General features: G+C 37.1%; 11 protein-coding genes across 16 annotated transcripts; 5 read left to right on the top strand and 6 right to left on the bottom strand.

Moving 5' to 3' along the window:
* Window positions 1-7,831: 7,831 nt before the first annotated feature.
* Window positions 7,832-24,708, bottom strand: LOC139151175 (dexamethasone-induced Ras-related protein 1-like). Its single transcript, XM_070723769.1, has 2 exons — window positions 24,008-24,708; window positions 7,832-10,994 (listed from the first exon to the last, which is right to left on the bottom strand). Exons 1-2 carry the CDS (start codon window positions 24,288-24,290, stop codon window positions 10,465-10,467), a joined length of 813 nt encoding a protein of 270 aa, XP_070579870.1. The 5' UTR covers window positions 24,291-24,708; the 3' UTR covers window positions 7,832-10,464.
* A 45,858-nt stretch (window positions 24,709-70,566) lies between these two features.
* LOC139151174 (dexamethasone-induced Ras-related protein 1-like) lies at window positions 70,567-91,055 on the bottom strand. The gene is made up of 2 exons (XM_070723768.1): window positions 90,355-91,055; window positions 70,567-72,881 (listed from the first exon to the last, which is right to left on the bottom strand). The coding sequence occupies exons 1-2, from the start codon at window positions 90,635-90,637 to the stop codon at window positions 72,352-72,354; spliced, it is 813 nt and encodes a 270-aa protein (XP_070579869.1). The 5' UTR covers window positions 90,638-91,055; the 3' UTR covers window positions 70,567-72,351.
* Window positions 91,056-105,260: 14,205 nt separating this feature from the next.
* On the bottom strand, window positions 105,261-182,201 carry LOC139151177 (uncharacterized). Its single transcript, XM_070723771.1, has 16 exons — window positions 182,067-182,201; window positions 174,359-174,466; window positions 172,972-173,053; window positions 170,727-170,778; window positions 166,401-166,508; window positions 164,974-165,022; window positions 159,319-159,377; window positions 156,135-156,284; window positions 147,141-147,212; window positions 137,724-137,780; window positions 126,801-126,979; window positions 125,831-125,876; window positions 122,363-122,431; window positions 115,979-116,121; window positions 108,127-108,193; window positions 105,261-106,826 (listed from the first exon to the last, which is right to left on the bottom strand). The coding sequence occupies exons 1-16, from the start codon at window positions 182,101-182,103 to the stop codon at window positions 106,767-106,769; spliced, it is 1,338 nt and encodes a 445-aa protein (XP_070579872.1). The 5' UTR covers window positions 182,104-182,201; the 3' UTR covers window positions 105,261-106,766.
* A 185-nt stretch (window positions 182,202-182,386) lies between these two features.
* On the top strand, window positions 182,387-191,334 carry LOC139151180 (galactokinase-like). The gene is made up of 9 exons (XM_070723774.1): window positions 182,387-182,596; window positions 183,660-183,849; window positions 184,007-184,259; window positions 184,841-185,022; window positions 185,546-185,696; window positions 186,624-186,736; window positions 187,769-187,818; window positions 188,308-188,509; window positions 189,309-191,334. The coding sequence occupies exons 1-8, from the start codon at window positions 182,417-182,419 to the stop codon at window positions 188,377-188,379; spliced, it is 1,191 nt and encodes a 396-aa protein (XP_070579875.1). The 5' UTR covers window positions 182,387-182,416; the 3' UTR covers window positions 188,380-188,509; window positions 189,309-191,334.
* Window positions 191,335-191,480: 146 nt separating this feature from the next.
* Window positions 191,481-201,103, bottom strand: LOC139151183 (uncharacterized). 2 transcript variants are annotated; one of them, XR_011556361.1, is made up of 5 exons: window positions 200,836-201,103; window positions 197,834-197,895; window positions 196,165-196,264; window positions 192,559-193,576; window positions 191,481-192,409 (listed from the first exon to the last, which is right to left on the bottom strand). XR_011556361.1 is itself a non-coding variant. In XM_070723780.1 (4 exons), exons 1-4 carry the CDS (start codon window positions 200,973-200,975, stop codon window positions 193,522-193,524), a joined length of 357 nt encoding a protein of 118 aa, XP_070579881.1. In that variant the 5' UTR covers window positions 200,976-201,092; the 3' UTR covers window positions 191,481-193,521. The 2 variants fall into 2 exon arrangements, 1 of the variants encoding a protein (XP_070579881.1); XM_070723780.1 differs by having other exon boundaries at window positions 191,481-193,576; window positions 200,836-201,092.
* On the top strand, window positions 201,059-213,839 carry LOC139151182 (charged multivesicular body protein 6-A-like). 3 transcript variants are annotated; one of them, XM_070723779.1, is made up of 7 exons: window positions 201,059-201,181; window positions 207,464-207,573; window positions 208,956-209,065; window positions 209,683-209,857; window positions 210,335-210,400; window positions 210,791-210,935; window positions 211,687-213,839. In XM_070723779.1, the coding sequence occupies exons 2-7, from the start codon at window positions 207,508-207,510 to the stop codon at window positions 211,737-211,739; spliced, it is 615 nt and encodes a 204-aa protein (XP_070579880.1). In that variant the 5' UTR covers window positions 201,059-201,181; window positions 207,464-207,507; the 3' UTR covers window positions 211,740-213,839. The 3 variants fall into 3 exon arrangements, with proteins under 3 accessions (XP_070579880.1, XP_070579878.1, XP_070579879.1); XM_070723777.1 differs by having other exon boundaries at window positions 211,684-213,839; XM_070723778.1 differs by lacking the exon at window positions 201,059-201,181 and having other exon boundaries at window positions 207,352-207,573; window positions 211,684-213,839.
* Window positions 213,840-215,170: 1,331 nt separating this feature from the next.
* On the bottom strand, window positions 215,171-221,049 carry LOC139151181 (endonuclease III-like protein 1). The gene is made up of 5 exons (XM_070723776.1): window positions 220,884-221,049; window positions 219,883-220,343; window positions 218,747-218,917; window positions 218,105-218,370; window positions 215,171-217,269 (listed from the first exon to the last, which is right to left on the bottom strand). Exons 2-5 carry the CDS (start codon window positions 220,333-220,335, stop codon window positions 217,098-217,100), a joined length of 1,062 nt encoding a protein of 353 aa, XP_070579877.1. The 5' UTR covers window positions 220,336-220,343; window positions 220,884-221,049; the 3' UTR covers window positions 215,171-217,097.
* LOC139151179 (phosphoribosyl pyrophosphate synthase-associated protein 2-like) lies at window positions 221,018-237,211 on the top strand. Of its 2 annotated transcripts, XM_070723772.1 has the most exons (10): window positions 221,018-221,547; window positions 224,633-224,685; window positions 225,228-225,294; window positions 231,161-231,333; window positions 231,497-231,612; window positions 231,953-232,160; window positions 233,409-233,479; window positions 235,388-235,534; window positions 236,058-236,126; window positions 236,332-237,211. In XM_070723772.1, exons 1-10 carry the CDS (start codon window positions 221,417-221,419, stop codon window positions 236,488-236,490), a joined length of 1,194 nt encoding a protein of 397 aa, XP_070579873.1. In that variant the 5' UTR covers window positions 221,018-221,416; the 3' UTR covers window positions 236,491-237,211. The 2 variants fall into 2 exon arrangements, with proteins under 2 accessions (XP_070579873.1, XP_070579874.1); XM_070723773.1 differs by lacking the exon at window positions 236,058-236,126.
* Window positions 237,212-241,422: 4,211 nt separating this feature from the next.
* On the bottom strand, window positions 241,423-245,438 carry LOC139151173 (aminoacyl tRNA synthase complex-interacting multifunctional protein 2-like). Its single transcript, XM_070723767.1, has 4 exons — window positions 245,255-245,438; window positions 244,150-244,299; window positions 243,267-243,492; window positions 241,423-242,224 (listed from the first exon to the last, which is right to left on the bottom strand). Exons 1-4 carry the CDS (start codon window positions 245,402-245,404, stop codon window positions 241,830-241,832), a joined length of 921 nt encoding a protein of 306 aa, XP_070579868.1. The 5' UTR covers window positions 245,405-245,438; the 3' UTR covers window positions 241,423-241,829.
* A 146-nt stretch (window positions 245,439-245,584) lies between these two features.
* On the top strand, window positions 245,585-267,883 carry LOC139151172 (nucleosome-remodeling factor subunit BPTF-like). Of its 2 annotated transcripts, none has more exons than XM_070723766.1 (16): window positions 245,585-247,361; window positions 249,722-249,927; window positions 250,941-252,460; window positions 253,394-253,553; window positions 253,696-255,966; window positions 256,577-256,727; window positions 256,847-256,970; window positions 257,453-257,765; window positions 258,841-259,362; window positions 259,877-260,249; window positions 261,168-261,381; window positions 262,036-262,247; window positions 262,680-262,853; window positions 264,364-264,556; window positions 264,845-264,929; window positions 266,883-267,883. In XM_070723766.1, exons 1-16 carry the CDS (start codon window positions 246,136-246,138, stop codon window positions 267,077-267,079), a joined length of 7,941 nt encoding a protein of 2,646 aa, XP_070579867.1. In that variant the 5' UTR covers window positions 245,585-246,135; the 3' UTR covers window positions 267,080-267,883. The 2 variants fall into 2 exon arrangements, with proteins under 2 accessions (XP_070579867.1, XP_070579866.1); XM_070723765.1 differs by having other exon boundaries at window positions 261,168-261,393.
* A 2,406-nt stretch (window positions 267,884-270,289) lies between these two features.
* LOC139151171 (phosphatidylinositol-glycan biosynthesis class X protein-like) lies at window positions 270,290-275,756 on the top strand. The gene is made up of 6 exons (XM_070723764.1): window positions 270,290-270,498; window positions 270,992-271,091; window positions 271,928-272,069; window positions 273,294-273,510; window positions 274,438-274,556; window positions 275,223-275,756. Exons 1-6 carry the CDS (start codon window positions 270,354-270,356, stop codon window positions 275,379-275,381), a joined length of 882 nt encoding a protein of 293 aa, XP_070579865.1. The 5' UTR covers window positions 270,290-270,353; the 3' UTR covers window positions 275,382-275,756.
* The last annotated feature ends 12,602 nt before the right edge of the window (window positions 275,757-288,358 follow it).

The raw sequence follows: 288,358 nt of genomic DNA, 5'->3' as shown, positions 1-288,358 counted from the left end.
TTTGTGATGATAATATCTGTAATGAGGGTAATACCAATAGCGGTTACCATGGTAACTGAACTGACAAAATACCCAACAAGTTCATCTTCATCACAACTATTTATTGACAAATCGCAGAGTACAATTCTTTCTTGGGGACTAATGCCAATTTTGCCTTATAAAATTATGATTGTTGACATATGGCAGAAAAGGAATGACGTTTTAGGAATTTTTGAAATTAAAAATATGGGCTTCTTCACATAGTGCTTGAACAACTGAGATACGCACAGTTTAAGCACTGATTATTCTGCTGACGAATCTGATTCCGGCCTGTACACTCACTAAAGATAAGCTGAAGTTGTCTCTGATAGTTAAAATGGTCAGTGGCAGTCATATTAGCCCATCTGTTAGTAAAATGCATACGGAAAGCTTAAACAGTACAAATATTGTGATGTTTTTCAAGCCCGCTATTTTGACCTTGAAAGGTCCAAGGTCGCATACAGCTAACTTACGCTTCCAAATGTTTTCTGTGTGATTATATCTGAACGGAAACGAGATTTAGGCCTAAGGTCGGTTGGAGCTACATTGGAACAACTCTAGCCTAGTCCCTCGACGAAGTTTTTTTGCTTTCGGAGATTTCCCCTTTCAGAGTTGGGGCAAAGGCAAAAACGATTCGTCGAGGCACTTGGCTAGAGCAATGCGGCCAAGGCCAAATTTTCCTGTGTGAATGAGGTAGAAAATGTTTTTTACACAGTTGCAGCAAATTTTGCACACAATTGACTCAAATTTTACACACAGAAGGAATACATTTTTGAATAAAATTGACTGAAATTATACGCAACATTGAAATACATTTTGCATACAAACTTACTCAAATTATTTATATGTAGGGAGTACATTTTACGTTAGATTGGCTGGACTTTTACACACTCAGCGAGTACGTTTTGACAAATATTTTACACACAATTAAGTGCATTTTGCATATATACAATTAGCTCAAATGTGTGCATTCTTCAAAAGTATTCATTACAGAATGACAATAGCGAGTATATTTTCTTTTCCTGGGATGATAATTAAAGCATACAATAACAAAGTTGTCAGAATTTGTCCAACATAAACTCTCAAATCTGATCATTGTTTTTACTCATCATGAAAATTATATTACTAAGTTATGATACATGTGCACGAATAACTTACCAGTATGAGTAATATTTAAGCAATAAACGCTGGGTGTGATTTATTGTTTTTATATCATAAAGTATATTGAAATTTTAGCATGGAACGTCCAAAACGGATTTTTACTCAAGCTGAGAGCTCGCGCGTGTGTCAGCCCTGGTATATCGCCAATATACCACGAATCTTTTAGCGTCTCGACCAATCAGGTCGCTGTATTTGCGCCATCAATATACTGCTATGATATTATATATAATATTTCACTTACCAGCATGAGTATTATTAAATCATATTACCATATCAAAAGGACGATATTACCCACAAAGCCTTGACTGGTCATTATCACAATTATGTGTACATAATAAATAGGTAATTGTCATCAATACACACACAAAGTGCATAACCAAATGCAATTTAATACATATATTCATCAAAACTGAGATATTACTGTTCAAACAGAGTACAACCTGCTTCTAACAGCAGGGCTGCCATGGAGCAGCGTGAAAATTTGTAACCTTCTATTTTTAACTCGGATTACAAATACTGCACTTAAATCTTCATCGGCTACACTTCCTGGTTTGACGTCCGCGACCATAACACTGCCTTTCACATGTCGCATGATGACGCCTAGGTCTTTATACGGAAACAATTCGTAGTGTTTGTACACAGGGATCTGCCATCTCTCGTACAGGAAAGTAGCATTCTGGAATCGAAAATTATGGAATTCCTTATATTTTCTCAAACTATAAAATGATATTTTATATTTCTGTTTGATCAACTGGGTCAATCAATTAAGGAGCTATTTGCAAACTAGGAATTTATGTAACCTGTTGGTTTCTATACTTTAACATGAACGAATATCTTGGATGAATATGAAAGCAAACATAATATTTGCATGGCTATGTCAACTTATAATTGATTGCCCGTGATTTTTTATAGACTTGGAATAAATCGTGGGATGAAATATTTAATGCATGAAAATCATATGATGCTTCTAGGAATTTTTCAAGCAAACGTACCTGTTTACTTTCTGTTTAATATTTCATTTCCTTGTAGTCTCTTTTTGAGCAAATTTGTCATCTCTGCAGGGTAGACGTAAAAACAAACACTCGATCTCAGCAGACATATTTCCGAAATGGCATTAAGGAGCAAAAGTAGCAACTGAGTAGACTAATGGGTTGACGGAGGTACTTCAGAAAAGAGAGGTTCCTTCTAGCAACATTTAGCTAAATCTGTGGTTGAGGAGGCAACGATTAATTCCACACTAATCATTTAGTATTCATGAAGGAGTCCCTGCCTTGTCAGACGGCAAGATTAGAACGAACACACTGAGCAAAACTGAATATGGGGAAGTTGCTAATGAAAGGGAGAAGCCTTGACAACAGAGGTCAACAGAGTTTAGATGAATCTACTAAAATGTGACATTGTCGTGACTAACTTTTAACTTTCTCACCGATTTAAGGGCCAGTGTACATACAGTATATATGTATCTTTTGAGGATATTTTCATGTTTTCTGTTTTTAATGTCAGCTATTCTTTTCTGCTGCCAAAAACATGTTGAAACACCCGTACCTTGTTGACACAGTGTTATATGTGTAAAATGCTATTATTGTTTATATTTGCATCCTTGTCTTGAGCAGAATTCACTGGTCAACAATAACAACGCAGAATGCATGTACAAGGGGTGGGTTGACAAGCTGAATACTGAGTATCACAACATGCTTTGGGAAGTAGGACAAGACATAAAAGACCGAAACGATGAAAACAATTTTCAAACGTTACTGCTTCAGGCCCTTTAAGCATGACATTTTTCTGTTCCAATATCCAGAGCTTACGTATGATGGTCAGTCAATCAACGGAAAAATCCTTCGAACAGATCGACAATGAAATCAAATTAAAATTTTGTAATCAAATTAAGTAATAAGACCGTGCAAATAAAATGAATGGAAACACAGAAGGATATTTTACAGAACACTGCAGGTAGTCTTGGAAACACAGGTGGAATATATTTGTGAACTGTTACAACCATTCGAGCAGACCGTCCTGTAGTACATTGCAAGAAACTATAAAGTTGACGGTTTTTTGAAAAAATTTATTCAAAATGTCGGACTTGTACGTAGACCGGTTATATGAAGGGTACTGAATTTTTTTTATTTCCTTGTCAAAGCTGGAAAATAGAATTTTTTGAATCATGATTGAGAAGCTGAGGGTGACAGACAATTTTGACAAAAGCTGTTTTCATCTAATAAGGGAATGAGAGAAAGTCACCTTCAAATTAAGTTCCAAATTAATATTTGTTATGAAGAACAGCATTGACATAAGGGATTCTATGAAAAAATTAAAAACAGAAATGTAGCTTTGGTGATGGTAAAAATGCTGTCTATTGATTTCTTGAAGCTGCAAAGAACATGTTTCTTCAGGAGTGGATTGATTTTGATAGAATCTATAATTTCTGAAATGTTGAAAATGTCCGAGTTACAAGTCAAGGATAGCTTCATTATTTTGAACTTCAGGATACACCCGGAACTAAACAAGAAATAACAGCTGTTCACTCTCATTCATTATTTCTCTTATGATGTGGTCAATAAAACTACAGTTGAACTCCTCTGGGATCCACACACAATTACCCTTTGTCACATTTTATTCCTTAATTTATTAGATATGAGAAAGTTTTACAATAAAAGTGAAAAGAAGGCCATGTTCATAAGCGTGTCTGCAGTTCAATGGGATTGGTTTACACGAGTATCGTTATGAATTTTGCGCTACATATGCCTCTACGGCCTGATCAGTATTTTATCAAATGCAAACAGCCAAATGAATCATCCTCCTAGATTTCTATCACGTTTGGCTGATCGTATCTACAAATTACACTAGCAATGATGTTTTCCTTTTATCTCATCTTTCTTACCACCGTAGGTAACTGTGGAATTATGGTCAAACTCATACTTTGCTCTAGAAAAGTCTGCCCATTTCTCATGTGTCAATTAATGCGTTCAAAACATCTCGGATAAATCATGAATATGATCGAATTACGGGACCAACTTTTTGTCAGGAGGGATGCCAGGCTGGATGTTAAATTTATATGCTTTGATAAAGTACTTAGTCTAAATGTATCATGTAAAACCATGCTACCGAATAAAGAGTTTATTAGGGTGAATATCATCAAGCAAACTAGGAATAATTTATCATATTTAATATGTAGGCAGGGGTACTCTCTTTCTACAAGTACCGATAATTGCAATGCAATTATCTGTAAAACATAATCTTAGCTTTCCTTTTTTGTAAACACAAATTGTCTTTCTTTTATATATTTATCAGGACCATATTTCCTTCTCTTACAGGTATTAAATATTGATTTGTCTTTAGAATGAGACCTCTTTTTATTTGGCATTTTTTACAATTATTCATGACTGATGGCATAGGATGTGCTCACTCCTTTCAGAACACCTGACATCATATTTTCCTAGTTTTATGACAACACTCTATTTATATTTTCTATCATCCGTTTGCATGTCAGTTCATTGCAGTTAACGACTTTATTTATCAATTCTGGCTACTTTTTACTACAGTTTAACATCAACTTTGCTGTAAAAACATACCCTGTCCTTTATTGGCAATGTCTTTTGTATAGATATAGGATAGCAGCATTCCCATATATTGTGGCAATGTTTATTTTTCATGGGAAAGCAAGTCGGAATAGAAGAAGTTCGTTTTGTGTAGAGGTCACAAACAAAATCATTTGTTTAGGGGTATGTCTGTCTTTTCTGCAGTTATTTATCATCATAATATTACACAGAGATTTTACGCAAGTTTTCCAAGTATTCTTGATATCACAAAAAGGTCAAAAAGAGCGACTTTGTCCCTTTAATGCTATTAGTATTATTGGCTCTGCTTCTTTCATAATTTTTACTGTAGAGCAATACTCTGTTACTCACATCATATGACTGTTCATGCAAAGAAGAAGAAAGTCGTATCGCATTAAATAATGTATTTCCTTACGTCATTACAGTCACAACAGCTGATCAGCTTGCAAGCTGTTCTAAATCGCAGATTGAACAGTGGGCAAATTGCAGCTAATTCTGCTTATCTTTGCATCTTACTCATCATTAATGCATGTCTACTATTTTTTTTTTCAAACACAGCCAAAGAGCATTTGTGAAGAGAGCTCTAAATCTTCTCCCATACCATGGAATAATACCCTGGCTGATGATTCATGCTTAAAAATTTAACAAGAGTGGAGATTAGTGGAAACAGACAGCATTTCGCATTTATCAACAGTTAGCTAGGGAGTAATTTGATTAGGGTTAGGAATAGAGTACATAAGGAAAGAACCATTTGAATTCCGGGGTGAGGTGGGGTTGGAGAACTCTAGGTGGGTGAAGGAGTGAAGGAGAAAAACATTGATTTGATTCTGTAATGGCTTAGAACAAAAAGAAAATTGTTCAAGCAGATTGATTTGCACTGCTTCAGCATACGATGACAGAAAAAACAAATTGCTGCCATACCCATTTTCTCCACCCTATCCGCCAAAATCAAATGCGTTTCCCTCAATAAAGACAAACTCTTTCAGTCAGTATCGAAAGGTTTAATATCCACCATTAATTTCACTCCTGCCTACGAATTTGAAAAATATTTGGTGAAGACAGAATTAGGTCTTTGAAAATAGGACTGTTCTCTAGAAATTTGCAGTTGAAAATCCTCTTCTATGTAAAGAAGGAAAAAGTCAAGGTTTTTCTCATTGATACAGAAGTGTAATGGAACGCCATAGATTTGCTATTGATTTTCATTTAGGGTAGTTATCTTCATTGTGGCTCCCTATAGGACAGAATAATGCAGTGGCTCGATAAAGCGCTCAGTTCCTCTTTGAGATTACTGAATTCTGAATCCAAAACGGCAGGTAATATTGATTGCAGGGCAGAAAAATGAGATGGAAAAATGCCTGTAGATTTAGTTTCCCGTTTTCATTAAGAATACAATAACAGCTTGCCCAACAAATATTATTACTTACACTGTTATGATAACATTTTGTGAGAGTATTTGTTGGTCAACATTAAACTATCTGCCAAGGTATTTCAGTGAAGTTTCCATGTTTTATTTAAAGCAATGAAAGCAACACTCCATTCCATAATACAAGGATAGCCAATTAGCTGGTAAATGAAAAGCAATTTTTTCCTTTTAGGCATAAACGTACTCTTTTCCAAATCCAAATTTAATTTATTCTGTACATACTGGTACATGTAAATGCGTTTATTAGTTGCATTAATTATTTAATCAATCTCACTTGTCTCACCACATTTGTATTAATTTATCCATTCACAAATAAACGAACGAATGAATCAATAAATGAACAGATTAATTATAAAACTGAAGACAAAAGAAGTGTATCTTTCAAATTTGGTTGCATATCGGTTTTGTTATCATTAGCTGTAATCTGTTCTGCTCTCCCTATCACATAAATTACTGACCTAATTCCATTATCTAAACATTGAAACTTGTGATCAATGTTTACACCGTTTCAATCGATACGTGAAGTGCAATGTGAATGCTGTATAGGACAGTGATATTGCTACTGTTAAAACATAACTATGCAAGGTTATTTGACATGTTTTTATAAGTTATTTGGCGCAAACCTTTGATCACAGGATATTGGCTAAGGTTCTCTACTGACCAGGTAAAACAAATATTGTAAAATATTTTTTGTTTGATAGTATCCATTCGAAATACCAGGTTTTGATTAAATCAAAGTGAGTGATGGTATCAATGTGCCAGCAGTAGTGATGTCGTCTAGAGGCGTCATGACATTGGCTGCTAGCATAAAGGGTGGTTTAGGTAGAATTCGCCTGGGGGACACATATTCGGACTCTCAAACATTTACAATATTCTTTTGGCCTACCGCTTGTTGGGACTCATTTTGAGGCTTATAGAGTAAAAAAAGTTTCCATCGGCTTAGCTTTGTGAAACTTAAACAATTTTAATTCATCTCATAGAAATAACAAAGGAATGGTAACCATTTTGATTTTAAGTACTCGTTTCAGTAAATATCAGGTAATTTGTTTCTCTAGTGCCAAAAATTATACTGCTACCCCTGCTTTTTATTTGTCATTTTGAAAGAGAATGGTTGAATGATTGCTTGAGAAAACTTTGGGCAGAAGTTTAAGTCTTTCATTTTCAAGGCGCGAACTACCTTAAAAAGATATTTGTTATGAGGTTTAGCTCGGGAAATATTCAGTGTGGTTGACCATGGTAATACAGCCAAGTAAGTACATTTAAAGAGAGCAGGTAGTCAGTCTTTTCCAAATTTTGTAATCGCGAAAATAGTACAAATTCACCTGGCTGCATGCCAGACTAATGGAAGCTCGACCCGAAAGTGCAACTTAAGAAGGTAGTTGACAGACTAATACCAATTGAGTATATTATAGCAGTTAACAAGCCAGAGTAATTGATGGCGTTGTTGTGGAATGCTACATGTTCTTACCTCGGTAAGTTTTGGATTTTTCAATAGCTGTTCTATAGGTACACTAACTATTTTTTAACCAACGCGATTCTTAAGAAACATCTTCATCTGCCCTGATGAGTTTTTTGCTGTAAAAAAGAAGAAAAGACTCGCTATATAGTATATAAAACCCTTAATATAAAGGATATAATGCGCATAAACTTTATTAAAAGAAAACTCCAGTTACGGTACAACTGGTGTAAAATATATTACATAACTATAAATGTCTAAATCAAATCTTTAAAGAAGTCTGTTTTTATTGTTCAGGATTTCATGACACATTTTGATATAACGCTGATCTGCTTTTTCATAGCTCTTTGTGAATATCCTTTGAACGCTTGGAATCGTGCCTGTGGTTAACCTTAGAAAAAGCCATAAACATAAAGGCACACAAGGCTCTCATTTGAAATTATTTAGTGTTACTATCGAGTAAGTGTGTGGGCGTGCTCAGTCGGACTGACGACAAAAACTCGTCTCTGATCCAAATCATGAAAGGTTGAAATTTTGAGTTCGAAAACCTTTGAAAACTTTAAGAAAGTCACACTGTTCCCCAGGTCTGAGATATTACATTTTTGAATTCCTTCTGGCCTTACCTTTATTCTCTTATTTTGCTTCATAAGTGAGAAGCGTTCACATGCAAAAGATTGATAAAGTGTAGCTTTCAATATTCCAGAGGTTTAATTCATTCATTTACTTCTGAAAGTAACGAGCGTACTGATCGAAAACCACAGTGTTGATAATTGTAGATTTCACGCATGGAAGAAAGAAACGCACGATAGGTAGCAGATAAACGATGGTGACCTTTCCGAAGTAATATAGCCCGGTACGTGTAATGCACTTTTCGTGACTATACATTTCGCTAACGCGTAGTTCCCTGGCTCGAAAGAAACCCCAATAAAAAAATGCACGAGAGTCAATGCAAGCTGGTAGGAGATTGAAATGTAAGATCGTTTTATTAACCTTTTTGGATTTTAGACATATTACAAAGTTGTGCGAATATTTCAGACCAAATAACATTTCAAGTAGATATACCAATAATGATAATAGAAAATTAATCACAGCTTTGTACCTGGAAGACGCCGGTATGATGACAAAATATTTATACAAAAGGGGAATCATATTAATTTTATCTCAGGTGCATTATTTGTAGCTTTTGCTCATCAAGTGTTATTTTGACGAATATTTTTGCTGAGATAATGCGTTGCCCATACTAGCTTTGTTCATTTGAATAAGGTACACCACCATCAGCACCACCACCATGAAGTTGCTGAATAAAGAGGTGACTTGCAGGGCCTAAAAAGGAAAGGCTTTTGTTTCCCACCCTCGCACGCATAGATCATGACTAGCCGCGGCAGCTTGCTTTTCTACGTTCCCTTTACAACTGGCCATAAAATTCTATAGTGCTCTACGGATGTTACAAAATGTCTGTCTGATCATGTGTACTCACTGTATGGTTCTGAAAAGTGAACTCAAATTCGTCATCTTGTTGCATGCCACTTTTGCCTGTACATGGTCATGTTTAGTTGTTGTTACGTCGACAGTTAGAGGTTGCCAGCTTATCGAAATAAAACACAACAACAACAACAAAAACAACAACAATAAAGAACAAACGAACGAAATAAATAAACTAGCTGTGTCTCCGCATCATTTTTGCGAGAAGAGGATGAGACAAAAAACTTTTTTATTTCTTTTAAGGCTACCACTGAGTAATGATTGGAAATAGTTTTCTTATGAATGCAGTCGTGTTAATAGAAAAAGAGATAAAATTTGTCTTTGAAGATGTTTTGTAAGTCTGACTAGAAAAACATTAGAAAAATGAATGCAAAATTGGCAACAGGACAAGGAATGGTAACATCCGATACCAGTATATTGCGTACCCTGTATTCTTCCGAGCGAAATCCATTGCCTGACTGAAAGATTTCTTGTTATCAAAGCCACCAGAGAGGGTGTCCACTAAATTGTGTCAGCAGAGACGTATTCTGCAAACATGACTACACTTGTTAACATGTCTATATGTAGCACGTTCCAATCAACGATATTAAAATTTGCCATCATAAAAGAGAAATTTTACCATCTATAAAATGAATAAGAAGAAGTTGATTAATATTACAGAAGAGGGAGATCAATCCATACCATCGACCTTTTTCCCCTTGTGATTACTTCTTGACAGGAAAATACAAATATTTTGCCCGAAAAAAGGCGCGGTACAATAAATTGGACAAAATACACAATGGTGTGATGTAAAATCTTATCACCAATCACGTCCAATGACTTGACGCGGAAACAGCTGAAAAATTCACAGTCCTAGCATTTTTTATCATTACATACACTTAGTTCTCACCGATGATCACCATTGAAAGTTCGCTTTTTGACACAAATGTATAGTTGATGTCACGGTACATAACATTTTCAGACGAACTGAAAAACCAACGCATTGCTTGTTGTAAATAGGGCTCGTTATTCATCGACGTTGAAAACGGTAGCCGACTGGTTTTGCGTGAGGCCTAGCAGCTAGGCGATGTTGCTGTGAAGTGTGTGGGGGTTCGAATCCCGTTTGGGTTATAGTAAAAAAATTATTTCTATAGTCCGCGAGACGCGCATCATGAAGTTTGGAATGATTTATTTTCTTTATCTTGAGGATATTTGTTGATGACTCAGGTATTGCAAATGCCTTCTGATTGAAGGTCTCATTGCACATGGTTGGTTCAAACCTGTGCACCATTGAGTATATCGTCTTTTTCGACTTTCGAATGCGTAATCTTACGTATGGTTTGAAAAAAAGCATCCGATACATGGATGGATGTTGAATTATTACATATTCACTGCAAGTTGCATTTGTCTCTCTTTCCATCCTCATCGTCTTGTTCCATGTCCCGACTTCGCCGCAGTTTGGCGTTGACCGCCATCAGATCGCTGCGAAGACTGGGCCGACGCACATGGGGAGCCAGCACGCCGTACGCGTCGGTGATGCGCTTCCTTAGGGAGACGCCTCGGCTGTTGATCGATGGGTTGGGACTCGTGGAAGCGCTGATTTTACGGTGCAAAGCAGGGCTCATTTCATTGGGCATGTTGGCGTTTTCAAACAACGCTTGGAACAGCAGATCGATATTGACGTTCTTCTTGGCCGACGTTTCGTAAAAGCTACACTTTTTAGCACTTCCTAATGTCCTTTTCACGTCTTCTGCTCTTACCTCCCTCCTGGCTTCCCTGTCACACTTATTGCCCGCTATGACCATCGGAATCGAACTCTTCTTACTTCCCTTTGTCAGGAGAATTTGATCCCGCAATCTCATCGCCTCTTCGTACGAAGCCTTATTGTCTATACTGAATACCAACACAAACACGTCGCCTATGTACAAACAAGGAAAAAAACAAGTTGGAGGTTACAAAATATCTTGATTGTTTATTCATTGAACAGTATTTCGTGATCATCTTCCGGATGTGAGTCCCCTAGTATAGTCGATGATTATTACCAATGTAAATACATCGCCTAAGAGAGAACCTAATTGGCGAATTGAATATTATTAAGGTAGCACACGCCTCGACATCGAAACACTTAAACTTTTTCTCAAACTTTCATAAATGAAACTTTTAGCCATTCTCTTACCAAACAAAGAATAAAAATCAGGATTACCGTGCAGATTTTGTACTGGAGAAACAAATTACCAAATACTTACCGATATCCTTATACAATGGTCGCTATCCCTCTATTTTATTTTGCTAACTCTATGGGGAATAATAAAAATTTCGATTTTCGAAAAACTAAGACTGTGAAAAATTTTCTTACCCTGAAAGCTTTAAAAAGAACCCCCACAAATGGTAGATTAGTAAAGAACTGAAAAGTTTTGAGAATCCAAATTTTTGTTCCTGAGGCGCATTCTACCTTAAAGGTATACATTCGCCTGTAATCTAAATATGCCCATATATGGTCAAAAGGGGTGATCCTTGGTATTTAAAATGCCCATGTGAGGGCGCTGTTTTTAAAGAGCGGCCACCCGCTTAAAGTCTGTGATTGGTTAGATTTTCTCTTTCCTTGGTAACTGTGGCAAAATTGGAACAGGTGACAGTATACCATTAAGAGAGGTTAAATATTGGTTAATCTGAGAATATGGGTCTGTTCATCTTCTGGATGCGCGCCATATCTGTAAGTACATCTGGGCATCATCGTTGGTATGATCAATATTGAATGTCAGGAGTAACACCCTGCCAAATGTGTCATTGATGGCGCCATCCAGACGGCCATCTTGTCTGAACCCGCAATTGTGATATTTTATGTAACCACCCTGTGTAGAATTTTGAGCAACATAACTATTTTCTGGATTAACAAATGTAAAGTAGAAGTGAGAGTGCAGCAGAAACTATTAACTACTTGTTTTGATGAACATGATACGATTCTACGGACGGAATACCAAGAGCAAGGCTTTTATTCCACACACGTGCAGCAGATTTCCTAATTTTACACAAGATACAGACAATTCTTCAGATGAAACCCCGAGAGCCAAGATACTCGGAATTCTGTTTATCACCCACGGGATGTACAGCGCCTAGCTCATCAACTTAAATTCAAACACGGTTTGAACTTATTTGGGATAATTGGATGGTGAAGTCATGACAAATTTTAAAAATACGAAGATCCAATCCCAAATTAGTTCAATCGTTTTTCAGCAAATTTCAGGTAGCTGTGGTAATTGTCAACAACGAGATATTTTTGTGTGACACAACTGTGAAATCGACATGCATGATCAAGTTCGATGAATATGGAAACCCCTGCATAATTAACCGAAATATATCGATACAATTGACAACTTTACAAAGACATTGCTTATTGTCCAATTGAAATTGTGAAAACTTTCTAATCAGCAAAAAAAACAACAAAAACCCCAAAAACAAAACCAGCGGCAACAAGACAAAGCACACAAAAACAATAAAAGACCAATAAACCAATCTTTTCTTCGAAGTGTGGTTATATATTATAGAAATGTTTACATTTTGTAAACAAATAACTCAACTTCACAAGCCTTAAACATGAAGTATTCAGAACCACTCCGTTGTATGAGTCATTTCTGTGAAGTGATTGCCAAACCATGTATGCGATGTATGCAAATTACAACTTTTAAAGTCATATCTACGAGTTTTTTTTATCTTGGATCGTCCTTGGATAATCATTAATGCAAATTGTCTCAATTTATTTTAGATGCGGCTAAGGAAGGTCATCGGCTCCACAACTTAATCATGTAAGTTTCCTTACCAGAATGTACCGTTTGGTCAGTGTTGTTATGATACATGACCCGATTGCAAAAATATTAGGGGTTATTACACAGAGTCTTATCGATACAGGGTCACATTCGAGCGATGTGTCCGTATTTTGACGGATTGGAAAGGAACTTCTTGTCATAATCTCTTTATCATACATGCATACTTCGGTTATGACTGTTTCCTCAGGAACGTTCAGAAATTAGCGACGAAATCGACTGAAATAGACCTTGCTTGCTCCTGGCTGTACACATAGAAAATTGGTTGCTAAGTTCGCTGATCACTGCGTGTCAGATACAGGCAGATACAGGCAAACCGCCATTATGAAATTTGCTAGTTTTTGGTCTCCCGGAAGTTGTTAATTGCGCATGTCCACACATAGTGCATCATTTTTTCTCGCGTGCTTATAAGTCTACTCTGGTAGCTGCCAATATTTCAAAACTTGTAAGAACGGTTATTAAATCCTTGGTTAAATTCTAGCCACGTTCGCATCATGAAACTGTGATAATTTTGGCTTTACTTCCAAGTAAACTTGAACAGCCGATGACAGCACCCCACGGTTCAACCACTCAGATTTCGTAATTCGATATATGGCGGTGTCCCATTACCTGCCTCTTTGTGCTTGTCACTGGGGCGGGGACCATCCAAGTTGCTAAGGAGTCAACCGTTTCACTTCTTGATATTATTCCACTATTGGGCCATTCCACTTCAAGGGGGGTTGTGGTACATTTGTAGAGCGAACAATTTAAATATTAAGATGTCGACACAGGTTTTCACAATTTGAAGTAGTTTATGTTTGAGTTACTATTGCGGCAGAAGTAGAATATAGGATTAAGTGTGTAAAATGAGTGTTATTCGCACTTTGAAGAGTGACGTCATCCCTTCGCGAAGGTTATGAGGCTCGCCAAAAATTGGGTCAACATACTGGCGCGCGCGCCAGCTTCTGATTTCAAGCTCGATTGAGTGCACAGCATACGTATACAGCAAGCAGCTCTACGATAAAGTCGTTTATTGTTCGCACCCAGGAATATTTTATGAATGTTGTAGTCAATGCAGCGACCAGGGTACATTCGTGGCACATCATCGAAATACGATGTTTGAAACCAAAGTACGTCATTGGGCCCATTTAACTCTATCAGTCTGCCACAGAACCCCTGATTTCAGGTACCATTGTATCATGGGTAATTTGGGCCAAAATGATGTTCTCTGCGAGACTCGCTGATCAGTGGAAAACAACTCATTCAACTTGGCATTTCAACACCAATTCGCGATGCTATGTGTTTAGTTTTATTCCGAAGTTGTGGCCCAAGTTCGAAAGAATACCATCAAAGCCATGTGCCACAAAACTACCCAGTTTTATTGCCATGATCATTTTTTAAAAATCCAGTGGCTAAAAATAGCTTATTTTGCAATAAACAACTTCAAAAACGTGTACTTTTGTGTCCAAAGAACGATATGCGAAGACACGTGTACGATTACGATTAATACCTTTCTGACTAATGATGAATGGGTCAGCTCGGTGATCGAATGCGTCATTGTCTCGTAAAACCGCCAGAAACCACAGGTGGCAAATTGGTCAAAATCGTTGACTTTACGGATTTTCAGAGGTCGTACAGATCACAGCTTTTATTTAGTTTTGAACCAGAAAGTAGAATCATGTACAGTAACATGCCGCCATCGGAAGGAACCTGTTGGTGGCCATGCTTGCATAGTTTTACTGGCGTGTCAATAGTAGATTCTAACATGCACTATTTTCGGGGGTTTGAGCAGTACATTTTCGCGAGCGTGTACTTTTGTGTCCAAAAATGAAATACGCACAATATTGTCATAAGCGTGTAATACCGTTGACATTAAAAACCTACGTTGTAAAATTGGGTGGAATTCTGACGCGACGACTGGTTTGAAGACACTCGAATTTCGAGTACGTAAAATTCTGTACAGTTTCAACCACTTCAACACACCACTGAAATACGAAAACACACACAGCGATGCCGTTGAATTTCCAGTGGGTTAGTCCGGACAACATGCTCTTTCAAGCTGCCCATCAATATCTAGGCTGTACCCTAGTCAAACTTTAGAACGTCATCGGATCGTGATGACAGGCATAAAATTGTAAAGTGACGCGTGTCGAATTCCTCACATTGTATTGGCTAGTTTTTATTATTTCAGCTGAAGAAAGCGAACTGCATGCGTACACTGTAAATTCAGATTTTTTTTACCGATAGGTATGTTATACACAAATGTTTTCCCGATGGTGGTGAAGAACAAAATCGATCCCGCTTGCAAAATGACATTCACAGGCAACTGGACAGTTTCCGGTTAGCAAGGCGACTTCTCCGTCGTCTAGAATGGTTTTCGCACCACAAAGGTGTCGCTAAACCCTTTGGAATTCACTGTTGTTTAGCTTCAGTCGTGAAAAGTCGTTTAAAATTTAGGAAAGTTAACAGTCACTCAGTTGATAGCGTCTATGCAAATGAGGGTTTGGCTGTCTGACTGTTAAGGTTCGCTGACTTGGGATAAAAAATGCCGCAAATTTTTGCTTATGATCCCACGGTAAAGAAAATTTACAAGTCTTCGTTTTTGTCAGAATTCGCCAGTCATAGAGAAATACGATTGCTGAATTCTCAACTTTGGTCCTTAAAATGGTTTTTTTTTTCGTTTCACGTGTAGGCCTAGGGTTATTATGATTCGATTCGGCTCATATTCCCTGAAGCACTCACTGTACGTTGTTCAGAAGTGTAGGGCGCAAAGGGTCATATGCAAATACACAATTTATGCAAATTTACATATCAACAACCCACAGACTAGCCGTTTACTGTAAATGAACATATGCAGCTTATATAAGCTTGGAATTAAAATTGGACGACTTTAACGTTGAAAAATGTATTGGCTAGTTTTTATTATTTCAGCTGAAGAAAGCGAACTGCACGCTTACACTGTAAATTCAGGGGTTTTTTTACCGATAGGTATGTTATATACACAAATGTTTTCCCGATGGTGGTGAAGAACAAAATCGATCCCGCTTGCAAAATTACATTCACAGGCAACTGGACAGTTTCCGGTTAGCAAGGCGACTTGTCCGCCGTCTAGAATGGTTTTCGCACCACAAAGGTGTCGCTAAACCCTTTGGAATTCATTGTTGTTTAGCTTCAGTCGTGAATCTTCAGCAAAAGACAAATGATGGTTGACCTATATCGACATTTGGAACTAGAAGCTAATTTCTATGAGTAAGCGGACGGTAGTTATTCGCTATGTAACTGTGTAATGTTTGCACGATCAGATGCGAGTAAAGGACAGTTTTGCGATGGAGTGAGAAATTAAAAAATAGTCGTCAATAAAAAATTATAGAACAAAAACAAGGTGGAACGTTTAGGACATTTTTATCGGAATGAGGGAAAGAGACAAATACGTTTTATGGAGAAGTTATTTTTTTATCACGGTCCAGGGTGGAGGGACCGTGCTTTTATATATCGCAATTGTAATTTACCTCCAAGTCAAAATGTAAACACTACATAACACACGAGCGACGATCTTACTTCAACGAATGCATAACCATTTCTGATTGGCTTCATATATCCGCCGAACTGAAATGTATTTCTTGGAAAAGTAACCATTACAGCCTTAGAGAGGCCCTACGACAATGTCATAAAATCTGTGTGCAAAAGTCAAGTATTCAAAATTATTCACTTCAAGAACAAGGTTTAATCAAAGGTCTCAATGTCAGAAGAGATCGGTTATGTTAGACATCGTGAGTGAAACATCACGACCCAAGGATTACGCGTGATTGGATATGCCTAACGTAATTTTACATACCGTTCATCGAGAACCGCAGGGATTATCGCGCGATATCTCGCCCTCGCACGACATTATCGGCGTTGCTTTATTTCTAACTCCAGTTATGGCGCCATACCGAAATCGAAAAACTGAAATTTACCTGTTTCGGATCCAGCGCGTAAGATCGGAGGTTCTTGCACGTCATACTATGATATGTTTCTTGACGCGTGTTGCCTGAAATATTAATATCATTTGTATTTCAAGCTTCTAAACGAAAACAAATCAAGAAGCAAAAACAGAGAGTAAATATTTAGATTCTTAACACGAGCTGCAACTGTTATTTGTGATGCATCACCCTTCAGAATAACGATTCAGTTCTCTCACGAGTTCTTCCGAGGTTTACCGTCATTTCTACAATTTAAAACAGTCACTTCGGTGGCAGTGTCCAACGTCAGTGCAAGTACAACAACTGTACGTACTGACAGCAAAACAAAGTAGCCTGGATGAGTTTAAGGCCACTGACATCACAAACTTGCATAACAAGTGTAAGTTTTATCATTTAGAAATTTCATCTTTTGATCCGAACTGATTGGGTAAAATCAGGTTGAACAAACAATCGGCCTCGATGTTCAGGTCATGATGCATATAGTACGCTTGCGCAACCTTGGATCGTTTTCACATGCACGATTTGGAATTGGTTTAGATTTGTATTTTGCCGTTAAATTTTACGATGTCGTGCAGCGGTTTCAGCTCATTTAGATTTCATTTATCTAAACGGCCTGAAGAATTCGGTCAGTAATTATGCAAAGACGATCGATCAAAACCTTGTTGTAGTCGTCTTCAATCAGAATTGTCGGTCGGCGGTCGTGGGAATTTTTTGCGCATCCAACGTATTCTCTGTTACAGTATTATAAAGCCTTCATTACAGCACGCCTTTCTTCGAATTAGATGGACATAGGACGCCTATTTTTTGCAATGATCACATATTTGGAGGGCTGGCAAAACGAGTTTTAGCTCCCAAACGCTGTCGGGGATGATTTCTGCCTTGCAAACACCCTCAGTAATCTTTCAGATGTGTTGCTTGATGCGAACGATATGCTCATTCGGCGAATGCATTTAAAATCCATTATTTGGTGACCCAGAGCGCCAGTTTATTTTTGGTGGCGCTTCGGATCAGCCACTCGACCGCTTCTTGGTAATCAAGAGGCGCACTCAGGTTAATGAGATAAAAGAAACATCCCCTTCCCTTTGGAATTGTTTAAACAAGGAAATAGGAAAATCGATGGACAGCGGTGCAAGTACTCGGGACAAGCCACATCTTTATTACTCGCCTGCGACTTGGGAAATGCAACTAGCGTGTCTAGTCATCACTTCAACATCGCAAACTTGTCTACAATGTCCATTTCACTAACTGAACTCATAAAGAAAAGCCCGCGCGCATATACGACGCTCCCCTGTACAGATCAATGGAAACCAAAACAAACTGTAGCCTTGAGATGTATCGGCTTTCGGTGTGTATCGCATCTGATATAAAGAATCGATTACCTCTAAAGATGAAATCTGGGGAGAGGTTATGCTATTGGAGTTAAATACCATTATTAAATAGGGGAGATCTAATGCTCCATGCGCATGAGCAGGCATTTGAATCGGCCTATTTTAAAACACGGTATATTGCTCAACATATTTGTTTTTTGAAAAGATTCGGAAGTTTCAGTTGAACAGAAAGAGACTCCTGTTGACCGAATTATAATCTCTTTCAGAATGATCAAATTTAATGCATAACGATGGTTCAATTGTGCATAGTTCGACGACCTTCCTCTGGCATCGTGCCAAGACGATATTACGTGACTTTCATTGCATAATTCGCCTCAGGAGATCGGAGAAATTGCTCACGGTTTCGAAATTTCCATGTAAATGATCCTGAATGGTGAGTAACGACACAAACTTCACGGCACGGGAGCTGTGTTGTGAAGGTACACGCAAAACACTCGACTCACAACGCCTCACACCACCTCTTATGATGGAGCCGTCGCGTTGGCTACCACAGTCGTTTTTTTTTCAAATTATTTCCATTAGTTTTGTTTCAGGTTAAGTTGTTCTGTAACTGAAACATGTTGAATTATCAATAATTAAAGTACACATCAGGGACACACATAACATGTACATAAAAAGTTACATAATGGTTATTATATAATTTCTGGTACATACCATAAAGTATACCATCGAAGCCTTTAGTGTTCTATCGACAAGCAGCGAGGGAATAGGGATGAGACAACTGGCAGTTTAGTACGTTTCAGTATAAATTGGAACATCATGAATTTAAAATAACCGAAATAATTTGAAACGATGACGACTGTGTCCCTTTTTAGCTATTGCTTGCTACATGGCTACCACAAATGATCATATAGCCCTCGCCGTAATGTTCAATGCCTGGCTATCTTGATTTCGAAACCTTTATGTAATGCACATTATATCATAGGAATAGAAGCAAGCACATTGGAAATATTATTAAAGTGTAGAAATATTGTAAATTTCGCCTTTTGAACAATATCTCTCCTGTAATATCCCCCTAAGCGAGCTGCAACTGTTTCCAAAAGCGGCCAGACAAGAAGTTTTGAGTTACACATAAGCAAATATATAACAAAATGCAAATAATGTTCAAAATGATCGATTTTCGTTTATACTGTGCTCGTTGAATATGACATCGTTCACGTCAGCAGTCTGATTGTAATCTGTTAGAATTTAATAGTACACTAGCGCTTATCCAACGGCTATTATATTTTTCCATATTACAGGTACAAAGGAAATAACACGCCACGGTTAGGTCTTCTTTTACTGGTCACGTTCAACACCAAGTGATATTGTGTAATTTGTGTCGTGTATCGCACGCAATTTTTCCTGGCTATCTGGCCTGTCCAGGGAGTTTGGGTACGGAACGTTAAACCTTCAGATAGTGTGATCAGAAAAACGATAAGTACATTTTCATTTTGAGTTCGAACCGTACTTTTTCTAAATTCCAGTCATGCGAGTATTTTTTGTGCAAAATCAGCAATGTTTGAACTTTTTTAAAATCAAATTCACATTCGATGCCCTACAAAATTTGACGTCCCTTACTAGAAATCATAACCCTAACTAGAAATCATAACCCCGAATTTTCGATGATTTTTCATTTGACTGTGTTACTGTCGTGGGCGAACTGAAATTTCTCATAACGGGACATTCCGGTCCTAATGTACTGAATTGTGACAAAACAAGACAAACACGCAAAAAAGGCAACCTAACAGCTAAGAAACGTCGAAACTACATCTTGTCGAACTACTAAAATCTTTTTAGCTGGATAAGATATGCGTACGAAAAAGAAGATAGATGCTGCAGAATACAATAATGCGCAGACTACATGGCATGGAGATGCAGGTTGACACCGAGAATAAAAATATCGAATTCCGCAAAGATTGGAAAGTTAGGATTCCAATCTTGCAAAATGACGGTCTTTCGTCGTTCTGTCGCCTGTCTGCCATGAGCGGCGTCTTCAATGCTGAGAATTGGTACTTTGGGAATGGGCGTACTTGTCTTTCCCCGGTGTGCCTCCGTGAAATGGACAAAGAATACGACGCGGGGGGATTGCACATGCTGTGTGTAGAATATTAAGCATTTAGAAGCATTATGCGGTGTTGATTCGGACATATCGCTGAACGCCGATAGTCATAGCATACAGGACGACAGCGTTGGCATATTTCATTAGATTAAGGTAGAATGCACCTTTGGGACAGATATTTAACATTTTACAATACTTCTTTCATAACCACTTGTGGCAGTACACTTTGAAACTCGTGGAGTAAGGAAAATGTTCACCGTCTTATTTGTTTTGAAAATCAAAAGTTTAATTTTTTTCGCACAGAGTTAACATGGGGATGGCGGCCATTTTTATCGGTAACTTTCAGTTAAATTGTTTCTACAGTACCAAAGTTTGCTCAGTGACCCCTGATTTTTATTCTTGATTTCCCGAGGGAATGGTTTCAAGTTTCCTTGAGGAAAGTTTGAGCACAAGTTTTATCCAATCAATTTACGTGTCGCGTGCTATCTTAAAGTGTACGCTTCGACACGGACTGTGCTTGAAGTAAGGTGATAACGACACTGTGCGTGCATTGTGAACAATGTGTAAATCTGAAGGGAGTTCAGTGGAAATCGAAAAGTGTTGAATTTGCAGTCCATTCTAGATCCGGGTATTTGATACAATCGATTTGATGTTGGTTCACGCAAGCGAAGCAAACATGTAGAACCCGACCTTCTTTTAGCGTGGTTTATAAGAACTACTTTGCACTGATCTGTGTGCGACAGTTCTAAAACGTTGATACATACATACATACATACATACATACATACATACATACATACATACATACATACATACATACATACACAAGACAGACAGACAGACAGACAGACGGGAACACGCACGGCGAGACGAACACACAGAAAGATACCCACACAGACATATCAGAGGGTGTTGACACATCAGAGAATACTGATCCCGTTATGTCAGTCTTTGAACCAAGTCCAATTATATTTGCAGATTAGATTTCTTAACTAGATGACGCTTTCCATCTTCTAGAAAAGCGTATACGCATGCTCAGCACGCTTCGTAGCAATGTTCTGTATCTGACGCGATGCTGAGCCCTTTTTGAATCATGTAGCTGAATAGCGATCGGAGACTGGAATGTGTGAAAAAATCTTGATATGCTATTTTCAAAGCAGGCAATAAGCCATGAGATCGATAATTAATTGATAATGATTTGATTTCAACTTCGTATTGGCTTCCTCTTTCATTAAATCAAAACCATCGGCGTAAGAACAGTTCTTTGTCGTTAATTATCACCATTTTCGCGCCCCAATGACTTCTTCAACGTGTGCGGACATACATGTCGGACGTGTGTTGATGTTTTGTATACCGAGGAACAGGGAAGGGAATTCCAGTTTTACATCTCTCTCTCTCTCTCTCTCTCTCTCTCTCTCTCTCTCTCTCTCTCTCTCTCTCTGATCTAATAGTCTTAAAAACGGCTATCTGGGAATATTGTTTAAAAATAGACCTATTTTAAAACATCTTACACTAGCCTTGCGTGCGTCATTGAATGTGAAAATTGTTATTAAACTCAAAAGTGCTTTGCATCTGTCATATGCAATTTCCAAATTGTTCACTATGAATGGGAGGGATTGCAAGAAGAGGGCCACTCAGTGCAGTTTGCGTAAGGGAAGAAATGTCTGCAATGATGTTTGCTATGATAGAAGTGCAATGCTCTGGGTTCGTATTCTATCACAGAGGACAAGCTTACACCTACCCAACGTCATGAAATTTCGGGGAAATACGAAAAATCATTAAGCAGGTATTGTAAACTACATCACAGCCCCGAGGGTGGCAGCCCTTTCTTGTTGGCAATTCCTGACTTCGTAAATCACTTCCTCTCTCGTCGTTCTGGTTTCTAAGAAGTGAGCGGCTTTGAATTACTTAGCCATTGTTTTCAGACCTACTCCGGTGAATGTTTTAGAGCTGGTTATGATGAATTTTTAGACCTATTTTTGGTTCAATATCAGAGTCTTCTGGGTCCGTTGTTGCGTGTGCAAATGAATATACCTATGCTAATCATACCTTGTGAAGTCTAGGCAGGTTTTCTCGACCTTCCGTTTTATGGCAGTGTCAACATAGCTATGCTTGTGGCGGCAAATCTCATGAATAATTATGATAGCTTACGGCATATATAGCCCCAAAGTCACCAAACCCATTCAAATCTACACATTTGTGATTCGAAGCTAATGACTTATATGCCCATTTTATCATTGCGTGATTTATCACAAGGGCTGTTGCATATATAGCAACTACCGATTAATTATTTCAGTCAGGCAGTTATAGACAAGCTGTTCACCACCTGCCCGGTTCTCTATCACTCTGAATTTCAAACACACAGGTGCAGCCAAAGGAGCTATTCATCGAAAAAGCTATTCCAGGAGCAATTTTTGAGGGCAGGGGAAATTTTAATTTTGCTCGGGCAGGGGACATGTTTTATAGTGGCAGGGGAGCAAATTTTAGATTTTTTGTAGGGCAGGGCAGATATCGGTTGATTGTCCTGGGGACAGGGCTTGGCGAAAAACGAGGAGAGGGGAAGCTACTTTTAAAACGGGGACAAGGGAAGTTGAGCCATGGTGTTTCCGGGCCGGGATGGGGACACAGGGCAAGTACTTATAACTTTTCATGTCTGCAGGGGAAATGGAATGACAAAATTTTTAGGGGAATTTTTTCCAGGGCAGGGAAAATCGGCAAGTTTTTTCGCCACAGGGCAGGGGAGCTTCAAAAATTGACAGTGGGGAGGGGAAACAGGCAAAAATAAGTGGGGAGTGGGTAAAAATGAAGTTTGAGTGCGGGAGGGTAAGTCGAAAAATTTTCAGTTGGAGGGCAAATTATGAACAGCTAATTAATTACCCTCTTGACTTAAAATTAGTCAGTTCACATTACTTGTCATGCACAATATATCTTATCATAGTAAGGACCCCTTTAAAAGTGCATTGTTCGTTGGCTGCACCTGAACACAGAGCTCCAACGTCCATTAAACAAACAACAAAGCCATCTATCCCGAGGTTTGGGATGAATTCGACTCTTAAAGTGTGTTTAATGGAAGTCTAACATTGAAAACGATGTATCACTGCATTCATATAGACCACAAAGAACCTTTACCTAGATATTGCCATGGAAACCATGAAGCCAGGCTCCATTGATTTGACAGCTTTTCTGTATGATCAGCATCGACAGTCGAGTAATCGATGTTGTGAAAATTGAAACATACTTCGAGTTCTGATAATTTCCCTGCGTTGTTCTAGAGTACGTTTGTTTGTATGTTGTCCTGACGCCCACCATAAACAGGTAATGTTATGTGGAAGCAACGTACAGCGGCGGATATCATACCCAACGGGGGGCGCACGGGGCTGCAGCAAGGTCAAGACGCCCCACCCTCTTCAAGAAAAAAATTAGTCTTACTTCATTTAGAATTAATACTCTTCCACAGTTACAATGCTGGGAAAAAATTTCATCAATAAATGGCAGCTGAATGGATACTAAATTTTTGTTCTTTGGTTATGGACTGTTCCACCCGGGGCACGGTGAAAATCTCGCAGTCGACGACTTCATTTTTTCAAATACCAACATTTCAAAAGATGTATCAGGCTGAACATTTGGTGAAGAATTTACATCGTTTTTTGGTGCCAAAACCATAGTTCAATATGAAAAGTTGATAACAATGACTTAAATTCGATCGAGTTTCGAAAAGGACTAATCTACGCTTACCTTACCTGTAAGTAAAGATAATCTCTCCATTGCAGGAAAGGGATTATTTCCAGACGTATCTAAAATATCCAAACGATAAACCTCTCCTTTTATTCTGTAAATCTTCCTGTGGAAATCTTCAATCGTTGGTGTGTAGCTCTCGTCAAATTTTCCATTCAGAAAACGATTTACAATGGCTGTTTTTCCGACTTTTGCCGACCCCAGTATCACTAAGCGAAAGCAATTCTTCGGCGGAGCGTTCATTTCGGAGTCCACTATCGCGGTACTGACGCTGGTACTCATCGCCATGTTCAGATCCGTTTTTACCCAGTGCACTTTTCACCATTCAAAAATACGTCCGAAGCAGTCACCGAGTATCGAAGAGACAAAGAGGAGCGGATGACAACAAGCACTCTCTCAGTGTTCCGTCTGCCACCGCGTGGAGTTGTGACTGTACATGCTGTAGATAGGTCAGGTCATTGCGATAAGTCTCACGTTTCTCGTATACTGTCACGTTCTGTGCATTACGGCAGGAGCGGTCTATGTGTACAATGCCATCTCGATTTAGACTCACATACGGAATTCAACTGACTGCGCTGAATAGAGTACGCATATTCTCAGCCGGTCGTTATCGATAGAACCTTCACGGTGGGGAGGCGGAGGAAGCGAGAAAATCCGGGAGAAGTAAGTCTGCCGCTGTTGTCTTCAGCAAGCCCGTGATGTGACTAAATGCAAGCTGACTGGATCCGCCCAGTCGTACGTATGGCCACACGGTTAATCGCCCCTTTATTGTGTCATTTTCCCCGTTCATTCCTTTACATAAGTTTAGCATATAATTATGTCACCTTGCTATAAAGTAAGATTAAATTGTATACCGAGTAGATTGAGACTCCTGGCGTGTCTTGCGAGTAATTTCATGATATTTTTGTGCAACTCAGTATCCGAAGCCCTGCCCACATGTCGCAGGTCATACATTTAATAAATAAGCCGGACGGTGGAGCATTCTCCGCCCCTGCTGTATGACTCTGTAGTTTCCATCAATCAGTCATTTTAATACTACACCGCCACTTATACTCGCCTTGAACACATGATGTCAACGCCACAGAAAGCTCACCCTGAGAAAAAATGCTAGGTAACCGTGAAAGGAGAGAGGAAGACGTGGGCTGCCTCATCACGTCCAATTTGTACTTAATTACGTCTTCAACCTGAGGCACATTTATGTGCAGCAACTTCATTCGTACTCCATCGCACACAATTCGCCGGGATCATAATACAATATAACGATTCGCACACGGTTTCAGTAAGGCTATATGGCGACCGTTGATTTGGTAGTTAGGTTGACTGACTTTCTGAGTGTTGCCTGGCATTGCCCCCCCCCCCCCGGCGAATTGTCGAATATCTCGAGAGACAGTATACATGTTATGGATCGACTTGGCGATAAGCCCCTGTAATATTGCTTTTTACTAAAGTCCCCGTCTTACTTTTAGTTTGCCTTCGTCGGCTTCCACTTCCAGGCACCCGACGGTTGGGCATCTGCGTACAAGAAGGACGCATGCGGACTTCTACATTCTGCGAGCGCAGTCAAATAATCGCCCATATGCCATCCTCAGCATATTACCTCTTTAACGACTGTATTATCGTTCTCCAATTTATGAAAAATGACTCCGTTACGTTTCAATCTGAGTTCACGTACCGACGTCACAGAATCAAAATTGATTCTCAGATGGTGATAAGAGTGCTGTTTGTACGCCCGTTTCCTCTCCTCACGTGGGCTGGGCAGGATATCATTTAAAAGGGCAGTGCATTTCAAACTGTGACATCCGCCCTACGCTTCATAAGTGAAAACAAACCGGTAAAGTGTTGACTTTTGATAAGTATTGTTCCTTCTCAAAGAAGTAGTCTGGTGTGATAAAACCTTCTTCTTTGACTAATTAAATGTTCAAACAAGCAAAGGGAAATCTTAAAAGTAAAAATTTCCTCTTCTCCAAAGAAAGTTTTACGGCTTTCATTTATGACTACAAAGCGATGGTAATGTGCAAAATGTTGGAAAACACAGTATCAGTATTTTTGCTCATTTTCAGTTTCTATGTAAATTGTTTGTTTGTTTTTGAGCTGAATTCTTGTTTATCAAAGAGTATTATAATTAACATGTATGTAGATGGTAAACATATAATCATATTGTAATTATCATTAGCGTTCTAGTCATCTTTTACCGATAAAATACAATAAAAACTTTATTTACTTACTTACTTACTTACTTACTTACTTACTTACTTACTTACTTACTTATTTGCTTATCTATTTATGTACTTATGTACATTTTATGTCTGAAGTGAAGTTAAAATGGTATCGAATGGGTGGTTGCTCTAACATTTTTTAAAGTATTCACCTCGGGGCAGAAAGCTTTTAAACTTTTGTTTAAATTGACCTTTATAAATTTTTAAACCGTATTCTTTAACAATCAATGATGAAAATTAGGGCAAAGTGCAAATCTTTGGATTAGAGAAAAATTACCTTAAATTACCTGTATTTGAAAGGTCAACATAGCCGCTTTATTCCATGTTATATCCATTAAAAAACTTTATTTAATATGCAAATGAGCTGTTTATTAACTTGACACTGTTCAATGCTTCATGGGACAATTAGATATCTATGAGATCAACATCTGTAGCATGTTTCATTCAATTTAATTGTGTAATTTTAGAGAAATATCGCTAATTACAAATTTCATTAAATATGCAAATGAATCCTTTATTAACCTGACACTGTTAATTGTTTAAAAGCACAATCATATATTTATCAGATCAATATCTTTAGCAGGTTTCACCAAATTTGGTGCCGTAATTTTAGAGTTATATACCTAATTATAAAGTTTATTGAATATGTCAAAGAACCCTTAATTAACTTGACACCGCCAAATGTTTACTAGCATAATTAGATATTTATAAGATAAATATCTTTAGGGTGTTCCATCAAATTTGGTGCCGTATTTTCAGAGTTATATGCCTAATTATGACTAACAAAACTTAATAAAATATGCAAATGAGCTATTTATTAACTTGACACTGCTCAATGCTTCTCAGTACAATTAGATATCTATCAGATCAACATCTGTAGCAACTTTTTTATCAAATTTAATGCTGTAATCTTGCAGTGATATCACTAATCACAAAGTTCATTAAATATGTAAATGAACCCTTAATGTACTTCACACTTCTAAATGCTTTACAGCACAGTCAGATATCTGTCGGATCAGTATCTGCAGCAGATTTCTTAAAATTTGGTGTAGTTAATTCGGAGCTATATGACTAATTACACAAACTTCATGAAATATGCAAATGGGCTATTTATTAATTTGACACTGCCTAATGCTTGTCAGTACAATTAGATATTCATCAGATCAACATCTGGTTTCACCAAATTGGGTGCCTTAATTTCAGTGTTATACACCTAATTACAAAGTTCATTAAATATACAAATGAACCCTTAATAACTACTCAATGCTTTACACCACAGTTAGATATCTGTCGGATCAGTATCTGCAGCAGATTTCATCAAATTTTGTTCGGAGTTATGTGACTAATTACAAAACTTCATAAAATATGCAAATGAGATATTTATTAACTTGGCACTGCCTAATGCTTCTCAGTACAGTACAATTAGATATATATCAGATCAATATTTGTTGCATGTATCATCAAATTTGGCGCAGGAATTTCAGAGTTATGTCATTAATTACAAAAGTTCTTTAAATATGCAAATGAGCGGATAATTCACATAAAACTCACAGTATCGTCATAATATTCTGAAATTGTCATCTGTGAAAGGTTTCATGAAATTTTGCGCAGTATTTCTTGATATATATATCGACACTGTCATTACTGTCTCCATAGGGAAACCATGATATGAAAACAAAACGATATTGTATAACTTCATTAATATGTTAGCCACACTCACCAATATCTAATCACTTCTTACAATTAGCATATGGTACTTTTCTACTAAATTTAACCTGAATCTGTTCAGGCATTTTTGAGTTATCGTGTAAACAGACAGACAGACAGACAGACAGACAGACACACGGGACAGACAGACATCGCTATGACATCGACTCACGTGTGTGAACACATGAGCTAGCAAGGGGTTACCATGTAAAGTTTGCTACTAGAGAAACAAATAACCTAACATTTATGGTTTTTGATATTTAAAATGGCCGCCACCCCTGTGTTAACTATGAGGGGGGGGGGGGATGCAATTTTTTGATTTTCGTAAAAGACGGTAAAATGTTTCTTACTCTAAGAGCTTTAAACTGACCTCCAACAAATGGTAGATCAGAAAGAATTGTACAAATTTGAGAGTCCGAATTCTACCGTACAGGGACAAAGTCGCCTTTCTTGACCTTTTTTCATAAATTTTGTTTGATATGAAAAGTGTTTGTGTCGTTTGACTTGTGGAACCATGCTGAAATACTGGTCAACTGTGTAGCCAAACAAGATTTAAAATTCAGTAAAACATTTTACGGTCTCTACCACAAAATTAACATCGCAAATTTAAGTGTACAACTCACAAACAAAATTACAAACAAACTCGTTTGCATTCAGCAAATTGGTAATTTTTGACACTTTTTGAGTTATGTACCGTCGTCATTTTGTGCTCTGAGTGACTTTATGCAACTATTCCACGTCATCCTGACATCACTGAAGGTCAAAAAAGAGCGGCGTTGTTCCTTAAACAGAGTGTTTTGTAAATCATGCAAATGTGAGTTTCCATGCACTTCACTTCAGGTGGAGATGCCAGCTGATGAAGAGAAAATCCAGACCATCCAAACAAGAAACGACCTATAAACAAATAAATTTAATCGGTTCAGAGTTTCATTAAAATTTCAACGACTACCTGAAAAGCGCGCAGTCTACAGTTGAAGGTGACGGCCGTGTTCCATGAAGTGAACACAAAATAATTGGTAAATTAAGTTTTTATGTGAGGGAATCTCCCTGGGCAAATACACATCGACCAATTCGTTTCTTTAATGTAATGTATGAGGTAACAAATGACTAGTAATCCTGCTCTGTTCGAATTTCAAGCCGGTATGACCCTGCATATAAATAAAATTATCATGCAGAACACTGCTATTGACTAAACGTCATTTGCATATATGCACATATATATGCAAATATGTATTTATTTGCATAATTCGATTTTCGCAGCTGGCCTATATCATCCTGAATATTTCAAATGCCTTTTAGGACAATTCAACATTCCTCGCATTTAAATCTGTATGACCTCTCTTTGTAAAGATCCGGGTAAACTTAAACCAGCATCAGAAGTAGAAAAGTACTCCCGATTTATGGAAAACAGAATTCTATCTCGTCATATCCTGTCAGTCCTCGATACAATTTCTTATTGCAAAGGTACAAAATGGAATAGCACAACATAAATAGCACAATACTATCGATTTAAATCGGAACAGAAAACTTCGAAAACATCTTTTTCCCATAGGCATTTTTGTAAACTTCCGCGAGTTATACTTACTGCCGGTCAAGCCTGATGTCGTTGAACCATGCATGTAAAGATGTCAACGTGTTCGACAATTTACGATTATGACTCGGAAATCCGGACATGAACCACAATAACATGGAATGAACATACGTTATGATATGACAAAAATAAAACATATAGATTCTAGGGATTGAGGAACGAAATACCGATACTCGAAAAATAACAGAGATAATAACAATTCCTTGTTGTATTTTGCTAGTTAAAATATTCAAGTGAGTACGAAAATACTGATTATCATGTAGTGTCTTTTGTTTTCAACAAGCGTATTGCGAATCCTTGAGGATCATCGGACATCTACTTGACCTATTCCCAAATAAAATAAGCAAGATTATGAATTTATGGTCATATTTTCCTTGCTTTGGTATAGTTTGAATCGATGTCACCATGGGGTAAATTGAAGGAAAAGGACAAGGTAGTTTATATTGCTCTGTAACGAAAAGCACTTGACTCGTTCTTGGAACAGTGAACGAGTGTTGAAAATGTTGTACAATGTTGCAATGATGTTTAAACACATCAAACAATTGTAAAACAACTAATCAATCTCATGGAAGAAAGACGTAATCTTGGTGGGTGGGCGGGCAGGGGGGACAGTTAAGTTAACATCCATATCTACAGCACAGATATAGAGAAGTGACAAAATCACTTAAAAGGATAAATTGAAAATGTTCTTAATCGTCTAAATTGGATGTGGTGGTGTATGTTTCAAGCTTGCGTACCGGAGTACGAATAAAACTGGTGACGTAATTCCTTTTATGGGAAGAATTGGGGCTAGACATCGACATCTAATGCTAGATTTCCTTCATGTATTCATTAATGTTTATGATTGTGTTCACTTTATTCCATGTTTTATTTAATTCTATGAAAAGGTATATTTTGACCATATTGCGACTTTGCAAAATTGGCGTAAGTGAGTAAAACAGGGGAATTACAATGGTAATAAATAAATATTCCATTAGTTACACATTTGAATCAGTTATAATAAATGTACGGGCTATCGGAATTACTGAATGCTTTCAGTACCTGCCATTGCAAATGGGCAGAAAATTCAATTTCAGCGACAGCACAAATTGCACAGTCAAGAAGGTTATGCAACGCATGTTTTTTAATTGAGAAGGCTGAAGATTTTCTAAGCCAGTCAAAAATGTTCGGGAACGAAAGCGTCATAGAAAATATACTTACTTTACATCTTGCACTGTATTATGGTAGCAGGGGCGTGATCGAAGGAAAACAATCATGAGTTGGAAAATAACTGCAAGAAGCAACCATTTGATTAGTATTAAATCCCCTGTCTGAGAAACGCGCAGGGTATTGTTCATGACACATCTCACCATATACTCTCAGTATGATCCATTGCCCTCAAGGAGATGAGTACCGATAATTTTCGAGGATCTTTCTAAAACTGTTTTTATATCAAATGCAATAAGTGTTTGAAATTCAGATCGATTGCATTTTTAAGGGATCAGATTGCCTTGTAACATTTTATAGTTCTTGTGTTTTGTTGTGGCCATTGATTGTGGATTGTGTTCTAATTTTTGGTGGTACGTAAGACAATTTTTCATAAACTGACAATGAACTTATTCTACTATCATTTTATTTTTATTGTCACTATTATTGTTATTATTATATTGTACTTAAAAGGACCCAAAAAGCCAGCAATGTACATTACATAGGAAAAGGAAGTTCTATGACTCAAAAGAACGCTTTATGAACTTTCGTCATGAATAGTGGTGGCAAGCACGAGTTGGTCCCACTTTGGTAGTCCTGTCACATCTGAATTGTGGTTTGCAATATGGAGAAACTTTCTTAGAAACGGTCAGCTGGAAGAAGTACTGGACTGTGGACAAAACAATGAGATGTTCATGTGTTAACCAAAGAGAGCGAATCCATGTCATCAAACTGACTCAGGATAGACACAATCGCAGATGAACAAAACGAAATATATGGATTGTGTATCTCGTAAACATCACCTGTAAGTCAGACAGAGTAAGTTTATTAAATTAACTGCTAAATGTAATTCCCGATAGAAACCGTGATTACTCGAACATAACTCTTTTTATTTATGAAACCTCAGCCGAAAATTAAGTTTATAGATATGTTTGTGTAGGCAGAATAACTCGCAACTGGAAATAGAGGTTTATTTTAAGTAATCTTGTTTACTGTTTTCCCTTTGATCAGAATCAGCTCTGTGATGAAGATGATAGCAGCTGTCCACGCAAGCAAATATGACTTCATTACCTTATTGAAGATAACCCTAACAAGATAAGTATAAACCCTCCTTGCTTCACAGTTCAAATGAATGAGATCCCTGGCATTTCATCAGATATCAAAGATGATGATGGATTGAGTTGGGAACCCTGCAAATCTGATAACAAGAACTCCATTTAACATTTGCTGATTGTTGTGACGTAACAAAGTCAAGTAGCATACAGGGGGGACAAGCATGACCATTTAGTGAGTTAATTTAAGAAACTGATTACGCTGATAAGAAATGAACGCAATCAGAATTTTTGAGATCATACACGTGGCAAACTAATTTAATCCATCAGGAGTCATCTGACATTGAAATAGGTGAATCTAATTTTCTTATTCATTAAGTTCAGGCCACCCGTAAACGTCAGTTTTTCTAGTTGGGGCACTGATTCTGGATCTCAAGATGCTTTGAAAATAATAAAAAAATAGCAAGCCTGTAAAACTAATGACTGTTTAAGTCAATATGTAGGTGTTATGATCATTGCTGGATTTGCCTGGCATAAAATTTTAAATGTAGTCGGTTTTTTACATTGTGTGAAACTATTATAAATGACGTTGATCAATGACATGAAAAAGGTAAAAGTAAATCTTTTGTTCTTGATAGGATGTCGAACATTGTCACATCTAGTTTGTTTCAAAGCACTTCACCGCAGAACAAAATGTTCCCTGGGTGACCTTTCATGTGCAGCATGGTAATGATCCAGGCTTCCCAATGAATTTTAAGAGATGGTGCATATATCATGTTATAAACTCCAATCACATATGCCTCAATCCTGGATAATCACAGCTTGAAACCAGTACCTTACATCTGTCAGTCCATTAAAAATATGAAGCAAAAACTATTGAAATATGGTAAAGTGTTTGAATTCTAATAAATGCAATATTTAGGTCAATATGACTCTGAAATCATGCAGTACCGATAAGCTGCTAATGACACATAGCTCTACCTCTGTGAGGCGTGTCTTGAGATAATTCCATTTTCCTATCCGGGTCTTTCACATGGATTCTCGCTTTTCTCAAAACAGAATGTTGGAATATAGAGTATTCACCTGGTTTACAGAAGACTAGGTGAACGAAAGAAAGATTCACTCTTTCATTTTGGCTTCCAATCATAGACTTATTTCATGTCATCAAAATTACCTGCTATGCAAAAACATTTTTGGCAATCAGGGATCTGATGCCTATATGTGCATTAAATGTGTTAAACATCTGTAAACAAACCACATCGCATAATTATATACAATGCATGTCTGTCTGAACTAAATGTAGGTTCTTTAATGCCTCTGTCACTTTTTAATCTAATTTAGATTACGCTAGGGTCATTAAAATCAGATACAACTAATTTAATAGTATCGGTATAACTTGTATAAACCATGAGAAAAATTGGTGGTATCCGTGGATGATTGACTTAAATTAAAATGGCAAGTGAGTTTGCTTAGAATAATTGTTTTACAGAACGATTTTTAATCACACCCCGTCATAAATATTAAAGACATCATAAAAAACAAAATGCAAAGTGGTAACTTTCATCGATGCTTTCGACCTTTCATTGCTGTACAATTATTCAAATATAGCTCTAATCGTGTTCATGATTTGTGCACTCCATCAGCAGTCATTTAATTAATTGAAATTTTAATTTAGCCGAACAGGATACTGCTAATTCAGACTGCCTTGCTGTATGTAAGCACATACAAGTTGCAAGGTTCATTAAGTCTTCTTTTGGAAATGAACAGAATCAGTTCTGGAAGACAGCAGGTGGCTGGCATACATGTGTTTGATTATAAGTCTTCAAATGTACGTATTCTCGAAACAATTCGATGTCAAATTGTTGATCACTGGAATGACGGTACAACCATGTAGAAAACACCATGCAGGCGAACACGGTCTCTTGTAAATGCTATTAGCACAACACCGCCTGTATTGTTGTCATTACTCAGATGTCAGGTACATTTTCCATTACAGACACAGTTCTTCGTGAATGTCAATGGTGTCATTGATATAATAGGATATACTTGAAAAGACCGGGAGTGGATGCATTGCTTCAGTAACCTCAAGCTAACAGGTGTAATCTTCGTTACCCAGACTGAGTGGAAGCTTGGCCTCTGCTTAATCTCTGGTACTAAACTTTGGGTTTGTGAAAAAGAAAATTATATCTGTCATCTTGGATACCAAGCTCTAATTGTGCGATGACAATATTCGGGTAAGGTACAAAAATTAACCAGACTTGTATTTGTTAATAAATGATACAAAAAGTATGCATAGTGTAAAGCACTAAATTTGACGTAAAATTTCTAAATAGCTTGGCACTATTTCATCTTTGGAACATCTTGATGTCGTTAACCTAGACTCATTTTGGGTTTTACAATTCTATCCTTTTATCTGAGACAATATAATAGTTACATTTATATATTGATGGTTTCTTTTATTGATAATGTTTATAACATAACGAGCTTCGAAATATGTAATCTGTATTTACGCTACCGTTTCCAAACTGTTCCAGGGTAATAGCTGGGTTGGCAAAGATCAGTCGTTATTTATTTAATCGTTTTAAATTATATGTACTATACTTTACTTGGTTACTCAACATCAAGATATGTAAAGTCGAGAATGACACTAGAGAACAAAATCTTCTCATTAGAGATAGAATTTCTAGCTTTGCTACCCTGGTGCAACACTGAGTGAAATTTTCAGCTGGGTTTGCATGTGTCACATCTGTGAGAAATAATTGACACTTAACAGTCAAATTGCATGTAAATTAGCGATTTCGCTGATAAGACTGCAAGTGGTGAATGGCCTGAGGCGTAAACCCTAGACACTGATTTGATTGACAGGTTTCATCTGATAAGACTCAGAACACTCTCTAGCTCATTTTATCCTTGGATACACATCTCAGGTTAAGGTGAAACTAAAAATTTATTGATACGTGCGACACGGAAAACATAGTTTACCTTACCTGTTCTGTTGAATGCTTAAAGGAAATCTTTCTGCTTCTGATATTTGTGACAAAGACATCTGTTTCTCCCATTTCAAAATAAATGTCCGGAAATCCTGGAAAAAATAAGAGAAAAAGAAAAATATGAGAAAAGTCTCAAATATATCAATTAATTTATGATAATTGTAAAATATTTATTGCTATTGTACTATCTAGGGAGTGTATGTTAATTTTTTGTTTAATACACTATTATTGTTATTAATGTCGACTACGGTTTCATGTTCTACTCTCCAAAACATACTGAGATACACAGTGTTCAGCCTCTCACCTCAGCCTGCACACGTGCAGACAGCACTCTCATTGATGACAAGTGAATTCTGGTCCGACTTAGATTTCAAACGTAAAAAAATAAATGCACATTTTACATGTAAAGACAACCTGAATAGTGGGTGTGCTAACACACACATGCTTGGCGATCAGAACAAGAAACTGCCGTTGACATACCAAACAAAAATATAGTGAGAGATTTTCAACTAATGCTCCTTTATATCAGACTCAATTTATCTCTGTTTTTGCTCTTTATAAAATGTGACCGTACATTGACAGAATTGTTTCTCATACTGTATTTGTACAGAATGCTGTTTTTTGTGTAGTTCACACAAAATTACTTTCCCCCTTAAAAATAATTAAAATACCTGTGTATGTCACTAGCAAGAATGTCACATTAAAAAATCTCTTGAAATACGTCAAGCAGTGGATAAAGATTGTTAAAATTATCCATAGGATTTTGATCAATTGTACCACTCATTGAACAGCAAGCTAATCACGAGTACAAGCGAAAAATCATTGGAGGCCGAAATTTGTTTTCTCAGAGGGGACAGCTTATCTTCTCAGCATTCTGAGAAGCCCTTTTGGAGACAGTTATTCTATGATATAGAAAGATGAATTGCACCTCATGAAGGTGTAGTTAATGCATAAAAATGCATTTAGACAATACATCTTGATAAAGTCTTCTAAACTGTAGCAGTAAAGACAATTAGAAAATATACTACATAGTTCTTCAATTGGTGAAGTTTACTTTTTTGACAAATACATCTGAGCGGAATCTTGACATTCTGTCTGCACTTGAAACTAAGTTTTTCCACAAACTCATTGCGAGGAATTTCACTTGCTGAAATCAAAGTATTTTTACTATGTAATCTGCTGCCTGATGTTAAGCATAAGAAACATCCTGGCATGAAGTGGGAGATATTCCATCTTCTGGAAAGCCGTAGAGCTCAACAGAGTTTGACATGTCAGGTTTTTGCACTGATTGCGGATTACTGATATGCTGTAAGACGTCACACTGAATTTCAGTAAACTGAACATGAAAACTTTAAGCCACAATTACAATATCAGACAGGCCATTACCAAGGTCAAAATACACTTTTGCATTATAAAAGCACACCGGCAAAGTAAACTCATTGCGTTCTCAATCATTCATAGTAGCAATTTACACAAATGAAATGAAAAAAGTTGCAAATACATATATGCTACTTTCCGGTTTGAATACTCTTTCCCTTAAAACACAAAACAATGTGACTGATTTAATGTGCGCATAAATTTTGAAAGAACAGCGCTTTTATGATTTTTAGTGTGTGTTTCAAATGGAGAAGAAAGAGGGAAATTCTTTCGGAGCAGAAACTAATTAATTATTTCATAAGCATTTTCTTTGAAGCCTTTGAAAATGCAATTATGACGGTGAAGGAAATTATAACATAATGGAATTTTATGGAAGTGGTTGAGAAAGGCACCATTTAGAGCAGGTTTGAGTAAAAGTATTAGAAGAGAGGTTATGAACCCAAGTAATATATATGCAACACAGGGACGTCAAAGGCCACTCACCTCATATTCCTTTTTACAGAGTAAAAGTCCATAAGAAGTGAATGCCGGAGAAATAGAAACGCTAAAATAGTAAGTGAAATAAAGACAAGTATGACAGAGAGAAAATAGCAGATGGGTATTTTCCGAAAGCTCTAACAGAAATTGTCGGAAACATTTATAATTGAGTTTTTTCTTGATTGAGAAAATCAAACATTTTATTGACTAAAATTGGACCTGATGTGACTGAGAAGGCTGACATTGTTTCCCTGGACCTAATTCTGTCAGATATTTCTTTGAGTCAGAAACTGACTACTCAAAAACAGTTCTGTCCATACGAGAATTCACATCGTTTTTAAAAATTTTATTCTTTGTATATATGGACATATTGCTTCGTGATAAGAATGGTGCATTCTGTATTTATATATTTAGAATATTAGTACATATTAAATCAACTCTTCAAAGAGAAGCAAACTGGCAGTTGTTTGAGCAACAGCCATGCAACGGTTTTTAGTGTAGCAGGTAGCTTATTTGAAACTACCGAAAAAAGTATATCTGTAACATTCTAATATTTAAATCATTTAATTAAACTGTGAATGGAACAAAATATGTTAACACTCAAGATAGAAGAGGACTGTACACAATCAATGTGCAACTGATACCCTCATTAAAACTCTGAGAGATCGTTGCATATTGAAGGAATTAAGTCGTTAAGGGTTTATTTAATAAAGCAGAACGGTCTTACTAGACCATGTGGATGAACAAATCTACGAATTAACCTCCTTTCATATCTATAACAGCAAAATAGCATTTCTCTCTGTAAATGCCGATGATAAAAAAGGTCCTGAACAAACCACCCGCTCAGGCTTTTGTTCCAGATTTCCACAATTCTTTATTTCATTCAAATGGTTCATGACTTCAAATATAAGCCAAAATTAGGAGAGTGGCATCAGACGTTACTGTGTTGAACTTTCAATTCGCTTTTACTAGTATCCGTTGATCAGACTGGTCAAGCGGTGCATCAGACGCTATGCCCGAGAAAAGAATTGGCATGGCGTCCCTCTGGCTTGCACAGATTAAACGAATAAACACTGGCAAAGTAGAGAGTAATGAGAAACACTTTAACAATTTGATGACGAGATTTTACCTGTGGATTTTTATCATGTATTTTGATTACGGACATTATAGCACCTTCGATTTGGTTGGCTCCGCCGTCCTGAAATTGTATTTCTTATCAAATATTAGCATGCACAGTGGAATTAATCTGTTGAAAAACCTTTTCTTGTGATGATTATCTGAACAATTGCGGACTCTGAGCTATCTGTCAGTCTATACAAACGTAAGCAGCTAGAAAGAATTTTTATACGATCAAGAAAGTATTGTATATTGATTGTTGCAAAGTAACACATGGTATAAATGTAAAACGTGCCGTATATTTTGATTGATGAAGCTAATCTTGATGATCATGGACAAGAGGCCTGAAAATGGATGTGATAAAGCATATCAATAAAGGAAAATTAATTGATGCTAAAAGCATTATCAATTATCGTGGTCTATGATGACAGGTAATAATAAAAGTAAATGAATCCGTTCATATTTTTAAGAATCAAGACAGAAAAGCAAATTAATAGTGGTTGTTGAGTACGTATCGCAAACAAACATGAGTTTTTGTGTTAAATATTTTGTTTGTATACAAAGAGGCTTCAAACTGAGTATGTTTTGTCAACTTTCAAAAATTAAACTGACAGAACGACTAAAGCATTCATTAGACATTTTAGATAGATACGTGCTGGATCAAGACAAATACAGTCACTGTTAAGGAACAATTGCCGACCGTGTCAGCCGATATAAAAAATCACTGAACAATAATGCATTCTATTTATGTTGAGTTTAACGTTAACAAGCAGAAGATTGGAGTAATAAAACTACAGTAAAGTGAACACCTGGCAGCCATTTTTGATTGTGGCACATAATGAAGTGACTAATTCTCATAGGAGCCATATTGGATCATGTTGTAAGGCAAAATAGGAAGAATGTTATGTGCAGCAGTACGATCATTCTGACAGAGTCAGTCAACAATTTTTCATTTGAATTTTGATTAGGTATTTTGGGAGGAGGCTGGCGTACATGGTTCACAGCTATGTGTTGTATGATGAAGCAATGTGATATAATGTGATATCCTTCTTGCAAATTTGAAATAAATTAATACAGGACATATAGAATATATCACAATGTGGCATTGGCAGAAAAAATGGATTGAATCACAACGGTGTTAGAAAATTGACGCGAAGATCTGTGAATGAAATCAGAAATTTCTGGTGTAAAAGATAATGTACACTCCCTCCGCCTGTTCTCGGCCAGCACCTATTCTCGGCCAGGGCATGAAAAAGAGTTCCGTAATTCGTTGTTATGATATTTTTTCGTGAGTTCCGTGGTCCTATGGATTATAGATGTAATCAACAATCTCGGCACCAAATTTTAGGATTCCATTACGAATCAGCAAGTCGATATCGGGTATAAAAAGAAGAGATGCTCATGAGGATTCTCACTGTTACTGCGCATTTTATGGTCGCTACGATTTTGACCAGTTTTTCTCACTACATTTTTGGAAGTCGAAAAAATATTTTTAACCACCAAATACTCATAAATGTTCTCTGGTAGTATGTCTATGTTACGATGTGTGTTATTTGTCTATCATTGACGAATTTTGTGCCGGTTTACATGGTTGAAAAAAAATTGTAATTTCCCTGAAATCGGCCATACTTCACGCTGACGGGTTCACTCACATTTTGGTATCGGTCTGCCTGATGCTTTGCATTGAATTGTTCCTGTGTACATATGAATATATTCTTGTATTCAATAAAGGGAAAGCAACTCATGGCAACACATCGTTCATATCTTAGTTCATATTTACATTTGTATGTATACGATCAAGTAGTTTTATATAACCTTGTGGATTTGCCTCCCGGGATTTGCCTTGACGTCTACATGTACACGGTTATATTGTTGGCGATATCCAGTCACTGCGTAGTTTATGTTTTGCGGTCTTTTTTATGTATCACTTCATATTTATTTATTTAGTCAATATATATTAACATTTGATATAAATCTGGGCAGATATTAATATTATAATAAATGCCATGGGAAATCAGACAAATAATGGTTGATTTGAACGCGAACTCCTGTATCCCACTGTTGTTACAATACACAGCACCAGCATGAACTATCAACCACAGCGCAGACCCAGGACGAAGCTACCTCTGTAAACCGTTATTTTTATGGGATTTAAGTGCGGTTTCATTGTTTCTGTGATCAGTTCAACCCTTAAACATTTTAAGATAACAAATCTTCAAAAGCATGAGTGAAATCGCTCTATATTTGGCCACGGTCACGCTACAAACACCAGGTCAACACTGTGGATGGAAATGGGGCGAAGTGGCCGATAACGGGAAGAGCGACAGAGCGCACATTTGTTGTTGTTGCTCTTTAACCTTTTGTCCTTTGACCTATGTTTCTGATTGGTTGTGAAGGCATAACTCTTGCCTACATTCAAAGCACGTTAGACTGGCAACTGCCGCTTGCGGCCGATCGTGAATATCGGTTTTCATTCAAGAGCCGAGAACTGGCAGAGGGAGTGTATGCCAAATTAGACGCCACTTTGCAAACTCAGAAGAATGCATATAAAGGGTAAAGTGACTCTTCCTAAGGCAAAAATTCACTCAAAACTAGACAAGGTTCTTATCTACGACAACTATTACCATCAACAAGGGCACCAATGTATATACATGAACATTCACGTTGCAGAGAGGCATACAGTTGGAAGAACATTATTAGCCTGGTCTGAAAAACGCCCAATTTTATATGGTCTTTCATTAATAGATTAAGAAAACTTATTTACAGCAATAGGGTGCATTTTGTCATTTTAGCTCACGTGTTTACCGAGAGCATACATTGCACAGACCCTGTGAATCCTTATGCAGTATCTAATGATGGTAAGGACACGGAAGTTAAAAATCATCATCGTCATGTGAGTTTATGCAGATCTTTTATCTAAACACTCTTCATTCAAAACATTTGAAAACATCTAAATGTGGATTGATACATCACGGCAAATGGTGCAAGCGATTGGAATTTTCTGAGCAAACATTGCAGAGACTACCTCGTGGTCTTGCACAACGAAACTTGAATGTGTCAAACATTGTAGAAATCATTGGTGTATGGTACATTTTTCTATTAAGTTCTTCATGCTTTAAGGCTAACAGCAGGATATTATACTTTTCTCACAGATGATACCTAGCAAGGAAAATTTATAAGTGATTTGGAAAATAATTACCTTACTCAATTTCTTTAATTTCATGGCATGATTCATGGGTATTAGTTTATCACGCTGACATATTCCTTCCTACTATTGTTTAAATGCAGTTTTTAGAAACCGAGTCTGTGTTTCCGCTTTGTGACTATAATGACATTTGTGAGATGATGTCGATTTTTTACATTTGAGCCACTCTTGGCTCATTCTGCGATTAACACCGTATCCAGGGAAACTGTTTGGTTTCATAGCTACGGGACAGAGACCGTACCTCATTATATATTCATCTATCATAGCGGGGGTCTCTTTTTTAAGTTGCAGGGCTGCACTGTACTGGTTGGGGCAAGCTTAATGTTCTTCTTTGAAGAACAACCTGAATTAATCAGCGGCTGGTTATTCATTTAGCTTGCTGATAAGTTGACCCATGACAATAGTGGAGTTTGCGGCATGAATAATTGGTCTATCAATTTGAGACATTTGTTTAATATACATATCAAGTAATTGCTGGACTGACTTCAGTTGGAACTTAGCTTATCTTTTGAAACGTAAAATTTTATGAGCAGATGCGCTTTACTTCTCCCGAGAAAATATTGATAAGCCAACACGAAACAGGGATAAATTTTTGATAAGTCCTGTGGAAATTGGTGCAGAAATCAATATCCGTCCCTTTGCTAGTCGTGTTTAAAATTTCATCATTTTGAAAAAATGTGCTATGTTGAAATCAGATAATGATTTTTTTATTGTTGACTTTCTGTCTGGCAGTTCCAATATTTAAAGAGGAACTACTAATGAAATGCCGTTGCTGAACATTTTCAGCAGAAAGACTGTTGTGCATTTAGATCTATTGAAAATAATATTGAACAGAAATACGGAATAAAGTTTAAAATGTTCACAAGTTGGCAAATGATGTTTGTTGGACCCTTCTGTGTTTTGATGGTATAAAGCTAAGCCTCTCCTTTACAGATTTGAATGGCGAGTTCAAAATGATACAACAACTGTCTCTGAGCGTGATGATATACTTTAAAGTTGTGTACAATATTCTGGGAACCTGTTTTTTTTAAAGAACCTGAAGCATTCAGAAATCAAAGCAATCATACAACCCTCTTCACAGAAACAACAGATAATAAAATTGATTGCCCAATATGCAGATCCAATACGCAAATGAGATAACGATAGCCCTGATAACAACAAAACTCAGGCACATAGCTTGATATGGTTTCATTCTACACCGATAAAAATTGAGACTGTGTTGAATTTTTAGGATTTCCAACAATATCTAGCATATTTCGGCAATGTCAAATACTTCATGGACTACCTTCGTCAAACTGTGCCACACTAAAGCTATTTCTAGCCATGGGAAAATTCCTTTCACAAGAAATTGATTTTAAAATACTGATGACAACATGTTTTCACTTTTCTCATTACAAATGTCAAGATTTTGATGTGCAATTTAGAATGGAAACTATTACATCAACAAGGGATCGACCAATAATGCACTGGGCAATCTTTGTCAGAGTATGCTGCTCATCCCTCCATTCTGTATAAGGCAGCACACATGCCACGGAATCTTAAATACAGATAACGGATTACTTCTGTTCCCAGTATTCATTTGATAAAATCACTCATCAAAGTAAAGTAATCCGGTGAAAATGGAAAAAAAAAAGTGTTTCAGTTTTTACATCGTACGCACCGTGAGCAGAGGAAGCAAAGACCCTGTACCCAATTTCAAATTCATCACACCACAGCATCAGTTACAATTTTATAATGTGGAAATTGCAGAAATTAAGTCAAGTGAATTTTTAGCATGGGACAAAGTGGCCAAAAAATATAACATGTATTTTCAAAGATGCCTTTAATGATGGCATTAAAGTCAATGTGACATATATTGATTCGTATTCAGATGTATTTTTGGACCGCCTTGACTGTATGTCAGCCAATATTTATAATATCCGCTGTACGTAGATGAACTACATTAAAGACACAAAAGCTATGTAATAAAAATTACTCTGAAATGTTTCAGAGTTGATATATGCCAGAATTATATGGGGGAAAAGTACATCTCAACCAGATCGTGGATGCACGCGAGGATAGCAGTGCCGAATTCAGATATGTGTCAAGACTCAATAACGCAAAATACACATGAGCAGACACGAGTTTAGCATGAAGTTACTAAGTCTCATTTGACTAATGGTCAGCTTCCTGATTAAAAAGGCGACAACCCCACGGCGGCATGAAATGTATAACTTTTACCGCAAATTGGATCGACAGGTCAAGTGACACGCGCGGACTGGAGCGGCGAAGCTATGTCAAGTGGATTACCCATTAGCGTTACTGTTCAGTTGTAAACGTCACTAAAGTGCCGGACAAATGTGTTAACCTGAATATTTTTCCATCAAACATAAATTTAACCATCAAGTCGGCGTAGGCTTGACAAGAAGACAATTTGTCACAAATAAAACTCTCCTTGGCATGCCGACCCTTGTCTCTTGCCGGATTTAAAAATAAGATATTTTCATTACCAGGCTATTATACGTATGTGATGGAGTGGGGTATCGACAGAGTGCGTGGAAGAAAAGATAGTTTCTTTCGGGAGAAGTTTAAACTGAAACTATAGACCCTCGTTTTTCTCGAGGGTCTATGCTGAAACTAGTTTGTCGACATTTCCTCTCAATGTGCCTTTTTATTCTGCTGTTTACTCAACTTGAGAACAAAATGAAAACAAAAATAAATGATCGATAATTTCTTTATTTATTTCCAAAGGTATACAGACAATCTGATCTTCTGTGAATGTGATATATATATATATATATATATATATATATATATATATATATATATATATATATATATATATATATATATATATATATATATTAAAGCAAAGAATGATGATCTTCATAAATCCTTGAAATTGGGATTTAGTCTTGAATAAGGCACAACCTGAATAATACACGCGTTACAAGCACAGTGTGCTGTATTTGCTTGTTTCATTTCACATTCCTTAATGTCTGTCAAAGTAGTTACTTTTTAAATTGGTTGCTTGAAGAATGTCTGGAGCTGGAATATTGCATGATTTCTTAAGATTGCCAGAAAAGAATAAAAGAGTACCGCTGAAAAAAAGCGTCTTACATCAACTTCAAGTGCTTGAGCAGAAAAAGAAATCTGACTCGCATCTGGTACACACATGACCTGCGTGCCCGAGTGCATGAATTTTCCTGATACAATCAGGAGAACAAGTCACTTTCATGCTATTGCAGTTTTGATGATAGATGTGGGTGTCACAACCCCACGTGTGTACCATTTCTCATATATTAATCAGATTCAACCCTTCGTACTTCCAATCCCCAGAGGCCGACAATGTATCTTCACAGTGTCAGCCTAATATAGTCAGTGGTGAATCTTGTGAAAATGTGTTAGTCGGTTTTCCCAGTCGTGAAAACCTGGTGCAACAAATTGGGAACAATAAAGTGTAAGTTGGATGGAAAAGAAGGTTCGAGCATATCTCTTGTTTATGGACGGGTGTCGAATTCAGCAAAACGATCCATTCATCCATCACATTAACTTATTTACTGATATCTCTGTTTCCGTAACTCTCATATGGCACAACCCTATGGACAATTTATCATATTTTAATCGGTTCAACCTTTCGTACTCAGAATCTGATAGTGCTTCATCACTGTCAGCCTATACAGTCAGCTGTGAATCTTTGGAAAAGTGTAAAAACACCATACAAATTGGTTAAAACACTGAAAACATAGCGTTCAACCACAGTGACATTCATTCTGTGTATCTAAGAAGCACTTTTGACAAAGATTCTGTTTCCCCTTCATCTGAGCTTCAAGATCCCATCCAAGACACCTCTCCATCTGGCTTAGTTTCTCATTCAAAGAAAGGATTTGTACATGTACGCTTTGTACGACGTCAGGGATCTATTGCACTTCAAGGATGCCTCGGATATCTCACTGGATGTCCTTGAGATCACAGCAAAGCAACAACTATTAAATAACTCTCTCGTAGTCTGTTTTCCTGAAATCTAACTTCTTAACCCAAGAATTCACATTGCGTCAGCCTTTTTACAGCAGAAGGAAAGGCATTATTTCCTAGCCACAGGAATCATGGGTAATGAAGTTACAATACATCCACAACATTTCTGACTGAGACAAGATATAACGTAGAAGCAAATCGATATCAATAATTGTCAATTACATAAAGGCACAGACTAATAAAATTCGCTATTATCAAATATAAACTCGGATTGGTTGAATCACTGAAGCAAAATAGATCTGATCAAAGCCTTCATCGTCGTGTGTTTTATGCAAGATAAAGACACACGTGTGGCCAATATATTTCTGTAATGAATTTCTCTGGCGAGAAACGGGCTACGCCAGATGTATTCTCCTGATTATACCTATTGACAGATCTAGTAAGTAAACGGTTCTGACCAAATGTACTTAGCTTATCAATCTTTCATCTTTTTGTGGCGCATGAAATTGTTGTGTGTTATGGACAACAGCTGAAAAGTTTGATCACATTATTCACTGGAAATACTTGTTTAACGCAAACCAAAAAACATAAAAACAATCCCAAGAACTGAATTTATCTGCCATATTACAATATGTCATATCAAAGAAGAAAAAAGTACCTTTCAAATGATACCCCAATAGCCAAGTTATGTTAAAAAATAAGCTCAGCAGATGACTTACAATAAGACAGGTTTAACAAAAACGTATGCGAGTTGGCAATACCGTGATTTTGTGGTACCCTTCAAAATATTACTGTTACAGCTACAGCATCACAATATTTTTTCTGTTAAAAGTTCGTTTCAAGTTTCTAACATGAACCTGTAGCAAATATACTAAATTTAATACAAATCATTGCCCTTTGTATTATGTCCCGGTAAATAGTTGGCAGAATTTGAGATTAGTTTTGACTGTAATTTAGAACATAAAACTTTGGGGTATGGGGTAAGTTGTGTCCTATTTCATGAAAACTATAAAAGATATTGCACATTGCAATATAATATTTTATAGAAGAGTAAATTAACTTTCTAATGATGCCCAACCTGCCATGTTAAAAAAAGTAAGCTCAGTAGGCGACTTACAAGAAGACAGGTTTAACGAATATGTATGAGAGTTGGCAATACTGAGATTTTGCTGTACCATTCAAAATATGACTTTTACAGCTACAGCATCCGGATATTTTTGTGTATAAAATTTATTTCAAGTTTCTAATATGTACCTGTATCAAAGAAAAAAGTGATACAAAGCATTGCCTTTTGTATAATGTCTAGGTAAATAATTGGTAGAATTTAAGATTAGTTTTGACAGTAATTTACGACATAAAACTTTGGGGTATGGGGTAAGGTTTTGTCCTATTTCATGAAAAGTGTAGAAAATATTGTATATTACAATAAGTCATTTTAAGCCAAATAAATTGTCTTTCTAATGGCAGCCCCTAAGCTAGGCTATGTAAAAATTAAGCTCAGCAGATGACTTACAAGACGACACATTTAACAAAAACATATGCGCGTCGGTAATACTCTGACTTCACGGTACCCTTAAAACATGCAAGTAACAGTCATTCAATCCCAATATTTGTCTGTTAAAAGTCTAGCTCATATTTTGACATGTCCCTGTACCAAATAAACTATATTTTATACAAAGCATTGCCTTTTTTAAAGTGTCTAGGAAAATAATTGGTAGAATTTGACATTAGTTTTGACTGTAACTTGCGACATAAAACGTTGGGGTATGGGGTAAGTTTTGGTCTCATTTCATGAAACTATAAAAGATATTGCATATTGCAATATATCATTTTAAAGTAAAGTAAATTAACTTTTAAATGATACCGCATATACCTCTTTTTGTTGAAATAAGCTCAGCAGAAGACTTACAAGAAGACAGGTTTAACAAAAACGAATGTGATTCAGTAATACTTTGATTTTGCGGGACCCTTCAAAATATGACTGTTACAGCTACAGGATCCCAATATTTTTTCTGTAAAAAGTTTATTTTTAGGTTTCTAACATGTACCTGTAGCAAATAACACAAAGTTAATACACAGCATTGCCCTTTGTATTATGTCTGGGTAAATAATTGGTAGAATTTAGATTAGTTTTGACAGTAATTTGCGACATAAACTTTGGGGTATGGGGTAAATTATGGCCCTATTTCATGAAAAATATAGAAGATATTGCATATTGCTATATACCATTTTCAAGAAGAATAAATTACCATTCTAATGATACCCCATAAGCCAGGTCATGTTAAACAGTAAGCTCAGCAGATGACGTACATGAAGACAGGTTTGACAAAAATCCATGTAGGTCACAAAATCGTGATTTTGCGGTACCCTTCAAAACATGACCGTAACAGCTATTGAGTCCGTATATTTTGTCTGTTAAACTCCTATTTCTTATTCTAGGGATCCCAAGGCTTCTGAAAAATACAGGTTTGTTATCCTGTGCGGGTGGGGGGGGGGAGGTGCACGTAGACGCCCCCTCTAGCCCACGGCCTAATAGATTGTTAGTAATGCTTGCTGTATAAGTAAGACAAGGAAGCATAGACAATTTTCCAAATACGTCTTATCAAAATCATTTTATAAAAAAATATTTAAAAAGTAAATTATAAAAATAGACAGTCATCAACAATCTATTTACTTTAAGGAGAAAATGGCAATATGACTATGTGTGTGCGTTTTAAAGTCTTCTTTTTAAGGTTTTGCATTAGTTCATTACTTAACAATAAAATGCCATTCACGATATACCAATGTAGCAAAACTTGCAATTTTAGTGAGTAGAGACAATAATGCATACCCAAATTTGACATTATTTTCTTCTTCAGCACATTGCAATTAGTAAATAACATCCATAAATCTGTTCGATTTGCTTCATTGGGAGGAAACAATAGTTATCGTATTTTCTTCCGGTTAAAAATGCTGAATTACCAGAAAAAATCGATTTAAAGTTATCCAATTCTATGACGTCATATTTTTTTACTAAAACCTTATGCATTTTAGAAAGACCAGTATCTAAGCTTTTTAAAACTATAAGGTATATGGCATTTCAAGCCAGTTTACTTCATCAAGGAAAGAATGTTGTACCCCTACCCCAGCTTTTGTACACCCCATACAGATACACGCAATTCAAAATTGACTCTGGAGAAGTAGTGTTAAGTTAATATCTGATGTTAACACTTTTTTTCTTGTTTAATATGTTGGAATTAATAATTTAAACACAACAAGTTGTGAAAATTTTGCTTAATAAAAGTAAATCACAATTGTTACATGGTATTCTGGGTAAAAAATTTCAAAATTGTCAAAAAATTCATTTAAAGCCGTCCTATTCTGTGTACACAAATTAATATTGCTAAAGTTGGTGTTCCTCAGAAAGAGCAGTATCTGAGCTTTCCAAAAATGTAAGGTTTGTGCTATTTCATGCTAGTTTACTCAATTTAGGGGAGGATATAGTACCCCCTACCCCTACCCATTTTTCGCCATTTTTTGCGGTACATACAAATCAAAAACCAGTGCAGACAGGTAGTGCATCCCAAAATATACAATGTTAACATCTTTTTTCTAGTTCAGCAGATCCCAAAGAACAAAAAAAATACCCATGTAGTAGGTTTATGGGGGGTGCACGGTGGGCCCCTCAAGCCCACGGACTACTACTTAAGAGCACTGATCACGATAATTATACATGACATTGTAGGTTTGTTACTGAATATCGTAAGAACATTGGCTGTTACCATCAGAAATTCAGATAAATTTGATCCTGACACATATGTCGCCATTACTACAGCTTGTGGTCAGATATTTTGATGTGTGATTTTATTTCAATGTCAATCAAAACATACTGTATCTGGTATAAAAGTACTAATTTCATCATTCCATTTCACCATGGATATGTAACTGATGAAAGTATCGTCAAAATTTTCACACAAGTGGTGACACTCTTAATCAGCCCTATTCTCTGTTGCTGTCGAAATGAATTCACAGAGGCGTCATGTCAAGAAAACCCAGAACGATTTTTGAGAGCGTTTTCTTGAAAACTTGACCTTGAGCAGTCATTCCGCACAAAGGACAAATAACAAGGTTAGGCGATGCGAATAATTGATTTTGGGTGAAATTTGTTTCGTCTGCCGTTTCTTTTAATTGGAGGGTTTTATCATCCTGTTTTTAGAGTACATCGGATGGGCAGTGCAAGTACATGAAAAGTTCCCTAGATTTTCCAGAGATACAAGGCAAACCCTAAGGGAAGTAAAAGTACTCAGTAAGCAAGGCACATGCCCTACAGTACAATTGTACAGAATTTGCTATTTTACTAATGTACATTAACCAGAACACCGGACATCTCACAGGACGACAAAAGATAACAGAAGTAGCAATAAAAACCAATCTACTGGCGATCTTGTGAGTCATTCTCATTAAGGTGTCAAGATAACCACTCTGATCATATTTTAACTGAGGGGTATCCATGGAGACAGTTACAGGCTGAAGAGAATGCAAGGCGGACACTACTTCCTGTGACATAAATCAAACCGACAATGTCAAAATCAGATTGCTTAATATTACCTTAGAGTTGTTCACAGAAGATAGGCAGCCATATGGATTAAATTTTCACACGTATTACACCGGATGAATAGCGAGCGTGCATGGGTCCAACAACATGTAAAATACACAGCTTCCATCTAACAAGACTGAAGAAGGCCGGGTTTTTCTGTGTAATTTTACAAATACACATACTCCTAGGAGGTCTTACTGCTACACGAAGCAATAGAAGGGCCCCCCGTTCGAAAACCTGATTAAGATATTGGGTCAGACGTTCTTTAGGTGTATGTCATGAATCATGTCAATGGCCAAATTTAGCATATATCAATATCGTTGTTCCACAGGCGTGCTGAGAGCTGGGTAGTTTTCTTAGTGCAGAGTTTATGCTGTGAGTTTTTGCTACGTTCCAACGTTTTCATATATACGTAGACTATACACGTCGGAACATAGCATAAACTCACAGCATAACCATAAAAACTACCAAGCTCACAGCACGCCTTTGCGTTGTACAACTCGATCGCAAACACATGTACAGATAGTCAATGTGAACTTGGTTGTATCATAACATTGAAGTAATTTGCTCACCAAGGCACGCAAATTAGACATAGTACAAAAACACATAGACATTGAAGCCTATTCCATATTCAAATGTATTTAAACACTTTAATTTTGAAATGTGCCTCTTTCAACGATCGAAACCTCATGATCACATACTTGTGTGGAGGCAATTTTGTGTCTTCAAAATTTACAGTCCCATTATTTCTATCTTTTGTCCTTTTTTGAGTGGCAACTCAACTGTGGCTGCTGCGGGAATTATACATGTAAGTGAATTAAATCTACTAAGGCCATCACAAAGGATTGAAATAATGAGATTTTCAAAGACAATATGGCTGAATAACAGGAATCCAAAACAATTCAATAGATTTGATGATGCATTTTTGGAAAGTAAAATGCAAAGCGATACAGCTCATATGGCTTTAACGATGTTGTGAACTTGTCTAAGAGTGTGTATATAAAGAATGTGGAGAGATGCTTGCCCCAGTACATGTCAAGTAATTGAACCATGCGGTGAAAGAAATTCTGTCATTTCCTGTTGTAAAACAAATCAAGTTGCTAAACATTGCAGCGTAATACACACCACTAGATAATGATATCACTGAAAGTGTCAATTTGTTGTCACTGTCGAATGCAAATGGTTGGCAAGTCCCAAGGGTATGGGAACTCCATGACACATCACGAAAATCCTAGGCCTTGGAGAGATCCGTGCCCGCAGGCTAACTAGTGCCAACAGTTTCAACAGAGTTCAAAAAGGTGACCTGGTCTGTGTGAATTGATATTATGTTCGGTAAAATGTTGTACTTCATCAAATCGGTTATTCTCAGAATCATACGGCATCTACAATCACATGACCGCGAAATTGAATTTTCGGAACAAGTACTTGACATTTACAAACAAATCATTGAAGGGTTTTCAGTATCTAGTCCCACATGACTGGGACCTAGTCATATTTGATGACTTGTTCTTAAATTGACAGACTCTGACTTGCCCCTGCTTCATGTTTGATGTTCCTGGGATGCGATATGAGAATTACATTTACATGTACGTACTTTTCTTCATCTTTGTCAGATGTGTTGATATGCCAAGGGGGGAGGGGTGAGGGAGAGGGGTTTTACTTCATTACGATCATCGTACGCATACAAACACATGAACATACAAGATGAGCATCCACATGAATTTATAACTTCCACTGTACATTACACCCTTTGAATTTAAATTAAGATGGCGCATATGTTTTTCTTTCCAGTTATGAGAGTCTTAGAATATTGATAGAGACAGATTTGTCACTTTGACACTCTTGTCAGGCATTTTAAGTGCCAATATGAAGATATGATTAAAATGTTCATTAACAAGTTTCTCAAATGTTACAGAATGATATAACAAAAAAATGATGGAACATATCTTTATATTCTCATATCTCACAAAATGTGAATTGTTGTCCAGCATGTCTTGAACGAAGATGTAACATGTTTAATTTGGTGGCATGATCCATCAATTTGATAGATTATGCAACCCAATTAAACACCGCTGTCATATCGGCTGGATCGCTTTAGTTACAGAAATTTTGTGGAAAAATTGCACAGCTCTGATCATAGTAATTTCGTGACCCTAACGTCGGCTTGCCTAGTGATAAGAGGGAAAAACACTTAGACTGATGTCAAGTCCGTGGAAGTTTAGTTTTTCACTTACCTTGATGGCTGACACGTAAATTGGCCATCCTTCGTGTTGATAGAGTAATTACGAAATCTGAAAAGTAATCGCAACAAAATCGTAATTAAAACTTGTCGCAAATTGTAATGCTGCTCTTAATCTGAGAAAGTCATGCAGTGAATACAACTCACTGATAATAGACAGGTTTAGCTATACGTTTTACTTGAACGTGAATGCTTAACGTCACGGATTTCTGCGATGGCGTCATCGACTTCGTATGTACGTTCTCGACTTAAGCGGAGCCGGCGTCGCGTATTTACATGGAAACAGCTGATTTAAACATGTAAATTTATTTACATCTTTAGGCAGCAAAATCTGATATAGACGGTGAATTATGCATGCTGTTATTAGTTGGATATGTGATAGTTTCATACTCAAAGATATTTATGTATTTTATTGTTATTTTTCTGTGAAATTTCTTCGTCGATTCGCATAGTCGTCCTGATGCGACGTTGTACCGGGTGCCATTGAGTTATTCCTGTGATGCGGAAACAAACTACGGCGAACCCAAGCCGAATCAATTATTATATCAATTTTTGGCAGTATTGTGCTGCATTTGTGCTCGTTATACTACTACAGTACTACAAATGATAATCTGAAAATCTGTAATGAAAAATATAGAATATTTTTAATTTGGTTGCATTTTATAGACCGCTGAGACACTGTCGACTGTGGTACAGGTAGACGGTAGCATTATACCGATTGCGCGTGCCACACGAACCGGTGACGTAATGCCACAATCCCTTCACACACCGGTGGAGGGACTGTCGTAATGCGTAGCCAAATGGACTTCTGCACGTGAACGTGTGCGCCAACGACAATATATAGAATCTGCACGTTCACGTGCAGCCAAATCTGTCTATTAAATCTCTCGCCCTTGTTCCACGGACTTGGTTACAGCCATAACCCAGAGGACATACATATCACTTGCCACCTCTCACAAGATGACAACCGTAATGTAACATAATAGTTAAGTTTATTCCTTGACTGATAACATCACCATCTATTTCCTGATCGTTGGAATGATTAATTTCGCGTCTTGACTTCAACTTTCCGTTGCCGTGATTGGGTCGAGTGTGTCTGCGCTACAGTGAACATCAAAGGATTACGACTGAAATTAAATATGTCATGTGAACACATTTCATCTCAGTCTTCTAATGGAACGAGCACAATTAACGGGGGGAGGGGGGGGGCTGGAAGAGAAAATATGTGGTGCATATATTTTTTACAGGCCCCCTAACCAGCAAAAATTTTAGTGGCCCCCCTCCCCATCACCGGCAACAACATTTTTGTGGCCCGCCTCCCCAAAAAAGAAAGATTACATAGGTACAAAGTTGTACACATATATAATCCTTATAACTTTTAATATATGCTTTAGTGTAAACAACATTCTTGCATTCTTGAAATAAATAATAAACAAATAAATATATAAATAATAAACAAACAAAATAACATATGTTCAAGCTTTACTACTTGTAACACTTACAGCTACTTTTCAGTATTGTGTTGTGCTATTTTAATCTCAAAGAATGATGAAATTACCAAATACCTTATAAACAATGTACAAGTTCATTCATTTTGGTGGCCCACCCCTTACCTTCCCTGGAATGTTCATGGCCCACCCCAAGAACACTCTTTTTTTTCGTGCCCCCCCCCCATTTTCTCTTCCGGCCCCCTGCCGTCAATTGTGCTCGGTCCCTAAGAGAATATGTGCGGATGACACGTAACGTACAAAATTATAGTATCAGTGAAAATGTATGCAAAAAAAGACATTCGATGTATACATGCACATGTACATTTTGCATTGAAGGAGAATGCAAACAGACTGTTGTGCATTTGAAATATATTTGTGATGACAGGAGACAGGCTTTTTTTGTTGCATGTACTTCTGATGAAGAATGAGACAAAAGTTCGCCTCACGCTTCGAGTCTGTCATAGTCACTGTGTAGTGTTTGTCCGTTGCGCTGTCAGGTGTCTCTGAGAGATACAGACAAAAAGGCACTTCTGTAGAGTGCTGTAATTTCATTACTGGGACATCAGGGCTCAGCTAGATGAGAAACGTTTCTGACACGAAAGGAAAGACACAATCAAGTGATGCGGCAGGGTTTGGACTGATTAGTAATCCAGTCACATGCCTTGCTGACTGAACTCTGTCAGGCAGCCAAAGTAGCGGGCCAATACAAACTTAGAGATTATACACCCGAAATGGAACAATAAAGACTCTGTCTCCATGCGAATCAATTAAACTATTGAGCTGTTCATTTCAGCATCATCACTGAGGAAGACTAATTACTCGCGATTAATATATGAAGGCAAGATATTGGAACATAAAATTTGCTATTCGGCGAGATCAGCCTAGCTGTCATTCCATGTGCAACATCAGTCTTTTCCATTCATTCATACTGTTCAGGATCTCCCTACACGTAACTCATTCCAACTGAGCAATTTTCTGCCAAGCAGTGTACAAGGCCGACTTCCCTTGAAAGTAAATTGTGTTGTCTTTACGCAACCCTTCCATGGCCATTTATTTATTGGCATTCTACGGCTCTTATAACATCTATAAAACTGTTTTCCCCCGGAAACTTACTTCTGAAACAACATTTCTCTTAAAAGTGATTAGCAAACCTGTAAAGATTTGCGATATTTACATGTATAAAACCTAAGCACCATTTCCAGTATATAGCATGGATTTTCTCAGCGTTAATTTAATTTCCTTTCAGTGGCATCACTCATAGTTTAGCAGAGACACCAGCGTAATGTGAATGAAACGCCGTTTGCCTCCCATCTTCTATTTTAATCCTGAAACCCATTATAAAAATCTGTAGAACTGACAGGGTTTATTTCATTTGATCGGAGTCTTGATGCCGATATGACTGCCAAGGGATGCAGATCAATTTTTACAGCGGAAACTTTTCATGAAATTAAGACGTTCCACAAAAATTGCACTGAGTTATTGCACATGGTGGTCAAGTCAACTGCCGATAAGCAATTGAGTTCACAAGAAATCTTTGACCCATTCATCGTCTTGGTTTTGCCTAATCCTGTAGTCTTCTATGGGAAAGTTGGACATCTACACAGGGAAACAGGCCCTAAAACGAAGGCAAACTGTGTCCGATATAGTGCTTTGTCCATAAAAACACGCTACATCTGTAGCTTTACAAATGTTTGATAATTCATGTAAATATACTTTGCTTGAAGTGGCAGGTGAAAGTGCATGTGTGTACAAAGAACTTAATTTTTAGATTCATCGATAACGTTGTTTCACTATATATGGTAGTCTTTGAGAGGACTATGAACATTGTTTTCAAAAATAAAACTAGCAATATCTTTGTATTTATAGATTTTTGATAATTGATATACATTTACTTGATTAGCATAGGTTAGTTACAAGTGCATATGTGTACAAGAAATTTGGTTTTGGAATTTCACCGAGCATGTGTATTTGCATAATTTAATTTCAAGGCTGTTAAGTAAGAATGGACTGCCAAGACGATGCTGTCTGAGAAAGCTCTGAAATTGCAATTGCATCTTGGGAATAAGCACTTGCTAGAGTGTATGATGGGAAATTTGAACAGTGTAGCTTGGGAGCATTAAAAGACAGCAAGATCTAGAATCTTGGGAATATCGTTTCCATTACTCCAATTACAAGATTTTATCCCCGCAAACTGACTGCAGAGTTCAGAATAGATGTGTTTGCGGTATGAAAAAAGACATTTTCAACAGTTTGACATGCTGGCCACAGTGTTAGGTCGGAAATTGAAGTGTAAAGTACAAAGCCGAAAGACTTTGCTGGAAAGGAATAAAGTACCGTGTGATAAAACCAGATTTCATCAATTCAGCCCTGCGGCTAATACCTTTAAGGGATAATACTCTAGAGACGGAAGAATTAGATGCGTAGAAAAACAAACATTAAAGAATTTATTAATTCAGTGTGTTCATTTCGAGTGGGACACTGGCTGAGGTGGCTGTGGCTATTCAATTATTGAATGTAAAATGTACAGTATGTAAATGTACAGCATGTTCTCTTTATGTATATTAAATTCCTCATCTAGCTGTACATATATGGTCAGTCGTTATTGACATAAGCTACTAAAACCTGCTCCTGCTTCCTCTTAAAACTAAAGGAAGATATAGCACACAAATGAAAAGTTGTGACCACTAGAGATTCAGTATTTGGCACTGATTTGTGAATCTTAATAGTTATTGAGCTATTGTGCAAGTCAAAAGATAAAATATATTGTCAACTGTTCGTTAAGATTAAGTGATGGTAAGTGTGCAGTAGTGTGAAATTTGGTATCTTCAATTTAGCTAATATATAAGCATATCTCCTTACCGAATGCATCATTTTAGTGGCATATGTTGTAATTTGACAACAGACCAACAGAAACACAATGACTTTGAATTCCCACTATGTCACAACCACTAAATAACAATCTCCAACAAATTTTGAAAATATTTGAAGGCCTCCACGTTTACTGCGTTATCAAACTGACTTTGAATTAACCATGTCAGCTTAAACACTAACAATGACGTATTAAATGACTTAGTATGCTCTGCATCTGAAAGGGACATTATGCTTGCTTAGGCTCTTCTGACAGAAACCCTTCTGAGAGTGTTAACATATTTTCGTACAAGCTGAGATCGGAATCAAAGTCGGTGGAGAAAGATGAAATTTGAAAGCTTCAGGACTGGCAATATCTGGCTTTGCAAGGTTTCTTAGAACTGTGTACTTCTATGTGAATATTTAACTTAAAAAAGTCACTTTTTTCATATGTCATATTTGACCCGGTTGGCATCTAGTAATATAGCACACACGAATAGCAGATCAATTATGATTTGTAAAAATGTGTTTTTATACTGAAAAAATAAAAAATGATTAATTATTTTTGAATATTTACATATTTAAAAAATATAATTATATTATCATTATCGGTGTATCGAGTATGCCAATGTGTTGTTTTCATGGAAAGCACGTGCCAGCTGTTGAAAAAGTATCACCTCAGTGCTAGAACGGACCCCGGAACTAGCACAATAGGATTGATGCTGAGACAATTGAGCCTTTAGAAAGGAAAAAGTGGTGTTCGGACTAATTCAATGCTTAAATATATTTTTTCTGCTTTCTCCTTTTCAGGAGCTAAAACTATGGAAAAAAACACCATTCAGACACGAGAAACTAATATGTTGATATAATACAATAGCAATACCACCCTCCATTGGTGGATGGCTATACACTTCAATGTGAGTAAAAAGCCCTCGCCTGGAAGTCCATGCTTATGTCACCCATACCCAAATCTCAAGCATATATATAATGCATTGTTTCCTATTCAGCCTTACATTCATTTGTCAACAATAACAATGCGGTCTTCATTTGTACAGGCTGAGTTGACAAGCTGACAATAATGTGTACCTCAACATGCTTTGGGGAGTAGAACAATAAACTGCAGTACTGTTGACATTTAGACAAAAATAGGCAAAAATAATCAAAGTCAAAGATACAGTTTCTTAAATGGTGCCCATTAGACTAAGTATGTCTTTCTGTATCACGTAATTTGCATCATCAAAGACAATTGACGCAAGAATATCTCTGTCTGGAGGATTTATGGTGTAACGTTACAGAACTGCAATGCCATCATCATACTTCTTTGCGACTTATCAGCTCAAATGCTATCGTTCATTTTTATTATCTCTATATTACATTTCTCCTGTAAGGTTTACACAGTTTCAAATAACATTTTTACAAGCGGGATTTATCTTTAATGTTTTAAATGTATTTTCTGACAATGCGTAGGCATTTTCCTGTGCCATTTTTACTGACGAAATGTCATCTGAAATGTCCTTTTACTTAATACCTTTTCCTTTCATACTGTACATTTTATACTGTCATCTATTATTTGAAGACTCAAAGGTTTGGAAATGCAAGGTTATTGCGAACATGTAGCAAAGTATGCACAAGGACGTTTGCAAAGCGTATCATCCGACACAAAGCAGGGGTCATGCGTGGCGCTTAATATGTACCCGTGCATATTTTGCGATATTTTGTCATACATACTGCATGACTTGGGCGTCAATAGGTACGGAGTATTGACCATTTTTCATGCGATATACATATATATATATATATATATATATATATATATATATATATATATATATATATTATATATATATACATACATACATACATACATACATACATACATACATACATACATACATACATACATACATACATACATACAATAATTCTTCTGATTTCAAAGTTGCCAGTGAAAGCACTATTTAGGACATGCTTCTGACGGCCTGTACAACTAGATGTATAGAGCACAAGGCAGATCCTGACAATCATTCAATGATTTCTTGAAACCATCCAAAAGTTAATTTAAAGAGGCATGCTCAAAAGGTTTTAAGCTTCAGATGCCTGGAAATGGTCAACTAGAATCTGTAGGCTTTTCCAGCAAAGCAAACCTCTTTTGATCTTAAGGGCAGATTTAATTATTATGTACAGTAAACTGTTACAGCAGTATAGTGTCTTCCATGGTAAGGTAGTCTGTCTGTGAGTTTCACCCCTCTAACTTTATTCAAAGGTCTGTGAAAATTTTGTGATTGACATATAACATGAAAGCGGCATTATTAAGTTGGGAACTTTTTGTAATACACCTCGGCAACAAATGTTCGGACGCTCAAACTTTTACAATCCTTTTTTAGGGTCTTTTACTTGTGAGGGCTCCTTTTGAAGTTCATGGATACATTTTCACCTTCTTATTTTCGTGAAAATCAAAAGTGTCATTCCCCCAACCCCTCAACATGTAGTTAACACAGAAATGGCAGCCATTTTGAATTTTAAATGCTGATAAATATTTGATACGTGTTTCTTATTCACAAAATCGAAAGAGAATGGTTTTAGGTTTTCTCTAATAGTGTCCTAAATAACATAACTGTGCTTCTGACATCATCCTATTTCAGACTTAATAAAAACAGCATCAATAACCTTTCCATCGCCTTTTCCCTTTATACAGATCCACATTCATAATTTAAAACAATGTGGTTGGGACAAACCATGATTGTTAACGGGTGAAAGATTTCTGAAGTCTGCGAAAATTCTGAAAAAAAATCAAGGTTCAATTTGCACTTTTTGACGATACTTTATCGATTTCACATGCATGGCTTTACGTGAGTGAAAAGCGTTATTTTTTGCATTATTTGCGTTATTTTTTGCAATTTTGCTTTCCTTTTGACATGAGTCCAAAGCCAAAAGGAGCTCAAGGATCAAGCTGAGTTGCAAAGCAGTTTGTGCCTCACGTTAGTTCATTTGGAAAGCCACGTGTATAGCTGCATATGTAACGACACTTGACTTGATGAGTCCCGCAAGTGGTTGCTGTTCTACTCAAGTTGTAACGCATGAAAATACACACCCACACCCACCGATGTCGATATGAACAGATTAGCAGAAACATATTTCAGGGCAGGATCCAGCAGCACAGTGTGTTTTGTCTGACTTTAAGCCCTATTAGCGTTATTTTTTGCAATTTTGCTTTCCAAAAATACCATCCTATCTTCAGAGGGATATTTTTATTCCCATTGTAAGCCACATTGCCTTTGAAAATGTAACGTTTTCAATCCTTGGCGTTGGATCAATTTGATTGTCGACAGTATTTGTGCACTCGCTCGCAGCGCCCATTTGTGACTTTCAAGTCAAACATTATTTAGTTGTTAAAGTATAAGCGGTGCTTTCATTGCCAATGTTTGGAAAACATTCTGTGGTCACACTTCAGCAAGCATTTTTACAGAACTTGTTTTGATTTCAAACCACCCTACTAAAAACACAAAAAGATACAGCTAATGGAGGCTTTAATTACTCAATTTACAGTATGCAAGTACCAGTGTATGGACTGAGAAATCAATCATTGAACAGAGCTAAGTATTGGGCAAAAATACAAACACCTGGAACAATGCATGTCTCTTTCACATCCAGTTGACAAAGGTGATGTGTCCTCGTATATGTTATGGGTCAACAGCTTTAAAATCCGCACCCTGTAACTTTACAATACCATTCATCAATTCACTTTCCTATTGTTTTGGTACTAAGTGATTCAAACATTTTTGCGCCAAACCTTTTAGTTTTCTTCCGTAGAAATCAGATTCAATTGATGTTAACTGGAACAATCAGTAGCGTTGATCACAATTGTACCGAGTAGGTGTTTCACTAAATACAGTAACATGCACATGTCATTTGTTGCTGTTGATAGATATTAAGACAAAGTCTGTTCTCGAACCTGTATCTTTACTATCGCAGCTTGTGGTGGTATCCATAAACATATAACTTTCATAGATTCATTCAGAACATTGGTGGTATCAAAGTATCGTCTTCACAATTCCTATATTTCTATTATAAAGACCCTGGTTTTGGATAAATATCTATTTTTGCATATGAATGATGGAACTGACGCCTTCAGGAATCAGCCCTGTACACATTTAGAGAAACATACATGTAGGTGGACGATAAGGGAATTCAGTGCAAGAGCTGTGTTTCCATATTGCTACAACGGGCAACCAGCAGCTAAAGGCTATATAATAGTCAACGAGAGAAAATAATTTGGTATAGGTGATTCCTCAATGATCAGGGCTGGAAGTTGTTAAGAGAAAAAAAATTAAACATGCAATTTCTTTTTGTGACAAGGTGTGACATTTAACGATGGGTATTCAACAGTCAAAAGATCCCTTATCAAGAAGAGGGAAGGAACTTGCATTTTAGATGATAAAATTTGTTAAAGGGGCAGGATAGCTGTCCCTTTAACTAAAGGTTTTGAAGCTGTAGGTTTTAGCTGTAGGTTTAAACTCTAGCTGTAGGTTTTGAAGATTTTGCCTTAAGTTTAAAGGTATACAGTCACCTGTTACAATTTTGCCACAGTTACCATGAAAGAGAAAATCTAACCAATCACAGATTTTAAGCGGGTGGCCACTTTTTAAAACAGTGCCCTCAAATGGGCATTTTGAATACCAAGGAACGCCCCTTGACCATATATGGGCATATTTAGAATACAGGTGACTGTATACCTTTAATGTTAGCTACATTTGTCATTCTACTCCAAGAGGCAAGTTCAGATACACAGTATCGAGGTTCTCGACTAAGCCTGTACGTGTGTAAACAACCTGGATTGTTATTGTTGACAAGTGAATTTTAGTCGGAATAATATTCAGATTAAAAAAATTAAATTGTACTTTACCTGTTTACCCCATGTGTTGGCAAGCTAATTGCGGGTGTTTCAACATGCTATGGGGAGTAGAACAAGAACTTGAAGTTAAAATCTATAAAAATACTGATAGAGAAAAAAAATCAAAAGTTACTGCTACTGTCCCTTTAATCAATAAACTCAATCAATAACAATGATATCTATTCAGTTACTAAATTACCTATAGCATTATTTATAGTCCATTTGTGCAAAACAATTCGATACAATTTCATATTTTGCGATACAGAGAAGACTTGAAGGATGCTCGTTTTCCAAATTGATATATCAAACAGAGCTTTGTGTGTTGATGTAATCCGGCAAAAATGGACAATACCCTGCATAAAAATATATATCTTTTTGAATATTATTGATAGTTGTCATGGAAGCAAGCACAGAAAAAAATCCATTTTTTCTTATGCAGGTCACATGTGGAGCACACTTAATTTGTGATATAAATGCACGCAGACTACAGGTAATTTGCCCGATGGAAAATTACGCCAATGTAAAACAGAAAAGTCAAGCAATTATTTGTAAACGACAGATTCAAATAAACAGTCTTGATGAGATTAATTGTCTCTCAAAGGGCAAACCTTGGATTCATAATTGTTGATTATCGTATACACGTCATAACCTACGCCATCTTTATAATTGATGTCGGTTGCCGTGACACCACCAGACAAAACGATCATTTCTCACATAAAAAAATTGATGGCAGATATACTGGTTGCGTTGCCCTATTTAATATTCCCTAGACTGGAGGGTCACTGTTTACCTTACACAGAATGGTTGCCATGACGAGATTTTTATGTGGCCTCTATAACAATGTTTATTATGACGCTTTGTGATGATTTTATCGGTCATGAGGGTAACGCATATTGATAAGGACAACAGTGGTTACCTTTGTAACTGAGCTAAAAAAGTACCAAACAAGAATAAAATTCTTTCTTGGGGAGGTATGGCAATTTTGCCTTAGTCCGATACAATTACGATCGTAGATATATGGCAGAAAAGTTATGGCTTTTGGGAGTTTTGAAGCAAAAAATGCCTAACATGAGCAAGATACTGTTACTTTTCTTTTTCTTTGGTTTATATTACGACCTGCAAATATAATGATGACAACTAGACATCCGATGATGGACACATCCATTTAAATTGCCATTTCATTTTAGCAAATTACAAAACAAAGAAGAAAATGCCCAACATGTCCTCGTAATTTTGAACAAATTACCAAAAATGAACTCAAATCACTGGCAATCACATTGAATAGCTTTCAGAGAAACAAGGAAATAAACAATAAACAAGGAAGGATTGATGTGTGTGTGTTATTGCACATTCCTCAATGAACAATTTAATGTTTTGCTATTAGGCCTAAAAGTAAAAGAGATAGAATCCCTGAAATGATCTCTGTGCAAATCTGCTTTTACGCAAAACAGAAGTAGAGAGTATGTTTAAGTGACTAAATGAAATTTTATTGTATAATCTTGTTAGTATTCACTGTAAATATGGTACACAATATCTGTGGTGGCCACGTTTTGAACAAATGATGTACATTTCACAAATTAGGCCTAAGGCTCACAAATAGAAGATGACTACCCCCTTCACACAAACAAAGTTACGCCGCCGCTACACAAATTTAACTTTTACGTCAGTGTTATAAATGCTGTCTGAATTCTCGGCATCGGCCCAGCGTGGGACATATTTTGTCCCCATCGTGATTGGGTCTAGGGACAACTTAAAATCAGAGTTGGCCCAAATTTCCATGTGTGAACGCCGTACCTTGTCTCTGATGATTGCCAAGTTTGACCATAGACCTTTCTTTGGGTCTAAGTTTATGGTTTGATTGTCAAGTTTACATTTTTTGAAAGTTTTCAATCTAGTCCTTATCATCATATGTATAGTAAGAATGAATTTCTAAACACAAATTTTAGCTCCGCAAACGCGACCATGTCTCCAGATTCACACAGTGTTAGTACAACTGAGAGACGGTCAGGTAACAACGTCTTTAAAAACGCCATGTACTGATTAATTCGCCTAAGTATCTGATTCCGCCCCGAACGCTCACTACAGATATGCTGAAGTGTTTTGTTGGTTAAAATAGCCAATTGCGGTAATTTTAGCCCTTCTCGTGTGCAAAACGCATACGAAAAGCATGAACAGCACAAATATTGTGATGTTTTCAAATCCCGCCAACTTTCAAAGATCAGAGGTCACACAGAGCCAAAGTTATACCGGCGTATTTTTTCGTTGCGATCATGTCTGAACAGAAATTGTGAGAACAAAATAGACTATGTTTTTCCATCAATTAAGGTCTCGAAATACTTTTTTCACCTGTTCACTGGATAAGTTTAAATAAAAGGTACGTGTGCCAAGTCAAAAAGTGCCTGTCAACAAAATATTGTTCCGTTTATTCTTAGAAAATGCACCAAATTCTCTGAGACAAACAGTCCAAAGAAATTAAATAAAAGTTATTTTGTATAACATCTCTTTTGATAGATTGGCAACAGTCTCAATCTCGGTGTCCTATGATATTACTGGTAAAATGTTAAGTATGCTGAGTGACACTGTTCATGTTGGTAATCAGCTTAAGTGTTAATAAGGCAAAAGCGCCTCAATAGTGTGATTTTAAATATTCATAAATATGGCTGCTTCCTACCAACACTGTCGAAGCGATCGTGGATCTTTCTTATTTTAACTCGATTGAATCTAATTTGGGGGAATTGGATTGTTATATTACATTGTTCAAATTTCTAAAAAGCGTTAGGCGCCCTTTGGCTGAATATTGCAATATTAAAAATTACTCATAAAAACAAGTGTACGCAGATTAAACCGACATTACTTCTCTATCCAATTATCACAATGTCCAGATCATGGTTTCAAAAATGTCTGAAGTTACATGGATTGAAATTTTCACATATACGGTTGTGGAAAAAGATTTTAATTCTGATTGAGGGCTGAAAATTCCAGCTCTCCACTTGAACAGGCACTCTTCAAAACTGCCTGTCAGACGTAAGTACCTGTCCGGGATAGGGCAGAGAAAGATTATTTTGAGCCAGCAATTGGAGCAAATTTGGCATAAAATTGGCTCAAATTTTACACAAAGTATGAATACATTTTGAATAAAATTGGCTCAAATTATAAAAAAATTTAGGTAGATTTTCTTTACAATTGGTTCAAATATTACACATGTGGAGAGCATAATTTGCGAATTGGCTAACATTTTACACACAATAAATCACATTTTGCATATACAATATGCCAAAACGTGTGAATTGTCACTTTGAAGAATTTTCTGAAGTATTCATTATGAAACCACTCTAAGCTAGTCTCATCTTTCTTTTCGAGGGATGATAATTAAATTACTACTATTACACGTTGTCAGAATTTGCAAAGCCCAATGCAATTATATATCTTCATCAAAATTTTGATATTATTGTTCAAACAAAGTATAGCTTGCTCCTAACAACAGGGCTATCATAGAAAAGACGCGTGAAATTATGTAACTGTGTATTTTAACTTGGATTGCAAATACTGCACTTACATCTTCACCGGCTACGCTTCCTGGTTTGACGTCCGCGACCTTAACTCTACCTTTCACATGTCGCACGATGACGGCTAGGTCTTTACATGGAACAATTCTAGTGTTTATACACAGGTATCTGCCAGCTCTCGTCCAGGAAACTAGCATTCTGGAATTGAAAATTGCGGAATTCCTTGAATTTTCTCAAACCACCGAATGGTATTTCTGTTTTGATCAGACTGGGTCAACCAAAACTGGGTCAAACTCTTTGTAAACGAGAAATTTCTGTAGCCGTTTGGTCTCTATACTTTAACATGAACGAATATCTCAGATAAATATCAAATCTAAGATGATATTTGCAGGAATAGGTTTACTCATTATTTGTTGCCTAGGATTTTTATAGACTTGTAATAAATCATGAGATGAAATATTTAAGGCACGAACATCATATGGTGCTTCTATAAATTTTTTAAGCAAATGTCTCTCTTTGCGTTTTTGTTTAATATTTCATTTCCTTCTAGTCTCTTTTTGAACAAATTTGTCATCTCTGCAGGGTAGACGTAAAAACAAATACTCGATCTCAGCAGACATGTTTCCGACATGGCATTAAGGAGCAAAAATAGTAACCGAGTGGACTAATGGGTTGATTGAGGTTCTTCAGAAAAGAGAGGTTCCTTCCAGCAACATTTAGCTAAGTCTGTGGTTGACGAGGCAACGATTAATTCCACACCAATTATTTAGTATTCATGAAGGAGTCCCTGCCTTGTCAGACGGCAAGATTAGACCGAACGTACCAAGTATACTTGAATACGGAGAAGTTCCTGATAGAAGGAAGAAGCCCTGGCGACAGAGGTCAACAGAGACCAATACAGAGGGAGATGCATCAACTAAAATGTGATGCAAAATGAGCACTGCCATGACTAACTTTTAACTTTCTCACTGGTTAAAAATCATCAAAAGTTACATCTTCACGTCCTTTAGTGATGACATTCTTTAGTTCCAAGGTGCAGACCCATAGGATGGTCAGTCAGTCAAAGGGACACATTCTTTGAACAGATCCACAACAAAATCAAATTAAGATTTTGTAATCAAATTACATAATAAGACAGTGCAAATAAAATTAATGTAAACACAGACAGGATATATTTGCAGAATATCACATATAGTCTTGGAAGCACTGGTGAAATATATATTTGTTAAATATTACAACCAGTGTTGGTCGAGTATATTCTCCTGTAGCGACAAACTATGAAATTGACGCTATTTTGAAAAATGCTACTTAAAAGGTCAGACTTGTACGCAGACTATAAGGGCACTGGAATTGTTATTTACTTGTCAAAGCTGGAGAATGGGATTGGTTAAATTATGATAAACAAAGCTAATAAAGACAGAAAATTCTGAGAAAAGCTATTTTCATCTAATAAGAGAACGAGAGCAACTTATCTTCAAATTAAGTTTAAAATTTGTATTTGTTATCAAGAACAGCATTGACATAATGAAATCTGTTAAAAAAATCTAAACAGAAATATAGATTTGAATAAAAACAGAAATGTAAAATTAGAAGCTTTTGTAAGGAGAAAAAAATGGTGTCAATTGATTTCTTCAAGCTGCAAAGAATGTCTAACTTAAAAGTTAAGGATGACTTCATTAATTTGAACTTCAGGATACACCAAAATAATAATAAAATCGCTAAATGTGAAATAATAACACCTATTCGCTCGCACACATTATTTCTCTTCTTTTTTTTGATTGGGTCAATAAAACTTTAGTTTCACTCCATTGTGATCTACACAGAATTTCCCCTTGTCTAATTTTATTTCTCATCTCATTTTATTAGACATGGGAAAGCTTTCAAATGAAAGTGAAGAAAAGGCCATGTTCACAAACGTATCTGCAGTCCAATGGGATTGGTGTACACAATGGAAGAATGGATATGAATTTTGCGCTACGCATGCCTCTACAACCTGATCAGTATTTTCTCAAATGTGGACTGTGTAATAAATCATCCTCCTTGATTTCTGTAATGTTTGGCTGATCGTATCTGCAAATTACACTAGCAATGATTTTTTTTCTTTACCTCATCTTTCTTGCCACTGCAGGTAACGGTGGAATGTTGGTTAAACTCATTCATACTTTGCTGCAGGAAATTCTGCCCAATTTCGATGTATAAGTTAATCCATTCAAGACTCTACGATAAATGGAGCCCATAATTGGATTACCGGACAAATTCTTTGTCAGAAGAGTTGCCAGTCTGGGTGATAAATATATGTACTTTAATGAAGAACTTTGTCTACATGCATCATGCCAAGCCATGCTACTGAATACAGAGTTTATGAGGGGGGATATCACCAGGCAAAGAATGAATAATTTATCATATTTGACATAAGGGCAGAGATACTCTTTACAAGTACTGATACTTGCTATGGAATTATCTGTGACGCATAATGTAACTTTTCTTCTTTTGTAAACATTAACTGTCCTTCCTTTTTATATTTATCGGTACCATATTTCCTTCTGTTAAGGTTTTAATATTATTTATCTTTACAATGAGACAACTTTGCATTTGGCCTCTTTCCACAATTATTCTTAACTGGTGGCACGGCATAGGATGTGCTCAATCCTTTCAGAACACCTGATGTCATTTTTGTCTGGTTTCATGACAGGACTCTATTTATATTTTGTTTCATCCATTCCTCGGTCAGACAGTCTTAATGCAGTTCAGGGCTTTGTTTATCAATTCTATGTTTTGATTATAGTTTAAAATCATGCTTGCTGTAAAAACATACCCTGTCCTTGATTGGCGATGCTTTTTATATAGATGTAGGATAGCAGCTTTCCCCTACATTATGGCGATGTTTATTTGTCATATTTGAAGGGGAGAAGTTCATTTTGTCTAGAGGTCACAAACAAAATCATCTGTTTGCGCTCGGCAAAGGGGTAATTCTGACTCTTTGCAGTTATTTATCATCATAATATTACATTGAGATTTTAAGTAAGTTTTTCAAGTATTCTTGATATCATAAAAAAGTAAAACAAAGCGACTTTGTCCCTTGAATGGAGCTATTAGTATTATTGGTTCTGTTTCTTTCATCAGTTTTGCTGAACAGCCATACTCTGTTAGTCACATCATATGACTCTTCTGATTCGTGCAAGGAAAAAGAAAGTTGTATTGCATTAAATAATGTATTTCCTTAAGTCATTACAGTCACAACAGCCGATAAGCTTGTAAGCTGTTCTAAATCGCAGATTGAACGATGGGCAAACTGCAGCTAATTCTGCTAATCCGTGCATCTTACTCATCATTAATGCATGTCTTCCAAATTTCCAAGCACAGCCACGAATCATTTGTGAAGGTAGCTCTACATCTTCACAATCAAACGACAAGCCTGGGTATAATATTACACTAGGAACAAGATGTAGTGATTACTTTGCATTTTAAAAACATTAACTAGACCAGCAAAATTCTATGTGCCTCGTCTCTCTTGTCTCGGCAGAATTGAATGTCATGCCCCATTTCATTTTCTGTGTGCGCTAATTGGCTCAAGAGGACGCGGAGACTTTTCCTACCTTCTAATAATTCATTGCCGATGATTGAAATCGCTGGATCATACCAATACTGCGAGACAATGGAATCGGATTAACAAGATTTATTCATAATCAAGCACAAACAATACACATTTTATGATGGCAGGCAGGCGATTAATGGCCTCAAAATGTTAGGATGTATTCACAAAAAACTTCCTGTGGACAACTCTGTCTACTCCTAAGCTTATATCCTTCGATAGTACCATTTGGGAAATTCATTGCAGGGAGGGGTTATTGTACTGAGCAGAAACGGTGGCAGCAAACAGTAAAACATCCACCGTCTTCGGTAGCACAAACCTTTTAATGAAAAGTTTCGTTTCTTGTTGCTCATGATTCTTCGACGAGAATTTAACATGCTTTTGATATCTTCACATGCTGTTGAATTGACCTCGTCAGCTAAAAGATGTAAGTATTTCTCTCAGAGGATAGTAAATCTTTTAATAAACACAATTTGCAAAATTTTTACTTACACTGAACAAATCAAACAGCAAACCCCTCTGAGAATCTTAAAATGTTTTGTTAAGTTATTCGGGACAAAATTTTGATCACAGAATATTGACTTAGGTTCTCTACTGACTGGATAAAACAAATATTGTAAAATATTTTGTGTTTAATAATACCCATTAGAAATGCCGTGTTTAGATTAAATCAAAGTGAGTGATGGTACCAATGTGGCGACAGTGGTGATGTATTAGTATTGCAGAAGTGTCATTCCATTGGCTGCTAGCATAAAGAGTGGTTAAAGGTATACAGTTACCTGTAATTTAAATATGCCCATATATGGTCAAAGGGGCGTTCCTTCGTATTCAAAATGCCCATATGAGGGCGCTGTTTTTAAAAAGCGGCCACCCGCTTAACATCTGTGATTGGTTAGATTTTCTCTTTCCATGGTAACTGTGGCAAAATTGGACAGGTGACAGTATACCTTTAAGATAGAAGGCGCCTCGGGAACAGTATTCGCACTCTCAAACTTTTGCAATATTCTTTTGGCCTACCACTAGTGGAGACTCATTTTGAAGCTTATAGAGTTAATAAGTTTCCATCGGCTTAGTTTTAAAATTTGTGAACCTTAATTATTTTAATTCCTCTTATAGAGATAACAAAGGCATGGTAACCTTTTTTATTTTAATACTCGCATCGATAAATATAAGTTAACTTGATTCTCTGTCACCAAACATTACACGGTGACCCCTAATTTTCATTCTCCATTTTGAAAGAGAATGGTTGAACGTTTACTCGAGAAAAGTTTGAGTAGAAGTTTAAATCTTTCGTTTTCAAGGCATGAACTAACTTAAAAATATGTAATGAGGTTGGATTTGGAAATTGTCAATGTGGTTGACTAGGTAATACAGCCAAGCGAGTACATTTATAGAAAGCAGGTAGTCAGTCGTCTGCAAATTTTGTATTCGCGCAGGTTGCAAATTTATTTCCCTGCATGCCAGACATATGGAAATTAAGTAGCTATAAGCTAGATCTACCTGGGATAGTTTAACTTGAGAAGGTAGTTGATGGGCTAATAGAAGTTTAGGAACTAACAAGCCAGAGTAAGCTAGTGATGGAATTATTATTGAATATGACTATTTTTTAACCAATGCGATTCTTAAGAAACATCTTCCAATAGCCTGATGAGTTTTTAGCTGTAAAAAGAAGACAAGTCAGTCAACGAAGGCATGCGCTGGATATATTTTATATACAACCCTTAGTATAAAGGATATAATGCGCAAACTTTATCAAAAGAAAACTCCAGTTTCGGTACAAGTGGTGTAAAATATATTATATAAACATAAATGTCTAAATCAAATCTTAAAGAAGTCTTTTTTATTGTTAAGAGGATCTGCTGGTTTCACAAGGATGACACATTTTTGAATTTTGATATAACGCTAATCGGCTTATGCATATCTCTTTGTAAATATCCTTTGAACTCTTTGTAATATTTGTGTCGGAAAACTAAACCGTAGAAATGTGAATTCGTAAACATAAAGGCACACAGGATTTTCGTTTGAAATCATTTTGTGTTCCTATCAAGTAAGCGTGTGGGCGTCCTCAGTCGGACGACCAAGGCAAATACTCGTCTCTGATCCATAAGCATGAAAAGTTGAAATTTTGAGTTCGTTTATCTTTGAAAAGAAAGTCACATAGAGAGTAATTAAAGTGTTGAATTCCTTCTTTACCTTTAGTCTGTTAATTTGCTTCGTAAGTGAGAAGCGTTTAAGTGCAAAAGATGGCTATCACATAGCTTTCAATGTTCCGGAGGTTGAGTTATTGCTGAAAGTAACGAACGTACTGATCGAAAACCAGTTTTGATAATACATAATTGTATGTTTCACGCATCGAAGACAGAAACACACGACAGATAGCAGATAAAACGAAGGTGACCTTTCTGGAGTAATTAGGTAATTGGTAATTGGTAATTAGGTGCATAATATACTTTTTAATGACTCATAAACATTTCGGCAACCCGTAGTAAAACAGAATAATCTATTCCCCTGACTCGAGAGAAACACCGATAAAAGTAACGACAGGCAAGCTGGTAGGAGATTGAAATGTCAAATCGTTTTATTAACCATTATTGAGCATTTTATACATGTTACAATGTTGTGCAAATATTTCAGACCAAATAAAATTTCAAGTAGATATGCCCATAATGATAATAGAAAATTAATCACAGCTTGGTACCTGGAAGACGCTGGTATGATGACAAAATATTCATACAAATGGCGAATCATATTAGTTTTTTTTTCAGGTGTATTGTGTGTAGATTTTGCTTTATCAAGTACTATTTCTATTTTGACGAATATTGTTACTGAGATAATGCGTTGATCATACTAGCTTTGTTCATTTGAATAAGGTACATCACCACCACCAGCACCACAATGGTTGCTGTAGAAAGAGGTGACTTCCCATGGTGCGTTCCACGCGTCGATCATGACCAGTCGTGCCAGGTTTTTTATACGTTCCCTTAAAAATTGACCATAAAATGTGAAAGTGCTGCTCGCATCGTAAAAAATGTCTGTCTGATCATATGTACTCATTGTACAGATCTGAACAGTGAACTTATATTTTGTCATCTTGTTGCATGCCACTTTTGTATGTACATGCTCATGTTTAGTCGTTGTTATGTCGACAGAGGTCGTCAGCTTACCGAAATAGAACAAAACAAAAAAAAATAATAAAAAAAAAACGAAATAAAACAACAAGCCGTGTCTCCGCATCACTTTTGCAAGAAAAGGATGAGACGAAGCCGGTTTTATTTCTCTTACGGCTAACACTGAGTAATAATTGGAAATTATTTTTCTTATCGGTGGAGTCGTGTTAATAATATATAAAAAGAGCTTAAAATTGTCTTTGAAGATTATTGTAAGTATGACCAGAAAAATATCAGAAAAATTGATGCATAATTGACAACAGGACAAGGAATGGTAACAATCGATACCAACATATTGTATACCCTGTATTGTTACTAGTGAAATCCATTGCCCGACTCAAAGATTTCTTGTTATCAAAGCCACCAGAGAGGGCGTCCTCTGAACCGAGTCAGCAGAGACGTATTCAGCAAACACGAACATACACGTGTTAACGTATCTGTATGTAGCGCGTTTCAATCAACAATATTAAATTTTTGCCATCATAAAAAGAAATGTTATACGAAGTTCATTAAAAATTACGTCAGAGGGAGATAATCCATACCATCTACCTATTGGTTTGGTTGTAATTACTTCTGGACAGGAGACATACAACTACGAGATGGAGAAGAATACAAATATTTTGCCCGGAAAAAAGGCGTGGTACAATAAAATGGGCACATACACTGTGGTGTGATGAAAAATCTTACCACCAATTACATCCAATGACTTCACGCGGAAACAGCTGAAAAATTCACATACCAGGCGTTTTTTATCATTACATACACTTACTTTTCCACCGATGATCACCCTGTTGGTACGTTTTTTGACACAAAATAATGTATAGTTGATATCACAGTACATAACATTTTCGGTCGAATGGTAAAACCAACAACCCAGCACATTGCTTGTCGTAAATCGGGCTAGTCTCTCACCGCAATTCCTCTAGATATTGTCTTCAAGACGCCCATGATGAATCTTGGAATGTTTACTTTCTGTATTTCAAGGATATTTGTTGATGACTCAGGTATTGCAAATGCCTTCTGATTGAAGGTCTCTTTGTACATTGTGGGTAAAACCTGTGCACCATTGAGTAAATCGTCTTTTTCGAGTTTCGAATGCACACTTTACTTATGTTTTAAAAAAGGAAAATCCGATACGAAATAAATGGATGGATGTTGAATTATTACATATTCACTGCAAATTGCATTTGTCTCTCTTTCCATCCTCATCATCTTGTTCCATGTCCCGACTTCGCCGCAGTTTTGCGTTGACCGCCATCAGATCGCTGCGAAGACTGGGCCGGCGAACGTGGGGAGCCAGTACGCCGTACGCGTCAGTGATGCGCCTCCTTAGGGTGACGCCTCGGCTGTTGATCGATGGGTTGGGACTCGTGGAAGCGCTGATTTTACGGTGCAAAGCAGGGCTCATTTCATTGGGCATCTTGGCGTTTTCAAACAACGCTTGGAACAGCAGATCGATATTGACATTCTTCTTAGCCGACGTTTCGTAAAAGCTACACTTTTTAGCACTTCCTAATGTCCTTTTCACGTCTTCTGCTCTTACCTCCCTCCTGGCCTCCCTGTCACACTTATTGCCCGCTATGACCATCGGAACCGAACTCTTCTTACTTCCTTTTGTCAGGAGAATTTGATCCCGCAATCTCATCGCCTCTTCGTACGAAGCCTTATTGTCTATGCTAAATACCAATACAAACACGTCGCCTATGGTAGAAACAAGAAAAAAACACAAATAGGGAGTTATAAAATATCATGTTTGTTCATTCATTGAAATGAATCCTGTTCAGCTTATGGATATCTGTCCATTAGGAGAATTTGATCCCGCAATCTCATCGCCTCTTCGTACGAAGCCTTATTGTCTATGCTAAATACCAATACAAACACGTCGCCTATGGTAGAAACAAGAAAAAAACACAAATAGGGAGTTATAAAATATCATGTTTGTTCATTCATTGAAATGAATCCTGTTCAGCTTATGGATATCTGTCCATTAGAATAGTCGATGACTACTACCAATATGAACACATCGTCTACGAGGGAGCCGAATCGGAAATATCATTAAGGTGGCACGTGCCGCAAAATAAAAAGACTTCGAAAAACTGTGACGATGAAATATTTTCTTACTCTAAGACCTTTAAAATGACTCCTCCCAGACAAATGGTAGATTGGTAAGGAATTGTAAAAAAATGAGATTCAAAATTTATGTCTCCGAGGCACATTGTACCTTGAAAGGATTAAAATGTTTATTAATCTGAGGATAAGGATCTGTTCATCTTCTGGATACGTACCATGGATGTAAATACATCTGAGCATCATCGTTGATCTGATCAATATCGCATGTCAAGAGTAATACCCTGCCAAGTGTACCATTGATGGCGCCATCGACGGCCATCTTGTCTGGGCTTGCAATCGTAATCGTTTGTGTAACTACCATTTGTAGAGAATGTCAACGAAGATAACCCTTTTTCTATACGCCATCCAAACAATTCATCGCCAGACGATTTATTTTCATGACAGGTAACTTCAAAACACGTGTCACACAAACAAATCCAAAGTAGAGTTGAGCATGAAGCAGCAACTCCTTAACTATTGTTTTGATGAATATAATACGATTCTATGGACGAAATACCAAGAGAAATACCTTCATTCCAAGCACATCATGTGCGGCAGAATCCCTAAGTTTTCACAAGATACTCTCAATTCTTCAAACGAAACCTCGGATTTCTTTTCCGGTAAACGAAAGCCAAAATACTTCAAATTCTGTTTATTACCCGCGGAATGTACAGCGCTGAGATCCTCACCGTTAATTCAGCAAATTTCAGGGGACTGTGGTAGGTGTGGACCGAGAGATTTGTATGTGACATTATTGTAAAGGACGATCAAGTTCGATGAATATTTAAACGCCTGCAAAATTTACCAAAGTATTTCGATACTGTTGACAATGTTATAAAGACTTAACGCTATTTACTTATTGTTCTCCTGAAATATGAAATTTTTCTAACCAGCAAAAAACGGCAACAAGACAAAAACACAAAAACAATAAAAAACAAATGAAACAAATTGAATCTTTTCTGCAACGATTGGTTATATATTATAGTAATGTTTACAGAACTTTGTAAACAAATAACTCAATTTTACTGGTCTTGATCATGAAGCATTCAGAACCATTCCCCGCCATTCCGTTGTATGAAGCAACGTCTGTCAACTGATTGCAAAACCATGTCATTTATCTTCGATGTATGCAAATTAGAGCTTTTAGAGTCACCTCTTAGATTATATCAGTTTAATGTTGTTTATCTTGAATCGCTCTTGGAAGAACAGTTATGCAAATTGCGTCCATTTATTTGAGATACGGCTAAGAAAGTGATCAAGGCTATTTTGATACCTGGCTCAATTGCGAAAATATAGTGGTTTAATGTTTGAAACAAGAACCATGGTTTAATGTTTGAAGCAAGACCCATTCTATGCATGATGTAGTCAATGCAGCGGCCAGGGTACCGGACTTATTATCGAAGCATGAATAGTTTGAGAGGGAGGTGCAATTTGTTGAGCAAAGTTCACTTTTCATGACTTCTTACCTTCCAAGTGGATGGGTACCTCATCATTGACTTATCGGATGATCAATTAAAACAACAACAACTTAGGGAGCATTCGTTATTTACGGGGAGGGGGGGGTCGGTGGAAATCAGGGGGGGGTTGACTTTTACAAAACCGCTTTTCAGGGGGGGTCAAATTTTACAATCAATGATTGAAGGGGGGGTCAAATTTACAAAGGTTTGTATTGAGTTATGGAAAACAAAATTGATTTTGGAATTTCACCGAAATGTTGCTTGTGTAACCGATGTTTCGAGATGGCAGAATAATAACCGACCGAAGCTCAGCCAAATTTATTTGCAGGGCCAACAAGTCCGAGACTGGCATTAACCTCTCTAGAGCAGCAACAGAGCATGTAGCCCTGAGTACAGGTCTGTGTGTTCTGGCGTATATGGCCTCCACCACAGCCCTGCAACGGTCTGTGGAGATAACTGGGGTCTCTGCAGCGAGATTCAAAATGGGGATCGCCATGGGTAAACAACTTGTCAAGTATGTTATGTTTCAGAAAATGAGCGGTTTTGGACGTTAGGAGAAGTCAATCGCATCTTTTCTGGGATTGGTTAGGAGGTAAAGGTAGGCAGGGAAAGGATTTTGCCCCAATAGAGCAGAATTTCGGCCAAAAAGACCTTTTAGTCTCATTGCGGTCCAGATCCAGGCCGCAGAGACCTCAAGTCTGTTCAAAGACCATTGCAGGGCTTTGGTAGAGGCCATATAATGCTGGGAACACATGTGCACACACCTGTACGCAGGGCTACACAGCATGGGGCATGAAATGAGGAACCAACACACAGTCATATAATGTAACAAACAACTTCTGTATATTACTATATTGTGTCAAATATCGGGGTCTACATATAAAATAGTAAAACCGTACCCAAAACTATAAATATTACTCCATGGTAACAGTAACCGTACTGATCGACCTCCCGACGGCAGGAGTCGAACACACTTTCAGAACAAAACTCTGTTCAAACCCTTTCTAAATGCTTAACAATTTCTATGGAAAACTTAACGGTACCGCAGAGGTACCTACCGTAAGACTTGACCACGCGGCTGGGAAACACAAATAGTTCACACGCGACTATAACTAATGTTCGATGATGAGCACAATTGTAAGTCCCGTGTAATGTCTGCACATGAAAGTCGGCGACAACACATGCAATTCACTGCTAAGCAGCGTCCAGTTCAGCTACCACGGGAGCAGCCATCTCTTTTGTTTACTTCCGGTCGGGACATGCCGAACTAATCTGAAGTCTTACTCTGCTAACTCCGCGCATCGACAAAAGTTCAGTGGAACGATCATAAATAATGTTCTCATGACAATTTCAGACATCTGACTGAACTCATAAACGGAATAAAGTTCACAGTTAACACACAATTTGCTGCAGAAAGATCAGCTTTTAACTTGTGGTGATATTATCATCTTAGCAGTGCGTATATTGCAAATATACGGCACGGCTTTCACTTGTGTGAGCAATGTTTGTTCCATCGACTAAAGTAGAGCATGGCGTAGGGTTTAAATAAACTGTCGGATCCGCACAAAATTCGATCTCTGCCACTCACCGGTTTCTTTACATATCTGCTGACTTGAGTAAGACTCAAAATAGAGAAATATCTGACTTAAAAAGCACACGCTGACACTCAAACCTTCCAGTACCAGTGCTGCATGCAACTTAAAACACTCTCTGGAAAGTTCCTGTCTTGGACTCCCTAGGTATACAGTGATAACATAAGAACCCCAGGCAAAATAGAAAATACACAGATTCTCCATACATAATCTATGAGAAGCTATGAATAATTTCTTTAAATACAAAACTAGCTAATTTAAATCAGTGTATTATAGACTCTTGATATTGATATTAATATACTTGATAAGACTAGGGTAGTTACCAGTGCATGTGTGAGCAAGAAATATGATTTTGGAATTTCACCGAATTGTTAATTCACTATCTTGTCAGAGGAAACTATGAATAATTTTTTTCCATAACAAAACTAGTTAAATCTGTGTATTTATGTACGCTTGATTATTGATATTAATTTACTTGATTAGACTAGGGTGGTAACAAGTGGATGTTTGTGCAAGAAATTTGATTTTGGAATGTCACCGAAATGTTGATTCACTATCTTGTCTATATGGAAACTATGAATAATTTTTTTCCAATATAAAACTAGGTAAATCTGTGTATTTATGTACTCTTGATTATTGATATTAGTGTACTTGATTAGACTACAGCGATTACAAGTCATGTGTGTGCAAAAATTTGATTTTGGCATTTCACCAAAAATGTTGATTCTTTAGTATGTGAGGAAACTTTTTCAGCCCAGGGCCAGAGGTGCGAAGGATTAATGAATCAAATCTGATGAAATTTTTTTCTCATGGGGGGGGGGGGTCACATTTTACAATTGATGAATTGAGGGGGGGTCAAATTTTAGAAATTTGATTTGGAGGGGGGGTCGCTTTTTACGTTTCATTTGTCGCTCAAATTCCACCGGCCCCCCCCCCCCTCCCCGTAAATAACGAATGCTACAACAACTTATTTTAGCTTCTGAGTCAGATCGCCCATATCATCTTTCAATTCCGGTTTTATTAAATGTATATCAAGGACTTTAAAAAGAACCGTCGTCTTCAGAATTACTGCCATTTTGCGAAAACACGTCGACAAATTAATCATAATCTTAGGTTCGCTGACAGAGGATAAAAAAACCCTAAATTTTATGGCCTTTGCCATAACGATATGAAACATAGGGAGACGCGTATTCTATGCATATGGACACTCTGTTTATGATCCTTCCGTAATTTTACAAGCCTTCCTGTTCGTCAGAATTTCCAAGTCATAGAGAAATACGATTGCTGAAAATTTATCTTTGGTCCTAGGGATGTCTTAGCTATTCGATATATGGCTTTTCAGTTCATATTTAGCGTTATCACGGTTCGATTCGGCTCTTGTTCCCTGGAGTACGCTGTTCAGAAATGTAGGGCGCAAAAGTCATATGCATGCAAATGTATGATTTATGCAGATTTACATATTTGGTAGCCCGCGGGTCAACAATGATCGACGACCCATAGACTAGCTGTTTTTACTGTCTGATTCAATCTGAGCAATAAAAGAAACATATGCAGCTTATCTAAGTTCGGAATTGAAAGTGGACGACTTCACCATAAAAAATGCATTGGCTGTTTTATTATTTGAGAAGTTAAGAAAGTGAACTGCACGAGTTTACAGTAATTTCAGTTTTTTACAAATAGGTATATCACACACAAACGTTTTTTTTCCGATGTTAATGAGAACAAAAGCGATCCAGCTTGTGACATTTTAATAGGAAACTAGACAGTTTCCGGTCAGCCAAGCGACTTGTCCGCCATCTTGAATGGTTTCCGCACTACAAAGGTATCGCTAAACCCCTGTGGAATTCACTCTAGTTTAGCTTCCGTCGTGAATCGTCAGCACAGGACAGATGATGGTTGACCTATATCGACATTTGGAACTAGAAGGTGATTTCTATAAGCAAGCGGGTGACAGACTGTGTAATGTTTGTACCATCAGATCCACGTAACGGAGTTCGCGATGGATTGACAAATATCCCGTCGTTGATTAAAAATAGTTGTCGATAAAACTTGTAAAACAAAAACAATTCGATATTATGATGTAGAACACCTGAGAAACTTTTGTCGGCAAGGGTGGGGAGTCAAATACGTTTGTGAGGCAAAGTTATTTTTTATATGAAGCCATTGTTAATTTACCTAGAAGTCACGCGTGCGCCAATCTTAAAGGTGAGAATCAGCAGATTAAGGTCGACCGATTTGTCAGGAGATATCCGCAATTTTATACTTCAACGAATGATTAATCATTGCTCATTGGCTTGATGCGATCATCCCCGAATTGAAACGTATTTCGGGGGAAAAGACATCACAGGCACTGAGAGGCCCTTCGTCGTCATCATAAGATCTGTGTGCCAAACTCAAGTATTGGAAATTATGCACTTCAAGAACAAGGTTTAATCAAAGGCCTCAATTTCAGAAGAGATCGGACATGTTAAAAATCGTGAGTGAAACATCACGACCCGAGGATTACGCGTGCCAGGTCATGCCTATAACATAATCTTTAAAGTTTTACAACCATTCATCGACAGCTACGGGGATTATCGCGCGGTATCTTCGCCCTCGCACGGCATTATCGCTGTTGCTTTATTTTTCACTCCAGTGAGTGAGTCTTCAGTTATTTCGGTCGGAGATGGGCCGGCAAAATCCGAGGGGGGGGGGGGGGGGGGGGCACCTTACCTTTGAAACTGCAAAGGGGATCATGTATTCAGTGGGGTCAGAAGCGGCTTCAGTGTTGAAAAAAATGTTCTGGGGAATAAAAATGATTCGCTGCATGATTTCAAGTCATTTAAGGTAATATGCACCTCGAAAGTGAAAGACTTAAACTTTTGCTCTAACTTTCCTCAGTGAAACTTTCAACCTTTCGCTTACCAAAGCAAGAATAAAAATCAGGGGTCACCGTGCAAACTTTGGTACAAGAGAGACAAATAACTTGTGATTTCTCGATATTTGAAATCCAAAATGGCCGCCATCCCTGTGTTAACTCTATGAGAAAAAATAAAATTTTTGATTTTCGAAAAACTAAGACGGTGAAAACTTTTCTTTCGCCAAGGGCTTCACAATGAGCCCAAACAAGTGGTAGGTAAGAAGAAAGGTGATAAAATTAAAAGGCCTGAATTTCTGTCCCCGAGGTGCGTTCTACCTTAACTGTAACTCTGAATAAAAGTATTACTATCTGTCACTTTAACATCTTGCCTTCGCAACTCTGAGGCTTGTCTTCTTGTGAATCGAGCTCACTGAGGGCGATGAACAATTCATATTACTTAGGCCTACATATTAGAGATATAGTAAGTTTTGTCATGGAAAATATTTAACAGTTACATGTAGACTATTATGAAAAGTGAAATAATACTTTTACGTGAAAATCATAATTGTTGTCCGCATCTGAACTTTCAAATATATTTGCATCAAGTACATTTGTATTAATTGTCAAACGTCTATAAATACACAGATTTAGCTAGATTTGTATTGGAAAAAAATTATTCAGTTTCCTCATAGACTACTACATGTATGTATAGTGAATCAACATTTCGGTGAAATTCCAAAATCAAATTTCTTGCATACATATCCACTTTTAACCACCCTAGTCTAATCAAGTACTTTAAAATAAATTGTCAAACGTCTATAGATACACAGATTTACCTTTTTTTGTATTGGAAATAAACTATTCATAGTTTCCTCATAGACTACCATGCATACTGAGTATAAATTTTGGTGAAATTCCAAAATCAAATTTTTTGCACTCTCATCCACTTGTAACCACCCTAGTCTAATCAAGTTCAATGATGTCCATTATGCAACGTCTATATATGCACAAGTATAGCAAGTGTTTCATCGGAAAAAAATTATTCACAGTTTATGTTAGACTCCCATGTATAGTGGATGAACATTTTCGATGAAATTCGAAACTCATTTTTTTTGTACACACGAGTTGTAACCATCCTATTCCAATCAAGTACCTTTATATCAATTATCAAACGTCTATAAATGCATAGATATTGCTAGTTTTGTATTTAAAAATATTATGTAGTTTTCTCATAGACTGCCATGTATAGTGAATCAACATTATCAAGTAAATCCAAATGTCACATTTTCGTCACAGTACATACACGCACTTTTTACCTGCCAATCAAGCAAAGTACATTTACATGAATCATCAAACATGAGTAAATGTACATATATAGTTTGTTTTATATGGGCAAATGTTAATACTATTATGGTTTGATATTTATGATTTGATATTTTAGAACGAAGCACTATATCAGCCACATTTTGATTTCCAATAATTGCGCCAAAAATGGCGACCCTCCCCTAAAGGCATGACATTTCATAACCAGTCAAACATGCTTGCGCAAAACATTTGCGACCCACCTGTAACTTCTGTCCAATCCCTTTGAGGGGGGAATGATAGCAAGTCAGAAGGGGAGATTTGAACGTTAACACATTGTGTAATTGTTGGGGGAAGGTCATTTGAAAAACTCTCATAAGTTTGTTGTTTTTTTTTGGGGGGGGAATTGGATTCTATCGCGCCCCTACAACGTGTTTGTGAGCAGCTTTATTTTTATCATCGTAAAAGGGGGAGGGGTCATCAATTTTTTTGGTGCAATGGGTAGAATTTAGAAAGGAAGAATTTGCCGACCCTCCTCCGGCCATAATGACTGAACGCTCCCTTATGGCATCATACCGAAATTGTAGAAATCAATTTTACCTTTTGGATCGAGCGCGTAAGATCGGAGGTTCGTAAACGTCATGCTATGACATGTTTTCTGTCGCCTGTTGCCTGAAATATAAATATTAGTTGTTTTAACCTACATACTGAGAGCAAAACAAAATGGCCTGGATGAGTTTAAGGCCACTGACATCACAAACTTATATATCAAGTGTAAGTTTTATCATATAGAAATTCCATATCTTGATCCAAACCGATTGGGTGAATTAGGTTGTACAAACAATGGACTTCGATGTTCAGGTCATGATAGTACGCTTGCGCAGCCTTGGATCGTGTTCACATGCACGATTTGGAATTGATTTAGATTTGTAATGGGAAATTTTGCTGTTAAATTTTACGATGTCGTGCAGTGGTTTCAGCTCATTTAGATTTCATTTATCTAAACGGCCTGAAGAATCCGGTCAGTAATTATGCAAAGACGATCGATCGTAACCTTGTGGAAGTAGTCGTCTGTCAGAATTGTCAGTCGGCTGTCATGTGAACCTTTTTGTGCATCCAACGTATTCTCTGTATACAGCCGAACTTGCAATTAATGGTTTCATTACAACGCCAATTAGATGGACATAGACCGCCTATTTTTGGCAATAATCACACATTTGGAGGGCGGGCAGAAAGAGTTATAGACCCAAACGATATCGGGGATGATTTCTGCCTTGCAAACACCCTCAGTAATCTTTCAGGCGTGTTGCTGGGTGCAAACGATGTGCTAATTCGGCGACTACATTGAAAGGCCATTCTATTTTGACCTAGAGCGCCAGTTTATTTTTTGCGGCGCTTCGGATCAGCCACTCGACCGCTTCTTGGTAATCAAGAGGCGCACTCAGGTTAATGAGATAAAAGAAATGTACCCTATCCTTTGAGATTGTTTAAACAAGGAAATGGGAAGATCGATGGACAGCGGTACAAGTACTCGGGACAAGCCACTTCTTTATTACTGGACCGCGACGTGGAAAATGCATCGAGCGTGTCTAGTCATCACTTAAACATCGCCAATTAGTCTTCAATGTCCATTCTACTGACTGAACTCATAAAGAAAAGCTCGCATGCAGTACATACCCTGTACAGATCAATGGAAACCAAAACAAACTGTACCCTGGAGGTGTATCAGCTTTCGGTGTGTACCGCATCTGATATGAAGAATCGATTACCCCTAGAGATGAAATCTGGGGAGAGGTTTTGCTATTGGAGTTAAATACCACTATGAAATAGGGAAGATCTAATGCTTCGTGCGCATGAACAGGCATTTGAATCGATTTTGAATTTCGATCCCACTGCCAGCGAACTTGGCCTATTTTAAAACACGGCATATTGCTCAACACTTTGTTTTTTGAAAAGATTCGGAAGTTTTCAGTTGAATGGAAAGAGACTCTTGCGGACCAAATTATAATCTCTTTTAGAATGATCAAATTTAATAAATAACGATGATTCAATGGTGCACAGTTCGACGACCTTCCCCTGGCGTCGTGCCAAGACGATATCACGTGACTTTCATTGCAGAATCCGCCTCAGTAGATCGGAGAAATTGCTCATGCTCTCGAAAGTTCCATGTACATGATACTGAACGGTAGGCGACGACATGGTGGCTGTGTTGTGAGGGTACACTCAAAATACTCTGTTCACGATCGTGACGCCTCACACCACCTCTTATGATGAAGCCGTCGCTTTGACAACCCACATAGCGGCTACCATTTCAAATTATTTTGGTTACTTTTGTTTCATGTTGTTCTGCTAACTGAAATATGTTGAATTATCAATCATCAGAGCTCTGCTCACACATCGTGTATACAACCAACATGTGAATATGCTCGCAATATTATTTGTATGCACCATAAATTATGTAACATTCGTTATTTACGGGGAGGGGGGGCCGGTGGAATTTGAGCGACAAATGAAACGTAAAAAGCGACCCCCCCTCCAAATCAAATTTCTAAAATTTGACCCCCCCCCCCTCAATTCATCAATTGTAAAATGTGACCCCCCCCCCCCATGAGAAAAAAATTTCATCAGATTTGATTCATTAATCCTTCGCACCCTGTGGCCCTGGGCTGAAAAAGTTTCCTCACATACTAAAGAATCAACATTTTTGGTGAAATGCCAAAATCAAATTTTTGCACACACACATGAACTTGTAATCGCTGTAGTCTAATCAAGTACACTAATATCAATAATCAAGAGTACATAAATACACAGATTTACCTAGTTTTATATTGGAAAAAAATTATTCATAGTTTCCATATAGACAAGATAGTGAATCAACATTTCGGTGACATTCCAAAATCAAATTTCTTGCACAAACATCCACTTGTTACCACCCTAGTCTAATCAAGTAAATTAATATCAATAATCAAGCGTACATAAATACACAGATTTAACTAGTTTTGTAATGGAAAAAAATTATTCATAGTTTCCTCTGACAAGATAGTGAATTAACAATTCGGTGAAATTCCAAAATCATATTTCTTGCTCACACATGCACTGGTAACTACCCTAGTCTTATCAAGTATATTAATATCAATAATCAAGAGTCTATAAATACACTGATTTAAATTAGCTAGTTTTGTATTTAAAAGAAATTATTCATAGCTTCTCATAGATTATGTATGGAGAATCTGTGTATTTTCTATTTTGCCTGGGAGTTCTTATGTTATCACTGTATACCTAGGGAGTCCAAGACGGGAACTTTCCAGAGAGTGTTTTAAGTTGCATGCAGCACTGGTACTGGAAGGTTTGAGTGTCAGCGTGTGCTTTTTAAGTCAGATATTTCTCTATTTTGAGTCTTACTCAAGTCAGCAGATATGTAAAGAAACCGGTGAGTGGCAGAGATCGAATTTTGTGCGGATCCGACAGTTTATTTAAACCCTACGCCATGCTCTACTTTAGTCGATGGAACAAACATTGCTCACACAAGTGAAAGCCGTGCCGTATATTTGCAATATACGCACTGCTAAGATGATAATATCACCACAAGTTAAAAGCTGATCTTTCTGCAGCAAATTGTGTGTTAACTGTGAACTTTATTCCGTTTATGAGTTCAGTCAGATGTCTGAAATTGTCATGAGAACATTATTTATGATCGTTCCACTGAACTTTTGTCGATGCGCGGAGTTAGCAGAGTAAGACTTCAGATTAGTTCGGCATGTCCCGACCGGAAGTAAACAAAAGAGATGGCTGCTCCCGTGGTAGCTGAACTGGACGCTGCTTAGCAGTGAATTGCATGTGTTGTCGCCGACTTTCATGTGCAGACATTACACGGGACTTACAATTGTGCTCATCATCGAACATTAGTTATAGTCGCGTGTGAACTATTTGTGTTTCCCAGCCGCGTGGTCAAGTCTTACGGTAGGTACCTCTGCGGTACCGTTAAGTTTTCCATAGACATTGTTAAGCATTTAGAAAGGGTTTGAACAGAGTTTTGTTCTGAAAGTGTGTTCGACTCCTGCCGTCGGGAGGTCGATCAGTATGGTTACTGTTACCATGGAGTAATATTTATAGTTTTGGGTACGGTTTTACTATTTTATATGTAGACCCCGATATTTGACACAATATAGTAATATACAGAAGTTGTTTGTTACATTATATGACTGTGTGTTGGCTCCTCATTTCATGCCCCATGCTGAGTGTAGCCCTGCGTACAGGTGTGTGCACATGTGTTCCCAGCATTATATGGCCTCTACCAAAGCCCTGCAATGGTCTTTGAACAGACTTGAGGTCTCTGCGGCCTGGATCTGGACCGCAATGAAGACTAAAGGGTCTTTTTGGCCGAAATTCTGCTCTATTGGGGCAAAATCCTTTCCCTGCCTACCTTTACCTCCTAACCAATCCCAGAAAAGATGCGATTGACTTCTCCTAACGTCCAAAACCGCTCATTTTCTGAAACATAACATACTTGACAAGTTGTTTACCCATGGCGATCCCCATTTTGAATCTCGCTGCAGAGACCCCAGTTATCTCCACAGACCGTTGCAGGGCTGTGGTGGAGGCCATATACGCCAGGAACACACAGACCTGTACTCAGGGCTACATGCTCTGTTGCTGCTCTAGAGAGGTTAATGCCAGTCTCGGACTTGTTGGCCCTGCAAATAAATTTGGCTGAGCTTCGGTCGGTTATTATTCTGCCATCTCGAAACATCGGTTACACAAGCAACATTTCGGTGAAATTCCAAAATCAATTTTGTTTTCCATAACTCAATACAAACCTTTGTAAAATTTGACCCCCCCTTCAATCATTGATTGTAAAATTTGACCCCCCCTGAAAAGCGGTTTTGTAAAAGTCACAACCCCCCCCTGATTTCCACCGACCCCCCCTCCCCGTAAATAACGAATGCTCCCTTATGTCACCGAATCGTTTATTGTTCTGTCGACAATAAAGCAGCGAGGGAGTAGATATGAGACAACTAACAGTTTAATACGTTTCAGTGTAAAGCAGAACACAATGAATAGTTGCTCACATGAAACATTTATAACAACAATAATTTGAAAAGATGACGACTGTGTCCCTTTTTAGCTATTGCTTGCTGCATTGCCACCACCAATGATGAGATAGCCGCCGCCGTAATGTCCAATCACTTGCAGTCTTGATTTCGTTTTAAACCTTTAGCCACAGTACCGCACATTATATCATGAGAATAGAAGCAAGCACATCGGAAATACTACTAAAGTGCATGAAAATTGTATATTTCGCCATTTAAAACAACATCTTTCTGGTTACATCGTCCTAAGCGAGCTTCAACCGTTTTCAAAAGCGGTCAGACAAAAAGTTTTGAGTTACACATATGCAAATATACAACAAAATGCAAATGATGTTCAATATGATCGATTTTCGTTTATACGGTCTTCGTTGAATATGGAATCGTTCATGTCAGCAGTCTGATTGTAAGCTGCTAGAATTTACTACCAGGCTAACGCTTATCGAACGGCTATTAAATTTTTCCATATATATAACTGGTACAAAGGAAATAAAATAATGCACCACGGTTAGGTCTTTTATTATTAGTCACCTTTAACACCACGTGATTGATGTGTGTAATTTATGTTATGCAACGTATGCAATTTTTGCAGGCAGTTTGGCCAGTTTTGGGACGGAACAATGCATCTTGAGATGGAGTAATCAGAAAGACGATATGCATATTCTCCTATAGCATTCGATACCTTTTAAAACTTCAGTCATGCGAGCATCATTTTTTTCAAAAACGGCAATGTTTAAACTCTTCAAAACAATATTTTAGATTCGATCTATTACAAAATTTACAAAATTTCCCGTTTCAATTTGAAGTTTTCAACTTTGAAGTAATTTCGATGTTTTTTTATTTGACGGCGACTGTTGTGGGCAAACTGAGCTTTCACAAAACAGGACAACCCGGTCCTAATTCACCGAATTGTGACCAATCAAACAAAACAAGGAACAAGCCAAAACAACACAAGGGCTATGAAGCGAATTGTAAACATCGAAACTACATCTTGTAGAACTACTAAAATCGTATTTCTGCTGGATATGGTATGTGTTCTAAAATAAGATAGATGCTGCAGAATACAATAATGCGCAGACGACATTACATGGAGAAGCAGGTTGACACCGAGAATAAAAATATCGAATTTCGCAAACAGTGTAAAGGTAGGATTCCAAGCTTGCAAAATAAGGGCCTTTCGTCGTGCTGTCGCCTGTCTGCCTTGAGCGGCGTCTTCAATTCTGAGAATTGGTACTTTGGGCATGGGTGTACTTGTCTTTCCCCAGTGCGCCTCCGTGAAAGGGACGAGAGAATTCCTCGCGGAGGGATGTTACATATGCTTTCTGTCGCTGAACGCCGATAGTTAAGTCATAGAGGACTGCAGCGTTGGCACATTTCATTAGATTAAGGTAGAATGCACCTTGGGGATAGGCCTATATACTCAACTTTTTACGATACTCTTTCCATCAACCACTTGTGGATGTTCACTTTTAATTTCGTAGAGTAAAGAAAATTTCAGCCTCTCATTTGTTTTGAAAATCGAAAATGTATTTTTTTCGCGTTTAATTAACATAGGGATGACGGCCATTTGTATCGGTAATTTTTAGGTAAATTGTTTCTGAATACCAAAGTTTGCCCAGTGACCCCGGGATTTTATTCTTGATTTTGCGAGGTAATAATTTCAAGTTTCCTTGTGGAAAGTTTAAGCCAATCAATTTACGTGGCACGTACTATCTTAAGGTGTACGCTTCGACACGAATCGCGCTTGGAATAAGGTGATAACGACACTGTGTGTGCATTGGGAACAATGTGTAAATTTGAAGGGAGTTTAGTGGACATCAAAGAGTGTTGAATCAGCAGTCTATTCTAGATCCGGGTACTTGATACAACCGCTTTTATGTTGGTTCACGCAAGAGAAAACGCAATGTAAAGAATCCGCCCTTCCTTCTGCGTGGTTTATGACAACAATTTTGCACTGATCTGTGCGAGACGGTTATAAAACGTTGATATACTAAGATTAGAAACGTCCTATACTCATATTTCATAAACAAGACCAAAACTAACTTGTTCTAAAATGAATTTTTTGTGCAATTGGTACAAACTTTGTTGCCATGCATAAGCTGACATTTCACAAACTATACATATGTAACTTTTCGCTTATATTTGGTTTCTATTTTAATGTCTGTCTGTCCGTCTGTCTTTAGAGAGCTCTCCCTAGTGTTGAGTGTACTAATATAAATGGATTACAGAATACATACATACATACATACATACATACATACATACATACATACATACATACATACACGCACGCACGCACGCACGCACGCACGCACGCACGCACACACACACACACACACACACACACATCATATACATACATACATACATACATACATACATACATACATACATACATACATACATACATACATACATACATACATACATACATACATACAGACTGGCGGACGGACGGACGGAAAGATGGGAACACATACAGAAAGACGGACACGCAGAAAAACAGACACCCACACAGACATATGAGAGGGTGTTGACACATCAGAGAATACTGATCCCGTAATCTCATTCTTTGAACCAAATCCAATTATATTTGCAGATTAGATTTCTTAACTAGATAACGTTTTCCATCTTCTAGAAAAACGTACACGCATGTTCAGCACGCTTCATAGCAATGCTCTGTATCTGACCCAATATCTTGACCTGTTTGAATCTAAAGGTGAACTGTGAGCATAAAGTGAACTGTGCGAAAAATCTTAATCTGCTATTTTAGCACGGGAAATAAGGCATGGGATCGATAATTAATTTATAATGATTTAATTGTAACTCCGTATTGCTTTCCTCTTTCATCAAATCAAATCCATCGGCGTAACAACAGTCCTTTGTCGTTAATTATCCCCATTTTCGAGCGCCCAATGACCTCTTCGTCAACGTTCAGGCACTATTATATCTCCTTCTATGTTAGGGTATGAACACGTGCGTTTCTGAAAATTGTACTTTTAACAATTGTACCCCAGACAAACATGTTGGACGTGTGTTGATATGTTATTGTATATCTGGGAACATGAAAGGGAATCACAGTTTTACATCTCTCTCTCTCTCTCTCTCTCTCTCTCTCTCTCTCGCTCTGATTTAATAGTCTTCAAACGGCTATCTGGGAACATTACTCAAAACGACCTATTGTAAAACAACTTTCACCACCCTTGCGCGCTTAATTTAATGTGAATATTGGTTTGAAACGTAAAATTCAAAAGTGCTTTGCATCCGTCATGTGCATTTTCCAAATTATTATATTACGGGCAGGAGGGATTGCAAGAACAGGTCACTCAGTGTAGTTTTCGTAAGGGAAGAAATGTTTGCAATGATGTTTGCTATGATAGAAGTGCAATGCTCTGCGTTCGTATTTCATTCATTACACAGGACAAGCCTACACCTGCCCAACGCCATCAAAATTCGAGGAGATACGAAAAAGCATTCACCAGGTATTGTAAACTGCATAACAGCCCCGAGGGTGGCAGCCCTTTCTTGTTGGAAATTCCTTACGTCGTATTTCACTTCGTCTCTCGTGGCTCCGGTTTCCAAGAAGTTAGCGGAATCAAATTACTCAGCCACTGCTTTTAGACCTATATTTGGTAAATTTGTAGACCTATTTTTGTGAATTTTTGATCATTTTTTGTTCAAAGTTGAGAGTCTTTTGAGTCCGCTGCTGTGTATGCAAAGGAGTATACTCTGCTCATACTTGTGAAGTCTAGGCAGGTTTTCTCGACCTTCCGTTTTATGGCAGTGTCAACATAGCTATGCCCGTGGCGGCAAATCTGATGAATAATTATGATAGCTTACGGCATATATGGCCCCAAAGTCACAAAACCCATTCAAATCTACACATTTGTGATTCGAAGCTAACGACTTATATCCCCATTTTATCATTGCGTGATTTATCACAAGCGCTGTTGCATATATAGCAACTAACGATCAATTATTTAAGTCAGGCAGTTATATACAAGCTGTTCACCACCTGCCCGGTTCTCTATCACTCTGAATTTCAAACATAGAGCTTCAACTTCCATTAAACAAACACCAAACTCATCTATCCCGAGGTTTGAGATGAATTCGACTGTTGTAGTGTGTTCAATGGAACTCTAACGCTAAAAACGATGTATCACTGCGTTCATATAGTCCACAAAGAGCCTTTACCTAGCTATTGCCATGGAAACCACGAAGCCAGGCTCCATTGATTTGCGAGCTTTGCTGTATGATCAGCATCGACAGTCGAGTAATCGATGTTGTAAAATTGACACATACTTCGAGTTCTGATAATTTTACTTCGTCGTTCTAGTGTTTGTTTGTTTGTATGTTGTCCTGACGCCAAACAGAAACAGGTTAATATTATGCCCAGGAAACATACAACAACGGAAATCATAGAGCACCGGGCTGTAGCAAGGTCAATACGCCGCCTCCCTATTCAAGAAAAAACACGAAAACTGCCTTCAGTTTTCCAAGAATTAATAATCTTCCACAGTTACAAGGCTGGGAAAATTACATCAACAAATGGCAGCTGAATGGATTCTAAATCGGTGCTTTGATTATTGGCTGTTCCACCCCAGGGCACGGTGAAAATTTTGCAGTCGACGACTTTATAATTGCAAATACCATTTCAAAAGCTTTATCAGGCTGAACATTTGGAAAAGAATTAAACATCGTTTTTGCCCAAATCATAGTCAAACATGGAAAGTTGATAACAATGACTTCAATGCGATCGAGTTTTGAGAAAGACTAATCTACGCTTACCTGTAAGTAAAGATAATCTCTCCATTGCAGGAAAGGGATTATTTCCAGACGTATCTAAAATATCCAAACGATAAACCTCTCCTTTTATTCTGTAAATCTTCCTGTGGAAATCTTCAATCGTTGGTGTGTAGCTCTCGTCAAATTTTCCATTCAGAAAGCGATTTACAATGGCTGTTTTCCCGACTTTTGCCGATCCCAGTATCACTAAGCGAAAGCAATTCTTTGGCGGAGCGTTCATTTCGGAGTCCACTATCGCGGTACTGACGCTGGTACTCATCGCCATGTTCAGATCAATTTTTACCCAGTGCACTTTTCACCATGCAAAGATACGTCCAAAGTAGTCACCGAGTATCGAAGAGACAAGGGGGAGCGGATGGCAACAAGCACTCAGTGTTCCGTCTGCCAACGCGTGGAGTTGTGACTGTACATGCTGTAGATAGGTCAGGTCATTGCGATAACTCTCACGTTTCTCGTATGCTGTCACGTTCTGTCCATTATGGCAGGAGCGGGCTATGTGTACAATGCAGTCTAGCTTCAGACTCAAATACGGAATTCAACTGACTGCGCTGAATAGAGTACGCATATCCTCAGCCTTTCGTTATCGATGAAACCTTTAGGAGAAGGCGGAGGAAGCGGGAAAACCGGGAGAAGTTAGCCGGCCGCTGTTGTCTTCAGCTCGTCCGCGTTGTGACTAACTGTAAGCTAACTGGATCCGCCCAGTCCCACGTATGGCCACACGCTTAATTACCTCCTTTATTGTGTCATAGCAGTCATTTTCCCCCGTTCATCCCTCTAAATAAGTTTAGCATATAATTATGTCACCCAGCCTTGAAGGAAGTTTAAATTGTACGCCGAGTAGATCGACACTCCCAACGTGTCTTGCTGGTAATTAGATAGTTGTATTTTTGTGCAACTCAGTATTATAAAACCCTGCCCACATGTCGCAGCTCATGCATTAAATAAGCCATGAAGCATTCTCCGCCCCTGCTGTATGACTGTAATTTCCATCAATCTGGCATTTTAATACTTCACTCGCCTTGAACACATGATGTCAAGTCCGCAGAAAGCTCATTTTGAGATAAAAATGCTAGGTAACCGTGAAAGGAGAGGGGAAGACGTGGGCTGCCTCATCACGTCCAATTAGTACTTAATTACGACTTCAACCTGAGGCACATTTATGTGCAGCAACTTCATTCGTACTCCATCGTATACCATACGCTTGGATCATAATAAAATATAACGCCACCCTCACGGTTTCAATAAGGCTATTTGGCGGCCGCTGATTTTGCACTACATTGTAGTTAGGCTGCATTCACAAACACCTCTAGAGGGGCCGGGAGATTTCAGAGAGGAATTGAAAAAAAAATCAAATCATACCAGGGGGTAATCTGAAAAAAAATGACATTGCAAAGGGGAACTTTAACATTGATTGATTATCAAACTCCTTTCAAAATACCTTCTGCCACTTTCATTTCCTGCCCAGTCCGTTTTCGTATCACCCTGGCCTTTGGGCGCAAGTTTTAGTGTATATTAAACAATTTATTGATGGTCTAAGCAGCCACCATGAGGCAAAAGATTGCGGTTGTCATTATTTCTGCTTACCCAACTCCTCTGTTGTGCAAAACTGTCCTTTATGGTGACTAAAAGATTCAACTTAACCTTTCAATAACAATTTGCGAGATACTTCTTTGATAACTTTCTTCAAACATTCATTTTGCCGTGGTATGTACATTTTTTTATTTCTTGAGGACTTTGACAGAATACAAACTATTTGGAATAGTGCGTCGTGTCATCAATAACAGACTAAATTTCTTGCACACACATACACTTGAAACCACCTTTGTCTAATCAAGTACATTAATATCAATTATCAGATGTCTATAAATACACGATTTAGCAAGTTTTGTATTGTAAAAAATCTATTTATAGTTTCCTCATAGACTACAATGTGTAGTAGGTCAAGATTTTCGGCGAAATTCTAAAATTAATTTTTTTGTACACAAATGCACATGAAACCACCCTCTTCTAATCAGGTACAATTATGTCATTTATTCAGGGTCCATATATACACAAATATTGCAAGTTGTATATTGAAAAAATTAATCACAGAGTTGTCATAGCCTCCGATGTATTGTTGGTCAACATTATCAAGCAGTCGTAAGTGATGTGAGAAATAAGTGCTAATTTATGCAAATGTATGCAAATCACCCTAATTCCTGGCTTCTCTCCTCTCCTAATATCAAGATTTCCAAAGAATTTAACTCCACTCTGGCTGGGTCAAAATTTCTGAAATTTTCATATTATCTTCTTTGACTGCTCTAAAAAGACGATTTTTCTTGTTTGCCAATAAAGTCCTTACATTTTGAATAAGAGGCATTTACATTTTGCCAATTATGATTTTCATCACTTTTTTGAGTGTCAGTCTTTCAACCCATGCAATTTTAGAATGAGGATAGATAATGCAAAATAAAAAAGTCGTTTTTTCTACATAATCTCTTCTTTCAAGTGAAGTATTACATTTCAGAAGATGGCGTCAAGTTATCGACTTAAATTAATCTTTATCATTGATACCAAAATTTAGGGTTTTTACCCCAAATATACACCCACTTTATCCTTCGAGTAAACTACTGCTACAATACTAAACTTTCGAGGTCTGCCTTTTGAAAATAAATAGTATGGGGGAGGGTTTCCTTGTCATCTTTGATGAGAATTATTGCTTTGAAAAAAACTGTTTTGGCAATATGCAACTCCACCTTAAATTTCTTGTACACATGTGCACTTGTCAACACCACATGCCAATCAAGTTACATTTATATCAGTTATCAAACGTCTATAAATGAACAGATGTTGCTAGTTTTATATTGGAAAATACGCGTTCATTGTTTTCTTATAGACTACCATTCATAGTGAATCATCATTATCGCTGAAATCCAAAAATCAAATTGTTTGTACACACATGCACTTTTTAACTGCCATTTTAAGCAAAATTCATTTACATGAATTATCACCGCATACACATGAAGAGATATAGCTTCTGTTTATGGGAAAAATGTTAATAGTTTGCCCTATAGACTCTCATGTATTATGATTTGATATTTTTGGCAGAAGAACTATATCAGCCACATTTTGCATTCCTTTAGGGGGACTTCAAAATTATAGCAAGTCAGAAGGGGGGACTTCAACACATAGTGTGTTTGTTAGGGGGTATTTGAAAAAATCTGAGAAATTTTTTGGAATCCTCTCCGTCCCAGGTGTTTGTGAATGCTGCGCTAGGTTGACTGACTTTCTGAGTGTCCCCTGGTGAATAGTTGAATATCTGTCAGCGACAGTATACATGTAATTGGATCGACTTTGCGATAAGCCCCGTAAACTATAGCCCTGCGTACGATGCTGTGTGTTCCCGGCGTTATGGAGGCCGTATAATGCCGGGAGCACACAGAATCGTACGCAGGGCTACTTTGACTAGTGTCCACGTCTTCCGTTCATAGTTTGCCCTCATCGGCTTTCATTTCCAGGCACCCAATGGTGGGCAACTGCGCACACGAAGGACGCACGCCATGACTTCTACATTCTGCGAGCGCAGTTCGGATAATCGCCTATATGCCATACTCAGTTTATCACCTCCCAAACGACTGCATTATCGCTCTCCAATTTATTAAAATATGACTCTGTTGTGTTTCAATTTTCGCTCACGCATCGACTTCATAGAATCAGAATTGACTCTGAGATGGTGATGAGAGTGCTGTTTGTACGCCCGTTTCCACTCCTCACGTTGGCTGGGCAGGATATCATTTGAAAGGGCAGTGCATTTCAAACTGTGACATCCGCCCTACGCTTCATAAGTGAAAAAAAACCGGTAAAGTGTTGATTTTTTGTAATTATTGTTCCCTCTCAAAGAAGTAGCCTGGGGTGATAAAAGTCCTTTCCTTAATTGTTGTCCAGACAAGTAAAGGAAAATCTTAAACTTAAATTTCCTCCTCACCAAACAAATTTAAACGTCTTTCATTTATGACTACAGATCGTTGGTAACGTGTAAAATGTTCGAATAACAAACTATCAGTATTTTTCTCCTTCTCCGTTTATATTTAAATCGTTTGTTCGTTTTTGAACGGAATCCTTATTTATCAAAGAAAATTATAACTAACATGTATTGTACATGATAATCTCATAATCATATTATAATTATTGATTTTTTAGTCTTCTTTTTATCAATTAAAATACAATAAGAACTTTATTTATAATTAACATGTATTGTACATGATAATCTCATAATCATATTATAATTATTGATTTTTTAGTCTTCGTTTTATCAATTAAAATACAATAACAACTTTATTTATTTATTTATTTATTTATTTATTAATTATTTATATACTTACTTATTTATGTACTTTTGTACATTTTATGTCTGAAGTGACATGCATGTATACGTGTCGGAACAGTAAGCTTTTGAACTTTTGTTTACCTTGACTTTGAGAAAACTTTAAACCGTATTCTTTAACAATCAATGATGAAAATTAGGGCAAAGTGCAAATCTTTGGATTAGAGAAAAATTACCTTAAATTACCTGTATTTGAAAGGTCAACATAGCCGCTTTATTCCATGTTATATCCATACTGAGAAAACCACATTATCTGTTAAGATATTATGCGATTTGAAAGTTAAAAACTTAAACGTTTGTCAAAACTTTCCTCAATGAAAGTTTCAACCATTGTCTTACCCAATCAAGAATAAACATTAGGGTCACCTTGCAAAGTTTATTATTAGAGAAACAAAAAAGTTAACATTTATGGATAATTAAAATTCAAATGACCGCCACCCCTGTGTTAAATAGGAAAGAAAAAAATATTAATTGTCGAAAAAGTAAGGCAGTAAAAATGTTCCTTACTCTAGGAGCTAAGAGCTACAAATTTGAGCGTCCGAATATCTGTCCCCGAGGCGCATTCTACAGTACAGGGACAAAGTCGCCTTTTTTGAACTTTTTTCATGCATCTTGTTTGATATGAAAAGTGGTTTGTGTCATTTGACTTGTCGAACCATGCTAAAATACTGCTCAACTGTGCACAACCTCTACTCCACTTGCAGCCAGACAGGATTCAACGTTAGGTAAAACATTTTACGGTCTGTTCCAAAAAATAAAGTTCACAAATTTAAGTGTACAGCTGTCACCAAGCATGGCTGTTTCATGAAGTGTGGACCCAATGCAAGCTTTTGTGATGACATCTTAGTTTGTGACGCCCTTCATATAAATAAGGATTGCAGCTTTCCCTTGTTTATAAGTCACGGGAAAGCATGTCGGGATAGGAGGAATTCATTTTGTCGAGAAGTCACGAGCAAAATCATTTGTTTGTATTATGCAAAGTGGTAATTTTACACTTTTGTAGTTATATGCCCTCGTCATGTTGTAAACTGAGTGAATTTATGCAAGCATTCCATGTTATCTTGACATAAAGAGCGCAGGAAAGAGCGGTTTTGTTCTTTGAAAAAAACGTCTTTCTGTAAATCATGCAAATGCGTGTTTCAATGCAGCTCACTTCGTGTGGAGATGCCATATGATGTAGAGAAGGTCCAGACCATCCAAACAAGAAACGGCCTTAACAAATAAATTTCTTCGGTGCAGACAGTATCATTAAAATTTCAACGACTACCTGAAAAGCGCGCAGTCTACTGAAGGCGACGGCCGTGTTCAGTGTTGTGAACACAAAATAATTGATAAATTAAGTTTTTATGTGAAAGAAATCTCCTCTGGGTAAATACACTTCGACGAATTCGTTTCTTTGATGTAATGTATGCGGTAACAAATGATTAGTAATTCTGCTCTGTTCGGAAGGGAAGCTGGTATGACCCTGCATATCAATAAAATAGTCACGCAGAGCACTGCTATTGACTAAATGTCATTTGTATATATATTTGCATATATATGCAAATACGAATCAAATTTGCATAATTCGATTTTCTCAGCTCGCCTTAATCATCCTTAATATTTCAAATGTCTTTTGTGTTCATTTAAACGGGACAATTCAACATTTCTTGCATTCGAATCTGAGTGAAATGTCTTTGTAAAGATCCGGGTCAACGTAAACTACCAGCAAAAGTTGAAGAATAAACTCAAAATTTACGGAAAAAAAAGAATTCTGTCTCGTCATTACCTGTCAGTCCTCGATACAATTTCTCTCCAAATCATTAATTATTGCTGTTATCGAAAAGTGCCACATGAAATAGCACTAAATTGTCGACTCTTCGCGGAACATCTTTGTACCCATGAGCATTTTGGTTAAATTCCACGAGTTATACTTACTGCCGGTCAAACCAGATGTCCTTTACCATGCATGTAGAGATGTAAACGTATTTGACAGTTCGATGACCCGGAAATCCGGACTTGGTTCCACGTTTAACATAATCCAGACAAGTTAGATCAATTAAAACATTTCCAGTAAATCGTCAAAGACAGAATTTGTCAGCACTGGAAATCCCGGGGTGTTTTAAGCCCCTTTCACACTAATTAAAAACTCTCGGCGTTTTTTATACTGATATGAACAGATTATCAATTTCTCTTCATGCCCATCACAAGTCTTCCTGGGTATACGCACGTTCCAGCTCATATTCTTAGAAGATGTATGAATGACATATGTCACTCATAGTTCACGTGAACCCCCGGAAAAGACGTCATTTAAATCTTACGATATCCTGTTCAATCTTGCGAGACCGATGTGAAGGAAACAATTTTGCATTGTCTTTAACATTCCACCTGCTGGATAGCTATATCGGCCAACATTTCTAAAATTCCAACAGTATCTGCAGTTTTGCCGCTTTTGAAAACATGTTATTTCTTATTTCCATATTACAGGAAGCGGCTGAAAGTTATTGTCTCTCATTGCCGTATTTGTTTGACAGGGTTTATTTTTCATTTAAAACCCCGATCATCTGCGCAAAAAAGAGGTTTTAGAAGAAAAAAAAATCCAAAAGCCCGTTGGTCAGGCATCCAGCATCTGGAAAATTCACACGGTTTATTGACTTCTGTCAGGGATCATCAAAAGTGATGTTATTACTCAGCAGTCGACGCTTACGTAGTTACATGCTCTGGTGTTGTAAGTGAGATGGTTCCAATGGACCTGTTAAAGTTATGTATATTTGCTTGCGATCATGCAGAGACAGGTCCTGCTCCAACTGCAACAGCTCATGCATTTCATGATGCGCAGCTGAGGTGCAAGTTAACGGCCTCTGTGGTTTATCGATATACCGGTATTGATGGCACAAATACTGCGATCTGATTGGTCGAGACATGGCAATAACCGTGCTATATTCGCAATATAACACGGTTGGAACAAGCACGGGCTTTCAGCTACAGAAAGTGTCCCTTTTGACATTTCACGCCAGAATTTCAATTCAGTATTCTGATATAATAGCAGTAAACCACCTCAGCAACGGGTATACCTATCGTTTTGGCCAGTTCACTCCATATGCACTCGCTCTCGCTCGTACACATGTCTGGTCAAAATCTCGTGGTATACCGTCTCTGAGTGCCGCTTGACCATGAAGTTTTTAAATTGCAATCAGTGATACCTAGGTTAAAAAAGGAATATGATAATTTGCTTCCATTATTTTCTATCTTGCTGTAATTCAGACAATGCGAATTATAAAATCACCGCACTTGTATTTTTAAGAGTCTGAAATTAAATTTCAAATCAGATGCAAATGAAATTTATGAACTGCGGTTAGCATTGTTTGGTGATTCTTATTTTAGATCTATGGTTTGAAAAATGAAGATAATTATAGTTTCATATATCAATCTTAGATGGAACAACAATCAAAGCGTGTTGGGGAAACGGGCTGTGGTCGTTATCAGGTAGCCCTGCGTACGATGCTATGTGTTCCTGGTGTTATACGGCGTTATAACGCCGGGACACACAGCGTCGTACGCAGGGCTAGTTATCGGGTAATATTCGAGTCCAACCCAAATTTTCGAATTACTCAACATAATCTGAAGTGTGCAGCTGTCAAACAAAGGAATTCTCTACCTTGATCTCTAAAGAGTTACAGTCGAGACACTCCTTCAAATCAGATTTGAAGTCATATATGTTCGCTCGATCGGTGATTTTGCTTTTTACATTTTCCCAAGTTTGTACACATGGAATGGATTAGTCCTAATAGACTATATTCGTGGTCCGCACAAAAAAAACACTTAAAGTAATGTGATGCAATCATCGTAACAATGTTTGTTCACTTATTTTTTTAAGATTTAAGGACCAGCAATTGAAAGTTTTGTTTTTCTTCTGGTGAAATAAAAAATTGATTTAATCTAAATCAACACGATCAATGACAGTGGACATTGTTTTAGATTATACCGTACCCCGTGAATTAAACGTAGGGTCGTAGGGTCTCTATCTTTGAAGAGTAGCTATAACTTTTGATGATTTTTACACCATTTTTGTTCTGTATGTCAATTGCAAGCTCTCGTTCAACTCCCAAAAGCATGTTGAAACATCAACTATTAAAATAGCTTGTCTAAACACGTCTGCACACTTGAAATGCAATATTATCGGTAAAATGTGAATTCTATTCCGGTCAAAACTTCACTGGTCAACTACAACAAGCTGTCTTTACACTTGAAATGCAATATTATCGGTAAAATGTGAATTCTATTCCGGTCAAAACTTCACTGGTCAACTACAACAAGCTGCCTACACATGTAACGCTTAGTTGTTAAGCTCAACCCGTGTAATATCTGAACAGGTTTTTGGTTACAGAACGAGAAAGTGTGGTTGACATTGAAAAAAAAAATAGCGAAAAAAACCCATCAAAACCTAAGTGCAATGCATTTTACAGTCCGGCTTATCATTCAGCTATACTTCATTGTGAGAATGAACTAATTCATTAATGAAACTATCCGTTGAAACAATAAAGTTAGAGAAAGCTGATTAGTTTTGTGATCTTTCCGGAAGCGTCACTGATATTGTGCATCAATGAGATGATTGCGAGAGTGTAGCCAGGGCATTTAAAACGTTACCTTAATTAGATTGCAAATTTTACGACCTATTCCGGTTAAAAACGAATCGGAGCAAAATAAAACAATTTACAAAAAAGGTGAAGTTGGGTAATTATCTTTTGAAACTGTGTAAAATTACACCAGGGACAACAGATACTTATTTAAGTGAAATGGCCATATGGATTTTGATTGGAAACATTGGTAACTGCCAAAATCTGTTGGCTTTAAAGGTCACCATGAAGTAATTTTTAAGCCAACGTCGCTATATCTTATGGAGTTAACTCACCCAACATCACACCAATCGCTGCTGATCTATCACATCATTAACCGATCTCGAGAGACACGCAAAACGCGCGATGACAACATTTAAAAAGTAAGACCAATTCAGTGTATCCCAGCCGCCAGGTGTGAGTAAACATTGTTTTTATGTTTTACGTACAGGTAAAAATATCAAAGCTAGAGCGGTAATTTATTGATGCGAAATTCCGACTGCTCGAGAATGAACAAGAAAGTGAGTTTAGTAGATTGATTTTAAACTTCACCTCTGCCGTCTTGTCCATCGTCTGCGCACCACTTACAGTTGAACAATGAAGAGAAATTCTGATTACAGATTTGTAAATGTCGCATTACGCAACATCATTTTAGGAGTCGTTTAATGTTTCTATCAAAACCCTCCACAACATTTATACGTCTAAGTATCAGATACGACGCTCGGTATCTTTTAAATACAACGAACCAGTCCCACGGAATGACCATACGTTATAATATGATAAAAATAAAAAATACTGACCCAGGGTTTTAGGAATGAAATACCAATATTCAAAAAACCTGGCATAATTACAATTCTCTTTTGTTGCATTTTGCTTTTTAAGGTATTCAAACGAGTACGAAAATGCTGATTATCAGCTACTGTCCTTTGTTTTGAAGAAGAGTAAACGACAAATCCATGTGAAATCAATAAGAAATTAACTTGACCTATTCCCTAATAGAATACGCAAGATTGTAAATTTCTGGTCATAATTTCCTCGCCTTGGTATGGTTAGAATAAATGTCACGATGAGGTAAGTTGAAGACAAAGACGGGGTAGTTTTCTTTGCTGTGTAACAAAAAGCACTGGACTTGTTGTGGGAACGAACTAATTCATTAATGGAACTATCTGTTGAAACAATAAAGTTAGAGAAAGCTAATTAGTTTGTGATCTTTCCTGAAGCGTCACTTATATTGTGCATCATTGAGATGATTGCGAGAGTAAAGGTAGCCAGGGCATTTAAAACGTTACCTTAATTAGATTGCAAATTTTACGACGAAACACCTATTCCGGTTAAAAACGAAGTTGGGTAATTATCTTTTGCAACTGTGTAAAATTACACCAGGGACAACAGATACTTATTTAAGTGAAATGACCATATGGATTTTGATTGGAAACATTGGTAACTGCCAAATTTTATTGGCTTTAAAGGTCACCATGAAGTAATTTTTAAGCCAACGTCGCTATATCTAATGGAGTTAACTCACCCAACATCACACCAATATTAATCGCTGCTGATCTATCACATCATTAACCGATCTCGAGAGACACGCAAAACGCGCGATGACAACATTTAAAAAGTAAGACCAATTCAGTGTATCCCTGTGGCCAGGTGTGAGTAAACATTGTTTTTATGTTGTACGTACAGGTAAAAATATCAAAGCCAGCTGTGATGGAGCGGTAATTTATTGATGCGAAATTCCGATTGCTCAAGAATGAACAAGACAGTCAGTTTAGTAGATTGATTTTAAACTTCACCTCTGCCGTCTTGTCCATCGTCGGCGCACCGCTTACAGTTGAACAATGAAGAGAAATTCTGATAAAAGATTTGTAAATGTCGCATTACGCAACATCATTTTAGGAGTCGTTTAATGTTTCTATCAAAACCCACAACAACATTTATACGTCTAAGTATCAGATAAGACCCTCGGTACTATCTTTTAAATATTAAGAACCAGTCCAATGGAATGACCATACGTTATAATATTATACAAATAAAAAATACTGACCCAGGGTTTTAGGAATGAAATACCGGGGATAATAACAATTCTGTGTTGTTGCATTTTGCTTGTTAAAGTATTCAAACTAGTACGAAAATGCTGATAATCAGCTACTGTCCTTCGGTTTGAATAAGGGTAAACGACAAATCAATAAGGAATCAATGACAATTAACTTGATCTATTCCCTAATATAATACGCAAAATTATAAATTTTTAGTCATAATTTCCTCGCCTTGGTAAGGTTAGAATAAATGTCACAATAAAGTAAGTTGAAGAAAAAGACGGGGTAGTTTTCTTTGCTGTGTAACAAAAAAGCACTTGACTTGTTCTTGGAACAGTGAAACCAGTGTTGATGATGTTGTAGAAAGTTGCAATGATGTTCAAGCACAGGGAACTCTGAATGAACAACAGTAAACAAGTAAGTAAAAAATAGAACAATAAAAACCAAGAAAAAGGGGGTAAAAAGAGAAAAATAGACAAAATAAACAAAAGTAATAAAAAAAACACAAACAAATAAACAAAATCAAACGAGCAAAGAAAGGACCATTCCACAGCAAGGTTTGTTAGCCTGTTTTTTGTTTATTTGTTTATTTAAGTTTACTTTTTATTTTTTGTCAGCTTTCTATTTTTTACCTTTTTGCCTTTTTTATTGTCTAATTTTCCATTTTGACAGTTTTTTTCTATTTTTTTTTATTATTATTTACTTGTTTACTGTTATTCAGTCAGAACTCCCCGGGTTCATTTCAAGCAAATCCAAAATTGTAAAACAAACTAATCAATCTCATGGGAAACAGACGTAATATTGCCGAGGGGAGGGGGCAGATAAGTTAATATTCATATGAATTATACTGCACAGATATAGAGGCGTGAAAAATTTTCTTAAAATAATAAATTAAAAATTTTCTAAATTGACTAAATTGGACGTGGTGGTGTCTGACTAGCTTGCGTACCGGGAGTACGAATAACACAGGTGACGTAATTCCTTTTAATGGGAAGATTTGAGGCAAGACTTAGACATCTAATACTAGATTTCCTTCATGAATTCTTTTATATTAATGAATTTATTAGTAAGTATTGAGTATGCAGATAAACTTATAATTACTCCTTATAGGCCCTATTACAAAAGATAAATATTCATAGATCGTGTGTTTTCGAGTGGCCAAACTATTAGCATGGGTACTACAGGGAAGCTCCTTGATTAATCCCTCAGTGGTGTCCGTTACGAGATCTGTTACTAGTATTTAATTAAAACCTAACCTACGGTGAGTTAATATAATTTGAAGGATAAATAATCGTTAATAGACTCTGTCAGTTAATATAAATCTTATTCAATTTCATCGTCCCATCATCAAGCACGGTGGGGACTGTGTATCACGTCAGCAGATATTGAAATCAAGAACATCCCGTGCCTGTTGAATATATTATAACACGCCACATGCTCATTCACCCTTGCGATTCGACAGAATACGTCATGTGATAAGAAAATAGATACGTCTAGTCCCAAAAAGTGACGCCAGAGGGTATTTTTGTAAGACTATTTCCCTAGCCAAATAGTTTGACCAAATTTGGAAAAGTGCCCGGTCACGTGATCGCAGTGTCGTCTGGAGCGTTCAAACAATGGCGGGTGACAAGGACGTGATGTACGCGCGGGATGAGCGACGAGCCTCTCTCTAAAACAGATAGATTTCCATTCCAACAGCGTAGGAACTTCAACAGCTCATCGACGAAAACGATTCAAGTGAAACCAAGGATGTTGCTAGGTATACTTAGATTTTTTTTGGAAGAAAGTGGTACTATCATTCTGTAACCACTGTGGATATCGCCAAGTAAACTTACGATGGATTGCTGCGGTGAAAAGTATACAATCAAAGCACATTTAAGAACTATGACATAATATAACATGAGCGTGTGGTGTGTTATAAAGCACCTATAACCTGGTCACCTATAACTCGGGCTATAGCGCCCGTCTATTACGCCCGTGGCCGTGTGTTACCAGAAACACATCGTTATACCCCTCGGGAATAACGATGTGTTTCCGGTAACCGACAACCCCTCGAATATGCTCGATTCGAGGCCCGTTTTAGTACAAGTATCGGTGCTAAAACAGTATTTTACTTAGCATTGGATGAGCTCTCGTCCAGTCAGAATGGTGCATGGTAGCATGATATAATAATATGATTTATTTAACGGGAGGACTGTGTTCAGTTTCTCACCAGTTTTTAAAATTGCTAACAGACTTAGGCTATCGCTATCAAATTGTTTAAAAATGACCCATCGACTTACTACTCATACTAGCATGTAATAACCATGAGACTCATTAAGGCACTTTAGACTGCGTATTGTGAATGACACATTAATATTAAGCTTGTCATTCACATATTTACATCTGTTTAGCAATATTATTTAAATATGGCACTGCTATACTTGCAAACTAATTAACAATATCTGTCTGTTATTTTTGCGTATTTCCCTACCTGATATGCATGTGTTGACTAGTGCTGACTGGGGAAACAAATTGACTGACTTAAAATCCACATCCCCTTCCCCTATCTCACAACAGACTAACCTGTGACCTTGCAATCCCTGGCTATGCCCCCCCCCCCCCAAGAAAAAGTCCTGCCCTGGAGTCACCGAAAGCTTTGAAAACTAATTGGCATTGGCACTTTTAGCTTCTTTGTTTACTTTTATTGAGCAGGAATATAGAACAAGATGAGAGAGAAAAAGGTCTGCCTTAATGACACCTTTGACTTTAAGTTTACAGCACCAGAGAAAAGCAGAGTTCAGCAATGTTATATCACTGGCAAGGTACCACTTGCAAACGTAAACATAACTTCAAGAGTTTTTGCAGTTTTATAATGTGGTGTGTCTGGTGCTAGTTGTCACAGCAAGCTCCAAGCTTGTCATCCATCAACTTGAGTTTTCTCAAGGTTTCTTTGACATGGGGAGATTGTCCCCTCTGCTTGAAGCTTGGGGTGGGGGTTCTGATTGAGAGAACCACAATAAATTATACAAATCTACATCAGGCAAGTTAAGGTTTCTCAAGAGATTAGCAAATGAACTTAGTGGATCAAATTAAAGACAGTTTCCAGTCTCTTGCTCTTTTCAGTGTTGTAAATGTTTAATATATTAGAAGCCTACATAAATCATTAATGTGTCATTCATATAATATCAAACACAGTTTTGTAAATGGAGGCAAACTCTATTTGATAGTCTTTCAGCTTTTGAGGCACATCTTTCTGCAGACCGAAAGCTAATTTTGTCATTTTAGTAACAAGGTCAGCTTTCAGATCAAATCAACTATGTGATGTTACATCATGGGCAGCAATCACTGGTGTGGAATGCCACTATAACTACTGTATAATATCTCAAGATCTCATTGTAGAGGAGACACATCACTGAATTGTCTTTATTTTAAGGAGGATTGTATTTAAACAGGCTAGGGTGCACACTCTGAAGAAAACACTGATGTCTCAGAGATGTTTTCAAGAAGATATAATGTCCTGCTAGGGTCAACAACAGTTACCCCCTGGTATTTACCTGCCCAGACACTTAGTGTCTGGTTGGTATCTGTGTTGGGGTTAACAATCCTGATACCCTCTGTCCAGGACTTACTCTACCATTTGCTGACTAATTACCAACTTCAAACCTTTTCACAAATCTATTTTGGCTGATGTGAGCAGGAGGCTCTTGCTTGCTGGGTGTAGTGAGCTCACCATCTCCATCTTCCACATCCAGCTCTCCATTCTTGAGACATATTGGATAATGAGCTAGATTTCTTCCCCTCCCTTTCAAAGAAAACCAAATATCCTGCCTAAATGTCTTGGCTATACTGCCATTTACACATACAGCTTGACGATATTGTAAAGACACACTTAAAGACACCGTTAACATATCAGACTCTGGTATATTTTAATAAATATCTATTGTAGTGTACAAATTATATTGCTAGTTACAGACATACAAGTCAGCCTATTTTTGATAAAATAGCTCTCTCATTTAAATGATTTATAGTTTAAAGGTACACTACACAAAAAAACATCTTTTTTTCAACTGGTTGGTAAATACAATTGAATTTAGCCATTTCTTTAACAAAAGTTCATAGCCATGTTGTGATCAACGATATTGAGACATATTATAAAATGAACATAACAAGGGTAAAGTTGACAAATACACAAAAACTTCAGGACTTCTCTCACACACCTCTGACTGCACGAGTACTGCTACAAACTCACTAGATAGCGTTATTTACATATTGACAATAACAGAGAAATCCGTAAAAAACATCCAGTACCATCATGTTTTATGAATGAAAACAGACCAACATCTACAACAATGAATCAACTACATGTACATGTGTGTATGCGTGTGTTTTAGAAGGACCTTGAGTTTGCAGAATATCAACTGCAAACTCTCACAGTAATCTAAGCTATATTAATTGAAGTAGGTATAAGAGATAACAACCTGAATGCAACATGGAGCGATGACAGCTGTGTACAATGTTGGAACGCTGCAAAGTGAAAGTGCTCACTATATATGGTTCAGTACCTGTAAAGAATAACTTACTTAATAAACGAATGAAGATTGCACCGTGCGTAGTCTGATATTAGCAAGTATGAACATTGTTTGTACATCAGTATGAAATACAGCTGTAATTTTAAATCAAGAGATCCCAAAAAAAGAGTAGCATACAATCAAATGTCAAGAAAGTATCAGAAATCCTTCTGAGAAAGTAGATTGTTCTAAAATAAATAAATATACAATTGTCAATTATGTACAAAGAGGACATTAAAGTATCCGAAAGATTGCTAAAATAGGAGGGATTCAATAATTAAAACAAGTTTGTGTTGTCATGTAAAACATCAAGTGTTCTTCTTGTTTTGCAATTTTCTCTGACTTGTTCATGTATAATGCAATGAGACTGCATACTTAAGCTGTAAAGTTGTTCACCCCAATTCCAAGGTTACACTCTGCCACTTGTTTGTGTATACTGTCTAACAAGTTCATTTTACTTGAAAGGTAACAAGATAAGTCGGCAGTAACAGGGCTACATAAAGCTATCTTTTCTAGGTGGAGATCCGACTTCTCCTACAAAGTTTGGTCTCGTCTTTGAGATTTAAACACACAGTAAATCTGGAAAAGTACAATTCATTTCAGCACATCTGTATAACATTGTCGATGGCCAGCACAGATCTTGAAGGTAATACGAACAATACATTAATTTTATATTCACAATATTTTAGCTTGGGTAATATTGACCCTTCAAGAGTTCATTGCCACAGGAACTTGAAAATCAAGGATTTCATCCTGTCCACTCGAAGACAGTACAGGGCAATTTCTCCATGATTGCTATTGTCATTTGCATTTCATAAAATTTACTTTCACATGATTATTGGTTCTCTCACACAAACCAGGTTGTTCTGCCAAAACCTTGCGCTATGCTGCATAATATTGTCTTCGACTGCAAACAAACAAACAAGACGAGTTCAATTATTGGGCAGAAGTTAAGCTCTTGGTCATAAAGCCATCAGGGTTGATTGAGGGTGCTATGTGGAACAATTTTTGTGATAACATGATAGTTATTGACATCATAGCAATCACTGAAAGCTATCCTATAACTGCCATCATTACCTGGTACAACATATTTTGTGTAATAGCTTTTACTGGAAATATCCATACAATACCAGCATCATTCTGTTCTGAGTACCCTGTGATCCCCACTTTCAATGAAAGTCTGTTACAGAAAACATTGGGATGGTATCATGACATGGTTGTGAAAAAATTAAACCCAACTTCGGAAGGACTCACTGGATATAGAGAGACAATACATGTATGGATACTGCAAGCACTTAGCACTGGTGAACTGACAAAAGTCTCATATCAAATGTAAGCAAAATGCCTTTAGGTTCATTTACTGGCAGTTCTGACTCACTGAGTGAACTGAATTTGGTTACTGAGACTGTGCACGGAAACAGGTGTATTAACTGTAGATTGTATAGCTGTTGTTCAAACTTGTGGTACACTTCGCAAATTATTGAGTATGTTTGTCATGTTAAAAGTCTTTAGTCAAATATTTCCCTTTGTGGCACAGGTTCCGTATGTATGAATAGTGTCAGAAATGTTATATTACTATTGTGTACTTATGAAATATGAATATTATTAATACAATTTGTTGGTATTTTGTCAGGATGGAACTTCTTTTTTGCTCTGCAATACTTAAAAAATCAATGGATCATACTTGTGAAAAGCAGTCTGTCAGGCTGCCAACATTACACTTAGAGAGCAATTATAGCTTCACAGGGTGACATTTAAGAACGGCAAAATAAAGGTATATTTGATTGCCATATTACCAACAATCTGTACTGCAGTGGAGATACAGTAAATTAGTTTGTGAGAGTGAGTAAAACGGAGGTTTTTCACTAATACACATTTAGGACTCGCTGAGAGAGCTATCCACCTTACCACTTTATATAAAAACAAACAACTATATTGGACATAATACAGGCTACAGTGATTTTTCAAGTATTACAAAGCAGAAAAGAAGCTCCATCCTGATGAAATTCCAAAACGACTTTATGAATAATATTCATATTTCATAATTATATTACATAATTGCATAATATTTCTGAAGACTATTCCTACTTAGTGACTAATGATCCTAAGACTATTCAACTTGTGAACTTGACCAGCAAGCTTGTGCTGTGGGGTTCATTTAGGGTTCGACAAAATTAATGAAGTATTTCAAACACTTATTTGCTTACCTCTTCTTCAGTCTTTGCTTCAAACACATAGCAGACAAATTCCTTTGATAATGTGCAAGTGGTTTCCCTGTAAGCAGAAATGGAGAAAAAATCAGAAACGTTTAATAACTCGGGACCTACATGAAAGAAGGGGCTTGTTTCTACTTCACAAATATGAACCTTTCCCCAGTACCATTTTATAAACAGTAGATCCACTGAGAAATCATTTATAGAAACATTACCCAATTTACACTACCCTTCAGTGACAAATTTACATATGTTCGGGATGTGTATTCCACTTATTTGTACTTTACTCTGGTAAGTATAATACCTCAATCTTTTCTAGATTACGATGAATTTTTGCAGCTCCATATGTTGAACAAGCTATTGTTGTTGATTGAATTCTCTTGTAAATCATTCTACCCTGTCACCCAATTCCCAATACAATGGTCAACAACAACCATTGAAAATAATGAGGCTCTGGGTCAAACCATTGATAGTGAAGGGTTGAAACTGACTTGAAGTGTCAATTCAAATGTTTCACAGTGAGAACAAATGATGAAAAAACTCTCAGAGTTATTGAAAAAACCCTGAGCAAACAAACAAGCAAACAAACAACCTACTTCCGTTACGAGTAAGCATCATACCAGGAGATAATTGTACGCATGTATATATCATGTATTACTCATGGTATAGTGTTAACGGTGAGTCTCAAATTTCAGTCAAATAGCATTCACACTTTGTGCTCACTTGATCCCATGTTTAATTTAGTCCTACGAAAGAGATTTATTTTGACCATATTGTGACCTTGCAAAATTGGCTTAAGTTAGTAAGACTGAGGAATTACAACTGGTAATAAATAGATATTTCATTAGCTACACATTTGAATCAGTTATAATGAATGTACAGGCTATCGGAATTACTGATTTACCTATTTACCTATTTGCAATGCCCAGCATTGCAAATAGGTAGACAATTGAATTTCAGTGACAGTACAAATTGCATAGTCAAGGAGGTCATGCAATGCATTTTTTTATTGAGGAGGCTGAAGGTTTTTAATGCCAGTCAAAAATGTTCGGGAACAAAAGCATCATACAAAATATTCTCACTTTACATCTTGCACTGTGTTATGGTAGCTGGAGTGTAATCAAAGGAAAAAAAATGAGTTTGAAAAATAACTGCAAAAAGCAATTAAACCATGTGATCAGTGAAATCTCCATTCCTCGGAAACGCCCAGGGTATTGTTCATGACACATCTCACCTTTTATACTCTCAGAGTGAACTGTTACCCTGATCAGGAAGATAAGACAGAATACCAATAATTTTCAGGGATCTTTCTAAAAAACTGTTTATGTCAAGTGCAATAACTATTTGAAATTCAGATGGCCTGCAATTTAAAGGGAACAAATTGTGTTCTCACATTTTATAGTTGTTGTTTTTTGTTGTGGATTTTGATTGTAGTTTGTGTTCTCAATTTTTTGTGGTATGTAAGACAATTTTTCACAAATGTACAATAAACTTATTCTAATATCATTATTATTTCTATGATCACTTTTATTGTTATTATTATAGTTATTTTTTTATGATGAATACTATGAAAAACATGCACTGGACCTTTGGTCTGCATAAATTACCAATGCAGAAATGTAAACTGCATTGGCTTGTATATCAAAACGAAACAAGCATGTGCCATGCAGCACTATTCTGTTTTGTCCTTCTACTAAGTTTGAAAAATACCCAATAGCCAGTAGGGTGCCTTACATAGGAAAAGGAAGTTCCTCGGCTGAAAGAATATCGTATGAATTTTCATCATAAATAGTGGTGACAAGCACGTGTAGGTCCCACTTTGGATGAAATTAGTCCTGTCACATCTTAGTTGTGGTTTGTAATATGGAGAAACTTTATTTAAAACGGTCAGCTGGCAGATAAGGATTGTAGACCATAACATACAGATGTTCCCGTGTGTGCAAGAGAAAGCAAACCTAAGTATCTATTCAAAATGGCTCAGGATGGACACAATCTAATATATGAATTGAGTATCGCTTGTAGGTCTGACAGAGAAAGTTTATTAAATTAACTACTAAATTTAATTCTCCGTAGAAACTATGATTACTCAAACATAACTCCTTCTATTTATGAAACTGCAGATGAAAATCAAAGTTTAGAGTTATGTTTGTGTAGGCAGAATTACTCGCAGTGGGAGTTAGAGGTTTATTTAAAGTAATCTTGTTTGATGTTTTCCCTTTGATCAGAATCAGCTCTGTGATGAAGATAATAGCAGCTGTCCACGCAAGCAAAATATGACTTCATTACCATATTGAAGATAACCCTAACAAGATAAGTATAAACCCCCCTTGCTTCACAGTTCAAATGAATGAGATCCGTGGCATTTCATCAGATATCAAAGATGATGATGGATTGAGTTGGGAACCCTGCAAATCAGATAACAAGAACTCCATTTGACATTTGCCGATTATTGTGGTGTTACGAAACAGAGTAGCATACAGGAAGGACGAGCCCAGCCATTGTGAGTTAATTTAAGAAACTGATGACGCTGATAAAAATGAAATGAACGCAATCAGAATTTTTGAGATCATACATGTGGCAAACTAATTTAATCTATCAGGAGTCATCTGACATTGAAATAGGTGAATCTAATTTTCTTACTCATTAAGTTCAGGCCACCCGTAAACGTCAGTTTTTCTAGTTGGGGCACTGATTCTGGATCTCAAGATGCTTTGAAAATAATAAAAAAATAGCAAGCCAGTAAAACTAATGACTGTTTAAGTCAATATGTAGGCATTATGACCACGTTGTTGCTATGGCCTGGCTGAAAATTTTAGAAATAGTTGGTGTTTGGCAATGTGTGTGAAAGTATTATATAAGACGTGATCCATGACATGAAAAGCACATCCTTTCTCCTTTATAGGAAGTTGAAACTCGTCACATCTAGTTGGTTTCATAGCAATTCACCGTAAACAAAATGTCCCCATTTGAAGCCTGGATGACCTCTTATGTGCAGAATGGTAATGATCCAGGCTCCACAATTAATTTTAAGAGATGTGCCCATATTATATGATAAACTTCAAATCACAATTGTGATAACCCTGGATAGTGTCTGCTTCAAACCAGTACCTTAAAGCTGGCAGTCAAGTAGAAAAAGAAGAAAAAACTAAATATGGCAAAATTTTCAAATTCTAAAAAAATGCAACATATGGGTCAATGTGACTCTCAAATCACCCTATTAAGATAAGCAGTAGTAACGGTAAGCTGTTAATGAAACATAGCTCTACCTCTGTGAGGCATTTTTTCAGATAATGTTTTTTTTCTATCTGAATCTTTCACATACCGGTAGTTATCTTGCTTTTCTCAAAACAGAATGTTGTTATACAGAGTATTTACCTTGTTTACAGAAGACTGGATGAACAAGAAAAAGATTCGCTCTTTCATTTTGGCTATCAATTATAGGCTTATTCAGTGTCATCAAAATTATCTGCTTTGCAAATACATTTGTGGCAATTAGGGATCTGATGCCCACACATCAAATATCAAACATTTGTAAACAAACCGCAATGCATAATCACATACATGTCAGGGTAAACTAATTACTTCATAAAATTAAGGGTGGCTGTTTTAATGCCTCTTTCACTTTTTAATCTAATTTAAATTAAGCTAAGGTCATTAAAATGAGGTACAACTAATTTAAAAGTATCAGTATAACTTGTATAAACCATGAGCAAAATTGGCGGTAATTTTGGATAATTGCTTGAGATTGAAAATGGCAATTGAGTTTGCTTAGAATAATTGTGTTACAGAAAGATTTGTAATTACATCTCGTCATAAATATTGAGGACATCATGAAATACAAAATGCAAAAAGGTAATTTTTTTTTTATGCTTTTGCTGTGTACAGTTTAATAACCAAATAAAGCTCCCATCGAATTCATGGTTTGTGCACTCCATCAGTGGGATCAGAACTCATCTAATTAAAAAGGTTTATTAAGTCTTCTTTGGAAATGAAGAGAATCAGTTCTAGAAGACAGCAGGTGGCTGACATACATGTATATGTTTATAAAGCCTTCATATGTATGTTTTCTCGAAACAATGTGATAGCAAATTCTTGATTACTAGAATGATGGTACATGAATGTAGAAAAAGTCATACAGGTGAAAACGGTCTCCTGTAAATGAAAACTGATCTACGAGACACTCAATCCAGTTTTAGGGATGTTTCCTATACTGTTTTCATCAGACATCACTCAGATTGGAAATATTGTCAGATAAATTTCCCATTTCCGACACGGGTCTTCCTGAATGTCAATGGTATCATTTATACAGTAGAATATACTTGAAGAGACCAGGAGTGAGTGCATTGCATCAGTAACCTCAAGCTAACAGGTGTAATCTGTTACCCAGACTGAATATAAGCTTGCAAGCTTCCAATAAAGTGGCCTCTGCTTAACCTCTGGTACCAAACTAATGGGTTTGTGAAAAGGAAATTGTCTCACCCAGGTTGTCAAACTCTAATTGTGCAATGACCATATTTGAGTAAGTTACAAGAGTTAACCAGACTTGTATTTGCCAATACATGTATACAAAAAGTATGCATAGTGTAAAACGCTGAATTTTAAAAATGCCGAAAGTTGTCATACAAATAATAAAAAGACGCACGTATGTGCAATGCATACTTGGAGTGAGTAACTCCAAGTATGCATTGCGCATACGTGCTTGGCACTATTTTATCTTGGGAAAATCTCAATGTCATTGACTTAGACCAATTTGGGTTTTATAATGCTATATGGTTACCTGAGACAGCATAATAGTTACATTACCATAGTTTCTTACAAAGATCATTTTTATAACATAAATAGCCTTACTATTTCACAATGCATACTTGAGTCACAAGATATCTAGCAATGTAAATTTCTGGATTTGAAAATTAAAAAGATAATCTTTTCATTGATGACAACTCCCACAGAAAAATTGAACACTCATCAGCATTTTATGAGCTTTGAAATTTACAATCTGCATTCATGCAAGTGTTTCTACACTTTTCCAGGGTAATAGCTGGCTTAGCAAAGATCAGTTGTTATTTATTTAATCGTTTTAAATTATATATACTATACTTTCCATGATTATTCAACTTCAAGGTATACAAAGTCGACAGAGAACTAGACTACAGAATCTACTCATTAGAGATAGAATTTCTAGCTTTGCTGCCCTAGTGCAACACTTAGTGAAATTTTCAGCCTGGCTTGCATGTGCCACGACTGTGAGAAATAATTGACATTTAACAGTGAAATTGCATGTAAATTAGCTATTTTCCTGATAAGACTTCAAGCGGTGAATGGCCTGCGGTGTAAACCCTAGACACTGATTTGATTGACAGGTTTCATCTGATAAGATTCAGAACACTCTAGCTCATTTTATCCTTGAATACGCATCTCAGGTCAAAGGTGAAACAAAAACAGTTATTGATATGTGTGACACCGAAGACAAGGATTTACCTTTCTTTCCTATTCTGTTGATTTCTCGAGTCTAACACCGTGACACTAGGGCAAAGACTTCATGCAAAGCTTGAATTTTGATACAAAGGTTGCATTTTGACATAATGGTCGAGTCGAGGAAAAACAAGACAGCATGACCAATTCACTGTGCGATAAAGTATTCAATTCTGCAAGTTTTGACTAAAGCCTCTTTCACTACCTCTGAAATATCTCATTTGTTACAATGGGTAAGTGTTATCAAATTCTATTTACAGTATTACTAATCACAATTGTCAAGAGACAAGATTATACATGTACATCCAATATAATTTTGCTTTAGGGCTTACTGTTGCATTCAGTGTCACTGTCATGTAAAAGGGACATTTAGCCACTATCTTTTCAAATTATTTCTGTTAATTTTTGTTTCACATGAGAAATTATTTTGTTTTTCAAACTGAAATATGTTGAAGTATCAGTCATCAGATCTTTTCTAGATCTATTCATACTTTGCATACACATAACATGTAAATACATGTATGCTGATGGAAAAATTTCTAGTATGTACCATAATTTATGTCATTGAAGCATTTATTGTTATATCCACAAGCATGGAGGGAGTACAGATCTGACGACTGACAATGTAGCATGCTTCAGTGAGCAGAACAACATGAACAATTACTCACATGAAACAATAATAAAAGATAGCAATTTTGTACTTTTAGGTGTATGTAAAGTTTGCAGTTCAGTGTTGAAAAGTAATCGAATAGAAACTCTATATAGTCAAGCCTACAACTTATACAGAAGCTTCCAGAATTTCAATTTGTTTCATATAGCATTCATGAAGGATGACAGGATACATCATGTATCTCGTTTTCAAGACTGCTAAGTATTCTTGACCAATAAAGTGTTTGATTACAGTTCTTCTTTAAGGTAAACTGCACCTCAGGGACAGCTAGTCCAACTCTCAAAGTTTTACAATACTTTTCTGATCTACCACTAGTTTCAATAACTCAGACTCAATGGTACAACATCAGCCACACATGCAACTCTGACCAAATTTGTCTGAATTTCTGGCAGCAGTCTCCAATGTGGCACGCATGCAGGTACATTGTATATTTAATGACAAACCTGCAACTGTGAACATCCCCACTACATAAAAACCTGAAAGACTAAACACACAGAGACACACAGACAAAACTTATAATGAGAGTAGTGTGGGACATGATAACACTTTGAAGGAAAACCTTGAATGAAGAAACTAAATTTTCATCAATGTACTTCCATTCAGGAAAACCAGCTTTATCAAAATTACGACTGTTCAAAAACCTATCACATGCATCTTATAAAAAATTCCATTCTCGCTGCATTTGAACATTTATTTTTTTATTTTCAAATTTGTCATTATTACGGAACTAATACCACGGGTTAAATAAATCTTCATTAGTAGCTGTAAGGCAACAGCAGAACTCCCCTTCTGGGAGAAAACTCTGATAATGGATGGAATCTGATTATCAAAACGGTGTCTGAAGAATAAATGGATACGTGAGACTTTACCATCAAAAGGTGTAGTCATTATTTATGGTACAGAACATGTAATTTGGCAGATGAAACTCAAGTACCCATCCAGATTCAAATTGAAATGTTTTCATTTACACACAGTGTGCTTTGTGTTTTCCAAATTCAGTTGGAGACTACTTGGAAAGCTGACAAATGAAGATGGAATAAAAATGTGAATCTTATCGCTCTTTTTATGATGATACACAAATGCAGAATGATACAGATTTACACCAGTACATTCATATGATATCAAAGAGAGATGATGTAAATGTTTCCACCCCTGTTTGCACTTTGTTTCCTCTACTTTTCTGTACCACAGCAATGAAATGGTAACTGTTGAAATGAATAAAGACGTCCCCATCCTGCAATCCTGTTGATTGCTATTGTAGGCTTTGCTGGTAAACTGTAGAAATCCTTACTAATGACTTGCCACAGCCATCAAAATTTGGACAAATTTTGTCTGTTTTGACTCTTTCTGACACCATAGATTGTCTGTATCTTCTATGGCAGTCAATAACATTTATGGTTTTCATCAAAACTAACAATGGTACTTAAAGAGGGACTGCATTCATTATCCATTATTTTGGCTTTCATTGCGATTTCAGAAAATCTAGTAAAAAATTACACACAGACATCTATTTTGGCATATTACTGGTGTAACTGCCATAAATGTCTCATTTCATATCTCAACTCAATACCGACCCGAAGGGCATATATGCTGCTACAACACAGGCCACTGACCCCTCCATAGTTTGACCCAAACCTGTCATTATCAAAGGTGGTTGTGGACCTGCTTACAGGGAATTGGTTTGAACAGTCTGAACTTACTCACCCAGCGATGTAAGCAAAGTACGTGAGTGTATCAGTCCTACGTCCACATGATGATATCTCAGTATAAGAATGCGTAAAAGCAGTCTCTCTGCTTCTGATATTTGTGACCAAGACATCCTTTTCTCCCATTTCAAAATATACATCCTAAAAAAATTGGAAAACAAGAATTGTTAGTCAACAACGGTTTTATGTTCTACTCTTCAAAATATACAGAGATATAACAGCATTATGGTTGTAACCTCAGCCTGTACATGTGTACCGTACCGTAGACTGCATTCTCATTGTTGACAAGCGAATTCTGGTCCTCCTTAGAATTCAATGTAAATTATAAATGCTCATCTAACAATTGTTACTTATTAGGGACAGTAGATGTTACTTTTGATATTTTATACTCTAATATTGTTATTAATATTCAACTACGGTTTCATATTCTACCTACCTCCAAAACATACTGAAATACACGATATTCATCTTGTCAAGTCAGCCTGTACATGTGTACGGTAGACTGCATTCTTATTGTTGACAAACCAATCCTGGCTATCAGTTCCTCTCCTTTTCTTCATGCTCTGACTGATCGTAGTAAATAAAATAAATGACTATATAGCCTAACCTAGCCTCTTGACTCTTTATTTATTTTACACCCCATTACAAGGACGTTTATCTCTCATATACACACATCTTGTAATTAATTAGTCAACATGACTAATTATGCTAATCCGTGGACTTATCAGGGATTTTATGGGTTGGTCAACATCGCGAAAGATAGGAAAGGTTACTAAAGGTGGGTTTACACGTGTATTTTTTTAAACCTGAGGGAATCTGATTAGTCGCTCTGTAAATATTCCTTATCAGCGATCTAAGCGATCTCACGTTTACACGTCATACACAAGGTAAAAATTTAGTTCGGGTCAAGCGAAAGAAATAACGCCACCAACAATACAGTAGTCTTCATAAAAACGTATAGCCCGTACATCGAAACGACAAAAATCAAGCAAGCCCTGACAGAAAACTGGAGTGAACTTGAAAAAGACGAAACACTAAAAAACTGTTCCAAAACCAACCAATAATCGCATATAGAAGGAACAGAAATATAGGCGACACACTTATAAGCGCCAGACTTCACAAAAACTACAATAGCTCAAACTCAGGTTCACACGAACCTACACAAACACAACAAGACCAAACAGTAGACATTCTAGCTTCCCTACCAAACGTAAGTGGAACAACATATTATAAAATAAAAACAATCAACCATTCAACACGTCTCACCAATCAAAAATGAATTTTAAGCGACTGATGAAGAAAACTCTGTTTTCGAAACGTAGCGCCAAAGGAACACAGTGTCAGTAGTCTCTCCGCTCCAGTGCGGATTAACACAGGACACGTAGATTACGGGACGTCTCGCCATGGCCAAGCAACATTTTACATAAAACAGTTAAACATGATATACACTTATATTATACACAATATCATACACAAAACGCAAACAACCCAAATATGAACGATGTGTGGAGTTGCTTTCCCTTTACTACCTACAACTCGTCGTAAAATGGCATCGTTTTTCTAGCTCTGCCACTACGACGGTTGTTGTCGGACACCGACTTGAACTGAGCTCGCAACCGTTTGATTTTGTTGTGGCATTGTTCCGCTGTCCTCTCGAGTCCCTTCTCCCTGGCCTTGGCAGCGACGACTTCATACACTTGCCGATCCCTCGACGTGCTGTCCATCATACGGATGACATTTTCGTCTCTCCAGATTGACATTAGTAGCCTGATCTCTTCCTGCGGCCAATTGTTGCCGCAATCGCGAGAGCTTACTTGAACACCGTCCATTGTGGTAATGACTGCAAGCCAAAAGGCAGGATATAGTTCGGCGTTTAGTTCAGTGTTCTGGTCACACGTGTAAATAGGCCATTGTTTAGTACGGAGCACCGAACCTGGACCAGCCCTCCGACACCGAATTAATTTAGTTCTTTGTTAGTTCGGTGTTGTCTGTTTCACACGTCCAACTGACACAGGTTTAAATTTATTCCGGTGTCAACTCCGGACTTAACTCACACGTGTAAACCCCCCTTAAAACGGGCTCCTTTTTCATTACATCTCTATCTTTGCAATGTTGACCAACCCTTGATAAGTCCACGGATTAGCATAATTAGTTGTGTTGACTAATTAATTACAAGATGTGTATATGAGAGATAAACGTCCTTGTAATGGGGTGTAAAATAAATAAAGAGTCAAGAGGCTATAGGTTAGGCTATATAAGGGGGGTTTACACGTGTGAGTTAAGTCCGGAGTTGACACCGGAATAAATTAAAACCTGTGTCAATTGGACGTGTGAACAGACAACACCGAACTAACAAAGAACTAAATTAATTCGGTGTCGGAGGGCTGGTCCAGGTTCGGTGCTCCGTACTAAACAATGGCCTATTTACACGTGTGACCAGAACACCGAACTAAACGCCGAACTATATCCTGCCTTTGGCTTGCGTCATTACCACAATGGACGGTGTTCAAGTAAGCTCTCGCGATCGCGGCAACAATTGGCTGCAGGAAGAGATCAGGCTACTAATGTCAATCTGGAGAGACGAAAATGTCATCCGTATGATGGACGGCACGTCGAGGGATCGGCAAGTGTATGAAGTCGTCGCTGCCAAGGACAGGCAGAAGAAGGGACTCGAGAGGACAGCGGAACAATGCCACAACAAAATCAAACGGTTGCGAGCTCAGTTCAAGTCCGTGTCCAACAACAACCGTGGTAGTGGCAGAGCTAGAAAGCGATGCCATTTTACGATGAGTTTTCGGTAGTAAAGGGAAAGCAACTGGTAGTAATGGGAAAGCAACTCCACACATCGTTCATATTTAGGTTGTTTGCGTTTTGTGTATGATATTGTGTATAATATAAGTGTACCGGTATATAACGTTTAACTGTTTTATGTAAAATGTTGCTCGGCCATGGCGAGACGTACCCGTAATCTACGTGTCCTGTGTTAATCCGCACTGGAGCGAAGAGACTACTGACACTGTGATCCTTTGGCACTACGTTTGGAAAACAGAGTTTCCTTCATCAGTCCACCGTCCCTCCACCCACGGAGGACGGTTATCAGTCGCTTAAAATTCGTTTTTGATTGGTGAGACGTGTTGAATGGTTGATTGTTTTTTTTTAATAAGTTGTTCCACTTACGTTTGGTAGGGAAGCTAGAACGTCTACTGTTTGGTCTTGTCGTGTTTGTGTAGGTTCGTGTGAACCTGAGTTTGAGCCATTGTAGTTTTTATGAAGTCTGGCGCTTAATAAGTGTGTCGCCTATACTTCTGTTCCTTCTATATGCGATTATTGGTTGGTTTTGGAACAGTTTTTTTAGTGTTTCGTCTTTTTCAAGTTCACTCCAGTTTTCTGTCAGGGCTTGCTTGATTTAGTCGTTTCGATGTACGGGCTATACGTTGTTATGAAGACTACTGTATTGTTGGTGGCGTTATTTCTTTCACTTGACCCGAACTAAATTTATACCTTGTGTATGACGTGTAAACGTGAGATCGCTGATAAGGAATATTTAGAGAGCGACTAATCAGATTCCCTCAGGTTTAAAAAAATACACATGTAAACCCACCTATAGTCATTTATTTTATTTACTACGATCAGCCAGAGCATGAAGAAAAGGAGAGGGACTGACAGTGACAGAGAAAACTGAGAAATATTCAATAATAGCTTATTAATAGTGTTTGGGCGGCCTGTGATCTAACATGTATAGACAAGCTGAATAGTGGGTGTTTCAACAATCACATGCCTAGGGAGTAGTACAAGAAACTGCCGTTTACATATAAAACAAAAAGAATGGAAGATTATCGACAAAGGGCACTTTAAATCAGATTCAATCTCTGTTTTTGCTCTTTATATTTAGTGAACATTAATTGTCAGAATTCTTTCACACACTGTTTTGTATAGATGTGTTTTGTGTAGTTCACACACAATTTCTTTTCACCCCAAATTTATACCTGAGATTGTCACAGGCAAGCATCCATATAGCTATGACTAACCATATCAGTCGGGATTAATAAAAAACTCTCTTGAAATATGTCAAGCAGTGGATATAGATTTTTAAAATTGTCCACAGGATTTTGATCAAGTGTACCACTCAATGAACAACAAGCTAATCATGAGTACAAGGGATAAATCATTGGAGATTGAGATTTGTTTTCTCAGAGGACAGCTGATCTTCTTAGCGCTTGGAGAAGTTTTGTTGAAGACAGTTACTCAATGATATATAAAGATGAATTGCCTCTCCTGAAAGCATAATAAAGGCATAAAAAATGCATGACACAATACACCTTGATTAAGTCTCCTAAACTGCAACATTAAAGACCACGAGCAAATATACTATGTAGTGCTGCGGTATACAAATACATTGGAGCACAACCTTGACATTCTGTCTGCAGTTCAAACTATGTCACTCCACAAACATGAGCGAAATTTTACTTTCTGAAATCAAAATATTTGTACTCTGTAATCGGTTGCCTGATGTTAAGCGGAAGAAACAGCCTGACATGAAATGGAAGATATTCCATCGTTGGGAAAGCCATAGTGCTCAACAGAGTTTGACATGTCAGGTTTTTTACACTGATTGCGGATTATTGATATGCTGTAAGACGTCACTCTGAATTTCAGTAAACTGAACCTGAAAACTGTAAGCCACGATTACAGTATCAGACAGGCCATTACGAAGGTCAAAATGCACTAACTCTTTTGCATTATAAAAGGACACCAGCAAAGTAAACTCATTCGTTCTCAATCATTCATTTTAGCAATTAGCATACAGCGCCAGTTTTCTCGCTGACAAGTAAATGAACAAAGTTGCAAATACGTGTATGCTTCTTTCAAGTTTGAATACTCTTTCCTTTAAAACACAAAATAAAGTGGTTGATTTTATGTGTGTGGAAATGTTCAAAGAACACGGCTTTTAACTACCTAAAACTGAAGTAAGACTCAGGTATGCCTTTTAGTGTGTTTCAAATGGAGGAGAAAAAGAGGACATTCTTTCGGAGCAGAAATTAATTAATTATTTCATTAGCATTGCCATCCTTTGAAGCCTTTAGAAATGCAATTATGATGGTGAAGGAAATGGTGACATAATGGAATTTTGTGGAAGTGGTTGAGAAAGGCACCATTTAGAGCAGTTTGAGTAAAAGTATTGAAAGAGAGGTCATGAACCCAAGTAATATATGCATGACAGGGAGGTCAAAGGTCACTCACCTCATATTCCTAATTGAGAGAAAAAGTCCATTAGAAGTGAAAGCCAGAGGAATAGAAATGGCAAGATAGTAAGTGAAATAAAGACCAGTATGACAGCATGACTGAGAGAAAATAGTAGACGGCTATTTTTGTAAAGCTCCAACAGAAATTGTCAGAAACATTTATAACTGTGATTTTTTCATGGTTAGAGAAAGCCAAATATTTTATTGAATAAAATTGGACCTGATGTGACTTAGAAGGCTAAAGTTGTTTCTCCTGGACCTAATTCTTTCAGATATTTGTTTGACTCAAACAAGAAACTAACTACTCAAAAATAGGTCTGTCCCCACAATACAAGAATTCACATTATTTTCAAAAATCTCAGTGTTAGTATAAGAACATATTGCTTCATGTTGTGAATGGTGCATTCTGTGTATATATATATTTAGAATATTAGTACAATATGAATCAGTTCTTCAAAGAGAGGCAAACTGACTGTTGTTTGATTTACAGCCATGCAATGGTTTTAACATTGCAGGTTGCTTAATTGAAACTACCTAGAAAGTCTATATTCTGTAACTTTCTAACATTTAAGTCATTTAATAAAACTGTGAATGGAACAAAAAATGTTAACACTCAAGAGAGACGATAGGTCTGGAGAGGACTGTACACAATCACTGTGTAATTGATACCCACATTAAATTCTGAGAGATATATTGAAGGAATTGAGTCGTTAAGGGTTTTGTTTAATAAAGCATAACAGTTTGACTAGATCATATGGATGAACAAATCTACGTATTACCCTACTTTCATATCTGTAGAAGCAAATGACATTTCTCTCTGTAAATGCCGATGATAAAAAAAGATCCTGAATACACCACCCACTCAGGCTTTTGTTCCACATTTTCAAAATTCTGTATTTCATTCAAATGGTTTCGCGACTTCAAAATAAAAGTCACAATTACGAGAGTGGCATCAGATATTGCTCTGTTGAACAATTCACAAGTACCAGTTGAGAAGACTGGCAAAGCAGTGCATCAGACACTATGCCAAGGAAAAGAAAAGGCATGGCGTCCAACTGGCTTGACAGATTAAAGGAATAAACACTGGCAAAGTAGAGAGTAATGAGAAACACTTAAATAATTTGATGCTGAGATTTTACCTGAGGGTTTTTCTCATGTTTCTTGATTACGGACATTATAGCACCTTCAATTTGGTTGACTCCGCCATCCTGAAATTGTAGAGAAAAAATCAAATATTAGCAGACAGAGTGGAATTAATCTGTTGAAAAACCTTTCCTTGAGAAGCTTATTTGAAAAATTGCGGAGCTCTGTGCCATCTGTCAGTCTAGACAAATGTAAGTGGCTAGAAAGATTTCTTATATGATCAAGAAAGTATTGTATATTGATTGTTGCAAAGTGACACATGATATAAATGAAAACAGTTCCATATATGTTGATTGATGAGATTAATCTTGGTGATCATTGACAAGAGGCCTGAAAATGGATGTGTAAAGAATATCACTTCTGAAAGAAAAGAAAATTAATGGATGCTAAAAGCATTATGAATTATCATAGTCTATCATGATAAGTAATAATAAAAGTAATGAATCAGAATTCATTTACATGTATATTTTGTAAGAATCAAGACAGAAGACCAAGTAAGTAGTGTTTGTTGAGTACATCTAGCAAACAGTCAGGAATTTTTTTCACCAAATCTGATCAAAATTAAAATAAGGTTATTCATTAAATATTTTATGTTCATATACAAAGAGTCTTCAAATTGAGGATGCTGTCATCAACTTCAAAAATTAAACTGAAAGAACGACAAAGGCATTCATTAGACATTTTAGATAGATATGTGCTGGAACTAGGCTTCACAAAGACAGTAACTGTTAAGGAACAATAATTACTGACCGTGTTATTCATAACCGATTGAGATATGAAGACTTGGGTTCAATGTTTGAGTAACATTAACAGGTTGGTATTCAACACAGAAGATGGTGTGTAATGACACGGTGTTCTTTTGACAAACTTGATTAAAATGCAACCAATATTAACTGAGCATTGACCACAATTACATATGAAAGAAAGAGAGTAATGCAATTCAGATGAAACTAATTGCGTCATCCTTTTAAGACTTTGAGAAAGAAATTGCATTACGCACAGTGTTATGACAAACAATGGTGAAACAAGCAAAAATAAAATGTCAGCTGATGAAAAACAAATTACTGAACAGTAATGCTTTCTATTTATGTAGAATTAAGACTTAACAAGGACAAGAAAGTGAACACCTGGCAGCCATTTTGGATTGTGTCACATAATAAAGTGACTAGTTCTCATAGGAGCCATATTGGTTCACATTTACAAAGCAAAAGAGGAAGAGTATTATGTGCGGCAGTAAAGAGTCAGTCAATAATGTTTCATTCAATTAAGTGTTTGGGGAGGAGGTACATGGTTCACAACTATAATGTGTATGATGAAGCAATGTGGAATAAGTACATTACACACAAAGAATGCATTATCCTCCGTGCAATTTTGGAATAAATTAATACAGAACATATCATAGCTTGGCATCTAGCAGAAAACGCGAATTGAGTCACAATGGTTTCAGAAAATTGATGCCTTAATAACAAGAACTTTGAATGAAATCATAAATTTCTCGCGTACATGGTGATGTTTGGGAAAACATGGCAAAATGGCCATCAGAAAGCCATATTAGACGCCACTTTGCAAACACAGAAGAATGCTTATAAAGGGTATAGTGAATCTTCCTAAGGGCACCAATACAACACATGAATATTCACATTGCAGAGACGTACAGTTTGAAAGATATTAGGAGCCTGGTCTGCAAGACACCCTAATTCATGTCTTTAATTAATAAACTAAGAAAACACAGCCAAAGGGTGCATTTTGTCATTTTTTATAACCAGATGTAAACTAAATGTGGTCCAATATTTAGGGGATACAGAGGGGCTGGTGGCTTGAATCTGTGTTCAAGGAGTATTTTGTCAACAGCCGTGTATCACTGGCAATTTAAGTTTGAAAATCGCCTGGATTTTTACACAATTAAGATTGAGATGAATTCAAGGGTCCACACAGTAACTTCAAAATTAAAGACTTTCAAGGACATTTTCAGTAATTTTCATGGACTCTCCAAGGTCAAAAATATGATTTTCCAGGTATGATTTTTTACACATCAGTTTACATAACATTTTATGACATCATGATGGACCCTTAATTGTAATTTTATAAAACTCATGGATGGCCGATCAATTTTCCAGCACTTTTCCGGGACTCAATGTCATTTTCAAGTACCTTTCAAGGACTTTCCAGGAGGCTGTAAAACTCAAGGATTTCCAAGAACTATCCCGGGAGCATACATTGCACAGACTCTGTGAATTCTTATTCAGTATCTAATGATGGTAAGGAGATGGAAGATAAACTCATCATCATTCCATTATTGTCCTGTGATAAGAAAGTCAGTTGGTGTACCTGATGATGCATTCTGTAATGATATGCATGCAATTTGAAGACCTCTATTTTAAGAGAGATTACCTTTTTTTGTTATGTGGTACACCAAAAAATGTACCATCTGTGCAAGAGGGTTGAGTCTTCAATTGTCTTTAATTGACAAACAATGTCAGTAATACCATAGAAATGAGATATGTACTATCGATAATAATTCAACAATGTTTTTCTCTTTCTTACAGAGATTTTATTGCCTTTGACATTTATTGTAATAACAAGTCATTTTATGTCATTTTCAGAAGAACAGTGATTTCAATAAAATGTCATAACAAATGCGGTAATACATACCATAGTACGTAATACATATACATGTACCATACTTCAACATCTGGAAGAATTTTTTATATTATATTTTAGCAATTCAAACGTGATGCTCATCAAAAGGTTTCAAACAATCCGTTTTGTCAAGCTCCCTCCCTGGCTAATGTGACACTTTGGAGCGAGAGGAGTAATGGCATGTTATTTGTGTAGCAATTTACAACTTCAATATCTGTCATATGCCAGGGAAAATTACGCTGAAAATGCAGCCTAATGGAGAAAAAGTAGTGTTGACTATATGCACTAGCTAAACAATAGTAACTTCACATGTAATAACAGTGCAGGATGTTGACATACCGGATACAGGGACAGTCTTTGGTGATACAAAGCCTTAAATGTTGCCATGGTTGCTATATAAATCAAACCAGTGTTGACAAAGCAGTGGGAAATCGTTACTTTCCCATGGATGTAAATTTGCTGTGTATATTTGCGGCTATTCTGGACAGTAAGGACTGGGAGTGGGAATTTAAGAAGTACAAACTATTCCAACTACTGTGGTGAATATCAAGTGGGTCAGTCCAAACACAGTCCATATGTGAAATTTGCAGCAGTTACTGTGTAGATAATGGATACATGAGGTGTGGAAAACAGTTGACAAGACCCATCTGCTACTATACAATAGCATAAACAAGAATAAACATCTATTGTATAGTAGCAGATGGGTCTTGTCAACTATTTTTCACACCTCATATTCCAACTGTTGAACTGATCAAAACTAAGATACTGGTATATCTGAACAGGTTAATTATGATAATTATATAATGATAATTATTTCTACGTACCTGGCCGACTGCTATTTTGTCAATGTACTTGACGCGGTATCCAGCACTGTTGAAGATAATCAAAATATATGTATTCTAGTTTCTTACATTTTCACAAGTTCTTATGGCTTGATAAAGGACATCAAGGATATATTAACTAACATATTGATAATCAATTATTATATTTATTTTGGACACACTACATAAATTGTCACACAAAAGCTACACAAAAGATTCCTGAAAGTTATTTCTACAAATGTTTGTTTGTTTGTGTTGTGACAAATCTCTTCTCAATGAGACTGGTACTCAAGATACAGACTTGTGATTACATTACCAACGGTATCAGACTCTGTTGCCATTGGAACAGTGGCGACTTGGTAACCCAAGGTAGCCAGAATTGTGAGTATTCTACTCCTGAGAAAGTCTCTTGTCTGAAAGGAGACTGAAAGAGGCTATTTGATATGAAAGAGGATGTTTGACAATGCAACTGGCATCTTGGATGATAAGTGACTCCTATACTCTGATAGTAACTATTGATTTTTTCATTAAGTTTACTGCAGGTAGTTGCACTGACCAAGGGCCTGAAATATAACCTTTAGTAAAGTTGTATCATTCAAAATTCTAATTGTCGTCGGCTCATCTGCACCAGCAAGCCTTCATTAAAGTAAACACTCGCAATCAGACTCCACATGTCTTAAACACAAGTGCACAAGTAATAGGAGATGATGAGCCCCGAAACAGGCATGGACTGTGAATATCACAAGGTGACAAGGTCACTTGGTTCTTTTGTCTGCCATTACAAAATGACATACACGCTCGTTACATATATCATCTGCCCTCAACTGTTAACCCTAAGCTTAATCAGTAATATGAGAAAAGATATCAGCTTCAGTTTCGGTGGAGATGAAGAGCTCATTTGTTACATCAGTGTAACAGTCACATCTCCAAACATTGCATGATACACAGATCAAGCCATGTAATTTGAACTTGCCTTCCTTCTGGGCTTGATATGGGAACCTCATCTAGTTCATCTCGCGGCAGCTGGGCATGAGGTGGGATCCTGGGCTTTGGATCTCTCTCTTGCGGCTCCTTGAAGTTTTTGAATTCTTTCCTCAGGATTCCAAGCCGGACATAAAGTGGTGAGAAAATCTTGCCGTTTTTGAGATGGCACTGTAAGATAGGGGTCAACAGAAGTGAACAGCTTGTTGTTGGAATCAAAATTTTCCTTTTTTCGTATTTAAATATAAACTTTCAGTATATTTCCAACACTACACAGAGTAAGGAAAATATTTTTTTAACACGATGTTGAAGCCCAGCGATTTTATTCACTGTTATATTGCTTCATGCTCTTTTTTGTTTTTAGAAGGACCCTTTCATTATTTTTTTAACTTTTCATTTTGCTTTTAGTAGAGTTCAATCTAATGCAAGTAATTCCTAATATTTGAAATTCAAAATTGCCACCATTCCTGTTTTAACTCAATGGGTAAAATACATTTTTGATTTTCAGAAAAATGAGTGGATGCAAACTTTATATACTCCATGAGCTTCAAAATGAGTCTTCCACACAATACAGACATAAAAACTATTGTTGAAGTTTGAGAGTCTAAATATCTGTCTCAAAGATGTATTCTACCTTTATCATAAATAAATTTGTATCATACACTCCTAAACAAAGGGACTTGCCTTTAGCAATCAATTACATTTATAATCAATTAATGCATACTCAAGCTTTGTTACATAATCGATAATGTCATATACAGGTGAAAGAGTGTTTACCGCCGGTTACATTTTCCATTGAAATGTTCTGGCGAAAAGGATATGCTCAGAGATGAGTGTAAATTGTCAAGAGTATTTCATTGTGATGTTAGCAATATTTATTGCAATGAAAGAAGGAGAATTTCTCACACTCCTAGTTTGTTTATTCTAGGCCTGTGTATCCTAATAGATAATTTTTGTGAAGTACGGTACAAATCGACTTGCTTCCTTTCTTCATAAAATGCATGGTTCTCTGATCCTTTGGAATCATTGAATAAAAATTCTTATTTGATAGTTACCTTTTTTGTAATCATATTTATACTTATACACATTTGCTGAAAAAAGTCATGAAAAACTACAGTGTATGTAGGATCTGTTAAGAATTTCAATCAAGATTTCTTAAAAAATCACAGCCATTTTTTAGTGTATGTACGTCTTTATTGTAAACACACTTCATAAAACATTTGGAAACATCTGAATGTGGATAAATATATCACCACCGCACAAAAAATAGTGGAAGCAAATGAAATTTTTAGAGCAAAAAGTGTACGGTATTTGGAAACATCTGAATGTGGATAAATATATCACCACCGCACAAAAAATAGTGGAAGCAAATGAAATTTTTAGAGCAAAAATTGTACGGTAGAAACCCCCCCCCCCCCCCCCCCCCCCCCCCCAATAAGTACATCATGCTTTGAGGCTAACAGCAGGATATTATATTTTTTTCTCAGATGATACATAGCAAGGGTAATTTATAAGTGATTTGGAAAGTAATTACCTTAATAAAATTCTTTAATTTCACGGCATGATTCATGGGTATTAGTTTACCAATCCTGACATATTCCCTCCTACGATTGCTTAAATACATTATTTAGAAACCCAGTCTGTGTTTCTGCTTTGTGGCTATCATGACATTAATGAGATCATGTCGATTTTTGCATTCTGCACTGCAAGCCACTCTGGGCTCGTTCTGCGATTATCACTGTATCCAGGGAAACTGTTTGGTTTCATAGCTACGGGACAGAGACCGTACCTCATTATGTATTCATCTATCATAGCGGGGGTCTCTTTTTTACGTTGCAGGGCTGCACTGTACTGGTCGGGGCAGAATGTTCTTTTTTGAAGATCAAACCTGAATTAAACAGCGACTTGTTATTCATTTAGCTTGCTGATAAGTTGACATATGACAACAGTGGAGTCTACGGCATGAATAATTGGGTCTATCAATTTGAGACATTTATTAAATATACATGTCAAGTACTTGCTGGGCTGACTTCAGTTGGAACTTTTATGAAATGTAAAATTTTATGAGCAGATGCGTTTACTACTCCTGATAAAATATTGATTTGATAAACCAACACGAAACACGTATAAATTCTTGATAATGTATGAGTACAAGTCCTGTGGAAATTGATGCAGAAATCAATATCCACCCCTTCACTAGATGTGTTTAAAATTTCATGATTTTGACAAAATGTGCTACATTGACATCAGATAATGATGTTTTTGTTCTTGACTTTCTGTCTGGCAGTTTCAATATTTAAATGGGAACTACTTAAAAAATGCCATTGCTGAACATTTTCAGTGAAAACACTGGTTGTGCATTTAAATCTATTTGAAAAAATATTGAACAGAAATACATAATAATATAAAGTTTAAAATGTTCAGAAGTTGGCAAATGAGGTCGTTGAAGCCTTCTGTTTTTCTATGGTAAGCCTTTAATATACAGATTTGAATGGCGAGTTAAAAATGACAGCAACTGTCTCTGGGCATGATTTTATATTTTAATGTTCTGTAAAATATTCTGGGAACCTATTATATTTTAAAGAACCTTAAAGCATTCAGAAATCAAAGCTATCATACAACCCTCTTTAAAGAAAGACCAGATGATGAAATTGATGATATAAATTTGCATATTGAATATGCATATGAGCCCTGATAACTGCAAAACCTCATGCGCATAGCTTGATGTGGTTTCATTTTCCACCAACATGAATTGAGATCACATGTTTAATTTTGAGTACGTAGTTTATCAAGTAAAGAAAAAAGGTAAAATCAATGATTGCTTAATTTTTAGGGATTTGTAACACTATCTGACCTATTTTGATATTGCCAAATCCTTCATGGACTGCTTTGGTCAACCTGTGCCACACTAAAGCTATGTACACCCATGGGAAAACCTTTGTCTGAAATTGCATACTAAATATCAATAATGATTTTAAAATACTGATGACCACATGTTTTCACTTTCCTCATTAACAGGTGTATAGTTTTTGATGTGCAATTGAGAAAGGGAAATATTGCACATCGACAACAGATCAACCCACAATGCACTGGGCAATCCTTGTAACAGCATGCTGTTCATCCCTCAATTCTGCATTTTGCAACACACATGCAACACGCGGAATCTTAAATACAGATAATGGACTTCTATTCCCAGCATTCATTTGATAAAATCACTCATTACGGTAAACTAATCCAGTGAAAATGGAAAAAAAAGAAGTCTTTCAGTTTTACATTGCACTCACTGAGATTGAAAAGAGGAAGCAAAGAACCTGTACCCTATTGCTTCAATGAACATGAGAAAATTAATTCTATCTTGGCACAGGGCAGGTTACAATTTTTATTGTGAGGAAAATGCAGGACTAATAACAATATATTTTTCAACGTAAGACAAACTGGCCAGATAAATATGAACTGATCAAAGACAAAAGGATTTAGTTTTTTTAAAAACAAACAAACAGTTTTTGTTAGATTATATTTATTTATTTATTTATTTATTTGTTGCAAGCCTTTTAAAGCAGGGGCTTACTGAAAACAACAGGAGCAGCAAATTACACTGGGCACTGTGATCCTTGACTAAATATATTAACAATTATTAGAACAATTGAAATTAATGTTCTGGAAAAGAGTCTTCTGTGAAGCATCATTGAACGCCTTTCCACTTTTTTCTCTCTGTTGATCAATATAAAATTTTCAATATGTTGATGCTAAGAGTAACATGGGTAGGGTAGTAGGTGCGCAAGTGCTATCCCTGAGTACATAACCATGAGTTGAAAGCAACCGGACATTACAAAGCAATTGTATACAGCCTTACCCAGGAGGCTGTACAATACATGTAGTGATATTTTTGCGTTGAGATGACTGCAGTATCAAAAACATCTTTAGAAATAAACGAGCAGATGTTTCACTTTCAGAAAGGAGACACAAAAGGTAACAATTAGGAAAATCAAGGGCAATTGGAAAGATATTTAAAAGTTCTCGAAATATTAAAAGTCATGGAAATGCCTTGTTTGACTGTTTTTCCTTCACATTTGTGAACACGTGCTTAGAGCACCAGCTTGTCTTCCTTTGCACCTCTAGACTGCGGTGTAGGAAATACTTTTCCATTTCATTTTCTCAGGAATGATGGATCTTTTTACAGGAAAACTCTCCCTACACCGAAAGGTGATCCTCCACACATGTATGTGCATATAGAAAGTGAATGCGTGACACCTTTGATAAGTGTGTTGTGTTATCACAATCCCACCTGACACTTGAATTTAAATGGTGTGTTGACAGAGAAACTTTGAAGTACGAGTCTACAATATCGATGAAGTTTCCTTTGTAAAAATCATGAGACACGGACATGTATTTTTTATGATGTATTAAGCTGGCATATTAATGTCTTCAATGATGGCATTAAAGTTAATGTGACAGATATTGATTTGTGTTCAAAGGTTTTGGACCTCCCTGAATATATGTCAGCCAACATTTATAATATCCGCTGTACATACTAACTGCATCAAATACACAAAAACTATATTGACGATGTTAAAAAATAAACTCTGGAATGTTTCAGAGTTTATATATGTAGAAAGTTACTTGGAAAAAACACACCGTAACCAGATCAAACATACCGGTACACGCATGGACGGTAATGCTGAAGAAAGGAATTGACATATGTGTCAAGATTCAACGAGGCAAAATCCACATGAGCAGACACGAGTTTGGCATGGAGTTACTAGGTCTTCTCGTTTGACTAATGGCAAGGTTCCTGATTAAAAGGAGAAAAAACCACAGTGGCATAAAATGTGTACCTTTTACCGCAAATGGGGTCAAAGGTCAAGTGACACGCCAGGACTGGAGCAGCGTGAGACTTTGTCAAGTGGATTACGTTCATTAGTGTTACTTTTCGTGGCTTAGCTGTAAATGTCGCTGAAGTGCCGGACAAATGTGTTAACCTGGATATTTTACCATCAAACATAAATTTAATCATCAAGTTGGCTTAGGCTTGACAAGGAGACAATTTGTCACAAATAAAACTCTCCTTGGCAGTCCAATCCTTGTCTTTTCCCGGATTTAGAAAGTAAGTAATTTTCATGACTAGGGTATGATAAGTATGATGGCATGGAGTCTTGACAAACTGCACAGAAGAAAGACTGCTTTTTTCTGGAGAAGTCTACCGTATCAGCTGAAACAAAGTTTGTCAACTATATTCCTCTTAGTTTTCTGTGTGCCATTTTTATTCTGCTGTTTACTCCACTTGAGAACAAAGAGAAGGGAAAAATAAATGATCAAAAATTTCTTTACTTATTTCCAAAGATATACAGTGAATCTGATCTTCTGTAAATGTGTCATTGATAACATACAGTACTACAAGCAATGAAATAATGATGATCATGATTACTTGAAATTTGTGAGTAAAGTCGGAATGATAATCACAACTTGAAAGAGTACACAGGTGTACAATTACTGTGTGTGCTGTATTGTTACATTTCACATTACTGCATGTCTTGTCAAAGTGTTACTTTTTAAATTGATTGCTTGAAGAATGTCTGGAGATGGAATTAAGATTGCAGCGTAGTTGGTATGCACGGTGACATCTTCATCAGGCTGGAAGCACATTTTGAAAACTGGTTTAGAAAAGAGTGTCTTACATAAACTTCAAGTGCTTGCGCAGAAAGAGCAATCTGACTCGGATCTGGTTCACACGTGACCTGGATGCCCAAGTGGATGAAATTTTCTTTTCCTGTTTCACTCAGGAGAACAAGTCACATTCATGATATTGCAGTTTTGATGATAGATGTGGGTGTCACAACCCCACGTATGTACCATTTCTCATATATTAATCAGATGCAACCCTTCGTACTTCCAATCCCCAGAGCCTGACAATGCATCATCACAGTGTCAGCCTAATATAGCCAGTGGTGAATCTTGTGAAAACTGGTTTAGTGGTTCCCTTGCCCCCATCCCACTTGTGAATATCTAATGCCAAAAAATGTTACAATGTGTGATTTGGAAAAGTGAGTTTGAGCATATCCCTTATTTATGGAAAGGTATTAATTTCAGCAAAATGATCCATTTTTCCATTGCATCATGTTTACTGATGTCTCTGTTTCAACAACTCAAATAGCAGAACCCTACATGTGGACCATTTCTAATGCTTTAATCGGATTCAACCTTTCATACTTTGAATTCCCATAGTCTGACAATGTATCATCACTGTCAGACTATATAGTCAGCGGTGAATCTTGTGAAAAGCATAAAAACAATGTAAAACTGGGTAAAACACTCTACTGTGATGAAGTGTTGTCCCTGTGTTGTCTGTTTTTATTGCTCTCATCATGTCTTTCATCCTGTTTTTATTTCAGTTTTTCAGTTTCTTTTGTGAAAATCACGTTGGCGTTTGCTTGTGAAAACTACCGGTATGTTAGTGTATTTTCCTCACTTGTGAACACCTGTACTAGTGCAGACGATATCACATGTTTTTGGACAGATATTGATTAACCCTTTGCACCCTGACCCCCTGGTACTCTATGACGTCATCGGACATTTCTGTCCGAGCCGGGTTCAAAGGGTTAAAGCCCAAACAATGCTTGTAGCATGTCGTGTGTAATACATATGTCTCAGTTTCAACCACATTTATTCTGTGTCTGAGAAGCATGAGAAAGATGCTATTTCCCCCATCCAAGAGATCCACTCCAAGACATCCCTCCATCTGGCTTAGTTTCTGTTTAAAAAGGAAGGGGCTTACAGCGCATATGATGTCAAGGATCTACCGTAGTGTACCTCACGGATGCCTCGGTTACCTCAATGGATATCCTTGAAATCACTGTAAAGCAATAACTATGACACTGAATTCCATCAGAGGAAATAACTCTCTCACAGTCTGTTTTCCTAACTGGATTTCTTTCCCTGGGAATTCACGTTGCATCAGCCTTTTTTTCACAGCAGAAGGGAGGGCATTATTTTCTAGCCACAGGAATTATGGGTAATGAAGTTACGATACATCCCCAACATTCTGACTCAGACAAGTAATTACATTGAAGCAAATCGATATTAATAATTGTCAATTACATAAAGGCACAGACTAATATAATTTGCTATTATCAGATAACTCGGCTCAGTTGAATCAGTGAAGCAAAATAGATCTGATCAAAGCCTTCATCGTCATGTGTTTTATTCAAAATAAAGACATACGACTGACCAATATATTTCTGAAATGAATTTTTCTTGTGAGAAACGGGCTATACAGATGTAATCTCCCGATAGTAACTATAATACAGGTCTACTAAGTAAACAGTTCTGACATGCTGTACTTAGCTTATCTATCTTTCATCTTTCTGTTTTCATCTTTTGTGGCGCATGAAATTGTTGAGTGTTATTGACAACAGCTGAAAGGTGTAATCACACTGTTCATTGGAAATACTGGTGCATTAACGCAAACAAAAAACATGAAAGAAACCTTCCCCACAAAACTGAATTAGGTGATGAAATGCAAGAGAAGCCGATCTGAGCATCTCTTTTTGCTGATATGTTGATTAGTTGTCGTGTGATTGCAATGGTCCAATGGCAATCAGATTCAAAGGCCTCTGTTACAATTCTCACAACATATTAACCTGACACAAGTCAGAACATTTCGAGCAATTTTTGGAGAAAAACTTCCTCAGGTTGTGCATACAAAAGATGCTGAGGAATATGTTGATATTAAAATAATACACACAATGCAAATGATAATCTCAAACTTTTTTATCATTTTCTAAGGTAGATTCAAAAAGGACACACTGTAATAACTAAATTTTCAATGACAAAACTACAGATCACCATGTAAATTTGACAACAAAGTTGTCAAAAAGTGTCCTCGACCTCTATTTGACATTAAAATAGTTGTCATCTGTGTTGATTCTCAGGGAAAAAATTAGTGTCAGGGCTTGACATAATTGTGATTCTGAAAGCCTAACCTACTTTTAAGCACTCATCATGATTACACATTTCATTGTAGGTTTGTTACTAAATATAGTTACAACATTGCCTGTTGCCATCAGAAATTCGGACAAATTTGATCCTCACACCTCTATTACTACAGGTTGTGGTCAGATCCTTTGATATATGATATTTTTTCAGTTTCAATAAAAATAGGTGGTGTAAAAGTACCAATTTCACCATATCCAGATGTGTAACTGCTGTGGTCTCATCAAAATTTTCACACAAGTGGTGACACTCTGAATCAGCCTATTCTCTATTCCCTGTCAAAATCAGTTAACAGCTATTAACAAAGACCAGAACGATTTTTGGGGGCTTTTTCTTGAAAACTTTTACCTTCAGGCAGCCATTTTGCCCAAAGTACAAACAATGAGGCGAAGCGATGTCAGAATAATTGAGTTGGGTGAAATTTGCCTTGTGTGCTGTTTCTTTTAATTGGAGGGTTATCATCCTGTTTAAGGAGAGTACGGTGGATGGGCAGTGCAAGTACATGAAAAGTTCCCAAGATTTTCCAGAGATACGAGACAAAACCTCAAAGGAAGTAGAAGTACTCAATAAACAACACACATGCCCTACAATATGATAGTACAGAATTTGCTGTTTTACTAATCTACAGCCAGAACACTGCACATCTCAGAGGACGACAACAGATAACAGAAGTAGCAATAAAAACCAATCTAGTGGCCATCTTGTGAGTCATTCTCATTAAGGTGTCAAGATAACTACTCTGATCATATTTTAACTGAGGGGTATCCATGGAGACAGTTACAGGTTGAAAAGAATGCACGACGGACACTACTTCCTGCTGAAACAAATCAAACCAACAATGTCAAAATCAGATTACTTATTATAATCTTAGAGTTATTCAAAGAAGATAGGCAGCCATATAACACAGGTTGAATTGCGTGCATGGGTCCAACAACATTGTAAAATACACATGTTGCTTCCATCTACTATCTAGCAAGACCGAAGAAGGCCGGACGCTTTCTTTGCAATTTCTTTCTGTTACAAATACACATAGTCCTAGGGGGTCTAATTGCTACACAAAGCTGTAGAAGGGCTCTTAAGAAAACCTGATTGTTTTCATATGGGAGATTGGGCCAGGTGTTCTTCAGGTGTATCCCCATATGTCAGTGGCCAAATTAACCATATATCAATGTCGTTGTACAACACGATCGCGTACACATGTACAGATAGATAGCCAGCATGAACTTGTGTGTACCGGTATGAGTCAGACCATCGAAGTTATTTGCTCGCCAAGGCATGCAAATGTGGTAATCGAGTCCAAAAAAACATAAAATTTGAAGCCTACATTCGATATCTTCACTCACAATGTGAATTTTGAGATGTGCCTCTTTCAATGATTGACTCCTCATGATCACGTACTTGTGCACATGTACAGTATGGATGAAATTTTGTGTTTGTTCCAAATTATCTTTCCGTACTTTTTTGAGTTGCAACTCAAATATGGCTGCTGTGGCAGTTTTACTTGTAAGCGCTTGAATTAACTCAACCAAATCCATCACTGAGGATTGAAATAGTGACATTTTCAAAGACAATATGGCTGAATGACAGAAATTCAAAACATCTCAAGATTTGATGATATAATTTTGGAAAGTAAAATGCAAAAAGGTACAGGTAATGTGGCAATAAACCATCTTGCGAACTTGTCTGAGTGTGTGTATATTTAAGACTGCAGACATATGTTGCTAGCCCCAGTACATGTCAAGTAATTGGAACCATGTGGTGAAACAAATTCTGCCATTTCCTGTTGTTAAACAAAGCAATTTGCCATACATTGCTGAGTAATACACACAGCAAGATAATGATATATCACTGAACCTGTCAATTTGTTGTGACTGTCGTGCGTCAAACTCAAATGATTTGCAGGGCCCAAGGGTATGGTGAACTTTATGACACATCACTAAAATCCTAAGGTTTGGAGAGATCCATGCCCACAGGCTAAGCGGTGCTCACAGATACAAAAGAGTTTAAAAAAGGTGATGTGGTCTGTGTGATTTGACATGACATTCTGTCCGGTAAAATGTTGGACTTCATCGAATCGGCCATTCTCAGAATTACATGGCACCAACAACCACATGTCTGCGAAATTGAGTTTTCGGAACAAGTATAAATGACATTTTTAAACAAAACATTGAAGGGTTTTCCGTATCTAGTTGGACATGACAGTGACCATGTTATATTTGATGACTTGCTCCCCTTGTTCATGTTTGATGTCCCCTGGATTTGGAATGACAATTACATATACCGTACAGTACTTTTATTTAATTTTAATCAGATGGTTTGATATGTCAAACGAGTGGTGAGGGAGAGGGTTTTGACCTTATAACCATCGTCATAATTAAGCACACAAACAATAGCGTTCAAGATGAGCATCCACATGAATCAATAACTTACACTGTACATGACACCCTTTGAATTTAAATTTAGATGGCTTAATTTTTTTTTCTTTCCAGGTGAGAGAGTTGTAGCAATACAGATTTGTCATTTTGACATTCACGTCAGGCATTTGAAGCACTTAAACATGAACATATGATTAAAAGAATTGTTCATTTGAATTGACAAGTTTCTCAAATATTACAGATTGATATAACAAAAATTTTCTGATGATCGCACATACCGGCTATTCTCATATCTCAGAAAACTTGAATTGCATGCTGTCTGGAATGTCTTGAATGAAGATTTAACATGTTTTAATTGGATGACCATGATTCATTAAAACTTGCTTTCGTATTGGCTGAATCACTTAATTACAGAAATTTTGATTGAAAAATTGCACAGCTCTGATCATGGTAATTTCATGACCCTAATGTCAGCTTGCTTGGTGATATTATCAGAGGCAGAAAACCCCGGAGACTGCTGTCAAGTTGTGGATGTATAATTTTTCACTTACCTTGATGACTGACACATAAATTGGCCATCCCTCGTGTTGATAGAGTAATTGCGAAATCTGAAAATTAATCGTGACAAAAATGTGATTATGAAAACTTGTCACAAATTTTAATGCTGTACTTCATCTCAGAAAGCCGTGAAGTGAATACAATATTAAAGGCTCGCCCTTGTTCCACGGACTTGGTTACAGCCATAACCCAGAGGATGTACATATCACTTGCCACCTCTCACAAGATGACAACCCTAATGTAACATAATAGTTAAGTTTATTCCCTGACTGATAAAATCACTGTATATTTCCTGATCGTTGGGGTGATTTATTTCATGTCTTGACATGAACTTTCCGTTGCCGTGATTGGGTCGAGTGTGTCTGCGCTACAGTAAACAGCAAAGGATTACGACTGAAATTAAATCTGATGTGTGAACACATTTCATATCAGTCTTCAAACAGAGTATGTGCTGGTGACACTGTACAAAATTACAGTATCTGCGAACTTGTATGCAAAAAAAAAGACATTCGATGTACACATGCACTTGTACATTTTGCATTGAAGGAGAAAGCAAACGGACTGTTGTGCATTTGAAATATATTTGTGATGACAGGAGACAGGCATTTTTTGTCGCATGTAATTCTGATGAAACTTGGAGACAAAGGTTCCCGCATGCTTTGAGCCTATCACAGTCACTATGTAGTGCTTGTCCTTTGCACTGTCAGGTGTCTTTGAGAGAGACAGACAAAAAGGGCACTTCTGCAGAGTGCTGTAATTTCATTACTGGGACATCGCGGCTCAGCTAGATGAGAAATGTTTCTGACACGAAAGGAAAGACATTATCAAGTGATGTGGCAGGGTTTGGACTGATTAGTAATCCAGTCACATGCCCTTGCTGACTGAACTCTGTCAGACAGACAAAGTAGCGGGCCAATACAAAGTTAGAGATTATACACCCGAAATGGAACAATAAAGACTCTGTCTCCATGCGAATCAATTAAGCTATTGAGCTGTTCATTTCAGCATCATCACTGAGGAAGACTAATTACTCGCGATTAATATATGCAATGAAGAATATTGGAACACAAACTTTGCTATTTGTCAAGCATAGCCTAGTTCTCCTCCCATGTGCAACATCAGTCTTTTCCATTCATTTCATACTGTGCAAAATCTCTCTGAACGTAAGGGAAATCATTCCAACTGAGTAATTTTCTGCCAAGCAGTGTACAAGGCCGACTTCCCTTGAAAGTAAATTGTGCTGTCTATACTCAAGCCTTCCATGGGCATTCATTATAGGCATTCTACGGCTCTAATAACATCTATAAAACCTTTTTTTTCCCTCAGATACCTACTTCTGAAACAGTATTTCATTTAAAACTGATTAGCAAACCTGTAAAGATTTGCGAGATTTACATGATTGTATAAAACCTCAGCACTGTTTCTTGTATATAGCATGGATCTTCTCAGCGTTAATTTAATTTCCTTTCAGTGGCATCACTCATAGTTTAGCAGAGACATCAGTGTAATGGGAATGAAACACCGTTTGCCTCTCATCTTCTATTTTTATCCTGAAAACCATTATAAAAAATCTGTAGATGTGACAGGGTTTATTTCATTTGATCAGAGTCTTGATGCTGATGTGACTGCCAAGGGATGCGGATCAGTTTTTACAACGGCAACTTTCCATGAAATTACCTTTAAGACGTTTCATAAAAATGGCACTGATTTATTCCACAGGCTATTCAGGTTTCTTTTGAAGTCAACTGCTGACAGGCAATTGAGTTTAAAATACAATTTTTGACCCTTTCATCACCTTGTTTTTGCCTAATCCTGAAGTCTTCAATGGGAAAGTTGGACATCTACTTAGGGAAACAGGGGCGAAAAAGTTTACTGCACAGACAGACGTGCTGAGCGAGGAAGACCTGAAAACGTATTGCTCTCCCATCAAGGCTGCATCCACAAACACTATGGTGGGGGAGGGGGGTTCTAAGATATTTTCAAACGCCCCCTAACAAACTCACAATGCACTGAAATCCCCGCCCTATGACTTACCATAATTTTGAAGTCCCCTGCCCACTAAACGAAGGCAAACTGTGTCCAATATAGTGCTTTGTCCAAAAATATCAATAACACGTGGGCTCAGAGTCTATTGGGCACATTGCTAACATTTTTTCCATAAAAAAATAAGCTATATCTGTAGATTAATAATGTTTGATAATTCATGTAAATGTAGTACTTTGCTTGAAGTGGCAGGTAAAAAGTGCATGTACGTTCAAAAAATATGATTTTGGATTTTATCGATAACATTGATTCACTATGCATGGTAGTCTTTGAGAAAACTATGAACAATTTTTTTTTCCAATTTAAAACTAGCAATATCTGTGTGTATGTATATGTTTGATAACTGATATACATGTACTTGTTAACATAGGGTGGATACAAGTGCATACCGGTATGTGTAGAAGAAATTTGATTTTGGAATTTTACTGAAGATGTTCATGCACTATACATGACAGCATGGTGTTTTCAATTGGATTCAAGCTCACAACACCTATGACAAAACTGACAGCAATTTTTTCCCAATTTGTGCACATATAGACATTGGATAATTGATATAAATGTACTTGATTAGAAGAGGGTGGTTACAAGTGCATATGTGTACAAGAAATTTGATTTTGGAATTTCACCAAAATGTTCATCCACTAAACATTGGAGTCAATGAGGAAACTGTCAATAATTTTTTCCAATATAAAACATGCTATACTTGTGCATATACAGATGTTGGATAATTGCAAAAGATGTAAGTCATTAGAAGAGGGTTTTATAAATTCACATGTATACAAGAAATTTGCTTTTGGAATTTCACAGAATATGTTTATCAACTATACATGGGAGTCTATGACAAAACTGAGAAAATTTTTTTCCCAATATAAAACTTATGGAACTTTATTTTGGGAGAAAAAAGACCTAAGGCATGTAAACAGACACAAGTACAGGTCAAATATAGACATGTATGGGCATTGTCAAGTGTACTATATAATAATAGTGCTATAGAAATGAAGTTACAGGAATAAGCATAGAATCATTTTACATTGTAGTGCTTTTCAACAGTCAAATACTTTGGATTTTGTCACATCCATGTACATACCAGACAGCTGTGTGGTAAACATTTTCCATGGTGTCCGTGCAAATTTTTTTAATCATCACTCCACCTTCAAAACATGTTTGGGCTATTGATTTCTATGGTTTGTAGACAATGACTATTATCAACAGATGTACAGAATAAGGAATTTCTGGCATTAAAATTCGGGGATTAAGCTCTGGATTAAGAACTTTGACTTTATTTAATATATAATCTGTAACAAATGGCTATAAAAGCTAACATTTGCAAAAGTTGTTCAGAGGCTGTCCACAGTTACATGAAGTTCACAATATTTTTCAGTGACAAACACCTCTCATTTGCTCTCAGTTGGATTTGTTGAAACGCTTATTTCCATGTTTGGATTTCAAGGCTGTTAAATAGGAATGGCCTGCTGAGGTGATACAGTCTGAAAAAACTCTGAAATTGCAATTGCATCTTGGGAATAAGAACTTGCTAGAGTGCATGATGGGAAATTTGAAGAGTGCATCTTGGGAGCATTAAAAGCAAGCAAGAATGCACCTTGGGAATGTCATTTCCATTACTCCAATTATAAGATTTTATCCCGCGCTAACTCGCTGTAAAGTTCACAATAGATGTGTTTTCGGTGTAAAACAAAGACATTTTCAACAGTCTGACATGCCGGCCACCCTATTAGGTTGGAAATTGAAGTGTAAAGTACAAAGCCAAAAGACTTTGCTGGAAAGGAATAAAGTACGGTGTGATAAAACCAGATTTCATCAATTCAGCCCAGCGGCTAATACCTTAAAGGGATAATACTCTATAGACGGAAGGATTAGTTGCGTAGAAAAAGAAACATTAAGGAATTTATTAGATTCCATGTGTTCATTTTAGCAGGACAGTTGAAAAGGCGACTGCAACTGTTCATTAATTTTGACATGCTATTTACCCCCATAAAAAAATTCTAATTTATGAATCGGAGACACAGTACCTGTGAAGTATTCGTTTGAGTTTAAGATGTCAAAGCATAGTCAATACTTAATGATATAAGTTAACTAAAACCTGCCTTGGCTCCTACTGATACGGTATACAATTGAAAAGTTGTGAACGCTAGAGATTTGGTATTTTGCACTGATTTTATCTAAATAGTTATTGTGCCAAGTCAAAATAATATCGTCAGCTGTTTGGTTAGATTAAGTGATGGTAGCTTTGCAGTCATGTGGAATTTGGTATCTCCAATTTGGCTAATAAATGAGCAGATCGCATTGCAAAATGCATTATTATAGTGGCATATTGTAATTTGACAATAGACCAACAAAACACAATCATCTGTGAATTACTACCATGTCACAATTACCTATCTTCAACCTATTAAAAAATATTTGGAGGCCTTCATATTTACTGTTACTGATAAAACTGACTGTAAATTAGCCATGTCAGCATAAACATGAATAATGACGAATTAAATGACTTTTGTATGCTTGGCATCTGAAAGGGACATTATGTATGCTTGGGCACTTCTGACGGAAACCCTTCTGACAGTAGTAACACATTTTTCTACAAGCAGAGATTGGAATCGAAGTCAGTTGAGAAATGTGAAATTCCAATGCTTCAGGACTAGCAATATATGGCTTTGAGAGGTTTCTTAGAACTAAGTGTACTTCTATTTGAGTACGTAATTTCCATCCCAATAACCTCACTAAAGTCACTTTTTATTAGATGTCAAATTTGACCTGGTTGGAATCTATCAATGTAGCACACTCGAATAGCAGCACAACTATGCTGTGTAAAATATACGGTCTTATAAATCGGGTTCGAACACACAACATATGGCACCTGGTCACCTACATTCTGGTATTGCAAAAATATTCACATAATATAATTAAATATAATTATCAGTGTAAGTATGCCAATGTGTTATTGATAGAGAGTTCATGTCAGCTGTGGTAAAAAAGTATTATTATAATATCAGAGCTAGAATGGCACAGAAGGTTAATGCTGAGACACTATTGAGCCCTTAGAAAGGAAAACTTGGTGTTAGAAATAATTCTCATGGTTAAATATATTTTTTCTCCTGCTTTCTTCTTTTTCAGGAGCTAAAACCTTAGAAAAAACACCATTTAGACACCAGAAACTCAAATGTTGATATATTACAATAGCTGTACCACTCTCCACCTGTGGATGGCTATACAATACACTCGATTTGAGTACAAATTGCTTCACAAAGCCCTCGCCTGGCAGCCTATGCTTTATGTCATGCAATGTACCAAAATCTCAAGCAAATGCCAGTAAAGTGCACTCTTATTGTTTGCATTTGAATTCCCATCTAGCTTTTCATTCACTTGTCAACAATAACAATGCAGTTACACATGTACAGGCTGAGTTCATTGGCAAGCTGAATACTGCCACCGTGTACATGCTATGGGAAGCAGAACAAGAAACTGTGGTTGAAATAGGGAAAAAACATCAAAACTTACAGATACAGTTTCTTAAAGTGTGCCCAGGAGACTCAGCATGTCTTTCTGTATCACATACTTTGCATCATCAAACTTAAAAGACAAGTGAAGCAAGAGTACATGTATCTTTGCCTGAAGAAATACTGGTGTAATGTTACAGAACTGCAAAGACTGGATTTCAAATGCACTACATCCATTAAATCCTATCTCATGAAATGATACAGGAGTAGGTGAGCTATTCTATCCCTTTTTCATTACTTCAAGAACATGACTGTTTCCAGTAATAATATTCATGCAATTGCAAACATGGTATGATATCCAGTGTCCTATTGCAAAACACTTGCATATCACTGTAAACGTAGAAAAGCAATCATTATTCTACATAGCTTCAGTTGTTTTTCACTTCTTTCTGACTGCTTTCAAACATACACATATCAAGAATATAATTAAACCAATATATTCAAGTTGTGTTTTTCCCATGGCATTTGATTAAAATCCATTTTTTTCCTGGTTGTCCATCTTACATATGAAACCATTTTATTGTTTCTGTATTCATATTTGAATGCCATTAATGCATGATACTTCTTTGTGATTTACCAGCTCAAATGCTATGATTCACTTAGAATAATATCTCAATATTGCATTTCTCCTACAAGGTTTAGTACAATTTCCAATGACAAATTTATGTGAAATCTTATTTTAAATGTTCTTTTATTTTTCTTTTCCTTTCATACTGTACATTTGATATTGCCTTCTATTATTTGAAGACTCAGAGGTTTGGGAATGTAATGTCATTGCAAAAATATAGCAGAAAATATATGGACAGAATATTTGCACAGCGTATCGCCCGACACAACGCATCTGTCGTGTGGGGCGCTTATGTACCCGTGTATATTTTGCAGTATTTTTGTAGTACATTTTGTATGACTCGGGTGTCATATGTATGGAGTAGTGACCATTTTTCATGCGATGTCACAACAATTCTTCTGATTTCCAAGTTGCTAGTGAGGAGCGCTATTTAGGACATGCTTCTGACGGCCTGTACAACTAGATGTATGGAGGCTGAGGTGGATCCTGACAAAAATCACATATGCCTGAAAAAGGTCAGCTGGCAAAGGTCAGCTAGCATCTGTATGGCTTTGCTAGCTCCTGCAAACCTATTTTGATAGATCTAGTATATATGTACAGTTAATTGTTACGGTTCTGTAGTCTGTATGCGAGTTTCATGACTCTAGCTTTATTCAAAGGTCTATGAAAATTTTGTGATTGACATAACATGAATGCGGTTACTGTATTATTAAAGGGGGGTGGTCGTCGGAACTGCGTGTGAGCGACTTGCTTGTTTATAAACAATGTATTTCATGCATGATATCTATTATGCATCACTTTAACATAGCTGCAACATATAAATTTGACAATATTCATTGTCAACAAGCATGTTTCAACTTTCATCAATCACCAACGTACCCTAGATAGTTTCCATCGGTCGTAGGGGTCCCTGGCAACCTTTGAGCAGAGTTCCGACGACCACCTCCCTTTAAGTTCGTAACTTTTCATAATGTGCCATATATTCTGACTCTCAGATTTTTACAATCCTTTCATTGTGAGAGCTCATTTTGAAGTTCATGGAGTCGTTTTCACCTGCTTATTTTTGTGAAAATCAAAAATGTCATTTTCCTCCAATGTACCAGTAGGTGACATTGGGATGGCGGCCATTTATTAACGATTCTGAAAGGGAATGGTTTTAGGTTTTCTCATGAAAAATTTGCGCAAAAGTTTAAGACTTTCCAATTTGCAGGAGTGTGCTTCCTTAATGGTATCCAACAAACGTGGATGAAATATTGGAAAAGATGTCCTTGTCTTCTGAACAAAGTTTTGAAAAATCCGTCACATCATTAATCCATCACAGTCACTTCTATTTCATGATGGTTACAGAGCAAGATCCCATAAATGCCTTGAGCCTGGTTGTAAAACATTCAACAGCTCACTCAGCAGTCGTTTCGCAGGCTTAGCGGGGCTATTCACAAATTCCCCGGTCTTCATGTTCTTTTTTTAATGCCGACCTACTGATATGTCTATAAAACTCAAGGTAGATTGCCTTTAACATCCTCAGCGTGACACAGGAATATTGTCAGAGAGTCTCAAAAATGTTAACCAGGTACCATTGCTGGGCAACGTGCAGGTGAACGCCAAGTCTAACTCAGCAGCTGCCGGTTTTTTAACCGACCGCGACTTTTTGACGACGGCGAGAATACGTGGTAAATTACAAAACCATTTATTAGATTTGACTATGAATAGAATAATGGCTTGGGCACATAGCTGGACGACATTATTTAAAGTGCAAATAACATCTGTCCACAGCTAAGAACTTTAGCAAATGACATGGTGACTGGTTATTGATTCAAATAAGATCCTGCAGACTGTTTATGGCTCCGTTCATTCTGTGCATGTCAGTCATCAGGCTGTGTAAATCCCATGGTTTCTGTTCCACAATTTTGCATCATGACCTGTACACTTTTTTATTGCTTTTTCTGAATCCCAATTGAGTCAGGGAAACTACTTTCACTCGACACTGTGAGAACAATAAATGTGGGGTAATGGGCAGGAGAGGTCATGAGGGCAGGCTTTAAAACTGCCCTGACATCGCAGTGCCTGCAATGTGTCCTAGGTCTCCGCAATTCACCCTGATATCACAGTCTCGCAGTGCACCCTGGCACATAACAGATTTCTACTGCAGAAGCAGCGTTCCCACTCATATCTGTTACTGTCACAACTAGCTGTAAATACCTAAAACAGTATGATATATTGCCAAATTATATGAATTTCCGATACAGAGAATTACACCACAAGATGAGATAAATCACATTCAACTCGACCATCAATATATCTCAATCCCGTCACCTCTTAGTAAAAACCCATTTGCAGGAATCATTTATCTGATAGGCATGAACATTTGCACCATTAAAAGAATATTCCATTCCAATTTATATATCATAGGCATAAGCATACATACCGGTATATTCCTACATTGAAAACTCATGGAGATCTATGCACTTATACTTTGAAGCCAGGTAGACATGTAACGTTTGGAACTTTGCTCCCTTTTAGGAAAATTTTGAGAACTAGGCAGGTAATTCACCTTGCTTACCCCCTTTTAAAAAAAATGCTGAACAAGGAAAACACAGAAAAGTAAATTTCTGAATTCAAGTCAAATCAATCGTGTGTTATTATTGGAACAGACAGCCATGCATGACTCAAATCTTGAAACAGATCTTGGACAGTAATCCTAGATTGCACAGATGCCTAACAGAAAATATCTTCTGATACAGTTTTGAGTTATGCACAATACTAGGATTGCATGATATATATCTGTCCCAAGGGAAAACATTCGGTTGTCTTTTTTTTATAAAGCTTCAAGCTTTCAGTTGACGGTGATGAGACATAGTGAAAATTACAACAAAATGAAACATAGTCACTCATTTATGTTTGAAATTAGAAAAAAATTCAATAAATCTTTACACAAAGAACGAACCAACATAGGAAATGTAAAACTCCTTACTAACAGTACTTCAAAGTAATATATACTGAGTCAGCTCAGAGAAACAGTTTGCATTAAGAAGAATGATAGAGTGAAATGAAATATTTAGTCTGCGCTCGTTTAGACCCTTCTTGTTGAAGTTAATGAAATTTTATTTTCAATTTAAAAGTGGCTAGAGAGAGAGACAAGGGTGCTGCATTAGAAAACATAAAATGCGACGCAGTCAGCAATAAAATCGTGATTTACAGAGATTGCGACACCAGACATAAATGTAAATTGCAAACCGCGAGGCATATTCTATAAACAGAGGAAATGTCCATCCTTGATTACTTACTTTGCCTCTACTGCAGTCGTACAAACTGTCTCCGAATAACTCGTCCAAAACATCGCCTGGTTCAATTTTTTCCTGCAAGTATAAGAAAACACCATCTTTTACGATTAGTCAAGATTGCATGGCATTTGGAAGTCTGCCAATAACACAAATGAAGTCATTCTCTTCAGGTAGAATGTGCCTGTCGGGGATAGATATTCAGACTCTCAAAATTTTACAATGCTTTCCTTGTAAACTGCTTGCTGGGATTTTATTTTGAAGCTCTCGGAGTAAGTAATGTTATCACCATCTTTTTGGTGAAAATCAAAAATTAAATTTTTCCCCAGAGTTAACCCGGCGATGGTGTCTACCGGTAGTTTAAATTTCAAATACGTTCAATGTAAGGTAGCTTGTTTCACTTGTAACAAAATCAGCATGGTGACCTCTAATTTTTATTCTTAATTTGGTAGGAGTATGGTTGAGATATTCCTAGGGACAGGTTTGCGAAAAAGTTTAAGTCTTTCAGTTTCAAGGCACGTACTACCTAGCAGTTGAATTGAAATGACTGGCAAAAAACGTCCAAGAACATTCTACAGAAATACGGAATATCATAAAAAACCATCTTCGCTATTCATTGCCAGCTTTCTGCAATTTTTATGAGAGCAAAGGTTCTTAATGTTCTAACCTAACATTAACAAGGTTGAACACATCATTTGTATTGGCTGTGTTTTACTGTCTGTGAGAGACCTATGGAGGGCAAACTGAGCAATATCTAAGTGCAATAAATCATGGTTTAGCCAAGACACAGAATGTTAATGTGGCTAGATATTTCATTTGTGAAAGTCGTTTTCCCTCTCAAGGTTTTTATATGAAGTAGAGTTTCATCACATGATACATTTTATGTCATCAGTTTTTTCCCGCAGCAAAGCTCCCTCAAGTTTCACGTCTTTCAATGTGTCTATCAGGCCATTCTTCAAATGATGTTACAGGTTTACATAATGGCTCCTTTGAATTTCCAATCTCTCTAGGTGTTTGTTAATCCAGCAATCCATTATTCATCCGTCTGTAAACCTACCCAGCAATTCACCTATCCATCGTATCCATCCATCTATAAATACATACATACATACATACATACATACATACATACATACATACATACATACATTCATTCATACATACATACATACATACATACCGGTCCATACATACATACATACATTCATACATATATACATACATTTGTACATATATTCACATGTCCAACGGTTCACTTGTCAATCTGTTAATTAATTTATCATCCATCAACCCATCTATCCATCCATCCATCCATTTGCCCACCCAGCCATCTATACAACTTATCCATTTATCAATTTGCCAATCCCTCTGCCCATCATCTCATCCATCCAACTATCTATCCAAGCATCCACCGACCCATCCATCCATCCATCTGTCCATCCATCTATCATACATCCATCCATACATCCACTTCCCTCGCCTATCCATCCATCCACCCACACATCCATGCATCCAAGCATCCATCCAGCCATTCATCCATCCACCAACCCACAGGTGTACGGAATGTTTCCTAGATCGTCGTCGGATGGGAAGTGACTGACACTGTACTGTGAGGCCGAAGGCCGAACCTCGGTACTGTGTATTCTTATACAGTAACGAGGTTCGGCCTTCGGCCTCACAGTACAGTGTCAGTCGCTTCCCATCCGACGACGATCTAGGAAACATTCGGTACGCCTGTGCACCAACCAACCCATCCATCCACCCTCCCACACATACATCCATCCAGCTGTCCATCCATCCAACAGCCAATCCACCCACCCACCCATCCATTCATCCACCCACCCATTCATCAATCCATCCATCCATCAACCGTAACAGTGTGTAGAGTTTGCAAGTAACTACAAGCTCATCAAACCAGTGAAAATCTTCCATTGCAGTCAAGTCCGTGACATTCAACCTGATGAGTTTGTCTCATCCTGAAGGGGAAAATTTACGGATAATTTCTCTAATAGTGTTCTAAATACACTGTAGCAAAACTGTCCTCCTGATATCTTTCCTATTTCAGACTAATGAGATAATAACCTTTCCATCCCCTTTTCCCTGTAAAGGGTTCCGCATTTGCAATTTAAAACAATGTGGTTGGGCCAAACCATGATTGTTAACGGGTGAGAGATTCCCGAAGTCTGTGAACATTCTGAAGAAAATACCGTCAATGACGCTGTACCTTCTCTAATGTGTGGCCAGGTCAGGTAATTGGTTGTTGGCATGGAGTTGTTGGTAAATAGTTGATGATGTAGGGGCATGAGGTGGGATATGGACCCAAAGAACCCAACAGATGATTAAATACATCAATCAAAAAAATTCTAAGCTACAGTATAAACTGCCTAAAGATAGTTCAATGTGGGAAAAAGTTAAACAATTCAGAAATAAGAATTCACAGTCCAAAATAGTAATGACGCACTTCCTTACTGACCTGAGTGCATGTGAAATACACAACCTGGCATCTGTACATTAAATGTATACCAAGTGATCATTTCCAGTCACTTTTAACTGTTTTTAATGGATTTTCCAAAGAGTCCTGTGAAAATGATGAAAAACGCTTATCTGGTCTTGTGTTTGTATAACCTCATGGCTGATAATTGTCATAGTATTGAAAAAAAATTGAAAGTGAAGAAATTACTGTTTTTAATAGGCATATTTTCCTTGAAATACATGACCGTGTAAAGAATATATGCTAAAAGTGTTTAAGAGTAAATTTCTTTTCAAAAAATAATTTAATTTGTGACCAAAGGATTTTTATTCTTTGAGTTTACAAATTCAAACATTGCAATTTGTTCAATCATCTTGTGCAGTGCAAAATTTATAAAATGACTGAAAAACAAAAAAAATCGGCAGAATTACAGTCTTTGTGATGTAAAATTATGGGTTGACATCACGATAACTGTTAATCTGTTTGAAGTACTAATATACTATAATTTAAAAAAGAAAAGTTCATGCAGAAATGGTAAAATATATATTGTCAGCAATGTAGTGTTAATTTTGACTTTACATCAAAATATGCCTTTGCTGGATACCAAATATATAGGGCGAAATATTAAAATCAGCTATGTTCAGCAAAATCCACACAACAGCATTGATCCTTTTCTAATTTGATTTGATTTGCTCATGTTATCCTTGTATTACAGTCAGTACAATATGGAACTTGAACACAACACAGTGAATAAGTATGCTGTAAATGAAATGGTGTGGCTGCATCCACATGCAGCAATAGGAGTGCCTTTGTCTCTCACCCCTCATTTCCAACCTGTCCCATCCCTGAAAAAATAGTTTGGTCTTATATTTATAATGTTAATAATTTCTGTATTTGTTAAAATGTGCGCATCTCAAAAACTTTTGATCATAAACATTTTCATTGTTTTTTATAGCTGACCAGTCAGTTAACCTGTTTATATTGAATATTTGCGCATTTTTCCGCAGTATTTGACATTTTCTGAATACCTTCTTATTCAGTTTGTCATTTTCTAAAAGTTTAAATGCTCCATTGTGTGGTCAAGCTTTCCACAAGCATCAAATGTGGTACGTCATATAGGAGGGTCTGCCTCTAGAGGGCGGGCATCATGAATAGTGTTTGTTGGTTAATTCCTCCACGTAAACTTCTGATTGTACGGTAAACTTTGAACATGGCCGACGTCCGATTTTCCTGTCTAAAACTTTCACTCATTTTCGTTCATATGACTCTGAAACTCCAGGAAACGATTGGGAAGAAAGGGTTAACTTGAAATATTGAGGTACTCGCCGATATTTTGCAAAATTAAACGAGAAAAAATGCAAGGAAAATGCCGACAGGCTTACACAATGACAGTTTTCAGACTCGGAGGCATATGATCATCTGCAGATTATGCAACAGGCCAAGATCACGTGAGGCCATGAGGGGATATCCACGCAACTCAGTACCAAACACAAGCGCTCACAGAGTGAGCAAACACAAAGTGAGTACCCCTAACGTCAGCTCAGTAGTCTGTAATAGATTGTAGTCAACTAAGAAACCTTGGAGAAAGGCTTAACACTGTGGCTATGCCGCTAAGTCCCTTTTGATTTTTGTCATAGCTCAAAATCGTTCTCCCACACCTCAACCTGAGCCATGAACACCCCCACCAGTTTATGATATGACCCATCACAATGGCATGACGTCAACGGATCTTGACAGACGGAAGTCTTGACAGACGGAAGTACTTGACAGCAGCATACTGGTTTTCAACTCTAATACCTTCTCTGTCTATAAATAGACACGAGAAGGTAAAAATTGCCAGGTTTAATTTGTACTTTCCTTGACGAGACTTGATCGATTTCACATGCATGGCTTTACCTGGACCAGGATGTCGTCTTATTGCTGGTTTACGAGTCCAAAGCCTAATGAACTCAAGGGTCAGGCTGAGTTGCAAAGTAGTTTGTGGCTCACGTTAGTTCATTTGGAAAGCTACGTGCATGACTGCAGATGTAACGGCACTTGAATTGATGAGCCCGTAAGTGACAGCTGTTCCACTCAAGTTGTAACGCATGGAAATATACACCCACATGCACTTTATGACAATATGAATGGACTGATATAGTTAGACAGACAGATCAGCAAAAATATATTTATGGGCAGGCTTTAGCAGCACTGTGCGTTTTCTCTGACTTTAAGCCCTATTAGCTGTATCTTTTTTTGTGTGTTTTGCTTTCCAAAAATACCATCCAATCTTAGGTGATATGTTTTTTTCCTGTTGTTAAGCCATATTGCATTTGAAAATGTAACTTTTTCAATCCTTGGCAATGGATCCAGTTGATCGTTCACAGTATTTGTAAACTAGCTTGCAACTCCCATATGTGACTTGAAAGTCAAACATTACTTAGTTGTTAAAATCTAGGCTGTATTTTCATTGCTAATGTTTGTAAAACATTCTGTGGTCACATTTTGGTAAGCATATTTACATTAAAGTTCCTTGTGATTCCTGAAAAGAAATGCACAAATACAGCTAATGGAGGCTTTAACTACCGTACCCGATTTACAGTGTTCGGATGGATCACAAAATCAATCACTGAACAGGGCTAAGTATGGGGCAAAAATATAAATGCCTGAAAGAATACATGTCTCTCTGACATCCAGTTGGCGAAAGAGATATGCCTTGTGTTGTGGGTCAACAGTATTAACATCTACACACTGTAACTTTGCCATACCATGTCCTCTTATTAGGGTATACTAGGGTATATCGTTTCATACATTTTTTGTCAAAATTTTGAGCTTTCTTGGATAAAAATCATATTTCAAATGATGTTAACTGGAACATTCAATAGCATTGATCAAAACTGTACCTAGTAGGAGTGTCATTACTGGTAAATACAGCAACATGCACTTGACATTTGCTGCTGTTGATAGAAATTCAGACAAATCATTTATCTTTACTAATTGCAGCTTTTGCTGGTATTCATTGGCAAACCATTTTTTTAGATTTTTTAGATTAGATTTTTAGAACATTGGTTTATCAAAGCACCATTTCCACGATTCCCATGCAAATAATTTCAAAGAGTCTGGTCAAAATATTCAGACAAATATTTATTGTTGCATATTAATGATGGAACAGATGCTATAACGACTCAGCCCTGTACATATTTAGAGAAACACACACATAGACAGATGAAAAGGTAGTTGAATGCAAAAGCTGTGCTTCCATATTGCTACACAGGATACTGATCTGTATGAGTATGACTATGTGTGATAGTCAATGAGAGAAAAGACTTTCAATTGGTACAAGTGATTCTTCAGTGATCAGGGCAGGAAATTGATAAGAGCAAAAAGATTTCATATGCAGTTTCTTTGCGTGACAAGGAGTGACATTTCATGATGAGTATTACTAATAAACAGTTACAAGACGCCTTTTCCAGAAGAGAGTAGGAACTTGCATTTCAGATGACAAAATTTGTTATTTGGGATATCGGTAGTATTGTATAGCTGTAATGTTGACAAGCTAAATTGCGGGTGTTTAAACACGCTTTGGGGAGTAGAACAAGAACTTGTAGTTGACATCCAAAACAAAAGTACCAATGATGGAAAAATCATCATAAGTTACAGCTACTGTCCCTTTAATTAAGTAACTTTGATATCAACAATGCTATTTATTCAGTTGCTAAATTTCCTATAATATAATTTATAGTCCATTTGTACAAAACACTACAATAAAATTTCATATTTTGTGATTCAGAGAAGACTTGACAGATGCTCATTTTTGAAATTGATGTATCAAGTGAGGCTTAGTGTGTAGTTGTAATTCAGGAAAGAGGAAAAATGGAAAATACCCAATATCAAAAAATCTATATCTTTTTTGATATTATTGATAGTTGTCATGGAAACAAGCACAGAAATGAAAAGAAAGCCATTATTTCAATCAACAATGAGGGTCGTACTTATTTTGTGATAAACATACATGTAGACTACAGGTAATTTGCACAATAGAAAATTATGTCCACGTAAAGCAGAAAAGTCAAGTCATTATTTGTAAATGGCAGGTTCAAATAAACAGTCTTGATGAGATTAATCGTCTCTCAAAGGGCACACCTTGGATTCATTTGTTGGTTACCGTATACACGTCATACCTTACACCATCTTTATGATTGATATCGGTTGCTGTGACACCACCAGACAACACATCACTTCTCACATAAAAAAATTTGATGGCAGAAAATACTGGTTGCATTGCCCTATTTAAAATTCTGTTTATCTTACACAGGATGTTTGTTTATTATGACGCTTTGTGATGATTATATCTAAACTGAAGGTAATACATATTGATTTGGCCAATAGCCATTACCTTGGTAATCGAACAGAAAAAGTACCCAACAAGTTTATCTTCATCACATCTATTTCTTGACAAATTGTACAGTAAGATTCTTTCTTGGAGAGGTATGGCAATTTTGCCTTACTCAATTATGATGGTAGATATATGACGGAAAAGGAATGATGTTTTATTAATATTTGAAGCATAAAAATGCCTAACATGAGTAAGATACTGTTACCATCTGCAAAATGTAATGATGACCACTAGGCATTCGATGATGGATATATTGATTTATCAACTTGCCAAAAAACTGCCAAACATTTCCTCGTTATTTCAAACAAATGACCAAAAATGAACTCAGATCACTGGCATTAACACTGCATAGCTTTCAGAGAAACTGAGATGTCCTGACATATTTTTAGTTTCAGGACTAATGTCTACAAAGATTATCCTTTGGACAGAAACACTATTTATTGGTGGCAATAAGGAAAGGGTTGATATGTGTGTGTTGTTGCATATTCCCCATGAGAGAATTTAATGCTTTGCTATTAAAAGTAAAAGAGAATTCCGGGAATGATCTCTATTTTTATGCAAAAGAGAAGCAGAGAATATTTTTAAGTGACTGAATGAGATTTTCTTGTTTAATCTTGTAAGTATTTATTGTAAATATGGTACACAATGTCTGTCAGCAGACTGGACAAGGTGGCCACTTTTTGAACAAATGGTGTACATTTAACCAATCAATGGCTCAAAAATAGGAGATGACTTAACCCACTTCACACAAACAAAGTTACGCTGCCGAACTTTTACGTCAGTGTTATAAATGCTGTCTGAATGCTCGGAATCAGTCCAGCATCGTACCAATTTTGCCCTGATCGGGAAGGGGTTCTAGGGCCAACTTAAAATCCCAGTTGGCCCAGATTTCTGTGTGTGAACGCCGTACATTGTCCCAGATGATTGCCAAGTTTGATCATAGACCTTTCATGGGGTCTAAGCTTATGGTTTGATTGTCAAGTTTACATTTGTGGGACGTCTTCAATCCAGTCCTTATCATCCTATGTACAGTAAGAATGAATTTTTAACATAAAGTTTAGCTCTGCAAATGAGACCATGTCGCCAGATTCAGTGTGTTTATACAACTGAGAGACGCTCGTGTTATCAATGTCTTTAAAAACGCCACACTGATTATTTTGCCCAAGTATCTGATTCTGGCCCGCATGCTCTCTACAGATATGCTGAAGTTGTATCTGATAGTTAAAATAGTCAGTGGCGGTCATATCAGCCCTTCTCATTTGCAAAACGCATATGAAAAGCATGAGTGTGAACAGTACAAATATTGTGATGTTTTCCAAGCCTGCCACTTTGAACTTTGAAAGGTTGGTCACATAGAGGTCACATAGAGTCAAAGTTATGCCAGCTTATTTTTTCATTGCGATCATGTCTGAACAGAAACTGTGTGAACCTAGTAGTCTATGTTATCCGCACAATGAATTGGAGCAAATTTGGCATAAAATAGGCTCAAAGTTTACATATAGTAGGAATATATTTTGAATAAAATTGGCTCAAATTATACAAAAAATTGAGGTACATTTTGCATACAATTGGCTCAAATTTTACATATATAGGGAGTACATTTTGCCAATTTTGGCTCAAATTTTACACACAATAAGTACATTTTGCATATACCTAAATGTATGCATTCTCACTTTAAAGAATTTTCAAAAGTATTCATTATGAAACCACTCCAAGCTTATCTCATCTTTCTTTTCCAGGGATGATAATTAAATCACTAATATAACTAAGTTGTCAGAATTTGTCCTACATAAACTCAAATCTGATCATTTTTTTTTGCACTCGACATGAGAATGATATCGGTAAGGTATGATACATTTGCAAGAATAATAACCTTCCAGCAAGAATAATATCATATCATATACCAATGCCAAAAAGACACTAGTACGCACACAGGCCTTTACAGGTCATTATCATAATTATGTTTACAATGGTAGATAATTGTCATAAATACATGCACACATGCAAAACCCAATGCATTTATATATCTTCATCAAAACTTTGATATTACTGTTCTAACAAAGTATAACCTACTTCTATTAGCAGGGCTGCCATGGAGTTGCGGAAAAACACGTAACTGTGTATTTTTAATTTAGATTGCAAATACTGCACTTACATCTTCACCGGCTACGCTTCCTGGTTTGACGTCCGCGACCATAACTCTGCCTTTCACATGTCGCACTATGACGCCTAGGTCTTTACACGGAACCAATTCGTAATGTTTGTACACAGGGATCTGCCAGCTCTCGTCCAGGAAGCTAGCATTCTGGAATCGAAAATTATGGAATTCCTTGAATTTTCTCAAACCATAAAATGGTATTTTTGTTTGATCAGACTGGGTCAATCAATTTTAAGAACTCTTTGCAAACAAAGAGTTTCTGTAACCTATTGGTCTCTATACGTTAACATGAACGAATATCTTAGATAAATATCAAATCCACATGATATTTGCATGACTGGGTTTACTCATAATTTGTTGCCTAGGATTTTTTATAGACTTGTAATAAATCATGAGTAGATGAAATATTTAAGGCATGAAAATCGTATGATTCTTCTAGAAATTCTTCAAGCAAACGTCTCTGTTTACTTTCTGTTTAATATTTCATTTCCTTCTAGTCTCTTTTTGAGCAAATTTGTCATCTCTGCAGGGTAGACGTAAAAACAAACACTCGATCTCAGCAGACATATTTCCGAAATGGCATTAAGGAGCAAAAGTAGCAACTGAGTAGACTAATGGGTTGACGGAGGTACTTCAGAAAAGAGAGGTTCCTTCTAGCAACATTTAGCTAAGTCTGTGGTTGAGGAGGCAACGATTAATTCCACACCACTCATTTAGTACTCATGAAGGAGTCCCTGCTTTGTCAGACGGCAAGATTAGACTGAATGCACCGAGCATAATTGAAAATGGGCGAAGTTCCTGATGAAAGGAAGGTGCCTTGATGACAGAGGTCAACAGAGGTCAGATGCATCGAGCAAAATATGATGCAAAATGAGTATTGTCATGTTTAACTTTTAACTTTCTCAGTGGTTAAAGGGCCAGTATAGTTAGCTGTGTCTTCTGATGATTTTTTCACTTTTCTGTTTCCAATTTTAACTAGTTCTGGTGACACACCCATATTTTGTCGACACAGTGTGTATACATGTAAAAAAAATATACTGTAACAGTTTACATTTGCATTCTTGTCAAGAGCAGAATTCTCTCGTCAACAATAACAATGCAGAATGCATGTACAGGGTCAACACGCTGAATACTGTGTATCTTGACATGCTTTAGGAAGTAGAACACAGAAAAAAAAAATCAAAAGTTACAGCTTCTGGTCCTTTTAAGCATGACATTTTTTTCTGTTCGAATATCCAGACCTTTCATATGATGGTCAGTCAGTCAAAGGGGAAATCCTTGGAACGGATCGACTATGAAATCAATTCAAAATTTTGTAATCAAATTAAATAATAAGACTGTGCAAATTAAATTAATGGAAAACAGAAAGGTTATACTGGTATTTGCAGAATATCACGTGTTGTCTTGGAAACACAGATGGAATATATTTGTGAACTGTGACAACCAGTCTTGCTCAAGTAGACCCTCTTGTTGTACATAGCGACAAACTTCATGGACTTTATGTTTTTTTGAAAAAAATGTTATTTGAAAGGTTGGACTTATGCAGATTGGAATCTGAGGGTATTGGAATTTTTATTTTCTCGTCAAAGCTGGAAAAAGGCATTGGTTGAATCATGACAAGCGACCTAGCGGCCGATATAGCTCAACTGTGTTTATGTAGAGAATAACTATTTTTGACACATATTAATGGAGAAGGTGGAAATCTTTGATAGCTCAATGCTATGGCCAGAAAAAAGTGGCTAAAATAAGCTGCAAATATACACGATTGAAGATTTCATCATACTTTGAATATATCACATCGAATCATCTCTCTATCTGATGAGTAGTTTTTTGAGAATAAAATTTTCTGACAAAAAATGGCAACAATTGCCCCCAAAAACAAAGATTGCAGATTTCATCATAATTTCAAAAGATCAAATTTAGTTCATCTGTAGAAACCTGTATTCCAAATTTCAAAGCTGTTAGACCAGTACTTTTTGAGAAACACATTTTTTGACCAAAAATGGGAAAAATTACCCAAAAAATTTAAAATTCCAGATTTCATCATTATTTCAATAAATATCATTTAGTTCATCTATAGAAACCTCTATACCAAATTTCAATCAGATTAGTAGTTTTGGAAATACACATTTTTTGACCAAAAATGGCAAAAGTTGCCCCAAAAATACAAAATTACAGATTTCATTAGAAATTCAATATATATTACTTGGCTCATTAGTAGAAACCTGTATACCAAATTTCAAAGCTATCAGACCAGTACTTTTTGAGAAACACATTTTTTGACCAAAAATGGCAAAAATTGCCCCAAAATTACAAAATTGCAGATTTCATCATAATTTCAACAATTATCATTAAGGTGATCTGTAGGAACCTGTATATCAAATTGCAAAGCTATCAGATGAGTAGTTTTGGAAATACACATTTTTTGACCAAAATGGAAAAAATTGCCCCAAAAATACAAAACTGCAGATTTCATCATAATTTCAATAAATATCATTGAGTTTATCGATGGGAACCTGTATACCAAATTTCAAAGCTATCAGATGAGTAATTTTGGAAATACACATTTTTTGACCAAAAATGGCAAAAATTACCTCAAAAATGCAAATTTGCATATTTCTGCACAATTTGAACAAATCTGAAGCAAATCATCCCTAGAGACATATGTACCAAATATCAAAGCTATCTGACTGGTAGTTTTGAAGAAGAAGAGTTTTAAAGATTTTTTCACCAAAAATGACAAAAATTGCCTTAAAAATACAAATATGCAATTTTCATCAAGATTTGAACAAATCTGACTGAAGTCACCCTAAGTAAACTGTATATCAAATTTCAAAGCAATTGGACAAGTGGTTTCAGAGAAGAAGATTTTTTTACCAAAAACACCAAAAATTGCCCCAAAAATACAAATATGCACATTTCACCATAATTTGAACAAACTTAAGTGAGGTCACCCCAAGTGAACTGCATATAAAATTTCAAAGCAATTGGACTCGTGGTTTTAGAGGAGAAGGCAATTGTTGACGGACGACGACGACGGACGACGACGGAAAATCAACCTATTTGATAAGCTCCGCGTCGCTGACAGCGGAGCTAATAAAGAAAGCCAAATGTGAGAGAAAATTTTGACAAAAGCTGTTTTCGTCAAATATATATATGTACTGGAACCAGAGAAACTTACCTTTAAATTAAGTTCAAAATTAATATTTGTTATCAAGAACAGCATTGACATAAGGGATTCTGTGAAAAAATGAAACAGAAATATAGATTTGGTTAGGATAAAAAAAATGGTATCTATTGATTTCTTAAAGCTGCAGAGAATATGTTTCTTCAGGAGTGGATTGATTTTGATAGAATCTATAATTTCTGAACTGTAGGAAATGTCTTAGTTACAAGTCAAGGACAACTTCATTACTTTCAACTTCAGGATACATCCAAAAAGAACAATAAAATCGCTCAATAAGAAATAATATACACCTGTCCGCTCTCATTCATTATTTCTCTTATGATGGGGTCTATAAAAATTCATGATTTCACTCAATTGTGATCTACACACAATTTCCTTTTGTCACATTTTATTCCTCATTTTATTGGACATGGGAAAAATTTACAATGGAAGTGAAGAGGAGGCCATGTTCACAAACGTATCTGCAGTCCAATGGGATTGGTGTACACGATGGAAGTATCGATATGAATTTTGCGCTACGCATGCCTCTACGGCCTGACCAGCATTTTATCAAATGTAGACTGTCTAATGAATCATCCTCTTCGATTTCTATCACGTTTGGCTGATTGTATCTGCAAATTACACTAGCGATGAATTTTCCTTTTATCTCATCTTTCTTGCCACTGTAGGTAACGGTGGAATGTTGGTTAAACTCATTCATACTTTGCTCCAGAAAACTCTGCCCAATTCTCGTGTATCAATTAATCCACTCAAGACTCTGGGATAAATCAAGCCCATGATTGGATTACCGGACAAATTCTTTGTCAGAAGAGCTGCCAGTTTGGGTGTTAAATTTATATGCTTTAATGAAGAACTTTGTCTACATGTATCATGTCAAACCATGCTACTGAATACAGAGTTTAAAAGGTGAATATCATCAAGCAAAGAATGAATAATTTATCATATTTGACATAAGGGCAGGGATGCTACCTTTCTACTTGTGTGGATACTTGCAATGCAATGCAATTATCTGTAACACATAATCTAACTTTTCTTCTTTTGTAAATATTAATTGTCCTTCTCTTTGATATGTATTGGGACCATGTTTCCTCCTCTGGAGGTATTAAATAAACTTTGTCTTTAAAATGAGACTACTGTTCATCGGCCCTTTTTTCACAAATATTCATGACTGGTGACATAGGATATGCTCACTCCTTTCACAACACCTGACATCACCTTTTTGTTTTTATGACAGGACTCCATTTATATTTGCTTTCATCCACTTGTACCGTGTCAGACGGTCTCATTGCAGTTCCTGCTTTGTTTGTCAATTCTCTGCATAGTTGACAATCATGCTTACTGTACAAACACACCCTGTCCTAATAATTGGTGATGCCTTTCATATACCGGTAGATATATGATAGCAGCTTTCCCGTACATTGTGGAGATATTTATTTGTCGAAGGAAAGCAAGTTGGAATGGGAGAGGTCACCAACAAAATCATCTGTTTGCATTCAGCAAAAGAGTAATTTTTAACATTAATGCAGTTATTTATTGTCATAGTTTGTACACTGAGAAACTTTATGCAAGCTTTCCATGTACCGGTACTCTTGATATCACAAAAGGGTCAAAAAAGAGCAACTTAGTCCCTTTAATGGAGCTATTAGTATTATTGGCTATGATTCTTTCATCATTTTTACTGAAGAGCTTTACTCTGTTATTCACATCATATGACTTTTCCAATTCACGCAAGAAAGAAAAAACTTTAAGCTACCGGTATATTGCATTAAATAATGTATTTCCTAAAGTCATTACAGTCACAACAGCTAATAAGCTTGTAAGCTGTTCTAAATCGCAGATTGAACAGTGGGCAAATTGCAGCTAATTCTGCTAATCTTTGCATCTTACTCATCATTAATGTACGTCTACGATTTTTTTTTAAAAACAGCCACAAAGCATTTGTGAAGAGAGCTCTAAATCTTCTCCTGCACCGTGGAATAATACCCTGGCTGATGATTCAAGCTTAAAATTTAAGAGTGAAGATCAGTGGAAACAGACAGACAGCATTTCACACTAATCAATGGTAACCTAGGGAGTCATTAGGTTTGGGTTAGGAATAGAGTACATAAGGGGAGAACTTAATGATTTCCAGGGGTGGGAAGGGGTTTGAGGATTCTGGGTAGGTGAAGGAGTGAAGGAGAGAATTAATCATTGATTTGATTTTGTACCGTAATGGCTTGAGAACAAGAAAATTGTTCCAGCAGATTGATTTGCACTGCTTCAGCATACGCTATACGGTAACAGAAATAACAAATTGCAGCCGTACCCGTTTCCTCCACCCCAATCCCCTGCAACAAAATGGTTTTTCCCTGATAGAGACCCCCAGAAAAGCTCTTTTAATCTGTATCAGAAGGTTTGTCTTCACTATAAATCTTCACTCCTGCCGACAATTTTGAAAAATATTTAGTGATGATAAATTAGGTCTTTGAAAATAGGGCTGTTCTCTAGAAATTTGCACTTGAACATTTCTTGCTGTGTAAGGAAGGAAATGTCAAGGTTGTTCTCATTGATTAAGAAGTGTAATGGAATGCTGTAGTTTGCTGATAATTGCCTTTTTTGGGGGTAGTATTTTCATATATAAAAGTCTGATAGATTTGTGGTTCCCTATCAGACAAAATAATGCAGTGGCTCCATAAAATACTCAATTCCTCTTTGGGATTTCTAAGTTCTGCATACAAAACAGCATGTAATATTGGTTGCAGGGCAGAAAAAAAAATTGAGACGGAAAAATGCCTGTAGATTTGGTTTCCTGTGTTCATTACGAATACAATAACAGCTTGCCCATCAAATATTATTGGTTGCACTGTTAAGATTGCATTTTCGTGAGATGATTTCTTGGTCAACGTCAAACTATCTGCCAAGGTACTTCAGCGAAGTTTCCATGTTTATTAAAAGTAATGAAAACAACATCCCATTCCATACAAGGCTAGCCAATTAGCTGACGTACATGCGTAGATAAATGAAAAGCAATTTTGCCTTTTATGTATAAACATACTCTTTTCCCAATCCAAATTTAATTTACCCTGTACATACTGGTAAATGCATTTATTAGTTGCATATATTGTTTAATCAATCTCACTTGTCTCACCGCATTTTGCATAACTTTATTAATTCATAAATAAATGAATGAATGGATCAATAAATAAAGACATGAATTAATTATAAAACTGACGACAAGAGAAGAAAATTTATCTTTCATATTTTGTTGCATATTGTTTCCTTATCTTGAGCTGTAATGTGTTCTGCTCTCCCTATCACATAAACTACTGACCTAATTCCATTTATCTATACATTGAAGCTTGTGATCAATATTAATACTGTTTCAATCGATACGTGATATGAAATTTGAATGCCGTGTTGGACAGTTATATTGCTATGGTTAGGACATAACTCATGGGTATGTACATGTCCTATATTTGGAAAGCTAATTTCAACTTAACTTCAGGGGCATATTTCATAAGTCTGCTGGGAGCAATATCACAATCAACTACAATCTGGGAAATTCCTATTACGGCAAACAAATTTAGGAATCCACATGCTTGAGTCTAGAGGTCAAAATCTCGGGAAAGGCTGGTCATTGCTTCTTGCCAAAAAACAAATTAAACACATGTGAAAAACTATCATATCATTCAAAATAAGAAAAATTTTCTTTTTTCACAGATTTCCTGTATCATTATATAACCAGTTCAAATTTCCTTTAGATGGTCAGGAGCTGTGTGACTAAAAACCTGCCAAGGTCAAAGTCACCTTGTTTGGGAACAATTCCATAAGCTCACATTAACCCAGTCAGTTTGGTGAGCTGTTTTCAAGATAAGTCGACTTCAAAGGGTTTTTTGCATCTTTTGTAACACGAGATAAAATATCCATGAATGCAGTGTTCATCTTATTGTCAAATTTTCTGTAATCCAAAGCCTCAAATAGAGATTTCAGGAATATCGGAATTCAATGCCGAGACACAAAATATAACTCATTCATTGCTAAGGCTCAGCTGGCCTTCAACTTTTTATCAATGAATTATTTCACTATGAATGGGACCACACATTTTTTTCTGTAACTTTTCTTGACTCTTCCTTGCAGGTTTTTTGAAATTTTTTCGAGAGAATTTTCAGCTTTACACTGATATAACATCCTTTATTTCATTACTCAATTTTCTTCATTGATTGATGGACAACCGCCCTGACTCATGAAAGTAAATTAATTCAATTATATCAAATAAACTATTTATATCTGGAAAACATCTGCAAGTATCTAATTATAAGCAATAAATTCAAGCCCCTTTCTCTGAAGTCAAAGCCATAAAAATCACTGCAGTAATACTGAACAGGCTGTTAATGGATTTGGTTAAAGTCAGTTTTGCATTAACACATGACATCTATCCAACTCTGAAAGCACCTGCAAATTTTGAATGAACTTTGGGCAAATGCCTTTAATTTTCACCGGCAAAGGGCATTAAAAACGAATCTATTTGACATCACGGGCAGATTTATCACCTAATAAGAAATTTATGAAATACAAATAGGTCAGTTAAAAGATCTGTCGTGTTGAATGTATGCATGAACACAGTGAGAAATTTTTTGTTGTATGCCGTAAAAACTTGCAAACATGGCTGCAAACACAAGTACTGGTAAACATCTCACTTTCTTCTCCATTGAACACTTTTGAGAAACCTTGCTCACAAATGATGCATAATTCCAATTAAACACACTCAGGTGCAAAGTAACCCTTATGAACTACACCCCCCACGTTGGCTAACGAACAGATATAAATTGAACTACAATTCTAGCCTCAGTAAATTGTTCAATCTCAAGAGTAGCAAGTAGTGTATCAACATTTCCTGTACAACAATACCTAAATGTAGTCAGATATTTTGAAAAATGGACATGTAAATTTCAAAGAAATTGCTGTTAGAAAATGCACTGTTTGGAACCTGATTTAAACGGATCTCTGATTTGTTAAATAATGAATGGTAAAACCCCAGATTTAAAAAATATTTTGAATTAGTTTTAAACCTAACATTACGAAAACGTCAAAATGCAAATTGTGGATTTTCTGCTCAATGTTATCTGAAAGCCCCATCAATAAAATTTTTTTCAACAAGATGGTTTGAAATAAAAAACAACTTAAGTATGTCAAAATGCTTGCTGAATTGTGACCACAGAACGTTTTCCAAACATTGGCAACTAATGTATAACTTAGATTTTGACTTGTGTGTCAAATATGGCCGTTACGAGCAAATATATAAGATCTGAGAACAATCAATTGAATCCATCAGCAAGGACTGAAATAGTGACCTTATCAAAGATAATATGGCTTGAATGGTATTTTTTAATAGAAAAATGCAAAAACATACTGCTCTTTTTTTCATCATTGTGTAATGTAATACTTATCTACATTTTAATTGCCCTCTTATCTTCACAATCAAACGACAAGCCTGGGTATAATGTAACATTAGGAACAAGATGTATAGTGATTACTAAACATGCATTTTAAGAACATTCAACGAGAGCGGCAAAAATCTCTGTGCCTTGTCTCAGCAGAATTGAATGTCATGCCCCATTTCATTTTCTGTGCGCGCTAATTGGCTCAAGAGTTAGGGGAGACTTTTCTTACCTTTTAATAATTCATTGCCGATGATTGAAGTCGCTGGATCATACCAATACTGCGAGACAATGGAACGGATCAAGATTTATTCATTATCGTACTCAAACTGCACGCATTTTATGATGGCGGGCCATTAATGGCCTAAAAATGTTGGGACGTATTCAACCAAAAATTTCCTGTGCACAACTCCGCCTACTCGTAAGCTTATATCCATTCCTGTCATAGTACCATTTGGGGAATTGAGGGTAGGTAGGGTTTATTGTACAAAGCTGTAACTGTTGAAACATACCGGTACAGTAAAACATACACTGTCTTTGGTAGCACACACTTTTTATTTCTTGTCGCTCATGATTTTTCAATGAGAATTTAAAATTTCTTTAATATCTTCACATGCTAATGGGTTGACCTCACCAGACGTAGACTTGGGGTCAGCTAAAAAATGTAAGTAAGTAGGTCTCTCAGTGGATCGTAAATTTGTTAGACACAGTTTGCAGATTTTTATTTGCACTGAGTCAATAAAACTTTGAACATTTCAAACAGCAAACCCCTCTGAGAATCTTCTATGGAAAGTTATTCACAATGCTTTATAGGTGATTTGGAACAAAATTTTGAACATAGGATATTGATTTAGATTCTCTACTGACTTGGTAAAACAAATATTGTAAATTATTTCGTGATTGATAGTATCCACTAGAAATGACAGGTTTTGATAAAATCAAAGTGAGTGATTGTATCAATGTGCCAGCAGTGGTGATGTAGCTTAGAGGTATTGGCTGCTGGCATAAAGGGAGGTTAAGTTAGAATGTGACTCAGGGACAGGTATTCAGATTCAGTTTTACAATATTCTTTCGGCTTACCACTTGTGTGTATGTGTATGTGTGTGTGTGGGGGGGGGGGGGGGGCTCATTTTGAAGCTTAGACTAGTACAAATGTACATGAAGTTGTCACCAGCTTAGTTTTGTGGAAATTGGTAATTTAATTTCTCCCATAGAGATAACAAAGGGATGACAGCCATTTTGAATTTCAAATATTGATAAATATCAGGTTATTGGTAATTTGTTTCTGTCGTACCAAACTTTGCACAGTGACCCCTGATTTCTATTCTTCATTTTGAAAGAGAATGGTTGAACGTTTGCTTGAGAAAAGTTTGTGCAAATGTTTAAGTCTTTCATTTCTGAGGCTCGGACTACCTTAAAAGATATATGTAAATGAGGTCTGGGTTGGAGAATTTAGTGGTTGACCAAGGTAATGCAGCAAACTGTGAGAACATTGGAAGAAAGCTGGTAGTCAGTCTTCAGCAAGTTTATACTAGCAAAAGTAGTAAAATTCAGTAGGCTGCATGCCAGACTAAATGCAAATTTAGCAGCTAGCTCTACCTGGGATATTGCAACTTTATAAGGTAGTTAGTAGGCTAATGGAATATCACATGTTCTTACCTCAGTAAGTTTTGGATTTTTAAGTAACTGTTCTATAGGTACACTGACTATTTTTTTAACCAATGCGATTCTTAAGAAACATCTTCCTCTACCCTGATGAGTTTTTAGCTGTAAAAAGAATAAAAAGACAAGTCAGTCAATAAAGGCATGCAGCAGCTATATGCTATGTACAATACCAATTAATACATAAGGATATCATGCACAAAATTGTATCAAAGGCAAACTCCAATTAGGGTACAACTGGAGTAAAATATAAACATAAGTGTATGATCCAACTCTCAAAAGAAGGCCTTTGTTTTGATAGGGCATCTGCTGGTTTTCACAAGGATAACATATGTGTATGCATGCTTTTCTGTTGAAATATAGCTGATAAAGTGATAAACGATATAGTAAGTCATTTTCATTCCCTAAAGATTACTCTATATTGTAAGTTTTGCATGTGTTTGACCTATTATGAACAGAATTACAAGCTTGTCTGTGTCACAAGACTTTTACCAGTCTAGAAATGCATGTATCAGTGCGGAGAAGTATTCAGCACTGTCAGAGCCTCATCCACCCTGCATCACAGCGCCCTCTAGAGATCAACATGAAATTACAGAATTGAAGGACACAGAACTCAGAACTCTAGGTTTCCACTGGTTTATTACATCACAACATGCCATTCAGTGTAGCATGTTCAACAATTTATCATATCGACAACTTCCAACAAGAACAATGTCAATAAACTCATGTTTACATCGGATTTTGTGCTGACTAATTTGCATTCTTTGAAATGCATTTTGGGTAGAATCAAGTACTGAAAGTTGACAGATTTCTAAAATACTGGAAATGTAGAACCATTGACAAAGTAGTGCTTCCAGTCAGTTTTAAAACATGACAATTCTACTTCACCCACTGTCCTAGATACTCTAACAGTCTCTTGTTGCTTATAAATATGTCTGTCTGATTCCTTTCAGAATATGCCTTTATGCTACGCCAGCATAGTCAGGGAGGAGCTGTTTTGTTAATTCAGGTTTTGGATTTTTATGATTGGCGATTTACTTTCCATCCATCCTTATCTATTATACTTTCAAAACCATAACATGTTTATTTTTTAGATATCATGACTTATCAGCAGAGATATCAAGCAGCTATCAACATAAGAGGACGATAACTGCTGAGGTTGTGCTGTGGATAGGGCCTTACTCAGTTAGACCGTTGAGGGCGCTTTACCATCAAGAAAATAGCAAATGATGACAGCATTTGTCCCCTTTTCAGAAAAACTTGCAAAGGTATAGCAATTTTTCAGATTCTACAAATATGAGATTGATTTGCAACACAGAATTACCGAATTTAGTCACATGGCCTATCATTTAAATAGCCAGTAGATGTACCTCCTGACGACATTTTTTTGCTATTTTCCTTTTTATTCACAACTGCAGTTCCTTGTTCTATTCTCAAAAGCATGTTGAATATACACAGTATTCAGGTAGTCAACTCAGGCCTGTAAATGGAAAAACTACATTGCAATTCTTGACAAGTGAATTCTGGTGTGGATTACTGGCCCTTTGATTGTAGTTCTGCATTTTACAAAGGTGAGATGCGGGGGAAAATTATGTTATCAAATCTTCAAGGTTTATTAAGGTATAGTTCCTTCCCCTGGGTGGTTTAAGGTGTCTACTTTACCCCGCTGCAAACTGCACTTTATTGCCTTCAGAGCAATTGCTAATTACTGTGTTTTTAACAGAAAACTATGTGACAGATTTTCCACATGGCTTTCCTGTCGAAACAATAACACAGCTTGAGAAATTGGATTTTAAAATGAAATAACTGACACACAGGAATAGATAACAGGATTATCAGACATGATTTAAGGCACCTCATGCTGCCCTGAAATGATAATTCTCAATTTCTTGGAGAGTGTTAATCCTCAAATTTTATCTCTTTCCGCTCATTTCGGATGCTTTAACTGGAAGATATGGCTAGACTTCCGATGTTTGAAATCCCCATCACCATTTTTCACAATGCAAGAGACAGTGTCTTTCTCTGAAGTCTCTTGTGTTAAGACAAGTGATGCACAATGATTTATAAGAACACAGGAAGACAAAAAAGATGAATGATGCCATGACCTGTGAAACTTCTTGTATTAAATTTTAATAAAGTAGTTGTAAAAGTCATCGTTGGCATGACAACTTCTGACATTTCCTTGTAGTTTGCCGACTGCATAAATTTTGCCACTGACACTGAACACAGCTTGTTTTATGTGATTTTTTCCAAAGGAGATTGTGCATTATTTGCATTTTGTTGTGATGTTGTAAGTTTATGTGTTGTGCAGAACAATTTTGAACTTGGCAGTGTTGCTAATCTAATTGAAATGAGAAGTGGAGATTTGTTCTGTCTCAAGCACGTCTGCGCCCTTGAATCTGAAAGATTTATGTTTTTGTTCAAACTTTCCTCATGGAAAACTTTAAACCATTCTCTTTCAAACATCAAGAACAAAAGTTAGGGGTGAGGGTCAATTTTCATATTTTGGTACTAGAAAAACAAATTATCAAACATTTACTGAGAATTGAAATACGATTGGCTGCTTTCCTTATCTCTATGCAGAAAAATTAAAATTTTTCATTTTTTCACAAAATCAAACTGTTAACAATTTTATTTATCATCATTGTAAAAATTTGAGAACCTGAATATTTGTTCCCATGGTACATTCTACCTTAAATGTGTATTCATTTTTTGTCTTTCACTTCCATTGTCCCTTACCTCTTAGACGAGGACCACCGATGATGAATATACAGGATGAAGCATACCAGTTGAGGAAATGACCGAGCTGATCCTAACAACTGATTGAAAGGTATCTTTTTAAAGATCTATTAGAAAATACTGTTACGGTACTTATATTCATCTGATTCCACTTATCAATCTCCTGGTGGCCAACCATAACCTATGCTTTCATGGTAGATGACTTATTTTGTTGCCGTAATACATCAACATGATACCTACTATACACAAAGGAAGCTACCGGTATATTCTGATTACTGAACAAAACCAGACCTTTGAACAGATGGTGACATTGTCCTTATTCGTACATGATGACTGCCCTATTTCTGCAATACCCCTTCGTTCCATTTAACATTGGGTGACTTTGTCCCTCTAAGTACACAACAATTTATGTGAATGACAAACACTGGGCCCAGTCATGACCTCCCCATGTCATATAAAATATGTCTGCCCTATTTCATATCAGATGACTTTACCTTTCTATTCAAAACAGAATTATTTGTCCTATGGAATATTGTCATTAGGGATCATTGATAATTCAAACACATGCGTAACAAACAAAAAGAAATTGCACGTGACCTCAAACCCCTTCCCTCCTGCCGTAAAGGGTAATTATGATTTGAACCTCTCCCAAACATGATTGACAACTGAAATAGATTGTTGAAAGTTTTAACTACTGTAGGGATTTTGAACAACCAACATAAATTCAAAACAAAATCTGCATTTTAATTGAGTATTACACACATACAGAGTTTTAATAATGATGTAACCTTTGCACATAGTTATAGTGAGAAACTGCACACTACTCATAGCAGAGTTAAACCCCTTCCCCTTTTACAATGTGTATTCTTTGTCAAGTTCACAGTATAATTAACTGTGGCCCCTTATACCGTAGGGCCAGTAGCTGTAACTTTTAATAAATTTTTCAATTTTTTTGTATTTTAGTGTTGACTCTAAAGTTTCCTATTCTACTTCACAAAGTATGTTGAGATACACAGTAGTCAGCTTGTCAACTCAGCCTGTATATGTGTAAACTGCATTGTTGTTGTTGACAAGAATTCTTACGTCCAGAATAACAATGCAATTTACATACATAGACACTGAGTTAAAAACTAAATAGTTGGTGTTTCAACATGCTTTGGGAAATAAAAGAAGAAAGTGCAATTGTTAAATTATTGGGAAAATTTCAATTTTTGATGTTCATGAAAAAGGTTTTGTATAAATTTGAGAATCTGAATATCTATCGCCAAAGGTGCATTCTACTGTAATTCTAAATGGAAAAATTAACTTTTGATTTTCACCAAAACAAGACTATGAAAGCGTAAAATTATACCTCAGGCTTCAAAATCAGTCTGCAGGTGCAATAGGTCAGTAATGTGAAAATATTTGTGGCCAAAGACACTGCACCCGAAACACATTCTACCGGTACCCTAAAGACTTACACAAAATTTGATTCCCTTTCAGCTAGATACACAAAGCTACAAAAACTCTTGTTTTGACAAAAATTTATAGAACTCTGGTGTTAAAGATATAAACACCAATAATTGCAAGGAAATAGTCACTTACCTTAGGAGAATTTTTACAGGTTTCTATTGCTAAGGAAAACAGTGGATTTATTCTGCAGAAGAAAAAGAAAAAAAACAGCAAAATCAACATGGGGGACTGAATACAAACATAACATATTAAAGGGTTGGAGTCATCGGAACTGCACTGACTCAAAGGTTATATGGGACCGATACGACCAATGTAAACACTGTATCCAAGGTACATTGGTGATTGATGAAAGTTAAAACATGTTCATCATGATAATGTAAACAGTAAACTTTAAATGTTGCGGCTATGTTGACTTGATGCATCTAAACACAATACAAACTATCAGGACCGCTTCACTGTGCTTGAATTTCAGGCAAGTAATTGTTAAAGTACCAGCTAGTATACCGTATCTGCCACCAATCAGAGAGCTCAGTCAGACTACAAACAAGTTATACTGTAATATCAACTGTGCAGTGTTTTAATTACTTCTAACTAAGCCTCAAAATAATCATGCAAAACAAAGGTCATCGTCAGTATCAGATATTACTTGCAGACTACACCCAACATGGTCGACTGGCGAGTGCATCCGAGATGATCTGAAGTATGCAAGAATGTGGGACAACAGGTTTGATTTGGGGGATATTGTCGCATCCTGGCTGCAACACTGAAATAGTTCAGTTTCATTAGACTTATACCTTAAGTTATTGCACAATTATAAAGGTGACCTAGTTGCGATTGTAATTCCGCTGAGATATTTAAGAGAATTCAGATAATAACTGTTGGCTGGTTGGTCAATTGAGGGCAACATGGGAAAAATTTGAACACCAGCAGCAATTTTTGAATATGCTGTAGATTATATTTTTTTGGCAATATGGTTTATTTGTTGTATTAAAGTGAGTGGTACAAACATATCATTTCGAAATCTTGTACACTGTATAATACTTTGAAATGGCAAAATGCTAGTATTGCCTCTCTGAGTGGTTCAGCAACCTGTTTGAATAGTGCCCTCCTGTGGTGAAGTGGTAGAAATGTGCTCTTCCAGAAATTGACTGGAAAAAGTGTGTTAAATATCTAAAATAGCAGTTACCCCGGTATATTGGTCTACTACATGTCATAAGAGTGTGCGAGTAAAATTGCACCATGCTGACTGTACTGAAAAGTGGACAAGTTTGGATGTTGAGTTGACCTAAATTATCAAATATTACCCTAAAAATACAATTGCAATATTGCAGATTTCGTCAAGACTTGAATACCACTTATACAGATCATTAGTGCAGTCCTTCATATCAAATTTCAAAGCAATCAGACAAGCAATTTCAGAGAAGGCAATTTTTTAACTAAAAACACGAAAAGATCCCCCCAAAATAATAAATTTGAAGAAACCAAAATAAGTTATCCCTAGGTACCTGCATATAACATTTCAAAGCAATCGGTTCCAGAAAACATGTTTTGACCAAAAACCAGAAAAATCGCCCCAAATTACAAATACAGGAAACTCAAATGGCTGCTATTACAATTTGAACAAACCTGAGATCACCCCTAGGAAGCTGCATACCAAATTTTAAAGCAATCAGACTAGTGGGGTAGTTTCAAAGAAGACGTCAATTATTGACAGGTGACAGACAGACAGACAAATAGACAATCAGCAAATTTGATAAGCTCCAGATCGCTGAAAATGGCACTAAAAGTGTAGTGGCTCTTCACATTTAATGTACCAAAGAAATGGTTTGATAGGAACTATCATTTGAAAATATAAAAAATATAATAATTTATAACCTTATGATATTGAATACAAAATAGTGACAACCAGCTTAAAGACTGAGACATAAATATTCTGCCAATATTTAACACATTGGTTGGTATTTTATTCAAATTTAATATCATATATCACTTTTTCATTGGTTGTTTTCACGTTAGCAAGCTATGACTGTCACAGCATTTTAGGCATGCAAAATAAACTGGTATATAGTTTCTCATAAAATCATGAAACCCCTCAACATGTTGTCTTTATCTAATAATATGATTGCTCTATAAAATAATTGTCTGTACAGACTAAATCCACATTGCAGTGTTCAATAATTGGTGCAGTAGACAAGTGCTCACATGGAACCTTTTCCCACACAAACCACAACAAAAACTGACATTAACCACTGCACTTGTCACTATTGACTTCATATTTCCATGTTACAATGTTTTTTGAATTGCTCATCAGAAGATTATATGTACAGTAAATGACGTAATCTATTAAAGCGAGACAAAAGAGAGATATATGACTTACTTATCATTCCATGTGTAATTTGGCAATGCTTCTACCCAACACCAGAAATCTCTTTTATTGAGACCAAATAATGACCCTGGCTCTGTAAAAATTAAACAGAAATAAATATTTTCTGTAATAACACTTGAAAGTTTGATCACGAAAGGAACAATTCTAATGTTAACAAAGTTTTATGATGGCAAAAATTTATACTGGTACTACTGCAGATACATTTCAAAGTTGTATACCACTGACAGATCTTTTGACCGTTGCATATTTCTTCACAGAGGGCAGCCTTCAAAGAATACGGATCTTATCGCATGTTGTATTGACATTCATCTGGCAATTATTATCAAAAATATCATTGTCTTTGAAGCAGTGTACTTTTCTATCAGCACATTTTTGAATGGGTATGCTTACTTCCAAGCATATGTATCACAGACATGGGTGGTATTCACCAAAATCTCTCTCTCATGTACCAGTGTAACAAATGTAAAGCTAAATAAGATTTCAAAATCTGAGAACAGGATTTCAGTCAAATCTTAATGAGTAGGTTTTTCGCCAAATCTGTCAATACTTCACTCAAAAGGATCGATTTCCAACTAATTGTATGAATATTTGTGACTCTTACTGTATGATGATGTCAGGATGACATCACACCCCGTCATGTACAAGTATGGTAAATCTACGTACTCAATATACAGTTTTTCTGCTAACATTAGGAATATTTGACCACAATTGACAGTAAGTACAGCAAACTGTATATAAATATGTTCACTTGATGATTATTACAGATTATTTGAAGAATCTTCATATTTCACAGAAATAGATGAAAAACAAAAAAACAATCTTAGAAGTGTACGTCATTAACGCTGACATCTTGGTACCAATATTATCAATCCATTCAAAATTTTTCACACAAATACTGCTATACTGCATGCACATGGAAATGTCTGATGCATGGATATACTGATTCATTATCAGTTATTACATATGACTCTTCTCTGTACACAAACATTGACAAGAAATGCAAGTCTTATCGAATGTAGACTCACATCAACCATGACTTTATTTCATTATTTTCACAAGCTAGTACCGGTATATAATATTCAGACCAAAAACAAACTCTCTAGGTATACATTTTGGACAATTCTGTTGAAAGAAAACACTAGGCAGTTCCTTCAATAGACACACGCTTCACTGACTTATCAAATTCTAAGATACCTCGAGACATTTCCATTCAAATCAATATTATTTTGCATGCGTGTCACACAACTCTCTGCGGCATAACACGGTTCCAGTGATTTTTAATGCCGTTGTAAATACAACTTACTAAGTTGTTCAACATTGTAAGCTGATCATGCATGACTGTTATAGCATGGTATGCGTTGAATGCAAAATTACTTACGTTTGAGTCCCTTTCTCAGAATATTCTCCAGGTTCTCACAAAGTTGTTTCACTTTTGGGTTACCGTCTCTGATGGCTTGCTGTTCATCTTTCAAGTTCAACAGAATACCTGTCAAGAAACAGAAGAATTTGTGTTTTTTGAAATTTTATTGCTGACATATTAATTGACATTATCAAACATTATAAATTTAGCGATTACTGCACTGGCCTTGTACTGTCAATATTTTTCAATAGTGACATTTTCTAAGCAATAATAGCAGCAGAGTGTGAACTTATACCAAATTCAAGTCAGCAACACACCATAGATATATAATTCAACTGCAGAGAAAAGTAAACATCCATTGCACATCCATTGCAGCATGTCTAAATGTACGGTATATTTTCATCAATAATACTTTCCTGTTTACATTTTGCCAACTTGATGGTAAATTTTTCTTTCATAGCTGAAAAATGACAAGTGAGAATACATGTAGCAGGACAGTCTCCATACAGAGATTGTAGCGGCGTGGAAAATTAAAACATAGCTAGGGAGTCTCAGCAGTAGCTACACGAATCTCTGCCACAGGAGACGGATTTCACCAACTTTTTGGGTATTGCGCGTTTTCCATGATATACATTTTTTGTCTTTTTTTATATATAATACTTGGAACAAAAAAAATTAGATAAATGAATAATACACTAGTTGTCAATATCGATAGTCGATTCCGTGAACACTTGCAAAACATAGATCTTGCTCTATGTTACATGGATGTAAATCGATGATTCAAAATGTATGCCCCAACGTCTGTAGCTGACGCGATTTTCAAAGTTTTAGCAGAATATTTATTATATTTACTAGTGTATAATGTATTAATTTTACGAGTGTACGGAAATTGCGATCTCTAGCTAGATAGCTTCTATTAAAATCTACTATTTCCGCAACATTTGCTGAGCCAGTTGGGCACGCGCAGAACTGAAAGAAGTCCCAGTTTAGAATATTCACATTTGCCTGCAGCAGAGATTGATGGTGGCGAGTGGTCAACGACTCAGAAACCCTCTAGCTTGGTTCGAATTATCCACGCAGCACTGCTTCCCCACTGCGCTTCGATCTCTGTGTGGAGATTGGTAGTAGGATACTTTGCTTGAATGAGATCTCCCATGAAAGATGTTAATAGCACTTGTATTTATCAGAGTTTGTTAGTTTGGGTTTTTTTTGACATCATTTGGTTGGAAGGCCAGATTATTGAGACACAAATTTTGACAATTCTTTTAAAGCTCTTGCACGTATCAAACATTTTCACCATCTAAGATTTTCAAAAATTGCAAAGTTGATTTTTCTCCATAGAGTTAGAATGGGAATGGCGACCGTTTTTAATTTCAAATATTGGTAAATGTTTGGTATAATTTGTTTCTGTTGTACAAAGCTTTGCATTGCAACCCCTGATCATTATTCATGATTTAGTACGAGAATGGTTGAAAGTTTGTTCATTTAGAAAACTTTGAGCAAAAGGGGCATACTACCTCAACTTAGAATTTCATATAATGTACCACTCTGATGGCATTTAGTTTGTAAGTCCTGAGTGTAAATGTTTTTCTTATGTTAAACTCTACTGTATTCATTCTGTTGCATCTTCATTATTTTTCGACCTAAAAATTATTTGTCCTTTCATTCTGTCCACAGTTTATGACAGTATCTACACATGTAGACCAGATCATTAACCAATGCTACAGAGCCACAACTAAACCTGGTTCAGACGAACTACTGGCCCTTTTTGGTGCTTGCAAGAATTAGTCAACAGTGTTTTAGAAGAAGTTTATAGATGTTTCCCTATAGCTTTATTGCATTTTGTTCTTTGATAAACTTCTCATAAATTTGTAGAGATGAAGCTACGATAAGATATAATGTGAATATGCATTTTGAAAAAAGGTCAAAGTTCAACAAGAAACTCACAAGTACCCGGTATTTGACAATTTGGCAAGGAACATGGGTGAGACGTCACAGTTGAATTTTATAAGGAATGAATACAAACTGATATTGGCTGGAATAACTGTATCTTATCAACTGCAAAGAAAAATATGTATGAATTATTCAAATAATGTTACATATTTAATGTCTTGGTCAATATCCCATCCAATTTTAAACATGGAGTTAAAAATGCTGGTAGCAGTGTTAGTTTTGTGAACAAATGGTTCAACTATTAAAATCAAATGTCATTTCTGTTCTGCCTGACTGAAATGGTTTATCATTTCCAATTCTAAAAAGAAAATGCAAATTTGAGTTCATAGCAAACCATTAAATGCTAAAGTAATAAGTTGAGAAGGTGAGAGTATGGGACTGTTTATGAAAGCATGGCTGTACTTATGGCTAGGAAATTTATGCTGATAATTTCATGAAAATAACAGGGAGAAAGTCTTTGTGTCTTGGTGTTTTCTCTGTGTTAGAAAGGATGGAAACCTTCAAATAAATGGTGAACTCAAATAGATGATAGTGGTTCAACACACTATGACTGGTATTTACCTGGCAACCGTATACCACCATGGTCCCTCTACCAATGAGGAACTGTGTGCATTACTAATGGCAGAGTACACATTGGGGACAGATACTATGGCTCTTCAACTTTTACAGTAGTTTGCTTATCTGCTGCTAATGTGGATTCATTTTGAAAATCTCGGAGTGAATGCAATTTTCATAGTCAGAGCTTAATTATTATTAAATTGTTAAATTATTATTATTAAGCAGCTAGGGTATAGCAGCCATTTTAAGTTTCAAATATTGGTAATTTCTTTCCCTAAATCCAAACTCTGCTTGCCACGGTGAACCTGATATTTATTCTTTGTTGTGAAAGAGAATGTTTTAAGTTTCCTTGATGAAAGTTTGCACAAAAAGTTTTAAAACTTTCTATTTCCAGGCACTATGTACCTAATTAAAGTTTGCAAATTTGTTACAGCAGACATCAGCTCATTTACATATATTTTGAATACAAACCAGAAACCATGCCATTGTTTTCTTGATCTGGTGTGTTTCAGCGTAGGGTCAAAGGTCAGCTTTGCCTCCCTCTCTATTGGCATATTTCAAGACACTGATCATGAGCAAATTCTAAAATTAACTTATACAATTTAATTCAAAGATCGTGCGAACAAAATAAAGTCTTAAGAAAGTACTAGTCTTTGTCTTTTCAAAGTGAATTCTTTATGTTTTAATTGCATGGCTGTAAAAAGGTTTCAGAATGAGAAGATGTATTGATAATTCTTTTCCATGAAGACTTTCCGGTATATAAATTGAGCCCAATTATGAATTCAGCACAAGTTTTATGTTTGATTCTCAAATTATATCGTCTTACTTCCAAGTGAACAGCTTTATATAAATAACTTGAATGCATGAACAAATTTTAATACTGTTGGTTACCTTTTCCTATACACGAGATGGCAAGGCTATTGTGTAATTCGATAATATGGGTGGGTAAGAAAATGAGAAAACTAGTCTTATGACCGAGCTGAATGTCTATTGTGCTGTTCTAAAAGTGGATTTCTAAATAAAAGCCAGAGTTTTGCAGGGTAATGCTACATGCATATGTGCTATTTGTAATGAAGTGAATATATCGCTGCAGTGGGCCACAAATATTTGACATATTAATGGATTATATTATTAGTCTAAGATTGCGTGTTTCATGAAAAAACAGTTAAGTTAGGAGTTTGAATGGAGCATAGCTTGAATAGAAATTGCGCAACCAATATTGTAGGATTGGCGATTGATAATATATATATATGTGAGTACTGTATGTGTGTGTTAAATTTTCATTTCAATGAATACGAGCTGTCAAGCTGGTTATACATAAAGCATGAAGTAAATGTGAGGAACAACCACTTCAATACAATACAAAGTTTGACCATTTTGCTGATGTGTGATATATAAAAAAGGAAGACATTTCAAATACCTTGGTTTCACTTTCATATGTCATCATAAATGACAGGCCTCTTTACTGCAAATTAATAGCTACACACGTTACACAGTACTGTAGATTTCCCAGAATTCATTATGCTTTGTATCCTCGAAGATACCTGAGTGAAGTCTACAATATCTCCCATGTGTAGACAAATTCACAGACTATTTATCAAAATTTGAAAAACGTACTTTTATGCACACCATTCTTCTAAATTCTCATTTTAAATAATTTTGAAAATTATGCATAATTGAGAGAGGCGATAGCATTTTTGTGAAATTTGCCACAGATTGTGTCGTCAGCCGTACAGAATAATGTGATGAAAAGTAGGGAGACTAGTTGCACCTGTTTTATGAAACAAAAGGATATTGCTTTTTGCAATGGAAGTGACAAAAGAAATTTGCATGCTAAGTTTTCTCAGAGAATGACCCCTTCAGTTCGTCATAATTTGCAGCCCAAAAAGCATGGCATTTGTAGTACCTAAAGAATGTGACTTTTCTGGTTGTCTAGCGGTTATTTTGAAACTTTCACTGATATATCTAAACGTTCCTTTACTAGATATTATTTAAAAATTATTCTGATGCTGCATATTAGTGCTTACATGCAGAAATGAAAAATTTTCAAGAAAAGTAACCTTCAAGGATACAAATCATAGAGAATTGTGGGTAATTTATTGTACTGTGCGTTACCTGGTCTTGCATAGGTTTGTGGGGTGGAGAAAAGCTCTGGCTTGAGAGAATGTTTTATATTAAATACATGTTTATATATTCAGTAGGAGTTTGTTACTTCCACATAGAGTGTATTCAAAATGACACTTTATAGGAATAACATTTCTATCACAATCATGACCTTCATTCTTTTCCTTACGAACAGCAAGTTTTCTTGGTCTTCTTGAAATAGCCAACTGCTATTTAGCAAAAAAAGGACTACATCCTTCATGTTTCAAAAATCAATAAAATATTTTTGGCTCTGAAATTATGACATTTAATTTGTCATTGTATGATTATTACAAAGGTCACGACCTTTTATGAGCATCAGAGCATTGCTCAGAACCGTTACAGTAGTGATTTGCAGACAATGATTAAACAAAATAATTATAGCAAACAAAATTTTCCTTGAAATAAAATATATTCATGTCATTATCTTTAAGATGTACCACAAGATAAGGATAATATGAATAAGAATTAGTGAGGCCTTTGAAGGAGATTACTTTTGTGAGTACATGCATAATTTCTGATAAATATTTCTGACAAGATTTAAACAACCACATAATTTTTTTAATGATTACCCCTAAAAATGACACTGGGGAGCTTGTGATTGTTGCTATGATGAAAACTAACAGTTTTCTGCAGTGGCGGGAATTACCTGTTCAATATTTCATATGACATTATATATTCAAGCAAAAATATTTTTAAGTGCAGGCGGAGAAATATGACTCTGGGGAGTTGAGTTTAGTGTTGTGATGATTAAGACAATTGAATGCTCTTCAACATTAATGCAACAGTTTGTGGGTTAATCTCCTATCTGAATAAATTTCCCTTGAAATTCTTATTTGAGACAATGTCCATGATATTCCTCCGATATGATACAACAGAACATGAAGAGTACACTTTCAAGATGTTATCTGTATCTCTTCAAAGCACTGCCTACGCATTATTATCTTTGGAACTTGATTAAAATGGAAAGAGCTGCCATGATTGATGGCACATGTAAGGGAATTAATGTTTTCACATCTGACATCAGCAGGCAATATTACTCAAGATTTTGCTTAAGTAATTTTAAAATTTCAGGCAACAAAACTAAATACACAGGTCATGCACCACCATATCATTTACTTGTCAATGAGCCCTCAGAAAAAATGATTTCTGGATACTTTGCGACAAATTCATATTGAGGAAATGTGAAAATTTCTTGTGTCAGCCATATATTCTTATATATAATACAAACCATTTTAACTTGCTGCTCTCAGGCAATTTGTCCACATTGTGATGTGTCCTATTGGTTCACGGGGCACACTTTCACATATATGCAGATTTGTAAATCTTATTTATTGATTTATTGAGACACACTCAGACTTGAAATAGACTTTAAATATTATGTGGACTGCAATTAATAAGTCAGAGCATCAAGCCCTTACAGTGAATTCTATCATCATGTTACACCATCAATTCCTCTATCACAATATCACATCCGAACATCTTCCTTGGAGTACAATACTGCTGTTTAGTAAGTACCGTACATTTTTGAAAATTCATACGATCTCTGTGTAATAAATTTAAGTTCCATTAAGTTAAGGCTATTAACTTTTGATGTAATTTCCAGTAATTTTTGTTCTCTTTGTAGACCCTAGAATCTAGTTCATCTCCCCAAATCATATGACAGTGCCAAAAGTTCAACTTGTCAATACGGCCTATACCAGTAAGTGTATAATGTATCATGTTAGTGTTGTCCTTGTTGTCTGAATGTAACAAGTGGACTAGAATTTTTTCAACAGTAACACAATCAATCGTACAAAATGCGTTGTGTTTAAAATGCTCGTTTTTAAATTTTAACATCTGCTTTGGGGATAGACTGAAAGATCTGTCGCTTGAGGACACTCCTGATGCTCCCCTCCTCTTCCACATACGGTAAGAGGGGGGAGCGCAGAGAGAGACTTCCAGCGACGGATCTTCCAGTCTACTTTAGGGACAGCAAGAAAAAAATGTACTTGTCCAGTACTGATAAAAATAATGAAATTTATTGGCAAAGATAGAGCTGTTCCTTTTTATTCGATAATTTTCTTTCAAGTTCTCTGTGATGACCCCAACCCACCCCAAGCAGCCCATCACTTTCAATAATTTGCACATCTTGTCACTCAATAAACTTGTAAAGTCCTTTTTCTCCCCTGGGGTTTACATTTCATGATTACCAGACTGAATTGAGTCAAACATATGCTTCATGTTCAATCACAGACAGCGGAGACTTTCTATGGTTTAATGAAATTCTGGATGAAACCAGCCGCTGCTCTGTCAAGTTCCATTTCCAAGTTTGATATGTCATAGTGAATAAAACCCCCACCATGTTTGTTTTTGAAATATCACACAGGTTTGCATGAACTATTGATCGGCTGTTTTGATCTTGAATTTCAGGTATTTTTTGAGATGTCATGAGGAAAACAAACATTTCTAAAAATTGAACTTGTCACTGCTTGATGAAAATAATCAATTGCATTGATAAATAACTTACAGTGCACACGGTGGAAATAATTAATCAATATGTAAATAATACAGGGGCATAAACAAATAAAATGTTAACTTCAAATATATATATATTTTTCTTTGTAATAACTATGTTGAATAGTAAAATTCACGTGCGTAAGTTACTGTACTTCATGTAGTAAAGCATACGTGCATAACGTCATGGTACCTATCGGTTCATCGTTTCCAAGGGTTCAACGCATTGAAAATAAGTCTCCTTGATATAAATAAACGTCAAAACGACTCAAAAATGTTGTCACCGCATATTAATGCAAAGACATTATAACTAAGCAAAGATTTCAACCATAAAATATGTTTGCGAAGTCACCATCTGTTGACTATCAAAACACATACAGTGTTTACGGTACAGTTATACATAATTGTCCCCGCAGTACTGTGTCATTTATTGTGTCGATGACACTGACACTGTGACAGAGTCGAAAATTTGGTAACGGGATCTGTACACAGGCTAGCCCCTCGATGGTCTGTGGCAAAACTGATATTTTCGGATTCGATATGGTTTATCAATATGAAATGTTCAGAAGGTGCTCACCTTTTAATTCGGTCAAAAGTGGATCTCGCAAAGCCATTTTCGCCGCTGTAGATATACATATGTGATGTACTTTCACTGCTTCGGCGGTAGCTCTGCACTGCACTGCTGACTGGGTATCACCTACTCTGACCTGTAGGTCAACTACCGTAAAGGGGTTTCGATTGACTAAACATAATATATTTTGTAATTTCCGTCAATTTAGTTATAAACAGTTCCATGACTATACTTGTACAGGCATTTTATTGTTTTATTTTACCAGTTAACATCTCCATGAGGTTCTTACTAAAATTCAAATGTTGCTATATTATACCTACAGCCCTTTTACGGTAGCGATATTTACACAGTGAAAAATGGCTTCTGCTCCAGGGGGTGTGACTGAAGTGTGCACTGTTGATTCACTTCTACAGAAAGCTATTTCAGCGTTTGAAGCTAAATTTGGAGGAAAGCCTTCGATTGCAGCATGTGCCCCAGGACGAGTTAACTTAATCGGCGAACACACCGATTATAACGACGGGTTTGTCTTCCCTATGGTAAGTCTATATGCAAGTTGCAACGCGAATGGATGTACCTGTATGGTGTTTATTCAGCCTGAGCGAGCCTCAGAGGAAGGTCATCGATTGTGTTTGACCCAATGTGTATAGAGGGCGTGTGCCACAATGGGAAACGTTGAGCCATTGTGTTTCAGAAAAAGTGAGATCTATCTGTGTGTGATTCTTTTAAAATAGCTCTGACAATGCAGTTTATAAATGGGGGGGGGGGGGGGGGGGGGGGAGAGAGTAATGACTGGAAATTTGTGGATCAGTACCGGCCATTGTTACATTGTGTCTGTCTGGGTATCATTATTATCAGCTGATCATTTTATGTAATACCTATATGTACATGTGTTTGTGTGTGTGTGTGTGAGTGTGTAAAGTAAAGGAAAGTAAAGTATTAAAAGTAAAGTAAAGTGAAGAAAAATAAAGCCTTTATTGAAATTGTATCCCCTTTGGGATCTTGATATAAAAATACAATAAAGGTTCAACAACTACAACAGAACAAAATAAAAGGGAGAGAGAGAAGAGAGAAAAGAATATATATATATATATATATATATATATATATATATATATATATATATATATATATATATATATATATATATGAGATAAATATGAGATAAATATATCAGATACACACATAGACATATATATGTATATATGTACATATATGAGATAAATATGTCTATATTTGTATTTATGTATGTATGTATATATGTTTGTATGTATGTATGTATGTATGTATGTATGTATGTGTGTATATGTGTAGGAATATGTAGGAATCTAATTTTTAGAGTTCTGTCTTAGAGAGTCTATCCACATCATCATGGCATTATAGGCCTGCTTTTCAAAATCTGAAAACAGCAAAAATACTGACTCTGCCCTGAAAACTTCAGAGAAATTATAGAAACAGAAAAGTGCACACTTAGGAGGCTTATTTCAAATATTTAAGAACTATTTTTTTTGATCAGATTTAATGTGAGTGTCTTTCTTTACCAACCGTGTCTGCATCATAGTTGCCTGCATGTATACCATTATTGTTGTCTCCTTGTTGTAGGCATTGCCCATGGTGACGGTCGTTGTTGGTAACAAAACATCATCTGGAGTCTGCAGAGTGATGACAACAGCGGACAATGTGGATGAGCCCAGAGCTGTTGAGTTTCCTCTTCCCTCGGATGCCAGTCCTTTGCAACCAGGGAAGCCATCTTGGTCAAATTATGTCAAAGGAGTCATTGCAAAGTTCAAAGGTAAACCGTATTATATTTTGAGTGCATGGTTGATATTACATGGATATTTAAGTTTTCTTGACAGCACAAACTACTTGTAGTTGTAAAGAAATGGTGATGCTGTCTCTCTAAAAATTTGGAGTATTAAAACAGTTTGGTAATCAATTTTATCTTTTAGGTGAATTAGTATCCTTTGACGCAGTGATAGCCACTTCTGTTCCGATTGGTGGTGGTGTTTCTAGCTCAGCTTCCGTGGAAGTAGCCACGTACACATTCCTCGAAGTTCTTACCGGTAACACAACTGGTCTGAAAGAGAAAGCCTTAGCTTGTCAGAAAGCTGAACATGACTTCGCTGGAATGCCATGCGGTATTATGGATCAGTTCATTTCTACCATGGGGAAGGAGGGTCACGCTTTACTCATAGACTGCAGGTATGTTTGTGTGATGTTAAAGGTGCATATCCCTGTATTGTTGCTATGATCTCAACCAACACTTTTGTGTTAATAGCTGAATCACATTTATAAACCACAAGAATAACAAAATAGTCCACGAGGTTCACATCGTCATGAACCATTGGCGTTTATTTGTCTGCTGTCACTCTGCCAACTTAAAGGGAGACAGTCGTCGGAACTCTGCTCAAAGGTTTATAGGGATCCCCACGATCGATTTAAACTAGATGTATCTAGGGTATGTTGGTGATTGATGAAAGTTAACTTAAATATCGTAAAACGTTGCTGCTATGTTGACTTGATGCATCTAGATATTGTGCATAAAGTGCATTGTTTGTAAACAAGAAAGCCTAGTCGCACATGCACAGTTCTGACAACTGTCTCCCTTTAAAATCAGCTTCCATAGAAATACTGTTCCAGTGGCTAATGGGTATCTGGTGACTAAATGCTTCAATTAGTTGAGGAAAACAGAACTTGATTAAAGAGATTTTGAAAAGTTTGAAAGACAAACAGCAAAGGCTAAAATAAAGGAAAAAACTCTCTTTGATATCTATTCTCATCAGATCTATGGAGTCCAAATTGGTACCACTAAGTGACCCCAGTTTAGTCATCTTGGTTATCAACTCAAACGTGAGGCATGAACTGACAGGCAGTGAGTACCCAACTAGAAGACGTCAGTGTTACGAGGCAGCAGAGATGCTAGGAAAGAAGAGTTTACGTACTGCTACCATGCAAGAACTCAACTGTAAGTAAATCATCAGTAATTTCTTGTTAAGAAACTCATATGTTTGTGAATGGTAATGTGCACTTTTGCCTGGTGTTGAAAGAAATTTGTAACTCTTTGTCATATATTAAAAATGAGAATGCTCCATCTTCGTCAGAAAGTTTTCAGGATTAATTTGAAAAAACTGTACTTTCTAAATCTGTCTTTAGTTTAATATTCTTATGACACTAGCTCTATATTCCATAACCCTCAGCCCCCAGTAATAATTATGTGCTTACTGCCCTTAACAAAAACAACTGTGTGTATTTGTGTGTGTGTGTGTGTTAGCACAAATTACTTCAAGTATAAAGGAATTCTATCTGTTACTTGTGTACAAAAGAAATAGATAGATAAATAGTAGATAGCATTAAGAAGCAACCATGTTCTAACACTTTTGTTGAATATATTTATTAATTAATTTACAAAAGTCAAGCAGTTAAAGCAAACCAATTGAAATTACTTCAAATGGTTCAGATACAAGAATACTTAATTTATTTTGCAACAGCAATCAAGGGAAAACTGGACGAGGAAATATATAGGAGGGCACGACATGTGATCGGTGAAATTGAACGCACAGAAGAAGCCTCAGCTGTGTTACAGTCCGGTGATTATCGTAAATTTGGTGAATTGATGGTTCAAAGTCATCAGTCACTCAGGTGATGTATAGTTACAGATCATTTAGATAATAATTGTCAATTTCTAATGAACATCTCTGAACTAAATAGTTGTATTCAAGTTCCAATCTCTTTTTTCCAACCTATAATTGTCAATTTTTAAGGAACATCTGTGGACTAAATAGCTTTATTTCCAATCTCTTTTTTCCCATTTTGTTCCATTTGTATCTTTTGCCACTTTACTGATTTTCCTTGGAATACAACATGGTACCTTATGGAGATTACAGACTTTAAAACTCACAGATATGCCTATGATGTAATTCATTTTAATCTGGATTTATACCTGGGTATATAGAATTTTAATTATTCAAATAGGTACAAGGTTTCTATTTGTCAAAAGTGTTGTAGTGCTAAGTGGTATTTCAAGCTCCATTATCCATAAACGTAAATTTTGAAAATTAGTTATGGTTTGTTTTGTAAAAAAACTTCTGAGTATTAAATTTGTCAACCTAGCCTTGTCATGAGTTCGCTAGTGGGTGAGCCTGGCTTGATTATCAAAGCAGATCCGACCCATACAAAAAGTAAGGAAAGCGGGAATTTTTGGGATGCAATGAGAAACATCCACAAACAGACAAAATATTTATACTTAAAGGGACAAAGTCAGCCATTTTTCATGAATTTTGTCTGATGCAACACACTACTTATATTGTTTGACATGTTGAAAGATACTGAATGAATGGGTGACCATGCATATATTCGACCCCGGTTTTAGACACAATAAATGAAACGATCGCGAAAATGAATTAACCATTAAATTCATTTTCACCATGGTTTCATGTATTGTGTCTAAAACCGGGGTCGAATATACCGGTATGCATGGTGAAGGCATGTTTAAAGTTATTGATACCATTGATGACTGCCCAAAACACATGTGTGATAAATGTGTAATGTATTCTGTGTTGATAACAGGGATGATTATGAAGTGAGTTGTCCAGAACTGGATGAACTAGTTGATGCTGCTATGCAAGTTGACGGTGTCTTTGGTTCAAGAATGACTGGAGGTGGTTTCGGTGGATGTACAGGTGTGTTCATTGTAGCCAACAATTTACCATTATGAAGTCAATTAACATTTCACAGAATTTTCAAAAATGTTTGTAAATCTGTTTGATCAAATGGCATACTTCAGATGTCCATGATGCAGTATTTGTGAATACCATAAGGTAGTATGCACCTAGAAAGTGGAAGACATAAACTTTCAACCATTCTCTTACCAAATCAAGAATAAAAATCATGAGTGATTGTGCAAAGTTTGGCACTAGAGAAACAAATTGCCTAACATTTTCTGATACTTGAAATTCAAAATGGCCACCTTCCCAGTGTTAATTCTATAAGAAAATATAAAATTTTTGATTTTGAAAAAAGTATGATGGTGAAAATCTTTCTTGTGCCAAGAGCTTTAAAATAAGCCCAAAAAAGTGGTAGACCAGAAAAATATTGAAAATTTTCAGAGCCCAAATATTTGTCCCCAAGGTGTCTTCAACCTTAACCCTATGAGTGCTGTTGTTATTCCCACCAAAATTTTAGTGCAACATTTTACCAATTTTTATGAATTTTTCTGTAATTTTTTTATAATTTTTGACTAAATGGATGTCACATTTCATTAGCTACAGTTATTTTTATCAAAATTTTGGCAAAAATCTGAAAAAAATTGACTTGGGCATGTTTTATAAAGGTGACAAAAATTTACTTTGGCGCTCAAAGGGTTAAAGGACCAATGGTATCTGTTTTTAAATCATATTTGTCTGAAAAAATTGCCCCTTTACCAGTCCTGTAGACTTCAACAATACATTAAAGTGCATCTAGTTCGGAGTGTTGCCAGATCTTTTCATTCACGCAGAGTTTTAGGAAACATCCTTGAGTTTCTTTTCAACTGGAGATAAATGGCTAAATTATTAGTGTACACTGTAACAAAGACAATGTTGTTTTCGACAAATGAAATCTGATTAAAAGTTGTACAAAGTAAATATTTTAGGTTACACTTGGATTTGATAAAGAAGAACACTTTTGAAAGCTTGTAGACAATTAATTGATAAATGCATTTATTGACATTACAGTAACTCTACTGAAGAAAGATGCTGTTCCTAAGGTTGTGGAGCATGTCAAGGTAATTTTTTTACTTCACTCAGATATTTATCTTTTACATAAGATACCGTAGTGGGACAAAACACTTATGTTTATCCCTTTGGCCCCCATAACTGAGTGCAAAGGTCTAACTTTGGCACAGGTCAAAATCAGATTGATCCAAACCATGGAGGTTGAAAGGTGAAATGGTTCTCAATGGTTATACTGTACTCTGCTCTTTCTGATAGGAGCTAGGTGACCCTTTGGGCAATATAATTTCAGGGAGCAAAGAAATTAGCATATCTAACAAGTCTTAGTAGGGTAATATCATAATGTCACAACTTCTTGCAGAGTAATGATAATAGATTTTTTGTTAGAAAATGGCAGAAAATCAAAGAAACGTTGGTTGCAGTGAATTTAACAATACCTCATGTTCCTATGACAACTAACGATTACATAATACTACTTATGCTGAAACCACCACCACTACAACTGACTATTATAACTAAATTTTGTCTCTTTTAATTCCAAGGCCAAATACTCAGGTACAGCCACATTCTATGTGACATCAGCGTCTGACGGAGCAAGACCTCTTCAAATCTAAATCGTAGGTCATTTTCTTCGATGGCAGCACACTAGTATAGGCAGCATATATATACCATGTCAGCGGTGACAAATTTTTCAGCAAAATTTCCAAAGATAAGTCGTGTGAGGGCGCTGTTGATTGTGAAAAGGTAGTCTGGTTCCCTGACCCATTTCTCCGGTAGAGGGCGTGGGGAAATATAGGGTCAGGTACCAGGTAGCCATGTTCAAGATGGCGGAGGTTAGTCACCTGACAGAAATGCTGCAACAAAATAGGCTGCTACCATGAAAACGCCGGTCAAAATTCGACTGGATCAGAATTATGTTCTAACACTGGTATCCAAACCAAAAACATTGGCACACGAGACGGGAAACATAAACTGAAAGATTAATCCAGAAGTACGGGGAAATAGAGGTGATTGAAGGCTGGCTGTGATATCGCAACAGTACTTGTGGCGTGTATCGAACGCGCTAGGTCATTGAGGTCATCGCCGACTGTGGCGTGACCCCAATGACCAGAGCACGTTCGATACACGCCACAAGTACTGCTGCGATATCACAGCTAATTGAAAGCAAACTTTGTTGGAACTGCGAACGACGGTTGATTTTGATGGATAGAATGGTGTCCGAATTTCGTGAAAAATGCCAGGCAACATGTCGACATTCTAAAAGTATCCAGAGGTGTGCTAAATCACAGTGGCTAAATCATGGAGGTAAAAAGTCTTTCTTTCTACTCCACGGCTTTGTGGTACAAACAAGAATTTGGTGTCAAGTGAGCCTGAAAGTGCAAACTCAAGAAACATGAGGAAAGTTACAAGTGTTACTTTCATCCAATCACAGCTTGTTTTATTTAACCCAATAGCGTCCATGTTTACATTAGCCGGTACCTGACCCTATATTTCCCCACGCCCTCTACCGGGGAAATGGGTCAGGGAACCAGATTGTGAAAAGGAAGGCCACACGTTGCACGTGATTATGGAGAGAAGAATTTCAACAGGGCACATTATGGTTTGAATGCTGTGTGCATTTAGGAAAATTCTTAAATTTCAAAATATCGGGCAATAAGTTTTTGACTTGTAAAAGAAGTAAGTCCGCCATAAGTAGGTTGTCATTTGAGCATGTGCAAGTCATGACAGTAGTGTTGATAGAAACATTTCATTTTACAAAGTTGTTGGCAGGTGATTGAATTGAAATGTATATCTTTGTATGTCCACTATGCAAACGAGCTACTCGCTGCTTGATCTGGTCCACAAGCTTCATTTTGGTGTGAAAAAAAAGGGCAAAAGTGACACTGAGACAAGAGTATATAAACAGGCATGAATTGCGTCTCTGCTTCATACACTCTTCTGTACGGATGAAAGAGTTGGATTTTCTGACACTTTCATCAAACGTTTGATTTTGCTTAGGCCAAAACTTGCCATCACATCAACCCTGAGAAAAATCAGTGGATGACCTTCTACTGAAATAACTGTTAGCAAACATTGAAAGGTCTCTGGACATGCACAACTGACAACCTTACTCAGTCAAGATATCTATCAGGGTAATATGTCATAAATTAATCAACCCTTCAAATATTTTTATACACTGTCTAAGATTTTATCACTCATTTCTATTCAATCGAATTGTTTTTGAAAGAATGATGGCTCAACTTGACATTAAATATTAGAAGAGAATTGTTTTACAAAAAGAATAAGCGTGCATTCTTGTTTCCCTGGAAATGGACAAAGAACAGTACTACTTGATTCAGAAATTTCTCTGGTACACACTCTTTCCTCTTATGTAGAGCATCCTTCATGGGTTGAAATGATGGAACTGATGGCTTCATGTAGCAAAACCTCTTTGCATTCAGTAGTTTTTTTATTCTTTAACAATATAGTGAAATGATAATCATCAGGAGATTATGGAAGCAAACTTTATGAAGTAAACTTGCCCACTGCTACTTTATGAACCCTATCATTCTAAAGTGCGCCCCCAATGGCCAAACCACAAAAACAAAACATCGTTTAGTGGTGCACCCAGTTGGTAGTTGTTCTAACTAATGAATCAGCAATGTTGTAGGAGAGGCTAACAGAAAGTCATGAATGAATTTATGTTGCTGAATATTTTGTAAGTAAATGAACTTGAAAAGTCCCACATTTATTGAGACTGTAATCCAAAATTAGTGCAATAAAGGATCAAGAGGGATATTTTTATGCAAAACTATCTTCTCCAGAGTAATGTATTTTAACTTGCATAATCACCTTGAAATTTTCAAGAGAGTATTATTTGATCACGTTGACGGTCAATTCACATGAAACATTTGAATTGGCATGTCGATCTTCCAAATAATGGCACTCTGTCAGTCTTCGAAAGGATGGCACTTGGCATTATCTGTCGGAAAATGTAATCACTCTGCCGCTAAGTCTCAAGATTGATGATGCAGTAAGTGAAACGCATCAACCCTTTCAGGGCTGTAATTTTCTCCACAAAAATTTCAGTGTGACGTTTTACCAAATGAATTGTGAATTTTGCTGTAATTTCTTCATAATTTTGGACCTAATGGACAAAGGCTTTCAATGGCTACAATTTTTGACCAAAATTTTGAGAAAAATCTGGAAAAATTGTCTAGGTCTGAAAAAAGTTGCTGGCTATGTTTTATTCTATAAAGGCACCAAAAGTAGACTATGGCACTCAAAGGGTTAACATGTTACTGTTTTTTCACACCTTGGCACTGGTATTATTAAACATTGCACCTGCTCCATTCTGTAACTCGCGAGAATTGTTACTGTGCCTTGACTTCAGAAATTCTTCCTTTAGGAAATAATCAGAACGAGGTTTTGGTAATTGATTACACAAGTGAATAAATGCAGAACGAAGAAGAGATGCATGTAACCATTTCATGTATTATCAGGGAAGATCAGGGTACACATGTATGTACCATGTAACAATGTTGGGGAAAAATTGTACTGACTGAAATAAAGTACATGTACCATTCCATTACCCTGTGTTCTTGTTGATTTTCTGGAGCCTTGAATTTTACAATGAAATTAAAATTTTCACTGTGCTATGCGTTTCAGATCTCGTAATGAATCTAGTGATACAAATCTAACACACTGAAATAAAGAGACAATGGACATTATGACATTAAGTAGAAAGAGCATTTATTAATGTTTTCCATACTAAGGCCCAAAAAAAATAAATTATGCTGTTCCAATAACATGGTTTTCAAAAATAGGGTAGGTAGGTCGGCAGGGATTTTATTTTTAAATATGCATTTATCAGGGGTTCAGGGCGGTCAAACACTGGCCATAACATTTCCAGAAAAATGTATCATACATATAAAGGGAAAAAGCATAAATGATATCCTCGTTCAAGCAAAAATCAAATGCCAAGTAACAAATGTGTGATATTACCCTTTTTTTCTTTTTTTACTTCCGTGTTTACGTAGCTCTAAAAAGTTTAGGGTCGGCAGGTAAAAAATAGGGAAGGTCGAGTTATCGGAACAGCACAAAATTTTTTGTTCGGCCTAACTTAAGAAACATTCTCATTGTACTGAGCATACAAATTGCCTGACAGCTGCCAAGGCGATTCAGAGTGTTGAAATCCAATGTTGATTGTAACAGACTTTGCATGTGACATGCTGATTTGTGATTGTCAAGAAGGTGACGTTACACACAGGAACAAATCAAAATACATTCCAAATTTTAGTTTGCAAAATCTATTGCCAGTGGCACATATTGTACATCACAATTCATGTTTTTTTAAGTAAAAATAAAAACATGGAATGCTTGCTACATTCAGTACTCACAGATTGTCTTCCTGATCATAAAGAAAGAAATTGGATTCAAATTCTGAGTTGGTAAAATCAGACTTTAAAAGTCATCTTATGGTGATTCTGATGCTAACTTTTCTCTCATAACTTCTACTGAAAATCTTTCTTTGGTCACATGCAAATAAAAACTCTAAAATAAACTACAATGTACCTGTGGTGATAGTTCACAGCACTACGACTGGTATTTGACAAACATTCACCAGAAACAACCATCTTTGTCAAAAGATGTGTCATCAAGGTTCTGATGATAGTGTTCTCCCCAGAGCTATTATAGAGTGGTGGCCGCCACTCTATAATTTTGGTAAACAATAGAAACTCATTACCATAACAGTTGCATTTATTGTTATGCAAAATAGCCGCCACTCTATCAGAAAATCCTGGGGAGATCACTGTATGATGTGGTGTATATATCTATATTGTCAATCTTGTGGTGTATATATCTATATTGTCAATCTTGTTATCAGTTATAAATACATCTTCAAAGGGACGCTTATCAACCTGCTATGGAATAATGGAATATTTTCATACTGTTTCTTGTGAAATACAAACGAAAGTGACTTGCTAATGAGCGTATGTTTTAGTTTACTGTGAAATTTGCTCTCTAGAACGGCAGTGAAAAAGGGAGAAAAAGACTGAAATCAGGATAAGGCCTGAGCTTCCACAGACTTTTGAAGTGTACTTCACCTGTACAATGTTAAAATCGGTCTTTCATCATGTATTTTACTTTGATGGATGGTCTCACTTGCATGATTTTTTGGCAGCGAACTTTGGTGTACTTTGTTCAATATACAAAAAAAGCCCACTTACATTACTTTCATACTCCCTTCCCAAACAAACAAAAGACTGAAAGACCACAGGGAAAGGGTAAAACATTGCAGACGTAGATATGAAAAGAATGACTGCATCTATTGCAAAGCCCCTGTAAAGATTACATTGATTTCCAAATTTCTACTTCAAAACACAGCGTATGGCCACCGTCCCTCCACCCACCAGTCTGGAAATAGGCTTTGTTCAAGGTATGAATGGCTGCTAGCTGACAGCCAATCCACAGAATGGGAAAGTTAGAAAGTGCCAAGGATGCAATTAAAGCATGGGTGGAGGGTTGGTGGTATAGCTGTGTTATTCTCTACAGTACAAATATGTATACACTACAGTAGGGCAATTATGCTTTGATGACGTGCACATAATTTACATACAAAGAACCAATGTTGCCCACAGATACAAAGTAAAAAAAAATCTACATCGAAGATCTATACTAATTTTCAATAGGAAAGAAGCTTCATTAGGAGTAATTTCACTTCCATGGTTTATCTTCAGACACAATCAGATAGCGGTGATGATATCCGATTTCCATCACTGGATGATGAGCATTTCAATCTCAAATATCAATTCTGCATTTGGAGGTATCGTGATGAGGTGTTAAGGAAGACAAAAACATCACCAAGGCAAAAACATTCAAAAGTACCAGAGCATCCAAATGACACCTTTCAGTTTTCTCAATGCGTTGATCATGTATTCTCTTGTGAAAATATACTGTTCAGCTGTCATGTTTTATACAATGTTAAAGGGATGTGAACTAACAAAAAAGGCATTACAAGAGCACTGCACAGTGAAAAGTAAAATTACCCATAATCCTCTGTATTTGTATCCTCCAACAGACTGCAGGGAGAGTAGCTGTAACTTTTGATAATACTTTCATCATTTTTATTAAAGCCCCACTTGCTGTCTTTTAGCATTATTTTTACGATTTTACTTTCAAGCTAAAATAAATTAGTGAGAATGTACTAATTTAGATGTGCATATACACCTATAATTACAGTAACGGCACCAATGATTTTGACGATGAGATACAGCTGGATATTGATACACTACCTAATTAGGTTTGTCAGTTTGCTCTCAAATTTACCCTTTTAGTGGTCAACTTTTACAACTTTGCGCCAACATCAGACAGACTAAAACAGCAGGTGACGCAGCAAGATGTCTGTAAACTAATTTACTATGTAGTATGTTTATATCTTTACAGCAGCTATCAGTTTCAATGGTGACACACACAGAGACTGGTTGCCAAGTTTTACAAGCAGTTCAAATTCACGGAGAGGTGGTAAAAGAACGACCTTACTGCAAATTTAGACTCAGAGGACAGTGTTCTTTGTAGTTGAATATCAATAAAGTTCATGACTTCAAAAATAATAGAGTGATGTGTAAAATGAACAAACTTTACTTTGGTTATCAACAAATGAATGACACCACATTTCTCAATGAGCTGACATCGGGGCCTACTTCAGTACGAAGTCAGGAGGTGTTTGTTAAGCGCCTTTGAAATTGAGGAGAGGGAGGGAAGGGTTTCTTCGGTAAATACCCATTAACCAGTAAATTCTGCCGTATTCACGCCCATAAATGCTTGGTTTTACACTTTTGTAGTATTCAATATGCTCCAGAACATTTGCAGTCAGTTTTTTTACCGATGTTCCAGATGATTTGCCTGGCAGGAAACTGCCAGTTTTCAAGTACCGCAAAACAATGTTGTTGGCCGTTTGCTTTGAAATACCACCACAACGTTTATAAATTTCTGAAAATGACAGACCGTTTAAATACAACTGAACAATCTTCTCTCTCACTTCAGCTGGTGTTGTCCGGGAGCCATCCATGTTGCGTTTTTGTCTGGTTCAACGTCTGTTTGTACAAATGTACAGATCATTACGCCAGTGAAACTGATAGCTGCTAATTACATGTCAGCGTATGTATACAAAGCCCCACCATGGCTGGCAATACCATAACATCTCGTTGTCTGAGTTTTATTAGACTAGAAAGTTGCTGACTCAAAGCCCTGACTTCCAGACATTGCTATCGCTACTCAAACATTCTGATTCTTTCAGATCGATTTGTGTTGTTAGTTTTAGATTTTGTTTGAAGTCATGAACTTTATTGATATTCAACTACAAAGAACACTGTCCTCCGAGTCTAAATTTGCAGTAACGTAGTTCTTTACCACCTCTCCGTGAATTTGAACTGCTTGTAAAACTTGGCAACCAGTCTCTGTGTGTGTCACCATTGAAACTGATAGCTGCTGTAAAGATGTAAACATACTACATAGTAAATTAGTTTACAGACATCTTGCTGCGTCACCTGCTGTTTAGTCTGTCTGATGTTGGCGCAAAGTTGTAAAAGTTGACCACTAAAAGGGTAAATTTGAGAGCAACTGACAAACCTAATTAGGTAGTGTATCAATATCCAGCTGTATCTCATCGTCAAAATCATTGGTGCCGTTACTGTAACAACCCGCTGTGACTGTATATGCAATTTTGAACAAGATAAAGATTACACCGCGATTAAATGTTTGCCCAAATATTAAACCGTAGCCCCATGCAGAAAAGCAAGAACTGTGGATACTGTGCATATCTGCATTGAAATTTTCACATTAACTGCACAGAGGAAGTCTAATGTAATACATAGGGGTGAATGTTTTCAACTGTGACTTTGTATGTTCTGTTTCTTTTGTAATATTACCAATTTTTGAAAATGATAGGAAATCAAAGTGACTGCTAAAATTTGAATTTACTTATCAAATGTTTCACAAAGGAATGGTTTCCTAATGCAGTAAAAGCCCATATCCCTTCAGAGGGTAGAATTCAGAGAAAACCAGGAGAGTGTAGGAAGATATTTTGAGGTCAACAAATTTCAAGAGTTACAGCTGGTGGGACTTTAAGTAAAGAAAGATTACATTTTATTCACCTTCCTGAACAATGTTGGATTACAAAGTATTCATCCTGCTAACACAACACATAGGTATGACAGACAGAAATTATTGTCTGCAGATTAATTCTGGTCCACAGTCCAAAATTCAGCTTTCAACAATTACATAGGACATAAGAAACACAGAATGTTGAAAAGTCGAGCATTGGGAATTTTGAAACGAGTTTGGGAATAGAACGCGTCAAACTATATCTGACAAACACAGAGGTCATAAACTGCAACTATAGAAATTGTAAAGGATATCCCCAAGCTGGAAAGCCTCCGGCTCCGTAGCCCTTCTCAGGTGCCAGAATCAGTCTGGCTATCTCTCCTTGGTTCATGGTCATGCATCCCTCATCCCATCCTGAACACACAGAAAGAAAGACATGAATTGAAAACAAAGTAGAACTTCCTTTAGCCCTTTGAGTTATGAAATTTTTCCCATCTAAATTTTAATGCAATGTTTTACCAATTTTTATGGATTTTTCTCCAATTGATTCGATTATTTTGGAGCAAAGTGACATAACTTTTCATTGGCCATAGTTCTTTATCAAAATTTCGGGAAAAATCTGAAAAAAAAAATTGTATGGATCTGAAAAAAATTGTCTGCAATATATGTTATAAACATGCCAAAAATTGACTTTGGCACTCAAAGGGTTACAATGTCTGAACAAAACTCATTTCAAGCTCATAAAACACTTTCGAGGAGCACGATAGCTATCACACAGCAGGGCTCGAAATTACCTTTTTTCCCTGGTAGTCCCACTGGGCTACCATTTTCTGAAGTTGGTAGCCCAGTGACAAGGTCTGGTAGCCAATGCATGAATGAAGAGGTTTTTTTGTAAAGGATATTTTTTATTTTATCTAGACAATGAAAGATTTATTTCATGATTCTATCCAGAAAGTGAATTTTCTAGTCATTTGACATCAATACCTGCATATCATACATAGCCTTAGGAGAACGGTATAGCATGTGTAGTGGACAACGGTGATGCCTCACAGTTTGAGGACCAACCTATTCACGCATACACAGAGCTTATATGCAAATTTTGATGTTCGCCATGACAACGACTTTTCACTCAGCACATGCAAACATAGCATGGCTAAATAGATTGGCTATGAATTTCAGGATGACAACTTGGTACAGTCATGTTCTCAATACTTTCGTGGCAATTTTGGCTATATTTCTCCACCAAAGTACACTATCATGGGATGATCTCGTACACTTCGGAAAGCGTAATTTCTGGATGGCCCGACAGCTTTTTCTTTGCAGTTTGAATAATTTTGTGTTTAATTGTGATTGATACATTGTGATTAAATAACTATGAAAATGAATTTTCATTGGCCATCATTTCCCGAGCCTGTCATCCAAGTACATCAGTTCAGATAATGATATTTTATTGAAAGTTTGTCGCAACAAATGCGACTGCACTGTCGCCTTTTAACTTGCATAACAAAGTCATGGTCTAGCCTTTCTGTGTCTAGCTGGGTTGACTGTATGAGCGTCGGTCATCTCACAGCGATCAACATCATGTCGTCCACTGTCCAAGGCTTTGGTAGTCCATGTGGGCTACCATTTCATGGGTTTTGGTAGCCCCAGGGAAAAGTTGGTAGTCTGTGGACGTGGGACTACCGCTAATTTCGCACCCTACACAGAACAGAATTGCACAATGAAGGTATATTCCTGTTTATTACACTGTATTGCTGGGCTGGAATTTACAACTTTTGCAGTCTCTCTAGACTGACATCAAAGGGATAAGGTCGCGCTATCTTTTCATGTTACCTCGGTTATTTTTTTGTTTCATGTGAGCAACAATTCATGTTGTTCTGCTACCTGATAAATACTAAATTGTCATTAGTCCTATTTTTGCCCACTGCCTGCTTGTACCTATATCAATATAGCAATATATTAGTAAAACCACTTGTTACATACCTGCAATCACTTTTCCAAGTCCAACTTGGAAGGAAAATGGTTGCTGTCCTGGATCTTTGGTACTGCAAAATTTAAACATGATCGTTACTGTGGTAACATGTCCTCCAGCAAACCTCTCTGGATCCTGTGAAAATGTTGATGAAGATCTGATGTCTTAAAGTCTCCCTTTGAAAATCCTGATAATTTGGAAACACTGAAGCAGGCAACCTATATCTTATAAAGGTAGAAGGTGCCTTTTGGACAGATATTTAGACTCTCAAACATTTAAAATATCCTTTTGACCTACCACTTGAGACTTTTAGGTAAACAAACTTTTCACTGGCTTAGTTTTGTGAGAATCAGGAATCTTATTATCCCCCGGAGATATAACACAGGAATGGCGGCCATTTAGAATTTCAAATATTGGTAAATATTGGGTAATTTGTACTAGTACAAAATTTGCATACTAAGTGACCCCCATTTTTACCTCGCGTGCGCATGCGCGCAGCGAGGTTATGGTTTAGGCGTTTCTGTGTGTGTGTGTGTCTGTCTGTTAGCACGATATCTCAAAAACGGCTTGGCAGATTCCGATCACATTTCGCACACAATTTGTTCTTCAAATTTGCAAGAACTGATTAGTTTTGGTGGTTGTGCTTTGCGAATTCATCAAGTTATGAGTAAAAGAAAATTTGTGGCCTGTATAAGTCTATGGGAGGCTAAATAAGTATGTTTGAGGGCGCTATACTAAAACATTTTACACAAAGTGATTTCTGAATTCAGTCACTCGGCCGCGCTGATCGCTAATCTTGAGTTTTGACTGTTGATGTCGTCGTGTCGACGTTTGACTTTAAGAATCGTGTGGGTTACTCTGGACATAGCGAACCAAAAGCTAGATTATCGAAGCGTCATAATATTTGATCAATGCATTTTTCTCTGAGAATGAGATGTAGAGTGACACTTTTCAATCTTGTGTGTGTGTCAGCGAATTTATATTCCGGCATGGTTCCCCTGAGATCAGCATAATATTATGGCGACGTATTGACAGTCTGTGTCTTTTAAGTTGCTTTTCAAGATTGTATTAGCTACAGAACCAACAATGACAAATTTTTCATGAGATTTCCATGTTGGCATTGATGTTAAATCAGCAGCAGTAGGCTAGCTCCTGCGTACAATAGGTCTGCGTTTCCCGGCGGTACGGTGGTAGGCCGACGGCTTGTACCACACTGTCCACAGGACACCACGTGGTAGAGGCCGTGTGCACAACCTGTACGCAGAGCTTCGAATACACTAGACAGAGTTCGTGTTCCGTAAATTAGGCATTGAACTTGACAATATAGGCAATAACCAGAATCATCGACCATCGCCTGACAAGTGCACCATAGTCAGCTGTACATGAGTTGCGTGGCGTGGTGAGCAGGTTCCATGGGTATTTATTTTTTGAAACGCGTACTTCAAAGGTCACGAACTCATTTTGCTGCTACACGGCGCGGCACAGATGATTGTATCGTTTTTGGGCGCATTGAGATACTGTGAAGTAGGTCAACTCGTTCTACATGGCAATTTTATGTGAAATATGCAGAATTTATACGCAAACGCGACCTCTGCCAGTCAAGAGCCTGCTCAGCCATTTGCACTTGCATCGACAGATATTGTTGGATCATAATTTTTCAAATGGTTTCTTTTCTTTTTTCATTGCGTAATACAGTGGGGATAATGTCAAATTTAGATAGATTGGATTAATTTCGGGAATAAAAACAATGTAATGTAAACGATTTGTAAAAGTTTTAATTCTGTAAATTTTCCAATGTTTATAAGCTGATTTTGCTTTTATTTATTTTTTTTGGCATACATTTGGTATACCAATGTGTGCTTATAGTATGACACGGCGTCCGTCATCTGTATGTATGTATGTCTGTATGTATGTTTTATTTACGCCATCATTATTTTATCTTTGTCATAGGCACAGTTCACAGCACCTTACAACCATCTAAAGACTGTGCAAGTGATTTTATCGTCCAACTATTCTAATTTTGAGAAATCCGGGAACAAATTTTGTCATCCATTGACACATATTCCTTCTTCATAAAAGCCAATACCCCAAGAAGTACTTTACAAAATGTGCACGCGAGGCCATTCAGTTCATATCTGGTTTATTCTTGATTTTGAAAAGAGAATGGTTTGAAGTTTGCTTGATGAAAGATTGAGCAAATGTTTAAGTCTTTCTTTTTGAGATGCAAACTACCTTAAGGGACCACTGCCATCTGCTTCTATTAATTTTACACTAAGCTTTGCCCTAGCTATGTGATAAATAAAGTTCATTTAGAAAATATTTGAACAAATGTTTGATCATCAAAGATATAAAGGCTTGATTTAGTAGTGGGCTGATTATGATGAAAATGTCATATATGAATTTAAAATTTTGGATGAATACGGCATCTTTATCGTAAACAAAGCTAAAGTTTCAATTCAAATTGTGTGGGAAATGATGGTCAGACACATTTTAATCCCATTTCAAGTGGCACCACCGTGTACTACCTGTAGAAAATGTGTCACTTCTTGACAACCTTGTGAACAGTACTTCCTTGTCCTTTCATCTGTTTCATATTACTCATTTGCAGTAGTTATACTTTTTATATTTATATTTACTTTATTGTTCAACAAGACACTAAGGGAGTGCGGTAACTAGGCAAAAATTACAAAGCTCAAAGTTACACGGACAAAGCTCTATGCACTGCTGTTTGGGGAGGGACTAAAGTATTATAAATATATTTCGCAAGAGGTAATCTTTCTGATGTGAATGAACTTCTCCTTTTTACTGTATCATGGAGGTATACCTCCATGCCTATAGCCATCTTTACAGCGACCTTCAGGGCCGTGTATCAAACAACAAGTGACTGTGTATATCCACTACAGCCACTGACTGTCACTCAGCATGCACCGTCCGTTATCCATTCTTTGAAGTCATGGCCAGCACGTTGTGAATGAAGTATGTACTGTGTGACAAACACACTGTGTAAACTTACCTCCAAAATTTCTTCAGTGGGTTCGCCAGCGCACCAGTGCAGTGAACTGTTATTGTACTGCCTCTGTTTGGTCTAGGGCCATTACCTGGTCTCAAAATTTCCTTTATGACGCCCTGGGAGACTAACATTCGAGCAGCCATGCCTGTTGGGAGATTCCAGATACACAGTAACAACTAAGTCAAGCGATCAGATCACGAAAGGAGCATATGACCGGGAGGGCTGATGGAAAGGTACCGTCTGAGCAGCCGTCTGAGTCAGGTCATGATTAGCGCCAGCTATTGATGACATTTGGAGAAAAGGGGATCGTCGGAAGTGTAGTACACAGACCGGACTTTTCCGTTTTCAGGTAAAGTGTTGTAATTCCTATATTTTTTTAATGTCACTGGCAACAAAACGTTTTGACTATCCTGTACGTTGCTGTGGATCCGTAGCTGCGGTTCTTCGAAGTTTATGCGCTTTGTGATCCTGGATGATCCTCCTATACCTAAGCATAGTGCATAATGTCATAATGACAATGTCAACTGCATACTCAGGAGTGTAAACTTAGCTTAGGTACACTTCCCAATACCTGGTACCACCACTATTTTGTGGTTCAAGATGACCCCATTGCCTTTGTCATCATCTATATGTTCCTTGGACCTGGTAAATTTCACAGTTTACCTTGAATGATAACGATATTGGACCTGATTTGATGTCTATACAGTGGTAAATGGTTGTGTGCTGATCAATCGAGTCGTAAATTGCCCCTTTCTGCCTTGTACACATTGTACGAGAAATAGCAGTTAGACCTTGGGGCCCAGTCCTAGCTATAACTCACTGTACCTATACCTCCAGGCTCTATCATCAAGGTTTTCATTGGTCTAGAAATCACACCCCATTTTGCCACAATATGTTGATACACCTCAAAGCCACAGGCAAATGATACCAATCAATAGATATGAGTAACTTTACATTTCAGAAAAACAGCAATATACAAAGTTCACTGTCAATATCCTACTGGAACATACAGGGTTACCAAGAGAGAAAGTTTCAAGACAGTGACTTTATAAATAATATTACTCAACATGACATTATTGGTATTGGAGAAACTTGGCTCACAGAACAATTGAAACATACTTTTCACATTCCTGGATACTATGACTATTCTGTTGTCAGAAAAAAGAAAAAACAGAGGGGTGGTCTTTCACTTTTGGTAAAAAATAATATAAAGAAGGGTGTAAAAATGGTTCATTCAGATGCGGAAGATATGGTGTGGTGCAAACTTTCAAAAGTTTTTTTCAGATTACAACAGGATATATTTATTTGCTTTGTTTACAACGCACCAGAAAATTCCAAACATAAGTCTGAATCATTTTTCGAACGTTTAGAACAGTTGATCACAAAATATAGCTGTTCTGGATCTGTCATGATTTTAGGGGATTTTAACGCCAGAGTAGGATTACTGCCAGATTTTATTGACAATGATTTCTCAAATCATATACCAGTTCCACCAGGATATTCTGTTGATACACATCTTAATCGCTGCAATATGGATAAGATCGAAATAAGTATGGTAGAAACCTCATAGATTTATGTAAAACCACAAATACAAGAATTATGAATGGCAGACTACCTGGAGATATTTGTGGAAAATTTACATGTTACCATGGAATGGAAACAGTGTAGTAGATTATGGTCTTGCAACACAGACATCATCGATAACTTTGAGTATTTTAAAATACACAATTTCACAATTTTCTCAGATCACTGTCAAATTTCTACTCTTCTCAAACTAACAAATTTTAATCCAAGTGTTAAAGATACTGTGAATTTGTTACAAATGCCCCAAAAATGGAAATGGGATAAGTTATCTGTTTTAATTACACAGATAGATTAGCATCGGATGAGCTGCAAAAAGATTTTGCAGAATTTTGAATACTAATATCGGTAATAACAAATCTGACATTAACTAAGCCACTAAGCATGTTAATGACATCTTAGATAAAGCCTGCAGTGGTATTTTCAATAGACAAAAGCAGAGAAAGGAAAATTTAAAGAGAAAGAAATCAAAATGGTTTGACAAAAACTGTGATGCAGCAAAAAGGGACCTAATAGCAACAGCTAAACTATTAAATAAAGCTCCATATCACAGTCAGTTAAAAATTATTTATTACACAAAGAAAAAGAAGTTTAAAAAACTTGTAAAAAATAAGAAATTGCAATTCTGGCAAAACAACTTAGACAAACTAAACAGTCTACACGCCAACAATTCACATGATATATGGAAATTGATCAAGTACTTAAAAAATAATGATAAAGATAATAATACTGGAGATTGTGTCTCAGCAGCAACATGGATGGAATTTTACAAAAATTCTTGCTCAATTGAAAATGACAGGTATAATGATTTCCAACAGCAAATTATTGATAGTTTAACATCTGAAGAAACTAAGAATCAGGCTAATCAGCAGCTGGATAAGTCAATAACAACTAAAGAAGTGTTATCAGCAATTAGAAATTTAAAAAGTAAAAAAGCAGCAGGGATTGATGGGTTTTGTATAGAGTTGTTAAAACATGGTTCCTCCTTTCTCTGTAAACCCTTAGCTAAATTATTTAATGCAGTTCTAGATACATCCAACTTTCCAGACATCTGGAATACAAGCATTATGACACACTTATTTAAAAAGGAGATAAATATGACCCGAAAAATTATAGGGGCATTTCTGTCGGAAGTTGTGTAGGAAAAGTTTTTTCTTACATTCTAAATGAAAGGCTAAATAGTTTTTTAGATGACAATTATATTATACATAATAATCAAGCTGGATTTCGCAAAAACCATCGCACAATAGATAACATATTTACCCTGAAGACAATAATACATAAATATGTTAAGAATAAGCAGAACATTTATGTTTGTTTTGTTGACTTTGCTAAGGCTTTTGACTCGGTATGGAGAGTTGGTCTTTTCCATAAACTTCTCAAAAATAACATTAATGGCAAATTATACAGACTTATAAAACACATGTACACCAACACAAGAATACACATCAAAACAAATAATTTTATCTCACCCAGGCTGAAAGTTGTAATAGGAGTAAAACAGGGCTGTGTTCTAAGTCCTAGTCTGTTCAATTTAAATAGTATGTCAATCAGTGTTGAATCTAGGATCTTAGGATTGGGGGACATTTGGGCCCACTGCCTTAAATTTTGGGGGACATTTTCAAAATTTGGGGGACAATTTTTTGGCAGCAAATTTGCATATTAATCTGCATATTAAATTAGCATTTATTTAAAATAAGTCTATGAAGTCTTTGTACATCTATTCAAGAATATAATTGTTTTGAATAAAGTATCACAAATTCACTCACATTCATAGAAAAGATGCAGCACATTCTGTTAGTCTCAGAGATAATTCTTTCAGTATTATGCAAAAATACAATTGACAATTTCCCCACAGTGAGAAAAGTAAGTTCATTTGTCATTTCACAGCTCTCATTGATAGAGCAGGACTTTTTTTAATGACTAAGTAGTCTCGATCTCTGCAGCAGTAAGTTCCCATAGACATAAAAGGGTAACCTAGGGAGTCTAGAGTGATGACGCTTTGTCCTAAGCAAGTTTGGAAAATGGCCGACACCATGTACTGCATCGAGGCAAAACAAACACAGCACAACGTCCCGACTCTGACAATGCAAGCTGTGCAAGTATTAGTAAATGCATTCTTACTGAAGAACTTGACATATGACCCGTCTGGTATAAGATCTGAATAGATATTCACTGTTGTTCTCGCTAGATCGAATTTCTTGGCAAGCCATGCATGCGTGACCGTGGCATAACGACTTTGACAAACAACATGAACCAAGCTACGTCTAGTATCTCGATCCATGTGGACACATGAAATGTTTCAGAAAATTTTGGAATTTGGTTTGATTTCCGCTTGATCAAGAACATGTTTTTTCTTTTTGAATGGAATAGGTGTGTTGGCTACATTTTTCAAAAACCTTTCTGTGTGAGAGTTAGTTTGAAATTACTCCCGTACGTGAATTTTTTTCTCGTCACGGCTGTCAGTCAGTACATTCACAAACAAGTTTTATTGACAATGTAACAAACGCAAATGTCATTTCAAAACGGACGTGTGCTGCTAAAGTATTTATAAATGAAATCATTGGTAACATTCTAGCAAAATATAGCAAATCATCACGCAAAGTGGTTACGTTTAACAATGAAAGAAAACACACGTTGACCTATTTACAGACCCCCCCTCATTGTGAGTGCGCCCAAAGTGACGCACTGGGTAGATTTCAGAGCGGGATTTTTTGCTTAAACGCGTCAATCCCGCGATGGCGCGCTCTAGATTCAACACTGTCAATGACTTGAAAACAAATCTAGACAAAGTAAATACTCAACCACCAGTGTTGAATAATACCCCAGTTAACTCATTATTTTACGCTGATGACCTAGTCTTAATCTCTACTTCAAAAGAAGGTTTGCAGAGGGAGTTAAATACACTACACACATTTTGCTCCAATTGGAAACTTGATGTTAATTTACAGAAAACCCAAGCAATTAATTTTAGTAAATCTCCTTGGTAGATAAACACTTATTTAACTATGGTAGTACATGCATCAAATCGGTTAAGAGCTATACATACTTAGGACTGACAATTAAATCAAATGGTAGTTTCAGTGACACAATTAAATTTGGCTGATAAAGCAGCAAAATCTTTGTATAGTTTAAAAAGGGTTTTATTGCACAACAAAAAGATAAAATTTTCCCTACATCTATTCAATGTTTTCATTAAACCTGTTTTACTGTATGGCTCAGAGATTTGGGGACAAGATTTCATGGATTACAAGAAGTGGGATAAATCAGCAATTGAAAAAACTCACCTCAAATTTTGTAAGAACATTTTACAGTGTAATAGACAAGCTTGTAATGCCGCTGTGAGGGGTGAACTAGGACAATTCCCACTTCTACTTGAGATCAAACTTAATATTGTTATAAACACTGGCTTCATATCGTACAACTGCCACATTGTAATCTTGCTAAAGAAGCTTTTCTGGAGCAAATGGTAAACAACACTAACAATAGATCCTGGTTTAACTGTTTAAGTGCCTTAATTAAAGACAATGGAATGGACTTTCTCCTTGATAAAGCTCCATCACTTAAACACCACAAAGTTATAACTGGTTTAATGAAAACAAATTTAACAAACAATTATGAAGTCTTTTGGAAAAATTTGATCACTGATGAAAATAGTAAACTAAGAATGTATGCCAAAATAAAACGTAATTTTAGATTAGAACCCTACTTAACACAGTTACAAGGTGAGAAAAGAAAATTGCTCACCAAACTTCGCATTAGCAATCATGATCTAGCAATTGAAAAAGGGAGACACACTATTCCAAAAACCCCAATTACTGAAAGATACTGCAATCAGTGTAACACCAACATTATTGAAGATGAAACACACTTTTTATTAGTCTGTCAGAAATACAAAGTCCAAAGAAAGAACTTTTTCAGTAGAATCAATTTCCCAAACGACAATACTGAAAATCAGCTTATTTCTCTACTAACAAACAAGAGTTATCTTTTAATGAACAACTTGCAGATTATATTTTACTTTATATAAACAAAGAAATACCTAGTTATATTTATTATTAGCTACTATTATTATACTGTAATACTTTATCTTTATTGAAGAAAATTTTAACTTATTTTTGTATCACACTTTTATTGCCACAAATGTGATGTAAATCCTATATTTACAAGCAAGCAATAAAATATTATTATTATTATGGTGAGACCATGGATGTCCTGTCAACTTTAAGGAATGTACGATGGTCGACTTTTGAGCCAGTGACAAATCGCTCATAATCCAGCTAGCTGCAGTACAGTAGCTCGAGGTTTTGCCTGAGTATTTGGGTCGGACGGCAAAACCAGTTCCCGGTTTTGCCGTCCGACCCAAATATACCTAGGCAAAATCTCGAGCTACTGTACAACAGCTAAATCCAACAAGTTCTGTGATTTTTCCATGTAGCCAGAAAGTACATCTCTCAAGATGGTTATTTAAACAGTTATCATTACCAGAGACCGGCCAAGTGGTTCATTTGCTGTTAGTCATGTTAAGTTTATGTTTGAGCTTGTGAAATCAAAAGTGATGTGCACTATTTGACCAGTGTACAGTAACTGTCAGTGATAAATAAGTAATGAAGTTTACTGTTGTCTAATAAAAATAAAGTATCAAGATCTTTCTTTTTGAGGATTATGGGTTCTATATGTTCTATTGTTTGTCTGTTGACTTGTTTACCAATCATATAATATTCAACAATTCTGTAAACAGTGATGGTTATTGTTGTGATCACTATCCATCTTAAGAGTCCATGAGATGTGATTCAGTGCTCCAAATAATATATCTATAATTGATCATGATTTTTATGCAAAGGAAAGTTTCAAGAATAATGGAATTAAACACAACATTATACTTAATATGTTAAACTTTAATTGATATCAAAATCACAATTGTAGGCACCAAGCAGGCACTAATTGTCTCCTCCCATAGCAACCAACTCAAGAGAATGACATTATAACAATGGTATCAACTCTAATGTTCGAATCACAGTTATCATGGTTGGCATGGTTTCCTCTGCAGATTGCAGTACTGATGTGTCTGGCATGACAGTGAAACTTTGAATCATGGGTAATATTTTTGGTAAAAAGAAGCAGCAATCCAGGGTGACTGAGCAAGACAAGGCTGTACTTGTAAGTATTTTGTACAATCCAAGACTTCCTCATTTACTTCCTTATCATTGTATGTGGCTCTTCCTTGTCTGAGGGTGGCCTCTTCACAAACATAATATGGTCAAGTATATAGAAGGACATTTGCAACTGATTCTGTTCATGTTTGAACTGTACAGTATACCTTATATGATACAAGAATGACCTCCAAGCCAACATCACTGACCTACATGTATGTTACATTTTGCGCTACATTTTAAAGACTTTAACTTATGTTTGTCTTTGACATCCAGTTGCAAATGATGTAAATGGGAGCTCAAGACTCAAAATACACACAGCTATTACATTAAAGTATACCAACAGTAATTTCCAAACAGTCATATTCAGCCTTTGGAGTTGTCAGACAATAGGGGGCTGGGGTCTGCTATCATGTGAGGGTCACTTTTTGCAAAATTCCCGGGAGAAGGCCACCTTTTACATACCTAACATGGAGAGGGAGTTATCACAGATGCTGATTTTAGCTCCTATTTCACAAATGTGAAAACGGGAGGGTATCTTTTTATGTTGTTGCTAAAACAGTAATTTTTCTACCAATCATACAACACTACTTTATTGGTACCTTTATATTCAACGGTGATTTAAAGGTGAGGCAGATTGTTACATCTCAATTAATTAAAGTAAAGTTTGACTCTTAGACGTTGGTAGATGAGAACATATTATCAAATCTGTCACTCAAGGGCAGTCCCACAGTAAAGGGTCCACTGTAGGAGCAACCGTAGTTGGTTGATCTTGTAATTCATGAGGTATCTGTTTAAAATATATTATTATACATCTACCATCGAGAACAATAGAATTTTGCGTGCGCTAAAAAAGCCGTACGGAACGCCCGTTCTGTAACACGTACGGGTTCCAGGCACCCTATCCCCTGCAGCTGTATCTGCGCGTTCAGTGGTGGACGGTTTCAAGGGACCCATTGGATGAGTGCCAGAACATGTCTCTCGCACGCTCTGCATGTATGTAGTGCACACACTCCAGAACTTGGAGAAGCGCGTCCGAGATAGCGTTCCACACTGGCGTGATAAAATCGGAAGAAAAATTGTCGACATTGCACGAAAATGGTCACTACTCTGACAATTTGATGCCCCAGTCACGAATGTAAGATGTATAATAATAAGGTTATCACGAAAATACCGCAAAGGATGCACTCGGACATTGGCGCTGCGCATCGCCCTCCGCTTTGCGTCCAGCGATATGCTGCGCCAATGTCCTCGTGCATCCTTTGCGGTATTTTCATAATAACCTCATAATATACATGAATAAAGGAAATCTCCAAAGCACCATTGAGTCTTTACTTGAAATGAGAGGTCACTAAATTTGGCCTGAATTAAATTTTTGTATTTTTGCAGCAACTGAAGCAACAAAGAGACCAGCTGAAACAATACCAGAAGAAAATTCATTTACAATTGGGAAAGGAACGGGAACTAGCCAAGCAGCTGTTAAAGGATGGCAAGAAAGAGTAAGTTGAAACTCTGAACTTGAACCATGGGATTACCAGCACAGTTGTTATGTGATGCAGAATGTAGAGTAAAGTCTGAGTATAAGGCTCTCCTTGAATGTCAAGTTCAACACAACCATAACATGTTGAGGCTGTAGATTTGATGACACATTGATTTAAAAAAGCCGGAAAGTCAGTTGTCTACTCCTGTAGATTCTGGGAAAAACAAGATTTCAAAAGTGATTTTAAAAGGATGTAATTTGTACTGGCTGCTATTTATCACCTCAAATAAAATCACATTTTTTTGTGCTTTTTTTCCTTTCTACTCTAATAATCATTTTAAAATAAATCTAGAAATGATGAAATGCAGGGAAAAATTGACTCATACTGACAGTTTACCTGTTAGTAAAACTATTTGTCTGTCTGGAATTGATTTTGTTCATTATGTCACTGAACATAAACTTTGATCTGTGTACAGTTTTATTGTTGTAGGTGTGAACAATGTTGTCCAACCTGTTATTCATGGTCCTCAAAAACATGGGCAAATGGATGTATGGATGAGATCATTAAGTTACCAAACTGTAGACTGACTTCTTAAATGTTGGTATAGTGACTGGTGATTTCTGTTTATTCCGCAGGAAAGCCAAGTTACTTGTGAAGAAGAAGAGATACCAGGAACAGTTGCTGGAGAAGACGGACAAACAGCTAGACAATCTTGAAATGATGGTCAATGATATCGAGTTTGCTCAAGTTGAAATGAAAGTTGTGGAAGGACTTAAAGTTGGCAATGAATGTCTTAAAAAGATGCACCAGGTAGGATTAGCATATAGCTTGATTCTCTGCTACATGTGTTTCTTTTTATAATACACACACATCCTGATATTTTAGATTCATCTCCCAATACAGGATGAATTTCCAGGAGCTGGAATGTTGATAACCAATATGCTAGGTACATGAATGCCATGCAGTGTGTTTCATAAATACATTCCACAGATTTCAATCAGGACTTACTAGTAAATGCCCTGTCAACAATTCAGCAAAATCAGAGGTATTGTTGTGTTTCAATAAGCTTTGAGCAGCCAGACAGGGTAATGAAGTACATGTATACATTGTGGAACCACTTTGATAGAATAATAGGGAGTTAAAACAGCTGTCCCGTTAATTTGATTCAGACTATAATGTAACAAGAGTAATATTTGAATGTAAGATTTATTTTGTGCCTTCACCACCAGGCATTGCCAGGTGTGGTAAGATTGGTGTACAAAACTCCTGTGTTGTTGTCTTTTTCAGATGATGTCAATAGAGGATGTTGAAAGGATAATGGATGAAACCAGAGAGGGAATTGAGTATCAAAATGTAAGTTGATCTGATCAGCAGCATTGTTCAACCATTTGTAAGTCACCGTCACAAGTAATATGTCAACTCCTGTGTTCCTGAACAAGTGCATAAACTCCGATTGTACAGAACTCTATTTTTTCCATGTGATATTGTTTCTCAACCACTGATCAACAAGAAGATATGCCCTTCCTTAGTATTATGCAAGTTTCTCAGTTCAGCTTTATGCTGTTTTTCTGCATGAGAAGGGAACGATTCCGATGAGCAATAAATGTTTAGCCCTTTCAACACCATGGTTCAGCCCAAACCTATTGTTATCAGTGGTGATTATGGACCAGTTTACAGGGAATTAGGGGTGAACAGGGTAATACACTGATGATGCGTTGTTGTCTTTGATGTGACGTCTTTCAGGAAATTGATGAACTCTTAGCTGGCAGTTTAACACAAGAAGACGAAGACGCAGTCCTCGCTGAGTTAGATGCCATCACACAACAAACAGAAGAGGAAGGAATTCAACTTCCTGATGTTCCAGCAGACAAATTACCTGAAGTTGAAGGTAAAATGCAATTCCCGTGTCCGTCTCAAGCAGTCTGTATTTCTCACATCAACAAAGTGTGCCACTTTCAGGACTTTGCAAAAATAATAGAAATAGATCAGGTCAATTTTATTAAGCACAACATGAAATGTAAACTGAACCAGTGAATATGATAGTTTCACTTTAAATATCAGCATGGAAAAGTTATATCAGTGACAGGAAGGAACACTGTTGTGCAGCCCAGGAAATTGGTGGAAAGTAACATCAGTTGGCCGCCTAAGCAAAAGAGTACCTTGCCTTATATGTCTCATATACTAAATATAGGGGATATCTCATCTCTGATCTCCACAAACCAGAAAATGAAAATTATTTCAACCTGTCTATCAGACAGGTAACGGAAAAAGTTCACATGCCCAGACTAAAATTTACCTCCCCCGGGAAGGTGGGCAAGCAGTTGTTTCCACGTCAGATATTGTATGTATTTACTGTTGAGTGGATGTAGATAACCCATCACTCCCGTGGTTCCTTGCATAGGTAACATACAAGAGTTCTGTAGGATTAACAATAATGTCTCCGTATTCTGTTTGTCACTGTATACAGAAACACATGAGAGAATTGTGAGGTATTTCTTTCTGTTTGCAGGTCTGCCTAGGTGTATTCACATTGAATTTGCATCATCAAAAGGCAGGTATTAAAAGTTGAAAAGTATATACATACATTTCAATGTAATTATTGAAACTAATTTTTCTTGCATTTGATTTATTTTCAGCAGAGAAGAGAGCAAGAGAGAAGGAAAGGCAGAAAGAGATGGTCATGGCATCCTGATTGCTTTTCTACTCTATTTCTGAATTGATGACATAATCATGAAGCATGACCTTTCACCTTTCATTGGCGATTTCCTTTCAAATGGCACCAGTACACAACATGTTGCATTGTAGATGATTCTGGCCTTGAGCAGTAGAGTTTCCTCCCCATGAATCTGAGTTAGCCCTTCCACCACCAGACAGTGGTACAAGCCCATTGTTTAAATGGAGTGGGTGGACCCATAAACAGGGCATTGGGGGTGACAGGGTTGAGCAACTCCTGTTCCGTTCACCATAGAATGTTCCATCAAAAAAACAGGGTTAGTGGTATTGAATCTTTTTCACAACTCATAGGTACCAGTTTAACAAAATCTGTTGAGATACGTAATACTTTTTCTGTCTAACACCTTGTACCATTCTAGTCCATACATTATGGGCCTGTTTATTGTAGGTGATTAATAATTGAGCATTCTTTTAACAGAGGAATGCTGACAAAATTCAGCAGCTATTCAAATGCAAATTGCTTCTAGATTTACCAGAACACTTATTCTCATTTTTCACTGAGTTTTTCCGTAACATAATTAAAATTCTGATGCAGTAAATTTTGTTTAAATAGCTGACGTTTATAAGACAGAAGTTTAGCTCTACTGTAACAAAAATTCACTTCAATTTTTTTCTACATCTTTCACGAGTTCAGAATGCTGGATACAATGACCATATCCAACCAAGAAGTACTGGATAACAATAATATTGATAATACATTTTTATTGAACTGAAATATGTCAAATATATGTAAGATCTTTGGTTTTTCTACCAATCTATTGACTGGTCAGATATTTTTACAAGAAGAGTATATAACATTTTGACAAGTAATGGAGTATTGCTAAGTAGTATTATATCAGAATGTATTGTAAATCTATAAAATATGAGCTATAACTTGATTTTTTGCAATTTTAGTTGAATACTTTATACCACTTCCATGTGCCTACTCTGAATTTTTTGTCCTTATTTATTTAAACTTTAGGTTCATAACAAAAATTTAAACGTTGGGCTTACAACAAAATAAGTGTCATATGTTTTAAAGTAATGCCATGAGACATAACTTTGGCAAAATTCATGTTTTCAAAATCAAATATCACATCTTACAAGGTACCTTTATTTTTCAACAGAAGAAAAATTGCTAGATTGTATTGCTTGTATATGATTTTCCTAAATGACAATGCCAAAATGATATCTGCTCATGTGTTTTGTCAAAAGATGAATTTAAATATAAATCATAATGCTATGACACAATTGTTTTTTAAAGACACTTTTATGACATAATTATTACTGCAATATATACCGTGCAGTGTGTAGTTTCACTGCAAATAATGGCAGTCTTTCCAAAGTTCCTAAAATCAGTAGAAGGGTGCTGTAACAAGTCACATTTTTTCTATCATGCTTTACACCATGGTAAATGGAATTTTTGAATCAATTTGGCCACATGAGTATGGTATGTGTGTTTCGGATAACCTGACCTACCCAACTTTTAAGGTAGTATGCACCTCGAAAGTGAAAGACTTAAACTTTTGCTCTAACTTTCCTCAAGGAATCTTTCAATCATTCTCTTTCAAAATAAAAAATAAAAAAAGGGGGTCACCGTGCAAATTTTGTTACTAGAGAAAGAAATTACCCAAGATTTACCGATATTTGAATTCAAAATGGCCGCCATCCCTGTTTTAACTCTATGGAGAAAAATAAAAAATTTCGAATTTCAAAAACTAAGCCAGTGAAAAGTTTTCTTTCACCAAGAGCTTTAAAATGAACCCCCACATGTGGTATATCAGAAGAGAATTGTAAAAGTTTGAGAGTCTGAATGTCTGTCCCCGAGGTGCGTTCTACCTTAAGACCCTCTGACCCGGAACTTTTTTTTGCATTTTCTAAAACGTGCGTGATTTTACCAAATTTTGCTGTTTTGATGAGTCACACCCAAATAAAAATACTGGACTGACCTATGACCTATTCCTGAGGACATGTTAACGGAAACACACAATATTTTGTTTTTCATACCTTGATGGTAAAATATGATGAATAAACCATGTAAAATTGTACTGGCAGAATAAATGTACACATTAATATGAAATTAATCTTTGAGATCTGTATATCATTTTTAGTTAAGAGTGTTTGATTTCTTACAATTTCCCAGACGTCATTTTCAGAAACATGATGTGCCAAAGGTTTCTTCATTACCTCCTTTTGTCTTTTAATATGTACAATGTTTCAAGAAGGGGTGAGCAATTCCAGGAGATCGGGGTCAAGGCCATCGGCTGGCAGATTTTACAACAAACATTGAAACTTTTGTTCCAATCAGTTGGAATGACCAGGGAATATAGGGCTGTCAGAATGAACATCCAACAATTGTCAGGATTTCACTACAATGTGCAAAGAAATTCTGACAGGTTGACTGTTTAAAAATTGTTAATAAGTGGGTTTGAAGCCTAAGCTTGTGATTACTTGGGCTCCTAGACTTAAAACCCACGAATTTGACACAGATGTGCGCTGTTTATAATTTTTCAGCACTCTCTAAGGGGCCATAATTGCTAGTACTGGTAGGCAACTCCACTTACTCCCAAGCGTGTGCCACCTAGAGTATCATACAGCCTGACTTTTGTGCGAGTACTTTGGGTCAGTAGAGGTGTAAGGGCATGCTGAGTTGGTATCCTGTCGCAGTCACTAGCAGAACTGAAAGATTCAGCCGTGAACAGGCACTTTACAACGTCAGACCCCACAATGGGTAAGGTAGGAGTAGGGTTGGAGCGCCCTCACATGGCTGAATCTTTCAGTCTGTCAAGGGTAGTGTTGATTATTATTACATGTGCATGTAAACAATGCAAGGTTGGTAGAATTTTGTAGTGTTACCTCTCTGTTGTAGTACCTTGCACTGTGTCAATAGTCCTGTCATCTTCATCTCAATGATATGGTATATCGATTGAATTCATCTACACTTTATTTGGCACTATTTCTCTTCCACACCAATATATAAATTGAATTCATCTATGTCACTTTAACAGTATTTTCCTTCCACACCAAAAATATCGAGATCCCTTTAATTTCTATAAAATTGATTTCATCAGAGTTCATTACCATACTTAAGTTTAGTTTCAGGAAACAATAGGCTCTGATATGGATAAATAAATGGAAAATGCAGGTGCTAAAATTTGATTGACACCTCGAAGAGATACGCTCAAATTGAATGTTTAGCCACTGTGTAAAAATATGTCTGCATGTTATGACTTTGATACAAAGGCCTGCAGTTTGTCTGATTTAAATGCTTTGTGAAACTGTTCATGATTTGCCAGAGCTCTGAAATAAGCACATTCAAATTATGAAATGACGATATTCTGGTGTAAACTACCCAAAGAGAGCTGTAAAATAATCCACTCTACTGAATGCAAGTAAATAAGACATTATCTCTGTCTTGCAAATATAAATGATTTTATTACAACAATAAAAAATCTTTCATATTCAGCACCATACAGTGGAGTTCAGTGGCAATGTGTTTGCTCATTATTTTAAGACTTGACAAAAATAAAATTCTGACTGTCCTTTAAGTTTTCATTAAAAAAAAAACAATGGATATACTAACTAGTATAAGTTGTACAATACCCCCCCCCCAAAAAAAAAGAAAGGCAAAAAAAAACAACAAAAACTTGTGCTTGACATCATATTGCCATACACTTTTGTGTATGTCAATAATTTTTTTGTTTTCATTCATCTGCAATGTCTCTAGATTTGATTCGCAACTTTGCTGTGAGCAGTATAATTTGCATATCAGATTTTGGTATACCATGATACAATAGTGTACCAATTTACATAATTTTTATCTTGGACTATGATTATGGTTAGCCACCGTTGTGGAAAGGCTTCCAAAGACGCTGAAGCACACCTTAGAATAGCCAAAACTATCAGTTGTAATAACATCACAGGACTTGCCCAGTTCAACTCGGTGATTACTTATTAGCAGCAATGCTAACTATAGTGAGAATGGAAATGCCTTGTCAAGGGATGACAGAGACTCTATAAAATTTGGCAGTGAGGCCCTGTGTAGGTGTTGAAACGCATCTGCATGTAATTCACATTCGTCATTGTCAAAGACAAAGTGCCGAACAGTGGCTTGTGACTCTCATTAACTCTTATTTAAATGAAAGATCTTGATACTTAGTTAAAGATGGAAGGGACACTTGTCATCGTTTACAAATGGCATTCTTTACGATACCAAGAATGATAGGGAAATGTTATCAAAACCAAACTCCTTCAAGAAGTAATCCAGAAAAAATCTGTGCCATGGCAATCTCCAAAATTTGGTTTAAAATTGGTCAAGAAAAAAACACCGTGCTAAAATGACATTTTCCTCATACTTCCCAAAATATAAACATCAATAGGTTTCATTCAATCTTTGTGCTTTGTTCAATGAAAAATTTCCCCTAATACCAACAGTTTGAATAAAATACTGTATCGTAGCATCCCAAAAAGGGAAAAGTAAGTTATATTTAAATTGATAATGATATAAAAAAGCACCTGGCCCAGTAGATATAAACACCTAAATCTAAATAAAGATGAAAGAAAGTGTTACTACCATGAATGCATATCACAGCAGCAGAGTTACCATTTTCAGTCTTGGTATTATCTAGTGCATGAGGATATCTCAATAACACATGCCTAGATGTGTTCAAAACACTGCCTTCACCAAGCCAACGAGTGACTGAAAACAATGTGCTTTTGGACAGGTTTGTTATTCTCAAAATCTTAGTGTTTTTGCCGGTCTACAGATTTCATGGACTCGTTAGGAAATGTGAAAGGTATTTCAACCTTCTGGTTTGTTTTGGTAAATATTAAAAATGCAATTTCCTTCTATCAAGTTAACATGGAGAGTGGTGTAGCCATTTTGAATTTTAAAATATCTGTAAATTTGAGGCAATTTATAATACCGGTATCAACACATTTTCATATTGTACTCTTCATCTCTTAAACTTAGCAAGCTCCAGAGGTTTATAAAAAATAGTTGATAAGTGTAAAAATGTGTAGTTCCTAGAGTCCAAATGCTGCTTAGCTGATGGCAACTTTGCCATATCTATATTTCAATAACATGGTGTAGCATCACCATATCATTCATTCTTCATAGGCTGAAATGTTGAATCAGTTTGTGCAATATATTTCATTTCTTTTCTTTGACTGTATTATGCCAAATGCCTCAAAATGTTCTTGCTTTGACTTCTACCCTGTTTCAGAATCTCTTCTTCTCTTGATAGAGTGTAGTTTATGTATTGCCATTATACAGTCTGACTTCAAAACCAATTACAAATAAGACTTCACTTTTGTATCACTGTAACAAAAAGTTCCCTCACTTCTCATCATCTCCCTCATTCTTGACCTTCTTGGATTTTTGGCGCACCGTTGCCTTGCCAACTGGACAAATGCTCTTATTGAGGCAAGTGTGACACTTTGGTGAAATTGGTGTACATATTTGCTGTCCGAATCCAACAAACAACCAGTTGATTTCTTTCCAGTATTCCCTGTGGAGATAACACACAAATTTTATGCATAAAGGGTTTGTATTCACTGATTTCTTCACGGTTGCTGGGTAGCGGTGTGATATCTCTCTATTATTTGTTGGTTTATCTCTTCAAAAAGTTATCTTTTAACTGGTGTGGAGAAATGTACACATTACTAGTTTTTTATTACATTTGAAACATTATAATTGTCACAGCCTTCTGTTTGATTATTGTTTGACCGACTGTTTCTGTACAAGTGCTTGCACATGTTTTAGATTTTGGAAGTGATGAGGCAGGTTTCACAGATTTAAGATTGATTTGTGCAATCCTGTCTTCTGTAATACATTACATTCGGTACGGGTTTTATCTGAGTAATTTCTCCACGAAGTAACAAAATGTGATTTAGTTTGAAAAAAATTTGCACTTGTTTGTATTATGAGTTTTTAGAGCAGGCACAGTGAAGATATCTGTCTCGAGGCCAATGCCTAAATATTCTCACCTCAATGTCCCTAATAGAGGTCCAATTTTGCTATAGATAACAATGGAATTGGGGCAAACCATGGAAGTTAAAGGGTTAACCCTGTCACCCAAAGAGTAAGGTGCATGTCCATTGTTTTCAATGCCTAGGATTCCATCCATTATCAGGGAAATGAAGATAACAGGCATTCCCTTTCACCACCATGGTTTCACCCAAATCTATTGTCATCAATGATGAGTGTGGAACTGTTTACAGGGAATTGAACTTGAAGGTGAACAGGTTAAAAAGCAATACAGCCTCGACAAATTATTTTGACTTTCACATTTCAAGTGACATACCCATGAGTACTCGTACATGAGCCAGAGAAATATTAGTTACCTTGGCAACCACTCTTCCAGAGCTTTCCTGGTATCTTCCGGCTGATTGGTTGCCTTCTTGACCCACTTCAGTCTGTTACTGATTCTGTGTACATGTGTATCGACACCAATTCCTGACAACTTATCCCAGGCAATATTCATACACAGGTACGCCATTTTGGGTCCTACTCCCGGCAGATCACACAAACCTTTGACTGTGTCCGGAATGTCGTCATCATATTTGTCATGTAAAATCTGACTGGTTCTCTTGATGTAGTCAACTTTTCTCTGAAAATAATCAAAATGAGAAGATAGTGGCACTGAATTCTCATCTCAGCATTTAATCTGCTTTGTTTCTTCATGACTGCATATCTCTTCCATGTCCAACAATATGTAATCTTTTTTTCATTGTCGCTGGCAGTTCAACGTTGAAGAAAGGACACTTTCAGTATATACCAGAAAATTTGATTGCAACCTGAAGATTCAACCTCTTTGATTGATGCAAAAATTAGTCACTGCCGTATCAAAAAGTTTTGAGCAGAGCACAGGATACCATGAAAACATTCAACTCAAAATTTTCCAAACCCAGTTTCCCTCCAAATTGTACCCCTACAATAATTCCTATGCAGAACACAAGACTTTCATAACTTTCAAAACATGGTACCTTCCAGAACCCGACCGGATAGATCAGTTCTCCAAGAGTTTTATCATCTGTTTTCAGAATGTTGCCGACAGTACATCCATGAGCCTTGAGTTTTTCCATAGCTGCTGCATTGACTTGGTCTTTGGTCTGGCTTGACAACATCAGGGATATTAACGTCTGGTACCGATATACCTGCAAAATATCAATATCAAGGTCTATCATAGATAAAGTATGATTAGGATGAGGTCATCACGTTACTAGGGTTCATATTTAAATGATTAGTATTCGAGGAGATGAAAAACAACTTTAGATTTCAAGAAACGTTTATAAATTTCAGGTTATATTTCCAACCAACACACAACTTGTCACATCATCACAGCCTGACAAACTGGTCATTCAGGTGAAAAAATATGACTAGTTCAACTTCATATTTACAAATGGTGAAAAGTTCATGACAGAAGCATATGCACCATGCCGTATGAAATAATTGCAATGAATATGCAGATATGTTAGATTGACAGCAAGGAACTGTATCATTCTTCAGCAAAAAAATAAATCTTTTGCTGTGTTTAGAGCAACTGCAGGTATGAATCTCTGCGGATAATGACAGCCAAAAGCAAGAGAAGGTTACATGCTTGAGAATACTGTCAATCAAGGTTTGTCAGCTAATGAGGACTTCTGAAATCAGAGCAAAATTAATAAAGTGCCATTTATGATAAACTGTTCATACTGGTGTAATAGAAGTTGTAAGTAATGTGAGTGTCTTATTGGAAAATTTGCCATTTAACCCTTTTCCTGCCAGACAGTAATAACTGTATCACTTTCCCAACAGCCAAAGTCAGTAAAAAGCGGTATTGAGCCAAAACATGACGTATTTTCACCCACTTGGCTTGGTATGTTACAGCATCTTTTGTCCAAAAAAAATCAACTTTACAGTATTATGTTTTCCATAGCCTTCAAATGTACAGTATTATGTTAAAATACATCATATGGAATACGTTGTGTTTCATTAATTTTAACCATCTTGACCTGATGGTGAAATATGGACTTGGCAGGAAAAGGGTTAAAGAACATAGGGGTATATCATTTTTTTCTGTTGGACAAGAAATATTTTCTAATGGAGCTCTGTTGCAATTTTGACTGAGTGTCACATTTACCTGAGGAGCTGCATACTGATCTGCGACTCTTTCACAACCCATACTGTCAACCGGTGCGTCTCGTTTTTTCCTCATCTCTCGAACGTTTGCAAATTGTTCTCTCCACAGTGGTGGCTGCCACTTTGGAGCCTCAGTTTCTGCCTTCTCAGTGCCGACACATGTTGGTTCAGTTTTCTTGAGTTTTGGTTCTTTTTCTTCCTTTTGTTTTCCCTTTGTGGTACTGTCATCATACTCTATCTTAATGTGGTGCCTTTTGACTGTTGTTGTTTTGGATTTTCTGGTTGTGGAATTCACTGCTGCGACGTCACTTGAATTTGAGATTTCCTTCCATTCTTGCTGTACAACATTTGATGTTCCATTCACTGCAGTAATTTTCTGGTCAGTCTTCTTGAGAAGGCTTGACATTGACCTTGTGCATCTCTGTGTGTTGCTGAAGTACACCGATGTGGTCATGATCTCTTCTGAATGGGGAATGTAGGATTGAAAAAATAAACACAAGGGAATGAAACAGAGATGAACCATGAATAAAAGAAAATAATGATGAAGGGGTGATTGCTTTGAAAAATGACTCAATGGTGGTAATTCAATGCAAAAATATATAAACAGATAAACAAAGAGACAAGTAATAGAATGTAAATGTAACAATTTACAGGCATTGCACAGAACAAAAAAATTAACTGATGGCAAGGCAAGGTATCCATCTTGTGCAAAAAAAAGTTTGAAAGTCAACATAAATTATAATACAGGTGTAATCTTTCTTTTGGAGTAGTGTGTGCCTTAGTACAAGATTAAATCCGAATTCACATTCTTTGCAAACTGCATTGTCTGCATATACACAACTTTTACATGTAAATATACTTCCCCAACAAAACCAAGCAGGGTTTCCTAAGTCACGTGACACTAATAAAGAACCAATGAAAGCGCAGTCATTGAAATGTATGGGACAGGAGATTGTCACATGTAACTTGTAAAGGGCTAAGGGATTTAGAGATGAGTACAACCTGTTGAATACTGCTATAGTTACAAGATCAAAGTACTATTGCTATGCACTTCCCGTTGAACGATGTATATTGCAGCAAGCGATATGCGGGAGCCAGTTCTCAATCGTAGTGTTGTACCATCAGATCCACCGCCGTGCATGCTATAGCGCCTGCTCGACTCCAGCGCTCGCAGTTACTCTTCGCTCGACGACGCCCTCTGTGGTGAGCATGTAACTTTACCCTGATCACGTGCTACCATATTTGTCCCAGCTGACAAAGTGTCCATCATTAAAGACACTGGATTTACGTTTTTTCCCTATTCAATCTCATTAGACGTACCCCACCATTGGCTCTAAGTTACCATAAGTCTATAGGACTGAAGAGTGTCGATAAAAATAACGTTTTTTGGGTAGTCTATGTTGAAAATATTTGACAGTCCCTGTCAAGGTAGGGACGTGGTAATCTTTATTTGCCGCCATTTTGAAGAATCAATCTCGTAGACGGTCACTCAGTACGTAGGTCGGTCGTGTTACGACCACCGACCACCCGGGTTAATGAACACAAAAGTAGGAATACCGCTCGGATTTGCCGGTCGACCACAAGGAGCCATGAATACGGCACCGAAAGGTGCTATGGTAGTGTTTAATACCAATGCTCACCCAGAATTGGCTCAGCTTGTGACAAGGTTTGTACTGAACACATCGTTCAATCGTTTTCTACGCACTATAAAGCACGTTTCTCAAATCAGTCTGTTACCGCCATACGCCGACGGAGTGCCACAGTGCGAGATGCACAGTCCACTCACTCTTCGTACAGGTAAATTTATTTAGCAATACCGCCCCTCCACACAAATTGAGCAGCACATATGGGGAATCAACGAGCAACGGCATAATTGCTGCAGATCTGGTAGCTCGTATCCTTCCCCGGCGTTTATGACTATGTGTGTTGTGGGAACCTTACGGTTTACATCGCCTAATAAAAAAAATTAGGTTTAGGGAACTGCACCAACGGCACAACAAGCCCTGCACAGCCCTACGTGCAAGTATGGAGGAGGCAACAAAGAGACCTAGCTGCAAAATTGTAGCTCTACGGTGGGGCGGTCGGTGAGTTTCGGTTTTTGCGACCTCGCTCACCAGTAGAGCTACAATGCCGAAGGCCCTGAAGCATACAAAATAAGCACGCTGCACATGGCACGGCATTTTGATGTAAAATCCCATATATTTACTGCATTTGGTCATACTGATTTATCACTACTGAAGATTAAACACTATACTACACTAACCTTGTCGTGTATGGGGTTTGGTATTTGTTCAAATACGTCGATCGCGTTCCAAAAACATTTCTTGGAGCCGCCATAACCAACTTCCGGTAATGGCGGCTCCCAGAAACACGCTCAATGTTTATGGAACGCGATCGACGTGTCTGTGCTAATACCAAACCCCATAAACGACAAGGTTAGTGAAGTATAGTGTATAATCTTCAGTAGTGATAAATCGGTACGACCAAATGCAGTAAATATATGGGATTTTACATGAAAATGCCGCGTCATGTGTGGCGCGCTTATTTTGTATGCTACAGGGCCTTCGGCATTGTAGCTCTACTGGTGAGCGAGGTCGCAAAAACCAAAACTCACCGACCGCCTCACCGTAGAGCTACAATTTTGCAGCTACAAAGAGACCCTACTACCGCCATGGTGAGACTATCACCACAGTATAGTGTGACGACACTCAAAACAAAGTAGACATACCAAGCATCCAAAGACTGCAAAGGCATTGTTATTTGTACTACTATTGTAGGACTGTTGTTGTCACTTTCACAGTGCCAGTGTGAGTGAGTGCAAACGTGATATTAAACACGTAGGAATGAGCAAATAGTCACATTCAAAGATATGCTCAAGTTGAATGCGTAATCAGTGTACGACCAAACCAGCAATGAGCACCAGCTGTTTTTCCATATCATACATTAGAAATAATTTTAATGTATTATTTGGAGTTGCAAGTAAACAGAAGTTGTTTTCCGTCGATTAGTTTGAAAGTACTATTATGATTTTCTTGATTTGCCAATGTAGGCAAAATTTGAAGATGAAAAGGTCCTTCACCGAGATTAATACTAGTATAATATCTAAATTTGTAACATATCATATAATACTTATTCAGATTGTTAATGCAAAAGAAATGTTTTCCAAATGTCATGTGGTGTCACACGTATTCTGCATGTAGTGCAGAGGGTGAGAAATGAATCTTTGACTATTTTACACCATCAGCAAATATTGTCATTAAAACAAGCAACCTGTTTCCCCATTGTCATTGTCAATTGACATTTTAGACAAAAATAATGTAGAGCAGGTCATGTAGAAACATGACACACAAGTCTCATTAATGCACACAGCTTGTTCTAGCAGGTTAATAAATTACCAAGTATTTCTTAAAAGTTAACATAAGTTTTTGCATTATAATTTTGATCGATAAAGGAATGCTTTCTACAGATCAAAGAAGGATAAAAACTTAATTGTTCCAGTTTTTTCCATGGAACGTTCCTTTCACATATATTGACTTTTTTCTTTCAAATTTCTTTGGATGAATCTGTTAATAAGTAGACAACCTTTCAAATGCATAGTTAAGTTCAAGACCAAAACTTGAAGAATAAATATTTCCGTCTTGTTTGTTTGTGACAGGGTTAAAAGAAACAAAGGTACTTTGACAATTTCACATTTGGCAGATCATAAAAAGTTTATTAACATGCTGTTGAAACGTAAATTTGTATTGAAAGTGTAACATGTATGAGAAGGAAACAATTGAGTATTTTTTATAACATTTATATTGCAGAGTTTCTGTTTGTCATATTCCACAATATTTTGAGAAATATATTCTTTTATCTTTAACTATTATAATTCGTATTATGAGATTTTGCTCAATAATAATGTATATACCTCAGGACATGATATGTTCATCTCCGCGATCATTTATTGCGTGTTTGCTGGATAACAGACTTACAGAAACTTAAATTGGCTGTGCGTGAAAGATTGACCTGTCAACTTAGTTTGCCTTTCTGAAGATATCCCGATCTTGAATTATGTATCAATATACATGTACCATTTAACACCTCCCCTGATAGTAACAATGAGACAGGGCCTCTTTTGTATTACATCATGAGCTGATTTTGAGGAGAACAATTTCAGGAGAACATATTTAAAGTATTTTTATAACATTAATATTGCAGAGTTTCTGTTTGTCATATGCACAATATTTTGAGAAATATATTCTTTTATCTTTAACTATTAAAATTCCTATTGTGAGATTTCGCTCTTTGATCAATATTAATGTATACACCCCAGGACATGATATTTTCATCTCAGGTTGATATTAATTATCCGTTACCCATATTTCATATGAAGAAGGACTAGTGCCACTAGCCATGTCGTAATTAGGACTTGGCCTAGCAGAAAAACAGTTGATGTAATGAACATCCATGTATCACAGATTTTGCCTGTCATAAAACCATCTTGAATACTTCACATAATAAAGGTATTCCAGTTCATTATAAACAGGGGAAAGACAATTTCATTGGCCCATTATCGTTAAGTATAGCCTCGTACATTGTAGTAGCTGTTCATAGAATTATCTGCAGGGAGCAGTCCCATAAAACCATAATACACCGGAACTTATAGCTGTGAGTGACATTTCAGATGTGCTCATTGCAGTCAATATTCTTTGAGGAAAGAGATGTATTCCCAATGTTAATATTTTTTATTTGCTTTCTTTATTTGACAGTCGTCTTGGTATTCAGCCGGGGTTATGCAGTGTGTTCCTACAGGACAACAAAGGTAAGATATCTGTTCGCTTGGAATAACCCGTCTAAATTTTTTTATATCTGTGAATTTGAGGTCAGACAGATAATGGGACTCTGAAAATTTTACAATTCTTTTCTGGTCTTTTTAAAGCTCTTCAAATAACACAAATTTTTACTGTCTTGTTTTTTTTGACAATCGAAAATTTAATTTTTCTCCCTTGAGTTAACACTAGAATGGTGGCCATTTTGAATTTCAAATATTGGTGAAAATTGGGTAACAGGTTTCTCTAGTACTAAAATTTGCACATTGAGCCCAGACTTTTTTCTTGATGTTGAAAGAGAATGGTTGAAAGTGTCCTTGAGGACAGTTTTGCAAAAGTTAGAAGTCTTTTATTTTCAAGGTGCATACTACAGTAGATGACAAACATTCTACCTATTACTGTTGCAATGTGTTACCATCATCACCATTGTTGAACCAGTTGTTTTAACCAGTCCACTCAGTCATGATGTACCATATGGATGAAAAATACAAAGTTGAAGATAATATATGCGGCTATCATATTTGTTTTCCTGCAGAAACACATGTTCAGTTGCGTGAATCGGTACGGGGCAAGGATGTCTTTGTTATTGGAACTGGAACAAAGTAAGTGACAAAAATCGGTATATATCCATGTACTTTTTTTAATGTCACTTAACACATTTTAAATATGGTGGCACATGCAGGGGTTTCATTAAGAGCCGGCAGCCGGCGAAATTGACCGGTTACTCTCACGATTTCGCCGGCTACTTTTTTGGAAAATTGAACTCTTTCATAGCTAAAATATTTTTACCTTCTGAAATGATACGGACAAGTTTCACAAGCTGTGTAATCAAACTTTTCAACGGCTTTTATGTGAAACAAAATTTAGAAGACGAGCGACTACTACAATCGCCTTGTACTACGATGCAGCACGGTCTTGCGTATACTGCCTCAATAAAAATCGGAATTGCAATTGACGATTCTATTGGCTACCTGAATTGCTGATTCCTATTTGGTGACCTTTATATACGCTAATGAAAACGTGCATACTAAACCTGTCGGCCGTCGTTGGCTCAACTCAAAATGGTCAATGAACAAATGAAGACAGAAGCGATCGCAAGGTCAAGCTTCGCTGTACGATCCTCGGTTTTGAAGTGGACCAAGAAACAAGAGAAGGATAATTACGTGGATTTAAACTGTTTTCGAAGGCAATGACCTGATTTTTTTCTCACAAAAAACTTTCCAATTACACTTGGAATTTTAGTAAGCCGATGTGCGTTACACTGTGGTAGGCGTAATTGTGAAGGAGTATAACCAGCTGGATGTATGATATGTACTGGCTGCTCTTCGGTCTATCAACGCCAATAAGAACGTCGCCCAGAGTGGTTACAATACGATCAGACCTCTAAATTCACTTCAAAAGCGATCGTCAGATTAAATCCAAATGTCACTTCTGAACGTACAAATTTCATATCCTATATCAAGGTTCTTACTTTGCATACCCATATAGTCAAATAACCTTGAGGATCTTTGATTCTATTTGCGAAATATGGTAATGATTGTCATTTTTTATCAGTATTCATTATATAAATTATCCTTTTTACCTCTCCAGTGGTATCAAAGTTCTTCATCTAGAGATTTCCATACCAAACATCAGGGTTCTTAATTTTAAGCATAACATTATGAGTGTTTCATCCAGGATGGCATCAACAAGGGGGATTTTCTCCCTTTTCCAGAAAATTTCGGGGGCATTTCACCAGTTCATGTGTTCTACTTGTACCTCTAAGGTGTGACTGGCAACATTTCATGGAAGGGGGGGGGGGGGGGGGGAAGTGGTCCTTGACAAATTAATTTGGGGTGCCAACATTTCAACAGAGGGGACCCCTATCCCCCTGTCTAGATGCAACACTGTATAATATCATCTACTTATCAAATTTATATCATTAAAGGGACATTATTTGTATCTTTTGACCTCATATTGTTGCAAACAAGCAGTTAATAATGTTATTCGTCTTACTGAAAGATGTCTAAAAAACGGTCGACCATAGACAACTTCCATCCCGTTTGCGTACACCGTATAGAACAAGTCATCGTTGATGACCCAGTCCCCGCTTGCTAATGGGTACTTTGATTACAGGTTCTGTGATAAAAATACTTTGATACAGATGGCACTCAATGGCCAAGAATGAGTTCCATGGTGATGAAAAACATAAAACCAATGTAGGCCACTATCCTAAAGGTCATTAAATGAGTCAACTGGGAATTAGTTGACAGGATGTTGCAAAACATTTTTTCATTCTATCCTAATACTAATAGATAACCGGTACCATATTTCATAAAGTTTAATGTAGTATTTACAACACTATGAGACCAACATCTGTATCAAGTTTCATCAAATTTGACGTTGTATTTGTGGATATATCACTCTAATTAGGAAAGTTCATTACATATGCAATTACCAATTAATTAAAATGACACTGATAAATGTCTTTCCATTGTTAAAGCAATGTGAGCTTAACATCTGTACAAAGTTTCATGAAATTTGATGCAGTATTTCTGACATATCAACCTAATTATGAAACTTCAATAATTGACATGATACTGCTACATGACGTGAAACAACTGACGAGCATGTATGAAATAGGTCAATGTCCTTGTACCAACTTTGAATGATACTGGTGGAAATACCGGTATGTCTGAGTTATGGCTCAGTACATGAGAAAATCGTAACAAATTTGCCGCCACGCAGTGATATTTGATCTTACTGTTTAAAAAATCAACACGTATATGTATTACATAAGTCAATGTCCAGGTACAAACTTTGAATAAAATCAGTTGAGACTTGCTAGAGTTATGGCTCTCGACACGAAAAAAAATCATAACAAAATTGCTACCATGTGGCCATATCAGACCATATCGAGAAACAAATCAATGTACTTATGTATACTATAAGTCAATGTCCTTGTACCAACTTTGAATAAATTTGCTTGATACATGTCTGAGTTATTGTTCAGGACATGGAAAGTCGTAAAAAAAATGGCCACAAGGCAGCCATATTGGATCGTATCACAAAACAATTCAATGTGCATAAGTATAACATAGGTCAATGTCCTTGTACCAACTTTGAATAAAATCAGTTGAGATATGCCTGAATTATGGCTTTGTACACGAAAAAATCATAACAAAATGGCCGCCTGGCGGCCATATTGGATCATATCACAAAACAAATCCACATGCATATATATGACATTGGTCAATGTCATTTTACCAACTTTGAATAAAATCAGTTGAAACATGTCTGAGTTATGGCGCTGTACATGAAAAAATCGTAATAAAATGGCCGCCTGGTGGCCATATTGGATCGTATCACAAAACAAATCGACATGCATATATATGACATAGGTCAATGTCCTTGTACCAAGTTTGAATAAAATCGGTTGAGATATGCCTGAGTTATGGCACTGTACATGAAAAAATCGAAACAAAATGGCCGCCTGGCGGCCATATTGGATCGTATCACAAAACAAATCAATGTGCATATGTATGACATTGGTCATTGTCCTTGTATCAACTTTGAATAAAATCGGTTGAAACATGCCTGAGTTATGGCTCTGTACATGAAAAAATCGTAATAAAATGGCCGCCTGGCGGCCATATTGGATCATATCACAAAACAAATCCACATGCATATCTATGACATTGGTCAATGTCCTTGTACCAACTTTGAATAAAATCGGTTGAAACATGTCTGAGTTATGGCTCCGTACATGAAAAAATTGTAATAAAATGGCCGCCTGGCGGCCATATTGGATCGTATCGCAAAATAAATCGATGTGCATCTGTAGGTCATAGTGCTATGCCTTTGTGCCAAGTTTGAACAAAATTGGTTTGCAGTGTCTGAGAAACTGTTGATGACGGACGGACGGACGGACGGACGGACGGACGGACAGACACACGGACGGGACCCAATCTATAAGTCCCCGCCGGACTTCGTCCGCGGGGACTAAAAACCTTGGGTCTGAGGTTAATGGAGGGTACTGTTAACCTCAGAGTTGGCAGGTTGACCTGCGACCAGACCACACTGCTAACTGCTATCTAGGCCGCTGTAAGCATCCGCGTGTAAAAAAATAAACCACACGAAGTGACAGTCGAAAGCGCAGTATTGCAGTTTCGGGATTCCCTATTACCAATCCCGTTTGCTCAGTTACATTTTGACGGTCAGTTTTTCATGGAGATCTTGACGGCCAATCCTGCTCTTAGATACACCATTCTTTGCTGCTACAGAGCACATTTTCAATACCAGCTGACGACGACAAGGCCTATAATTGCGGATCTTTTTTATCTCGTTTGTTCCTCCATATGCATATGTAGACTTGCCCAAAGTCTTTGGGCATAGAAATGTGAAAACAGAGTAAAATGAAGGGATATTTAACTTCAGAAGACAGTCACGTTATTGTCGAGGTGATCGCGAAATTGAGCAATGTACGTACTTTGGCGACTGACACGTACATTATGTACATTGTTGGGTGAAAGCTAACTCTGTGTGGCAGGGCTGTGCCAAACCGCTGGCAGTACCTCGGTTGCGGCATGCAGTTTCTCCACCAAAAACAACCCATCTTTAATCCCAAACTTGCATTGAGTTTCGTTTTCAAGCACACCCACCTCGCCTGGGTACACGGTTTGCCCTGCGTACAGGTCTGTGTGTTCCCGGCGTTACACGGCGTGGAGGCCGTATGCAGGGCTTTAGGTACACGATGTGCTAAGCTGCGCTTCTTACGTAAAGCCCACTTTTGGGAGTGGGTCGGAGGCACAGAGGCCGTAAGCGAACGGGTCTAGGCAACTGTCATTGCGATGTACTCACTTTTGGTTCGAAGTGCGATTCAACTGATACAAATAATTACACGATGCACGGAGAATAACAACATTCAAACAGATCTTGTGTGTCGAGAGGTGACTCCAATCGCGAGCAGTATCAATGACAGTACTCGCCCGGCGCGGTGTGACAATGTCACCGATGCTACACACCGTGCAGTGTTCAGTCCGAGTGCGATGTTTCCAGGTTCAACAAGTGATCATGTCGTGTTTGTAAAACGAACCAACGTAATGGCAAGAAAATGCCCTAAAAATCTTAAAAGTTGACGAAGATTTGCTAACGATCAAAAGCACAGGAAATGCATTACTCTGTACCTGTTTCACTATCACCACAGCAATCTGACATCGTTTTAGTTTTACCATTGACCCAATTGCGTCTATGGTTTTATTTGTTTCACAGTCCGTGTCATCGATACTAAAATCAAACTTACAAGCAAATGCCCTGCTTAGTTTCACTATTTGACAGTAGCTTGTGATACGTGCATTTGTTTATGCGCCGTGTGCTCCTCAATATCCGTTGTGCTGAAGTTAGTGTGTAGGTCAGCCTTTCACGCTCCAGCTGTACTTTGATGGTTGACGTATGCGTAGTAATATTGGTCATGTGCAGGGGTTCAATCATGGCGGTTGGTTCAAATCGCGCGGACGCCCTTACCAACATTGAACCTTGCCGTAAAGAGCAAGAAGGTGGTTTTACATATCTTTGAAGCCGTCCATAGTCACAATTTAGGTCTCCCATTGATTTGACCAGGGATTTCAGTCATCGAAAAATGAAAAAAAAGTCAAAAGATACAAATAATGTCCCTTTAATAATAGTGAATCATTATAGTTTACCTCCTAAAAGCATAGAGGCTTTAAAGACTTGTTTTCTTTGTTCAAATTATCGTCAACATTACCACATTTTATCATTTTTAATTATGAATATCATATTTAGGCCTAATCTCCCAGGAAAATGGCTTTTATGATATGAACACAAATTGCCCTGGAACACTACTGACAATTCTCCTGAAAATACTAGAAATTCAAGTGACTGTAAGCTGTAAAAAGTAAATTTTAGCTCATTTTTCAGGGTTTCCGGCCTTTGGCGGGAGGGGGAACACCCCCTCCCGGACCCTCCCCCGACGACAACCACTTTGTGGTCATGGCAGCTGCAAGCCGCCTAAATTTTCATTCTAGCCCCCTACTTCAAAACTTAATAAAACCCCAGGGCACGTCATTTCTTTCAAGTGCCAGATATCAATCTTTCTTGTTTTCTGTTTGTCTTCTAAAATTTAGATCAGTCATGTCCATGCAATTATCACATTCTATGATTTCGCTTTTCATATCAGTACTAGTATTTCAGACACATACCGGTAAAATGATGCAAACGTTGTCAGGATAATCTTTCTGATGTAATACCCAAGAGCTCAGAATGGTGTATTTGTCGTAATACAGCTACTGCATGTGTACATACTTTATTGAAGAAAAGTTGTTTGCATTATTTAAGTCCAAACAGCTGTATATTGAACGTGCAAAATAGATAATGAAGTAATTTATTTTAAAACAGGTGTGGAAGAGTATAAGCGATCACTTGGGTATGTAGTTCAGCTTGTTGGAAAAACTGCTCTTTCTTTCTCCGCAGAAATGTGAATAATTCAATAATGGAAGTGCTCATCATGACATACTGCGCAAAGACGTCTTGTGCCAGACGAGTTGTTGGTGTTATTCCGTACCTGCCTTACAGTAAACAGAGTCAAATGAGAAAGAGGGGTTCTATAGTGTCAAAGTTACTGGCCCAGATGATGTGTAAATCAGGTAAGGTAGCTGACTATCTCAAAGTTTTAGCAACTGGGGCTTTCATTGATAGTCAAGAAATTGGGATTGTGTGGTTCTGTTGTAAATTTTTGTGTTATACACCAACAAACAAATTAAAAATAAATATTCAATGTATTAACTACCATGATCTTCTTATTTTCAGGCCTGGATCATGTCATCACCATGGATTTACATCACAAAGAAATACAAGGATTTTTTGATGTGCCTGTCGACAACCTCAGAGCATCTCCATTCATTTTACAGTACATTCAAGAAAATGTAAGTAGTTTCTGTCAAATAAAGAAGTGTGGCTTCAGTGTAATGATGCTATCAACTGTGTACAGATACTAGTTTAGCCATGTAATTCAATAGTGCCAAGTCAAACAGAAAAATATACATGCATACAAACATACATGCAGACATACAGATGCCACTGGCTTACGGTATAAGCTCTTGTTGGTATAAATACATATACCAAATGTGAGCTAAAAATTAGTATTTCATGTAACTTTATGAAAATAATTCCTATTTTATTGCTCTTTAGATTATCATATGCCACCATACTAAATTCCTCTTTTAAAAAAACCCATATATTTCTTTCTCAATGGTCGTTTCATAGATCCCAGATTACAGAAATGCAGTGATTGTCGCAAGGAATCCAGGGGCAGCCAAGAGGGCCACATCGTTTGCTGAAAGACTTCGACTGGCCCTAGCTGTGATTCATGGTGAACAGAAAATAGCTGAATCTGATGTGGTTGATGGCAGACATTCACCGCCCACAGTCTCCCCGTACAGGGTAACCGGAACAGGGTTGGAAACAGTGCCGTGTAAGTTTTACCCTTTTCCTATGATTTTCAACTGTCACTATCAGGTCAAGTTGGTTAAAACCAGCAAAACATAATATGCCATATCTATAGAAGGTGTTTTCACTGACTTGACTGCTTGCACACCCAAAAACATAAATGAATATGATTTTCTTTGACTTACCTTGCTAACTTAAGACATTCATAATGTGGTGGTGTTACATGGCTTGACATGATCATAATGATTGATGGTGTAGCAGTCCCAGTGTTCTCCCTGAATAAGGTAACAGGGGCGTGGCGCCCTCTTGTAAATTCCGAGCGCCCCCTTGCCAGGAATGAAAAAGATTTATTTTTTGAAAAATAAAACAATAAAATGTATGGGGAAAAAAGTTGACAGTGATTTACAAGCAAAATGCAAGCGTGAGCGTTGATCCTGCTGCAAACGTAATTCTCATCGATCTTGCAAATCCCGTGCGTTAGGTAACCGACTTAGCTGAGTAAACATGCCAAGGAGCTTGAGGGTAACCAAGGACAGCAGAGTACACTGAAGTTTTTATAGGAGGTTAGAATTTCGCTTGTGTATTCCTTCCCAAAGCAAAATGAACTATTTTTAGGCTCGGCTGGAAGTGTACGTGTATCAGGCTGAGAACACGTAAGCTTAAGTGTTATGGTGATAATTTTGACATCGATGAATAAATGTATGTCTGTCGCTATGTTTTCGTTTTCAAAAAATGTAATCTTCATTGAAATCAGTGAACTGGAATAAAAGTTATGGAACACTGCCTCAGATTTCTTTTCCTTTGAGTTTTTTATACGAAAAAATCTGAAAAAATACTCCCTAAGTGCCACCAAATAACACCATTTTAATCTCTGTTTTTCAAAAGCTCCAACGGCTTATCTTGAAACAACACTGAAACGCTGAAAAACGGCACTACAAGCGACCGCTTACGCTGTCGCTTGTGGCGCTTTGCACCAAAAATCCTGGGGAGAACACTGAGTCCTTTTGGCATCTTAGTTTTATGCTGATTTTGCAATACTTTACATGAAGAGGGTTAATAGAGAAAGTTTAGTTTAATAGAGAAAGTAAAGGACTGACAAAACTTTAATGTATATCATGGAATGAAGCTTTTGATCAGCTTGAAAAAAATTAATGCTCACTGACAAAAGGAATGTCTCTCGATATCAAATGTTTTTACCTAGCATATGTAGTGTATGCTTGATTTTCTTTGTGTTTTGCTCTTTTGTAATTTGTATATTCTTGATTTTTTTCAGTGTTGACGCCAAAGGAAAAACCGCCAATCAACGTAGTGGGAGATGTCGGCGGAAGAATAGCCATAATTGTGGTAAGATTTCATAGTGTGAGAAAGCTGTTCATGTAACTGTGATTTTGATATGGTCTATTGTTTCTCCGTCATATTTGGTCACTCTATGATGTAATACACATATGATGTTGATGATCTGTAGTCGTCCAGTGCTGTCTTTACCCTTGCCCATTATCATGTGTTGTACAGTAATGCTGTAATAGCAACGTCAAATGTGAAAAGAGGCGATGGTGTTCTTTCTGTATGTAAGAATTGTTTTCGTTGACATCACATTGTGCCAATTTACACAGTCACTAAAACCAGCTATTGTAGCATTGAATATAAGCCCTTGCATTGGATAAATTAGAATTGGCAGACTGGCTAAAGATGCGTTTCAGTATGGCAGTTTACGGTAAGGTAACCTGCATCGACATTGGTAAGGTTGGTAGTTTCATTACCATGCCATATTTAACTATGACTCTATGGATAATTTCAAACCTCATTTAGTAATTTTTGCGCTTTTAAGAAATCAGAGTTGCATGTCTTGTCTTGGAGATTGAAGTGAGAGTGTCAAAATGATGCAGAGAATACCTGCATGTTGATGGTGGATGAAGCTGGCCTCATAAATTCAACACATCCTTCATATTTTCATCATTTCATAATGGCAAGATAAAACTTATTTGTTTTAGCATTCCCCAAATGTTATCCCACAGCACTCCTTTCTTCAGAAAGCTAAAATTTACTTGGTGTAGTTGCTATCATTTGATAATGGCAAGATGTAAGGTGTTTGATACAATAATGATAATGATTCCTTAATTTCTTCTAACTCCTTTTTCCCTCCCTCTAACCCTCCAAGATCAAAAGCTGGCGCTGGCTTTTTCATGTTGTCATGAGCGTAAGATTATCAAGTATGTGTTGGACAATAGAGTATTTACACTGGCAGAGGTCATTAGGTGTATAAAACATTGCTATCATACATCGGTCTTGCTCTTGCAAGAATCTTCACAAAAAATTTGCAAGCCTGCTGTGCCAAGTTTGAATTTTCTCGATCATCACCTCAAATATTTCCATAGTGAGAAATGGATCTTTCAATCATAGGATTCAAATTTGGAGAGTGTGAGCAAACTGCAATTTGTGTCCGAGATTTCCAACTATTTGCAATTGCAAAAGAAATTATTGTTTTATCTGAGGAGGAAAAATTTGAATGTTTGAAAGAATTATGCAATATTCTGCCACAAATATATGTCAAACCACTGAAAGCCAAAAATTCTTTTTCACTTTTCTGACAACTCTCCATCCACAGATGAAATGGTCCATTCCTTACACAAACAGTCATGGTATAAATGGTTGACAGTTTGTGTGACTTTGGCCCAGCATACTCCGATCGACTGGCTATGAGGATGGTAGCAGCATGCGTTTGTTTGCTAGAGGGCCTTTAGGGTTGCCCCCAGACAGTCTGTTTCACTTAGCCGTTGGCTTAAGGATACAGACTCGTTTTTGGCGACTCTCATGCCTGAGAAAAAAACAAAACCATGCTGTTACTGGAAAATGGCTAGTCACTTGGTGTTTTGTAACACACCTCATCCAATTTTCTCAGAGAAAAGTGTTTCTTTGGCTATTCCTCATCTCAGGAATAGACGACACTGACATTGTTTACATCATATGCAGACATGTAGATTGTCTTTTCAAACTTTCCCAGTCAACAGTTGTAAAAGCAGTTAACCGGTTAACAAGTTTGGAAACTAACCAGCTCCTTGTACATATCAGCTCCAATGTGACACATGTCATGTGATAGTAAATTAATGACTCACAACAGAGATTTTGGATGAAGTGTGTTACAGTAATACCTATGGTAGGATAATACATTTTGGAGAGATCTGTTGATGACAAGGTACTTTATATCTTAAAATAGCATGGCGTGTATTCTTCTTTTGCCTCAACATTACACAGGATGACATGATAGACGATGTGGAATCCTTTGTCACTGCAGCTGAGATCTTGAAAGAGAGGGGGGCATACAAAATCTACGCAATGGCAACTCACGGTCTATTGTCCTCAGACGCTCCCAAGAAGCTGGAAGAATCAGCCATTGATGAGGTAAGGAAATTCTCATACTTTTGACGTGCACTGCTCTTAATTCATCAGTTTTTATCATTTCTGAAACAAAATAACTAAAAACTAAAAACAATGGCATTATGCTGTTGGCAGATGAAGTGAAACACTGCTTCTTGATTGACATACGAATGACAATGAATGTGTGAATTCTATCCTGGTGTACATGATGTCATTGAGACAAATTCCTTCATTAATTTGTAAAACAGAACCCAGAATAAAATTCATAAATTTTATTGTAAATAGCCTTTTTGAATTACGATATCACAAATGCATGGATTTTATACAGGCTTATGATAACGGTACATTGAAAAATTGCGAGTATTAATCTATAACATTCACGTACTTGGCACAGTCTTGCATACTACTAATATCGCACCCTTTTGGTGAGAAATTTTAGTTTTGTTTTGTTTTTTTTCTTTCTGTGATCACCCACTACAGCTTGACTGAATTTGATTGTTTATATTTTTTGGTGCTATCATGTTGATTTGTTTCTTTGTGGACTTAGGTTGTTGTGACTAACTCTGTACCGCATGATCTGCAGAAACTGCAGTGTAGAAAAATCCAGACTATCGACGTAAGTCCAATAATTGCCGAGGCCATACGCCGCATCCATCATGGCGAGTCCATGTCATACCTCTTCAGAAATATCTCGTCTGATGACTAAAGGCATATGGATGGGGTATCTGTCTTCTCTCAGCCTCTCTTTTATTTTTTTCTCCCCTCGTTTCCCTCCATATGGTGTGTGATACTCTAGGTTTCTCTTGTATTCGATGTTTCAGGTTGTAGTGACAAATACTGTCCCACACGAACTACAGAAACTACAATGTAATAAAATCCAGACCATAGACATCAGCATTATTTTATCGGAGGCCATCAGACGTATCCACTTTGGGGAGTCCATGTCCTATCTCTTCAGAAATATTGCCTCAGAAGATTAACTCCCTCTCCGTCTCCCTGTCTCCGGGGTTGTTGGCAAAAAACTGTTGCCATTCGATCCCGGTTTCCAGGGAGTCCTGCACTTTCCTTGGATGCACTGCCTGTTTTTTTTGATATTTGAAAAAAAAATGCAAACAAAGTTTTATGTGAACAACAATTGAATAGGGTCAATCTTTTCAGAAGGACCCGAACAGCAAACAAGGACTGTTTGATTTAGAATAATTATAAATTATCATTACCAAAAAATAGTGCATATTCATCCCATATCTGCTGTAAGACTGATCTACCATTTACAGTTTACTAACCAGTTTTGCATTTCTCGTTTCTGGAAAATTTTCTCTTTTTAGTATTCTTTACTTGAATTCAACATCTGAACAGCTTCTCTCCTTCCAGTTAAAAGACGATAAGTCTTTCTTCAGCCCATTTTCTTAATTTTTGCAGCAAACTGAGTTTATTTCAATGTTTCCACAAATGAATTGACGTCACATATTGTATAGAATGTTTTGCACTATTTTTGTAGCCCTGTACATGTAATTTTGATGACTTTGGTGTGCCAAAATGTGATACTGTTTTCTGTCAGTGTATTTTGTGAGCCACCCATTGTTGTTTTTTGAATCTGTGGAACGCTAAGTTATGTAAATTTTAGTTACATAAGCCATGTATTATTTTACCAATATTCATAAAAAGCCAATGGTGAATAAAGGTATACTTTTGTGTCAAGAATGTTGTCATGAGTTTCATGTCAATAAAGTGCACAATGGTACAGTGAGAGATGATGTTCCAGCATGGAATGGTGGTGCCATATGGCCAACCTAATGTTTAATGTTTCATAGATTTCTATATTGCTTTATCTACAATAAAATATTCAAAAGTGCTTTACAAAAAGTAAAAAGTACACAGTCAATAAAAATGCAAAACCATTTAAAACAAGATATTAACAAAAATCTCATAAAGTGTCCGATACATTAAAATCATCAGTGCAGTTGAGAAAATTGTTAAAAAGAAATGTTTAATTTGGATTTAAAAGGTTGAATTTCTATTTTCTTTAATTCAAGTGGGAGTGAGTTCCACAACTTTGGACCACAAACTGCAAATGCTCGATCATTATACTTAAAGATCTTGGTACTACGAGATTCGTACCAGAATTTATCCGCAGATTATACCTATTGACCCTGACTCTTTCTACCAAGTCACAAATACAATGTAGTGCCGTGCCATACCATTGAAAGCCTTCAAGACCTGCCAAATAAGAACACCGTTTTTCATTTCCAGCTAGAAATTCCCATGAACTTTACAGTATTATTACCGTATACATAATGATCATGCTGATAGCTGACCTTTGTGCAAAAACCAGTCAGTAAAATTTGTGTTCAATGTTTTCAAGTAGGACTTTTTGCCCCATGCTGAAAGCATTGGTAGAAATTTGTTTAGTCTCTTCTCTTCACCCTAAAGAAAAAAACAACAACATAGAAATACTTGTACTGCTTGCTGATTTGATAGTTTGCCTGAATCTGAATAGTGAAAGTCTTTGATCAGAATCTTTGCGCAAAATATTAAGCATCACCAAGGGCAAGGCCAAACATCTTATTTAGGTTGGCAAACTAGAGTACCCTATCTACCATAGTCTTGAGGGGGTCCCTGTCTGAAAAAACGCCCTTTGCTGTCAAAGCAATTTACCAAGCAGCTGTTCAAGTTTCCTAGGAACCAATGTACCAACTTTGAAAGCTGTCAGACAAATGGTGTCATAGAAGATGAGTTTTTCGAAAAAATGACGACCAGCTCTAGAAAATTCCGTACTTCAAGAAAACTAAAACATGATCCCAAGGAATCAGGAATCCATAATTTACAGTAATTCAAGGAATTGTTTTTTAGAGAGAGATGGTTAAGGAAAAGGTGAGTAAATTGCCCAACCTTGGTTCAAAGGGTGGGCCAAAGTCCCCCTTTTGAACCAAGCGTGAACCAACCAAATTTCAAAAGTAATCTGATGTGCAGTTACGGAGAAAATTCACAGATGAAATTGCTACCACATACACACCTGCAAAATTTCATTTAAAGGCCTGTATTGATGTTTTATGAATGAACATAAAATATGGAATGTCAAAACTTGGACAACCTGAAAAACTATGGCATGATTACTGGAGGCAAGTATGGATTTCTCATCATCATATAGACAATGAGAAAACACTACAACATCTGACTAACAAAATCTGTTTGCACATATACACCAAATAACATAGCAATTGGGCCAGCAGTTTGTAAATTGTAAAAAATACCGCAATTATACGGTGTCGCTCAAATTTGATCAGAATTGGTACATACCAAAGATCAACAATAAGTGTTATTTCTATCTGTTCAGTGCAGGAAAATTATACGTTGATGTTATGACAATTTCTGCACAGTACAACCAGAAAAACAACAAGAAATATTTAAACCAGAAAATTAAGAATGACAAAAGTAAATAAGATCTGAAACTTTAGGTACTGAAGGTCAACTTTAGCAACATGCATAGCAGAGAATCTTTCAACCATGGATGTACAAAAATAGACATCCATGGTTTCAGCAGATCTGTTAATATGTCACAGGTCATAAACAATGACAGGAAATGACCAATAAGCTGTTTCAGTTACTGCTACCCTCCCAAACATAATAGGTACCCTGCATACAAATAGGTTAAAGGTCAAAATCCTCTTGTCGGCTGATTCAGTTCACTGCCACCACTCCTGCACATTTGCAGGATTTCCCTTTTTCTTACCTCATTTGCACATTTTTGACACTGACGTGATCATTTGAACAAATTCACATCTCAACCCCTACATCTACCTGTACACCAAATACTGAGACGGTAGCTTTGGCGGTATGGGAGCCTTTGTGTGTGACGGACATACATCCGCACATACATACCCACAAATATACAGACGCCACCGACTCATCATATAAGCTCTTTTTGGTATTTATATATAAAACCAAATATGAGCTAAAAACCGCCCTGTTGAACATCCAATTAACAGTCGCCCAGCCGGATTATAAGCTTCTTGTGCATGCCCCGTTTCAACAGTTGCTGCCACTGAGGGCGCTAATAGCCTGTGTACATGCAGAGCTCAAATTTTGGTATATTTAAATCTCTTTCAGAGACTTACAATTTGCATGATCCTATTTGATCTCGTTTGGATCTGTAGTAAATTATCTCTCAACTAAATATCATGGGTTCAAATCTGAATTGATGCAGTGACTGGGATGAGGATGGGAATGAACGTGATTTTACCGGGTACATCACAACAATGTAAAATGTGTCCTGCATCAGTGGCTGAATCATCCCCTCAGATGTGTGCAATGCCTCTATTATTGAGTGAGATATCAACAACATCACATCGATGACACAAAAAAGGTAAGGAAGTTGGGTAAATGAGAGATGGGATGGGTCTCTTGTGTACTTCACAACCATATACAACATATAACACTCGCTGCCTTGGGCAATGGCAGCATAGGTGGAAAAGGATTCACAGTTCAAATCGGCTTTAGAAATATTGTAAGTATATTGCTTGTTGGACAATATGTTTTTCAGTATTATTTTGGGAGTAGAACAGGAAACGTTACTTTGCAGAAGAACTAAAATACTGGGAAATGTATCGAGACTTTTAGCCAAATGAAGCTTAAGGAAATCTTGAGTGATTAATTGACTGCATAATTGTGTAAAGTGCATTAGATGGCATATAATCAAATCACCCATTTCCTCGGACAAGAAGATAGTGAAATGTGATTGCTACCATGACTGTGTGAATAATAATGGATGCACAGCCATCAGACTGTGTTGCAGAAATACTGTACCTGGGCAAAAAAAATTTGCCATCCTGGCTGTTGTACAAAAAATCACTGTACCCTCAGAGACTTTGTTTTTGAGCTGATAAAAGTGATAGGAAAATCCTAAATTACTGTAATGTTAGTTCACAGCGGTAATTATGACATGCACCATAATAATGCTTCAAAGTTTAGATCATCCTAAGACTTGATCAAAATTTAACAAGTTTGGTACAGGTGTGTACTGCTAGACTAAAGCGCTGAGCATTTCTGAACAGTTAAACATGCAATATCTGTGGTTCAAACTGAAACTGTGAAACATCTTCAGAAACAAACGTTTGTCTTTTTTGGCTTTCTCCTGGAAGACTGCCAAATATTAGTTGGCTCACCCCATAAGAAGGTTTTGTAAGAAGATGAAAGGGGCCGTGGATGATTAAAACGCACACACAGTCAACGCAACTTCTGTGTTTGGGGGAGGGGCAGGGGGTTGGCAGTATTTCGATTACCGTGTGCAAAAATTGCACTACATGTTTTCATATCGCGCAATCTCCCTAGACATTTTTATGTATCGCACAATATCACACTATATTGTTTTGCGTGTACCAGGCCAGCGTGGCACCGGCGCTGCACCAGCATTCTTTTGACATACATGTGGTTAAGTGCACTGATAAAATAATGTGACAATCATTTTGGATACAGAGTTTGATTTCATTCTATTGGTTGTGCCATTGTTGAGTTGGCGCTGAACAAAGATTTATTTTACAGGGGTTAGCATATGAGTGATTTCATAGCGACATAATTATAAATTGTTGGTATATTGATACAGAATGAGGCTTGGTTGGATTTTCGCGCTTCCAAACCAGGGGAGGAGGGTTGAGTCCAAACACAATTAGTTGCGTTAACCTTGCGCAGGTTTTATTATCCACAGCCCATAACAGTATTTATTACCATATGGTCCAGCGAGCAATACATTGATTTAATGACTATTATGTATGAAAACATTTTGAATGGCGTTATTTATCATAAGTCATATATTAATGCATTGCTTGATGGACCCTGCAATATCACTGTACTAGCGTCTGCACATGTAATACTTGTAATGAAATAAAGAGTTCAGACAATTTATACAAGGGTATCATTTGTTTTTATTTACCAGTAAAACCCTGTATTTATTTTCAATATTCTCACATTTCATGAGCTGTTACAAATTTTGGCAAAAATATCTCGATTTTTTCGGCAGTAAAACTGTTTCTGGCAAGCCTAAGTATTTTCAGTCCCTCTGGAGTAGAGTTGGAGAGGGATGGGGCCTATCTTATTTTATAAAGTTCCCTTCAATGAAACTCTGCACATTCAGCCAAGTCTCCAGGCTTTGTATTTTAAGTTAGAAAAGATCATGACAAATGAAAGAGGGGTCATTTTGATAATGTTGTTAATTTTATAACAGTTTCTCTATTGGGTAAAATTTCTTTTCATCAATTTCATAATTTTGTGGTTCCATATTGTGAAAAGACATGAACTTGCCATGTGTAATGTTACCATGATCAATTTAATCAATTAAAGTCTTGGCATGCTGAAAGGCTGAATGGTCTTCACACGCATGTAGCCACTTTTTCACATTATTGGACGCTGCACTAGCTTGATCAGCCTGGTAGACGGCGGACCACGTCACCACGTCAGCCAACGACAGCGAAGACCCGACCAACCATTTGTTTTTACCCAGATGAGAGTTGAGGGCTCTCATTGCTGCAGCTTTCTCCTTGGATGAACCTCTACAAAGTGAATGGGATGCCAGGTCTAGCCACATGTCAATGTGAGATGCTAGCTCGGCGTTGCATTCGTAGGATGGGTCTAGTAGACGGGCAAAATAACGAGCAATATTGGCTTCCCCTTGAATCGGCGTCTGAGATATCGGTGATACATTCATCTCCGGTCCATGAGACACTGCAGTTAAAATATTTTGGATTAAAACAAAAGCTGACAGATGAAAGTATGAGAACAGGCTTTATGCTTTGCAGTTCAGCAAAAAAGTGGAAACTAATAATAACTATGTTTTTAGATGTTTAGGTATTGATATTTATTACTTTACATATTCTGAATTGTTTACAGAAAACCACCATCAAATAGACAGTAGACAGATGAAGTTTGATATGGGTCTTTTAGCTCAGAGTTCTGCTGAACACTGGAAGCTAATCATATCTATTTGTATTAGATATTGATATTAATAACCTTACATTCCTTGCATTGTTTACAGAGGACAACCATTGAATAGAAGTTACATAGGAAATGTTGGCAACAATATGATATAGTTGTTGTGCTGTCCATTTGAATGTTATGCTACTTACCACAGTTATTGCCAAGATTTGACCTCACTACTACATTACCACAGAATATATTAAGATAATTTTCAACTTGAAAATGAAAGACATAAACTTTGCTCAAACGCTCCTCAAGCAAACATTAACGCATTCTCTTTCAATAGACGGTCACCATGCAATTTTTGATATTAGAGAAACAAATTACTCAGTGTTTACTAATATTTAAAATTCAAAATGGCTGCCATCCCTGTGTTATCTTTGCAGGAAATATTTTCCCAATTTTCACAAAACTACTAAAAACTTTATTTACTCCATAAACTTCAAAATGAGCCCCTACAGCTGGTAGGCCAAAAGGATATTGTAAAAGTGTTAGTCTGAATATCTGTCCCCGAGGTGCATTCTACCTTGAAACATTATTTTCTGGCGTATTTTAAAGTAAATGTTTGCTCTTCATCATAAGGAATAACATGCATACAAACACACGTAACTCAACTTGTCAAAATAAAAGTACACATTTGTGATAGAAAACATTAACATATTGCAATAGCACACAGCAAGTCTGAAGAGGACGCGCACATATACACAAACATAATTACATATACATATACTCATACATGCCCCAGCCTATTATCTTGTGCATGAACAAATTTGCTTGGAAAAATACTTACCATTTTTCCAAATGAGGGTAAAAGCTAGTTGCGCATTGCCTCTGTCTGTTGGTGAGCCATCTAGTAAGCATTTCTTTAGCTTGTTGCTAACATTGTCGACTGATGAATGCACATGCACTGATGTACAGGTACGCGCTCTGGGGATCAGTAACTGATGCAGTACAAATAAACTGAGCGGCGGTTTCTCAGGATCGGCATTAATTACAACATCATGAAGGCCATCTCCCTGTTAAGCAACAGAAAATAAAAGTGAGCAGTTCCTTGATGTGGCAGTCGATATATTGTCTCATTTTTCTGGGGTTTATGATGTGGTATATATTTGGCAACAGCATTACAATGACATCTTCATCTAGCCATGGTGTTTGATTGCTGAGGCAATCACTTTCGACGAGAAATTGCATGTTGCAACTGTCAAGTTTACCATTGATTCACACACAAGATGTCTAGACAGGTCTTTGTTATTAGCTTTCCTATGGACAACTACATGTTCCTTTTCATCAATTATAGGACGCTGGTGATGAGAGATGGTGTTTCCTGGAACATATCATTCTGTAATAAAGGGTAGGTCAGTTGGGAACTCTTCTGGCTTGGTGTCATCTCTCCAAAAAATAAAACACACACACAAAATTGGCAAAAACTTTTTTGAAAGTGAAAAGTTTAGAGTCAGTTGGTTTCAAACACAAGATTCACTGAGGCACAGGAAACATAAATTTCTTCATAATGTAACAATTTTTAAATGTTACACTGAATGTACAGATTCCAAAATACTGGATGATTATCACACTAAAATCAAAGTGCAAACACTCTGTAATAAACAAATTTTATACTGGGAAATTACAACTACAATGATGGACAAAACCTCAAAAAGAAATACATAACATACCAATGTTATTGTACTTCCAGATGGTGCCTGTGAAACAGAAGACGCTCTCTCTTGAGATTTTTGTGATAGCGATTCCACTTCAGACTTCAGTCTCTCTAATTTCTGCAGTATGCGTTCTTGTCTCCTTTCAAGAGCCATAAGTGGGTCATCCTAAATAGATCGGGAAGCGGTTTCAAAAAGGTGGTAATTGGTGACATGGATTTAATTACTTAGTTCAAACGACTAAATCGACAATGAAATAAGTAGTATATATATATATATATATATATATATATATATATATATATATATATATATATATATATATATATATATATATATATATCAAGTATACTGACTGTCCTTGTCGGAAATTATAATGTTCAATGGCAAACACAGAGCCTTATAACACAAACTACTTCAAATAAAAAGTAGTAATATGATTCATGCATCTTGCAATCACCAGACATATATCTAGCCCCTCTCTTTTCAACCATATAGTGTTGCAATTCGATAAATAATATTTGTTTTGGTGGTAACTGGCTGAAACCAGCTCGGAGCATTTAATTAACAGCCGGTAACTGTCACCATTTTTATGTAGATTTTATGTCCTGCGTGGCTTAATATTTTGATGACATAGAGGGCCAAGGGGAGGGAATTTAATTTTAAGTGTTTTTAGGGTACATGACGGGCGTCTAAAACGAAATAAGATTTCAATCGTGGTTCCTCCATGCCACCCCTAACCCCGGTATGAATGCGAATGCAGCCATAGAGAACTGCCACCCGGTACCCTGCACAGCGCAAAGGTTTGCCTTGTGAGTACAACGGTTCTATATTGAGGTCTTGGCTTCCGATCAGCATGGACGTACATGACGTACGTAGTGATATACCGGTGCCCATGTCACACGCATTGTGCGAACATGGAGGTACAGTAGTAGGACGGTATCATGAATAAAAGGAAACATTTACGGAAAGCCAGTCATCATCCGGCTGACATTCAAGGCTCTCTCACTGATTCCGTTTCAAGGACAGAATGTAAAGTATTTTGTCTTCGTCCATATGTGCGTCTGCAGATGAGCCTGCAAATCATGCATGCTGTAGAGTATGACGGCCAACCGAGTCTTACCTGATCAACTGAGCCGGTATCTGGTGGGGTTAATCCAGTGCTACGATTATCTCGATGGAGGTTTGACATTTCGTATATGCATTTTGGGATTTGGAGTTCAATATTCTTATCATACACCGGCTTCAACGGATACATCCCGATGTTATTCATCTTGAAAATACCAGATGCAGCTGCGATTGTGGGTTCTCAGCTACACGCACTCGTACTCGTAGTCGGTCCGCGGAAGGGACAGAAGTTTATGAAGTCTCGCGATCATTCCTGCGAGATTATCTTGTTACACGAGAGCTGAGCTATGTCCAGGGCCCTCTCAGTCAGCTTTTTCCATTGGATGTCGGACGATTGTTTACTCACGAAAATGCTTCGTTACTATGTATTTAATGCATCGTCTTTCCTTTAATTGTGTGAGACTCATTTTGTTTATATTGATTATGATTAAAGAGGAGTTTTTTGAACTTGAAATATCGTTTTTATCAGCCACATGCTTTCTCTGATTTGTGATGTCAGTTTCCCCATATAGCCAATCAACTACCCCGTTATTGACAATCGTGGAGCGAAAATCGCTGTCGGTTTCAGTAAGATGTCGTCATTCCACGAGTGGTCAGGAACTATTTTAGGATGTGTGCTTATTAAGTTGTTAGCGAACTTAAGAAATCGGGTATAGAGAAAGTGAAACAAAGGAGAAACTCTTGACAATATGTTTGCGTGCAAGTCACGTGATCACATAGGCGCTTGAAAATGGCGGACATCAAAATTCAACATGGAGGCTAAAAATAGAAGTGCCGAAATCCCGCTATCCCGTGAATGAGTGAGGTCAGATTCTCCAGCATCCGGTAGATGAACTTCTTTCCTTGCCGTTTGTGCACAAATTTTGGCATTGCAAAATGAAGCGTGGACGCGGAAGGCCGCCGAAAAATCCCATTGTGCCTCTTGGATTCGGTCCTGGTGCAAAACGCAAGAAAACACTGCGTGATGCGGGCAGCGCATCGAGTTCACGCTCTAGCACACCGGTAAGTAATATCTCGACACCCCCAAGGAGCCGTAAACCCCGGGAACCACGGTTTGGCACCCGCCAGGCCGCCCAGAAGAGCAAAAAACTGATCGCGCAGGTGATCGGATGCGAAGATGAGGTCGCATATAATGATGGCAGTTTTGAGAATGAAACCCTTCAGAATCTGGATAATAACAGTGAATCTGAATACAGCTTGGCAAGTTCCGACGATGAAAGTGTATATTCAGAGAGTAGTTTTCAAAGTTACAGCACTATTGGCAGTACACCAAGCAGGAGGAAATCGAGAGTTCATAGAACCAGATCACCGCCATTTTTCCACGAGGAAAGGGAAATTCCCACGTTGGAACTACCATGTTCGTCCGACGATCTTTTGATAGACAGAACCTTACTGCTGCCTGTTGTCAGTGTATATGAAACTCTGAGACATTTCAGGCATCAGTTGAGATTAACTACATTCAGGTTAGAGGATTTCTGCGCCGCTCTTCAGAGCCAAGAACAGTGTGCTTTGCTCGCTGAAACACACATTGCTTTGCTCAAAGCTTTGCTTAGAGAGGAAGATGCTAATAGTACTACATTCGGGCCACATGACATCAAAGACAGCATCAATGTACAGTTGTATTTTCTGGATGGGATGACCTGGCCCGAACTTGTACGATGCTATGTGGAAAGTGACCCTGAATTTCGTCACGTTATTCCAGCGGTAGAGAATGAAAACTATCCGTATGGAAGTGTCAGTGATAAAGTCAAAGTGCTCCAGTTTTTGACTGACCAGTTCCTCAGTGCAAATGTCGTGAGGGAGGAAATAATCAATGAGGGTGCCATTACATATGATGATCATTGCCGAAACTGCCACAAGTTGGGGGATTTACTCTGCTGTGAGACTTGCTCAGCCGTCTACCATTTGGAATGTGTCAATCCGCCGTTGGAGGAAGTACCTGAAGAAGATTGGAACTGTGAAGTGTGCCGGGAAAACCAAGTTTCTGGAGTCACTGACTGTGTTTCTGAAGTTGAGAAAAGTGGTCTGTTGATAAGACATGAACCAATCGGATATGATCGACATGGCCAGAAATATTGGTACTTATGCAGACGAATTATTGTGTAAGTGGATTAATTACTGTACTGTTATTTGTTATGAATTATATGTAATTCACTTGAGTGGTAGCACAAACCACAGTTTCTCCAGCACATAATTTATTAACCCATCGTCTAAACTTTTTCCTGCCAGATTCATCTGTCACTTTTGGGTCAACTTGGTCAGAACCAATATAGTAAGCAATGAACATGTCCCTCAAAAGAAGTTGTAAAAGACATGACCATTATGATGGCCTCTAAAAAACAAGCATGATTTTTTGCTGATACTGAGACAAATAGCCTGGCAATTTTTAATAAAAGGATACCTTGCCCTTATACTGGATATCCTGATAATTTACTAAAATGAAATGACTTGAAATGGGTCAACAAAGCGTTACAGCTTACATTATCCTAAAATATATTGAAGGTCTTCTTAGTTGTCTCCTTGTCAGTAATAGTGCATGCAGTGTCATCTTCTCAAGTTGACAAGATCAGTCAAGTATTATGTACTTCTTGAAGTTCTATTTCAATTGCTGGAAGAAGATGGCTTGGGTCTATGGACAAAATTTGCTGCAAAGAGCTCAATATTTACATTATGGTTATGATTTGAACTGCTTGACCATCTTGTGTTGCTTCTTATAATCTTGACTGTACAGTTAACAAGATTCTCCACCTGAGGATACAAATAGCTTTTCTTCTATTTTAGAATTTGGTAACAGTATGCATAACATTGATAATGGATTCCATTGCACAATTTCTTACAAGCAGTTTTATTCCTGGTCAGAAAAGGGAACAATATCTTTTAGTTTTTCCCTTACATTTTCTGTCCTTATAAAAATGTACATCACATGCTACAAAAATCATTGTAATGACGGAGTTACATAATATTAAGGTTATCTTGAAAATACCTCACAGAATGCATGAGGATATTAGCACAGTGTATCGCCCAGTGTGAAGCGGAAGCTGATTGTAGCATTTACATGTATATCCAAGTGCATCCTTTGTGGTATTTTTTTAGCAAATTATATTATTATACATCTGACATTCATGACTTGAGCAACAAATCATGAGCTGAGTTGTGATTTTTGTTGTGCAATATCAGCAGTTTTTCGTGGGCTTTATAATAAGCCTGAAACATTATCCTTGATGCATTTCTTATAGCCTGTGCAACTACATGTACAGAGCAAGAGACCCAATTGTCCAATATATCCCTTTAAACCGTCCAATAGTGTACGTGCTGAGACCCTGTAGAATGCCTAGCACTTGAGGCACCTGGAAACAGTCAATGGAACATGCGTTCTATACGGCTTATTTAGCACATGCAAAAATCTAAATTGTTCTTGATAGTCCATCTATAATAATGTATGGTATAAGTTGTTGACTTTGTCTGCACTCGTTTTAACAACATGAAGGGAAATGGCACAGCCTAGTCCATCATCTCTGGCTGTATGTTTAAAACAAGCAAAATCAAGGAATTTAAACTTTACATATTTTTGAAGAAAATGACAGAGAAAGTTAGTCAGAGGCAGTTCACTTATGTTGGCGGCAATTCTGAAATATACATCAAACGTGCTATCACGTACCGTTATTTTTGACATCTCTTAAGTTATATATATACTGCTTGAGCAAAGGGCTGTTCGTCAAGAAAGTTGATAAAATGCTGATCTTACATGTTAATTCCTTTATTTTGGTACTGATCCCATCCCTCCTTCCACCAGAGGTAACTCCTTGTTGCATAATTTCTCTTGATACCCACTTTACCTCTGAGAGAGCATACCCCTTGTTCTGTCAGGCAGTGTTATTTTCACATTAGATGAGTCAGTGAAAAGTGGTATTAAACGAAAAACCTAAGTATTTTTACCTGCTTTGCATGATATGTTATAGCAGGTTTAGTCAGTAAAAATCACGTATAGTGTCTCTGTTTTCAGGAGCCTTCAGATGTAAAATTTGTCGTTAAAATGTAATGTATGGAACATGTTATACCTCACTGGTTTGAAGTAATTTGATCTGATAGTGACATATGAATTTTGCAGGATACTGGTTAAATTGCTTTGTCAAATGGAAGTGGCTCCTGTTAGAAAGTCACATTTTGCAATAGCTGATCACATTTTGTATAAGTCAAAGTCATTTGTACAGATGAATTTTGTCACAAAGGTTGAAATTATGTACTTAAAATACAATGTAACGTGTATGTATACATTTAACAGCAGAATTGGACCATTCTCTGTGTTCTTTGTAAAATTTATCATAAATTGATCTGGAGTCAAATTGATCTGACTGCTCCGTCAGACGCCTGCGCATACATCATTCCCAGGCACCTTCAATATGCCTTTGTAAGAATGTCAAGAAGTCTGATTTCATTTCGTTTTCCTTTCTTCCTACTACAGCGAGGGAGAAGACAACGTGTGGTATTACAGTTCCAAACTACAGATGGAAGAACTAATGAAGAGTTTGGATGCCAAAGATTGGGAGGCTGACCTGTGTAGAGCCCTGACCGACCAGATGCCGGAGATAGTTGAGCACATGAACAAAACTGAGCATTTAACCAATCAAGCACGAGGAAATGTCAGGTCTGCTCTAGATGCTGCAAATGGTGAGGAGAATACTTTGACAATCCATGATTAGTCAGTCCATCACTACACACAGGAGGGCTCCCCATGGTTCAAAATTTGACAACCCTGCTATTTGTACAGACACTTTCATTGATAGTCAATATACTACTTTCAAAAATCAATGTTTCTATTAGTGTGTTTGGTGTAAGTAGTGTACTTCAGTACCGTGCACATTCCTTCTATTGAATAATGTAAAGCACATGCATTGTGAACTCAAGTCTTGCCTGAACTGTAATCATTAGATAAATATTGCCTCTCACAGTTGCTCAGTTAAAAAATTATCAAGTTCTGTTCATTCACATTTACAGACTGTTCGTCCTGTATCTACAGAACAACCACAAACAGGATTTTATTTTGTTGACAGTTGTGGATCTGTTGTGATCTGATTTATTTCTTTGAACTAAATTTCCGCCATCAAGAAAAATATATTTTATTGCATGATAGTCTCTGAATACGCCAGGAAACGAAAATATCTTTAGGTGTATTAAAATGGATGTTCAACATGTGCCAGTACTAGCATTGTGTCTCTTTGAGTTTTCACTTTGTACCAAGTAACAAACTTGTCTGAGTAAAAACAATTTTGTGTGTGTCTCACTGTCTCCCGTAGTGACAATCACAGCTTTGGTGATACTTGCAAAGTTGTGAAGGTTCAAACTATAAATAGTTTTGATAAATAAAAAATAAATATTTTGTAATAGCACCCTTAGGCATTGGTGCATTCCTAGAATATGCATGATAATAATGCTAAGTTTAATGCAGTACAGTGCAGTGTGTTACATAGATAATAAAGCATTGTCATTCTATACTCTGAAAGTTTCTAGTGGATTGGAAATTTGGTATTTTTGCACTCACACTGATTGACTTTTCTGAATGCAAATCCCTATAACTCGTCAATTGTTCTGCAAAACAGGCAATATCATTGTACAAAATAACATAGCACTTTGCAAAAATTGTAGTAAAGATATTGTAACAACTTTTTTTTTGGTTCCTGTAGAAAAAATACAGAAAGAGAGGACTGAGAGAGAAGAGCGGAAAAAAGCAGAGGAGGCCAGGAAGAAAGAGGAAGAAGAGAAACGACGGAAAGAAGAAGCTGAAGCCAAGGAGAAGGCAGCATTTTTGGAAGCTAGCGAACAATCATCCAAGACAGCCGACACTGATAATACAGAGATGGGCAAAGAGTCATCAGAAGACAAAACCTCTGTGGATCAGGAAGCGACAAAGAGTTCTGTGGATACTTCCAGCAAGAAAGATGAGACTACTGATGAAGAAAAAGTTGAGGAAAAGCCCAACAAGGAAGCCGGCAATGGTGAAAGCGAAACAGATACAAAGGTCGTGAGTGTCCAGTCACTTAAACCTGGTGTTACCAAACGGATCCTGGATATGCAAGACGCAGAGGATGCCGGCGAAACGAAGAAATCTGATGGGGATGCGTCAGTGAAGAACACAGCGACAACAAAGACTGTGGTGTTTCTGAACAAAGATGGCACCAAACTGACGTACGCGATATCTGCCGGTGTCAATACAAAGACCACTACCACTGCTGCATCCGGGGACAGTGCAATCACTGTGTCTTCCTCCGCTGAATCGAAAACCAGCGTAAACACTGACAGTAAGGATCAGGACAAGAAAGTTGATGAAAGTGGAGATGCCAAGAATGAAGAGCAAAGTAATAAAACAGACGACAAGACGAAAAGTTCGCCGCCGACCACTGGTATAATGACGAGGTCTCGAAACCCAAATTACAAGCCACCTCCACCGAAGACGACATCGTTCATCACGTACACGTCATCCAAATCAACAAAAACTACAGCAGCAATTACAATGGCAAGTGGAAAGACTGTGACGACAACGTCAGGTAACAACGATACCATCCTCGTGATCAATGCCCAGGGGGAAATCACCAGGGTCAACACAACCAAGAACGCCGATGGCACACTGACTATCAATGCAAAAAATGCCGAACTGTTTGCAAAGAATCAACAAGTCTTCAAGCTAGGAATGGAAGGCAATTACAAACTTTATAAGAATTTCTACACGACGAATACGCTGGGTCTAAACAAACCGCAGCATAACGAAGACCGAGACAAGCGCCGACACCTGTCGCACAAGTTCAGTCTGACCCAGCTTAGTGAGTTCAAGTGGAGCGGAACCGTATATGGGTCCAGAGTGTTGACGATCTCAACGCTTCGACTCAGCATCACACAGCTGGAGAGTAACATAGCCGCTCCGTTCCTCCACTCCAACTGGGTCGTGCATCGCAACAACTGGGTCAAAGCGGTACACATGTGCAGCACTCCGAGGGAGTTTGCCCTGGCCTTAGCCATTCTGGAATCGGCTCTCAAGCCGGTCATTTTCAACCACGTGTGGAACGAAAACCTTGGGCACACCAGGATGCAGCGGTTGACAGTCATGGATCGAGAAGAGAAGAAGAAAGCGGAGAAGAAGGGTCGAGATGATGACACTGAAATTGATAGAAGTCACTGGGTTAGATACACTTTCCCACTGAGACATCAGGTAGGTAGTCACCAAACCCACCAGATTTTGGTACACTTTTTTGACAACATAGGAATTTTTTGAGATATCCTTGAGAGAGCCCCACACAAATACATGTATTGATAATATGTTGCATTGTTTTACATATAAGTAACAGACAACACTGTTGAATCAGTAGCACATCAAAATGTTGTAGAGGGCACACCTGAATCTTCTCTGTGCACATACATTATCCTAAGCACAATTCAAATCACCTCAAATAAAGTGCAAGGCATCAACAGTCTTCAACCTACCTGCCTTATCTCCCCATCATTGCAAAAAAATTACTTGCAATACAATTGTTTAGGGTAACCATTCTCTTTTTCAAGCCCATGTGCAAGACAGGTGATGTCTTTTGATAGGCTGAATTTGTGTGATTGCTCTCGCAATTGATGTTAACCACATCACTGTAGGCTTATGAGCAGGCCTAAGCATTAACAATGTCCATTATCAGTTGACTAGTATGTAAAGCATAAAAGTTTAAGAACCCTTAATTCAGAAAATGATTTTGCAACATTTTAAAAAACATGACTAATTACACACATTGGTCAGTGTGCCCTTTATCAAAGATTTATTTCTGGAAATTTTTCTGTCAATTTGAGGAATTGTTGAAATTGTCTATGTCTACCCTATGTCTTAACATGTAAGCCAAAAAATATGCTTGTGTCATTCGCGACATGTTTGCGAGCTGGCGCATTATATTGGCTGATAGGGCACACTCTAATGTGTAATAATGACCAGTATATTTTGTTAAGGTTCAAATGTTACATGCAAAATGTTCACCTTATTGTCAGCAAATACTGATATTGTTCAGGGAATGTGTGTATGGATCAGCATCTTTCCCTGTTTTGATCAAATAGTCAACAGTCTTCAATAAAAAAAAAACATGCTTTCCCTGCTTGTGTCAACGTTTAGGTATGGAAACAGAAGGGTGAAGAATATCGGTATTTGAGCGGTGATGGTTGGAGATGGTTGAGTTCAGTTCGTAGGAAAAGACAGCTACCAGCACCAAGCCCTGCTAAGATAGCACTGGACAGAAGCATAGCGAAAGCAAATCAACCAAAGTATCAAAATGGTAAGTTTTGGAAAATCAGAATTGTTTGACTTCTAGGTTTGACTAATCGATAACATTGTTACTTTTCCATGAGACATAGATAAATTGTACAAATATTCCAAATAATATTACATGACAATTTTTTTTCCCGGTCTCTCCACAGTGTTTGAAATGTTTGGAAATATCAGTAGCAAGGTGTCGGAAGATAGCAAGGATAAGATCGTGAAAAAGGAAGAGCCTATTGAAAGCGATGGCAAGTGCGAAAAAGAATCTTCTGATGAGCCAGTGAAAAAGAAAGTGAAATTAGATGAGGAGAAAGAGGATGTTCCGGACAAAGTGCCCGCAGAGGGAGAGGAAAATGAAAAAAGTGAGCCTCCGGACATCAAAAAGGAAAAGAAAGAACCTAAAGTGGAAACTCCGGAACCGGGAAATAAAGGGAAGACAATCATTGTCAGGCAGGAAGATATGGACGATGGCGTTATCATGGTCAGTAAAGGGCTAACAGAGCACACTGTGTACAGAAAGATAGGGAGGAGACCTCGTCTGGACGGGTTCCTCGACAGACGAGTGAAACAGCACGCACTGGAACAGAAGGAGTATGAAGAGAAGAAGAAGAAATATCTGAATTACACCAAGGCGTTGGACGAAAAGAAGAGGATTGAGGAGCAAATAAATATTGAGAAGATGAAGAGAGAAGGTGGGGATGTCGCCAAAACCGACGGCAAGGATGTGAAAGGTGTGACGACTGCCCCGGATGGGAAGACAGCACCTGAGGTGAGCGGAATCAAACAAGAAACTGCAACAGCGGTCTCAAAGCCGGCACCTGCCGACAAAAGTGGACAGAAGGAGATGCCAGGAGTGGTCGTCAATGGAGAGAAAGAGAAAGAGACTGCAGGTGAAACAAAGACATTTACACGGTGTTATTCTCCATTGTGCGGGCAGCAGAGTAAACCTTACAGATGCTATTCAGTTCTGTGCAATAGCAAACAGTGTGACCAAAAGACAGGCCAGTTACCCAGGCAGACAGCCAACAACAAACACAACGATTCGGTGTCGACAATTACGAACTCTAGTGCTGTGAAGACTTCGAGTAACTCTCACAATTCATGCAGTGTGTCTGCCCCGAGTTGTACTAGTAATACCATTCCAGTAGACGCGTCTACAACCAGTCATAGCAACCTCTCAAATAACGTCACATCGTCTGCTATGCCATCACAGCCGTCGGCGTCTCCGGCAGAAACACCTACTCAGACTTTGACTTCTCAGGTTCCCGAAAGCAACGCAGCGTCAGCTGCTGCTACGACGACAGTCCAATCCAACAACAGACCACCTTCGGTTGCAAACACACTGCCCAAAGCGTCCGCTTCCATGACTTCTGGATCAGCAGTTACTTTGAGTATTCCATCCACGACGAGCCAGTCGTCTTCACTGTCCATTCCAAAACCCAATTTGAATATACTGATTCCCCAGAACTCTCCAAAGGTTACCTCATCAGTCACTGTTACGAGCAGCGGCCCTACAGTGATAAGCGGACTTAACGTAGGCCTCGGTAACAAAGCTATCGTTACCTCCCCTGCATGCGCTGCTGTAGGCTCCACTCCATTTACCAATGCACTCACCTTTACAACCACCAAAACAGTCATGAGAACAGTTCCCTCAGTGGCATCATCTACTATAACGTCAACTCCAAATAAGGTGTTGACCTCTCCAAATAAGGTGTTGACCTCACCTGTGGTTATCAGTGGTCAGGGCACTGCAGCAACCAAATTAGTCATCGCAACGAGCATAACAACTATGACGCCAAGCAAGGTGACAACAACGTGTACGAACACTGCTGCTGTTAGTGGTGTGACTACCAACACGCTTAGCTCTCTGATGAAGTCCATAAGTACAACAATGGTGCCCGTGGAGGCACCGAAGGAACTGTCCACAAAAAAGACAACTTACTTAGCCAAGTTTTCTCGCTCCCGTAAGGCTACCAAGAAACTTGCCAAACCACTGCCTACATGCTGCAAATATGCAACCAAGGGTAAGCTCAAGAGTATCTTTATCTTGCGTCCTGAAGAGTTGAGGAAAATCTGCCGGAAAGGAGGTCGCTTTGAGGTGCCAACCTTCAACTACAACGCGAAAACCACGGGCATGAATTGGCACTATCCAGCGCCAAGGCCAAGATTCCAAACTGCCTGGAGATACAGGGTTCAGACGTTACGTTCGCTGTCAGCAGCAGGGTTATTATTACGCATCTTATGGGCCAGTCTTCGCTGGGACGACATGGCCATCAAACCAGCATTCGGCGGAACCACCACCGTCACCACGGATGAAGAAATCACCACCACAGAGATAATCAAGAAAAGAGACGTACCTCCCGATCACCTCCGATCAGAGTACATGGTGAGGAAAATCATTTGTCCAGTTGGCGGACCAAGCAAAGATGGTAAGCTTTTACATGTAAATTGTTTGTGTATGATGAAGCCAGCAGCATTTTAGAAAATATTGAAATAACAGAAACTCGTAAAGTTGAGAGTTACTCTGTCATCTCCAAATTTTGTTTGACTTCTACAAACATATGTGGGACTGACAGGATTAAAGGCATTAAGGATGAAAGGCATTAAGGTGTAGAATGCAGCTTGAGGACAGATATCTTGTCTCTCAAACTTATACAATACTTTTTTAGTCTACCACTTGTGAGGACTCATTAAGAAGCTCATGGAATAAGTAACATTTTCACCAGCTTATTTTGGCAGAAATTGAAATTGCCATTTTGAATATCAAATATTGATAAATTAAAGGTTATTTGTTTCTCTGGTACCAAATTTGCACAATGACCCCTGATTTTAATTTTTGACTTTGAAAGAGAATGGTCGAAAATTTCCTTTGGGAAAGTTTGAGCTTTCAAGGCGTGTACTCCTAAGGGAAGTTTTAACTGTTCTCTTACATACGAATTGTCATCTACTATTGTACAGGCAATGTAAATGTGTAAACCCTGTTCATTATTAGGCCTGTATCATGAAATTTAAACACATCTCTCTCTCTAATCTATACAGAAGAATACAAACCACAGCGCAAGGGCTTGCGATCAAGCTCAAGAACACCCAAAAACCTTGTTGAGAGAAAACCTAAAGGACCTCAAGTGATTGAAACCTGGACACCAGAAGAGGACTTGGAACTCTGGGAAATCAGACAGTTTTGGGAAAAGTGAGTAATCACATTGTAATCTACTGTATGTCAGTTTATCATGAAATTATACCCTACGTCAAGGAATGTAAAAGTAATGTCTTCTGGTCTAACAATGAACATGTTTGGTTCCATTTCAGAATGGAGAAGCAACAGCAGGTGGCCAAGGAGAAGATTGCCAAACAAGAAGCTGATAAGAAAGTGCAAGAAGTCAAAGATCAGTTTGAGATGCAGCTCAAACTTCAAAGACAAGCAATGCAACAGGTAAATCTTTTTTGAGTGATTGATGATCGTAAAGAAGTAAAATCCATTCATTCAGTGAAAAAAGAATCCATTTCTACCGAATAGATATAATGAATCAAAATTTTAATGACAAAAACATACGATCAACATATGCTGATTGGATAAGCTGATGAAGTCCTTCAAAGATGATTTATCAGCTGTCTTAAAACTTGCCGCCATACATCACTGTCATAATGATAATACTGAAATTTGAGACTAAATGTTAAAAAACTGAATAAGTATCTTACAGTGATTGGAAAGGCAGCACGCCCTGCGCCATATCCACATTGAACTGAAAAATGCCTCATTGAAATTTGCTTTGTTGGCGCCCCTGAGTGCATTGTATTAAGTTCGAGTACAAAATTTTAGAAGTCACTGTAAGTTTGTGCACCTTCATAAGCTTTTGAATTTAATGCAGAAAAAGCTATCAATAAATCCCCCGTCACGTTTGTCTTGATAAACAGAAGCGTTTACAACAGCAAGACCAACCCAAGGGCACCGGTACAAGTGTGTCAACTTCAGTGTCGTCCAGCACTCCGGTGTACACAACCGTTCTCACCCAGGCTAAGTACACCCTGACCACCACCAAGGTGACCACAACACCGACCATGACCGTGACTACCATTGGGGTTACCTTGGCAACGTCAGCGCTACCAAGCACTGCTATCACCACGGCTACCAGTGGGACTGCAACAGCCACAATTCGAACTATACCGGCAAAGACAAAGATTGTACACCCACAAGTGCAAGCCAAAGTTGTCACGATGTCTTTGACCGGTGAGTTTTATGTGTGCTTGGTTTCGTTGATTGTGTCTGAAAAGTTTTGCAACAAGCACAATATATTGGCACTCATTTATGAAAAGTATGTTACGGAAGGGCAAGTGGCTGTAACTTTATGTTTTTACACTATTTTTTGTTTTGTATATCAATTGCAAGTTCTTGTTCTATCCCTCAAAGCATGTTGAAACAACTAGTCAACACAGCATGTATATGGCTCATTACGTTATTGTACTGTAACTGTTTACATGTTGAATTCTAGTCCACTCCAGAATTCACTTATCGACAATGGCAATGCAGCCTACACATGCACAGGCTGAGTTGACAATCTGAATACTGTGTATCTCAGCATGCTTTGGGGAGTAGAACGAGAAATTTTTATTGATATTGTAAAAGTAGATGTGGTGAAAAATGCCATTTAAAAGGTACAGTTATCAGCTGTAATGAGTACAGTTACATATACCTGTTGATAGTGACTCAGGCCAAAAGAAAAAAGATATGTGTTTGGTAATCAGATCTAAACTACTAGTATTTACAACCCGCAACTTTTTTTTTATTTTCAAAAGTCAAACATGATTTTGCCAAATTTTGCTATTTATTGATGGGTCACACACATCATAATAAATAGAAGAAATGAAAAAGTTCCCAACTAAGCTACCCTATTTCTTGAAGGCATGTGAACAGAAGAGCACAATATTCCAGGCAATGTGCAGCATCTAGAAAGATTACATCTAATTCGTAGACTGTCATTATTTACAACTTAAGGAGTCTGAAATCAGGGCTTTTGAGTTGCTGATTGGCTGTTTGGAAATAATTCAATGGAAACAATGAGTTTCAGCCAACCGATTGGCTGAAAGCTTCCAAGACGTTGCACAGTAGCCACAAAATTTTTATTGCCTCATTGTCACGCACTATTTATCTACTTGAACAGAGTTCATAATTGTTTCAGCAAATCACAAGTACGTCGGAAAAACAATCTTCTCTTTCAAACATTCCATAAAGTCACAGATTTGCAATGAATTTGTACATTCACTGTTGCACACGGTCTAATGAACAATTTTATCCTTGGAATCAGGCACCACTCCAGCTCTTCCAAAACTGAGTACAGCGTCATCAAACATTTCTGTTGTGACAACCAAACAGTTTCCAGCGTACCAAACCAAGTCCATCATAGTGACGGCTGGCGCAACACCGACTACATCTACGGTTACTGCGACTGTCACTGGGACCACAGTACTTGCAGCTGGCAAAACTGGACAGACCCTCCCGACCGGAACTTTCGTGCTCCGGCAGCCAGTAGCCATCCGCACGCCCAGTGGACAAATACAAGTACTCCAACCCGGCCAAATCATACAGACGACAACAGGGCAGGCGCATCTCATCCGGGGTCAAGGCCAGGCTGCACAAGGTCAAGTTCAGGGTCAGCGGCTGATTGCCCCTAGCCAAATACAAGTCAGAGGTCAGACACACGTGATAAGAGCCGCATCGCCCGCTTCTGCAACTGTGGGCGGTACAACGACAGTGCAGCGGTTGATACTGCAAACCCCTGTTGCTGCCGCTGGGTCTGTCACTGCTACTACTCCCGCTACCACTCTGGGTAAGTTGTATTGGTTCTTGTCGTCATGGATACTCAGTCTTTCATGTCAGCAAACCATATTTCGTGTAACATTGATTCACATGATTTTTTTCACTTCAGTATTTCTCCACATAAATGAGTATTCTTGTCGACTGTTCCTAATTGACTGACTAATCGATCTGTGGTTCAGTGAGGCAGTTCAATAAAGTACAGTTCAAATATAAAAAAAAAACTTTACAGCTTGTGTATTGTAGCAGGAAAATTTAACCCATGTTAAATACAGAGGGTTACCAGACATATTGTTGAGCAAATTTTTATGTATTGCAATGACAAATTCCAAACTATTTCTCAGATAGTCAGTAATTGATACAGTCTTTCCAGTCATATGTATTATGAGCTGTTTCTTCGAAGTAGGGAGTATATTATCAGTTATGAATCCCACCATATTTACTTAATTCTGAGACTGTAAAGTGATGTATATTATTCATTTGAATCAGTAACAACAAATCTGTGTTTAATCGCTGTGAATTTTCAGTAGCCGCAGTTCCTCAGCCCACAACTCAACTGACGCAGCCAACTACGGTTACAGTATCAACAACGCAAGCCCAGGCACTGCAGCAAAAACTGCTAGCCCTGCAACAGCAGCAACTCCAGCAGCAACAACAACAACAACAGCAACAGCAGCAACAACAACAGCAGCAGCAGCAAGAACAGCAGATCAAACAGCAGCAGTTGCAGCAGCAACTGCAGCAGTTACAGAGCATCCAGGGTAAAGACAAGCAGCTTCAGTCGCAGTTCCAGCAACAGATCCTGCAGAAGCAGGCCCAGATCAAACAGGCAGCAGCCATTGAAACCATGAGAATCAAGCAAAAGTCAATGACCCCAGAAGAGAAAGCTGAACAGCACAGGTACGCTGTGAGCAAAGATCTTTTAACAGTAAAGCAACATGGTGAATTGTCCATCAGTGTCTTCTTATAGGAAATATTGAGAGAATTTTCAAAGCTTGGCTGAATTTATCTGCATGAAATGCCACAGCGTGGTTTTGAAGAAATTTCATAGAACTCTCTGTCTATTGAAAATGCAAATGAAAGAAAGGAATAAGAAAACACACAAACCGTAAATTGCAGAAAGGTCAGGGGATCAGTTGTGCCATTGCAGATGAGAAATCACCGCAAACACAAGCAGGGCCTCCCTTGATTTCTGTTATATAGCAGTCTTTAAGATGCCTGATGTGTTTTCTGTACAAGTATCATAATCATGTAATCAATAGGCTGAAGAGCACTTTTTCAGCAGCTCATATCCGTTGCACAATTGACCCTGTGACCTTCCATGTAAACCTGTGACAACACGCAGAAGTGGCAATTTGTAATCTCTTGAGAAGATTGCACAATTTTGAACCATCTCAGTAAAATTGCCTTTTTACTGTCTTTGTACATTTTCCTAACCCCTGTGGTATGTCTTGATAATTATATTACAATATTATATTGTATACATTGTATTACAACACAGTCAAGTAAAAAACTATGAAAGGATAATCCATTTCTCGTTTGATATCCTGAAAAAAAATTACATTCTGGACTGTAGGGAAAGATCTTCCAGGTATGAGAGGAAGATGTATCCAAGCTTAATGTATCTTGTTTGGGAATATTTCAGCTGCGAGTTCATTGAGTATTGGTGCAATATCCTACATATAAGGTAAATGTCGCTTGTAAGGCCCTGGCATGAAAAGAATGAGTGACAGACAGTAATACTTTTCTTTACTGTGTTGTGAAAAACATCATGTAGCTTCTGTAAAATGTATAAATGCTTCGTCTTGTTTCCTCCAGGATGGTGATCTGCAACCAGGTGATGAAATCTCTGCTGGACAAAGTGGAAAAGGAGGAGAGACAGAGCTTGAAGAGGAAGAAGCTGCAAGAAAACAAAGAAGAGAAGCGGAGCAGAGTCGCCGCCAATAAACTGAGCGGTCTGCTGTACAAACACAAGGAAGTACTGAAGAAGGATATCATGAAAAAGAGGGAAGTTCTGGAGAAAAATCTCATGGTACAAGTCCAGGTTTGTATCACTCATACCCAGTGATTTTGTCTTCTCAGTGATGCCTCTAGTTGGCTTTCACTGAGTGAGCCCCAACCTGTACCCCTGAAAAGGCGTTTTATTGTCAATGGAGAAGTATTCCTCTCATACAACAGCAACGGCGAAAATGAAAAGAAATGTGTATACAATCGTTGTTGATGAAGTTGCATATGTGATTGTCAGAATTTGGAAGTTTCACGATCTATAGAATGTGCTGAAAAATTGTTCATGAAGATTCTGCAATAATGTGCAGTTGATTTGGGACGCATGTTACAATGACTTTGCTGAACATATTTGTCTAATGATAACCAGTATACAGCCACTGTTCAGAGTGAAGCCATTGCTCACAATAGTGCGTATTAACCAGCACATATAGAAATATCATTGTGGAGTTTGTTCATTAGATGCACATTTTTGTAGTTGAACTGTATGCACACAACTCCTATCCCACAAAATGAAGCATCCCCCACATATACACACATGGTGAATACATTAGCATACCATGCCAGGATCAGGCACTGGATTGAATTTTGACGGATGTGACCTTGACCTTGCTCTTTAGCTAGATTTCTATTGCTGTCTTCGTACTGCATTTTTACCAATATTGTCCCATGTTCGTTTCAGGAGGAGTTGAAACAGGAACAGAAAGCCGCTAAAAAGCGGAAGAAGAGTGAGACAGGAAGTGCTGCAGCGCAGACCACCCCAACACCTGTTACCAAGGCAACAACGGTGACCACCGGCAATGCCGAGGACACGGTCAGTGCACCGAAACAGAAGAAGAAGAAAGCTGAAGAGAAGTTGTACTGCATCTGTAAGACTCCGTATGACGCCACTAAGTGAGTGTTCTCTGATGAAACCATCCAGTGATTGTAATTAACATAGATGACCATTGATTTCCCTTGCTTTATGAAAATCTCATCCTTGATGGTGAACTTCAGTGACCATTTCACAAAATCATAGCAGTATAGTATTTGGATTATTTATGGTTTCTTGGAATACAAGTTCATGTCGAAATAGCTTCAGTGGTTTATTGCAAGACTACAAGTAAATGAGTTACAAATGTTAGAAAGATTGTTTTTGACCTCCAGGAAAGAGCTGACATTTCCTCAACATAGCTATCAAGTTCAGCATCCAGGTAGCTTAAAGCACAAGTACAAGGATGGACTGAAAACTGCCAAAATCTTCATGACAAATCACTGATCGATAAGTTAAGCAACAGCTTCTAAAGAAACCTTGTGGCGCTAAGTCTTGAGTTTGTCTTTTTACAGATTCTACATCGGCTGTGACCTGTGTAACAACTGGTACCACGGTACCTGTGTGAACATCACCGACGAGGAGGCAGACAAGCTCAGCGAGTATGTGTGCAACGAGTGTAAATCACAACAACAGGAAAGAGATGAGGAGTTGTACTGCATTTGTAGAAAACCATACGACGAATCACAGTGAGTCGCTGTTCTCTACCTTTTTAATAGCAAATTTATTTGAATTTCTCATTCATATGACATGGCAAACATACAGCACTTATGCCTTGAGTAAATTCGTTAATTCATATACTGCGTAATGGATAAGCAAATTATGAATAAAGACTCATGTTTACCTTTTAACGTGATTTTCCTCTCATCTTGAACTGTTTTCCTACGAAATGCCATTTATCAGTCACCCAGCTTTGATATTTTTTACCCATTTGACAGAGTATACTGACAACTCCAGCGTTCTCCCCAGGATTTTTTACAAGAGGGTGAAGACGTGGTGTGAAGCACCACGTGCAACCGCATAAGCGGTCGCGGGGAGAGGTCAGGAAGGGGGTGTCCCCCCTCCTGCCATTGGAGCTTTTGAAAAACAGAGATTAAAATGGTGTTATTTGGTGGCACTTGGGGAGTATTTTTTTCAGATTTTTTTCGTATAAAAAAACTCAAAGGAAAAGAAATCTGAGACAGTGTTCCACAACTTTTATTCCAGTTCACTGATTTCAATGAAGATTACATTTTTTGAAAACGAAAACATAGCGACAGACATACATTTATTCATCGATGTCAAAATTATCACCATAGCACTCACATGTTCTCATCCTCCGGCCGAGCCTAAAAATAGGTCGTTTTGCTTTGGGAAGGAATACACAAGCGAAATTCTAACCTATAAAAACTTCAGTGTACTCTGCTGTCCTTGGTTCGGCTCAAGCTCCTTGGCATGTTTAGTCAGCTAAGTTGGTTACCTAATGCCATAGGGACCGTGGATAACGATACGTTACGGCCTGAGCCATGCAAATATGGCTGCCATTGATGCACATGATCTCGGATGACATCACAAACTCGCGAGATTTGCAAGATCGATGAGAATTACGTTTGCAGCCTGCAGGATCGACGATCATGCTTGCATTTTGCTCGTAAATCACTGTCAACTTTTTTTCCTGTACATTTTATTGTTTTATTTTTCAAAAAAAAATAAATCTTTTTCATTTCTGGCAAGGGGGCGCTCGGAATTTACAAGAGGGCGCCACGCCCCTGTTACCTTATTCAGGGAGAACACTGCAACTCTGCCGTTCTGTGGACACCACCATTGAACATTACTAGCTACTAGCTAGGAGTTTGGCTCTCTGAAAGATGTGTAACTTCTGTAGAGTGATTGAATGTGTATTAAACTACGGTGCCAAAATATTGTCAGGGGAATCATGAACAATCAGTTTAATGTGCTATGCTGACAAGAGTACATGAGTACACTACACTGCACAAAAGCCAAATTTACTAGCTACTGATTTACTAAATTCTCTCTTTTGCCTCGAGAAAATTTCCCTTTTTCGATGCACCAGTATAGGGCTTTTTCAAAGAAACTTATAGAAATTTGTAGTGTGTACAGAAAGGTTGTGAGATACAAGGCATATATTGGTAGAAAACTGCAATGTCAGAGGGAGATAAGGCCCAACGTATATTCACTGTGTTTTTTCTTTCTCTAAAGTTTCTACATTGGATGTGATCGCTGCCAAGACTGGTTTCACGGTCGCTGTGTGGGTATTACACCAGCTGAAGCTGAAACCATCGAGAAGTACATCTGTCCAAATTGTCAGTCTGCCAGATCACAACAAAGTGTCACCAGAGACCTCAGTGGAAGGGATTACGAGCAGCTTAGACGTCTGCTCAGACAGATGCAGGTAAAGTCTGACTTCCGAGACTTTGTCAAGTAAAATTGACCAACCTTTGCTACTTCAATCTTATAGGTGTGTCTACCTCAGTTTGTTTATATTTTCAGATCTTTTACGTCACTTCACTCCTCAGGGACTTTGCCTTTCATATTTCAATAGTAAAGTAATCTGGATAGTTTAAAGCATCGCATATACTGGAGAGGTCAGGGTTCAAAGGGCAACATGCCTGTTTTCAAAGAGTATAACCCAGGGAGCTTCAAACCATACTCATGTACTCATGTGGTTCTCTTTTCACAGAGCCATAAGATGGCATGGCCTTTCCTAGAACCAGTGAATGAACTGGAGGCACCTGATTATTATCAAGTTATCAAAGAACCAATGGGTAAGACTATATAAGACGAAGTACTCTGTGTTGTAATATCATCTACAGTACACATCATATATATATTTTCAGACAGTCTTTTTCAAATTCTGTCGAAAAATATTGAAATTCGTTGACTTTTTGTGAAAATGATGGTTAGATTTAAAATTATCAAGCATAGGTAGGTCCTCTGTAAGGGCAATAGCTGTAGCTTTTGATGAATTTTCACTATTTTGTTAGTCCCCACGGACACCGTCCGGGGGGACTTATAGGTTTGGTCATGTCCGTGCGTGCGTGCGTGCGTGCGTGCATCCGTGCGTGCGTGCGTGCGTGCGTGCGTGCGTCCGTCCGTTCACGCAGATATCTCAGAGATGCCTGGAGCGATTTCATTCAAACTTGGTACAAGGATTACTTCATATGTCATACAGATGCACGTCGATTTGTTTTGTGATACGATCCAATATGGCTGCCAGGCGGCCATTTTATTACGATTTTTTCATGTACAGAGCCATAACTCAGGCATGTTTCAACTGATTTTATTTAAAGTTGGTACAAGGACATTGACCAATGTCATAGATATGCACGTCAATTTTTTTTGTGATACGATCCAATATGGCTGCCGTGCGGCCATTTTGTACGATTTTTTCATGTACAGAGCCATTACTCAGGCATGTTTCAACAGATTTTATTCAAAGTTGGTACAAGGACATTGACCAATGTCATAGCTATACACATCAATTTGTTTTGTGATACGATCCAATATGGCTGCTGTGCGGCCATTTTGTTACGATTTTTTCATGTACAGAGCCATAACTCAGGCATAACTCAACCGATTTTATTCAAACTTGATACAAGGACATTGACCTATGTCATGCACATGCACATTGATTTGTTTTGTGATACGATCCAATATGGCCGCCGTATGGCCATTTTATTACATTTTTTCATGTCCAGAACCATAACTCAGACATGTATCAAGCGAATTTATTCAAAGTTGGTACAAGGAGATTGACCAATGTCATACATATGCACATTAATTTGTTTTGTGATACAATCCAATATGGCTGCTGTGCTGCCATTTTGTTATGATTTTTCATGTACAAGCCATAACTCAGGCATATCTCAACCAATTTAATCAAATTTGCTACAAGGACATTGACCTATGTCATACATATGCACATTTATTTGTTTTGTGATACGATCCAATATGGCCACCGTGTGGCCATTTTATTACGATTTTTTCATGTCCTGAACTACAACTCAGACATGTATCAAGCGAATTTATTCAAAAGTATTTTTATCACAGACCTAATGAAGAGGACTCTATCCTCTCTGAGGACCTGTAATCAAAGTACCCATTAACAAGTGGGGACTGTGTCATCAACGATGACTTGTTTTTTATGTCTTTTGCAAGTTCTTGTTCTGTCCCGAAAGTATGTTGAAACATCAACTATTTAGCTTGTCAGTGCAGTGTCTATATGTGTAGAATTGGCTGTCATTGTTTACATTTCAATTCTAGTCCACACCAGAATTAACTTTTCTGGTCTACACATTTAAAGGCTGAATAGTTTGAATCTCAACATATTTTGCGGAGTAGAGCAAGAAATCGTTTACAACATCAAAAACATATTAGTGAAAAAAATCATCACAAGTTGCAGGGACTGGCCCTTTAACCCTTTCACCACCATGGTTGTCCCAAAGCCATTGTTTCTATGGTAAAGTTGGACCTGTATACAGGGAACTGGGGGTGAAAGGGTTAAAACACACATCATAGAAGACAAGCTGCTTTTCAAAGCCATGTTTTGTCAGTCAGATTATGCATGTCTGTACATACCTGGGTATATTTTTTCTATTGATACAATGACAATCTGTGAAGGAGCACATTTCTGTGATCTGCTCTCCAAATCTTCATTGTAATTACCAAATGTACCAGTTTCCATGGATGTGTATTAATGCGACATTTCTGTTCCCCAGATTTATCGACTTTGGAAGACAACGTCAAGGCCAAGGAGTACACCAAACTTGGAGAGTTCATCAGCGACGTCACCAAGATCTTCGATAATTGCCGGTTCTACAATCCATCGGATTCTCCCTTCTTTCAGTGTGCCGACGTTCTAGAAAAATTCTTCGTTCAGAAAATTAAATCCATCAAACAGAGTATGAGCCAATGAGAGTGTATCACTCGAGAAATAACGTTGACTGATTCGTTTTAATCTTTTAATTAGGTAACGTAGGTTTCTATTAAAAAATTAATGAAATAATTTAGACATAGATAGTCAGCAGAAAAAAAAAGATTGTGATAATGAAATCTATTTTCTAATTGAATAAAAAGGACGTTACTATTGGATAATTGGATGAAAACTTGCAAAGAAAACCCAACCCAGACTTCAAAGCAATGATGACATGTGTCGTGGTTTGATCTGATATTATTTATATGAAAAAAAGGGTTGTTATGAACTTTGACCCCTTGTACAGTAGTCATATTCCATAGGATATTTTCAGTGTGAATGTCACGTGCTTTTTAGAAACCAACGTGTGTAACGATGGTGAGGCGTATACGGAGTTAGGGAAATCTACATAACTTTGCAAAAAAATCCTTACATTTCGGTAAACCACTCATAGCGCTTTTTAATTTTCTATCTGTACATAATGATTCACCCTCCAAGATGTTTTACCATAACGACGAAAGATCATGAACTCAGCTTAGCTTTACAATCAGTTTCCTGTGGGATGTTTTCACATCGCAAAGTCACAAGACTGTATTCGACTCTTGTTTACAAACATGCAGAGCAGTCACTCTTTGACAAACACTTAAAAAAAAACCCCACAAGCCTAGTTCAGTTTTTTTTCCTTCTCCTGTATTTATTGTCCTTGTCTGTAGCGGCTTCTTTTCTATGTGAATTTTCAACTGACTTTCATCGTCTTTTGTTTTACTGTGAGTATTTACTCATTAATAAAGCAGTCATTTCAACAGATTTTGACATTGTGTGTGACTTTGATGAGCGAAAGAGGAGGTTGTTAGATAGGTCACCTGTAATTGCTTGTGTTTAACCTGCTGTGTTTGGTGGCTGTCTTTGTGAATAGATATAAATAAAAAAATATAAAAAAATATTTTGGTGGCATTGCCACTGGAACTACAGGTTCGTGTACCACCAGTACTATGCTAGCCATGGGGGTATCCACAAATTTGAATTAAAATTTTTAAAGGACACTACTGAAAGGTTAGGGAAGTGCTTTTTAGCCCTGCTGTCAGAGATGCGGAGCTTCCTTATAGGTGGATGTGTAGTGTTGTCATGCGTCTGTCAACTTTTTACATTCCAAGCTTCTTCAAAACAGCTTGTGTGATTCGTTTAATATGTGGAGTACACATCGTCAGAGATGACCTTAATCAGATTTGTTCAAATTATGATGAAACGTGCAAATTTGTATTTTTGAAGCTGATTTTGCTATTGTGGGGAAGATCTGCGGAATGGCCGATCTAACAGCTTTAATATTTGGTATGCAGGTCCCTAGACATGATCTTATTTAGATTTGTTCAAATTATGGTGAAATATCAAAATTTATATTTTTAAGGCAATTTTTAGCTCATATTTGGTATGTATATAAATACCAAAAAGAGCTTATATGGTGAGTTGGTGGCGTCTGTATGTATGTATGTTCGTTCAGATGTATATCCATCCCACGCAAAGCTCCCAAACCACCACACCTACCATCTTAGTATTTGGTTTCAGGTAGACCCTGGGGTTGAGATGTGACGTTGTTCAAATGAACATGTCAGTGTCAAAATATGCAAATGAGGTCAGAAAAAGGGGAACTCCTTCGAATAAGCAGGAGTGGTGGCAGTAACTGAAACAGCCTACACATCGGAGTCAGAGCTCCTATGATCTCTAAACTACTTGTATGCAGTGTACCTATTACTGAGTGGTGGCAGTAACTGAAACAGCTTATGAGTCATTTCCTGTCATTCCTGTCATGTTGTACTAAAATTATGTGAACTCAACAATTTTGTATTTTGGGGCAAGTTTTGCCATTTTTTGTCAAAATTTTTTCTCGTAAACTACTGTGGTTTTGATATGTGGTAGACATGTTCTTAGGGATGATCTTAATATATGTTCAAATTATCATTGAAATCTTCTATTGTATATTTTTGGTAAGGCCATCCTGAAACGAGTTATCAAGGATTTCCACCTCCATCAACATGTGTCACCAGTAGTTATTCTCTACAAAACACAGTAGAGCTGTATCAGCAGTTAGGTTGCTTGTTACTTGTTGTTCTGTTCTCTGTAAAATACTGACAGACTTTTGAAATGACCTTCAATCCTGTATTTTATTATTTTGTGTCAGCAGATTCAAACGAAACCATTCCACAATCAAACGAAAAACTCTGCTAACTAAAACAAGACTGACAAACGACAAGTATACTATTATCGACAAATTTAAGAAATTCATCTTTTTCGTATGCTTGATAACAGTAACCATGCAGTAATAACGAAGGGCAAAGGATGTTGCATTTAAGAAATTCTTGACTTTGTCATCATTTCAGTATTATTATAATGAAAAAATATGACCAAAAGGAATGCTGTAAAGTGAAAGCTTGATTCTACTGTACAGCAAAGGTGTATTTTTGTCAGTATAGTTCATAATAATTTCAAAGATGTATTTCAAACTCGCCCTCTTCCTTCCATGTGAGAAAAACAGATAGAAAAGTTGGACGTTATACCGTTCAGATATTTCTTATTTCATGGTAACCCAACAGTTCAATCGCATTCAAGATACCATAACTAAAAATATGATTTATGATTATAAATTTATGATTATGAATACTGTTAATTAAGTTGAATATTCCTATCACTGTTTAGAGAGCGTACTTTAAGGCAGTACTGTGACTGCGCATCAAGTTACTCAGCAATGCTACTGCTGTAACTACATTGACCATATTTCTGAGGGTGTGCGCTACAATTGCGTGAATTTGGCATTAAAATACTGATCATCATTCAGAATTCAAGTGCTGTAGGGTATTTTTGTAAGTATGCAATAATGAAAGAAATATTAATTTTTATTTAAGTTATTCATAGTAATAAATTTAATTATGACACGGTCTATACTACAACTGCTTGAATTTGACGGGAAAACTAATGGTCATTCAGGATTCAAGTACAGTAGGGTGCTTTATTACGTATACATTAATGATAGAAATATTAAATTTTATTAATTACATATAATCATAAATTCATTGATGTTTTTTACATTCTTGCTACGACTGATATTAAATATATGCCCCCGTGTCACTTGCCGGGGTCACTTGCTGCCGAGGGAGCGCTTGTCTGAGGACAGGGTAAAAACGAACGATCAATGGAATATCTTTAAAGAGGGCGTTTGGTTTCCCCAGAATTCACCACTGAAATGAAAGCGGCTGGACGACTGTCCGGTCCTGTATGAGTGGAGATGATTACTTTGTGGTTCCATGCGAAGGTGCACATTTCGGTTGTCTTGATTACACTCACAATAAGCGCGACGCCATTTGTGAAAGCCGCACAATCCGCCAAGAAGGCAACTTTGCCCGATAAATGGGTCATCGGACTGAAAGCTGGTATGTACACATCCCCCTACAACAAATCAATCATCATGTCATGATTCTGCCGTGCGATCTAAACCCCAGACCTCAATCTGTACGCAGAACTATTATATATTGTCCAATACGGTATACGTTATGCATGTTACCAAGGGAACATACGGACTTGTTGTACGAGGGACTCGGTTGTGTATGGGCGTTGTCTAATACGTCCATGGGCAGCGTGACACCCGGAAGACACCACGGGGCACACAGATCAGAGGATAGTACGCGGGGCTATCTTTTCAATTTCATCACATTGTTTCATGTAAACTGTAATACGTACGACAGACGCTACCAATAGTACCATGTATTAAAGTTCTTTTAAACTGTATTTCCCGAATAGGCCTATAATAAAAAGGCCCGTTGGACATATCTTAGGAAGATAACAAGTGACATCCACGTCCGGCAAATTAATGCAATGATGACAACTTTGCAATTTTATGAAAAACATGTTGGTTCTCTTTTCAAGCAAGTAAAGATTCTGGAACTCAAGAGGTGATCAAAACAAAATGCTTTGAAAAAAGTGATGTGGCTGTTGAAATATCAGCTCTTAAAAGTGGTTTACACAGGTAAGGCTGGAAGTTTTTGATTTTTAAATGTCCGGCAATTTTAAGCGACTAGATATAGCAATTTATGTATTAAACTTTAAAGTGCAAAGTACAATTCTGCGAAAACAGTTCGTGAATGTGGCAGCAACGATGCTTTGCACTATGGGAGCACCGAACTGCAGAGGGCGTTGTTCACTACAGCCGAGTAGCTTCATGCATGGTTCAGTGTCAATCAATACGATGTGAGCAAGTGGACATGCAGCAGTTATCTTTGTCGTTGTTTAAAAGGGCAATGAGTTCTAAAATGTTATCAGTCTGATTCCTTTGCACTGTGGACAGATATAAAATGTTCTGTGTAGCTTATTGCAAAATTTTGGTGAAAATATCTTTGAGATCAGATATTTCGTCTCTTAATATTGGCTTCATTTTTTCTGAAGATTTAAGAAAACCAAGTAATATTTTTGTCAGTGCACAGCTATCGTGATTTGTATTTAGCGCAGACCACTATATAGGGGTGTTACTAAACATACCACCCAGTCATTGTTCACAGCTGTGTCTGCATGCTGTCAGGCGAAATCGGCAAATTTTTCAGCTGGACTCTGGGGAGTTCCAGCTACACTATGGTTCTTTAAGGAGTTATTTCAGTAGCCTCAATCAGTATTGGTAATTGCAAGCACTACTTCAATGAGTCATAAGTTAAATAAAAGCACAACTCCTAAAAATCTTGTGAAAAGCTTGGAAAATATTTTTTTCGCCTGTAAATAAGAAAAGTGTGTCATCTTTTGGAATCACTGCTACCAGTCTCACGATTGAGTGTTCAATAGCTTTACCAGTCTGGTTTATATGTTTTATTATAGGGATGTAGAAACTTTGGTAAGGGTTGCTGTGACAACAGAGGTTCCTGCATCCTGCCATCTTATGCAATTACAAACAATTCCAAGTGGTGCCTTTATCGATGTCTACAAAATCAAATCAAAGTTGAGAGATAATACCATCAAGGTACGAAGGAATACCCAGTTCTAGTTCTGTGTGTCGCTGAGTGAGATTTTTGAGTATGTTGTGACCAGGGCTGGTGTTCCATTTATTTGGGACTGGTGCCTGAAAGACTGATTGGTCAATGGGTGTTTGGGATTTGTCTAATTAAAAAGTTTCACGCAGGTCTGGAGATGAAGCGATGAAAAATTGTTTAGAAAGGAATTTGCAGACAAATGCTGGGAAGGAGCTCATCTGAATCCTCACATATATTCAGAGATTGACTTTATGTTGATTTGTAACATGTGATTTGCAATCCATGCATTGTCATCATATTGTATGCTTGGGACATTCTTCAACCCTCTCACCTGGTTTTGCCGTGTGTAGGTTCGCCCATCCATCACCAGTAACAGTGGGAATGTACAATAGTCTTGTTGTGAAAGGGTTCTTAGATCCTGGCACACATCTCTCCACCCGCTGTTGAGTTCCTGAAGCACTCGCACATACATACTCACTGTCATTGCACACAAACTTTGTCAAAGCAGATGAGTATTTTGGTGTGGGTTTATATCATTCTTGACACACGGGGGCAATTTATTGCCTCTGATATAATGGAAATTTCACAGTTAGAAAAATTGTAAAAACTTAGCTCAGTTATTGAACCACTCCTTTTAAGGGTGGGGATTTAGCTTAGCGGTTTCAACTGTGATGTCATCCCATCGATAATTTACTGAATTTTAGCCACATCATCACTAGCATTACAGCTGAAAAATCAAAATCCTTATCAAGTTGATTGACGATGAAGTATCTAACTCTTAAATTATGCACTTACTTTGAAACAACATCTCCGTTCGCTTATTCTTGGCATCAAGTACACTCAACTTTGTTCCCACTTGTCGTAAACTGACAAAAGTAAGTTATGTACCCCATATGTTTTTCATTTACACAACTTGATATTTCAACATCTTTAATTTGCTGCCATCACAAGATTGGATTTTTTGTCATCCAGTGCAATCATGTTCACAAAGAAAATCATTTAAATTTGCTATTTTTTTTATAGCAAAACTTTGATATATATTTTTTTCAAATGCATAGTCAAATACGTGTAGTCCAAATTGAACATACATATGTTCACTCTAATGTAAGTGATGTCACCGGAGCTTCAGGCATAGAGTGACCCATCCCTGCAATAGCTGATGGATGAACTCTGACACTGTGCCCTTCCATTTATCCTTGCTTTGTGCCTTTCAGGTATTCTTAGTTGATACCATCAACACAGAGAAGCCAGAATATCTGTCTCCCAAGCATTCTATCATTGTCTATTCAAAACTAAATCAAACATCAGATGCCTTGGAGAGTAGAACAATTTTACCGGTAGATCTGAGGTACCATCGACCATCCAGTGACCCAGCTGTTCATTACACCACCACTGTGATTCCCAATCCATATTTCTTACTTCATTGTCCAGGCAAGTGCTTTTTTTTGCCGTTAAAGCTCCATAAGCTGTATCTTTTCTCTTTTTTTCAGAACTTTGTTATGTGGTTTCCCTACACTTTCTGCATTGAATCCCTAAACTGTAATTTAATGCGAAGTATCCAGCATATCATGAGTATAATCTACATGTTGAAAATTGTATTCAAGTCCGGACTAGAATTCATTTGTAAACAATAAACAATGATCACTACAGACATACAAGCTGTGTTGACAAAAAGATTACTCGTAATTACAGCATGACAAACGGATTAGGGCCAGACTCGGTAGTTGATATACAGTAGCAGAATACTGAAAACCTGGCCACAAGTTACAGCTTATGTCCCTTTAATGAAAAATAAGATAGTTTTTTTTTTTTAAGTATGTAACGGGGATTGTATGATGAATATAGAGAAAAAGATTTGATCAAGTCTCTGAATGAAGTAACTGAAGTAACTGAACTTGTGAAAGTGATTTTGTATCGTTTCAGAAGTCGATGTGTAAACAATGAATATGCTTCATGACCCATATGTGACCTTAACCCTTTGAGTGCTGTAATTTTTCCCACCAAACTTTTAGTGTCACATTTTTCCAATTTTTGTTAATTTTTCTGCTATATTTTTGATAATTTTGGACCAAGTAGACATCACATTTCATTGGCTACAGTTTTTTATCAAGATTTTGGCAAAAATCTGCAAAAATAAAGTTGACTGTAGGGTATTTTATAAAGGCAACAAAAATTGACTTTGGCACTCATAGGGTTAAGACATCCCAGTATCCTCAATGAATGTGATTGGCCGTCACTGAGTGATTAATCGAACTGATGGATGCGTAGACCAACAAGAATGCAATAATGGCAGACCATGGACTCCTGAAAATAGCCAATGAGTTGTTGAGTTTTGATGTGTCTTGAAAATATTTTCAGGGGCTGAAGTTGGAGAGTCAAGAGAAAAGAGCGCTTCCAAATGTGGACCCAGCTTCCAATCTAAATGTCCAGAGAATGACAATGCCTTGTGTGAATGGGAACTCCTAAGTTATAGCAATGTAAGTACATGCAAGATAAAAGAGCTGAACTTTTCAATATTGACACAAATTCTTGTGTGATGGGAAAAATTCTCATTACATGAAAATGACTGCCAAGTTACATGGATTTGCAGAGTCTCAAAAAATGACAATAAAAAGTGGCCACTACATTTGTCAGTATGCTGTGCTTTCTATGAATGCCGAGTTGACGAGTGTATGGTACCACATTCCCTGGTAATGAAATAATGGGAAATGTGACCTTTTGTCTATGTTGCTGCATATATGCAGCAGTAACTTTGTTTGCCGTAAATTCACTGCAAATTGGTTGTGTACTGCAAATTTGCGGCAAACTGATTTGAGGGTTTATTTGGGAAGGTCAAGGCTAGCCACAAACTTCTGCAACTCCTTCCTTCAAACTCTATGCTTGCTGCAAATTTACTGTACAAAATAATCATCTGTAAGGGTATAACTTTATCGTTCATTCTGTCAAGTTCTTGATTATGCATTGAAAAAGGGGATATAACAGTTAAAAAGACAGGAAACCTCTTTGAGCATCACACACTTAAAGATGAACATTGTTAGAATCCTGTTTTTATATCACAATTTATTTGACTCGCAATGTAATGAATGATACTTCGTTGTCTTCACATACAATCTCATGCTCCCAATTTCAATAACTTTTGGCAGGACGATACTGAAATCTCATTGGCTGTTCCGGTCGGAAACCAACAACACACCTTGCTGGTCACGTCCATCACCATGGTTACAACAATCCTCGGAAGTGTGGTGCTGATTGCTGCCATACTGATGTCGCCAAAATCAGTATCTAAGCGCTATAAAGACTGAATTTAAAGAAAATGCATTTATGTCTTTTCTGTATTACATACAGCTATGCAAAATCCTCAAGATGATATAACAGATAAAACAGGAAACTAAAGCTTTATTTTTGAATATATTAACCTTGTTCTTTACACCCAGAGCGAACTATTTCAATGAATATTTTATTTTTGTTTATCATAAGTTTTTGATGATTATTGTATTCACTAATTGAGACCCGAAAAAAAGAATTGAAAGTACATCTCTTTCCTAAGGAACTTGTTTTAAACAAGAACAATAAGTAAGTGATATACAAGTATTATTGCATGTAAACATAGTTAAACTATGGCCAGTTCAAGTAAGAAATAAATGTTAAAGAGAATTTTTTTTTCTCAAAACACACAACTGCCCCATATCATTTATTTTCAAAAGGCCACCATCAAGCACTGGCTGCCATGTGAATGATAACTCTATTGTGATTTGGTGATTTGTTCTACCATGATATCGATTTCAGTCGTATTTCATTCTTGAAAAGTCATGAAGAAACATTCATGCCCCCACAGTCAGTACGCCAGCTGGTGTCAGAGATGGTGGCACTGCTACATGCAGCCACCCTGGTATCCAGGGAGTTCAGTGAAGACCTCCTCAGCATCCCTCCCTCACTCAATAACCCTTGTCACCTGATTCAATTGGAGCAATCATATGGACCAAATTAAGGCAACTGGAGTAGAGGCAGTGTAGATCTTCAGCGGATGGGTTTTTCTTGTACAGCACGTCTTCCAGTGTGTTGATTGGTTCAAGAGAAGATCTACCTCTGGCTACAGGTGCAGCCAACGAAGCTATTCATGCAAACAGGTGTTCATGTGCAGAGCGCAGCAGTCTGGCAAACCATAGACAGTAGAGAAACAGGAGTTTCTCTACTGTCTATGGGCAAATGTAAAATAATCAGTTGGTGGGGAGAAAAGTTTGTTTTTACTGTGGCAGAGAAGGAATTTCAGTTTATAGGCAAGGAGAAATTGGGCAGTGGGTATCGAAAAAAAAGCTGTTGAACATGTGGGAAGATTGTAAATCAGATTAAAGCCCCAGTGCTGCTAACTTTTGATGTTTTTTTTCATTATTTTTATTTTATAAATCATTTGCAACTTCTTATTCTACTCCCCAAAGAATGTTGAAACACCCACTATTTAGCTTGTCAACTTAGCGTCTATATGTGTAAAATGCATTGTTATTGTTTACGTTTGAATTCTAGTCCAGACCAGAAGTCAGTTTTCAACAATAACAATGCAGTTCACAACCATAAGGGCTGAGTTGACAGCTGGATAACTGTGTATATCAACATTCTTTGGGGAGAAGAACAAAGCATTATGGTTCACATTCAAAATAAAAATGGTGAAATTATCATCAAAAGTTAGCAGCACTGGCGCTTTAAGTGCCTACTTAGAGGGAGCAATTTTCCAAGGCTGACATGGTTGCATTAATGAAATGTACGTGTGGGAATATGTAATCTGATGGTCAAAAGGGAACTGTTAGTTGTGAGGAGAGGGCAATGGGGAGACTTGAACTGTCGTGGGAAATGGGCATTATAATTAAGTGGGAAGGAATGTTTTCGCATACGCCGGTGGGAGGGCAGCTATGAACAGCTTCACTTTCCCCTCAAAAATATTAAGGTCAAGGTCAAGAAAAGTAAAAGCAGCATATCAGCTTTAATAAAAATGTTTTGTGACAATTTTGAATTTACCAGTTGCCTGCACCTTCAGCTAAGACATATCTCTTCTTTTCATTTCAATCATTTATAAAAAATACTTTGTCAGAGAAAACCTGTGTAGGCTCTTAGGGAGCCATTATTATTTATGGCATGGGGGTCGGAGGAATGTAAGGGGGTCACTCAAAAATTGAAAACTCAAAGGGGGTTGCTCAAAATTTGGAGAAGAAGAAGGGGGTTATTCTATTTTTTTTGCGAAATAAATTGAAACACCTCTCAGATTGCACCCTTGCACACACCATTTTCTCAAAATTTTTTAGGCGAGAGGGGGGACACCCCTTCTCGTGCTCTCCCCTTTGGATGGCCTAACAATTTTACTACTAAAAGACAAATTGAAAGTACCTCAGATTGCGCCAGACTGCACCATTGTACACATCAATTTCTCAAATTTTTCACATGATCTAGGACAAAACTGAACGCTGATTTTTTATTACATTTTTTGCATGATCAGTGTTTGAGTCACAATATTCAACAACCAATGACAATGCAATTTGTTTTCCCATATCATCATAGAAACATATATTTTAATTGACTTCAGTTCAATAACCATTTTGACATTTAACCATGTATGCGCATACCATATTCAGGTTTGTTATTAGAAGCTGGCAGCTGGAGAAATGAAAGAAGAAAAGTCATATATTTCCCATTCCTGCATATTCTTCTCTTCGGTCATCAATCACTGGCAAACTCAGAATTTTTTTACAAATTGCATTGTCATTGGTTGTTGAATATTGTGACTCAAACACTGATCATGCAAAAAAATGCAATAAAAATATCACTTTTCAATGTCATTTTCAAACAGTTTTACCAAGTGTGAAAATAAATTGAACCGCCTCTCAGATTGCACCATTACACACATCAACTTCTCAAAATTTTCCATATGAGAGGGGGAACCCGCTCTCTTGCTGTCTACCCCTTGGGGTGTTCTAACAGTTTTACTTAGTAAAAAAAAACTAAAAACACCTCTCAGATTGCACCATTGCACACATCAATTGCTCAATATTTTTCATGCAAGATAAGGGACTGGCCCTTCTGACACTTTTCCCCACAGCCTCTCACATGTTCTCCTCCCTGTACCTTCAAATTCTGCTCAGTCAGATATCCTAGTGAAAACCTATCATGATACCCATCCAAATTAAACAATACTATACGGTTGGATATTGGTGATAACGCGAGCTTTTATACCTGTATTTTGTTGTCACTTTAATTTTATTTTGTTAGTTTCACCTTTTTCAACAGTCATGAGATAATAATGACACTTTTATAGCAGGGTACACCAGGATTTGAAAGGTCTTTACTATTGCTGTAAATTTTACAAGTATTGGTATTTACAACTTGTCTAGGTGGGGGAGGGGTCAGTCAAAGTATCTGACTCTGAGTAAGAGTTGGCAAGGGGGGGGAGTCAGTCGAAATTTCGGAGTTTCCGATGAAATTCTTCCGACCCCCCCCCCACCCCCCAGGCCATACATAATGCTGGCTCTCTTATATCAATCTGTAGTTCTATTGAAGCCTGTAAAACAACTGCACTTTGCTATCACTCTCCCTACGCGTGCACCTTTATGTAAATCTGTGCACCTTTATGTACATCTATATCTGTACATACTTGTATTGTCACTGAAATATGCCACTGCATGCATGGGTTGTGTATCTCGTATTAAAAATCTCGTATTACATGAAAAAGATTATAGTATTGTGTTAAAAAAGCAAAACAAAGCAAAAGAATATACTACATCTGTAAAAATACATAGACTAAAAAAAACAATCAAGTGCAAATGAAGTCAAAAAGGGATTGAGTCCGACTATATTGGTCGGGCTGCTAGCCGTCGCCTATTCACGGGCGCGATCCCACTACTGCTCCACACGGGGACTTTTGTCTGCTGCGTTTCCGCCCTGGACCGGTCCGTCCCTCATTATGCGACCTGGTCGTCCCTGCCTCCGCGAGGCCGACCATATCGATGCCGAGCTTAGCGCGGACGCCTGATCTACATAGAACGACGACTAACAGGACCCCCGTCCTCAAGCCATCCAACAATCCCGGCCTCCAAGTAGCTAGATTACAGGCGCACGCCACTACGCCCAGCCGTTCCTTGACGGCGAAATTACTGTATTTATACTCATTAACATAACGCCCTCTACACAGTGTGGATTTGTGCTTTCGTTTTCAAGTCAGTCTAATGCAGCCCATGGCACTGTATTTGACCGAGTTACTATATTTCTCAAAATCATTTCCAAAGGAAGGTAGGTATATATACATACTGCCGTGACCCTAGTTGCTACTGTCTCTATTCAGAACATTCTCTCCATTTTCGGCTGATCAAATAGTGCGTTGGATGTATACTGTTACAGAGGAAAGTGCAGGACGCGAGTAGTTCGATTTTTACGGGGGCAGTCGGCGGAAATCAGGGGGTTGGCTTTTACAAAACCGTTTTTGGGGGGTCAAATTTTACAATCAATCATTTTTGGTTTGTAAGGATTTGTGAGAAAAAATCAGAATTTACCGAAAATTATATAAAACAGAATACGAACATGACCTTTTTCTTTCTGAACAGGTGATAACAAGTAAAAAGGAGCTCTTGTCACAGAAATAACACTTTCATGTTGACCAGGAGAAATAAGTGTCATGGCAATGTTCATGATACAGCTGTTATAAAAGTTTGAAAAGTGAGGAAAATAGCGCCATTTTTGAATGTATGGTGTTATATTGAGTGTTATGAAAGATTTGTAATTGCATACATATAAACAGCCAGGATATAAATAACTTCGGAACACATCGGGACAAGTGCTTTTTTTAACAAGTTATTCTGACGAGTCACTTTGACTGTCAAGTTCAGTGAGGTGAACAGCATCTTCCTACCAAACTTGCGTGTGCTACAGCAAAATGGGCATTTTCACCATTGTGACCTTATGGTAACTGCATTTATTGTAGCCCATGGGCCGTGCGCCGGCTTTTTCTACCGTTGGCTGTGTGGCACCGGCTCTACACAGTCAACACGGCAGAAAAAGCCAACGCACGGCCCGTGGGCTACAATTATTGCAGCTAGTCTTATACTAGCTAATTGTTTTTACATAAAGATTGCGCCAGGACACTGCGAAACTCGATTTGCAGTTTGAGGGAGGAAAGTCTATGTTATTAGGCTGTTATAATCCCGAGATTATAACATGACATATCTTCAAAACCCCACCCCTATTCATCAACATCATTGCCATGAATTTTCAAGTTTCCCTCCCGAACTCGGACGTGCGTTTGCCGGCAGTCGTTAGGTATAGGTGCGTGTAGGAAATCACAGTACCTTTAAATGCACAGGTTCGACAGTCAGTCAGCATGTGAACTAAAGAGAAAAAATCAACCACCATAAATGAAGCATGCTCATTTATGTGTTTGTTTTTCCTTCAACAACGCCATGGGCAGAAACAATTCATGGCATCTACGCCCCGTAAGACCATTCAGTAACGACAAGAATCGTACGTGTACATATAGGCCTATGCCTAAAAGTAACAAGGTATGTAAACTGCGGAATTACACACGCACATACATTAAATTTTTTTCCTATTTGGGATCGAGGGTGGCGCATGTCAGCCTAGGGGCTTACTTGTATGACATACATGCACTGAAGTTGCTAAGTGCCTGGAGGTGTCCGCAAGCATTCGGACATATAGCTTGGCTAACACTTTGTCTACGGTGGCGATAACGAAGAATTAAAGCCCCTGTAGCTGTAACTCTTGAAACATGTTGACCTGAAAAGGCTTTCTATTTTCTCTGGTTTTCTTTAAATTCTACAGATTTAAAGGATATAGTCTTTTACCACTGAAAAATTGGACCAGTAAATTTAAATTTTGACCGTTATTTTGATTTCCCGCCATTTTTAAAAAATTGGTAATATTTCAAAGAAAACATGGCATATGATGTCCCAGTGGGAAAGCATTCAGCACTATATGCATTATATTAGACTACTCTGTTCTTTCTGTGAAGATTCCAATGCATATATGCACTGCGTACTGTGTTTTTGCTTTATCTGCATGAGGGCGCCATTTTTTGTTTGGGCAAACATTTATTATTTATCTTGCTCAAAATTGCACATGCAGTCCCAGTGGACAGTTTATTCTACCTGTATAACCACCCCTAAATAAGTACATTCCATGAACTTGTTATATTTTGGAAGTAAAATCACAAAAAATAATGCTAAAAGATACAGCTATAGGGCCTTTAATCTGCTATTATCATACTGTGTGTCGTCATATTGGTGTTTTTCAATCAATACAGTTTTCTATGGCCTTTCTTAAACTCCAGTCAACTCCCTTTAACCCTTTCTCCCCCAGTTCCTTGTATACAGGTCCAACTTTACCACAGAAAACAATGGATTTGGGACAAACCATGGTGGTGAAAGGGTTAAGGTAGAATCGGGGGTAGAGTGCCCCCTGGGGGCAAATATTCGAACCCTCCCCCCCCCCAAAAAAAACTTTTACGACACGTCCTTGGTCTACGACCACCACTTATTGCTTGGACTCATTTTGAAGCTCATGCATGGAATAAATAAAGATTTGATCTGTTTATCTTTGTGAAAATCGAAAATTTTAATTTTTTCTCTCACAGTTACTACAGGGATGACGGTCTATTTTATTTAAAAGGGTCTAGAAATATTAGATGATTTATTTCTCTAGCACCAAATCTTTCGATGTCACGCCTGATTGTTATTCCTTGTCAGAACCCGGGTAGACGAATGAATATTAGAAACGTTGGACCAAAGAGGGCGAGTATGATCCCATCGATAGATTTTATTATAGCGATATGCATATGCTGGTATTTCGTTACTTGTGGGTAGAAAATATGGCATACTAGTAATGTTATTGTACAACACGGTCTGGAGGAGTTAAAACATACTAGTCGGGAAGCGAGCAGCAATGAATCGTCGCTGTGTAGGAATGTTAATTTTTTTCATTTGCAAAGAAGAAGCTTTCTGCTTTGTGCATTTCATAAAATTTTCGTACGTTGCAATCCATCATAAAACCTAGACTTGTTAATGTTTAGCAAAGCCTTGTCGGTTTTGATCTTTTATTTGTACCCATGATGCAATTGCTTCAATCGACAACTGATAGAACTATAACAGTAGACAGCAAGTCAAACTACTCGACATGTCTGATTTTGCCCAGAGAGGTTCATGGCGCCACAAAATGCATAGATTTTGAAGATATTGGAGTCTGAGGCGTTCACATTTCTTTGAGGAATATCTTACTAGCTGTCACGACGGGAGACCTTTTTACCTCTTTTCGGTAAGGCATGCATTTTGTCATTCATCAAGGACTACAACGTGTCATTCTGAATGCTCCAATATGACTCGAGCATCAAATTAGCATAATTTTATTTGCACACATATTACAAAAGTCCATGCTTCTCTCATGAACTGCTTATCGCCCCAGATGGCGGAGTCTTTCAGTAACTTTGATGAACATCAAACTTTATCCAGAGTTTTTTTTTTTAATTTAAACCCAAGTTAAGTTGTACATAAAGCTGTATCATTGCGAACATATCGTTCCTCTGAACCCGCGTCAGTGTGTTCAACATTGGATTCACTCACATGCAATTCATAATCGGGTATACATTCAAACTTTAACTGCCGTTTTCAAGACTCAATCATCCAGACTTTTTGTTTCTCAAACGCTTCTTAAAACGATTCCATTTACTGCAGTTTGTTCTTGAATACAGGATGACAGGTATAAATATCGTTTTTGCGCAGTTTTCATCAAGCTTTAACACAGTGCCTTTAAGTTCATTAAACTGTACGTTGGTAGCCATACTTCGGTTGTACGAGACAAGTAGGCGCGGATCTCTCATTGTATAGTGACATGACCTTATCTTGCAAAACAAATTCCGCTGCATTTGGACCAGTCTGATTGATTATTTAGATCCTTTGAGAAAGCCGTCAACATCATTGCATTCGTATCGCTCAACACGTAAAGGTTGTTTTTTCTTGAAAACCAGTTGGACGTCAACAAACGATATCAGTCAACCGTCAATGTCGGTCTTTTAATGTAATTTTCAGGATTTAATTTCAACTTAAAGTTAAGTTCTTGTTATTTAATTCAGGGAGAGGTTTGTGAGTACTCGGTATCGGACGAGTAAAATGAATGTTCTTTCAGAGCACATTTTTCAAAATTTCTCGGGGGACCCACCCATTGTTGTCGTGTTCATAGCAATGTATATACAATATAAATACCAAATTACAGCAACATAAAATTAAAAAAAGATTATTATACGCTGACCCTTATTCTGTTAGCAATGACAACAAACAATGCAATTCATAATGCAATGTAGAAATGGTAATTGAGTCTTGAAAATGGCTAATGAACTTTTATGTTTACTTTATCGATAAGTCATGTCAGATATGCAAACAGTGGCACAGCGTAGTGTTCCTTTAACAAATTGCTATTTTTTGGCACTTGGGTTTTTTGTGTGGAGGATAGATGAAATACTTTAATACAACCAATCAGTTTGTGATTGTACCGTTAGCCCATCATCATACAGTTCCGGATAAATACAAGAAGTTGAATCCGTGGCATTTTTAGGCCAACCGAATTTTAATGTTGAAATCGAAGAAGCAATTCTGAAATATCGTCATATTTCTTTCCGTGATTGTCGTTTTAGAGTTGGCATATCCAACATCGGTTTTACATGTAACGTCGTGCATTACGGGGTCAGCTTATATTTGATGATGATATTAGAGAACTAAACGAGTTTTGGCTCGAAATCCAGCAACATATGCATTATTCGCATGAAATAAGTGCGAAGATACAAAGACCAGCATTTTACGTACAATATACTTTGAATAAATCGAATATTGAAATTTGGTGTTGAACAGGAAGTTTCTTTTGTCGATTTTCATTTTAATGTTGACCTTGACCTGGCATCACAAGTCGGACGGCTATGCCAAACATAATAAACTTTAATTAAACGGGACGTTTCAGTCAGGCATATTTAATTACAAACGAGTTACTTGTTTTTTCCGAAACAGAGACGGTCACTAGACCCTTTCCCCTACTCCAATCCCATCCCATTATTAGGCTGTTATGAAGTTGAGTGAGACAGAGTGGACAAAATTTCAGGGTAACTACTTTTAGGCCAGATACGTTCCTTATTCAGAATAAATTCATTAATTGATGAGGGTTGATTAACACGTAATTGATTTGCAATTCTCTACAGTTTTATGTCTTTTCTTACTTTGTTTTTTTCACTTTTCCCGGGATCAAGATGTGCATTTATGTAAGCTTAACTATCATCGACTGACAACTGTTCTAGATCCATAGCTGTCCTTGTGCCGGACTTTCAGATCAGCCTCAGGCCGAGTAAATAGCGTCTCAGCATAGACACAGCATCACAACGGTAGGAAGAAGCGCGCTTTTTGGGCGTCAGCTGTTAAGGAAACCGTCGACAATATAGGCGCGGGCGGATGTTTTGTTTAAAATGTATCAGTCTGAGTCAAACGGCAGGATCATCACCAAAACGTAAACATGGTCGGGTCCCAGGGGTCGGGTCAAAACCAATATCGAAAATCGCATATCCGAAATAAGGGGCTGTGTATCAAATTGCAATATTTGATTTTGTTGCGCACATACGACAGATAACGTCGCATAAGAGCAACTATTTCATGCGCAATATTGCTATTCAACACTCGTAAACATTAATTCAAAGCTGATTCTACACATGTTTTTCTCTTTCCAAACTACAAAGATGCCTGGCCACAAAATGTGTCGCGCACCCCACGCAATTTAAATTTTCGAATTTGTAAACAAATTCGCAGCGATTAATGTAAAAATTGCTTGAAAACGTCATTTTCTTAGGTCTGAAATCTATAACAAAATGCAATTTGGACTTAATTCATCATGTCCTTCTGTGATTTCCACATCGAAATATGGTTGGCCTAAAAGTGCCACGGGATTAAGTTGTTTGTGAGTTCTACGCATCTGTTGTATCTGTAAGGATATATATATATAAATTTTCGAATTTGTGAACAAATTCGCAGCAATTAATGTAAAAAATACTTGAAAACGTCATTTTCTTAGTTCTGAAATCTATAACAAAATGCAATTTGGACATAATTCATCATGTCTTTCTGTGATTTCCACATCGAAATATGGTTGGCCTAAAAGTGCCACGGGATTAAGTTGTTTGTGAGTTCTACGCATCTGTTGTATCTGTATGGATATATATATATATATATATATATATATATATATATATATATATATATATATATATATATATATATATATATATATATATATATATATATATATATATATACACAAAATGTATACAATGTGCCCTCCCGGTTATCACCATAATGGCTTTATGGCAACCTCTGAACTTGGGCACAGAGTGTACGGTTACACATTGTTGAGGATTGAAAATATGGACTCACCAGAGTGCTCCAACGGCAATTTACATACCATGAGCGAAGCATAGTATATATATATATATATATATATATATATATATATATATATATATATATATATATATATATATATATATATATATATATATATATATATATATATATATATATGTGTGTGTGTGTGTGTGTGTGTGTGTGTGTGTGTACACATATGTGTGTGTGTGTGTGTGTGTGTGTGTTTCTCATCATATATCTCTCACAAATTTTACGGTGACATGGGTTTTTACTTTGTTTTCGCTTCTCTGCGTAGGCTTCTATAAATTTTATCGTAGTTACTTTTCGAAGGGAGGCGGACCTAAGAAGGCCCTACAAATAAGAAAACAAATGAAAATAACAAGAATATTTATGGGCCGCGGGATAACTTTACTATTCGGAACTGTGTGGATATATGAATCCTGGAGATAAAGACAGTCATTTTTAAAAATATTTTCAACGGTTCGAAGCCAATGTGAATAAGAATGACACTGGCAAGGAGAAACAAAGCTTTATTTGGGCCTGAACAGGGATTGATATTCATTTCGTTAAAGACTTTCTCTCTCAGTGTTTCAAAGACCGATACAAAATGAAGGCAAATAATGAGAGAACTATTATTGGTGCCACTGATTATTGCAAGTTGAATAATGTGATAGTAAAATTGTATGATATTTCGTTGTTATTACGAAAAACCAAAGCGACGCCGCTGTTGAAATTTCAACATTATGCCTTTAGAAAAATTCATCATAGAGTCTAATGGAGATAACACAGCAGGCACGCGCAGTGTATGTGTATCAGCAACACTGACCAAAGTACTTCGGTGTTTCCATAGAGATATTGGAATATTGTGAGGGAACATTGATAGGGACTAATCACAGTTGGTCTCCGGTACAAATTGATGTTCGCTGTAACATATTTTGATGTTTCCTCATACAGGATAGGCTATTTAAAATGGCTAATTAAAGGATTTGGATGTTTAGAGAACTGTACTTAGACAGACTTGCTGTACATTAGCTTAAAGCCACATGCATGTATGATAAGACAAAATGAATCTGCATGGTTCAACATGATGATTACCTGGCAAAGGTCATTCTCAGAAGTGGGAGATAAGCAACTTCTGATCACAGGAATGTGTGACTGTTTCAGCCTGGCTTTGGAGGCAGTGCCTACCGAAGCTGAACTACACACTAATATATATATATATATATATATATATATATATATATATATATATATATATATATATATATATATATATATATATATATATATATATATATATATATATAAGAAACTTAGGTTGACACACACTACCACACCTGGTTGTTAGGTTCCTACAACCTACAAGGTACAATAAATACGTTTGGAACAGAATTGAAACGCAGGCAGGTCTGGTTTCGATTCTGCTGCTAATGATTTAAATTTCTCCACGATGCTGTGATCTTTAGTATTCTAAATAGAAAAGACTGTCAAGTGCGACACTTCCTTTTTTAAATTTTATGTAACGTCATAATGTTTTCTATCCATCCCAGCATACCGTGACGACTACGGACTGCATGGTTCATCGGAGAAGACCATGAGGAAATCGAAATTGTTACCATTCGTGTTATTTGCCGAATCCATTGTCATCATTTTCCTTTTGTGGAAAGGAAAGGACCAGTGTGAGAGGAACCGAGATATAAAGCCACTTTCTAATTCCTTGGAATTCAGAATGGATGATTCCAACCTAATGACGAGCGAAGACAGCCTCATTTATGACAAAATGAAAATGGGAAGTTTGTCCTGCGATTGTCCAAGGTTGAAACACGGTCCACTGACTGGAATGGCCAGGGAGAGACAGCAAAAAGAGTATTTGGAATGGAACAAAGAAAATATGCACAACAGCAACCCAATCGCTGTATGTCATGCTATGTCGCCTGTCAGTTATCTTAGCAGTGGTATAACAGCGGAGCCTTTGGAATCGGTGAGATTGGTTGGGCTCCGCGTCCATCGCGAAGTTGTCGCACTGCTTAGTGAACGACATCTAGGTCATGAACTGTCTATTATGTTCAGGTCAAGGGCATTCTTGGGTACACTGTATGTGGAAATGTCAAAGGATGACTTTTCAAACGTCAAAGTAGAAGGGAATGCTACTTACGAACTCAAGATAACAACTGACAGTGATGCGAACACCCTGAACAAAGTTCTCGGACACGTTATATACAACAGCACGAAGTATGTGGTTAAGGGAAGGGAAGAAATTGAATTACTGTTCCTAGGTTTTGAAATTTCATTAAACGTACTCATTAGTCGTTCTGCACTACCGTTGCTCCATGACACCGGGCCAAGAAACGGTGGCATAGGTCGACAAGTCACGGTGGCAACTAAAACCTTTGAACGGTACGACGCTGTCAACAGGCTCGTTCGCAGTATCAACAACTACTATCCAAATTTAACCATCGTGGTCGCAGACGATTCGAAAAATACCCAACAAATAGAGGGCCGAAATGTAAAGCAGTACATGATGCCGTACGCCGAGGGGCTAAATGCCGGTAAAAATTTGGCTCTCAGTCAGATACGAACTAAATACTTATTGTGGGTGGATGATGACTTTGTTTTCACAGATTCAACAAAACTTGAGCTGATGTTAGAGAAACTTGAGTCACCAAGTGCCGAGTTGGACCTAGTTGCAGGCATGGTACAAGGTAAAGGTGGCAAAGTGAACCCTTGCATAGATCCTGACGCACTTTGCTGGCGCACGTTGCATCATCATCGAGGGCAAGATGGGCACTGCGTTTACCGAGGTAAAGCATGGGCATACCGGACAATTGAGGAGTTTCCGA

Source organism: Ptychodera flava, chromosome 15 (assembly GCF_041260155.1).
Source record: "Ptychodera flava strain L36383 chromosome 15, AS_Pfla_20210202, whole genome shotgun sequence".
Taxonomy (NCBI): domain Eukaryota; kingdom Metazoa; phylum Hemichordata; class Enteropneusta; family Ptychoderidae; genus Ptychodera; species Ptychodera flava.
This window is presented reverse-complemented; position numbering and strand designations above follow the sequence as displayed.

Bases quoted from the DNA above. Each gene is read 5' to 3' on its own strand.
- LOC139151175 (XM_070723769.1), bottom strand. From the start codon at position 24,290: ATGGCGATGAGTACCAGCGTCAGTACCGCGATAGTGGACTCCGAAATG. The intron at 10,995-24,007 runs GTAAGGTAAGCG...GTTTGTACATAG, and splicing joins GAGATTATCTTTACTTACAG to GCGACGTGTTTGTGTTGGTA.
- LOC139151174 (XM_070723768.1), bottom strand. From the start codon at position 90,637: ATGGCGATGAGTACCAGCGTCAGTACCGCGATAGTGGACTCCGAAATG. The intron at 72,882-90,354 runs GTAAGCGTAGAT...TTTCTACCATAG, and splicing joins GAGATTATCTTTACTTACAG to GCGACGTGTTTGTATTGGTA.
- LOC139151177 (XM_070723771.1), bottom strand. From the start codon at position 182,103: ATGGCTTTGCGAGATCCACTTTTGACCGAATTAAAAG. The intron at 166,509-170,726 runs GTAAGTGACTAT...TTCTTTTTACAG, and splicing joins CCTGTAAAAATTCTCCTAAG to CTAAAAACTCATCAGGGTAG. The intron at 122,432-125,830 runs GTACGTAGAAAT...CTACAATTTCAG, and splicing joins ACAAAATAGCAGTCGGCCAG to GATGGCGGAGTCAACCAAAT.
- LOC139151180 (XM_070723774.1), top strand. From the start codon at position 182,417: ATGGCTTCTGCTCCAGGGGGTGTGACTGAAGTGTGCACTGTTGATTCA. The intron at 182,597-183,659 runs GTAAGTCTATAT...TCCTTGTTGTAG, and splicing joins ACGGGTTTGTCTTCCCTATG to GCATTGCCCATGGTGACGGT. The intron at 185,697-186,623 runs GTGATGTATAGT...TGTTGATAACAG, and splicing joins CAAAGTCATCAGTCACTCAG to GGATGATTATGAAGTGAGTT.
- LOC139151183 (XM_070723780.1), bottom strand. From the start codon at position 200,975: ATGGCTGCTCGAATGTTAGTCTCCCAGGGCGTCATAAAGGAAATTTTG. The intron at 196,265-197,833 runs GTATGTAACAAG...CTGTGTGTTCAG, and splicing joins ACTTGGAAAAGTGATTGCAG to GATGGGATGAGGGATGCATG. The intron at 193,577-196,164 runs ATATCCTTTACA...ACACCTCATCAC, and splicing joins GGAGGCTTTCCAGCTTGGGG to GATACCTCCAAATGCAGAAT.
- LOC139151182 (XM_070723777.1), top strand. From the start codon at position 207,508: ATGGGTAATATTTTTGGTAAAAAGAAGCAGCAATCCAGGGTGACTGAG. The intron at 207,574-208,955 runs GTAAGTATTTTG...GTATTTTTGCAG, and splicing joins AGCAAGACAAGGCTGTACTT to CAACTGAAGCAACAAAGAGA. The intron at 210,401-210,790 runs GTAAGTTGATCT...GACGTCTTTCAG, and splicing joins AGGGAATTGAGTATCAAAAT to GAAATTGATGAACTCTTAGC.
- LOC139151181 (XM_070723776.1), bottom strand. From the start codon at position 220,335: ATGACCACATCGGTGTACTTCAGCAACACACAGAGATGCACAAGGTCA. The intron at 218,371-218,746 runs GTACCATGTTTT...GATTATTTTCAG, and splicing joins ATCCGGTCGGGTTCTGGAAG to AGAAAAGTTGACTACATCAA. The intron at 217,270-218,104 runs GTAACTAATATT...TTATCTCCACAG, and splicing joins CTGGAAGAGTGGTTGCCAAG to GGAATACTGGAAAGAAATCA.
- LOC139151179 (XM_070723772.1), top strand. From the start codon at position 221,417: ATGAACACAAAAGTAGGAATACCGCTCGGATTTGCCGGTCGACCACAA. The intron at 233,480-235,387 runs GTAAGATTTCAT...AACATTACACAG, and splicing joins GAAGAATAGCCATAATTGTG to GATGACATGATAGACGATGT. The intron at 236,127-236,331 runs GTAAGTCCAATA...TCGATGTTTCAG, and splicing joins GAAAAATCCAGACTATCGAC to GTTGTAGTGACAAATACTGT.
- LOC139151173 (XM_070723767.1), bottom strand. From the start codon at position 245,404: ATGAATAACATCGGGATGTATCCGTTGAAGCCGGTGTATGATAAGAAT. The intron at 244,300-245,254 runs GTAAGACTCGGT...CGATCTATTTAG, and splicing joins ATACCGGCTCAGTTGATCAG to GATGACCCACTTATGGCTCT. The intron at 242,225-243,266 runs GTAAGTATTTTT...TTTTAACTGCAG, and splicing joins TACCCTCATTTGGAAAAATG to TGTCTCATGGACCGGAGATG.
- LOC139151172 (XM_070723765.1), top strand. From the start codon at position 246,136: ATGAAGCGTGGACGCGGAAGGCCGCCGAAAAATCCCATTGTGCCTCTT. The intron at 260,250-261,167 runs GTACGCTGTGAG...TGTTTCCTCCAG, and splicing joins GAGAAAGCTGAACAGCACAG to GATGGTGATCTGCAACCAGG. The intron at 264,557-264,844 runs GTAAAGTCTGAC...CTCTTTTCACAG, and splicing joins GTCTGCTCAGACAGATGCAG to AGCCATAAGATGGCATGGCC.
- LOC139151171 (XM_070723764.1), top strand. From the start codon at position 270,354: ATGATTACTTTGTGGTTCCATGCGAAGGTGCACATTTCGGTTGTCTTG. The intron at 270,499-270,991 runs GTATGTACACAT...TCTCTTTTCAAG, and splicing joins GGTCATCGGACTGAAAGCTG to CAAGTAAAGATTCTGGAACT. The intron at 274,557-275,222 runs GTAAGTACATGC...AACTTTTGGCAG, and splicing joins AACTCCTAAGTTATAGCAAT to GACGATACTGAAATCTCATT.